At 41.2% G+C, this 276,842-nt stretch overlaps 1 protein-coding gene across 6 annotated transcripts; it reads right to left on the reverse strand.

Moving 5' to 3' along the window:
* Nucleotides 1-5,637: 5,637 nt before the first annotated feature.
* On the reverse strand, nucleotides 5,638-231,829 carry ANO10 (anoctamin 10). Of its 6 annotated transcripts, none has more exons than XM_026496645.4 (13): nucleotides 231,645-231,829; nucleotides 223,991-224,143; nucleotides 221,124-221,321; nucleotides 219,239-219,373; nucleotides 197,391-197,510; nucleotides 194,695-195,264; nucleotides 193,198-193,253; nucleotides 192,332-192,406; nucleotides 190,278-190,460; nucleotides 178,354-178,545; nucleotides 170,010-170,138; nucleotides 64,461-64,577; nucleotides 5,638-6,237 (listed from the first exon to the last, which is right to left on the reverse strand). In XM_026496645.4, exons 2-13 carry the CDS (start codon nucleotides 224,127-224,129, stop codon nucleotides 6,169-6,171), a joined length of 1,983 nt encoding a protein of 660 aa, XP_026352430.1. In that variant the 5' UTR covers nucleotides 224,130-224,143; nucleotides 231,645-231,829; the 3' UTR covers nucleotides 5,638-6,168. The 6 variants fall into 6 exon arrangements, with proteins under 6 accessions (XP_026352430.1, XP_026352431.1, XP_048072212.1 ...); XM_048216255.2 differs by lacking the exon at nucleotides 5,638-6,237 and adding an exon at nucleotides 85,091-85,217 and having other exon boundaries at nucleotides 64,249-64,577; XM_026496646.4 differs by lacking the exon at nucleotides 64,461-64,577.
* Between the last annotated feature and the right edge of the window lie 45,013 nt (nucleotides 231,830-276,842).

The raw sequence follows: 276,842 nt of genomic DNA on the forward strand, positions 1-276,842 counted from the left end.
AAAAACTTTCCAGCGAGGGTACCACATTTTCATTTTGCACTGGGCCCCTTGGGTTCTGCCCCTGGCTGAGAGATTCCTTGCAGATCTGTAGTCCACAAGTACGGGAGGTCATCTCAACCCTGAGAAGGGGGGACTTTGGCGAGAGCAGAGACCCTGAGGGAGCAGCAAAGGCCAGAGACAGGAGCCCAGGCCACCTCCAGTGTGGGGATAAGAGAGAGCATTGAGGAGGCAGAGAGTGGAGACCACGGACTACGAGGCTAGCAGGTGAGCCTGAGAACTTCTTGCTGAGGCCGAGTGGTCTGTGCATCAGCTCTGAGCACCAGAGACTCCCCCGAGCTTGTGGAGAGTGAGGTGGAAGCAGGTCCTCGGAGGGCTCTCTGAGAAGTGTCAGGAGTGAGGCGGAAGTGGTAAAGTGAGCGTGCGGGTGTCACTTCGATGTTGCCGCGCTGAAGGACGGGTGGGCGGCACACAGGCCCTGCCTCACCGTGTGGGCCCTGAGGCTCAGAGAGTTAAGGGGCCTGCCCAAGGGCACACTACACCTGCCCAAGGATCTGATCCCAGAGCCCACTCCTCAGGTTGCCCACCTGGATGGGGAGAGGTGAGACTGGCCTTTGACATTACCTTTGACCTTCCGGCACCAGAGAGCAGGGCAAAGCAGTATTAAGCCTTGTCCTGTAAGGTTCCACTTTAAATCGCACTGGGGCTCATACCGGACCTGTGTATATGCATCTTGTTACCTTTCTAACGCCTGAGGTTTCCAAACTCAGACATAGCGGGTTCTAGGGGACCGTGGACCTGTAGGTGAGACCAGGTCGGGCAGCTCCTCACACACCTGGTGAGGCGAGATCGTTTAGAGCCGGGGCCGAGAGCTGCTCTCATGACATTTCCCCAAGAATGCCAGCAGGGAAGAAGTGTCTCTCCATCCCCAAGATGCCCGTGGTCTGTGAGGAAACCGGACCTCCGCCTGTTTGTGTAGAAAGCCCGGCGACACCCAGACCGGCGGACACGCGGTTTAGGCGGAAGTCCGCCTCGTCCGTGGGTAGATTCAGGTGGTCAGTGCAAACCCCGACCTGTGCGCTTCAGGCGCGGCGCAGACGCTTCCAGCTGCTGGGCGGGCCGGGCCATCGGGGGGCCCGAGGGTGAGCAGCGCCCCGGCCGTCGGCCCTGCCCTGCTGCGGGGCTCCCCGGCGGTGCTGAGCTGCTCCATCTGTGACAGACACAGCCTGTGGGGCCCGTTTTCAGCCTCGCGTTGTGAGGTCGGGAGGGGCAGAGGTCACCTTGAAGGGGCTCACCAGCCGCTGGCAGTGGGGAGACATAATTGGTTTCCCTTTCTCGAGCCAGACCGCTGTGTAAAGGGAGGCACGTACCGCGTCTACACGGGAGCTGCCTTCCGGTTCATTATTCGGCACTCTACCGTGATTTCCCAGGTAGGTACTGAACAGCACCTGCAAGTGAAGATTCGGCCTCCAGCTCCACGCTCGGGGCTGGCTGCGCCCAGCGGGGCCCGTTGGGGTCTGGGGACGGCTGCGGGGTTCTGCTCCCCACGAGGGTCAGCAGACCTGGACTTAACCCGGCTCTGCCCACTGAGTCCTCCCGCCTGGGCCTCGGCACGCCGGGGGTAAGAGAGAGGACAGTGAGGGGGGTCGGGGCCACGTCCTCTGGGTGCCCCCTCTCCAGTCTAGAGAGGAGGCCACGGTGTCTGCGGGCCGTGTGTCAGCAGCGTGATCTGGGCCGCACACTCAGGGCCAAGTGCCACCATCCCTCTTTCACTTGTTTAATAACCACGTGTGGCCCACATCCCATCGGCAGGCGGGCCGACACCCCCTCCCTCCCCTGAACGGCCCGAATATCCCGGGAGCCTACAGAGGGCCGGGGCAGATGGGGAAGGCCTCTGGCCCCGCACGCACGACTCCTCTGCCCCCGCTCCTGTTCAGGCAGCACGGGGACAAGGCGGGGGAAGGAAGCTGGCTCCTTCCGCAGAGAAACCAGAAAGGCCTCTGCCCTCGCCATGGTTCTCGAACTTCGTGGGCTCGGCATCCACCGCGGCATCTTCAGAGCTGTGACTCCTGGGCCAACCTGCCCACATCGTCTTCCTCAGGCCCGGGGTGCTGGGAGCAGGGCCTCCGCTTGAACAAGCTCCAGGTGGTGCGCTCCCAGGGGGGTGTGAACCCACTCTGAGCCACTGAGGCCCTGTGCTGCTGAGCAAACGCCAGCACCATGAGACCCCGGCCCTGGACACACCTTGGGCGCAGCCCCCGGGCTGGCTGGCAAGACCTCCTAACTTGGACTCTTAGAAACAGGACAAGCAGTGTCCCACAACCTTCCCGGGTGCCCACTTTTGCGTGGATGAGACCATAGATGGGCCTCTTGCCAGGACCGGAGAAAGTGTCTTCCATCCCCTGGGGAAGCCGTGGCGGACGAAAGGATGCTGCCAAGCTGAAGGATACAGCTGGCCTGGTTCGGGGGCCATGTCTTTCCTCCAGGCTCGGGTGGCCTCCTGGAGGTGCTGGTGGCTCCAGTCTCAGGCCCCCTGCCCTTTAAGCCACCTTCGGGTGAGCATGGGGGACAGGGAGGGAAGCCTGGCCTGCTTCCTCAGACTCGGCCGTGCTGCCTGCTGTTGGCCAAGAGCTGGTGCTGGGGACTGTCCTCACGGAGCCATGGGATTCTTGAAAGAACTCAGCTGGAGGACGCTGGATCCCAGGCCTTCTTCCTTCTGTGTCTAGTTTCCTGCCGGAAAAAGTGTGGGAGCTGCAGGGGTGAGGGCTGAGGAGAGAGTGGGTGGCGGGCAGCTTGGTGCAGGCCACGGTACAATCCTGGCAGATGTGGGCCCACGGGAGCTGTGGGGAGAGAGCCGCACTGCTGGGGGAACCCCGTGGGCCTCAGCTTCCCCAACTATAAAAAAGAACAACATGAGGAAACTGAGGCCCGTGGGAGGTATCAAGGAGGGCTGTGGGCTCCTGGCCTCCAGCTTCATCGTAGGGCTGGGTATCCCTAACCACTGGCTGTTGGCTTCCTTTCCTAAGCCACTAAGATGAAGATTGGTCCTCAAGTCTGAGCTTTTGAGCTGCTGGTGAGGAGTGGGACAGTGTGGCCCTCAGGAGGGACAGGAGGTCCACTGTCTGACCCCCTCTCCCCAAGGCTGCTGCCGGGGGCTGAACTCTGCCAGCAGAAGCCCAGGCCTAGTCATAGGGACACTCCGGGTTTGCCGTGGCACCCGTGTGGGGCACGACAGCCCAGCTGTCTGTTGGGGGTGCCCACTAAATGTCAGAGCACAGAACTAGAGGTCATGCTGGTTGTGTGGGGGAGTTGGGGTGAGGAGTGAACCAGGCCTCCGCCAAACAGCACCAGGGTCAAGGCCCACCGACAGTCCATGGGCTCAGCATATTGGCGCCTCAGAGAGCTGGGTGGGTGGTGGGGAGAGTCATCCATGGGGAGAGACCACTAGGCGCCTTCATGGTGGGGTGTGCAGAGCCTCCTAGAGAGTCGGGGTAGCAGCCCCTACCCCTTTCCTGCCCAGCAAGGGCTGTGGTCCCCCTGGGGCTGAGGAGCATTTCTGGGCCTGCCCAGGCGGCGGCCGGGCCGCTGTCCTGGAAAGCCAGTGGTGACTGGGCTTGGAGTCCACACACTCGGGTTCGGCCTCCTCTGGCTGACCACAGCGTGGGCAGCCCCTCTGCCGGCCTCTGCGAAACCCGGGGCTGGCCTCCTGAGGCTCTGCAGCCCTTTCCTGCATGTCCGGGCCTGATCCACCCATTGGGAGCCGTGGCTGGGTCCCCTCCTGGTGCTGTTCCCTCCTGGAACAGCTGGGCTGGGGCTGGCACTCCGGCGTCCACGTGTGTCAAGGCAGGTGGGTGCCTCCTCTCTCACCCGCTCTGGGTGCTGGGCAGGCTGGGGACATGGGAGCAGGGAGCTCACTTGGCTTCTGTCCTCAGGGACACTGGGAGGACTGGGGAGCAGAGAGGGGAGGTCTGCTTGGGCGCAGCCGTCAGGAGGCCTGAGGCAGCCGACACGAGGTGGGGCAGGGGTGTGGCTTGGGAGGCCAGAAACGAGAGAACAAGGGCCAAATCAGTGGGCAGAAGAGTGGAGGGAGGTGAAGTGCAGGCACGGGCCGGTCAGGCTCTGGAGCGGGGTGTGCGGCTTGCGCAGGGGAAGGGTGTCCCTGTCCGCTCAGTTAGGAGGATGAGGGACTACAGAGCGTGGGACCGTGAAAAGGCCTTGGCACCTCCCATGCCCACTGCTGAGCACCTGCTGTGAGCCAGAAGGCACAGAGCAGCTCTGGGGCCAGCAGACCTACACAGCACCCCTCCCACCAACCTCCCTCTTGACACAACCTGGCAGATCCTACATCCAGCCTCCACGTCCCTGTGGCCCCAGTGGAGGTGGGTCCTGTGTGTCCCAGCCTACCCCAGGGGCACCGTCTGCCCCTGCACGGCCGGCTGCGCTCTGGTTAGGCACTGTGCTCTGCTGAGTCGTACTGAGGAAGGATACAGGGAGGTTCCCGGGAAAGACGGTCTCGAGTGCAGGGACCCCTGGCTCTGCACGGGTGCCTCACAGTGTGAGAGAGGCCACCACTCAGAGGCAGCTGTGAGCCCATGGGCAGGGAGTTGAGCTAACTCCTGTTCACAGCCAACACCTGGGCAAGACCAAGAGCTGGGCCAAGGACCCCATCTACACTTTCTCCTTCCCCGGCAAACACGGCACCCAGGCTGGACAGTGAGGGAGGTCCTGGGGACTCAGCTCAGGACCACAGCGGTGGCTACCGTTCACCGGTGCTCCGAAATATGAGCATGGTCCAGCAAGTATTTTCAAGCATGGAACCACCACTGGATAACTGGGCCATGGAGGGCCATAGATCAAGCAGGGGCTGGGTAGAGCCAACCCAGAGATGTCTGCGCTGGCAGACTTGGCGGTCTAGCAGGACCAACCCGACAACCCTGAGGGCAGCTGGGGGCGTCAGGGCTCCCAGCATACTATGCTCAACAGGCCTGTTGAGGCCACCTCCACTTGGAGGTGAAGGAGAGAATCAAGGCGCTGGGACCCAAGGTAGACAGGTCTAGAAGCTAGAAGGTCCTCAGCCCTGCCCGGCTCCTCTTTCCCTTGTGGAAGGAAGGGCCCGCGGGTCTGTGGTGCACCGGCTGTGAGGAACAGGGGCCCAGGCAGGGAGGCCGAGCTTGACAGCTGGCAGGAAAAGGGAGCCAGGCTCTGCCCTCCCAGGTGGTCCCCATGGTTAGACGTGGGTAGACACGGCCAGGGGAGAAGCCTGAGCTCCAGAGTTACTGCCTCTGTGCCCATGAAAGATGTGCACGCAGCCTTCTGGGCACAGGCAGGGGTGGATGGCAGCCCTGGGCAGAGGCCCTCTTCCGCAGGGGTGAGCCCAACCAAGGTGCGGGGTGAGGCAGCTGGCCCTGAAAGCAGCCCCCGTGGCCCTTGCCAGTCCCCACGAGGGGGTCAGGCTCCAGCGGCAGCAGAACCTCCCAAGAACTGGCTGGGCCTGGCCACAGGCTTTGGAAGGGGCACACAGGTGCCTGCCTCAAGCGGAGCTCCCCACAGCTCCCCGCCTCTGTGGCTCCCCCTTTAATGACCTGACGCAGGGCTCATTTCAGAGGAGGGCCAGTTCAGTCCACGTATGGTAAGTAGGAGTCAGAGAGGTACGTGTTGCCTTTAATAGCTTCGTTACTATGGTTTTTGTGAGGAAAAGGGTCTGTTGACATACTGCAGAACAGGACCAGGCAAGAGGCATTTAGAGCTGTCCAGGTGCTGGAAACACTGCCTGGCATCCCTCCCTCTCAACTAGGCTCAGCAGGAAGCCCCTGCAGACTGGCCCCCCGCTGGTGGCGCAGCAGGCACAAGCCCAACCTGTGACCCAGCCCACAGGGCTGACCATCACTGTGAGGGGCACTCAGGGGGCGGTGGCCCACTGCGAGCAAGGCTCTGGGCCAAAGTCGGGCGGCTGCAGTGGGTGGGAGGGAAGAAGCAGGCCCGGTGGGGGACTGGGAAGGGCTGGGTCTCTGCTGCCCTCGCCGCCGGCCCTAACCAGGACACCACAGAGGGGAAGAGGGTGCCTGCTGTGTGGTGTCGCTTCTCGTGGCCACGCACCGGGTCCGGGTTCAGGGGCCGCCTTGTTGCTCCAGGAGCCCCTCTGCCCTCGCTCAGGGCGGCCCAGGCGGGCACTCAGGCCTCCTCCTCTTTATTGCCTTCCCTCGATTCCTCCTTCAGGTTCTGGGCCATGAGCTTCATTTGCTGTTGAGAGAACACAGGACACAGGCTGAGCCAGGTGAGCCTGCTCGGTGGCCCCCGGGGGCGGGGGGTGTGTGTGACACAGGCTCCCACCCCCGCTGTGGGAGGCCCTGGGTGATAGTGTCCCTTCAGCTCCATCAAAGCACACTCTGCGCCCCGAGAAGCCAGGTGCTCTGACACTGAGGCCTCCTGAAAGTGCAGAGCCCCCACTTCGGACCCTCCCATCTCCTCAGATGGGAGCCACCAGGTGTGCTGGGAATGCTGTGCTATGGGAACTACGAGCACAGCAGGAATTCTACAGATGCAGAAATGAGAAGCAGCAGCTGGAATCTCCTCCTCCCTGGACCCCCAGGGCAAGGGGGAGGGGAAAGGACACAGCAGGGGGCCTGGAGCACTGACTTGGGGCCAAGTTCTTGCTCTGTGCCTGTAAACTTGGGGACCCTGGAAAGTGGACCTCTCTGAGCCTTTGTTTCCACATCTGCACGCTGGGAGCCATGGGGCACATTTTGCACGGTGGCCATGGGGTTGTACATGACGTCCCTGGCCCACAGCAGATAAGCCAAAACAGCAGACATTTTCACCAGCCCTCTGTCCCTACAGCCATAGGACCATCTCAAATCATGAGGCCATCCAGTGCCATTGGGGGCATCCTATGAAATCTCCCTGAGAGCCAGGCCAAGACAGACGTGCAGCCTGCCAGGCTCACAGGGAGGTGTCAGAAGGAGCCCACAGCCAAGGACAAGGCCGCTGGGGGTGAGGAGGTCCTGCTGCTCCCAGTCCTGGGGTGCCCCCCGCCGGTCTCCGAGGACCCCCCACAGCTCCCAGCCCTCTCTGTCCTGTGGGTGCTGGAAAACATGACTATAGCTCTGCCATGTTGAAAAAAATAAATAACTCCTTTGGAATTTGGCTTAAAATACACACGCTGATTTTTGATAACAGTTATTTACTTCTGGGAAAAACAAAACTCTGAGCACAAACACTGCCGCAGCTCCAGGTAGCTGGCTGCCCCTCGCGGCAGCCCCAAGCACCACGCGGGGCTGGACACAACGCCAAGCTCTCTCTGTTTCAGGGAGAGGAGTCCCATTCCTAATCTCTAATCCAAAGCCTCTGCCCCCTGCTTCAACCCCTTTCCCCTGTGAGGCCCCTTTAGCTCTGCAGTATCTCGTGAGACCCTCTCCACTCCGGACAGTCACCGTCTCTGAACCTGGAGGCTGCCCCTCTCCCTGTGGGCTGCGGAGGGGTCTGCCTGGCTCCTGCTGGTCCACACACAAACAGGCTTTAGGGGATGGCTTTCAATGCGGAATGGGGCCGGTGGGTCTGCCGGTGGGAGTGAGTGCTTCCTGCACGGGCCACAGCATTTCCCAGGCCTCCCTAGAGTAAGCCGTGGGCACGGGAGTCGATCCCAGCCTCAGGCCCCACGGCTGCGATGTCTGTACAGCCTTTGGCCTGCAAGGGTGACGGTGCCTGTCGGATGTGGTTCACAGACCTGGAGAAGCAGACCCGCCAGGCCACACGAGAATCTCCCAGAAGTTAGGTTTTGCATCTGCTCCCTTTTCTGCTGCTACTAGCACTTCCTGCCCTCTTATGAGCCCACTTCCCATGTTAACTGCTGATGTAAAATATCCTCATACAGGAAAACTGTGCTATTTCAGCCCAGATTCACCGCAGACTCCTCTAGCTGGTGTCATTTAATACTTACAAGACCTTTTTAAATGTCTTTTTATGAGAAACAGAATATGAATCTATTTCCTGATTTGACAAGTAGCCGTAAGAAATTAAAGGCTAAATAAATTTAACTAAACCAGAACTAGAATGAGGATAAAATATTCCCTAGCGTGTCATGGAATTTTCTAGCTAGGCTTCCCTAGCATTCCACATGGGGAGGAAAATCAAAATGGGTTTTGATCCAAAGGAGGCTGTAAGGCTCCCTGCAGGGTGCAAGCTGCTCTCCCATTCTGTGTGTGGCTGTGGCTGGGGCCCCTTGCCAGCAGGTGGAGGACTGCAGAGCTGTCCGCAGATCTCCTGTTCCACGGCAGCCAGGAGGAGGGGTCTGTCTGACGTGCGCTCTCCCCTGAACAACCGAGCCCAAGGTGGGAGCCTCACTGAGGCCTGGGGAGGGACTCAGAACCCGCCTCCCCACCTGCAGTGCCTGCCCTGCGCAGGGTGGCTCCTGAGCACAGGGCATGTTCAGGAGGTCACGGGCTATCCGCACTGAGCTGCGCTGCTGACAGCAAAGGTAGGAACGATGGCCAGGGACCCCACCATCCTCTCATGCCCCAGCCCAGGCAGCGGGACCGTTGTGCCCAGGAGTACCCATCTCCACAAGTGTAGTGACCAGGCTCCTCCATCTGGTGGGTTGAGCCAAGCCTGCCCACAGACCTTCCCGTTGGTGGTGGGTCCCTCAGGGCCTGATCTGCCTCATGGAGCTTTGTGACCCCCACAGGAAATATGGCCCATGGTGGGCAGAAAGGCCGTGCTTCCCAGGCCTTTGCCAGTGTAGGGCTGAGCATCCTGGCTGTGAGGGGAGCAGAGGCTCGTCTCCCTGTGCCTCCTACCCGCCCTGCCGGACATGCTGGCCAGCGGCTGAAGCAGAACTTCAAACCTGCGGCTCAAGCCCAAAGAAACATCCAAGCAGTTTAGAAGAAACAAGGTGCAGCAGCCTGTTTGCCACAGACGGAGACTTAAACTGGTTTTGAGGTCAGTGAGTGACACCCAGCCCTGTGCTGTGCAAACCAGCAGGCCTCGGCCATTCCTCCTGAAAGATGGAGTCAGAAGCCACTGTGCCTTGAGCCCGCTCCTCTCAGGGAAGCCAGCTGCTCTCTGCTGCTCACGGGCCTACATCCCCTCCATCTGCTGTCACGAACTTGGAAAAGAACCCTCCTCCACCCTCCTGGTGCAGAGGAGCCAGGAGACTGAGCCCCAGCCCAGCCTGCTTCCCACACCCTCCCCTCCTGGGGGGAGACCATAAGCATTGGCAGAATGAACTCCGAAGCACAGATTTTCTAATCTGAAAGAACCTTGATGATCATTCAGTCCTGTGGCCACTTAAGAGTCTGGAGAGCCTCTTAAATGCAGACTCATCCGCCCCTCCCTGAGACGCTAACTTGCTGGTCTGTAGTGGGGCCCAGGTCTCTGAATTTTTAACAAGCCCTCGAAATTTCTCCCCAGACCTCCTCAGACTTGGAAGTCTGTGATCTGTTGCCTGCCATCTTTCACAGATAAGCAAGCTGGAGTGGTGGGAATGGGCAGGTCCCTTCCAGGCCACACTGTGGGCTCAGGCCAAGAGTCACAGAGCAGCCCCCTGGGCACCAGGTTGCCTCCGGCAGCCCAGCTTTTTGGCTACTTCTGCTCTTTAGCAGCCCTGCCTGGGGGGGTGTGGGACGGGGGGGAGCAACATTATCCCTTTAAAAAAAAAACAAAAAAACCCTGGCTTCATTAGGGATTCTTAAATTAAAGCCTTATTAAAAATATAAGCAAGATAATAGTGTTAACTTCTTCCCTACAAAAAGCATCAGCATGAAGAGAATGAAATCCTCCCCAATTCATGACTCATTAAAACACTCATGCTCCAAATAATTCTTTAAAAAAGCACAGACTGACTTCTTGTGTCATTATTAGTAATGATTTAGAGGAACCTGATCACAAAGTGTGTGGTCCAAATGCACAGCTTAACGTAAGAAAGGATGCATCACCGGATCCATTTCTCCCTGTGGGCAAGTGCAGAAACGCTTCCTGAACCCCGCAGTGCTTTCTACAGACCTGGGACGGCCCCTTCCCCCTCCCAGGCTTGTAGATGAGACTCTCTCTGGCTGAACAATCAGCTCTGGGATCTTTCTTTCTTTCTTTCTTTTTTTTTTTTTAAAGATTTTTTATTTATTTATTTGACAGAGAGAGAGACAGCCAGCGAGAGAGGGAACACAAGCAGAGGAATGGGAGAGGAAGAAGCAGGCTCATAGCGGAGGAGCCTGATGTGGGGCTCGATCCCATAACGCTGGGATCACGCCCTGAGCCGGAAGGCAGACGCTTAACCGCTGTGCCACCCAGGCGCCCCAGCTCTGGCCAGCTCTGGGATCTTTCTATTCACAGCGCTCAGGAGATCACAACCAATGGATTACGTTATTGCCCAATTTGAAATCTGTTAGCAGCTACTCCATTACCCCTTCCCCTCAAAAGCAACAACCACCCACAGAAAGACTCTATTTGGGCAGCTCCTGGCTGAAGGACAGAAAGAGCCTGTGCATTAATCTCTTCCTGTTTACCAGAAGCTTCTCTGGCCAGGAGCTGGCTCCGTGCAGAGCTCAGTGGCTGCCATGGGGCCAGCTGCTGGACTCATGGGCTCAGGCAGGAACTATGTTCAGTCCGGCCAGTTCAGTCCGGCAACGGCACCTGCAGCACCCGGCTCCCCAGATCTTGCCAGCCTCAGGTGCAGAGGCCTGGTGACAGAGCGCTAAGATCACGGGCCCCCTACCCACCTCCATTCTGATGTAACTGGGCTCCCCCAGGGTGATTCTAGCATGCAGGTGGGGTGGAAGGAAGACACTCCTCCAGGTCTAGTGAGCAGGAAGGAGCAGGACTGAAAGCCTCCCTCATGCACAGCCCTGTCCATGCACCCCTCCTTAGCACAAGCGAGGGCTTCTCTCTGTGTCATTGATTGACCAGGCTGAGGCTAAGCAACTTGTCGGAGGTCACGTACCTAGAATCAGGGCAAAAATAAGCAAGGGTCTGGCCGTTCAGGTGAAAAAGAAAGTAAAGAGCGGAACATTTCACAAGACTTTTTTTTTTTTTTTTAATATTTTTTAAGTAATCTCTACACCCAGCGTAAGGCTCGAACTCACAACTGCACAGATCAAGAGTCATGTGCTTTTCTGACGGAGCCAGAGGAAAGCTTACCTCAAACAAGCAGTGTTTTGGACATACTCTAATATAACAATGAAACACTTCAGATCTGCCCTAGGCCTTCAGGCTCTGACAAGCCCCACCACAGTGCGGGAAGGGCAGGAGGGTGCAGGGGCAGTGACCCCTTAGGCCGTCCTGAGGGCATCACGGACACCACCTCTCCCTTTAGGAAGGCCTGGTTCATCTCAGTACTTGACAAAAGGTACAAAATGTGAGGTCTGCTGACAATTAAACATGCCGGCACTCTGAGTCCCACGTCCTCACCCCAGCCAGCTTCTCTCCCAGTCACCCCATCTCAGGGGCCACTACCACCTGGCTGCTCGGATCAAAACTTGAGCCCTTATGGTGGATGCCTCTGGGCCCCTCCTCTGGCTTCAGTCTGCCGTGGGGCCCCGTCAAGCACACCCGCCGCTCCCAGTGCCGGCCTCCCAGACTCCTCGACGTCATCCCAAAGCAGCCCAAGCCAGGTTTTAAAACAGAGGGTTCCAACAGATGACTGGATTAAGAAGTTGTGGTCCATATATACAATGGAATATTACTCAGCTATCAGAAAGAACGAGTTCTCAACATTTGCTGCAACATGGATGGCACTGGAGGAGATAATGCTAAGTGAAATAAGTCAAGCAGAGAAAGACAACTATCATATGATTTCTCTCATCTATGGAACATAAGAACTAGGAAGATCGGTAGGGGAAGAAAGGGATAAAGAAAGGGGGGGTAATCAGAAGGGGGAATGAACCATGAGAGACTATGGACTATGAGAAACAAACTGAGGGCTTCAGAGGGGAGGGGGTGGGGGAATGGGATAGGCTGGTGATGTGTAGTAAGGAGGGCATGTATTGCATGGTGCACTGGGTGTTATACGCAACTAATGAATCATCGAGCCTTACATCGGAAACTGTATGGTGACTAACATAATATTATAAAAAATCATTAAAAAAAAAAACAAAAAAAACCACAGAGGGTTCCCATAGGTTCTGGACTCAACCCCAGGTCACTCAGCCCAGAGGGGCTGCCTGTTACCATCACCCTCCACTGTAATTCCTGCACTCCACTCACACCATCTGTTTTTGTCAATGTTTATGTGAGTGTTTTTCCTGCTTCAATGTTCTATCCCACCTGGTGTGGACTCCCCAGAGAGGGGGCATGACTCTGCCCCCACGGGCCACACACAGCACTGCGAGCTGGAGCCAGCGCTCTGTTAATACCTGTGGAAGAGGGACCACAGCCTGGAGCCAACGGGGGCAGCTGGCGAGATCTCCGTTCAGCCCACAACTCAGCATGACTACAGCGAACTGGGAAAGCCTCCCTTCTCGGTGGGTACGTAAATGAGACGCACTCCTATTCTTGAAGGCAACATCACTATCTGGATCACAAGTCTCCTGGTCACGTGTATGGGGTCCCAGAAAACACAACGCAGTGTGAGCTTTATGTCAGAAGGCCCAGGATGTCATTCGGAGGCCCAGTTACCTGCCCGGGTAGCAATGCAGGTCTGGGCCCCTTAGGACTGTGACTCCGTGGGAACGGGAATCTTGGTTCCCCCCAAGCCCCAGGTGTGGCTCTGGCTGTGGCTCAGGGGGTCTGCAATGACAGCTGGGGAGATGGAGGGAGGAGGAGAGTCAAGGGCCACCAGGAAGGTTGCCGGATTACCAGTTTGATCCCAGCTGGACACAAAAACCCTCCAAGATCAAAACCCAGCTCCAAAGAGGCTCCAAGACCTGGTGGCCCAGCCCAGCTCACCCAACGGGTGACATGCCGGGGGCCAGAAGTCCATTAACTGCACAAGCTGACCCCAGGGAGGGTAAAGTCAGTTTAACATAAAAAAAATTTTTTTTAAAATCTATTTCTTAAATAATTGTTTGGGTCCTGCTTTCTCTGTATAGTTGGGATTCAGAGGTAAATTTCCAAAATCAAAGGCTCTTGGAAGGAAAACTCCACAGATAACCTGAGAATGCAAATTACTTTCTATAGAGTGTGAGGGCCCGCAGAAGCCTGAGACTTGCTTCCCAGCCATCTCCAGGTAAGCACTTATTCTGATACTTCTGGAATCAGGAGCCAAATACGTTCGATTAGCCACAGCTGTCTCTGAAACCTAGGCTGCTAAAATTATGTATCTGCCAAAGCTATGGAGTGCTATAGGTGGCCAAATGGTGCTGAATGCACACAAAAATGACAAAGTGAAACTGATGAGCAAGTGGCCTACCTTGCTGGGTTTGGGAAGCGCAGAAAGCCCTCATCTGGGCTGCTCACGGCCTCTGTCCTTCCACATTCCATCAGTGGGTTCTGGTATTTTCTCTGAGGTATGGGCCCCTAAATGCAATCCTTTCCATTTATCCAAAATTTGCACGAAATTACTAAGCAATGAATGTAGCAGACCATTCACCAGCACCCTGGCTTTCAGCATGGGATGGGCACACTCCGTCTAGTTGGTTCCCCAATGACTGTGAAGCACAGGCAGGGGTGTCCAGAGCGCAAGCCCCAGGCTTCATGCATGTTCTCTGTGCCAGCTTCATGTAATTATTGGCAACTTACTCCCCACCTGCTCATTTCCTGCATTTCTAATTGTGCTTATATATCTAACCTCTTTTTCCCTCCTGCTTGATTGGTCTAACTTTTAATGTCTGTTACATTCCATTGTCTTTGTGTAACTTAGTGACCAACAGTTATATCACAATACATACCAGATACTGTTCTAAATGCTATTTACTCATTTGCTCCTCAGAACCACCCTATGAGAAACATATCATTGTCATCGTGTTACAGATGGAACCAGGGCCCAGGGAGGCTGAGAAGCCTGCCCAAGGTCACACAGCTCACAGGAGGTTTGAGCCCAGCCCGCTGATATGCCCCTGGTTTTGTGCTGTTATGACATCATTCAGCTTTCTGCCGCAGCCACCTGTGCTAGGAGCTGCAGGGTCAGCTGGCTCACACTTCCGCCTCAGGAGGGTTTGCTGAGATACATTTGATTCTTGGTGAGGCCTCACTTTTGTCCCGTCCCACCTGGCTCAGATTTTCTGCTTCTGCTAGGTCTCTAAACCACAGAATGGTTTAGAGCTCTAGAACCCACCATGTTAACCCCTCTCCTGACCTGTAAGCACAAATTTAAGCAAGATTTTAAAAAGTTGCTTACAACGCCAGGAAAGAAGTGTAAGAGTTAATTTTTTTTAAGAAGACAGAAATCCTTGGCTTTTTTTTGCCTTTTTTTTTTTTTTAAAAAGGAAAGGCCTCTGAAGGGCACAAGAACCAGAAAATGTTGGGAAATGCCGTGGGAATGTTTGCTGGCAAAATCACAAGTGCTCAAACAGCTCAAACACGGGAAGAAGGCTAGCGATGGGTGAACCGCTAAGGAGAGCACCTTCAACAAGGAAGACAAGGAATACGGAAAGAACCAGGACCTAAATCTGGCAACAAAGTGCAATTCACCAAGCACAGAAAGGGGAGTACAGGCAGTCATACATAATTCAGGAACAACGAAGGTTAAAATAAGCGATATCTCCTTCATTAGATGAGGAGAGAAAACTGGTAACAGATGTTGCTTAAAAGGCAGCTGAACTGAATGGATGTACTTTGGAAACACCCAGACCCAAGTGTAGAGAGGAAGGATGGCGGGCCCTGGAGTGCCTGGGGACATCCACAAAGGGGGGACAGCCCAGCAGTGGCCTGGGTGGAAGGCGCAAACCCTGCCCTCTCCATGGCCTGCCACGGGGGTCAGGTCAGAAGGCAGATGGAATACGCGGAATACAAGTGTCATTAGAAATAAAAAGAGCCAGAGTCCCTGAGATCAGAAGAAAGCTATAAGTAATGATAAGGAAATAAGAGACTATATAGATAAAACACTCAGTGCTTCTGGAATGGCCATCCACTGTGTGCATCGTGACCACAGAAGGAGGAGGGTAATGGCAGGGAGGGTGAGGAAGACACAGAACGAGTGTCCTTGGCGAGTCACAGAAGTCGGATGAAGGGGCTACCAATTCTGTATGAGAAAGGGGAAAAAAGCATTTTGTGTTTTGGCAAATAATTATGTAAAAAGAGTATGGTGGGGGCACCTGGGTGGCTCAGTTAAGTGTCTGACTCTTGGTTTTGGCTCAGGTTATGATCTCAGGGCCATGAGATTGAGCCGTGTGTCAGCTCTGCGCACAGTGCAGAGTCTGTTTGGGATTCTTTCCCCCTTCCTTGCCCTCCCCATTTACTCCCCCTCCCCCCACCCCGCTCTCTCTGTGTCTTTCTTTCTCAAATAAATAAATAAATACAATCTTTTTTTTAAAAAAGTATGGTGATCAGTTTGCCTCAAATCAGGGGACAAATGACTAAATTTCTTTTACAAATTGAGTTCCTTTTCTTATGGCATCTTTCACTGAAAGAACTAGGTCTCTAGGTGTAATGTTATCTTGCAGAGCAAAGTGCAGGAAGCAGCCCTCCATCCACTCCATCTGCTACAATAAGGTCTTGGGCTCTTTATCGTAAGAGACGGAGGGGGATAATCTGATGGCTTTGCATCAGCCCAGGAACCTGAACACCTAGTGTTGTTACTTTACCAAGACATTAATTCCACATTTCAGATCACCCAGATAACCAGGCGTCTGGTCTGCAGGAGGCACTTCCTGGACAAGACTGTCACAGCGTCCCCTACTCAGGAACTGGCCCACTCTCAATCTCACTGTAGGAAGATGTGCTGGGGCCTTCAGGATGTAACTCCTTCTTTGTCTGGAAGTCCTGGGAACCAAGGAGGGGGGCAGTATTCTTCTCTCACTGCATAAGCTTACTCACAGGTCACTAGGGTCCCTTAGGAGATGAGACCCAGAGAGGTCTGTGTCCAGCCAAGGCTGATGACGATCTGGTCAATCCTTGGCTTTATCTGTCCTAGGTTGATAGGTAGGGGCATCCCAGGGCTCAGGCTTCAGGCTGTGAGTGGAGCTGTTAGGCCAGAGGACGCACCCAGGAGGATAAAGGACAGTAAGCACCAGTGGCTGCTTCAGAGAAAACCCCCACACGTTCACTGAAAGCCATGTGTTGGGGACATTTAGGGACCCAGCAACTGAAACCTCAACAATCTGGTTGTGTCAAGGTGATACACAAAGGCTTAAGAGCCCAAAGGACAGAAATAAACACTACTGATTAATCACAGAAATCAAAGATCTCTAACAGGACCCTGACTGTGGGGTGTGTGGCAGTTGGTCAGAGGGAACCCGGCGCCTTGCCTCTCATCGGAGTCCTGAGTCAAGGAGTGGGAGGGGCAGGATTTCACTGTGGCATGAAGCAGAAAGCCAGACGGTTTAGAAAATAAAGGGCTGAGGTAAACAGTCCACTGAATTAAATGTAGGAGACAGTCTACTGCCCACACCAGGTTTCAACGAAAGATTTTTTTAAATTTAAAATAAACATTTTTCTTAAATATTACAGGGGAATAACCTTTAATCTAAGAAAACAATGCCATCAGTCCTAACTAGGAGAGAGACAGCGGGATGAATAGGAATGGCGGCACCGGGCAGGCTGCATCTCTGCCCTGAAAGGCACCTGCACCCCTTTCCATGTGCCTGCTGCAGGGGTCTGGGGGTGTGCAGGCACAGAAAGGGCTCCTGTCTGCTGCAGAGTGGCTCCAGCCTTCGGACACACCTCACCCAGCACCAAGGACAAGAGAGGTGCTTGTAAAACGCAGACCCAATTTAGACCGCAGAGAGAGCACCCATGCCCCTCAGCATCTTTAGGGTCTTCCTAGGGCAGCGAGGTCGTTTCTCCCCATCTAAGCACTGTATGGCTTTTTATAAACACAGACATCTCCAGCCTCCATCAATCTAGTATTTCACAATCAATAATATGACTAAAACCAAGCCGACAGAACATTGACTGTGATTTTGACAACTCCACATTGCCTCCATTGCCTAAGAGATTGGCATGTTCCCTTCACCCTGGGGGGTGAGAATGGCTGCCCTGGGTCCCATGCTGCAAGCCAGCAGGACTGCCACTACGGGCACCCCTTCGGAGGAGCCTGGGCGAAGCTGGAGCCAGGGATGGTCTACTTGATCACACATGATCCTTTCCTCCAACAAACACACCGTTAGTGGAAGGCAGGGGATCTAGCCTTCATTCACTGGACATCCCTTTCCCGCAGAGCAACTAACGCCTACTCATTCCCATCTATCAGCCTCATTAAACAGAAAAACTCTTGCTTTTCACCTACATCTTTTATTTCACTTCACTTTCCATCACCTTATATCCCCCCCTGGGTGAGTGTCAGCGACTGTAACCAACACTGACGGCTGAATTTAGGGTGATGGGAACATCACTGAACACACCTCACTGCTGTGTCACAGGGTCTTAAGCACAGTTAGGCTGTCTAGTGCTTCCGGAAATCTGGAACTGGAGTCACACAACGCTGTCCTCGTTGGTGCCACTGAGACCCATCCACAGCACCAAACCGCCTCTGTCCAAGGGACTATTTTTCCATTAACTTTCCTCCAGGGGGAGGGGTCCAGGTCAGACTTTCTAACAGGTGAAGTTAGCAGTAAGCTAGATGATGTTTTTAAAGTTCATGTCTATAGTATAATATGGGCATGAAATTCATCACTTCTGTGAGGAAGAAAGGACTTCTTTTTGCAAACATGTGTCTCAGAGACCAAAGAAATCTAAGGTCCTAGTGTGATCAGAACACAGAGTCTGGATGAAGAAGAAATGGGAACATTCATGGCTGATATCCCCACATACCGCCTAGTCAGACCACATTAAGTTTCTCCCGGGTGTGTACGAGCTTCGGGGGAGACGTGGCCCAGTAAGTGTTGGTGTTACATGAGCCGAGATGGGGTTTTCCAAATTGCAATGATTACAGAGTTTCACTGAAATTAATTATGGAACCCATCCTGGGTTAGCCACTCAGTGCATTATACATGTGCCCCTCTAGGCCTTGAAGAGCAGTGCTCCCAGGTGTCAGGCGAGGCTCTGAAAGGCAGTGTGAACAAATGCATGGGCTTATCCCTGTTTTTGACCATATTCCAAAGGCTCTTTGGGGTTCTCTCCAAAATAACAGAAGTAGAATGACAGCGACTTTATTATTTTATATGCAATACCACAGGTTCACGTTGTCCATCTAATGGAAATATAAAAGTTCTTTTTTTTTTTTTAAGATTTTATTTATTTATTTGACAGAGATAGAGACAGCCAGCAAGAGAGGGAACACAAGCAGGGGGAGTGGGAGAGGAAGAAGCAGGCTCCCAGCGGAGGAGCCTGATGTGGGGCTCGATCCCAGAACTCCGGGATCACGCCCTGAGCCGAAGGCAGATGCTTAACTGCTGTGCCACCCAGGCGCCCCGGAAATATAAAAGTTCAGATTGTTCTTAGGTCCTAGAAGCACAATGCACAAATGAACTTAGAAGATGTCCTTGGTTCTTTGTGTGAGGCCAACATTACCAAATTCAGGTGTTCTTTGGTGGAAAAAGAAATGTTTACAAATTCAGGGAGAATAAAAATTAGGACACTGTAGTTCTATCTGCACACCATATTCAGAAGAGCACGCAAAATAGGGGGAGAAGTTGCAAAAGGGCACTTCGTGCGGCTCCTAAAAATCACTGCAGGAAAGAAGCTAGAACCAAATACTTGATTCCAACTCCATCTGGTTCCACTCACTGCTTCCAGGTCTCAAATCGTGGCTGCATTTCATGCTGGGAGAGCAGCAATGGCTTCCTTCTGTTTCCATCACACACTTTCCAGAATCTGCAAAGTTCTAGAAAGATGGGAGTCTAGCCCATGTGATCAGTGCTGTCTTTAGTGTGACCTTTGGAAGAGATCACAGTCACGGTTTGGGTTAAGCTGTCGGCCAGCACAATTCTGCTTAAGCCACGTGGCAGCACACACAGCTTTCTAAGTAAGTCCCAGTATCTAGAGTGTCAGAGCTCTGCCTTCTTGCTTTGCTATTTAGAAACACGAGCTGATCTACCTAATAGGTGTTGAATTAAACATGCTTTCAAATATTTAGTTCCTCTTCTACCATTACTGCTGTTTCCCTGTGTGAAGCCAAGAACAGCAGACAGCATATGAGATAAGCCGTTCGCGGACAGGGGAGCCTGTAAAAGTAATAAAATATAGATGATTTTTGCCTCTTACCCTGAATGATCTGCAGGTCATTTTGTTAAGAGAACAAGGAAGAAATGTTCTAGGAGCACATGGCCAGGTTTTAGTGAAGTGATTCTGTGTCACTAGCAAAGCCCGCAGCGGACGCACAGTTCACTCCCATGGGTCTAGGAGGGGGAAGCAAACCAGTGTTTCCATAAGCTGTCTTGGACAAGCCAAAAACCAAGCTTGCACCAAATCAAGAAGCATACAGTTGCACCAGGTTGTGGGTATATACTGTACAGCTTTTGCCCTTTGAACCGAGCATTCTGGGTAAGTATGTGGCAAAGCACACAGGTAATGTTCTTACTTCTGTGGGCTTAACTTAAAGGGCATGAAAACCACTGGAAGGGAAGAGTAAAACATCCATAATGGTTCACAAAAGCAGCTTGTGGACAAAGCCCCACCACCCTTCAAGAAGGAACTGGCATCAATATCAAGACTTCCCTGGTGTGCTAGAAAAGCCAGTCACTCCCCGGGCACGCACAGTGTAGCAGCCAGATGCAGCAGGCTGGGAGGAAGTGAGCGCTAACCGCAAGAGGAAAACACACACTAGGCGGAAATGGAACAAAACAAAACAGCGGGTGAGTCAGAGCTGAAAGGCCTCTACACAATGAGAGGACAGCTATTTCCACACAAAGCCCTCATCAGGTGCAAAGGCTCACCACCAACAAGGATGCATGGAGAAGTGAGCGCTGTCCGCAGTTCTTGAGCTCCTGCCCTCCAGGGAACTCCACTGTCAGGGCAGCAGTGTCCCACTGACCCCACCTATGGTAGGCCACTATGACGCCAGCTAGCTACCCCAGGTGCTGCGAAGAACCTGCAGCCCCTGGGAGAGTGTGGACATTCCAGCGTTTCTAGCTCCCAGGTGGAGCCCGCCTCTCAGGGTCCCCTTTCCCAGTTCCAGCACTGTCTGGACCCCCTCGCCCCCTTCCCCGGGCCCTTCTACCCTGCCTTGAGGCAGACTGCTGTGCAGGGAACTCTTAGGGAAGCGGTTCTTTCCTGACCTCCCCAGTACCCTGACCTACCAGCAGCCTCTAGTCCCATGGCTTCGCTAAACCTGTGCATGCCTACTGCTCTTTGAAGACACGGCGCACCAGGCACCCTTCCGGAAGCTTCTCCAGCCTGCCGCAGGCAGGACTGACAGGCCTCATGTGCACTGGCAAGCAAGGGGCCCTGATGTAAGAGCTGGTAGGATGCTGTCTGCCCGCTGGCCTCCCTGAGGCAGACTGGGCTCCCAAGAGCAGGGTTGGTCACCCGGGCCATCAGAACTCTGAGGTGTGGCACAGGATTGTGGGGAGCCAAAAGAGCCAGGCTGGGGAGGGCTTCTGCCCCATTCTGTGCTGAGACCCACTGCCTCTGCCCTTTACAGTGACCACAAACACATCCTGAGAGTCTCCCTTCTTCCCTGGGCTGCCCAATTAGACTCCTCCTTTACCACCAAACCCCATCCCCCCAAGGGGCCAATTCTATAGCTGGAGGATAGCCAAGGGTGGTGGTTAGGGAACGGACCATGGGACTACCCTGGTTACCCAAGGAAGCAAAGTCCAACTGGCAATTTCAGATGCTCTAACAAGGCCTGTCTCTTACATGATATACGAGAATGTTCTGTTCCTAAGTGATTTTGAAGGGTGAAGTGATGGCCACTTTCCTATTTTATCAAACTTTCCAAATTTTATCAAATTGATAGAATTCAGTAAGTATCAAAAACAGATGGGAGTCCCAGAGTATTACTGTAGAATGATAGAACAGCAGCTGGTTATTCTGAGGATATAGGTTATGGAAGAGGTTACAGTGATGAATGCATGAGCTCCCTTTTATTCAGGATGTGAAAGCTATTTTGATGAACTGGAATAGAACATTACCATATAAAGAAGCATTCAACTGTTCTGAGTTTGGGGCTATGTGGTGGGCACCCTCTAACTGGCCCTCAGTGGTCCCTGTCCCCGGGTAGGACTCCTTTGTGGAACCCCCTCTCCTAGAGTGTGGGCTGGACCTAGTGGCTCACTTCTCAACAACAGAACACAACAAAAGTGAGGGGATGTCACTTTGGAGACTGGGTTACAAAGAGGCTGTGGCTTCTGGCTCAGGGGCTCCCTCTCATGCGCTGGCTCTGTTGGGAGCTGGCTGCCCTGTTGTGAGTGGCCTTCGCACATGGAGAGGCCCACAAGGTGAGGAACTCGTGTCCGGGCCCTCAGGCTCCCAGGCACCAGCATGAGCTCATCCAGCCCTGGGATGCCTGCAGCTCTGCCCAACATAAGAGGCCATGTGCAGACTCACAGAAACTGTTCAGGGATAATTTGTTATTCACCAGTAGACAATGTGGGATGGTTGACGTGGATTGTCACAAAAACTCATTACGTTAAAATATGCCTGACTTCATGGAGAGCTTGCTGGAGTAATCAAGGGTCAAGGGATCCTGGCCAGAGAAACAGGAGGTGGGTTACCTCTCCTGTCCTGATTATTTAACCTCTCTCTCTTAACCAAATCCTTTCCTAGTGACTTTTTAAAACATTTTTATTTTTAAAATGCATGTGCACAGTTTAAAAGAATCAAGTACTATAAAAATACCATGAATAAAGATTCACTCCCACTTTTGTCCCCCCAGCCCCTCATCTCGGGAGGCAATTTCTTGATACATGAACAATTCATTCTTTCAGAAGTTTTGTCCCCCACCCCCCAAAATATCAGCATATGATATCTGTGGATATCCTTCTTGTCTTGCAAAATAAATCTTGGAGATAGTCCTACATCAGGAATTGGAGAAAGTTCTTTTTCTTTTGAATGCCTGCGACATTTGTGATGGGACAATTCATTAGCTAGCCCCCTAAACCATGGTCCTTATGAATGTTTGATTATATCTGGGGAATAAATTCTTGGAATTTTCTTTAGGCTATTAAACATCCTACTCTCTCTCATTAAACAGACAAACAAAATCCTCCCCTCTACCTCTTAACCTCACTCTCCCCTCTGTGGTCATTTCAGTTTCCTCCTCCTTCTCCCAGCCAAACTTGTCAATGGAATGGTCTCTCTTGGCTGTTTTCTCACTCTAGCTCCCCAAACAACCCACTGTGGCTGCTGGCAGGTGAATCCACTGGAAGAAGATCCCTCTAAGGTCACCCAGCTGCCATGTTGTTAAATCTAAGGGCGTTTTCCCATCTTCATCTGATGCTGTACTGGACATCTTGCCACTAACTTCTTCCCGACATGGCTGCCCGTGACTATGACAAGACCCCTCACCTGGCCCTCCAGCCCTCCCACCTCTCCCTCTGCCCACCCTTTTCTGGAAACAATCCTCAAGGGTCAACTCCAGGTCCTCTCTTCTTTTCACTTAGATCAGTACCACCTGCCAGAACACTCTGTGATGAAAGGAATGTTTTATTAGCACTTAAGATGTGTTTAGTGCAACTAAAGAGTTGAATTTTTAATTCGATTTAATTTGAACGAATTTAAATGTAAATAGCCACAAGCGGCTGGAGGCTACCGTGGACAGTGCTCTCCCTGCGAGAGATCGAATGTACCCAGTTGCAGCCACCACCTGTGTGCAGAGCATACACACATCCCTACTTCCAGCCCAGATTTCCTTCCCAACTCACAAAACACTCACAAAACCAATGCCCACTTGACATCTTCCTTTGGAAGTCACTAAACTGACAAAACTAAATTCAAGATCATCTCCTGAACCCAGGCTGTCTTCCCACCTAATGAAGCGCACAGCTCAGGAGCCTTGGAAAACCAAGTGTGGTTGACTTTGTCTCCTGACTATTCCTGGTTTGTCTGCACTCTACATCTTGGTCACCGTCATATGAATCCATCATGGAACTGGTGCAATGGCCTCACTACTGGTCTACTTGCATCCCCTCTGACTGCCCCCTAGTCTGTCCTCACAGTACCCTCAAGTCTGAGAGACACCACTCTCGGCATGCCACAGCACAGCTGGAGCACACTTGTTCATCCATTAGACCAATGAAGAGTCACAGATGCCCACTACTTGTGCCAGGCACTGTGCAGATGCTAGGGATCCTCCAAGCCCTCCAAGTGAAGGTTGGGTCCAGCAGCAAGACAAGCAGTGCTGAGGCCTTAGGCTTACTAGTGCTAGGCGTTAGGTCGGGAAACAAGGCAGCAGTGGTCCATTTTGCTTGGGGCCAGGGTCTGGGATCAGGAAACGCTGGAGAACCAAGTACTTGACCAAGAGTCATCAAGGGAAGGTATCTGTTGAGAAGTCACTGAAAGGGGTTTTCTGAGCAGGGAGAGTGTGACACCAAAGGATGAAGGTGGGAAAAAAAAAAAAAAACAAAACCAGAGACAGAGATTGGGCAGGAGAGGTGGCTAGGGCTGAGGCCTTGGGGTCACACCCCTTTGTTCTGGACACTATTCCTAAGCCTCTGGTTACATAAGCTTCTTTGGCAGTTGAGCCTCTAATTCATTGGAACTTGCAGCCAAGGAGAGAGGCCAGCTTTTTTCACGTGTGCTTCATTTGGTCAGATTTTTTTTTTTTTGCCTGTACTTTTGTGATTGATTTTTATTTTTTAAATAGAATGCAAGACCTTCGATTTATCCTGATTAAATTTTAACCTGTCCTTTCTGACCTTCATCGTTGAAGCCTGTCATGATCTTTCTGAATGCCTTCATCCAGCACATTCCATCCCCTTTACGCCATCCTCACTGTTGATCATTTCAAGCATCTCTCATTGTGTGCATTTTTCCAACCCTCAGAGCTTATTGCAAACTTTATCAGAACAAGATATATTCCCTTTGGCTGCTATGTAGTGCCTTCACTCCCTGCCTGGTCTCTACCTGTTCCCTACTCTAGGAGCCCATCTTTCACTCTAGAAGTCAGCAATGCCAGCTGCTATTTCTTAGTCTCCCTGATAGGGAATGAACTAGTAACTAAATCCCACCCAGTGGGGCTTGAGAGTAAGTCTCCTTGGGGACTTTTGGGCAAGGTTTTCCTTCCTAATATAAAGAGACTCTGAAGAGAAGCCTCCTTTGCCTTTGGACAAGAGTGTGTGAAGATATGATGCCTGGAGCTATGGCATCCACCTTGCGACCATGATGAAAGCCAACATACAGACAATGGCTGGATGGGAAGAGAGCCAAAGCCAACCTAGCTCCGTAATGCCATCACTGGTCTGTTCCTTCAACCCTGGGATAGGCCCCCTTATGGATTTATTGTTATATTACACCTCGGGTTCACTTAATAACTTTTTTCTTTTTCTTTCTTTTTTTTTTTTTTTAGTTTCAGAAGTAGAATTTAGTGATTCATCTGTTGCATATAACACCCACTGCTCATTACATTACATGCCCCCCTTAATGCCCAACACCCAGTTACCCCATCCACCTCCCCCCAGCAGCCCTCGGTTTGTTTCCTAGAGTCAGCATCTCTTAGGGTTTGCCTCCCTCTCAATTTTCATCTTATTGTGTTTTTCCTTCCCTTCCCTTATGTTCATCTGTTTTGTTTCTTAAGTTCCACATAAGAGTGAAATATGGTATTTGTCTTTCTCTGACTGAATTATCTCACTTAGCATAATAGCCTCTGGTTCCATCCACGTCATTGCAAATGGCAAGATTTCATTCTTTCTATGGCTGAGTAATATTCCATTGTAGATACATACCACATCTTCTTTATTCATTCATCTGTTGATGGACACCTGGGCTCTTTCCATAGTTTAGCTATTATGGACATTGCTGCTATAAACACTGGGGTGCAGGTGCCCCTTTGGATCACGACATTTGAATCTTTGGGGTAAATACCCAGTAGTGCAATTGCTGGGTCATAGAGTAGCTCTATTTTTAACTTTTTGAGGAACCTCCATACTGCTTTCCAGAGTGGCTGCACCAGCTTGCATTCCCGCCAACACTGTAAGAGGGTTCCCCTTTCTCTGCATCCTCACCAACATCTGTTGTTTCTTGAGTTGTTAATTTTAGCCATTCTGACTGGTGTGAGGTGGTATCTCATTGTGGTTTTGATCTGTATTTCTCTGACACCGAGTGATGTTGAGCATTTTGTCATGTGTCTGTTGGCCATTTGTATGTCTTCTTTGGAGAAATGTCTGGTCATATCTTCTGCATATTTCTTGACTAGATTTTTTGTTTTTTGGGTATTGAGCTTGATAAGTTCTTCATAGATTTTGATACTAGGCCTTTATCTGATAAGACATTTGCACATATCTTCTCCCATTCTGTCAGTTGTCTTTTGGTTTTGTCAACTGTGTCCTTTGCTGTGCAAAAGCTTTTGATCCTGATGAAGTCCCAATAGTTCACTTTTGCTTTTCTCTTGCTTTTAGAGATTTGTCTAGCAAGAAGTTGCTGTGGCTGAGGTCAAAGAGGTCGCTGCCTATGTTCTCCTCTAGAATTTTGATGGATTCCTGTCTCAACATTAAGGTCTTTCATCCATTTTGAGTTTATTTTTGTGTATGGTTTAAGAAATTGGTCCAGTTTCATTCTTCTGCATGTGGCTGTCCAATTTTACAAACACCATTTGTTGAAGAGACTTTTTTTCTATTGGATATTCTTTCCTTGATTTCTCTTTCTTCTGCTTCATTGTTAATGCATAGAAATGCAAATGACTTCTGTTGCATTGATTTTGTATCCTGCAACTTTGCTAAATTCCTGTATCAGATCTACCAATTTTTTGGTGGAGTCCTTTGGGTTTTCTACATAGAGTATTATGTTGTCTGTGAAGAGTGAAAGTTTGACTTCTTCTTTGCTGACTTGGATGTCTTTTATTTCTTTTTGCTGTTTGATTGCTGAGGCTAGGACTTCTAATGCTGTGTTGAACAACACGGGTGAGAATAAACATCCCTGTTATGTTCCTGACCTTAGGGGAAAAGCTCTCAGTATCTCCCCATTGAGAATGATATTCTCTGTGGGCTTTTCATAGATGGTTTTTATGATCTTGAGGTATGTTCCCTCTATCCCTACACTGTAGAGAGTTTTAATCAAGAACGAATGCTGTATTTCGTCAAATGCTTTTTCTGCATCTACTGAATCATATGGTTCTTGTCCTTTCTTTTATTAATGTATGGGTATCACACTGATTGATTTGCAGATGTTGAACCACGCTGGGAATGAATCCCACTTGGTCGTGGTGAATAATCCTTTTAATGGACTGTTGGATCCTATTGGCTAGTATCTTGGTGAGAATTTTGGTATCCATATTCATCACAGATATTGGTCTGTAATTCTCCTTTTTGGTGGGGTGTTTGTGCGGTTTTGGGATCACGGTAATGCTGGCCTCATAGAAAGAGACTGGAAGTTTTCCTTTCATTTCTATTTTTTGAAACAGCTTCAGAAGAATAAGTATTAATTCTTCTTTCAATGTTTGGTAGAATTCCCCTGGGAGGCCATCTGGCCCTGGACTCTTACTTGTTGGGAGATTTTTGATTAGTGCTTCAATTTCCTTGCTGGTTATAAGTCTGTTCAGGTTTTCTATTTCTTTCTATTTCAGTTTTGGTAGTTTATATGTTTCTAGGAATGCATCCACTTCTTCCAGATTGCCTAATTTGCTGGTTTATAGTTGCTCGTAATATGTTCTGATATTTTTTGTATTTCTTTGGTGTTGGTTGTGATCTCTTTTCTTTCATTCAAGATTTTATTTATTTGGGTCCTTTCTCCTTTCTTTTTGATAAGTCTGACCAGGGGTTTATCAATCTTATTAATTCTTCCAAAGAATCAGCTCCTAGTTTCGTAGAACTGTTCTACTGTTCTTTTGGTTTCTATTTCATTGATTTCTGCTCTAATCTTTATTAATTCTTATCTCCTGCTTGGTTTAGGCTTTATTTGCTGTTCTTTCTCCAGCTCCTTTAGGTGTAAGGTTAGGTTGTGTATTTGAGACTTTTCTTGTTTCTTGAGAAAGGCTTGTATTGCTGTGTGCTTCCCTCTTAGGACTGCCTTTCCTTTGCTGCATCCCAAAGGTTCTGAACTGTCATGTTTTCATTTTCATTTGCTTCCATGTATTTTTTTAATTCTTTTTAAATTTCCTGGTTGGCCCATTCATTCCTTAGTAGGATGCTCTTTAACCTCCAAGTATTTGTGTTCCTTCCAAATTTTTCTTGTGGTTGACTTCAAGTTTGAAAGCATTGTGGTCTGAAAATATGCAGGGAATAATCTCAATCTTTTTGTACAGGTTGAGACCTGATTTGTGACCCAGTAGGTGATCTATTCTGGAGATTGTTCCATGGGCACTCTAGAAGAATATGTATTCTGTTGCTTTAGAATGAAATGTTCTAATAGATCTGTGAAGTTCATCTGGTCCAGTGTGTCATTCAAAGCCCTAATAAATTTTATTCTTTATATGGGAACAACTCAGAAATATCCCAGGCCATGAACGTCCCCACGTCTCATCATTCTTGTGTTCTCCTGTAAGTTACTGGGCACCTTCTCAACTAAATATGTTGTATCTGTGGTTTCTAATTCTATGTAGACTGAGGCTTTATCTGGGCATATGTTTTTCTCCCTTAAATTACAAAGTTCTCTTCATTACATCAGCCAATTTTCTGAGAAGTTAATTCTTCTCATGAATTTTGAGGTACTTTCTATTGGTTGTTACACTCCAACATTTTAAGCCTCGTTTAGACACCGGAATCATGTTCTTTGATATTCCATGCAGCCATTTATCTCCCTTTCCTTTCAGTTACAAATCTTGACCTCTAACATAGACCAACACCTGGTCTCCCTCTCCTGCGGTGCTCCAACATCAGTAGGGAAGCAACCTGAGTTATCTCCTGGGAGCTCAGTTCCCTAAAGCCCCCAGATCTGGATCTTTCTTCCATGCCTCCTTAGAAAAGCCCTCCCAGGCCCTGGTCTCTACCTCCTCCTCCATTCCCAGAGCTCTTCCCTTCTCATTGCCCTTTCCACTGGAAGGCAATCAAGCCTGTTGTCTGCCCCTCCACCCCCACCCCCTCATAAGGCAGCACTATATACAAGCCTAGGGACAGAGCCGGTAGAGAAGGAACACTCCCAGGGGAGGGAAAAGGTGTGAACACTCACAGGGTAACATAACTGCTTTTTTCTATCACACTTCATTTTCAGGAGGTTCAGGGGAAGTTTAGGGTGACTGCAAGGGGTGATAAGTGTGGGCAGATTTGCTTTCATATATGTGCCAAAGTGACAGCATCCTTCCTGCTTGGCAGTGCAGGCCTTATGTTTGTGTACTCTGGTCCCACCCTCAGGCATTGTGTCCCCTTGTGGTCAGCAACAGGCTTCCTCTGACCTACCGTTTTTTCTTCTTGTCCTGGGGCCTGGCATGCAGCTTTTCCTTGAAAAGTCCAGATTTACCCTCTATGGGAAAACCTCCTGTCACAAACACATCACCAGTAGCTCTGCATTTTTCTTTTTCCCTTGTGTCAAATTCTTCCACCCTCACCTCTTGACTCTAAGCCTCTTCAGGATATCTGTTTTTTGGCTTCCTTCCTGAATTTTTTCCACTTTGCATAGGAATGTTTAATCCCTTCTGAAATGTTAGAGCCTAGACTTTTTCTAGCAAAAAGATCAGCTAGATTTTATAGAAAACAATTAAAAAATAACCCTTACACTTGCATGTAGTTTTTACATTTGACAGAATCATGCCCCGTGCTGGCAAAGAAAGCAGGAGGCCCATTAGTCACTCAGCACCCCCGTGGAATGGCAAGGCCTGGTTGTCGGGCACCCAGTTGCCCTATCCCTAGTTCTCACAGTGCTTCCCACTTTGCACATGCAGTAACTGTCCTGCACATTCGTTAGGTCACACACCTACAGCTAATAAGCTTAGGTCTTAGGATAGAAACACAGCCAAGCTGCTTGGCTTCAAACCATTGTTCTTCCCAATTCCCTCAATTTCTGTATTTTTTGGCATTCGAAGAAGGTACAGTTGACCCTTGAACAATGCAGGTTTGAACTGTGCAGGTCCACTTATCCATGGATTTTTTTTTTTTTTGATAAATACAGTAGAGTACTGTAAATGTCTTTCCCTTATGATTTGCTTAATAACATTTTCTTTTCTCTAGCTTACTTAATTATACAAATACAGTCTATAATACACATAACATACAAAATATGTATTAATAGACTACGTATGCTATCAGTAAGGCTTCCGATCAACAGCAGGCTATTAGTAGTTACGTTCTGGGGTGGTCGAAAGTTAAGCACGTTTTTGACTGAATGGGGGGGCCGGTGTCCCTGATCCCCATACTGTTCAAGGGCCAACTGTGAGCTCCTCAGTTTTTAGATTTCAGGAAGCTACGATTTTGCTGGACTTGTTTGGCCGCTCTGCTTTTGCTCCTACCTGGTGGCGGTAGGGGTTCGAGCTGGGGGGAGGACACTGGGAGGCTGAACTGTCTGATGCAGCATGTTTCCAGCCCACAGAGAGTAATAGTCAGTGTTTGAGAGGCCCCCAGGACAGTTTCCTAGCAGATTCTCCTGCTTTTCTTTTAGCTTTCTCACTACATAAATGACAGATTCAGAAAAGCATGTTTTCAGTTTTGGTGAAGTGCCATTTATTGATTTGATCATTTATGGATTGTGCCTCAGAGGCTGTTTCTAAGAAATCTATGCCTAAGATAAGTCACAAAGATTTTATCCTGCTTTTTTCCTGGAAGATTTATGATTTTAGGTTTTCTGTTTAGGTTTAGAAGCCACGTTGGAATGAAGCATGGGTCCTAAGTTCACTTTTTGTTTTTTTGGGTTTTTTTGCATATGGATATCCAATTGTTCTCACACTGTTTGTTGAAAAGACTATCTTTTCTCTACTGCACCACATTTGTGTCTTTGCTAAAAATCAGTAGTATATCCTAGTGTCTTTCTCATACTATTGGTTTTCTCCAAATATCTGATGGTCTTAGGTAGTTTCTTCACATTTCTCAAAGAAGGACTAGGTGATCCTTGGTGATCTACTCCACCAAAGACTAGGTGACAAGAATGGGCCCCTTCCAGGGGTTTTCTCTCCTCCTGTGTCATCGGTCTCCACCCTGTCCTTCCTCTGGATGGGGAGGAGGGGCTCTGGGTAGACTGCGTGTGCATATACCAGTGAGCCTGTTTTTCTTAAGGGCGTGTGTAGGCAGCAAGTAGCTGGCCTGCAGGTCTCACGAGGAGCCACATGAGAAAAGCATCCTCCATCCTGGGATACCATGCATTCCTTGTATCCCCTCCCTATGGGTCACAGAGGCCCAGAGTAACCTAGACATCCCTCACAGTTCCAAAGCTCCTCTCGCTCATTTTCTCCCACTGGGGAGGTGCCACTCCCTTGCCCCCTTGACAGAGCTGTCTGAAGCCACCCACTCCTCGTTTCCTTCCTGGCTGGACTGCCCTCCGGCTTGGGGCTGCCCTCACCAGCCAGCACTCGGCTGTGTCTGATGAAGCTGCAACATCTCTGCTCCAGTTCTTGGTCAACCTGTCTTTCTACTTTCTATTTTACAGAAATGTCCCAATCTTTTTTGGTTAGCTGATGGTTTGCTTTCTTGTTTTCCAACAATTTAAATGGATTTATGCTTTTCTTATATTTTTCCTTTTCCTTAAATATCATTTTTGGAGGAAGCAAAAGTAAGTGGGAAATCCTCTTAGATGGTAATAAGTATTAGGGATGTGTGGATTCACTTTCCCACAGAATATCTGCTAGGTCATCCCCAGAGACAAAAAGCAGAAGTGGAGGGATCGCCAGGCCAACCAGGGATACTACATACAGAAAGCTGGCTGGCTGGCTGTGATCTCATTCCCCACGTCTTTAAAAAGCTCTTCTGGCCATGGAAGACTAAGGCTCTGTGTCAGGGAGACAGTGGCCATGGGCATGGCTAGGCAAAGAACAGGGATGCAGGAAACCACAGGTTCAGTAGGACATACTTTGTCAAGAATCAAGCCCACAGCTGTCATGAGGAAGACCTTCACAGACTTCTGTCTGCCTCTATCTGTTTTTTTTGGAAAAAAAAGTATACATGCATATGTAGTTCTACTATTTAGTCAGTAATTAAGAGCACTGTTTTTTTTTTTTTTAAGATTTTATTTATTTGAGAGAGAGAGAGAGCATGAGTGGGGGCAGGGAGGGCAGAGTGAGAGGGAGAAGCAGACTTTCCCCTGTGAAGGGAGCCTGAGGTGGGGCTCGATCCCAGAACCGTGAGATCAAGACCTGAGCTGAAGGCAGATGCTTAACTGACTGAGCCACCCAGATGCCCCTGGAGCACTAGGCTTTAAAAAAACTATATTGAGAGGGTTTTTTTTTTTGGGGGGGGGGGCTTTAAAAGTATCAATAATCTTGGCCCCACAGACTGCTTTAGTTTCCATAGTATTTTATCCTAAGACTGGATGGCCACAGCATTTATGAAGAAACCATTATCAAACACTTTCCATCATATAATCATTCTTGATCTGAAGAAGAACATAGTTTCATCTTAAAAAAACAAAATAAAAAACTCCAAAATTTCATGTTTCCTTCTTGGCTCAAGTCTTGTTATGAAACCACTCTGGGTAAAGATACATTGCATTTTAAAAAGGGGGGGAAGCAAACACAAAATATGCTTGCTATAATGGACTTAAAGACTTGCTTCTTTGCTAACAGGCCTCTGCTTATGCTGTTAGACTCTCTTGTTAATTTTGATCTGGCTGTTTACACACATTTTTAATTTGTTCAATCATTTCACAGACCAGTAGTTTCATGGTTCAATTTGTTTCAGGCAAAATGGAGTGTTACAAAAAAATTGCAGACTATTTTCAGGTTGGAGAAATTAATGAATTGAAATTGGAACAATTCTACATGATTGCATTTTTTGTTCTAATTACAGAATGGAGTCCTTCCCATAGATGTAAAAATGTTCAATAATAGCATAATAGGTATAAATACAAATACATCCCCATATTTCCTAGCCTTCCCCTTTCATTCTATGAAGGGTCCAGAAGCCATCACATTTTGAGATGCAGGTTTAGCTGATGCTTACTTTGGAGTAAGTGCTAGGCTTGGGCATGGCTACCTTTCAATTGCATAGGCTACCTTTCAATTGCATAGACTCTAAGAAGGGGTCCCTATGCCCCAGGGGAAAGTTAGGGCTATGAGCACAGGCTGGTTTGGGCACACAGCCTGGAATATCCCCCAGTAGGCTTTTCCCTCAGCTCAGTGGCTGTAAAGCTCAGTAAACAATAGATGGACCCTGGCATACCTGCTCGATTACTGGTTTTCCTTAAAGCAAATGAACATGAACAAACAAAAAAATCTAATTCTTATAAATCTATAAAAGTATCACTCTTCCTATTCAAAATCATAAACTACTGCACAAACACCTGCAGTTGGAAAGAATGCTCTAACCACCCCAGCACCCAGACGTTGCTAATACAAGGGACTCCTCCTTGACAGCCCCTCTGAACCTCACCTTCCACCCACCTCACCCACAGAAGAACACTCCCCTGGATTTGGTACTCATCATTCCCACGTGGTTCTTCTCCCCCAGGTGTGTTGCACCTTAATGATGCACAGAATTACTTTGCAAGAGTTAAAGCTTCATGTCGGTGACAAGAGTTGGCCACACAGGGCTCCAGGTGAACTGGCTCCCAGTGTGCTGGGGTGCTGATTCCTTCTGCTCCCGTGCAAGGGCGTGCCTCCACCTGCGCTCTCCATCCCACAGCTGCCCATACCCCGGGCTGCACCAGCTCCACAGGGGACCGTCAGCCAGCCTGAGGGGCAGTGTTGAGGAGGGACATACCTTTTCTTCCACTCATCTAAAAACACACCTTGGTGTCCTCACTGAGGACAATTAGACAACTGTTGCCTCCATCAGGAAGGAAATGCTCTACAACAAATCAGCAGATTAAATAAGACCTCATCCGCAGTGTGGTGATAGACAAATGAGAAGGACCCTTTATCAGGAAACACTATGCCACAGCTGACGTATGTTTTGTCTTAAGGCAAGTTGCCACCTTCTGCACCAACCCAGGATTGAATATGCCCCTCTGTCCTACCCCAGCAGGTCTGCTAACCCTATCCTTCATCCTGCTCAGTTTTCAAGCCAGTTGGTGGCATATTTCTTTCCCTGCTTGCTGCCCCTGCCCTGAACACTGGGCCTTGCAAACAGTGAGTACTCAATGCAGATGGAATCCTGCACCAGGTAGAGACAGTTTTCAAACTGTGCACAGAGGTACCTCTGAACACTGCAGTGAACTCACTGGGGTGCCTCAAGATATTCCGAATTTTGGAGAAAAACACAGTGACACTCAGCATCTATCAGATGTCGGTCAAGACAGGTGCTCAGTCTAATACCCAGTGTGATGAGCTTTACTAAGGGAGATGGTTGACTAGGGAAGCAGAAGAAAGGTTGTCTGGGCACCTGGGGAACTTGGAGCCAGGCTAGGCCTGTGTGGGTGTGCAAGCAAGGTGCTGAGGGCAGCACGAGAGGGTTAGGCTGCTCCAGGTGTGTGGGAAAGGGAGCAGCAGATGTGCCCTCTCACCAAACAGGGCTGGAGTGGGGGTGGTGAGGTGCTGATGGACGGGAGTACCCTATTCCCCAGAAGATGTGAAGAAGTATTTCTCCAGTACTGCACACACCTGATCTTATTCCAAGCACAATGTAAGCCGCATAGTGATATTTTAGATCAGCTACACTTTGTGACATAGGCTTAGACAGCTCACCTATAAACTTAGCTACAACTGATCACCCTCTCTCTCTCTTAGAACACGTGCTCTGCATTCCAAACCATTGGCTTAATAACTATTCACTGAGTGCCTGTGGTGGACACAGTATGTGCCCTGGGTATGTCCTAGGGTTCACCCCCAATGATTCCCATCTACTGGTTTCATGCCTTGGACAGTCTCTTTCCCTAGACTGAATGGGAGCTAGAACTTGCTTCCAATCAACAGAATTTGACAAAGGTGATGGGATGTCAGTCCTGTGATAGGTTGTATTATATGACAGAAGTGAAGAGATTTCGCAGATGTAATTAATGAGCTGACTTTAAGTTAACCAAAAGAGGGGCACTGGGGTGCTGGGATGACTCAGTTGGCTAAGTGTCTGACTCTTGATTTCAGCTCAAGTCATGATCACAGAGTTGTGAGATTGAGTCCCATGTTGGGTGTGGAGCCTGCTTAATATTCTCTCCCCCTCTCTCTCTCTGCCCGCCCCCTGCGCTATCTCTCTCTCTCAAAAATTAAAAAAAAAAAAAAATCAACAAATCTTAAAAAAAAAAAAAAGTTAACCAAAAGAGAGATTATCCTGAGTAAGCTGGACTTAATAATAAATCAAGAGCCCTTTAAGAAAGGGTACAGACTGTCCCTGAGGGCAGAGACTGAAGCAGAGAGACTCCTCACTGCTGACTCTGAAGAATTAGGCTGCCATTGTGGAGGCCTATGGAAAGGAACATGGGAAGGAACTGTGGGTGGCCTTCAGGAGCAAAGAGTGGACCCCAGGACACAGCCAGCAAGAAAATGGGAACTTCACAGTCTTTTGTTATGGGAGATACATTTGGTTAACAACCTCAGAGAGCCTGAAGATCTTTCTCCAATAGAGCCTCTGATGAGACCAAAGCCCTGCCCAAGATTTTGATTGCAGTTGCTGAGACCCTGAGGGGAGGACCCAGTTAAGCTGTGCTCACAGAAACTGTGAGATACTAAATGTGTGTTGTTTTAGGCCACCAAGATTGTGGTTGTTTGTTACAGAACAATAGAAAACTAATATAGTGCCCAAGGTAGAAACTATTTATGCTACATTCTTCATGCACTGAGTATGTGAAACAGTTAAGCAGAAATGATCTTCAAACGTTTTATAGTTTTAAATACATGACAATTTTTTAAAAAGATTTTATTTACTTATTTGAGAGAGAGACAGCATGAGTTGGTGGGGGCGGGGGGGGGGGGACAGGAGACAGGAGCAGAGGGAGAAGTTGACTCCTGATTGAGCAGGGAGACTGCCGTGTTACTCAATCCCAGGACCCTGGGATCATGACCTGAGCCAAAGGCAGACGCTTAACCTACAGAGCCACTCAGTAGCCCCAAATAAATGACGATTTTAAAAAATGTTTTAACTCTGTGCTACAATTTTCATCTGCAAATTGATCTAACCCATCCTTTTAATTTTAAGGAAATCCAAATTCCTGTGTGTTGCTTGTCTCTTCTGGCAACCTGATTCTGGTTTTTCAGGATTTTGATGTCTCTAATTTTTAAGAAACTCTGTGCTTTGGTGATCTCACCTGGAGGAGTCCTGGGGTAAACAGGATGTTGTACCTGTGGACTCCTAGAGCAGTGTGCAGGGAGGTCAGGTGGGTTGTGAGAATGTCCACTTTGACCCAGGATGTGGCCCAGGAATGGTCACTTTGACCCAGTGACCCTCTATCAACCCACTGTGTTGTAACTTTATGAAGATTCAAAGCTTTCTGCTAATTTATGGAGAAAGAAAAAAGATGGTGGAGGAGTAGGGGACTTTTTTCCAGCTGGTTCCCTGAATCCAGCTGGATATCTACCACATCATCCTGAACTCCACGAAATCAGCCTGAGATGCAGGAAGACACATCTGGATCTCTACAAACGAACATCTCCAGCGCTGAGTATTGAGGTATGAAGCAAGGAGCTGTGAATCCACGCACAGATATCGGAAGACAAATGGAAGGGTGAGGGAGACAATGCGCTCAGGCACCAGGAAGCTGTAGCCACCTGCACTGGGGACGGGCTGGACTCGCAGACCGGTACTCGCGAGAGAGCAGACTGAGACTGGGAGCTCGGGAATGTGCATGCGACCAGACTGAAAACCGGCGCTCCGGAGCGTGTGCACAAACCACACTGAAACAGGGAGCTTGGGAGCGCGCATGTGGGAACCTGGGAGGCTGGCGGTGTTAGAAGCACAAAGGACAGAGACATTCCAGCCTGGAAGCAAGGGCTGGGAGAATGGATGTGGGATGCACAACCTGGGAGGCTGCAGGGTTTTTAGCAGCACCAACAGAAACAGAGTTAAAGTGGCCAGGAGAGCTCAGTGGAGAGTGGACTGTGATCTCTCTGTTCTGAGACAGAGGCTAGGATACGGCCACTGCTGCTCTGACTCTCAGAAGAGGCACAGAAAACCTCCAGGGAAAGCCGCCAGAGAACGAAAGCCCGGAAATACTGGTTCACATTGTGCCCATCCCCCTCCCCCCTCACAGGGGACACGGAGACTCTACCCAAAGAGGGTTGCCTGAGTATCAGCACAGCAGGCCCCTCCTCCCAGAAGACAGGCTGAAAAATCAAGAAGCCCACATCCCTAAGGTCCGTATAAAACAAGTGCACACTGCCTGGGTCCTGGTCAATAATTTGGGCTCTGTGCATCCCCGCAACCTCTCCTCATCAGAATGACAAGAAGAAGGAATCTTCAGCAAAGAAAGGAGACAGAGACTGTGGCCTCTGCCACAGAACTGATGGATACGGATATAACCAAATTGTCAGAAATGGAGTTCAGAGTAACAATGGTCAAGATGATGTGTAGGGTTGAAAAAAATATTAACGAAAATATTAACAAGAATATAGAATCTCTAAGGGCATAAATGAGATTGAATCTGGCAGAAATTAAAAATGCTATGAATCAAATGCAGTCTAAACTGGAGGCTCTGATGGCCAGGGTAAATGAGGCAGAAGAACGAATTAGTGAATTGGAAGGTGGGATGATAGAAAAGAAGGAAAAAATGGAAACCTGGCTCAAAAAAATTCAATCTCAAGAATGTAGATTACGGGAGATTACTGACTCAATGAAACGTTCCAGTGTCAGAATCATTGGCATCCCCGAGAGGGTGGAGAAAGAGAGAGGTCTAGAAGAGATATTTGAACAAATTGTAGCTGAGAACTTCCCTAATCTGGTGAAGGAAACAAGCATTCGTGTCCAAGAGGCAGAGAGGACCCCTCTCTGAGAACAATAGAAAATGAGAACAGACCTATACCACATCATATAATAGAGCAATTTGCAAACATTAGATCCAAGGATACAATTTTGAAAGCAGCCAGGGGGAAGAGAATCCTCACATACAGAGGGAGGAACATCAGAATAACATCAGACCTGTCTACAGAGACCTGGCAAGCCAGGAAAAGTTGGCAAGGCATATTCAGAGCACTAAGTGAGAAGAACATGCAGCCAGGGATCCTTTATCCAGCAAGGCTGTCATTCAGAATTGATGGAGAGACAAGGACCTTCCAAGACCAACAGAAACTGAAAGAATATGTGACCACCAAGCCAGCCCTACAAGAAATATTAAGGGGGGTTCTATAAAAGTAAAAAGACTCCAAGAGTGATACAGAACAGAAATTTACAATCAGAAACAAAGACTTCACAGGCAACATGACTTCATTAAAATCATATCTTTCAATAATCACTCTCAATGTGAATGGCCTAAATGCTGCCATAAACGACACAGGGTTGCATACTGGATAAAAAGACATGACCCATCCATATGCTGTCTAGAAGAGACTCATTTTTGTTTTTGTTTGTTTTGTTTGTTTTTTAAAGATTTTATTTATTTATTTGACAGAGAGACAGCCAGCGAGAGAGGGAACACAAGTAGGGGTAGTGGGAGAGAAAGAAGCAAGCTCCCAGCAGAGAAGCCTGATGCAGGGCTCGATCCCAGGACCCTGGGATCATGCCCTGAGCCAAAGGCAGACGCTTAACGACTGAGCCACCCAGGTGCCCCTACAAGAGACTCATTTTGAACCTAAAGATATATCCAGACTGAAAGTGAAGGGATGGAGAACAATTTTTCATGTCAATGGACCTCAAAAGAAAGCTGAGGTAGCAACTGTCTATCAGACAGATTAGATTTTAAACTAAAGACTATAGTTAGAGATACAGAAGGACACTATATTATTCTTAAAGGATGTATCCAACAAGTGGATATGACAATTATAAATATCTATGCCCCCAACAGGGGAGCAGCTAGATACATAAGCCAATTCTTTTTTTTTTTTTTTTTTTAAAGATTTTATTTATTTATTTGACAGGGATAGAGACAGCCAGCAAGAGAGGGAACACAAGCAGGGGGGAGCTGGAGAGGAAGAAGCAGGCTCATAGTGGAGGAGCCTGCTGTGGGGCTTGATCCCAGAATGCCGGGATCACGCCCTGAGCCGAAGGCAGACGCTTAACCGCTGTGCCACCCAGGCGCCCCCACAAGCCAACTCTTAACCAGAATAAAGAGACATATAGATAATAATACGTTACTAGTATTATTGAGGACCTCAACACTCCGCTCTCAGCAATAGACAGATCATCCAAGAAGAAAATCAACAAAGAAACAAGAGCTTTGAATGACAGCCTGGACCAGATGGACCTCATAGATATATACAGAACACTACACCCCAGAACAACAGAATACTCATTCTTTTCGAATGCACATGGAACTTTCTCCAGAACAGACCATATACTGGGTCACAAAACAGGTCTCAATTGATACCAAAAGACTGAGATTATTCCCTGCATATTCTCAGACCACAGTGCTTTGAAACTGGAACTCAATCACAAGGAAAAATTTGGAAGAAACTCAAACACTTGGAAACTAAGAACCATTCTGCTCAAAAATGATTGGGTAAACCAGGGAATTAAAAATGAGCTTAAGCAATTTATGGAAACCAGTGATAATGAAAACACATTGGTCCAAAACCTATGGGGCACTGCAAAGGCGGTCCTAAGGGGAAAATACACAGCCATCTAAGCCTCACTCAAAAGAATAGAAAAATCTAAAATGCAGTTTTTATATTCTCACCTCAAGAAGCTGGAGCTGGAACAGAAGAACAGGCCTAACCCATGCACGAGAAAGCAGTTGATCAAGATTAGAGCAGAGTTCAATGAATTAGAAACCAGGAGCATAGTAGGGTAGATCAACAAAACTAGAAGCTGGTTCCTTGAAAGAACAAATAAGATCGATAAGCCACTGGCCAGACTTATTCAAAAGAATAAAGAAAGGACTCAAATTAATAAAATTATGAATGAAAGGGGAGAGATCATGACAACACCAAAGAAATAGGAAGGATCATTAGAAACTATTATCAACAAGTATATGCCAATAAATTAAACAACCTGGAAGAAATGGATGCCTTCCTAGAAACCTATAAACTACCAAGACTGCAACAGGAAGCAATTGATTATTTAAACAGACCAATTAATTATGAAGAGATTGAAGCAGTGATCAAAAACCTCCCCAAAAACAAGAGTCCAGGGCCTGATGGATTCCCCGGGGAATTTTACCAAACATTCAAAGAAGAAATAATACCTATTCTCCTGAAGCTGTTTCAAAACATAGAAACAGAAGGAAAACTACCACACTCATTCTATGAGGCCAGTATTACCTTGATCCCCAAACCAGGCAAAGACCCCATCCAAAAGGAGAATTACAGACTGATATCTCTGATGAATATGGATGCCCCAATTCTCAACAAGATCCTAGCTAATAGGATCCAACAGTACATTAAAAGGATTATCCATCATGACCAAGTGGGATTCATTCCTGGGATGCAAGGGTGGTTCAACATTCGCAAATTGATCAGTGTGATAGATCACATCAACAAGAAAAGAGTCAAGAACCACATGATCCTCTCAATTGATACAGAAAGAGCATTTGACAAAATACAGCATCCTTTCCTGATTAAAACACTTCAGAGTGTAGGGATAGAGGGTACATTCCCCAATGTCATAAAAGCCATCTATGAAAAGCCTACAGCAAATATCATTCTCAATGGGGAAAAGCTGAAAGCTTTTCCCTTAAGATCAGGAACACGACAAGGATGCCCACTCTTGCCACTATTATTCAACATAGTACTAGAAGTCCTTGCAACAGCAATCAGACGACAAAAAGGGATGAAAGGTATTCAAATCAGCAAAGAAGAAGTCAAACTGTCTCTCTTCACAGATGACATGATACTCTATATGGAAAACCCAAAAGAATACAGCCCCAAACTACTAGAACTTATAGAGCAATTCAGTAATGAGGCAGGATATAAAATCAATGCTCAGAAATCAGTTGCATTTCTATACACGAACAATGAGACTGAAGAAAGAGAAATTAGGGAATCCATTCCATTTACAATAGCACCAAAAATCATACGATATCTAGGAATTAACTAGAGAGGTAAAGGATCTATATTCTAGAAACTACAGATCACTCTGGAAAGACATTGAAGAAGACACAAAAAGATGGAAAAAGATCCCATGCTCATGGATCAGAAGAATAAACATAGTTAAAATGTCTATGCTACCCAGAGCAATCTACACTTTCAATACCATCCCGATTAAGATACCAATGACATTTTTCAAAGAGCTGGAACAAACAGCCCTTAAATTTGTGTGGAACCAGAAAAGGCCCCAAATCGCCAAGGAAATGTTAAAAAGGAAAAAACAAATCTGGGGGCATCACATTGCCTGATTTCAAGCTATACTACAAAGCTGTGATCACAAAGACAGCATGGTACTGGCACAAAAACAGACACATAGACCAATGGAACAGAATAGAGAAACCAGAAATGGACCTTCGGCTCTATGGGCAACTAATCTTTGACAAAGCCGGAAAAAACATCCGGTGGAAAAAAGACAGTCTCTTCAATAAATGGTGCTGGGAAAATTAGACAGCTACATGCAAAAGAATGAAACTTGACCACTCTCTCAAACCATACATAAAGATAAACTCCAAATGGATGAAAGACCTCGATGTGAGACAGGAATCCATCAAAACCACAGAGGACAACATAAGCTGTAACCTCTTTGACATCGGCCACAGCGACTTCTTTCATGACACATCTCCAAAGGCAAGAGAAACAAAAGAAAAAATGAACTTGTGGGACTTCATCAAGATAAAAAGCTTCTGCACAGCCAAGGAAACAGTCAAAAAAAACTAAGAGGCAGCCCACGGAACAGGAGAAGATATTTGCAAATGACACTACAGATGAAAGACTGGTATCCAAGATCTATAAAGAACTTCTCAAATGCAATACATGAGAAACAAATAATCAAATAAAAAATTGGGCAGAAGATATGAACAGACACTTTTCCAATGAAGACATACAAATGGCTAACAGACACATCAAAAAATGTTCAAAATCATTAGCCATCAGGGAAATTCAAATCAAAACCACATGGAGATACCACCTTACTCTAGCTAGAATGGCAAAAATTGACAAGGCAAGGAACAGCAAATGTTGGAGAGGATGTGGAGAAAGGGGATTCCTCCTACATTGTTGGTGGGAATGCAAGTTGGTACAGCCACTCTGGAAAACAGTGTGGAGGTCCCTTAAACAGTTAAAAATTGAGCTTCCCTAGGATCCAGCAATTGCACTACTAGGTATTTACCCCAAAGATATAGACGTAGTGAAGAGAAGGGCCATATGCACCCCAGTGTTCATAGCAGCATTGTCCACAATAGCTAAATTGTGGAAGGAGCCGAGATGCCCTTCAACAGACGAATGGATTAAGAAGATGTGGTCCAAGGGTGCCTGGGTGGCTCAGTCATTAAACGTCTGCCTTCGGCTCAGGGCGTGATCCCAGGGTGCTGGGATCGAGCCCTGCATCGGGCTCCCTGCTCCCCTGGGTACATGCTTCTTCCTCTCCCACTCCCCCTGCTTGTGTTCCCTCTCTCACTGGCTGTCTGTGAAAGAAAGAAAGAGAGAAAGAGAGAAAGAGAGAAAGAAAGAAAGAAAGATAGATAGATGTGGTCCATATATACAATGGAATATTACTCAGCTATCAGAAAGAACGATTACCCAACATTTGCAGCAACATGGACGAGACTGGAGGAGATTATGTTAAGTGAAATAAGTCAAGCAGAGAAAGACAATTATCATATGGTTTCACTCATTTATGGAACATAAGAAATAGCAGGGAGATCGGCAGGAGGGGGAAGGAAAGAATGAAGGGGAGATAAACAGAAGGGGGAATGAACCACGAGAGACTACGGACTCTGGGAAACAAACAGGGCTTCAGAGGGGAGGGGTGTGGGGGATTGGGATAGGCCGGTGATGGGTATTAAGGAGGGCAGATATTGCATGGTGCACTGGGTGTTTTATGCAAACAATGAATCATGGAACACTACATCAAAAGCTAAAGATGTACTGTATGGTGACTAAAATAACTTAATAAAAAATTAAAACAAAACAAAAAACAACAAAGTTTTCTGCTAATTTATGAGAAAGTGACAAATTTCTCCTTAACACTTTTTAATCTGTAGATTTTTTCTGAAAACTAGAATTTCAACCTAGAATGTATACTTATCATATACCTAAATATTCACAAATTTATCTAATATTGTTAGATTATCATCAGCTACTTTGTCAAAGGTAATTACCTACTTCTTTAGGCCTGAAGAGAAAAACAATTTTGCTTTAATTTCCTCTAAGTGGCACAGTAGTTAAGGTGCACCTGGGTGAGGGGTGACATAGGGCTCCTGCTCCCCTGGGGCCAGCCTGGCCTCCTCTGCAGTGTCTGGAGCAGGCTGAAGATGGTCCATGGTGAGTCGGAGACTTCACTGCTCAGAAACAAGATGCAAACACTCAAAGCAGATGATGTGCATATGCTTTTAGTCACTACATTCAACTCATTTTCAAAACTTTGGGGTATTTAGTTAAAATTGATCATGCCCACATTTTCTAACTTTGTGAGCCAATGCTGAAATCTTAGAGGCAAAAAAGGAGCCACCATCACCTGCTTATTGCTAATTTTGAAACAACAGTCACATTGTAATGCTGATAAGTTATTGGCACCTGGAGAGCTGTCTCTTGTACACGCATCATGGCTGATGGGAGCATGGGTTACTTATAACACTGAGAGTTCACATGATGAATCACGTGGCACCCAATTCATGACAGTCAAAATATGCAGAATGCACTCTAATGTCAGTATTGTTAGTCTCTCCCCAAAGCCAACTGCTGCTTTACATCCCCAGTGACTTACAGACCTGTACCATATTCTTTTAGAAAGGTAAAATTAACAAAAAAGATGAAGTGAACACTAAATTCCATTTACAATATTTCAAATTCACCCATCTTGGGGAATACCGGCATCTTAAATGATGATGCCTTTGGATCACATGACTGTCATTTGAACACTAGAGGAGTGGGGCCCCGCTGGCTGCCCCACCTCACAGTGCTAATGCTGAGTCTCCCTGGGCATAGCTGCCCTACAGCAAGAGAGGTGCCTCCTGGACAGCCTGGGCACTCAAGTTTAGTGATGAGGGCACTGAAGCAAGCCCAGGCTTGCATGGCTTCTCCATGCTAGAGTACAGACTGGAATCCATGACTCAGAAGGTCCCTTGACCTACAGCAGACTGCCCAAATGACTGCGGTGTTTTAACTCCAAATAGAGTGTTTTTCTCCCTGCGCTTTTTGGATGCCCAGGGACAGGGCCTGTCCCTGAGGACCCTCTGCTAGGTTAAGGCTGCTGCCTCAAGCAGTAGTGCAGCCACCACCTTCTCTGGGAATACACATGCAAATACAGAATCACCAGTCAAGGAGTGCAAGGTCACTCTTCCACGCACATCTGCCACAAGCTAGGTACTAAGAAAACAGACAAGTTACATGCTGGCTGTGGCTATTCCAGGACACAAGTAAGTAAACCATGACCACATGTAGCACAAAGGAGGGCCTCACTGTGGTGGTGGCCCAGGATTCTTAAGCAAGAATGAGAACATTTCCAGGAAGACAAGTTGGACCGAAAGAAGGGAGCCAGGAGAGTGAGGAGAATGTGCAGAGGCAAAACCACCTGGAGTGACCCAGGAACCTGGTCACTTCCACATGGCCAGAGAGAGCTGGCCAGGGAGATGAGGATGGAAACAGCCATGGTGAGGGGCCGGGGTTTCTCTGAAATGTGGAGAAGCTGAAGGATTTTGGGCAGGAGCATACCATAGAGTTTTTATTTTATTTGACAGAGAGAGAGCACAAGCAGGGGGAGCGGCACGCAGAGGGAGAAGCAAGCTTCCCACTGAGCAGGGAGTCCGATGTGGGACTTGATCTGAGGACCGTGGGATCATGACCTGAGCCGAAGGCAGATGCTTAACCAACTGAGCCACCAGGCTTCCCCCTCCCCCTCACAGAGTTACATTTGGAATTGGGAGAGCAAGCTGTGGTAGCAAAAGGGCAAGTGTATGAGACAGAGGAGAGACGGGGCGGGGGGGTGGGTGGCAGTCACGGGCTGCAGGAGCTGTCCTGGAAGAGAGGGTGAGAGTCCCTTAACTGACTCCTCAACATATTCCAGACTGAAGGGAGTTTCACTATACAAGGACAGATACCATTGAAAAGGACAAGTTAGGGACCTGAATTCCTCACCCCAGCAAGGGAAACATAAAAACACAGCTTGTTACCTTAAGGAGCAGTTCTTGGTCATACAGAATTCTCAGATGATGTAAAAGAAGAATCTTAGTTCATCTAAACACTGATTAATTATCATAGTTCATCTATTAATTATATCTTAGAGGCTTAAGCTGTATTATTATACTCCGTAGAATGATAATTTCTGTGCTTCTTAAAGTACCAAACGAAAATATAGACATAAGGGAAACCAGCAGGATATACTGTGATTTTGAAAATGGGTTTGATTTTCAACTTAGTACTTGCTCCTTTGAGGAATTCAAAGGTATAATTTAAGAGTCTGGCAACTGAAGAATTATAATCAGCACTCACAATTTCACCAAATATATATCACTTCCAAATCTGCTCCTTCCATACCGCCCTATGTTCTACTTAACGCCCAGTTTAAGACACACAGAAGGCGCATCAAATGAGTGGATGCGTGCATGGTGCCACCTGCGGGGGGCACTGCGCCCTGAGGCCAGGATGGGGTCGCTCTCCTCATGGTTTCCACCTTCCCATTTTGGCTGAGGAGTCCAGGTACTGAGATTAGGAACAGATCTGTAGCTCTAGATAGTTTCTGACGAGTTACAGTGTCTGCCCACTAATCTTTTCTCGCTTTCGAGTTGCCTTCACTGTACTTGGTGGAGGTGATGTGACCCCCACATCACCACCACCGCTGCCCAAATATCCTGCATCCAAGGAAGAAGAATGGAAATGGTGGAGTGTGTGGAGCCACAGCCTTCGTGAAAGAAAGGAAGTGCACACTATCCTTACTTCTTCTACAGCTGAGCATCTCTAGCCTTCAGAGTCCTCTTTCCCAGACATAAGATGCAGTTTGCGTTCCTTATCACTAATTACCACAGGGAACTGGAGTGAATTTTACCAGTTAATTTTAATATGCAATAAAAGAACAACAACAAAGAACATTCAAAAGTATGTGCATATTACATTACTCAACTGTGAGTAAGCAAGATAAAAACCAACTGACCCATCTAATTTGTATTTCACACTTGGGGTTAATGTGTTAACAAAATACTGGATTAAAAAAAACAGTATAAAGGCTGAATGTCTCTCAAATGTTTTAAGGCGATTTTACTTTTTATATTACATTTGAATATTATTCTTTTTTCAGCATATTATTCCTGAAGATCCATCCTTTAAAAGGAAACTAGAAGGAGGAAGAGAGTGACTTGATTCCTTCATTTGTGTTAAATGAGAAATTGGGATTGTTTCTACCATGCTAATTGCTTTGAAAATGAACAATAAAATGTATTATGTTACATGAGATCTAGCTTTCTTCTCCCTCACAAAATCTACCGTATTTAACAGAAGCTGAGAGGAAGGTAAAGCAAAGGGAATAAGAATGGCACACAAGTTGTTTTTAACTGTATTTTACTAAGAAGTTGTTGCAAAAAGACTCTTCCTTTAAGTAATTTTAAATATATGTTATTACTGTCATTTACAAAATTTATTTTAAATATATTAAATTCTTCTTGCTGGGCTCATATCTGATTCTGCAGGAAAGAGTATTTGGATTCTATTACCTAGATTGTAATGGAACCTTTTATGACTACAATATTGTGAGTCTTCCTCTATTTATATTTCCTTAAAAAGAAAGAAAGAAAGAAAAAAAAAGATGTTCCAAGCCTGCAGCACAGTGAAGTACTTTGATATGCTCTTGGAACCATAAGAAAACACTGATGTGCCTTTTCAAGCAGGTGCCATTTATATAACTGGCAAGAAGGTAATGTGACCAAACCCATTCTGTCCCACTTACCTCATCTAGCTGAACACTCAAAAAATCCATCACTGCCTCCTGCATTGAGTTGCATGAGAAAATACACTTTGAATACAAGTGCTATATTTGTGAAAAAGAGGCTTTCTGTGAACATTTCCAGGTGGAGGCTATGACTCCAAGTGGTCTGGAGAGTAACTCTTCTCGATGGCTCTCAAATATGCGATGCCATGCTGGTAACATGGCGAACGACGCTAACACCTTTCTCACTGGTCTACCGGTACGAAAGGTTCCCGGACATCAGCACGACGAGGTCCTTCAGCTGGTATGTGTCCATTTGTGTGTGTGTGCGCACTGAAACCAAATTATGACCTCAACGATTATGTCGATAGCCTTAGGCATCAAGTGTTTAGGTTCTCTGGTCCACTCAAAGGTAGTGACACGGTAGGGAGGTGGTTTTAGAACCCTGACGGTGTGACTAAAATTTAATCCTTTCACTGCCATCTACGTTAACGTGCCATAGCCCACTCTGGGGCCACACTTCATACCACCTTAGTTCAGGGACTCTCCTGTCGGAGAAATTCCCCTTCCCATTTTATTTGTATTCCTTCAAAAGCAGATTGTACTGATTCCGATCACGGTCTTACAGCTGTGCGAGCCCAAATGCAAATGGAAACTCGATGAAGGCAGATTGAGTGAGATTTAATCCTCTGGAAGCCCAGGAGGGTATTAGAGAAGTGAGCTTAATTTTGAAAAGACATTGTATTTCTCTTTGATTCTCTGTTCTCTGATCAAATCAATGGAAATGAACTTGAAGTGCCTTGCAGAGCAGGCTGGCAAGAGCGCTTCCACAGAGCCCCGTTTGCACTGCTTCTCTCTCTGGAGTGATGCCATCGTCACAGTGCTCAGAACAGTGGAAAATTTATACTTCAGCTGCAAACAAGCAGATGGTTTCAAGTCTAATGGAGGACCATTTAAAGATGCCTCAGTCTGTATTTTGGAGCTCAGGAACAACTGTGTCTTGGAGTTATTGTTTCCCAGAAAAATTAACTTCAAAGGGGATTAGCTATGTGCTAAGCAACCATTTCGCCCTGAGACTGCCACTATGTTAAGACATAATTAACTCACGAGAACTTAGTTTTTTTTCTCTTGACAGCTAACCTGTTTGATTTGGACACCCTATATCGGTAGACAGGATAGGCCCAAGTCCCAGAGAGGGAAGATATGTATACCTACATATAAATAGGTATGTATGTATGTATTTTTAACAAACAACTCCAAATAAAAGGGGTATCTGGACTGTCACAAGCTGACATGTGATGGATTCCTGAAGCTAGGGATGAAAAACAGCCAGGTCCTACAGCCAAATGTAAATGAAAATCAAACCCACTCTACCATCCCACAACGATAACAACTAATTTCCACTTAATCACCCTCAACCAAGGGCTCATGGTTTGAAACGGGATCTGAGGGAACCAAGGGGGTGGTGGGTGACATGAAGCTTTAGACTGGTGGCAGATCAGAAATGCTGATGCATCTTATTTAAAGAGAATATAGAAAAGGAGGCAACTAGAGATGACTGTCAACATGTGTGATGGTCTAGGGGCGCCTGGGTAGCTGAGTCGGTTGAACGTCCAACTCTTGATTTTGGCTCATGTCATGGTCTCAGGGTCATGAGATCACCCCGTGTTGGCCCTGTGTCGGGCTCCACGCTGAGCCGGCTATCTGCTTCTCTTACTCTTTCTTTCCCTCTGCCTCTGCCCCACCCCCGCACACATGTGTGTGCTCTCTAAAATAAATACATAAATCTCAAAAAGAAAAAAAAAAGTTTGGTGGTCTCCTCTGTCCCAGGCATCACACTTGTGATGGGCCAAGACATAGTCAATATGCTGGTGCTGGACTGGCTGCTTGGGAGCCTCACCCCACTTCCCGCAGCTACTGTCCCCATTCCAGAGGGCTCTCCAGCACTTCTGAGTCAGCAGCTCATCTGAAAGCTAGTTCTGTCTAGACCTCAGGGCCTCTTCATCACAGTTGGAGCACTCTTTTTGATCAAATGAAAGAGACCATACAAACGGCAAACAATTATCTTTATTCCTTACCCTGTTGGCACAATAAAAATTATGTGTGCTATGATGTGAAGCAAAAGCTTTACAATGGCAGAGCCATAAACAAAGCTCGCACTCAGGACCTGGCAGGAGGGACCTTCTATTAGAGCTCTCATCTGCTCGACCTTTTGTTTCCTGTTTCTCCCACCCTACTTTGTACTTTTCTCAGCCTCAGTCTGGGGAGAAGCTTCTGGGGAGGATGGACAGGAAGTGTTCTCTTCCCTAGAATGCATGCACTTCTTGGTTCTGGTTGAGACAGCCCCTTGTTTGCCATCTGGTATGGTGAGTTAATTATGACCATCAACAGAGGTGGACCGTTTTCTTCTGGGGACAGCAAGTTAAGCTGGTGCTACAGCTGCATCTCTGACAGCAGGATCTGAATGAGGTCCATTCTCACCTCACCTGCTGTTACCAGGAAAGTGGCCTGCATATCTCTCAGGCCCCACCGCAAGAGACCTGGCCAGCATGGGCCACTTGAAGCTGAGATGGGAGGGCTCCGAGGGCCCCCACCCCAGGCCCCCCATTAAGAGGGCAGACTTCACGAGGGCAGTCATCCCAGACACAGCTTCCCAAGTAGGAATGTGGCCATCCCAGGGCAAGGGTTGAGACCTAGTATTCTGAAGACTGGAAGTCAGAACCAGCAGAATACAAGAGGGGTGCATGAGCATCGACAAGATAAACAAAAGAGAAGGTAGGATAATTTGCTAAAAGGAAATGAAGCAGAAAAAAGAGAGAGAGAGAGACTGTAAATAATAACCCAAGCACAAAGAACGAAGGTTAAAAGGAGGGTTTTTGGATAACATAAAATTCAAAGAATGGACACTCTGGGCATGTAGGCCTTTACCTTTCTTGAAAAACAGAAAAAAAGAAGGAAGAGATGTCGATGGGGTGTGGGGAGGAGGAGGCAGAAGAAAAGAAAAGCGCGAGTGACATACGCACACGGATTCTACAGAATACAACCCAGAGCTCCGTTCTAGCACATTGAACTCAATGACTATGCTTACTAGATAGAAACTCTATGCTCTAATTTGTTTCAAGTCCACTACTCGTGAATTCTGCCATGGAAAGAGCAAGTGTAAGCCCAAGAAGACCTATCCAACAGAGCCCCATTGTAATTTTTGGAGGAAGGCTATTGCCCAGGAACTTGACACCAGTTTTCATTCCCAGAAATTCATCTGACATCCAAATTAGTTTTGGTTGATTAGCATTTCAAGATGACCTGTTTTGCGTAAAAATACAGCTGGAGAGTAACTATTTTTAAGGACTCCCAGGCTGAAGGGGATCTGAGACTGTCAAGAAAGTAGGTAAATCTTCAAAGTATGAGTTCCTTCTCTTCTGCAAGATCTCCAAGGACAGAGAATGAAAACCAACCATTTCCAAGGATGGAGTATTAAAAAGGAGTATTTTATCTCCCCATGGTCAAGTTCTTCATTGCACCCAACAGAGAATTCTGTTTATACCCAACTGCTCTGTGGTGGAAAAAGGTGGAAAAGCCATAGACTCAGAATCAGTTGCTGGCCTGGACCTGACTACTTACTCACCCTGTGTGGTTATTCCATCATTATGTCCATTTTACAGAGGAAGAAACTGAGGCCCAGAGATGTTTAGTGGCTTTGAGTAAGTTTGAGGCCCAGAGTTACTTAGTAGCGAAGCTGGGATACACCTGACTCCAAAAGCCATTCTCTTAACACCCGGAACATGCACCCATCCTGCTCCTGGCACATTTTATATCCTTTAGAGAACAAATGCTTCATTTAAGGCCAATATTTTGGTACAGACACAAAGACGACAATTCCTTAGTGAGTTTCTCTGATGGTAACTGTTTAATCACACATCATTTTCACAGAAATGATTTGTGCACAACTATACTGAATGAAGTCTGAATAATCCAGACTGATGTGTTTGGAAATGTTTTTCTACAACATATATATATTTTAAATTGAATTCATTAGTCCAAGAAGTTAAAAAAAAAAAAAAGCAACCTGGCTTTATTCTGCTTTTAATCAAAACAGTATTTATCACATGTGAAAGGACAGGCATTGGTGCTGTGTTTCCCAGACATTTGGCAGTTCATTTTCTCTCATGCCTGTGACTAAAACCAGACTTGAAAATTAAAAATATGCCACCCATTTTTTTTTTCCAAGACAATTCAACAAAAGAGCTTGCAAATCTACCCACATGAACACTGCTTTAAGCAACTTGAATGAAGAACTGGAGAGAATCTTGAGAACCATTTACTTTCCAAATAACAAATAAGAGGTTTTTTTTCCAAATTGGCTTGTAGGGGAGATCAAGAATTTAAAGTCACAGCCCTGACAACATAGTTACCTGGTGGACAGTAACTGCCTTGCACACTTGATCTGAAAGGACAGCTATCAGTACAAAAAATTAAAAAAAAAAATCCTCAAAATACAACATTAAATAGATTTTTGTAAGGAAATAGGAAAGGGAAGGTGATGTACTTTTGAACTGAATTTCAGAATCCAAGGACATTTCATCAGGCCTGGTAACTTGTTCTTTGTTCTCCTACCACCTTCTTCACCTATTCTCATCATTTCATCTCACTTGTAAATGGCATCACCAAGGGCATCTGGTTAAATGCACGAGATGTTCAAAATCCAACACTAAACCTTATTTCATGGTTGTGCTGGGGAACTACAGGAGTGACTAATCCAGACCCATTCTCTGAATCCAACTCATCAACCACTCTGGGAAGGTGAGTACATGTAGTCAATGCCAGGGATCAAAAGATACTTCAGATATCCATTTCATGTACCTACCAACCAATACATCAATTAAAACCTTTCAGGGTGATTTCCAATTTCAAAGGGATTTTAAAGGGAAGTTAAACTCACTGTTTTAGAATCTACTATGTACCAACCACTATGGAAGGTACTTTTATATAGCGAATTGTATTTTATTTAATGTCAAATTCCACCTGTTCCTTCTTTTTTCTTTTTTCAAAAGGATTGATTTACTTATTGTTTTAGAGAGAGAGAGAATACAGTGGGGAGAGGCAGAGGGAGAGCAGAGAATCTCAAGCAGACTCTTCACTGAGTGCATAGCCCAACTCAGGGCTTGATCCCATGACCCTGAGATCATGACCTGAGCCGAAATCAAGAGTCAGACACTTAACCAACTGAGCCCCCTGGGCGCCCCTCTATCCGTGTCTCCATGAGCATGAGAGAGGTAGTATAGGAAGGGAGAAAGAACACTGGGCCAGGAGCCAGATTCTGCACCGGCTGCCTTTATTTGTCGACCATTTAAACTTTCGGATTCTGTCTTCTCATCTATAAAATCCTAGAGAGAAACCTGACAGGCCGATCCTCACAGGCTGTGTAAGAATTAATTAAGATTAATGGATTTGTGGGTGCTCTGGTGATAGCACATTCAGTAAGAATGTAAACAGCAAGCATTGTTCTATTCCAGGCCACACCGAGGTAGGAATCTGTGGATCTCTGAGCAAGGCTCCGTCCCCCAGGAATGACTAATTCTACAGTCCATAGTATAAGAGGTATAAAGAAGTAGAAAGGCCTCCAGGACGGCTCAACAGCAACAGTGGTATTAAAGTCCAAAGAACTATCTTGGATGTTAAGTCGGAGGTACAAAGGTAGTAAAGAATTGAGGGGAAAACTTGGGCAAATAGCTAAATCTCTGCTGGCTGCTATTTATGCAGAAAGGGGAAGTCAAGAGAAGGCAGGATTTCAGAGCCAGACACCTGGGTATGCAGCATGGGCTTTGTGGTTTTAGACAAATCACTTAGCAGTTTTTTTCTTTTTCTTTTTCTTTTAACTTATTACACAAAAGTAGAGAGAATAATGTAATGAATTCCCATGTATCTACCTATTGCTTAGCCTCACAATTATCACCTCATAGTCACCCAGCCTCCTTTCCTGGATTATTGGTGCATTAGTTATCTATTACTGTGTAACAGATTAATCCAAAATCCTGTCACTTAAATAAGTCAAGCAGAGAAAGACAACTATCATATGATTTCTCTCACCTATGGAACATAAGAACTAGGAAGATCGGTAGGGGAAGAAAGGGATAAAGAAAGGGGGGGTAATCAGAAGGGGGAATGAAACATGAGAGACTATGGACTATGAGAAACAAACTGAGGGCCACAGAGGGGAGGGGGTGGGGGAATGGGATAGGCTGGTGATGGGTAGTAAGGAGGGCACGTATTGCATGGTGCACTGGGTGTTATACGCAACTAATGAATCATCGAGCCTTACATCGGAAACCGGGGATGTACTGTATGGTGACTAACATAATATAATAAAAAATCATTATAAAAAAAAAAACAAACAAAATCCTGTCACTTAAAACAACACGCATTTCTTTCCAGGCTTTCTGTTGGCCAGGAATTTGGAAGCAACTGAGGCTAAGAGCTAGGGATGACAAACGACAGTCCCTGTGGACTGTCTGGCCCAAATCTGGCCCACGGCCTGTGTTTATAAACAAAGTTCTATTGGGTACAGCCTCTTTCTTTCATTCACATATTGCCTATGGCTGCCTTGGCACAGCAACAGCAGAACTGAATACTTCTGACAGAGACTGTATGGCCTACACACCATAACTATTTCCTACCTGATTCTTTACAGAAAATGTCTGCTAACCCTCAGACTAGAGAATCTGTTTCCAAGATGGTTCACTCACTTGGTGTTGGCAGTACGCCTGTTTCTAGTCATGTGGGCCTCTCCATTGGCTGCTTGAGTATTGGTTCACAACCTCGGGGGTTCTCTGGGTGAAATCTGAAACTGGCCCCCATACATAAAGGGTAAGGAGAGACTGAAGAAAGAGGCCAGCCACTCCAGATTGGTAGGTGGCAGATTTAACATGCAGGGAAAATGACACGGGAGGCTTGTCTTGGGTTGTCACAAGATGAGTAGATCTCCATACCTGCCCAGCAGAATCTTAAAGTTTATATAGGATAGACACCTTAAGGGGGCTCAGTCACGTATGCAATCCAGTGGGTCTCAACACCTACTCGCTCAAGGCTCTGTCCCTGAAATGGCTCTTAGTGTGGAAATGATGGTCAGAACGTACATTCCAAGGACAGGGGAGGAGCCTCTAACTGCCTAGGTCTAGCTCTTTTGTCAACCAGCAGTCAGACTTTCTTGACCTCCTCCAACGTTGAGTGTCCTCGCAACATGGCAGCTAGTTTCCCAAGAGCAAATGCTCCAAGAGGGAGACAATGACAGAAGCCATATATATACATGTATATATATGTATGTAGGTGTTATGACCTAGCTTCAGAAGGGACATACCAACATTCCATAGTGCCCTATTGGGATGGGACTTCAAAAGGGTGTATTGGGAGGCAGGGACCATTGGGGACCTTGGAAGCTAACAATCACAGTTAGTGACCCTTTCCTTAATCTATAAAATCAGGTTTGGGACAGGATCAAGAATTTTTCCTCTAACATTTGACAATTACATGATATAGGGAATTTCTGACAATTTATATTTTTTGTGCTTTGGTCACAGAACGTACTCAATATTTGTTGAATTTTAATATCTGTATTTTAATTTTGACTCATATATGAATTCAGCATAATTTACTATTTATGTTCCTAGAGCCATTATTAATGTGGATTATTTTCCTTCAATTAGGTAGTATTTCAAAAAGTTCCTAAGTCCAAACATTTCTTGTTTTCTGTACTCTATTCTTAGAAGATAGAGGTAAATCTGTGTTGTTCTGAAGGATTTACTTTAAAGTCTAAATTTTCTAGTCTACCAATCACTGTATTTTCAGCCCAATCTCTTAGGTTTATATTCATTGCATGATATAATATTCACTCATATCCCTGAGGTTCTACAGCAGTAGAAATCAATGGAAAACACCACCATTTATTATATAGAATGTTTTCTACTTTAGCAATTTACTAGTAATTAAAAACAAAAGTTAAAAAAAAAGTTTGTGGTTTCCTGGCATAGCAAGTACTCAATAATGGTTTCCTGAATCCCAAATATAACATGCAAGAGATAATTTCAAAGTCAAAAGACTACAATTTGGTAACAGAGAAAGGCACAAAGAGATGGGGCTTTGACCATAGTGATGCTTATTTAATTACTGATTCACTCATTCAACAAATACAAATTCTGCGTCTGGAGTAACCCTGTCCCTACGAAGCTTCTAGTCTGGTGGTCACAGACAAATATCTTTGACCTCAGTGATCCAACATAATCTTTAATATCCTAGAATACACGGTTAAACAAAAAAAGTAAATAGCTGCATCATAATAGCCCAGGCATTTTCCTGGAAAAGAAAACCCTGCTCCCACACATGCTGGCCCGCAAAGCAATGTAACTATTACTCTAGTCCAGAGTCTGAGATTAGAACTCTTAGAACTTTTAGTATCTTACCAGAATATATATTTTTCCTCTTAAAATATATAGTTTTGATGGGTGAAAGAAGTAAAAGAGATTAAGAGTACACTTCTTGTGATGGAGCACTGAGTAATGTACAGAATTGTTGAATCACTATATTGTACACCTGAAACTAATATAACACTGTATGTTAATTATACCAGAAAAAACTATATATATACATCTATATATAAAGTTTAAAGCATTCTGAAATATCTAGGATAATTTGGTATAAGATGTCCTTTTTTCTTCACAAATACAGACACATTTTCATGACAAATGTGACCCTGGTCCAAAGCACAGGGTGGTACTCCTACAGCACAGTGAACTCGAGGCCCTTCTGCAGAGGATGGAACTGAGTTTCCAGGCCCCTTCTGCCCACACTGCTCCTCGTTTACTCACATGCTGGCTAGGAAAATGCTAAATATTATTCTGTTTCATGGCCTACTCAGTAATTTCCACAAGTAAAAATAAATCTGGTTCCGATTTGGCTATGTTTCTTACATCTGGGAAAATAATTAAGATTTACAAAGTTAAAATTTTGCTTAGAAAACCGGGGGAATGAGATAAGTAACAATTTCTATGGATTGTTTACTAGGGAAGACAAAAATGATCAGAGGCCTTCTAGAGCTTTAGTGAAGCATCTTATTTTAATGTCTGCATGACTCTGTGTACTTTACAGCATTTTTTCTCTAGTGAGAACAGAAAAGGCAGGGGAAAGAAATGTCTACACATCAGTGGTAAGGAGAGGATTGTTCCAGAGTCTGAATTTTGCAAAGTAGAAACTACTTTAGAATTCTATCTGGCTTGATTTGGGTGTATTTTACCATCTTCTTGGAGCCATGACTGTTACTGATATCAACCACAGTCTTTTTGAAAAAAAAAAAATAGAATTTGAGCTTTATCAAGGCCGGGTATGGGGACCTTATAAAGTGCTTGGACGCAAATCCTCAGAGTGCGTTCTCTTCCCTAGTGATCCCAGAAAGGCATATGACCTAACTGTTTCCATTTTTGCCAGAGTACCTATTTTAAGATTCCTCTTTTCTCGTCCAAGGACATCACTTGTCATTTACTTAATATATTAGCTTCTGAACTATGCATGAGTCAACAAACTTAGTTTGATGGGGTGGAGATTTATTCAGAGTCTACCGGGCATGAGGCCCTGTGCAGGATGAGGGAACTCGGGAGTAAAGAACCACCTGGTCAAGTATAGCGGGGGAATGCACAGAAGTGGGCACCAGGCCCCTATGCCTCACAGAGAAGGGAGCGCTCCCCCTTGAAGGTGAGGTGTGTGAAGCTGAGGGTGGAGGGGAGGTGCACGGGGGGGTCAGTTACAACGGAGCAGCAGTACTTGGGAATCCATGAGCAGTGCATCCTACCAGACCTGAAAGGAAGAGGAAGAACAGGAGAGGGGGCTGAAGAGACACAGAGAGCCAGTATTCATTAAAGCACTGATCTTCTGTGAAGAAGTATCATGCGTGGATTGGAGAGAAATCACACACAAATGGCTAACAGAACCTAGGCCAGGAACCATTCGGGGGGGTCACTGCACACACAGAGGCTTAGAGCAGTGACTGGCTCACATGACCACCACCGCATGCCAGCCTTACTTCCCTCTGCTATTACTACTGCCCAGCTGTGTGCAAGCCATGAAAACAGGTGGGGTTGCTACAAAGGTGGAATGGTGACTTGTCAGCTAATCTGGTTTCATGGCACCATTTTCCCCAGAATTACTGCCTGGCTCACCCAGTAATGCAGGGCACCCAAGCACAAGCTAGTCCTTACCTGTCCCAACTCCCCTAACTGGCCAGCTTCACACTGTGTCTTACTCACACTGTCTCACTCAGGCCTCACTCTGACCATACGTGGTAGGCACTACCTCCCAGGGCCTCGTTGTGTTGGGGAGATGACAACATAGGAGAAAGGGAGAGGTCAGCTCGGAGGGGCCACCCCAAGTCTCAGAGCAATGTAGCTTACTAGGCCAGGACCTGGCTTGGGGCCCTGGGCTATGGACCATCCTTCCCCAAGGACTGAGGTTCCAACACCATCTGCCACTAGCTTTCTTGGAAGCCGATTCTTTCTCTGGGCTCATATCCTTCTGAACCACATGTTGGCAAACCAGCTTGTGATTACATATCCAATAGCCAAATGCTTTAGCACCTTCGTTCAGACTGTGAAACTTTTAACTTGCCCTTAAAAATGTTTATTTATCTACCACAACTTGAGAGCACAGATGCAGGGAAGAGAAGTTCAGAGGCTATTGGTAAATGCTGGAAATGGTTTAAATACACTTAGCCCTAGGAAACAAAGACATTACTTATGGCTGCTGGCCCAGATGGCCCAGCTGGCAAGGTCCCACACCTGACTGAGGCCCTTGAGGGCTATAATTAGCACTGTGGTGTCCTCTTAAAGTCCTTATCTTGTTCTTTCTGACTGATTTCTGGGGCTGTTATCTTTCTCGAACCTGCGTTTGGACCCAGCATTCTGGCTTCTGTAGGTGTTTGGCTCTGGGACGGCTGGCTGCCCAGGGGCCAGTTTAAGTGGTGACTATACTGAGGACGTGGTGTCCTTGTGCTCCAGGACACTGAGTGACTCCTTCCTATTTTTAATTAAATCTCAAAATTATCCAGAATTGAGTAAATCAATTTGAAAAGAAATGAAAGGGCATCGCTAGGATGATATTTACCGTCTAGAATTCTTCGCAAAGGTCTCACCAACTGAAGCCTGATTCTTTGAAAATGCCCTCTGCAAAGCAAACAGTTTTATTTTCCCCAGTTTGCCTCTAACCTTCAAGTACATCTAACTTGCTTATATATTTAGAAATGCCATAGCTTCCACCTGACACAGAAGAAGGAACTGTTCCCAGTACCTCTCCTTTCCTCCATTCTTCCCATCGCACCTCTGAGAGCAATAACTAGGACCCACAGAGCACTTCTCCAAATGGGCTCCAGGTCTCCTGCATTAGAACCACTGCTGGGCACAAACGCAGATTTCTGGGCCTTTCCACAGACTGTGCAATCCAGCCTTTTCATTTTATAAAACAAAACATCGAGGGGCAAAGAGATTACCTGCCTCATTTATGGTCAGACCTCGCTTGTTCTTGGCAATCACCTGATCATGCTTGGGATCTATCTTTGCGGGGGGCTGAGGATTGGGGTGGGGGGTTTGGAGCAATAGGAAGGGCTTTTTAAATGTAGGTGCATGGGCCCCACCTTAGATCTAGGGAATCTGACTCTTCAGGTGTGGGGCCCAGGCACATGTATCTTTCAACAGTTCTATGTTCGAGATGCATAACCCAATTTAAGAACTGTCCAATGACTTAAATTTCTGTCATGTTTTGTCCATAAAATGGGAACCTGAATTGAAAAGTAGCAATTCAAATGAAAATCAAACATAATATACTAATTATTCATAAACAATCGTTTCTATTGACCAATTTACTATCAATTTCTGGTCACTTAACAGTGAAAATGTCAGAGGACAGGCTAGGCATTAATGAGACTTACTCCTAAATATGTCTTCAAGAACTCCATTTTTGACCTGGGCCCACCAACTAACCAGGGGACACAGCAGAAGCTCTCTCTGGCTTTGATACATGGGAATAGCCCAGTGAATTGAGGCTCCACTTATTTACAAAGCAGATGGTTAAATGTCAGATTAAAGAAAAATAAGAAAAATTCTATATCTTAGAAATGTCAATAGTTCAGTAAGTAAACTGAAGAGCTGCCCGTTAATCTGAGTTTTTGAAAAGCACTTGGTGGGTGACCTTTCATATCTAGGACCTTTTGGGCTTCTTCGGACCCCTGGACAGTGAGACTAAACAGGCAGTGTAATAACAATCTTTGCCGGACTGACAGCAGCATGAACTTGCAAGGCCCTAGCAGCAGCGCCGACCACACAACAAAGCCCTGGGCCAGCCAGGACAACAAGAGAGGGGCAGCTGGCATGGGCTCTTCCGCCCAGCTTTTATCCTGGACCTTTCATTCTCAGATTATAACTTTAACAAACAAGTCTTGGAGAGGGGAATACCTTTATGTGGTTTGCAGTTCAAGACCCTAGGAAACCTTGACTACAGCGCTCATCACTGCCTCCTGTCCACTTGATGGATTGGACGCATTTGAGCCACACATGCACAGATTTAAAATCACCTTTAGTGCAAGCTAGCTATGACAAGTTAGAATATTCTGTTTGAAGGCATTTGATAAATATAATGAGTCAAAGCCTGCAAGACATTTCTGTCCCTCCAGAACCTTAATAGCAAAATCAGCACCAAAATCATGTTTTCTTAGAAGGTGATACTAATCCGAGAATCACGTCTATGTCTTCAGAAGAAAAAAACCCAAAGAGACTTAAATCTTTTAGATTGTTTTCTTCTTTTAAAATGTTTAAAATTTATTTTAATTAATTTTTATTTAAGTAGGCTCCATGCCCAGTGTGGAACCCAATGTGGGGCTTGAACTCAAGACCCTGAAATCAAGACCTGAGCTGATACCAAGAGTCAGATGCTTAACCGACCGAGCCACCCAGGTGACCCTGGATTTTTTCTTCTTCTAAAATAATGTGAGACGGGGAGGGGTACCTGGCTGGCTCAGTTGGTAGAGCATGCAACTCTTGATCTCAGGGTGGTGGGTTCAAGCCCCAAGTTGGGCATAGAGCTTACTTAAAAATAAGTAAGTAAGTAAGTAAATAAATAAACACGAGACAGAATTTTGGTTAGTGCTTCTTTTTTCAATGATGATGCATGTAAATAAATTCTGCCTTTGAATTAGGGCTTTGCTTTGCTGTTAGGTAGAGTGTATCTGAAGACAGGAAGGCAGGAGTTGAGACCTGAGAGATCATTTAGCCATGTTCCACAGCAAACACTCACACCTATGAGCCACTTCCCCCAACAAAACAAGTATAACAGCTCTGCAGTAGGACTTGTAGGTAAATACATTTAGTAATACGAGATGTGTTAATATCCAACATCATCACAGACCCTTCACTTTTTAGACAAGTACATGACAACGTGAAACCCTGAGCGAGAGGAAAGCCTTACTAGCGGGGAGCAGGATCTCACCTTGACACAGAGTTTAGGTGCATACACATGGCCAGGGAGTTGCTGGCCAGCCCCGATCCACGGAATATCACTAGAAATGCAACTGATGCAGAAACCCGATTTACCAAAACTCTTCCAAAGACAATGCAGTCAATTAAAATGTGTTTTTGCTTACATAAGCCCTAAAATTTTTGGGTGCTACGTGCCCTCCCACAAAATTTTACATTGACATCTAAAATCTACACTATAAACTAAGTAATTGTAAAAATGTTTTTGCTAGCTTACTACAAATATTGCATATTTGCATACTACAAATACTAAAAACAAACTATTTGGTTACTCTTTTAAAGATGTCTAAGAAATTCTATGAAATAGCATAGGGATATGGTGCTCACCATTACCTATTTAAAAAGTAGGTGAATATCCTCTTAATTAATAGTAACAATTTCATGTTTTTCCTTTTTCTCCTCTTTGAAATCCTATTTCCTTGCCATTTTTTCCAAAGAATTTTATCCTAATAAAATATATATATTTTTGCTTGAAAGTATCAATTACGGTCATACTTAACTTCACTAATATGTTCATAAACGGAAATTTAAAAGTTTAAAAAATTTCCCGTGACTCTAAGTCTTAATATAAGTTTTTAAAATTTTCTTCTGGACCAATTGGTCATTATAGTTATGACTGCTGCATAAATGATAAAAATTACATAAATTCAGTATACATATTGATAAGCAATTATTGGGCATAAATTCCTGGATACATTTTGGAAATGCATCTTTTAAAGAGATGGATTTGGTTTTGGCAGGCAGGAGATTGGGGTGCCTTTATGCAACCTTTATGGAACACAGTTTAGCCTCTGATACCTCCATGTTGTAAGGCTCTCTCTCTCAGCTGTGAGGCTTTCACCCTGGGGTTAAGGCACTGGGTAGGGTGCCTTCCTTCTGCTAAGCAGGGGAGGACAGCTGTAGGCAGAGAGGTGGTGTGGCCCGGGACAGCCAGGACCACAGGGCACCCAGGCCTCCTACAATAACATTTTACGAAAGAGGACACATATAAATTGGGGATCTGAACATTGAAGCCCTTATAATTGTCTGTGCTCACAGGCTCCTCACAAGTTTAAGGAACTTGGCTATGCGAAGGGACTGTGCTCTGCCCCTCACCCCTATGGTTTCAGCCTCTCCTTTAGATGGGAGTTGAACAAGTACTTTGAAATACTGAGTTGGGTACCAAATTCAGGTTGGTCTGCCCTCAGCCTTGGTTTCACCCTGACCCCACCTAAGGTTCACTGAGGACAAATCCCACTTTGCCTCACTTCGCCTCTACGCTTCCACATTCAATTCATCCCCTCAAACTTCATGTGTAAAATCCATATTATATGAAAATAAATTTTACTCCAAACATTTCACCTGGTCCTTAAATTTTTTTTCTAAGAAAAAAACCAAAGCATATGAATGTTTGTAAAAAGAACAAGGAAAGAGGAGGAAGAATGTGTGAAGGATGTGCTCAGGTGTGTCTGAAAATGGCATGAGGGAATTTAAGGAATTATTCAAACATGAGGGAGGACTTTATTCCTCATTTACTCACATGAGTGTTTTAAATGCAGAAAGTATACAGATAACAAATGCAAATCACCTCTCTCCCAAACAATTCCTATTGCCCTTAAACAAATAGTACATGTGCATGGTCAGAAAATTCAAGCTGTATGTGAAAAGAGTTATTTTCATTTTTTAAAAAACATTTTATTTATTTGAGAGAGAGAGAGAACACGAAAGAACACAAACAGTGGGGAGGGGCAGAAGGAGAGGGAGAAGCGGACTCCCCGCTGAGCAGGGAGCCCGATGTGGGGCTCGATCCCAGGACCCCAGGATCATGACCTGAGTCGAAGGCAGACACTTAACTGACTGAGCCACTCATGCGCCCCGAGATATCTTAATTTTTCCTCAAAGGCAGCTACTGTACCGGGTTTTCCAGAAGCCCTTCTAGGAAAAAAAACACACGTGTGTGCATTCACCCATTTCTCATCCCTTCCTTCCGTTCTTCAAAATTTAACTGAAACTCATCTGTATCTTGCTTTCTCTACCTACTAAAATGGCAAATACAGTCATGCATGCACATACATTCACATGCACACAACACACACCCCAGCACAAAGAGATCTTTTTAAAAAAGTAGGTTCATAGAACGTTCTCATGTGAAACCATTATCATACTATAATTGTTTAAAACTGTCTCCTACTGAGTTTAGTTGTGTCTGGGTTCTTGCTAATAGAAATGCTTTGACAACGTTATATTGGTCCACTTTGCAGTTATAACCGTTACCCTAGCAAGAGTCATTCTGGTTGGAGGGTAATCTAAATTTTGATTCAATTGCTTTCTAGAGAGGCTGAGCCAATTCACACTTCTGTCGAGTATAGAAAAGTGTCCATTTCCTCACACTGGGCAAGAACAGGTCATCAACTAGCATTTGCCAACAGAGTGAGTAAAATGTCATGTTTCACTGTTGCTTGAACTTAGGTTTAATTGTGAGAGAGGTTGAGCACCTCTTCCTACGTTATGCTTTGATTACTGGGTTGTGTCTTTTTTAATGGATTTATCAAAATGCTGCTTGAATTAAAGATACTAACCATTTTTCGTATGTTACAAATATTTCCCCAGTTTGTCCAATTTATCTTTTGAGGTTTTTTTGGTCATCTAGAAGCTTTAAATTGCCATACTTTTTATGTCTCTTACCTGTCTGAACATTGCAGGAGGGTGGTGGCGAGAGGTGCGTAAGGAATGAGGTAAAACAAAGTGTAATAATTTTCCCGAATAATTGTCTGTCATCAGACCATGTAACAAACAACCCTTCTTTTCCCCACTACCACAGAATGTTAATTTTACCATAAGCTAAAGTCTTGGTTTTATTTGGGTCCATTTACAGGCTCTCTGCTCTGTTCCACCGATCTATCTCTTTCCTAATTCAAAATGGATTTAATTACTATAACTATTGTATTATTCAGAATGCATTTTAATATCTGGCAGAACTAAAGGCCTTGTTTTTCTTCTTCTTCAGAAATCTCCTTGCTAGTCTCAAATGCTTATTTCTATATACTTGAATTGCCATCACATTTTCACAAGACTGAATCTTTTGGCCCCAGCAGAGTTTTAAAAATATTCCTCATCTAGATTATCCACATTGTTTTTATAAATTACTAAAGGTTTTCTATTTTGGCTCCTTTGGTAAACGGGAATTTTTCTTCAATAATATTTTCAAATGGCTATCATGTCTTGTGAAAGGAAACAAATAATTTTAGATAAACCTTGTAACCTACCACCTTACCAAGTTTTCTATTATGTCCAATAACGTATCTGGTGATTTTTAGATTGACAACATTTGAATCTTCAAGGAGTGACACACTTGCCTCCTGCAGGTTACTTAACCTTCTCACTTCTACCTCTGGTAGAAGTGCACTGGTCGGCAGCCCCGGCACCATAGGAAGTACCAGCGGTGGTAATGGGTTTCCTGACACTGCCGTGAGTGCTTCTGGTGGCTCGCTGCGGAGCATGACGCGTGCGCTTTAATTTAAGGTACAAACACACTGGGCCCGCACCTCGGAAACCAAAAGGTAGTCATCAAGCCTTCTTCCCTGCTGCGCCCAGCTGGTGGACCTGCACCTCTCCTTCTTCTCTGTACTCTCACCTCAAGTCTTATCCTGGGGACACCCTGCCTAATCAGGGACACATTCTGCTCCAGTGTGAGGCCTCCCACCTTGTGCACTATCCTGGAGCCCTTGTTTCTCTCAGAGGGTCAGCTTGGGGGGGGGGGTCCTCCTTGCAATTTTTTTCCTCCCAGCTCCCCAAACATCAAAGGAAATATTCCTGTACAAGGTGATTTGGAAGCCTAATGGACTGTGAGGGTCAGAATCCAGGTCCAGGGGTGCCTGGGTGGCACAGCGGTTAAGCGCCTGCCTTCGGCTCAGGGCGTGATCCCGGAGTTGTGGGATCGAGCCCCACATCAGGTTCCTCTGCTATGAGCCTGCTTCTTCCTCTCCCACTCCCCCTGCTTGTGTTCCCTCTCTCGCTGGCTGTCTCTATCTCTGTCAAATAAATAAATAAAATCTTAAAAAAAAAAAAAAATCCAGGTCCAGCTTGTCCCCTCAGATGATAACTGCCTTACTAATTTTCTCATTGGTTTAATTCCTACATATCTCTCACTAGAGAGAACTAGCTCTGGGCATGGAGGAGTCTCTGTCTTCCTGCTCGCACTCCGCTGCAAGCACAAAGTCAAAATGAAGACCTCCAGCATCGCCTCTAGTATAATGTGGAAATCCCTGGAAAGAAGTTTCTACTTTCATGGCATTTTTGCTGCTTTTGCCCACACTTTCTCATTCTTCCTCATCTCTGCAAGATATTATGCAAGATTCTATTTACTCACTTCTCCTTGCTTCATGTTTCTGTAGGAGGCAGGCTTAGAAACCGTGGGGGCTGCCCCAGGATGATTCTTGGAAATTCCAGTCTTGTTCTTACACTGAATGCTAGCTCTACTCTTTAACATTGCTCAGATATTTTTGTTTTGCTTAATTTAGTTCTTTCAATCTATTCATTGCTCATATTATTAGGATTTTGGTTTTGTTATGCCATCCTAAACTGGAGTCTTCAGTTTTTATTTAAGCTAGTAACGTCAAGGCTGAAGGAAATGCTGACAGTGAGTTCTCTAAATTACGGCCCCTAGGATTTGCTAAAGACATACACTGATTTTCAGGACAGTTGCCCTTACCTGCCGCTTGAGTGCCTCCAAAGACTCAAACTCCAATCTGGCCAGTTTCATCTGGATATGCCGTGGTTTATCAGGTATGGCAAATGCAAGTATAAACTTGAAAGCCAGGAGTGCATGCTGAAAACAAGAAAGAGTACATTTGATATGCCCCATTAGGCCCCATGTGCAATGAGACAAAACAGGACCTAAGCAATCTGTGATTCTTCTCGTTAGTCTTGGGTAATTTCTAATGACCGGCCTGTCATTATCAGAGATCAACCAGGCCCATCCCTTAAATTGATTTCCTATGTTATTTTCAGTGTTTTACAGAAAAATGAAATCTACTCTGAAAAGTCTTTCACGAGATGTTTTTGTTTTCCACCTGTGTCTACTTTTGCAGTGTATCTTAGCATACAACACTGGCAGACTCACTCTATTCTTTGCCCAATAACATCTTCCCTGTGCTACGCTTCAGGTTGAGTTATGTGAAACATACAGTGTCTTCAACACCAAGTGCCGTGAATCCTCTGCACCCCCACAAGTGTCTGGTGCAGTTTCTTTCATGAAATGATAATCAATAAATATTGATGAATTGATTGGTTGTAATGTGCTTCCTTACGCTACTGACCCCACATACTGTAGGGCAGGTACACAGAAATGTAGAGTGTATCCATTATAACATGGGAAGTTTAGAACACTTCTGCACCAAAATTATACAGAGTTTTTCTATACCATAATGATATGAGGTTTATAATTAAGCTTTTTTTTCTCTGCAGAACAGATTAAGCCAAGAGGATTGTTTCCACTGGTAAGCCTGCTTTTCAGATGCATGGCCTCAACCTACTGATGCTTCTGCAATTCGAGTATCATCTTGTGATCCAGGATCAACACCCATGGAAGTCTGAACAATGAGAAGAATAAAGTTGCCTCTTTGATGACAGCATGAATTACTAAATATTAAAACCTGTGAAATTATTCTTAAAGGTAAGAAATGATTAAAAGGCATTTTGAAAATCAGCAAAGGAAATGGAAGAGCCTCTAAGAAATGTTGCATTGAATTATTGACAGAAAAAGAGGACAGCTTAAAAAAATTAAATGAACCCCTTACTGTGATATTTTCAAAAGGAGGATGAAGGATGAATACCATGTGGATACCTACTGGGAGAGGCATGAAATAATGAAGGAAATCAGCATCATGCCAGAATAAGTGATAATCCAATACAAAGATCTGGAAATGGGCAGAGCCCCAGGACAGGCCAGGAGCTCCTGGTACTAACAAGAGATGTGGAGTGGGCCAGGGCCAGGCAGTCTTCACCGAAGTGTGACTGCTGGGACCAAAAAGGATACCTGCAGGGTACTGATTAAGTATCTACAGTGTGAAAAGTAGTAGATAACACAGCACTGATCAGGTGACATCATTTGTTGTAAGTCTGAACTAATTGAATTAAATTAACAGGAACCTGGATAAAATCTACAAAGAACAAATAAATAATTAAAAAAAGGTATACTGTGTCATTATTTTATTCCATTGGAGTACTGACACATAATTTTATATAAGACTTAACCTCTTCAATAGAAATACTAGACAAGAAATAAACAAATGAGCAGATGAAAAGAAATCTTCCACGTTTTCCAGAAATGGGGTGTCCTCAAACTGCCAGAACACCACCATGAGCCAGTCACTGGCCTCTTTCCATCTCGCCTAAAAAATCTGTAACCATTTTCTCTTCTTTGGAGTCTTGGAGGGAACCGGTGAGAAAAAAGACCCTGCCAAGGTCTTCCCTTGGAAACAAGGTGTCTGTAAGAGGTGTCAACTCTCCTTTGGGAACCAGGACCAGTTACTGGGCAACCAAGCAAGGCTGCCACAGACCTCAGTGCTCATAGATGCCGCACAAAATGTTCATAACACTCATGAATGAATTGGAATTTATTAGATAATATCTGTTAATAGTGGAAGTCATTTTAACATGGTTAAAACACTTACATAGCAGTAAGTTTTTATGAGTAGTTCTGTAGTTTGTTTTCCTAAAATTATTTTATACTAAATGTTTTTAAAGGCCCAAATGTAGAGAGATCAATTCTTTGAACTATATTTGCAAAATAGTTCCTAATAGACCTTATTTTAAGCTTTTAACTTCCCACTGAACACCTCCAGGGTTACGCTCCTTGAAGAGTTCCACGCAAACCACACAGCTGAATACTCCTTAGCGGGCTACCAGCACCACGAAAGCCAGAGGGAGGTAGTGCTGTGTCCATCCTCTCACATTTATTAGAGACTAGTGTGCTACACATGGGTCATGTGTTGGAGGATTCTACAGAGAAAGAGATGATGTCCCGGCACACAGTCTAGAGGAGGAGACGAGTAATTATGGGCCATCCCCTAAGGCCATGCATGAGTGGTCCTGCCCAGTACACATGGGACAAGAGCCCACAGACTGGCAGTTATCCCAGTTTTTAGGAGTTTGGAGAGGGCTTCCTGAGGGAAGTATGTTAGCAGAGACATGCAGGATGAGGAGTTGGCTAGGAAAGGGGAGGAGTGTTCCCAGAGAGAGAATAAATACACAAAGGGATGGTGGGGTTGAGGAGAGAGGCGCCGTGGAGGCACCCAGGAATTGGATGACACAGGAGTTGAGTGAGGCGTGAGGAGGCACTGAAGGTGCCAACACAGGAATGACGGACTCAGATGTCTCCATTCGTGGCACGGAGAGTGGACAAATGTGGAGGCTGCAGAGTGCAGGCGGGTCATCAGGGTGAGCTGGTGTGCATGAGAGCAATGGCATGGAGCCTCCTGGAATGAACGGAGGGTTGACCAGCAGAGGACCAGACAGGCCTCCACAGCTCCTCCATGATGATGTGCGCAGGATGAGGAGGAGGCTGGAGGGAGAGGGTCTGCGTGGCCTACAGACTTTTAGGTGTCCTTGGGAAATCTGAGTAGAGATGCTCAGCAGGCAGTGGGGTAGAAGGGTCTCATGTTCACAACAGGGCTGGAGGCAAACATCTGGGAGTTGCTGGGGTGTGTGCATAAGTGGCACATAATGTCATAGGAAAGGGTGAGATTCGCAGGGATGCACAGTGAGGGAGATAAAATGAGATGAGACAAGAAGTTGGCACAGGATGGAATTGGAGGAATGTACCAGGTGTGATGAGCAGAGGGAGAGGTCTGAAAAGTAGCTTAAGAAGCAGCACGTGGGGGTAGGCAGAAATCAGGGAATTTCTGGGGTTACAGAAGCAAAGGGGAGAGAAAGAAACCAGTTAAGGTGGGTACTGGAAGGTCAAGTACATGGAGGCTGGGGAGAAACCTTTGGCTTTAACCTCTAAGGGGCCTTTGATGACCCTGGTGGGAGTGGTTTCAGCTGAATGGAGGTCACAGAAGCAAGACCAACATGGACGGAGAAAGGCCTGGGAAGCAAGGCTGGAGGAAGGAGGGCCATCAACAGGGTTCAGAAAGTCTGGAGGAAGGGAGAGTAAGAGATGAGGAGGTAGCTGGAGGAAGACCTAGGCTAGCAAGCTGTTTTGGTTTTAAAGGTTAAGTCTTGAATGCTAAAATGTTTTGGGAGAAGGAATTGAGAGAATGGTACAAGGTGAAGGCTCTGGGAGGAAAAGTCTAAGGCACAGACCAGGCCACTGTGCAAGGCAGGGGTTTAGCCATATGGGAGGTCTGACGTTGTCACACTGAGGAGGGAGGCCTGACCTGAGGAATCAAAGGCATTGGGGGCACTAATTTTAAAGAAGAGAAGAATTTTGAAAGAAATTTATTGTTCAGAATTGGCAATTCATACTTAAATGAGGAAGGACAGGTGACAATCCCATAGGGTTCTTATTTTTCTTTTACAGACCTAATCTTAAACCATCACTAAGTACCCTTTCCTCAAAACAGATCCTCATGATCTACAGGAAAAAAAAAGTGCCTTAAGGATCAAAAACAAAAATGCCAACTTTATTAACTAGATTAGAAGAAAATATATCAACATCTTGGCAATGGTTTTCTTTGAATGGTTTGCAATATGGGCAATCTCTTTATCTTCAGTCTCTAACAAACATGCATTACTTTTTTTTCCTTTCCCACATTTTATATTTTTTAAGTTTCTACTTTAATTCCAGTTAGTTAACATAGAGTGTAGTATTAGTTTCAAGTGTACAATATAGTGATTCATCACTTCCATACATCACCCGGTGCTCACCACAAGCGCACTCCTTAATCCCCATCACCTATTTAGCCCACCCCCACCCATCTCCCCTCTGATGACCATCAGTTTGTTCTCTATAGTTAAGAGTCTGTTTGTTGGTTTGTCTTTCTTTTCCCCCCACTTTGTTCATTTGTTTTGTTTCTTAAATTCCACATACGAGTGAGATCATATGGTATTTGTCTTCCTCTGACTGACTTATTTTGCTTAGCATAAAACTCTTTAGCCCTATGTTGTTGCAAATGGCAAGAATTTCATTATTTTTTATGGGCTGAATAATGTTCCATCATATATATACCACATCTTCTTATCTATTCATCCATCGGGCACTTGGGCTTCTTCCATATCCTGGCTACTGTAAATAATGCTGCTATAAACATAGGGGTGCATGTTGTGCATTACTTTTATAAGAGAAAAAAAAAAACCCACTTCAGTGAAAAAGAATGCAAGGGTTCCTCACAGCTGGGGAAGGTCACTGAGAAGACATGACTACTAGTGTACCTGTCAGCTGGACCCAGAGGACTGGAGGCTTCTCACTTCCTCCCCGTCCTTGGAATGTGGGAATGAGGCTTGCCTTTCCCGCTCCCAGAAGCTGCTACAAGAACATTGGCTTGAGATGGTGAGGTGGTGCTGAGAACACCTGCACGGTATAGTTGACTAAACCCAGTGAAGGCCTCTGTTTATAAAAACTTTTAAGATGTGGTGAGCAGGTGCAGGGATCCACTCTTCTTGCTGCCGCCCAAAACAAGCCTCGTATGTAAGTTCCCTTTGCTATTAAACCTGCCACCTATCCACCTGGAGGCGCCGGCCTCTTTCTTCCACCTCTCCCTGCCCTTCGCACTCAGAGGCCAGCTCAGATTTCACCCAGGAAGCTCCCGGGGGGGGGGGGGGGGTTTGTGAACCAACAATCAAAGGAATTACATATGTCAAAGCTCCTAACCCACCTCGCTATAACTGCCCATACGCCCAGGAGAGAGACCCAAACCAAACAACTTGCAGCCCAGGGAGTCTGGCTTTTAATCTGGGGTCCAAGAAGGTGGTGAAGGCCATCACTTTGTATTCATTCCTTCTGCAAATATGTAGGAGAGCACTTACACACCTAGACCACCTAGATGGTGGCCTTCTTCCACCACCCTCCCCTCCTCAAACCTTCTGTCACACTGCTCCAACCCCCCACCCCACTCCACTTTGCAACACTCCAGAAGTTAGACCAATTATAGGCTTATTTGGTTTAACATACCCCTGGGAGGGTGAAGGAGCATTGCCATTCACAGGTAACTGTCAATTAATTTAATTAGCTGGTGCTAGCAAACTCTCTGTCCTCCACCCACCCCCAATACTCTTGAGTGCTCAGAAGTAGGGGGAAATGCACAGCAGCTTCAGCAGTGGGGTACTGGCTTTGAGGAAGAGAAGTAAAGAGAAGCAGAAAGCAACTAACACTGTCTCAATGCTCAGGAAAGGATAAATTAGACATCTGGCCTCTATCGCCTTCTCTTTACTGGTTTCTTGTACCCAGGATCCAGAGTTCAAGTTGATGAATTAAGTAAGGTTTTGTGGGCTAGCCTGGAAACCTAAATAACAGTTACAGCACCATGTTTCAAAAAAATCAATTTTTAAAATGTTGTTTATATAATCCCTACAGCAAATCTGTTTCAAGGCTGGGAACTGCTGTATGCTAATTGGACTGAGAAAAAAAAATTGCAAAAGGCATTTTAGCTGTTTCTACTTGTTTTCATAAATAAATCAAACCTAAGACAAAATGTGAATCTATTCAGATTTGAAGAAAAACATATTCAAAAATGAATACTTGGGTTGGCTTTTCATAGCCTGTCTATGAAAAGAGAAGACATTTTATGGGTCCTGACTGTGATTCTTCATTGACAATCTTCTTTTAAAGTAAAATTCACAAAATTTTATCCTAAACAAAGCAAAGAAGAAAAGAAACAGTGGAGAGGAGGGTGGGGAGATGGGCAGAATTTTAAAAGTAATAAATACAAAGAAGTTAGTTCCCCATAACATGCTTCAAGTAATGATTATAGGGTGTCTTAGTTAGGAAAGAAGAAAAGGACAAGACCAGAGAAAATCAGCATTCAGAGCTAAGTGTTGTCAAGAACTACAGTACTGCCTACCCTGCCACCAGTGCCACTCACCTCCAGTCACCACAGGGGGGTCAAACTCTTGAGAGTCTTGTGGCAGGTGCACAGAGTGTGAGCAGAACTTTTTTATTTTATATAAATTAGAAACTATGACACAATCGACAGTAGCAGCTGTGTTTGTAGCAGCATGTCCCCAGCCCTGTCTCTTATGAAATATAAAATGCAAATTAGATATGAGTTCTTAGAATTCTGAAAAGCTAATTTGATCTCTACAGTGGAATGTCAGCCACGCTACCTCTTTCCATTTAGAGCCTAGCCACCACTGAATAAAAGAAACTCCAAAAAAGCATCCTCTGCTGATTACCAAATTACATGCCAAATGTCACTTAGTAAGAAATGATTAATAGATCCAAGATTGAAAAAAAATTATGGAATTAGGCTCTTAAGAAAAAAACCTCAGGAAAACAGAAATACAACATACCCAAATCTATGGGTTCCAGCAAAAACAGTTCTAAGAGGGAAGTTCATAGCAATATAGACCTGCCTCAAGAAACAAGAGAAATTCAAATTAACCATTTAACTTTAAACCCTAAAGGAACTAGAAAAAAAAAAAGAATAAATAAAGACCAAAGTTGGCAGAAGAAAGGAAATAATAAAGATCAGAGTAAATGAAATCGAGACTAAAAATAGAAATGATGAATGAAACTAAGAGCAGATTCCTTGAAACAATAAACAATATTAACACATCTTTAGCTACACTCATCAAGAAAAAAAGAGAGGGCTCAAATAAATAAAATCAGAAATGGAACAGAAGTTACTGATACCACAGAAATACTAAGGATCATAACAGACCAATAGGAACAATGACAGGCCAACAAACTGGATAGCCTAGAAGAAATGGATAAAATCCTAGAAACATAAAATCTTCCAGACTGGATCAGGAAGAAATAGAATAATTGGAACAGACTGATTATTAATAAGAAGTTGAATCAGTAATCAAATAGCTCCCAACAAATGAAAGTCCAGGATCAAATGGCTTTACTACTGAATTCTACCAAACATTCAAATAAGATTTAATACCTACCCCTCTCAAACTCTTCCAAAGCATTGAAGAATATGGAAAGCTTTCCTCATTTTCTGAGGCCAGCATTACATTGCTCCCAAAACCAGACAAGGACATCACAAAAAAAGAGAAAATTACAGGCTGGGGATAAAAATAGATGCAAACTTCCCCACCAACAAAATATTAGCAAACTGAATTCAAGATACATTAAAAAGATCATACACCATGCTCAAGTGGGATTTATTCCAGGGATGAAAGGATTATTCAACAACTGCAAATCAATCAGCATGACATTAACAAAATGAATGATAAAATCATATGATCATCTCAAGAGATGAAGTAAAAGCATTTGACAAAATTCGACATCCGTTTATGATAAAACCCTCAACAAAGTGGGTATAAAGGAAATGTACCTCAACATAATAAAAGCCCTATATGACAAACCCACAGCTGACATCATACTCAATGGTGCAAAGCTGAAAGTTTTTCCTCTAAGATCAGGAGCAAAGACAAAATGACCACTATTCCCACTTTTATTCAACACAGTACTGGAAGTCCTAGGAAGCAATTAGTCAAGAAAAAGAAATAAAAGGCATATAAATTGGAAAGGAAGAAGTAAAACTGTCACTATTTGCAGATGACATGATGTTATATATAGAAAACCCTGAAGATGCCACCAAAAAAACTGCTAGAATAAATGGATTCTGTAAATTTGAAGATAAAAAATTATACAAAAATCTGTTCCATTTCTGTACTCGAATAACAAGTTATCTGAAAGAGAAATCAAGAAACGACCACCCATTTACATCTGCATCAAAAAAGAATAAAATACCTAGGTACAAATTTGGCCAAAGAAGTGAAAGACTTGTACTAAGAAAATTATAAGACATTGATAAAATAAATTGAAGAAGACAGAAATTAATGGAAAGATATTCTGCACTCATGGACTGGAAGAATTAGTATTATTAAAATGTCCATACTACCCAAAGCAATCTACAGATTCAATGCAATGCCTATCAAATTTCCAATGACATTTTTTTTTCACAGAACTAGAATAATTCTAAAATTTTTATGGAACCACAAAAGACCTCAAACAGCCAAAACAATCCTGAGAAAGAACAAAACTGGAGGTCCCAAACTCCCTGATTTCAAACTGCAGTACAAAGTTATAGCATTCAAACAGCACAGTATTGATGTAAATGAAACAGAATTGATAGCCCAGAAATAAACACACGCATATGACAAAGGAAGCAAAAATATACAACAGGGAGAAGAACTTTCAGAAGTCTGCTCTGGTGAGAGCCATCCCTGCCTGAAAGGAGCTCAGGTGGTGAAGCAGGGTGGAATCTTAGGTGGGACAGTGTGGTTTCAGAATCGGCAGGGTCACAGAAAGACCGGGGCCGCCTGAGTGTAGCAGAGCTCCCAAGTATCAGGAGCGGGGAAGCCGGCTGCAAACAGCAAGGCCAGGAGTGGGCTCTCAGGTCTGGGTTGCCATAAACTGTGAACCTCAGCACAGTCTGGCGACAGTCTCTCAGCAGGGGCCCACTGAGAGGCAGAACTGCAGCAAGAGCCCCCCTTCCTCCCTGGGGAGGAGCGGCACGGGAACGCGCCACAGGAGTCTACAGGGTTTGGAAACTCAAAACAGGGTTGTGTGCCTGAGACAGAAACGCTTGGTCACAGACTGGGTGAGCACAGAGTGCGTACAGAGACTGGGGAGACAGGAGTGATTGACTGCCTTTCCCTGAGGGTGCGCTGAGGAGCAGCTGAGCTTCCGGCTACGGCTCCGGGGCCAGAGATTGAGAGGCCACCATTTTCATTCTCATCCTCTAAAGCTGTACAGAAAGTCTTCAGGGAACAAAAGCCACAAAGAGCAAACTAGAGCAGATTACTTAGCCTGGCCCCTGGCAAAGGCGGTGCATTTCCATTTGGGGCAAAGACACTTGAGAATCAAAGCAACAGGCCCTTCCCAGAAGATCAGCAAGAACATCCAGCCAGACCAAGTTTACCGATGGATGAGAACTGCAAAACTCCAGCACTAGGGGAATACAGCACGTAGAATTCATGGCTTTTTCTCCACAATTCTTTAGTCTTTCATTTTTAATTCTTTTCCTCTTTCCTTCTTAGCCAATTTCTTATTTTATCAACTTTTTAAAATCTTTAATTTTCATTTTTACAGTTAAATTCTATCCTTTCATTGTATTTATCTCTGTATACATATGTTTTTCTTTCTTTAAAATTTTGGGATGCAGTTTCTTCTAACAAACAAACAGAACAAAATACACCCAGAATCTAGTGGTTCTGTTCTTTTCACATGTCTGATCATATTTTCTCTCTCTTTTTTTTTCTCCTTTTTTTTTGGTTAAAGTCTTTTTAAATCTTCATCTTTACAGTTACATTCTATCCTTTCAATGTATTTAATTTTATTTTTATATACCTATAAATTTTTCTTTCCTTACAATTTTGAGATGTAGTTTCTTCTAACAAACCGACCAAAATACACTCAGAAAATAGTGTATTTCTCTGTTCTATTCCCCTGTTTATATTCCTTCTTTTTTTTTTACTTTTAATTTTCATTTTTACAGTTACAGTCTATCCTTTCATTGTATTTAATTTTATTTTTGTATATATGTAAGTTTTTCTTTTTTACAATTTTGGGATCTAATTTTCTAACAAACATACCAAAATACATGCAGGATCCAGTGTATTGTTTCGTTCTGTTCACCTGTCTGATTTTTTTTTAAATTTTTTTTTCCGGTTTTGGGTCTCTTCTGATTTGTTCAGTGTATATTTCTCTGGGGTCATTGTTGCCATTTTAGTATTCTGTTCACTCATTCATCTATTCTTCTCTGGACAGAATGACAAGATGGAAAAACTCACCCAAAAAAGAGAACAACAGGCAGTACTGACTGCCAGGGACCTAATCAGTATGGACATAAGTAAGATGTCAGAACTAGAGTTCAGAATAATGATTATAAAGATACTAGCTGGGCTTGAAAAAAGCATAGAAGACACTAGAGAGTCTCTTTCTGGAGAAATAAAATAAAATCTAATCAAATCAAAATCAAAGAGGCTATTAGAGATGTAATAAAAAATGGAGGCTCTAACTGCTAGGATAAATGAGGCAGAAAAGAGAATTAGTGATACAGAAGACAAAATGATGGAGAATAAAGAAGCTGAAAAAAAGAGAGATAAACAATTACTGGATCATGAGAGGGAGAATTCAAGAGATAAGTGATACCACAAAGGAAAACAATATTAGAATAATTGGGATCCCAGAAGAAGAGGAAAGGGGGGGGCAGAAGGTATATCTGAGCAAATTATAGCTGAGAACTTCCCTAATCTGGGGAAGGAAACCGGCATTCAAGTCCAGGAGACAAAGAGAACCCCCCTCAAAATCAATAAAAACAGGTCAACACCCGGACATTTAATAATGAAGCTCGTCAAATCTCAAAGACAAAGAGAAAATCCTGAAAGCAGCTCGAGACAAGAGGTCTGTAACCTACAAGGGTAGAAACATTAGCCTGGCATCAGATCCATCCACAGAGACCTGGCAGGCCAGAAAGGACTGGCATGACATATTCAGGGTGCTAAATGAGAAAAATAAGAAGCCGAGAATACTTTATCCAGCTAGGATGTCATTCCAAATAGAAGGAGAGATAAAAAGCTTCCAGGAAAAAAACTAAATGAATTTATGACCACTAAACCAGCCCTGCAAAAAATACTCAATGGGATCCTTTAAGCAAAGAGAGAGCCCAGAAATAATAAAGACCAGAAAGGAACAGAGACAATATATAGAAACAGTGGCTTTACAGGTAATACAATGGCACTAAATTCATATCTTTCAATAGTTCCTCGGAGTGTAAATGGGCTAAATACCCCCATCAAAAGACACAGGGTATCAGACTGGATAAAAAAGCAAGACCCATCAATATGCTGTCTGCAAGAGACTCATTTTAGACCCAAAGACACCTCCAGATTTAAAGTGAGGGAGTGAAAAACCATTTACCATGCTAATGGACATCAAAAGAAAGCTGTGGTAGCAATTCTTATATCAGACAAACTAGATTTAAGACCAAAGACTGTAGTAAGAGATGAGGAAGGATACTATATCATAACTAAAGGGTCTCTCCAATAAGAGGATCTAACAACTGTAAATTTTTATGTCCCTAACATGAGAGCAGCCAATTATGTAAACCAATTAATAACAAAACTAAAGAAACATATTGATAGTAATACATTAATAGTAGGGGACTTTAACACTCCACTCACTGCAATGGACAGATCATCTAAGCAGAAGATCAACAAGGAAACAAGGGCTTTGAATGACACACTGGACCAGATGGATTTCACAAATATATTCAGAGCATTCCTTCCTATAGCAACAGAATACACATTCTTCTCAAGTGCACATGGAACATTCTCCAGCATAGATCATATACTGGGCCACAAATCAGGTCTTAACTGGTACCAAAAGATTGGGATTATTTCCTGCATATTTTCAGACCACAGTGCTATGAAACTGGAACTCAATCACAAGAGGAAATTTGGGAAGAACTCAAATACCTGAAAGTTAAAGAGCGTCCTACTAAGGAATGAACGGGTCAACCAGGAAATTAAAAAAGAATTTAAAAAATTCATGGAAAAAAATGAACATGAAAACACAACTGTTCAAAACCTTTGGGATGCAGCAAAGGCAGTCCTAAGAGGGAAGTACACAGCAATACAAGCTTTTTTCAAGAAACAAGAAAAGTCTCAAACACAGAACCTAAACTTACACCTAAAGAAGCTGGAGAAAGAAAGCCTAAACCAAGCAGGAGATAAGAATTAATAAAGATTAGAGCAGAAATAAATGAAATAGAAATTAAAAAAAAAAAAAAACCAGAACAGATCAATGAAACTAAGAGCTGTTTCTTTGAAAGAATTAATAAGATCAATAAACCTCTAGCCAGACTTATCAAAAAGAAAAGAGATAGGACCCAAATTAGTAAAATCATGAAGAAGAGAGATCACAATCAACACCAAAGAAATATAAACAATTATAAGAATATATTATGAGCAACTATAAGCCAGCAAATTAGGCAATCTGGAAGAAATGGATGCATTCCTAGAAACATATAAACTACCAAAACTGAAGTAAGAAATAGAAAACCTGAGCAGACCCATAACCAGCAAGGAAATTGAAACACTAACCAAAAATCTCCCAACAAGTAAGAGTCCAGGGCCAGACGGCTTCCCAGGGGGAACTCTACCAAACATTTAAAGAAGAATTAATACCTATTCTTCTGAAGCTGTTTCAAAAAATAGAAATGGAAGGAAAATTTCCAATCTCTTTCTATGAGGCCAGTATTACCTGGATCCCAAAACCACACAAAGACCCCACCAAAAAGGAGAATTACAGACTAATATCTGTGATGAACATGGATGCCAACATTCTCACCAAGATACTAGCCAATAGGATCCAACAGTCCATTAAAAGGATTATTCACCACAACCAAGTGGGATTTATTCCCGGGCTGCAAGGATGGTTCAACATCCTCAAATCAATCAATGTGATATACTACAGTGTGATACAGTACATTAATGTGATACCCATACATTAATAAAAGAAAGGACAAGAACCATATGATCTTCTCAAAAGATGCAGAAAAAGCATTTGACAAAATACAGCATCCTTTCTTGATTAAAACTCTTCACAGCGTAGGGACAGAGGGAACATAATTCAGTATCATAAAAGCCATCTATGAAAAGCCCACAGTGAATATATTCTCAATGGGTAAAAACCGAGAGCCTCTCCCGTAAGGTCAGGAACACGACAGGGATGTCCACTATCACCACTGTTTTCAACATAGTACCAGAAGCAAAAAGAAATAAAAGGCATCTGAATTAGCAAAGGACTCAAACTTTCACTCTTCACAGATGACATGATACTTTATGTGGAAAACCCAAAAGACTCCATCCCAAAATTGCTAGAACTCATACAGGAATTCAGCAAAGTGGGAGCATATAAGATCATAGCACAGAAATCAGTTAAATTTCTATACACTAAGAATAAGACAGTAGAAAGAGAAATCAAGGAGTCAATCCCATTTGCAATTGTACCAAAAACCGTAAGATACCTAGGAATAAACCTAACCAAAGACGCAATGGATCTGTACTCAGAAAACTATAGAACCTTCATGAAAGAAATTGAGGAAGACACAAAGAAATGGAAAAACATTCCATGCTCATGGACTGAAAGAACAAATGTTAAAATGTTTATGCTACCTAAAGCAATATACTCATTAGATGAAATCCCTATCAAAATACCATTAACTTTTTTCACAGAGATGGAACAAATAATCCTAAAATTTGTATGGAACCAGAAAAGACCCCAAATAGTCAAAGGAATGTTGAAAAAGAAAACCAAAACCGGGGGCTTCACAATGCCGGATTTCAAGCTTTATTACAAAGATGTATCATCAAGACAATATGGTCCTGGCACAAAAAAAGACATGTAGATCAATGGAACAGAACAGAGAACCCAGAATGGACCCTCAACTCTACGGTCAATGGATCTTTGACAAAGCATGAAAGAATACCCAATGGAAAAAAGATGGTCTCTTCAACATGCTGAAGAATGAAACTGGACCATTTCCTTGACACCATACACAAAAATAGACCCAAAATAGATGAAAGACCTAAATGGGAAACAGGACTCCATCAAAATCCTAGAGGAGAACACAGGCAAGCAACCTCTGTGACATCAGCCACTGCAACTTCTTGCTAGACATGTCTCTAAAGGCAAGGTAAACAAAGGCAAAAATGAGCTATTGGGACTTCATCAGGATAAAAATCTTTTGCACAGCAAAGGAAACAGTTGACAAAACCAAAAGATAACCTACAGAATGGGAGAAGATATGTGCAAATGTCTTATCAGATAAATGGCTAGTATCAAAATCTATAAAGAACTTACCAAACTCAACACCCAAAGAACAAATAATCCAATCAAGAAATGGGCAGAAGACATGAACAGACACTTCTCCAAGGAGACATACAAATGGCCAACCGACACATGAAAAAATGCTCAACATCACTTGGCATCAGAGAAATAGAAATCAAAACCACGATGAGATACCACCTCATACCAGTCAGAATGGCTAAAATTAACAATTCAGGAAACAACAGATGTTGAAGATATGGAGAAAGGGGAACCCTCTTACACTGTTGGTGGGAATTCAAGTTGGTGAAGTCACTTTGGAAAACAGTATGGAGTTTCCTCAAAAAGTTGAAAATAGAGCTGACCTATGACCTAGCCATTGCACTAATGGGCAATTACTCCAGAGACAGGAATCAGAAGGGGCACCTGCACTCCAGTGTTTATAGCAGCAATGTCCATAATAGCCAAACTATGGAAAGAGCCCAGATGTCCACCAACAGATGAATGGATAAAGAAGATGTGATATATATATATATATATGTATATATATACATATACACACACACACACACACACACACACACACACAAATACACACACTGGAATACTACTCAGCCATAAAAAAATGAAATCTTGCCATTTGCAATGACATGGATGGACCAAGAGGGTATTATGCTAAGCTAAGCAAAATAAGTCAATCAGAGAAAGACAGTTATCACATGATCTCACTCATATGTGGAATTTACGAAACAAAACAGAGGATCATTGGGGAAGAGAGGAAAAAATAAAAGAAGACAAAATCAGAGAGGGAAACAAATCATAAGAGACTCTTAATCATAGAAAACAAACAGGTTGCTGGAGAGGAGGGGTTGGGGGTTTGGGGTAACTGGGTGATGGGCATTAAGGAGGGCACGTGATGTAATGAGCACTGGGTATTACATAAGACTGATTAATCAGTGACCTCTACCTCTGAAACTAATAATACATTATATGTTAATTGAATTTTAATAAAAATTTTAAAAAAAGGTAAAAGGAAAATTAAAAAAAGAATGAGATAAGGAACCAAGAGAATGTGCCATAAATTCTGAACATAGGACTGATGGAGCAGAAAGTCTAGCACATCTCCTGACATAAAGGCAGTTCCTCCCAAAGAAGACTCAGAGAGACACCAATGTCAGATTCAGCCCCACAGAAGGAAAGAATTGTACCAGGGCATCTTCACCAAAGTGAATGTATTAAAAACTTGCCTTCAGAAAAACGAGGGCCACAGGGAGCCCTTTCTTATGCCACCTTGTAACAGAGTGACTCCAAGGTTCTTCTCTTGCACTAAAGCCAGTCACTTGCCCTTTAAAGAAAGCATGTGATCATCTGGGAGAGCTCTTAGTGTGGGACTGTTAGGTCCAAGAGAGAAGCCAAGCCCACAGTCATACCAGGCTCCTACTAAAGACTTAGAGGCCAGAGTGATGTTGACAAAATAGTGAAATAGAAAGTCCAAACCTTGTCTGCCCTACCCGCCCCCCCCCCGCCCCTGAGACATCCGCCTAACAGCAATATACAGTCCAAAAAGCCTTTATGAGAACTCCAGACAAGCACAAAGCCAAGAAAGGCTACTTTGAAATATATAAGAAAAACCATTGGATTTCACCTGCAATAGCTCCTGCTCCAAGTTGGCACAATCTCAGTACAATTGGGAGAAAATGCCCAACTCATGGCTTCTCCCTCAGGAGAGGGGAAAAGAGTAGAATATACATCCAGTGTTCCAACTTTTCAGGGGACTGATTTCTATCTCAGTAAACTCAGAGTGCTGGAAAGGATCTGACATGTTTTGGATACCTGGGGGCCACTAAGAACAACATGAGCTTGGTGGCATGCTGAAGTACCTGCAGTACTGCAGACAGACAGTGGAGGGAGGAAGAGATTACAAACTCCTGAAAATGAAACTGACAACCTTCCTAATTGGGAAATTACATGCCCACCTTCAGAGAAGACACATTCCCAGAAAAGGTTTGACACCTCCAGCTCTCTAGCTGGGCTGACTGATGGAGTTTTTTTTACCTATACAAAGCTAGTCTGTAAAGACTGGGAGAGGTGGCTATTTTTTCAAATGCAAAAACCTCAGCAAAAAATAATAAGGCACATGAAGAAATAGGAAAACATGGCACAATCAAATAAAAATAATAAATCTTGAAAAACTAACCCTAAAGAAATAGAAATCTATAAATTACTTGACAAATAATTCAAAATAATTAACCTGAAGAAATCCAGCGGGATACGAGAACACAGAAAACTAACTGAAATCCGGAAAATAATGCATGAACAAAATGAAAGTATTGACAAAGAGACAGAAAGTATAAAAGAACCAAACAGAAATTCTGAAGCTGAAGAATTCAATAATCAAAAAATTCACTAGATGGGTTCAACAGCTGCCTTGTTCAAGCAGGAGAATCAGAGAACTTGAAGAGAGGTCATTACAAATTGTTGAGTCAGAGGAGCAAAAATAATAATAAGAAAAGAATAAAGAAGAATGAAGAAAGCCCAAAGGATTTAAGGTTCATCAATAAGCAGACCAATATATGCATTCGGGGAGTCTCAGAAAGTGAAGAGATTAAAAGGCAGACAGCTTATTTGAAGAAATAACCATCAAAAGTTTCAAGTCTGGGAAAAGAAATGGACATACAAATTCAAGAAGCTCAAAAGAGTCCAACTCGAATAAACCCAAAAAGGCCCACACTGAGACACAATGTAATCAAACTGTTGAAAGAAAAAGAGAGAATCTTTTTTTTTTTAAGATTTTATTTATTTATTTGACAGAGAGAGAGACAGCCAGCGAGAGAGGGAACACAGGCAGGGGGAGTGGGAGAGGAAGAAGCAGGCTCCCAGCGGAGGAGGCCGATGTGGGATTTGATTCCAGAACGCCAGGATCACGTCCTGAGCCGAAGGCAGACGCTTAATGACTGAGCCACCTAGGCGCCCCAGAAAAAGAGAGAATCTTAAAAGCAGCAGACAAAAATGTTGCATCATCTACAAGGGAGGTCCCATAAGATTATCAGAGCGTTTCTTAGCAGAAATAATACAAGCCAGAAGGGACTGAGATGATATATTCAATGTGCTGAAAGAATAATCCTGCCAGCCAGGAATACTACATTCAGCAAAACTGTCCTTCAAAAGTGAAGGAGAAATAAAGATCTTTCCAGATAAACAAAAGCTGAGAGAATTTATCACCCCCAGATCTACCTTACAAGAAATGCTAAAGGGAATCCATCATGTTGAAATAAAGGATGCTAGACAGCAACACAATAGCATATATAAATGTGTGCTCTCTGGTGAAGGTAAATATGGACAAACACAGAATCCTGTAATACTGTAGTGGCAGAGTGTACATTGTTTTTAATTCTAGTGCACAACTTAAAGGATAAAAGCATACAAAATAACTATAAAACTATGTGAACAAATATAATATATAAAAAATGTAATCTGTGACATCAGTAACATAAAATTGGAGGGGAGACATGTAAAGGAGTAGAGATTTTGCATGTGAATAAAGTTTTTAACAGTTTAAAATGGATTGTTACAACTATGTTTTACATACCCACCATCTTAACCACAAGAAATACCTATAGAAGATACACAAAAGAAAAATGAGAATCTAAGCAAGTCACTACAAAACAAACAAACAATGAAATGCAAAGAAAGGCATCAAGAAAGGAAAAGAGGAACAAAACAACTACGAGACATACGGAAAACAATGAAATGGCAACAGAAATTTTGCTACGATCAGTAATTACTTTAAATGTAAATAGATTAAACTCTCCCCCAAACACAGAGCAGCTAAATGGATAAAAAACAGGATCCAACTACATGCTCTCTACAAGAAACTCACTTTAGAATTAAGGACACACATAGGATAAAAGTGAAAAGATGTAAAAAGATATTCCATGAAAATGAACGAGAAAGCAAAAAAACATTTGTCTTTGTCTCAATAACACAACGAATAGGAATCTTCTCTAGTTGCAAAGGAGGCTTCTTGTACGGTGTCTTCAGTTCCTAACACCTGGTGGGTCACTGATGGACCCTGAGAGATGCAGTGGGGGCAGGGTAGCACCTGTGATAACATCACATGATGTTCCTGACCAAGGTCCATATTTGGTGGTGAGGATGCACACAGAGCATGACAGGGAGTCACCATCATCACAAAGAGCCTGGGCCTTTGTCTTGTCTACATGAGCTATTCCTAAGATCAGTCAAATGAGTGAAGAGTTGGGTTGAAAAGGTTAGTGGAAAGTTGGAATCTAAAATAAGTGTACAGGGAAAAAAGTAATGAAAAAAATGTTAGAAGAGTTGATTAAAACAATAAGACCCAAGGGGCGCCTGGGTGGCACAGCGGTTAAGCGTCTGCCTTCGGCTCAGGGCGTGATCCCGGCGTTATGGGATTGAGCCCCACATCAGGCTCCTCTGCTATGAGCCTGCTTCTTCCTCTCCCACTCCCCCTGCTTGTGTTCCCTCTCTCGCTGGCTGTCTCTATCTCTGTCGAATAAATAAATAAAATCTTAAAACAAACAAACAAACAAACAATAAGACCCAAGAAGAGAAACTGATTATAATAAAGGCACAAACAGTTTTTTACTTCCTCTTCCTCTATCTTACCACTTAATAGAACCAATGCCAATTAGACCAAATGCATAGAAGGAATTAAAGGGTTACAAATAAATTAAGGTGAACGGCTCATCAGCTCTTCCTTTTAAAATATACCATTGTTGAGATTTGCTAACAAAAGAGGCTCCTCATAGGTGAAGGACCGTGAGTAATGGCACTGTCATTTGTCACTGGGGTGAAGAAACTGGCTTTCAAGGCCTTGGCAATCCTGGTGTCATCCAAGAGCAGGTCTTATGCAGTGCTGAAGCGATTTACATGTGCAAACCTTGTTCTCTTCCCATTCAGAGCCACACTTCATGCACAAAGCAGTTTCTAGGCCAGATTTGATGACTGTGAAAGCAAATGCAATCTGTAGGAGGGTTATGTTTTATTTGGAGTTTGTTTTGTTTTTCCAACAACTATTTTGATCACTCGACAAGGGAAAAAAACCAAGCAACACTTAATAACTGTGTACTTGGAAATGTTTTCTAAGGCCTACGAGCAAAGTGATATCATAAGATTGTGGTTTTGTTTCACTATATACTTACCTCATTTACTTTAATTGGACAGTCAAGTGAGAATTTAAATCATGCTGCAGAAATACCCATTTGTAGTCTCTAAATCATTAGTCACAAAGGCGAGTCATGGTGCACTCCAAGGGTCATGTGAGGGTGGTGGCTCTACCACAGTGTAAGGAAGACACACAGCCTCCTAAAGTCACCTGCCTAATGTTTGCCTGGTCAGTGACAGAAAGCGAGGAGGGCAAGGCTCAGGAGACTTCACATGTGAAGTCTGATAGGACATCGAATTGCTGTTCGTTTTAAGATGCAGTCCAGGGCCAACTACACTGCCCTTTACCTACTGGCCTCACAAACCACTGTTTATAGTTGGAGACGTACAGGCATGATGGACACTGGAAGAATCTTTGAAGCTGGAAGAAAGTCTCAAAGGCCCAATGGCAGTGGGGATCCCAAGCGACAAGTATAAGACAGGAGAGTTCTCCTCCCTTCACTGTGGTGACAGCAGGATGTGTTGACGGCTTATCGCACATATGTGGCCACATACGTGGCATCTCAGGATGGCTCTTTGTTCACAGACTTCATCTCCTTCCCTCCTAGTCTTTTGTTTTCCTTCTAGTTTTGTTGTTGTCGTTTTCCTTCTAATTTAGATGGTATGGCCATGGGAACAATTTGTTCAGTACAGAACTAAATGAGAACCAGTCATGTTTAATAACACTTCCTCTAGTACCAACCATGAAGTAGAGCTACCTGGCATTTCTTTGATGCTACTGGGCAGAAAGCTCTGTCCCATCTTCTTGGTTCTACTTGCCTGCTTTGGACCAGCTTCAGTTTGCCAAGGCCCTATGTGGACCTGGCCTCTGAAATGTGCCCCCTCCAGGGGCTGCTGCGTCTGTGCCATCCCTGCCAGGCTTGTGCTTCCTCCTCCTCTGTGGAGCATCCTCCTCCTTTACTCTTCCTATGCTACACAGCTGTTGTGAAGCCCAATTGATATGTAGAGAAGGAAATTGTGGTGAAGAGCTTCCATGTAAGGGCCACCTGGTGATGTCTCTTGCCCCATCAGGAATACAGAGACTTTAGAGTTGTAAGAATCTGGGGGAGCCTTTCAATTAAAGTTAATCACTTCAAGGGCAAGAAACTGACCTTCAGGGACTATGTGTCAGGGCTGAGAGCGAAGTTCTAGGTTCTTCACTTTACACGTTGCTGTTGCTCCCCCCCGACCCCCCGCCACACACACACTACCTTCTTGGGGGTGCTCTGGTGTGAAGACACTGTGGATGGGAGAGCACAGGCTCGGGAGCCAGGCAGGCATCTGTACAGAGGGCAGGATGCTGTGCAAGTCAGTGAGCCTCCTCTTCCACTGTTGCACCTGACAAATGGTGAGTAGTCAAGATACAGAAATGCTACTTTCTAAAGTTACTATGTTACTATTTTGTCAAATTGGTTTCTGACCACCTTCAACGCAGTTTGGGCATTTAAACCTTAGTGGCAGCTATTTAACTAATCAGGTATTCTTCTGAAGAAAGAAATTACTGCAAAAATGTTAGTGTCCTTCAATGGAGCCTCCTAAAAATCAGTTACCTGTTTATAAATGAAAAGTGAAAGCTCCTCCTCTTACTTTCATCTTTGTAAATCCTTATTCTAATCCAGTTAATGCTGGTCATCTGCATATATACATTTTTTGCTGAAGGCCACAACGTCACTATCAGCAGTTTAAGGAGAAATGCTGCTGGACAAATGTCTCTCCCCAAAATATGACTCTAAATTGAGAACTTGTGCAACAAAACAATGGGCTTTACATCTCGGGCACCAAACCACATCAGAGGTATCTGGATTAACTGGGTGACGGGTGACAGAGAGTCAATAAATTGAGCCTCAGGCCCATTATCATGGGAAAATCTACTCTGCAGAAGAGAGGAGTCAGAAAGACCAGGGGTGCAGGAGGGCTTCAGGTTTCTGTCTCCCCCACAGTGGACCTTTCACTGCTGCCATCAGTAAGCAAATAATTTGCTTAGTTATTGAAACATTTGCTTCATGTTTCCCTAAAACAAAATTTAGCATATTTACTACTGAATATATGCTTTGATTTACTATTTTGGTAACTGACAAATTTATATGAAACCAAATAACATCTCTTCAAAAAAGACTTGAGCACTTCTGGTTTTAGCTCCAACATGTAAAGAAACTTGGAAGTTATCACTCCTGTCAACAAGAAAACGGTGGACAAATGGAAGACCAACTACTTTTCTTAGACCTGTCGAAGAACTGAGGGTGAACCACCATCCAAAATCTAGGGAGACAGGTGCATCCAGAGAGCTACGGACACAAAGATCTATTTACTTGGAATGGAAGCTGCCAGAGCCATAAACTGATAGGTGACAGGCCAGAGCCATAAACTTAAAAGGTGATTTTGATGAACTGCTGTGGCTGAGCATGACCGGCACGAGTGAGAAACCATTAAAGGATACAGTGCTAGGGGCCCCATACTTTCACAGGCATTCCCTCCTGGAAACCAACCAGGTTCTCATGGTTAGAACAGAAGAAGGATCACCTCACAGGTCTTACAGGGAAAGAGGAAGAGTAGGCATTATGAAATACTGTTCACAGCCTTCTCCATACAAAAGGCTTACTCTCTAGGAGGAAGGACTTTGCCAGGGCAAATTCTGGACTGTGGTTCCAGCTGCAGTAAGGAAATTCCTCCCCACTCCTGCCCCCTCCAGCCTTCCTGTGTCATGCAGGGAAAAACAAAAACAAAAACAAAACAGAGGGAACAGGGATCAGGGCTTCAAGAAAGTAGTCTGGAACGCTGCAGCCAGGGAAGGGTGCAGGGGGCAGGGGGAGAGCTCTACTCACGTAAGAACAATTTTGGAAATCACTCTCTGAAACACTGCCTCGCTTAAAAACTGAGGGTTGATCTGAAGATCAGAGAATTTGTCCCCTCCTCAACAGCTTATCACATACCAACAGGGCTCCAGTATAACAGTGCATTACAGTTAAAAGAGCTGCAAGACACACTTTCTCTGAAGAGGGAAACACAGGGAAGCCCAACATAAAGAGGGAGACAAAAACAAGGACACAATGGGAACTTAAAGCCTCTGGTATCTATGGCCAAAATAAACATCAAGTACAGCCCAACTTCCAGCCAGATTAACACAAATCCTGACACCAAAGGCCTATTTACCTCAGCTGCTATTGCCTGATGCAACATGTCTGGCTTTCAACAACAGATTATAAGGCGTGCCATAAGACAAGAAAAACACACTCTGAAGACATGAAGAAATCACCAGCACCAGACTCAGACGTAACAGATTCGGAAATTATCAGCAGGGAGTTTAAAATAACCATGATTAACATTGTTAAGAGCTCTATTGGGAAAAGTAGACAAAATGTAAGAACAAATGAATAATGAAAGCAGAGGGATGGAAAATGTAAGAAACAATCAAAATGGAATGCTAGAAATAAAAAACTCTAACAGACATGAACAATGCTTTTGATAGGATCGTCAGGTGACTGGACACAGCTGAGGAAAATCAGCAATCTTGAAGATAGGTCAAAAGAAACTTCCCAATCTGAATTAATGCAAAGAATGAAAACAACAACAACAAAAAGGCAACAAGAAAATCTCCAACAACTATGAGACAATAGAAAAAAGTGTAACATGCATAATTGTAATTCCAGAAGGAGAACAAAGGAAGACTGGAACAGAAGAAATATTTGAAGAAATAGCACCCGAGAACTTTCTAAAATTAATGATAGACACCAAATCAAAGATCCAGGAAGCTCATAAAACATCAAGTTGGATAAATGCCAAAAGTCTATCCCCAGGCATATCATATTCAAAACTGTAGAAAACCAGAGAGAGAATCTTGAGAGAAGCCAAAGGGGAGAAAAACACCTGGTGCACAGGAGAACAAGGGTAAGAATAGAAGCCACATCAGCAAGTAAAGAACGAAATGAAGTGCTTATAAAGTGTGGAAAGAAACCCCACCAAACCAGAGTTTACATCCAGCAAAATTATCTTTCAAAGTGAAGGAGAAAGACTTTCTGTAAGCGTGTATTTCTCTAAGTTACTACTCTGGGGTGTGGGCAGAAGAGACAGACAGACATGAATAAAAATGCATTGCCACCAGAGCTGCTCTGCAAGAAATGTAAAAAGAAGTTCTTCAGCAGAAGGAAAATGATGTAGGTCAGGAAATTAGATCTACAGGAAGAAAGTGTCAGAAAAGGAATAAATGAAGGTAAGACATTTTATTTTTTCTTACTTTTTTTTTTTTTTTTGAGAGAGAGAGAGAGAAAGAAAGGGAGAAAGACTGGGGAGTGGAGGGGCAGAGGAAGAAGGAGGGAGAGAATAAGCAGGCTCCATGTGAACACAGAGCCTGATTTAGGGCTTAAACTCATGACTCTGAGATCATGACCTGAGTACAAATCAGGAGTCGGATGCTTAACCAACTGAGCCACCCAGGTGCCCATATTTTCTCTTATTCTTAACTGATCTAAAATATAACGGCTTATTTAAAGCAAGAACAGGATCGATGTATTGGGTGATTACAGCACATGGGTAAGTGCAATGAACGTTAGCTATGTCATACGGACAAGAGGAAAGAACTGAGAATGTCTTGTTGTGATAAGGTACCCGCACTACATGTGAACTGGTGTGGTGCTGTCTGAAGGTGGTCATTCTGATGACATGTACACTTTAAAGTTGATGGGAACCACCAAAAATTGTTTTAAGAAGCATAATTAATAAGCTAAGACAAAAGATAAAACTGAATCATGTAAAATGCTTAAGTAAAACTAGGGGAAGACAGAAAAAAAGGGAAAAAAGAAATAGAGCAAATATAACAAATAGACAACAGTTAAAAACATGGTAGATAATAACCCAACTAAATCAATTATCATTTTAAATGTAAGTGGTCTAAATGTACTAATTAAAAGACAGAGAATACTTGAGTGGATAAAAAGCAAAGCTTAACTATATGTTATCTATAAGATAGCCACCTTAAATATAAAGACTCAGATGGGTTAAAAGCAAAGGAATGCACCCAGATCTTGTTTTTTTTTTTTTTTTAAGATTTATTTATTTTTATTCTAGAGAGAGAGAGAGAGAGCATAAGTGGGAGGGGCAGAGGGAGAGAGACCCCCAAGCAGACTCTGTGCTGAGCGTGGAGCCAGATAAGGGGCCTGATCCCAGGACCCTGATATCATGACCTGAGCCAAAACCAAGAGTTGGATGCTTAATTGACTGCATCAGGCACCCTGATCTTGGTTTCTAATACCGTTCTCCAATACAAGGAACCAGAGCTTGTTGGAGAAATGGCTGATTCTGGGACTGGGGGCAGGAAATATATAAGATGAGCCTGGAGCATATTATTATGCCAGGAAGTAAGAGAGTGCTCAAAAAAAGAAACACACGCGTGCACACACACACACAATAATGGGGTGTGTATGTCAAAGAGACACAGGAGCCAATTAAAAGGGCCCCAAAGGCCAATAACCCAAAATCTAAAATAAATATCCATGAATCTATATTGATACAAATAAATGATCATATAAATAAATACAGGGGGAAGAAGTGACAAATTTCCCTTGTGAAAGAATTCCAAAAAATTGATGTAGGTACTCAGCCTTCAGAGAGGTGAAGCGTAATGCCACACTCCTTAAGTGTGAGCTGAGCGTAGGCACCTCCTTCCAAAGAGTACAATACGGAACAGGGACAACAGAGTGACTTTACAGTGCAGAAACCTGACACTCACTACCTCACCTGGTGAACACTGATAAGTCATGTTGACAGTGTATGCCCTTGATATGATGTAATGAGAAGAGCACCCTAACCCCCAAACCCACAGTCCGAGAAAAACATCAGACAAATCCCAATTGAGGGATGCTCTCCAAAATATTGACCGGTACTCCTCAAAATTGTCAAAGTCATCAAAAACAAGGGAAGTCTGAGAACTGTCACAGTCAAGAGGAACCTAAGGAGACATGACAACTAAATGTAATGCAGTAGCCTGGATGGAATCCTGAGACAGAAAAAGGACATTTAGAAGGAAAGGAGAAGTAAGGAAATCTGAATAAACTATGAACTTTCATTAATAATAATGTATTAGTAGTAGTTCACTAATTACTTATTCTATACTAATGTTAGACATTAAAAATAGAGGAAATAGGTGGTATATGAGAAGTATTGTACTACTGTGCCAACTTCCCGGTAAATCTAAAACGATTCTAAAAAAGAAATTATTCGCAAAAACTCTTACCATAATTTCAGGTAAAACAAACTACGCTTTGAAAGAAACCTTCTAAAAACAACTCAGCTAAATACTTGTTAACCAGTTCTCAGGTCCTACGGCTTCAAATCTGTGACCATGCTTCCTACAGTGTAGGCAGTGTGTCCTGTCTGTGCTGTCAGTTTTAGGAGCTGTCCAGACACGGATGAGAGTGAAGGCAAGAAGCCCGGCAGAGGGAGACATGCAGAGCTAACACTGGTGTGTGCAGTTCTTAGAAAGAGCTGCTGATCGGCAAGGCTGCAGCCTAGACTGCCATTTGCTTCTGGGGCCTGGATTTCTGTCCTACATTTCAGTAAACTTTAGGGGCTGCTTCAATAAAGAATGCTTCCTACCTTGCATGTCCCCCAGGAATTCAGCATTCATGTCTACTCCTTGTAGAACTTACCAGCAATACCTTGCACTTGTCAAGTTTTGCCTTCATGTAACATCTTATCTCTTTGCCAGAGCAAGAGAAGTGGGAAAAACAGCTGCGTAGAGGCAGTGGATGTGGAAGGAAGAGGAGGTAAAAAATAAAGCTGGCTCGACAGTCTTTTCTCAAAAAGAGAGAAACGTCATAGAACTGAGTAGAGTGGCTGTCGAAGAAAAGGGCTAGGACTCTACAGCTACGCTTTTTTTTTTTTAAAGATCAAAATTAAACTTTATATTCTTCACTGGCATATTTTCTTTAAAAAATACTGGTTTGTTACTTTTTCTTTCTTTAACGAACAGATCAACTAGATATGCTTAATGAACATTATTGTTAAAAGAGCAGAGTCAGGTTTTCACCAGGGACCCTCACAGTTACAAAATAACATTAGCAATCACCCTGCTGGAAACACTCAAGGGACTGATTTTCATAGGCAGATAAAAATTTCTAAGGTTTGACAAGAGCAAAGGCAAATTTTCCTAGCTATTCTGAGTTTATTATTTTAAAAATGTACATATTTATACTTAAGTTTTTGAAATACATGTTTAAAGGTATTGGTTAGGGGAAAAAGCTAGCCAGTGAAAAATCTCCCTCTGCCCCTGTCTGCCCTTGCCTGCCAGTGCCCTCCTGTGTCCCGTGATCACATATACAAGTAAATAGGAGTATGTTATTATTTTCTCCATTTTTACATAAAAAGAGCACACAGCAGTATGGTTCTGCGCTTTGATTTTGACTTCCTAATATCAGAGCTCTTTCCATATTTTTAAAAAAGATTTTATTTATTGAGGGGGGAGGAGCAGAGGGAGAAGGATAAACAGACTCCCCGCTGAGCACAGAGCTGAACACAGGGCTTAATCCTAGGACCCTGAGATCATGAACTGAGCCGAAATCAAGATTCGGACACTTAACTGACTGAGCCACCCAGGCACCCCAGGGCTCTTTCCATATTGGTACACAGAAAGCAACCATAATTTACTTAACCCTGATGGATATTTACATTATTTCCAGTATTTTGTTATTATTAAGGATGCTGCAGTGAATAACCCCATGTATTTATCATTGTGTACATATGTAAGTATATTTGTGGGATAAAATCAAAATAGAGGACTGCTGGGTCCAAGGATATATGTAGTTTTAATTCAAGTAGATTTTGCCAAATTGTTTCATATGTGGTGTTGAGCTACTTGCATTCCCAGCAGCTGAGTATGCAGTACTCACTCCCCCTGGTAGACCCAGGATAATATCCCTCTTGTGGATTTCTGTTAGTCTGATAGGTGGCAACTGGTGTTTCAGTTTAGTTTCAATTTGCATTTCTTACTCTGAGCGGTGTTGAACATCTATTTATATGCTTTAACATCTATCTGCATTTTATTAATGTGAACTTTCTGTTCACGATGAAAAGCATCTGGGAAGGTTGGAGGACTGAAGGAAGGAAAAAAGGTAAGGAGAGGAAGAAGAAAATACATCTATTCAGTTCCGCACAAGGATAAAGACCTTATGTTTTTGGCTTACATAAATCTAATTTATATTGGAACATGACAAATTCTAATGATGTTTTACTATTATTTTTATTAAGAAAATTTTTTAGAACAGTTTTAGTTTTGAAAAAAAATTGCATAGAAAGTACAGAGTTCCCATATACCCTCCATTCCTTCAGTTTCCCCTAGTATTAACATTTTGTATTAGTGTGGTGCATTTGTTACAACTGATGAACCAATAATGACACATTATTAATTAAGGTCCACAGTTCAAATCAGGGTTCGTTGTATGGGTTTGCACAAATACATAATGTCATGTACCCACTAGTACTTATCATAATAGTTTTACTGCCCTAAACATCTGTGGGTCACCTACTCGTCCCATCCTTCCTCCCTCCTCTCAAACCTCTGGTGACCACTAATCTTTTTACTGTCTCAATAGTCTGTCTTTTCTACAATGTCATACAGCTGGGCTCCTACATGATTGTAGCCTTTACAGATCGAACTCTTCCATTTAGTTATAAGCATTTAAGTTTCCTCTATATCTTTTCATGGCTTGATAGCTCATTTCTTCTTAACACTGAAACACACTCCATTTGTATGGATGTACCACAGCTTATTTATCTAGTCATGAAAGGACATCTTGATTGCTTCCAGTTTCGTCAGCCATGAATAAATCTCCTATAAACATACATGTGCAGGTTTTTGTGTGGACATGTTTTTGATTTAGCTGGGTAAATATCTAAATGTTAGGTAAATATTTAGTTAGGGAAAATACGTAGGCAATTGCTAAAATGTATGGTAAGGAGTATGTTTAGCTTTGTGAGAAACTGCCGAATTATCTTCCATAACTAAATGAAAGAATCCAATCTGTAAAGGCTGTACCATTTTGCATTCCCACCAACAGTGAATGAGCTGTTGGATTGTTTATTCACCGGTTGTTTTATTATGTTGAGTTGTAAGAGTTCTTTGTACATTTAGATACAAGTCCTTTAAGAGAGGTATCTTTGGCACATATTTTCTCTCAGTCTGCTTGTCTTTTCAGTCTCTTACACCATTATTTTTTGCAGAGCATAAGTTTTTAATTTAAAAAAGTCCAACTTGTCAATTATTTCTTTCATGCTTTTGGAACTGTATCTTAAAAATCATTGACAAACCCTAGGTCACCTAGATTTTCTAGAAGTTTTATACTTTTGTATTTTACATTTAGGTCTGTGATCCATTTTGAGTTAATTTTTATGAAAGGCTTAAGGTTCGTGTGTGTGTGTTTGTGTGTGTGTCTACATTCATTAGTTTGCATGTGGATGTCCAGTTGTTCACTACCATTTGTTGAAAAGACTATCTTTTCTCCATCGAATTGCCTTTGCTTCTTTGTCAAAGACCAGCTGATTGTATATACGTGGGTATATTACTGGTCCCTCTGTTCTGTTCCATTGATCCATTTCTCTATTCTTTTGCCAATACCACAGTCTTGATTCCTGAAATGTTATCGTAAGTCTTGAAACCAGGCAGTGTCAGTTTTCTGACTTTGTTCTTCTTCAGTATTGTGTTGGCTATTCTGGGTCTTCTGGGTCTGCCTCTCCACATAAACTTTAGAATCAATTTGTTGATATCCACAAGAGAGCTTGCTGGAATTTTGATTGGGATTGCACTGAATCTATATAGATCAAGTTGGGAAGAACTGACATCCTAACAATAGTGAGCCTTCCCATCCATGAACATAGACTACCTCTCCATTTGCTTATATTTTCTTTGATATATTTCATCAGAGTTTTATAGTTTCCCTTGTAAAGATCTTACACATATTTTGTTAGACTTATGCCTAACTACTCCAACTTTTTTGGGGGGGTGCTAATGTAAATGGTATTGTGTTTTAAATTTCAAATTCCAATTTCATTGCTGGTGTATGGGAAAACAACTGACTTTTGTTCTATTAGTCTTTACCATTGTTTTTAGAATCAAGTAGAAAAATAGTTGCCTGTGAATGCAACTGAAAATACAGAAAATCTAATTCATGAAGCTGTGAAAAATTACATATCTGGCTTTTCACCTGTACTAGAATCAGATATCTTAGAGAGTTCCCTGGTTATAATAAAGGAATCTTATATCGATAACTTTGTCATTTGTGATACATTTTTAAAAACCAAGTGATAAACTTTAAATAAGATTCCTGAACATAATATTCAAGCCCACATGAACCAAAGCCACATTAAAGGACCCTATGCTTTAGAAAATATTAAACGAGAACACTTGTGCCATCTTTTGTGATACAATAGAGCAGTCGGTTAAAAAGTGCTTCTATCAAACTGTGGTACAGTTCTGAAAAGCCGCATGTTGGTCATAAATTCCTTGGCTTTTACCATATTCACAGATGAACTTCTGTGAATGGACTAGATGTTCAACAAGTCCAGGCAGTCTCTTCTGTTGCTTAGGCTTTATAATATAGCATTGATAGTAGGTATCGTATATAGTCTTAAAGTTAGTGCTGATCTGGTAAGAAGAAACTCTCCTTATTTTCAAAGCATATCACAGCACAAATTTATAACATCTGAATTTTGGCCTTTAAGCATACTGTCACAGCAACAGTTGCTTAAGGAGTTGAATCTTGAGAGGAGTAATCCTTGGGAGTGTAAAGTAATTGTAGAGAATGCAGGGACATGCCTTCTATATGCCCCATCAGGACTGTAGGATGCATTCCCCCAGGTTTTGAGGGTGTTGCTGGAAGGCACACCAATGCCCAACCTTTCCCTGAGGCAGCCTGCGCCCAAAGACTAGTTCATGAGGGGTGAATAACAAAAGCCTGGCCACTGAGGGGCAACTGGGTGGCTCAGTCAGTTAAGCATCTGACTCTTGATTTTGGCTCAGGGCATGGTCTCAGGGTCCTGAGATGGAGTCCCTGTGCTCAGCCGGGAGTCTGATTCAGATTTTCTCCCTTGCCCTCTGCCCCTCATCCTGTTTGCACTCTCTCTCTTTCTCAAATAAATAAATAAATATTTTTAAAAATTTCTTATTTAAATTCAACTTAATTAACATACAGTGTTCTATTAGTTTCAGAGGCAGAATTTAGTGATTCATCATTTGCATATAATAAATAAATCTTAAAAAAAAAAAAAAACGTCTGGTGACTGTGTCCCAACTTCGGACAACTATGCAGGATCATCCCAGCTTAAGAGCTCAGTGTGGATGGGGCACCTGGGTGGCTCAGTCCTTAGGCATCTGCCTTCAGCTCAGGGCGTGATCCCGGCATTCTGGGATCGAGCCCCGCATCAGGCTCCTCTGCTGGGAGCCTGCTTCTTCCTCTCCCACTCCCCCTGCTTGTGTTCCCTCTCTCGCTGGCTCTCTCTCTCTCTGTGTCAAATAAATAAATAAAATCTTTAAAAAAAAAAAAAAGAGCTCAGTGTGGAATCAGCTAAGGTCTCTGTTGAGACTGTACTGCTGCCCACCTTCTCCCTCTGCTCCTTCCTGCTTTTTTCCCTTCTTTTCAGGTGGTGATTAAGAGCTGTCGCCAATAAACATCCTCCACACTAGCTTCTGTCTCAGAGTTTGCTTCCCAGGGAAAGTGAACTATGATAGCTACCAGTCAAATAATGAGAATTTTAAAGCACCTTTCTTATGGCTTTGTTTAGGTGTGGTGGTTAGAGATGGAGGATGGGGTAGCAGAGGGGCGGCAGAGATTACAAAAGAAATAAAACACAAACCCTTCCACACAAGAACACTTCAATGTAACTGAGGAATCCAAATGCACTTAGATAAGACTATAAAGTAATATAGAGGAATTTTAAACAAATACGCTAGAACTTATACATTCAAATAACTGCTGTTCACATCAGCAATGAGTCTGGGAGGCTCTATAATTATTTTAAAGAAGTGGAATGGAAAAACCACAAAAGATTTTTGGAACTCTTAGATGTACAGCCAGAGCAAGTGAGTGAAAATGGCTTTTTATTGTCATTGGTTTTCTATTTCCAATTGTATTATGCAGTTTGGCCACCCAGTAAACTCCCAAGATTTGGTACCAAATTATTTTTCCTATTCTAAAAGTCAAATCCACCCTCAAACGCTAAAGATATTACTAATAAAACAGGCTGCAGGGCAATTCTAAAAGAGACTTCCCTAATGCTCTCTAGGCTTGTAAATGCATTCTCCTTTAAAAAAAAACAGCTTTATTAGTTTATAATTCTCCCATCTAAAGTGTATAATTCAATGGCTTTTAATATATTCACAGGGTTGTGCAACCATCACCACAGTCCATTTTAGAACAACTTCCTTATGCCCCTCCAAACAACCAGCCTCCTTAGCTATCACTTACCAAGCCCCTATATCCCCTAAAACTAGACATTCATTAGCTTACTTTCTATATCTATAGATTTGCTTATTTTGGACATTTCATATACATGGAATCACATGTGACTGACTTTTACACAGGTCATTGTGAGGCCACAGGCTTCACAGTGCATGGAATGGAAACATGATGGAAGTTTCTGGGTGGAGGAATAACATGGTCTGGGTAAAGTAATTAACAGATCACTATGGCTGCTGTGTTGAGACTAGACTAGGAAGGGAGGGTAGCAGCAGGGGCCAGTTAGTGGATGATGAGAGATGGTGGTGGCCTGTGCCAGTGGGGGGCAGTGGGGGTGGTGAGAGGAGTGCTCTGGCTCTGAAGGAGGAGCCAGATGGATTGGCCTGCAGACAGATGGGGACATGAGAAAATGGGGAGCTGGGGAACTGGAGGTTTTAGGCCTAAGCCAGTGGAAAGATGAAGTTTCCACTAATCGTGACAGAAAAGTCTGCAGAAAGGGTGACTTTGAGGACACCAGGAGCTTATCTTTGGAAATATTAATTTTGAGACACCTAAACTTAATGAAGAAGTCAAACAGGAGCTTTTGTTTACAGAGCTGTGAATAAAAATTTCAGATTCAGAAGCATCTAAACGGCACTTGTAACAAAGATGAAATCGCCAAGGGGTTGAATGCAGATCAGGAGATGGGTCCAAAGACAGGGTGGGAGGCAGCCTAGCCTCAGAGGGCAGAGGGGGTCAGAAACACACGTGCATGTGAAGACACGCACATATGCACATGCACATATGCAAACACAGGCACACACAGGGAAGGAGGAGAAGATGGCTAGAAGCAGAGAGGGAGAAAGATACACTAAGGAAGAGTGGCCAGAAAGGCAGGAGGAAAAGGAGGTGACGTTAAGTCAAACAGAAAAGTGTTTCCAGCAGAAGGGAGTCAAGTAGGATGAGGCCTGAGGAATGACGATGGTGTCAGCAATGCTGCTCACTGGTGACCTTGAGAAGTGGCATTTTGGCGGAGTGATGGTAAAGAGAAAATGTAAGAGGAATAATTGGAGACTGCGAGAGTGGGCGTTTTTTTCTAAAGGAGCATTGTTTAAAGAGAAGCAGGGCAGCAATTGGAGGGAGATTTGAGGTCAAGAAGGGAGAGAAACGCTGGCATAGGTTTGTGTGCTGCTGAGGGGACAGGAAGTGGTAATGTGGAGGGTAGGGGGAGCAGGGAGGACAGAGGCAGCACGTGCTTGAGAGGTGACGGAAGGGGTCCAGCCCATGCGTGGGACCTACTTACAGGCGCAGAGGCGCGGTTCCCCGCAGGAACAGGAGAGAAGGTCAGAAACTTGTGTAGGTGCAGGAGAGTGGGAAGGAAGCGAGGTCACCAGCAGAGAGGGAGAGGGGAGGGCACACTGGAGGACTGCAAGATGAGAAGGCTTGCAACTGTCATCCAGCAGAGTGGGAAAAGGGACAGGCCAAGAAAACACACACGACTGTTAGGCGGCACAAGCAGCCATCTGAGGCCAGGGATGAGTTTTAACTCTGGCCAGTTGCCATAGGCACTGACAACGTTAGGGCATGACTGTGACATGAGGGCTGATGTCAGGGGTCAGACAGGTCACTGCAGGAGAGAGGTCAAGGAAGTGGGCTGCTATCGCAGTGAAGCATGGGCAGAGATGTGCACCTGGGAAAGGGTCCTCAGAGAGTGACGGCCAGCCAGGCCCAAAGGTCTTCCAGGACTGCAGACGGGACATGGGATGGTGAGCAGGGGAAGAGGGCCAGCCCCATGGGGCAGCTTTCATCCCACAGATCCTTCTTCAGACCAGCTGAATTAAACTCATCTGACCTGCTGGTTATTATTCTCTTGCCCTTTTACCAGTGAGGACCCTCCCAGAACTACATGGGTGCTGTATGTTTGATCTTCTGAGTCTCTGAGTAAACTGGGCTTACAAAATTTCCAAACGTAACAACAGAATTAATCAAACATCGGTCCCAAACTTTTTTTTCTTTTTTGGCATCAGGCTCTGACTCTAGGTCTTAAGGCGCAAAGATGAACAAGACATATAAAGAACTATAATATCCTGGTACATGAGGCTGTATTTACTCTGTAGAGTGATATACTCCAGGCACAGCTATTCTAGAGCAAGGTCTAAGTACAACAGGAACAAAACGTTAACTTTAATTTCTGATGCATGAAGATGAAGAAAAACAAAGAGAATATTTAACATAAAAAACACTTAAATATCTGCTACATGATGAAATAATCACTTTCTTTAAATAGAAACTGACACGCTACTTTTGTCCACTCCTCAGATACCTGGGGCTGCCTCCCTCCCGTGGACCCGGTGCTCAGCAGGGAGTGCCAGGCAGCAGCACCTGCAGAGTCATGAGAAGAAAAGGAAAACAACGTAACAAAAATGGAATCTTCAGACAGTACAGTTTGTAATTAATAGTAATCTCAACAGCACTTTTGAATGTCATCTTTACACAAAATGTAACATAGCTCTAGAAGTTCCATGTTACACTGGTGGCACTAATTTTTACCTTCGAGATGCTAGCCATCTGCAAACCCTGGGCATTTTCTCCACTTGTGCTGCACTGTGAGCCCAAGGGAGCAAGTATCAGGCTGTGCATCCTTATGTAGCACTGGCTTTAGAAGCAAAGACTTGGAGGCAGAATAGATGCCTATCACCAGGAGAATGGACAAATAAATTCTGTTACATTCAGAAGATGGAAATCTATGCAGCGGTATGAAACAATGAACCAGATACATATACAGAAATACAGACATCATAAACATAGTAATGAGTGAAAAATAGAGGTTCAGAGCCCAAAACTATACATATAAATTTAAGAACATACACAAAACAACACAATTTAAATAAATGAGTGGGAAGGAAGGATGGACATTGATACCAGTGTGGGAGGGCCACAAAAGTGGGAATAAATGAAATAAAATACAAGCAAAGATGCCTGTACCATGAATCAAGGCATAGGATCAACTTGATTTGTGTATCAGAGGTAGTGGTAATCACGGAGTAAGGGAGTAGAGTATTCTTATGAATGAAATGCAGTTAGTAGGTATGTGTTTTTCACACTTGAAGCTTTCCACTATTTGTTACTTATAAATCTTGCTCCAGAGATATCTATAATGTAGCATGATAATCACCCAACAGTGCATCTCCATTCTATAAACTTGACATGTTTTGGTACAGTTGTTATCTCAATTTATGGATGGTATTTAATAGGATCTAGAATAACAGTTGCTAAAAACTAAATTAGTCAATCCTGAATCTAATAAAGAGTAAAGCTTTTATCATAATTTGAAATATCCAGAGAGAAAAGTAGATAAAAAGACTCCTATAGAATTGAACTTGACATTATGATTAATAACTTACTACATGAAATACTTCTTAGCCGAATGCTAACCACACACATCAGAGCTTACCCTGACAGGCAGAGCTTATTGCAAAAATGTGCTCATGTTTCACTTTAGAATAAATGTATGTTTCCAACAGTCTCCTAGTTCACAATATGCTTTTTGTTTTCCATCTATAAACTACAAATTCTATTCTCAAAATCAACTGCGAGGAGGAGATCAGCACCAGATGGAAATCGAATTAACTAATGTGCTCTGAGAAGCTGCCACTTGTGACGGAGCTCAGTGCTACAGGGACAGCTGTACCATCGTGTATCTGGGGCCCAATGGGCTCAGGATCTGATCAACCAAGACTCAAGGACCCCCATTTCCTACTCCCACGGGAGTTTTGTGTGATCTTAGAATAATCGCTCAAGTTTCTTTACCTCACTTTCACTGAGTTCCTGCCAACAAAGACAGTGGATGAATGAACACAGGAAGAAGGGTCAGGAACCCTCACTTTGTTCCCAGCTTAGTACCTACGAAAGGGAAGATAACAACATATCCCCACTGTGCTACATGTGACCTTTGTTACTTATAAAATAGAAATATTAAAACCCTGGAGGCCTGTTATAAATGCTGATCCCAGAGTCCTTGTCAAGAAACCCTTTACAATGGAGACTATTGTTCAACAAGATCCATACAGCACCCAGCAGGTGAATCTTCTTAAAGGTCTAAGACACACTTTAGAAAAATCTGTTCTAAGGAGAAGTTTAACAGTTTCCACGATACCTATACCTGTTTCCCCCTTCTTGGAAGGATGGTTTTAGCACAAGACAATGCAGCCCTGAAAAGTTTTTGAGTTTAAGCTGAAATAATTTGATTTGCTCCACAAAACTCCTCCACGTCCTCCTTTTACTCACTGTAACAATAAAATATTCTGAAAATATTTCCACACAGAAAATATTTCTACATGAGTTCTCTTACATATTACAGATTCCCATTAACATCAAATGAAATTAGCAGTAGACAGGAAATGCAGACTATTAACTCTCCAATTAGACTTAAACCAATGTCTTGTATGCCATGAACTTTTTTTTAAACAATTATTTTTTTTTTAATTTTATTTATTTATTTGACAGAGAGAGAGACAGCCAGCAAGAGAGGGAACACATGCAGGGGGAGTGGGAGAGAAAGAAGCAGGCTCCCAGCGGAAGAGCCCGACGTGGGGCTTGATCCCAGAACTCCAGGATCACACCCTAAGCCGAAGGCAGACGCTTAATGACTGAGCCACCCAGGCGCCCCTGCCATGAACTTCTAAACCCATGTTTCTACAAGGGTGAGACAAGGTTTCTGGGCCCCTTGAGTTGTGCGGAACTAGGTCATGAGTAAAGAGGCAGCACCATTTAGTGCAAGGTGGGCAAACTCTAGGCCCAAGGCCACTGGGTGGCTCTACGAGCAATGGCTGACTGTGTGCACCCCTTTCTGTCCCTGACCCACTTTGTGTCCACCCATCTCCACTACTACCACCTCCTGCCACCATGTCACCTTCACCTTCTGTTCTATTCTGTTGGTAGCCACACACCTCCCCTTCAGGAGTCAGTGCTGTTGAGTGAAAAGGACTGGGACTGCCTTTAGACGCCAGTTCTCTACCCCGTGCACTTCCCTAGTAAAGGAAGAATAACAAGCCTGAACATGCCCCAGTTAGGTGGGTAACAGACATGGTGGTACCATCAGGGCGGAGCAAGGTTTCCATATGCAGTCATGTGCAACCAGGCTGAGGGTGAGAAAAAGCTCGATGGTGATGGAACATGGCTCTAGTGGCCCATGGCAGCACTTGCCTGTGGGCCACAGAGGAAGGATGACTTGTGCAGAGAAGCTTGGGGCATGGAGTGGGTGCGTGTGGGCAAGGACGTGACATGGCTGAAATGTGTGGTGCCATGTCAGGCTCTGGGTGGGATGCTCCTGATGAAGGTACTTCTCAGCTGCCACCACAGGCCAGTGCCATCAGAAGCTTCTGCTCAGGCTTCCAAGAGTCATAGGCAAAAAGTTGCTTTTTGTGTGTTGGTAAAGCTCAGCCCTGGCTGGTGGGACTGATGAGGCTCAGCTGTGACAGGAGGGCCTGTGCTTCTGGCTGTGGATGACCTCTAGCTCTTCCACCACCACGGTTGGCCCCTCCCAGCCTCCACCTGTCTTGCTTCATGGGCACATTCCTGGTGAGTGAGGGGGCCTCATTCGGCACCTCAAGATTATTAGAGATTCTAAATACAAATCTACTTTAATGTGTTTATTTAATTATTACCATAGCTCTCTGAGGGATGGAAGTACATTATTCATTTGCATTCATCTATCAGGTTAGAAACAAGATGAAAAACAAGAGAATTTCTTATATACACCATTGGTGGGAGGGTACAATAGTAAGAAAGTAACATGGCATCTCTATGAAAATCCAGAATGCATGGTGGCTTCCCCTCAGCATTGTTGACCTTTAGTAGACAGACTCTCACAACGCACCCAGAGCATGAAACTAAGCTGGGACACCTATCACAGCACTGGTATAACACAAACAGAGCCAACTGTGAGGTGTGCACAAACAGCTAGGCTACAGCCTAAGCATAGCAAAAAGAACCTTTATGTATGTCTTACCTATGCTATAAATTATTCTAAGGGCTTCATATACAGTAATTCATTTAGTCCTCACAAAAACTGTATGAAGTAGGTACTATTAGCTCTATTTTAAGAAGGAGGAACAGAGAGGTTAAACAACTTGCTCAGGCGCACACAGCACAGAGTAGAAATCAGGCACATTATAGACTACTCTGCAGAGCAGCTAAAAAGGAATGAAGTACATTGGTTTAAGATAAGATTCCCATCTATCTCTCAGAGCCATCTGGAGAGACCATCCAAAGAACAGCAAAGAAATACAAAAGGTGCAATTTCATAATAACAAAGGAAATGGGAAGGAGACAATGAACACATGGGAAATTTCTACAAATTTATGGAAATCTGAAAACAGATGAAAGAGTATAGGATGATGAAACTGAGCGTAGGAAATTGAACCTAGAACCCAGATGGAGGTGGGAGCTTTAGCTATGGGAGAAGCCAACCAACTCGACAGAACCTTGGAAAGGCTCAGTACTTGCACACTGTTCTCATGACGGGGGGAACAGTGATATGGGGGCTCATTCCCTCCCCACAGCCCTGTGTGCAAATGGCTTACAGCTAAAAGAACTTTCATATGCACACATAAAAGAGGTCTTTGCTAGAGAAATTAATGAACTTTCTTGAGAGGGGAGTTTAGCAACACATTCCATGCACTAGCCCTAAAGGATGGGCAGTATAATCTGCCCACCAGCAGTCACCCAGCATAAAGCAGAGACTCTGCCTCTATCCTGAGCAAGCCATGCTATCGGCTAATCCTCAAATATAAACAGAGAGCCAAGACTCACCAGACATCTGAGAAACGTCTTCAAAAAAAAAAAAAAAAAAAGATACATAGACAGACACACAGCTATATATACATACCCCAAAGTGAAAAAGAAGAAAATGGATGCCAGAGGAAACAAATAATTCAGGGAACAGAGAGAAGGTTTTTATTTTGTTTTTAAAAAAGACCCTTCAGGGAGAACTAAGAAAACCTTGCATTCACATAGCAAGAACAGACACTTGTGAAAAAGGAAAAATCAGAAAACCAGAAAGAGTTCTTGAAAATTACCAAATGACTCTCCAAATAAAAACTTCAATAGAAGAGCTAGGGGATCGAGTCTAAGAAGTCTTTCATGAAATAGAATTAAGAGGGGCTAGAAAAAGAACCAAACCAAATCAAACAGAATAAAGAAAATACTAAAAGAAAATTCATACATCAGTGAAATAGGAAACACACAGTAGAGAAAATCAGTGAAATCAAAAGTTGGTTTTGAAAATATCAATAAAATTGATAAACCCTAGCTAAACAGATTAAGAGTAAAAAGAGAAGAGAGAAATTACCAACATCAGGAATGAGAAAGGGGATACCATTAAAGATTCTACAAAAATTAGAATAATGAGAAAGTAATATCAATAACTTTATGCCAATACATCTAACAACTTGGATAAAATAGACAAGTTGCTTAAAAGAACCAATCACTAAAACTGACACAGGAAGAAATAGAAAATGTGAATACCTCCCTATAGCTATTAAAGATATCAAATTCATAATTCAAAAACTTCTCAGGCTCAAATAGTTTTACTGGAAAATTATATCAAACATTTAAGGAATAAATAATAGGAATAAAAAAGAAAAAAAAAACAATCCTACATAATCTCTTTCAGAAAAAAGGAAGAGGAAGGAAATTTATGAGGAGAGTATTACTCTGATACCAAAACTTGACAAAGACAATACAAGAAAAGAAGGTTATAGACCAATATCACTTACTGGCATAGATATAAAAGTCCTTAGCAAAATATTAGGAAATTGGATCCAACAATCTGTAATAAAATATACCCAAGTGGGATATATCTTGGTAATGAAAGTTTGGTTTTACAATAGAAAGTTAGTAAATGCAATTCAACACATTAACAGAATAAAGGAGAAAAATGACCTATCACACAGAGAAAATTCTGACAAAATTCAATATTCATGCATGATAAAAAAAACTCAGTAAAACAGAAATAGGGGGAAATTTCCTGAACCTAAAAAGGCATCTAGGAATAAACTACAGCTAACAATATACCAATGATGAAAACCTAACTGCTTTTCCTTAAAATCAAAATCAAAGCAAGCATGTCAACTTTTGCTACTTCTATTCAACATTCCTGAACTGGAGGTTCTAGCCTTCAGTTCAGCCAGGCAAGAAAAGTAAATATAAGGCCTACAGACTGTAAAGGAAGAAGAACATTTTTTATTTGCAGATGACATGGTTGCATATACAATAAATCCTAACGAATAGGAAGATCGGTAGGAGAAGAAAGGGATAAAGAAAGGGGGGGTAATCAGAAGGGGGAATGAAGCATGAGAGACTATGCACTCTGAGAAACAAACTGAGGGTTTCAGAGGGGAGGGGGGTAGGGGAATGGGATAGGGTGGTGATGGGTGGTGGGGAGGGCATGTATTGCATGGTGCACTGGGTGTTATACGCAACTAATGAATCATCGAACTTTACATAAAAAACCAGGGATGTACTCTATGGTGACTAACATATATAATAAAAAAATATTTTAAAAAATGTATGGAAAAAAATAAAACAAAAACAAATTACTATCACTAATAAGTAAATTTAGCAAAGGTGCAGGATATAGGAACATGATAAAAATAAGTTTTCCTTCTATACACTAGTAATCAAAATTGGAAATTGATGTAAATATACAATTTACAATAGAATCTACAAACATAAAATAGTTATGGGTGAATTTAACAAAAACTGTAAATCCTGTACAACAAAATCTATAAAGAGATTTTATTTATTTATTTATTTTAAAGATTTTATTTATTTATTTGACAGAGATAGAGAGAGACAACGAGAGAGGGAACACAAGCAGGGGGAGTGGGAGAGGAAGAAGCAGGCTCCCAGCGGAGGAGCCTGATGCGAGGCTCGATCCCAGAACACTGGGATCACGCCCTGAGCCGAAGGCCGACGCCTAAGGACTGAGCCCATGAAGAGATTTTAAAGAGGGGCACCTGGGTGGTGCAGTCGTTAAGCGTCTGCCTTCGGCTCAGGGCGTGATCCCAGCGTTCTGGGATCGAGCCCCGCATCAGGCTCCTCCGCTGGGAGCCTGCTTCTTCCTCTCCCACTCCCCCTGCTTGTGTTCCCTCTCTCGCTGGCTGTCTCTCTCTGTCAAATAAATAAAATCTTAAAAAGAAGAGAGAGATTTTAAAGAGAACCTAAAGAGATACATAATGTTCATGGATTAGAATACTCAATATTGTTAAAATGTCAGTCAACTGTTTCCAAATTGATCTACTGAATCAATCAATCAAAAAAATCAAAGGCTTTTTTTTTTTTTGGTAGAAATCAGCCCATTGATTTCTAAAATTCATATGGAAATGTAGAGAACACAGAATAGCAAAATAATTTTGAAAAAGAACAACAAAGTTGGGGACCAATAATATCTGATATAAAAATTTAAAACCACTTAAAACTTTAAAACATAAAGATATAGATATATAGATAAACAGAATAAAATAACTGAGCCATACATATAAGATTAGTTGAATTTAGACAAAGATGCCAAAGTAATCAATATGTGGAAAAGGGTTTCTTCACCAAATGGTTAGAGTAACAACTGGCTATCCATACAGGAAAAAAAATGAACCTCAATCTATCTCATACTATATACAAAAATTAATTTGAAATGCATCATAGAACTAAACATAAAAGCTAAAACTGGAAAATTCATAGAAGAAAATCTTCAGGACCTTGCGGTGAAAGATTTTTCAGAAAAGAACATGTAAATGAAATGGCAAGTCACCGATTGGGAGTAAATATCTGCCTATGTTTGACAACAGATTTGTGTAGAGAATACAAAAAGGACCTGAAAAGACAATGCAATAAAGAAATGGGAATAATAACTGAACAGGACATTCACAAAAAGGAGACATATAAAATGCTAATAAACACATGAAAAGATGCTCTAACATAATCAGTCACCAAGGAAACACAAATTAAAACCACAAGGAGATATCACCACACACCTGTTACAATGGCTAAAACAAAACAAAACTAAAAAACTGACAATATCAAATACAGGCATGGATTTGGAGTACAACTCACAACCTTTGCTGGTGGAAGTATAAAGTGTTAGAAACACTTTGAGAACAGTTTGACAGTTTGTTATGGAGTTAAACATATACTTACCATAAGACTTAGCAAATCCATCCTGAGGTATTTACCCAAGGGCAATGAAGACATATGTACATGAAAAAGCATTAATGAGAATGTTCACTGCAGCTTCACTCATAATAGTAAAAATAAGGGAACAACCAAAATGTTCATCAGCAGGTGAATGGGTAAGAAAATTGTAGTATATTCAGGTAACGGAATACTACTCAGCAATACAAAAAACACACCACACTACACACAATGACATGGATGAAACTCAAAAGCATTATGCTAAATAAAAAAGCCAGATGCAAACAGTATTTACAGTGTTGTTTCATTCACATAAATTTCTAGAACAGGCCACTGTATTTCACAGTGATAGAAAGCACTTCAGCAATGGTCTCTGATGGGGAAGAGACTAACTGCAGAGAGAGGAGGAACTTTCTGGAGATGTGGAAATATTCTAAGTTGTTCTGTAGTGGCCATTACATGGGTATATACAATTGTCAAGACTTGTCAAACCAAACACTTAAAATGAGTGCATTTTATTGTATGCAAATTATACCTTGAAAAATTAAGAAGACTGCACAACAGAATGATGCAGTGAATCCTTAGCTCTTTCAACTTTATCTGCAATAGTAACAACTATGTCAGATTGAGATATGCACAAACCAAGTAGTAAAGAGAATTAAAGTAAGATACAGAGGAAGTTAGAGTTTTCCCAACGGGAAAACACTGACACTTTTTTTAGCTTTCATCTCAGTGATGGACTTCTTAGCATTTGAGCATAAGTATTCTTTTGAGTTGCCTGAGAAAGTGTAATGCAAGCATTTTGGGTCATATTTTATTTTATTTTATTTTTTTTTAAGATTTTATTTATTTATTTGACAGAGATAGAGACAGCCAGCGAGAGAGGGAACACAAGCAGGGGGAGTGGGAGAGGATGAAACAGGCTCATAGCGGAGGAGCCTGATGTGGGGCTCGATCCCATAACGCCGGGATCACGCCCTGAGCCAAAGGCAGACGCTTTAACCGCTGTGCCACCCAGGCGCCCCTTGGGTCATATTTTAAGTTTTAATATAAATAGTTCAATCCACAAGCTGTTTTTCTTTCATAGCAAAATTAATTACTTCCCTGCTTTGGCCACAAGGTCTTATAATTTTCAGCAGCGCCTCCTCATGTGCATTATATAATACCACAGTCAAAAAATAGCTGTGGGTACTATGCTGGCTGGGCAGGTAATTCTAAAGGATTCTGATCTGTTCTGCATGTCAGTTTCTTAATTGCCACAATTGTTTCAGTCACCATCGTTATCCCCAGTGTGCAGTATAGGGTGGCACACAGTCCTGGAAAAGTGCTGCAAGGATAGATGAAGGAACCATCTCTAACCCAAGAGATTTTCTGTAACAGGAAATGCCCTGGAAGAATGGAAAGTTCCTGTGCAGGAGCCACAGGGACAGAGCACGTGGGGACGGTGGTGAGGGACATTTCTCCAGTGAAAGAAGTGCCACACAGCACTTGGCATGTCTGCGCATGGTCCCCCCTGGATTGAGGACTGTAGAAAGGAGTGATCTTATGGGGTTTCTGGCCCTCACACAAACTCTGAATGTAAATTAAGCTTTTCTTTTCTTTTTTAATAATTTCTATTTGTAAATCAAGCTTTTCAAGCTCACGAAGCACCTGTGTGCCTACTGTTGGAATGAATGCACCCAGACTTCAAGCCAAGCAACCTTGATAGGTTAGAGGGTGGTGGTGGTATGAAAATCCCTTCTCCAAACCTCTACGTGGGTTTTCAGTCCTATATCAAATGGTTTCTTTTCATGCTTTGCTTTCCTGACAGTTATTTCAGGTTTATACTGATTTAATCTGCTATTGATTAGGACTTCACAGCACATGACCCAGAGAGGGACCTTTCACTATTCTCTTTTACAGTGTTCCAGGATTTGCTAAGACCATTGTTTCAATGGTCTGTACTGTAAGGAGTGAAAAATTGGAAAGTTTCTGAAAGTGCCAAGGGCCATAACTTTTATCTTTAGAAATATAACTATCACAAATAAAGATACCACAGTCAAAGACTTCTTGTTTAGGACCCTTCCTAAGGAAGCCCACTGCCTTGGGTCTCTGATCATTCCTTAAACATAGCTCAGTGTCTAGCGTTTAATCTTCTAATAACTAAAGTACCTAAAAGTTCTGTAGGGGTTCACATGTCTGTTTACGTATTTAAGTTCTTAGATATATTTTTTATGTAACTTAGCTCTTCACTAGAAGAGCTACAAGCTCCACAAGGCAAGGAGCTTGACTGCCTGCTTTTGTGATGGCTAGTACCATCTGGAAACATTCTTGGACCTACTTACTGTAAATGATCAGTCAAAGCATGGTCTATCAAATGTCAGCACTGCTTAACTTAAGAAAAGTATCAACAATTACAATTGTAGTATAAAAATTACATTGTAGTTTATAGCAGCTTTATTCATAATTGCCAAAAACTGGAAGCAACTGAGATGTCATGTCAGTACATGACTGAATAAACAAACCATGGTACATCTATACAATGGCATACTATTCAGTGATGAGAAGAAATGAGCTATGAAGCCATGAAAAGGCATGTAGGACTTTAAATATATTTTACTAGGTGAAAGAATCTAATCTAAAAAGGCTACATACTATATGACTTTATATGACTTTCTGGAAAAGGCAAAACTGTAAAGACAGTAAAAAGATCAACGGTGGCTGGGGGGTTGGGTGGTGGGAGGAAAGGTGGAATGAACAGGTGACATGTAGGAGATTTTTGAGGATAGTAAAACTATTTCTTATGATATTATAATGGTAGATACATGGCATGCATTTGTTAAGACCCACAGAATATACAACACAGAGTGAACCTTGGTGTGAACTGTGGACCTTAGTTAATAGTACTGTATCAATATCGGTTCATCAATTGTAACCAATGTACCACACTAATGCAGGATGTTAATAATAAGGGAAACTGTTTGGGGGTATTGGGGTTATATAGTATATTCTATATAATTTTTCTATAAAACTAAAACAGCTCTAAAAATAAAGTCAATGTAAAAAATTACATTGTAAATCAAGATTGCAGTTTTTAATATTACATCTTTAAACAGACATATTCTAATTGAAAAATAATTTTTCATTGAAGTATTTTTAGAAGTATATTGTAACAGTTTTCTCTCTTATATAACATTGCTGTGATGGCCCAGAAAATATTCAGAAAACACTTTCCCCCAGTTGGAAACCCATCTAAAGTAACATCAAACATTCAATCCCAGGTTTAACTAACAGTAAAAGTGTACCCAATTTCAAAAGAAATACTAAGAAAAGAAATCAAGTATAAATAAAACACTGATTTTTCCCTTACTTGCCATAAAATGTCTCATATTTTGGGGACACACAGTTTCAAAATTTCAAAATTCTATGCTTAGGAAACAGAATATTCCTTGCAAGATTTTCTACTCTTGATTTGAAATCTCATAATGTCCCTCCCCTGCAGAGGATGTGTGTTCAGGGCCTCTGGGTGAATATCTCGGGGGTTAAAACTCTACACTGTAACCAGTTTACCAATGACATTTCTGTATATGGTACACACTTACATTTAGATAAAATCCCCAAAAGCGAAAGCCCACGATGAATTAAAATTGCTCTAATTATTAACAATATGTCACAACAATGGTTGGGAGAGAAACACAACTTCGAGTGACCTCCATGTTCAATTCACTCCCTCAAGAGGGCTCTTAGGGCCTGGCATGTGCTACTTTCCCCTGATCCATTCAGTCTCTCTCTCCAATTTGATTCTACACGTTCTCCTGTCTCTTCAAACCTCCAATACCTCTATGTGCTCACTGTCAGCACAACCTTACTTGCTATTTTGTGAGAGAACAGAAGCATTCAGAAGAGGATATCTGTGAGTTCCCACACCTGGCTGGACCCACACCCCCCACTATCCCTTCTCTCTGTACTGAGGTCCAACTTGTCCACCTGTGTTGGATTCCAGCTGTCCTTCTCGCAGAGTCAAGGACATTATTCCAGCCGTTCTCACTTTTGGGGAAGCTGCTACAATGCACTAGGTGGTAGCATCAGGTGGGGCTCTCAATTGGCTCCTGTGCATTTTTTAATCCCTCACATATATACTGCTTATGAAATGTTCTTGACAAAACTGTTGAAATTGAATCTAATTAAGTCTCTAAACCTAATTTCTAATATAACGTAGGAACAGGGGGACAAGTTTAAAAAAAAAAAAGAAGAGGAAGAAGAAACAAACAAACACACCTTAAGGAGACAATCAGACTGTGAAACATCAACATGAAAATTGTAACTGAAACTATATGCCTCAAGAGTCACTGCCATGGTCACTTCATCAAAGGAAGCATGTGATTACAAATAAATACCTGAGAAGATGTTCAACATCAGTAGTCATCAGAGAAGTGCAAGTGCAGACTGTCCAACATGACCACTAGAGTGATCTAAACTGAACAAAAACTGACACCACTGGGGTGCCTGGGTGGCTCAGTCGGTAAGCATCTGCTTCAGCTCAGGTCATGATCCCAGAATCCCAGGATCAAGCCCTGCATTGGGCTCTCTGCTTAGGGGGAGTCTGCTTCTCCCCCTGTCCCTTTCCCTCGTGTTCTCTCTCTCTCAAATAAATAAATAAAATCCTAAACAAACAAACAAACAGACAAAATACCCTGACACCACTAAGTGCTAGCAAGGATGTGGAGGAACTGGAACTCTCATACACTGCTGGTGAGAACTCAAAATGGTACAGCCATTATGGAAGACAACTGGTGGTTTCTCACAACGTCAAATATTCCCTTTACGTATGACACAACAATCCTACTCCTAGGTATTTACCCAAGTAAAATGAAAACCTTCATTCACACAAAACACTGGGCAAATGCTTATAGCAGCTGTGTTCAAAATCACAAAGACAAACAATCAAAATATCCCTCTCCTAAAAAATGGATAGACAAATCATGGTGCATCCACACACTGGGATACTACTCCACAATGTAAAGGGACTATTAATGAGTGCAGTAACATGGATGAATTTCAAATGCATTATTCTAAGGGAAAGAAACAGACTCAAAAGGTTATAAAGTATATGATCCCATTTATATGATACTCTGGAAAGGCAAAACTGTAGGCAAGGAGGTGGTTGCCATGGGTGAAGGGGAGGGGGAGGTTTGAGTACAGAGAAAATCTGAGCTCTCTCTTTTTTTTCTAATCTCTTCCTTTTTCATATTAGGAGACTGTCAACCCAATGGCTCACAAGAGAAAGCTAGTGGGCTCAAAGAAGTCCAGCAAACTTGATTATCCAAAATCACCATGCTGTTTCTCCAAGTCAATAAATCACTGGAGGACTCGAGGCAGGAGGGGCAATGTTTCTCCAGAATGAAGCCTTTTCTTGGCAGCTAAAAGCTTCTTGGTGGACAATGAGCTAAAACAATCTCTCCTTGATTACATTTTTGATTTATAAACAGCTTAAATTGGCCAAACCAAAGCTTTCATTAAAAGGCATTTTCACTAATTTTGGTTCTCCACAATAAATTTGGATTTTAAAACAGCTCTCTGCAGCTCAATTCAGAGAAACTAGACAAAGACTGGTTAAAAAGAATGAATATATAAAAAAGTCAAATATCAACTATAATAAGACAAGTCACCATTTAAAATATAATCTTCTAGAGTCATTTTAGAAGGAATGTATACATTTGGTTTTTATGTTTAAAGAAATTTACATTTATGGTCATGATGGATTCAAGTCGTCATCCAGTGAAACAGCGTTATCCTTCAATAAAACAGATGGTCCCAAAGATCCCTTTAAAAGCCTATTTGATCTAGGCAACTGGGAAGTTTAAAGCTCAGTTTTCTCTCCAATAATCACCAATTATTTTGTGGAACTTTTTTGTCCCTTGGTTTTTAACTAGACTGTATTAAATATGTAATCACTACAGGAAAAAAAAAAAGAAAGAAGACATAGAAAAGGCAAAGGAAATAAATTATCCAAATCTTAACTTAAAAACTACCACTGTTAAATGTGGATCACAACCAGCCAGGCCTCTTCCTACGAAATGCATACATGCAAATACACACATGTACAAGTTGTTCACTTCTCATTCATTATTGGGGCCATTTCCCCAATAATAGAGTCATATACAGTTTTATTTTTATGGTGGCAAGGTACACCATTATAAGAGGTTTTAATCAATTATCTAATATTGGACACATGGCTCCCTTTAGTTCTGAACTTGACATTGAACATTAGCATAAAGAACTTGTGAATCTTCTTACAGTTTCTTCCTTTGGTGCCACTCATATAGTAAAGGTCTCCCCATCCAAAGGTCAGCTAAATATTTACCTATAATTCTTTCTAATATTTTTATGGTTTTCATGTTTATGTTTATATCCTTAATCTTACTAAATTTAAATTCAGTGTATAATTTAAAGAGGGGATTGACCTTTATCTATTTCCTCTAAATGGCTAGCCAGGTGTCCCAACACCATTCAACAACCAATCCATCGTTTTTCTACTGACAGGAAATACCTATGATAACATATACCAAATTTGTGTGTATCTATACTTCTGACAGTTCCTGCACTTTCTGTTCCGTTCCATTTATCTATATGTTCTGATGCCAGTACCACAGTGATTTCATTACTGTGGCTTTATGTGATGTAACAGGGCAAAGCCTTACCACTGCATTATTTTCTTCAAAAAATGTTCATGGCTATTATCTCACATTTATTCTACCTGATGTACTTCAGATTTGTATGTTTTCATACACTGTTTACTTATTATTATTTTATAATATAAGTGTTTTTCTCTGGTAGTAGATTTGAATGACAGATTTCTCTTTTAGCTTATTTACTTTTTCCTACAATTACCATGTACTTAATCATATCTAATTCAATACCAAAAGAAACAAAAGAAAGCTCCATAAAATAATTGTCAGTATGCCTACTGGTTGTCCCTAAGCTTTGGCTTATCGTGACAATATCCTTGTACCCAGTCTCTGAATGTTTCTGAATCCTGGGTAGAAAAGGGTCCCTACTTCTTCTAGGCCTGCCCTTGCCTCTCTACTGATCTGGGTTTGTAGGAGTCAGCTAACATCTGTTAAACTTAATTCTCATAACACTGCACCAACTTCCTCAGGAAGGAAAGTCATGGGTTGGTTCTTGGCTTTTCCTGAAGTTGATCTATCCTTCCTTCCTTCACCTGTTCTATCAGGTGAAACTCATCAATACTTGAGGCTGCATTGGGCACTACTTCTCCATGAGCTGCCTGCTTCTATACGGATGTACTTTCCCCCTACCTTTTCTTTTTCTTTGTAATGTTTGCTGGTTTCTCCCCCTACTCTATCATCTTCTCAGGAAATCTTGAGTTAGATCACTTTGTGGAACTTTGTATAAGCAAGCTGCACCAGTAATAAGCATTAAATAATGAGATAACTTAAAATTAACTATTAAAAGAAAACAAGTTTCGATCTGAATTCATGGGTGACCATAGTATGGATTTTGGAAGAAATAAATCATGGTATGATTTATGATTGATGACTCTGATTGATAAGTGGTTTCCCTGGTCTATTCAACAGAGGCCGATCTCCAGAGTAGGCAGATTTTGGGGCTTTTCCCAGAGAAAAGCCAAGGGCTCCATTACGTTTTATCTAAGTGAACAAGCTATTGAAAAAATCTTCTTGAAGGGGCGCCTGGGTGGCTCAGTCTGTTAAGCGTCCGACTCTTGACTTTGGCTCAGGTCATGATCTCAGGGTCCCAGGATCAAGTCCCATGTCAGGCTCCACGCTGGGTATGGGGCATGCTCAAGATTCTCTCTCTCCCTCTGCCCCCCTCACCCAGCTCTCTCACTATATCTCTAAAAACAAACAAACAAACAAACAAACACTCTGAAAAGACTTCTAGTCCCCACAACTACCGGGTATGCTCTGGAAGGTGAGCTGCAATTGTTGCCCAACTATTCACCTAATTAGGAGGATGGGTATGTTCTCTTCATGTTAAGGCACAAATAATAGTACTTTTTTTTCCTTTTAGCATGGGTCAGGTTTTATTCATTTGAGAAAGTAATGTGTACACATGATTAGAAAAAATAGACAAAGGGTACACTGAAAAGTAGATATTCCACCCATTCCTGACTTGCTTCCTGTCCCCATCCTTCAATGCTCTGCCTAAAAATAAGCCCTGTTATTTATCTGCTGGTCTACAAATAGAGAAGTCCTTAATTATTCCTCAAATTAAAATGTGGCCTATTACATGACGTTGAGAAGATACAGTCTTATAAACTGTTAAGAAAGCTAGCATATCAAAAGTGTTACACTGGATAAGCGTTGTCAAGATATATAAAAAAGATATAGTACATTTTCCTTTTTTATTTATGAATATGAAAATAATTCATGAACTGTTCATTCAACAAAGATTTACCGAGTATCTGCCATATGTGAGGTACTGTCCTAGGACGTAGGGATAAAAATGAAACAAGACATGATCCACCCTCTGTTAACCTCCAGTTCATCATATTAAGAAAACAGTTAAGATCAGTTGATGGTTATTTTTTAAGTGTTAAATCAATAATGTATCTTTACATAAAAACCATTAATGAATCAAAGAGAATAATCTCAACACAGATCCAAGGCTCATATACTTCCTCAGATCCTGGACCCTCATCTCAGATGTCCTTACACCTTCCTTTACTGTCAGATGAACCTGGGTGTGATCATGCACAAGGGCTCCCAGGAAGGTGAGTGGACATGGCCTCCCTGCTTGGACAAAGTATAATCTTAGCACAGAAGGTTCTTGCTGCTGGTTATGAGAAGAAAAAGAAGTGTCACTCACACTCAGACAGAACCCTTGGACTTTGGCAGAAGACGGCCAAGCCGCACAGCATAGGCACACACAGTGGGCCAGAGTGGGAGTGTCCTGAAACTATTTTACCACAGCCAGTCTCTGGGGAAGCAGTCCTGCTTCTTACATTATGCTTTAATACAGTGCTTATCATGTACCAGGTCCTCCTCTAAAAGGATATTAATTCACAGCAATCCCAGGAGGTAGGAATGATATCCCCATCTGACAGGTGAGGAAACTGAGCAACAGTTCCTACCTAATAGTGGCTCTGTTTACTCTGATGGCTTATGCCTGTGATAACGCCAGCTGGCCTTCTACTTGGGGAGAAGTTTTCAGGCACAAGTAATTAATTCAATAAAAAGTTAACTCTCATCTCTATGTTGTGCTCATAGTTGATAGAATTTTTCACATTTTAAACACTATGAAATACTTGCACGACGCATATGGGGCAGATAACTCAAAAATAAATTGACTGTGATCTACCATTTGGCAAAAGCTTGAGAAATCAAATAAGATATTAGACTTCCAAATTCTGTCTCTATTTTAAGGGGAGAGCACCTAAAAGCAAAGCCAAGTGCTTGAGTAATATTTTCACAGCCCTGAGGAAATGCCTCCACTAAGTTAAAGCACTTTAGAAACTGTATCGAACCATCTGAATGGCATACTATACACATTTTCTAAAACTATCCTTGAGGACATTGATCATTATGCAAATCAAGTTTCCCTAGTCAAGGAATTATATGATAAGATCATCTTTGAGTTCAATTTTCTCTGAAGAATTTTTATGCTTTTTTTAAGTTTTTATTTTAATTCCAGTATAGTTCGCATATAGTGATTTAGCGTCCAATTCAGTGATTCAACGCTTCTGTACATCACCCAGGCTCATCACAAGTGCACCCCCCCGCCCATAACTATCATTGTTCTCCATAGTTAAGAGTTAAGACTCTATTTCTTGGTTTATGCTTCTTTTTAAAATCAAAAAAAGATTTACTACTTTTCCTTTTTTACTTCAGCTGACAGGAGAACATAAGCACAAGATTAAGTATCTCATCTCATAAAGGTGGATAAGAACATACTGTCCTTTTTATTCCCGATATTCTCTAAAAGTTTCTTAACCTCATTATCCTATTTGCATTTTAATTTCATTGTTACTTTCTTCTTCAAGTAAGTAAAAGAAGAAATAAAAAATATTAAACTTAAATGAAATAATACAGAAGCTGGCAATCCAAAATTCAATAATGTACCAAAAATCATCAAACTTCTAGAATTTAAAGAAAAGAACCAGAGAAGTAACCACCTTTATTGAAATGTGATTGGTATGTTTGCCCTGAAGAGAGCTTTAAAAGAAATAAAGAATGGATGAAAAAGAAAAAAGCCAGTTTACAGCTGCAGGTATTTCTAAGTCATCAGTATTGAACAGACCAAAGAGGATAAAAGTTAATTACTGCATGGTGAAAATCAAAATGCAACTCTGAGGTGTGAGAGGCCTCTAGAATAAACAGATGAACTCATTTCTGCTCTCACCTCCTCCCAAATGTCACCACAAGACCAGCCCACAGTGCTCAGAGGGCTTGTAGCTCAGGAAGCTGGGCTCCAAGGCCTAGAAGGGCTTCCAGGCCAACTCAGGCCCTGCCCTGCTCAGGCCCCTCGAGACAAGGCCCACATGACAAGGGCCTCAGGCGGAGACAGAGACAAGGCAGGGAAGGGACAACTGCAGAGATGTGAGGTTGCATTCAAGAAACAAAGTACAGAATACTATTTTTAAAAGGGGGTGAGAACAGTCAGAGAAGAAAGGAGCTCTTGGATACCAAACACATGATAGAAATAAATTCAATAGAACAATTAGAAAATATAGTTGAGGAAGGCTTCTCAAATAGACAGAAACAAACACTGAGCAAAACAAACAAAAAAGAAGACACATGGTGGGGGCTGGGGCAGGAGGGATACATAACAAATGGTAAATCTGGATAATGCAACCAAGGCCCAGAAATAGAGAAGACAAGAGATGTGAAAATGATCGTTTTCAAAAAAATAATTCAAGACATTTCACAGAAATGAAGAACAGGAGTTTGCAAGTGTCATGTTCAACTGTTGGGAAAGAAAAAAAAAAACCCACCAAACCACAAAGGAATATCAGTATGAAATTTCAAAATATCAGGGATAAAGAGAAGACTCTGAAAACTTCTAGAGAGAATGAGGTCACATATGAAAGATGGGGGATCAGACTGGCATCAGCCTCTCCACAGCAGTGCTGGAGGCAACTGAGCAATGCCTTCCAAATTTGGAAGGAAAATGGGAATAAGGATGTTTTCACACAAGATTCAAAAACTTCTCTCATGCACCTGCTGAAACAAGGAAGGGGACCGAGAAAGGGTATAGGGGACAAAGCAAGGCAAACCCTCAAGAAGTTGGAAATGAGGACAAGTAACCTGCCCAGATTGAAACAGGACAACTCAGATTACAGGAATAAGCTCTCCATGGAAAACAGCAAAACGTTAACACTGATAGGTTATCTGATGTGTTTAAGCACAGTACATTCCAGAATCAATAATATATACATAGAAAACGAAGCAAATAAAAAGGCAATTATCAACTCAATTATATTTAAGGAAACATAATCATGGCACACAACGTGCTTATCTGTGGATAATAGTTGCAAAATAATAGAATCATCAAGGATGAATTTGAACAAAAGCTGTGATGTAAAACAACATTAGGGGGATAGAGGAACAGTATATGGTAGGTGTAAAAACTTTCATATCAGAGAGTAGGGAGTCAACAAAACTGAAAAACACATTATTTAGGAATGTAGAGGTAACTAGCAGGAGAAAGGGCTAAAATATTGAGTCACTGACAGGAAATTAGAAAAGGGCAGTGACCTTTACTTTGTTATTAGTCTTAAAGGAATATTTGGCTTTAAAATTACAAATATGTATTACTTTCAAAAAATAAAATATGATTTAAAAAGGAAACTGAATATGCTTGGTCAACTATAAGCAGAAAGATTTGTAAAATCCAGTTTCTAAATTACAGTCAAGTACTAAGAGTGATACCTAATCTGTGCCTTTAGAGAGCCATGGGATTTCAGGGTTGGAAGCACCTGAACAATTATCTAAGTTATGCCACCTGCTCTCCCGTGGGAAACCAGCTACTTCCTGAATACCTCTGCTGCTGGAACTGTTCCCAGTACAGACATGCCCTCCAGAAGCGCACAGGAGGACACACTCAGATGAACAGGCTCACCCTCCATGGCCCCTGAAGCTTCTTCTTTTCTGAGTTCCACTTCTAGTGGCTCTCTACCTTCTGAGGGGTTCTCTCTGCTTCCCAAACCATGTGGCAAAAACAGCTCCTGAGGATACAACTCCTTTATGCAGGAGAGCAGCCAGACCTATGCAGGCTGCCCCGGGTGGCAATTCCAAATCCTCCTCCGAAGGGTTGTATGGTGGAGCCTAGGTTGCATGCTCACATGCTCACCCCTGGGCAGGGAATACGACAGGGTGGGGGTACAGCTGCAGTCAGGCGTGGGGGTTGTGCAGGGTGGGGGGCAGTTTCCAGAAGAAACAAGTAATGGGCAGGCAATCCAATGATTAGGACATCGATGTTAGAGAAAGAGACTGCTTATTGAATTTGTCTCTGAAGAGATTCAATTTTTGGTCATGTTTAAGAATTATTTAATTATATCTTCTCTTGGAACAAATGATTATGTGCTATAAGCTTCCTGTGCTCTGGGCCCTGATGAGTGATCACCGTCAAATGCCACAAAGCAGAAATCCAACAAGACAATCGTGCCTTTAGAAAAATATCTCATTCCTTTCTTTGCCTTTGCTCATTGTTGTGGAAAGAATGATTTCCTAAGTGAGTTTACCCAGAATAAAAAAGATCTGCTTCCAGACCTGAGGCCTTTTCCTTAGAAAAGTTAAGTAACTGTATATTTTTATAGTATTTGGGGAATCTGGCAATTTTTCCTATGGGTGGCACGTTTTGTTCTCTTCATTTGCACTGTAAGATGGCAATTTCACCAAGGGAGCCACAGCACTCGACGCTTGGCCTTACTCCCAACCATGCACTAGACACAAATGACTAAAACCCTGCTCTGTAGACGCATCAGTCAATACTGTCCATGAATGAGTAGAGGCGGGGGCTGTACTGTCCCCCAGTGCGCATGACCTACTGCCTAAGAATTTGGACTTTGTTTGCAGCTTATTGCGCTGCTGAGTAGGGGCCTGCTATGAGCTGACAGAACTGATTATGCACTCTTCAGGGTGACCACTGGAGACACAGGAGGCAAAGGAGGCCACAGTGCATTTCATCACAATACTATGGAGATTAGGACACAGTGTGATGAAGTGAACTCTTCAATAACTTTTATTTTAGGTACTCAAAACATGTTGTGATTCAGTTAGCTGGTATTGTGTACATGCCAGAGAAAATCATTTTTCTTTTCTTTTTTTGTGTTAGAGGAGCATTTTGCTACCAAAAAAAAAAAAGTGTCTAATTTCCAGGTGACTAAATAAGGGGCATAGAAAAACAGGTCTTTCACTCTCTATGAGGACTAGAAAGAAAGCAGAGAGGGTAGTGATACCTACAAAATAAATGACCTAGTGTTTTATTTACTCTCTAAATAAATACTGCAAATGGCACCAGGAAGTTAAAAGTGTTACCTGGCCTGGCTCACTGGGGCACAGTGTGACATCTTTAAAATTGAGATTGCTTTAAAGAACTTAAAACCTGTTTTATTAGCTTATGGTCAGCAGCAGTCCTGATCCAAAAAGACTGTTTTACAATAAATTAACAGTTACCTAAACATTTATAAATAAAAATTTCCTTTCATAGGAAATAGGAGGGAGACTCCTTGTATCATGGGCAAAAACATTTTTCCTTTCATTGATGGGGTCTTCTACTATAATGTGAAAAGAATAATCCTATAAAAGTACCCTTTGCATCGGCAAGAAACAACAATTGCTGGAGAGGATGTGGAGAAAGGGGTCCCTCCTACATTGCTGGTGGGAATGCAAGTTGGTATAGCCACTCTGGAGAACAGTGTGGAGGTCCCTTAAAAAGTTAAAAATTGAGCTACCCTATGAACCAGCCATTGCACTACTGGGTATTTACCCCAAAGATACAGACGTAGTGAAGAGAAGGGCCATAGGCACCCCAATGTTCATAGCAGGATTGTCCACAATAGCTAAATCGTGGAAGGAGCCGAGATGCCCTTCAACAGATGACTGGATTAAGAAGTTGTGGTCCATATATACAATGGAATATTATTCAGCTATCAAAAAGAACGAGTTCTCAACATTTGTTGCAACATGGACGGCACTGGAGGAGATAATGCTAAGTGAAATAAGTCAAGCAGAGAACGACAATTATCATATGATTTCTCTCATCTATGGAACATAAGAACTAGGAAGATCGGTAGGAGAAGAAAGGGATAAAGAAAGGGGGGGGTAATCAGAAGGGGGAATGAAGCATGAGAGACTATGGACTCTGAGAAACAAACTGAGGGCTTCAGAGGGGAGGAGGATGGGGGAATGGGATAGGCTGGTGATGGGTAGTAAGGAGGGCACGTATTGGATGGTGCACTGGGTGTTATACGCAACTAATGAATCATCAAACTTTACACCAAAAACCAGGGATGTACTGTATGGTGACTAACATAATATAATAAAAAAATATTAAAGAAAAAAAAATAAAATGTTGAAAGAAAAATAAAAAAAAAAAAAGAAAGAAATAAAGAATCTCAGTCTCCCTCCCCCCCCCAAAAAAAGTACCCTTTGCATCAATGTAGTGCTTTAAGGATCTTGAAGTCCTTGGATATTATTTCTTCCGACCCTCACAGCAATTATAGCAGGCAGCTATGAACATGACACATGGATGAGACCAAAACAACTTGTAACCCAGAGAAGACTTGCTTATAGTCACCCAGTGTGAGGGAGTTGGGGCTGGAGTCAGGCTTTCCACAGGGAGCCCTGTTCTCTTTTTCTTGCTAAATCTAGGTCCCTTCCCCTTTGCATATCTCCAAGGATGCAAGAACAAAAGCCTTGATACCTGGATAGCTCTACCCACCAACTATTCCTGCCTGTTGCAATGAGCCTTCAGCCTAAAAATTACTGAAACTCTAAAACTTTTTATGTTAACACAAGCAAAATAACAAACAAAAAAATAAAATAACCTGAATCCTGGCAGTTTCGAAGAATGGGGTGAAAAAGCATTTTAGAGCTCTTCCTTTAAAGCAGCAAGATCATATTTTTAAATCATAATGGTAAAGATCAAAAGCTTGGTGCTACCCCACACCCTTATTAACACTGGGCAGCAGACAGCATCAGAGAACAGATACTTCCTCTGTACTAAAACTGAGCTAGACCATGGAAAAGGATGGAAAGTTCCCCTGATTAATTTTAAGAAGCTAGAATAGGGGTGCCTGGATGGCTCAGTTGGTTGAGCATCCGAATGTTGGTTTCTGCTCAGGTCATGATCTCCAGGTCCTGGGATGGAGCCCCACATCAGGCTCTGTGCTCTGCAGGGAATCTACTTGGGGAATCTCTTCCTCTCCCTCTGCCCCTCCCCCTGCTCCCTATCTCTCTAAAAAAATAAATCTTCAAAAGAAAAAGGAAGCTAGAATATATTTAATACAAAACTTGATAAAGAAAATGAGAGACCAATTTCACTTATAAATATAGATGCAGAAATTCTAAATACAGTACTGGCAAGTAGAATCCAGCAGTGAATTAACAGAATAATATATCATGACCAAGCACGGCTTATTTCAGGACTGCTGAGATGGCTCACCATTTGGAAAGCTATCAGCATAATTTATTACATTTACATTTTTAAAAAGTGAAAAAATAAAAACCCTACCAGGAAAGCATAGAGACTAAAAAAACACTTGATAAAATTCAATAGTCATTCTTAGTTAAAACAAGCAAGCAAACAACTACCTAAAATAGAATAAGATCAAAGCCATTTACCACAAACTTAAAACAACCTATTCAACAGTGCAATACTAAGGCCATTACTATTTAAGTCAAGACTAAAGGATGTTTATAATCAACAGTGTTTTGCAGGCCCTAGCTAATGCAATAATAGAAGATACAAATAAATGGTATTAAGTATTGGTAGAGAAAAAACATGATCTACATTACAGCTATGAGTATAAACCCAAGAAACAAGTAATAACCAATTACACTAATAAGAGAGCTTAGTAGTTGTTGGATATAACTATTTTTTTAAAGTTTTTCTTTATGCTAGTAATAAGTAGTTAGAAATGGAAACTGATTAGAAAATATTATTCATGAAAGCAATAAAAGCAATGAATTACTGAATCCTTGTTCTGTGCTTGAGGGGTGTATGTGCAGCAAGATAAGGCCTCCATGATTGATGGGGTTGCTGTCTGGCTGTGGGCAGGTGGAGCAGGGGGCTGTTTTTCCCTCCCACTTCCTGGGAAGCTACTGGGCAAGCATGTCTATGTGTTCTTTTCACCATCAAATGGTTTTGCAATGCAATAGTCTTAGGGCGCTTAGGGCGTTGGAGTAAGCTCCCAGACCTGAGTAACTTAAGGTGGTGGTGAATACTGAGCAAGAAGCAAAAAATCACACCCCTGGCAAAATTAGGGGATCACCTGCAGCCTTCTTCACCAGAGCTCACGTAGAGAAACCACTGGAGAGGGACCAGTTGAAGCATTTGCCTGTGTTTTTTTCAAAATGTTTTCATATTTCTGGGGCGCCTGGGTGGCTCAGTCAGTTAAGTGTCTGACTCTTGATTTTGGTTCAGGTCGTGATCTAAGGTTTGTGAGATCAAGCCCTGTGTCGATCTTAACATTCTCTTTCCTTCCCCCTCTGCCTCTCCCCCGCACCCCCTTCCCCCTCCCTCTCTAAAAATAAAAAATAAAAAATAAGCTAAACTAAAAAAAATGTTTTCATATTTCTGACTTCTAGTAAAATTTAGAGCCCAGCTAAAATCAACAAGTATTTCTCAAGTGAGCACATTGCAATGCTGGCATTATGGGTAACATGACAGGAACACAGAAGACACAGACCCCGTCACAAGGAACTTACAATCTATTACAGGTGTGGAATCCAGGCATGGAGCAAACACGAAACATTTCCATAGTAACAGATATTCAAGTGTAATTCAAATTATATACCTCCATAGAAGGACCCTGAATATAAAGAAATGCTCTAGATGGGGAAGCATTTACCAAGGAGGGTTTGACAGAGAAGTGCAGGATTTCAGTAGGCAGACAGGAAGACCACTGACCAGAGAAAGGGGGCATTGGCAAGGCACAGAAGCTGGAGTCAGCAGCAGTGCAAAAAAAAACTGGCTGTTGGAGAGGAAGAGGTGAGAAACGGGAGGCAAAACCCCACTTCCTGCTGCTACCTCATTTCACCCAATCTTATATGATGTGTGTTCTCATCACCTAGAATTCCAATTTGAAGGGACTTTTAAAAAAACTCTTTCAGAAAGATTTTTAAAATCATCACTCTTAGGCTACACATAAGAAAACAAAACACAATACATCAGTTAACATACTCATTTTTTCTTTTTTTTCCCCACATTCAGAGTCCAACACTTTGGAATCAAGTCTCGCCTCAGAGTTGAACGTGCTCAGGGTTTCAGTGGAGAGCCACCTCGGGTGGCCCAGCAGCGTAGGTGACACAGCAGTGGTCAAACGAGTGCTTCACATGCACCCAGGCCACTCCTCCAAGCACCTGACACCCACTTGCAAGTTTCTATGCTGCTCCTTGCCTGATCTTATCAGGAGTCAGTGAGAGGTTTTCTGCACCACCCAGAGCTCATTTTCCCTTTTTCAAAGAGTGCTTAACAGCTTGTTGGCTGAAACCAGAAGGAGCTGCAGTTGCCAAATCATGCTACCAGGAGAAACATTCAATTTGCCCGTGCACTGGCAATGGCAACTGTATCATGGCAGTCACTGTCAGAGGTGTTAAAGTGAGAAAATGTGCCCTTAGAATCAATGAAATGTGGTGGTGTGATGTATTAAGTTCTATCCTAGATTATAACTCTACAGATATTGGTACTAAAATCACCCTTGAATGTAATTAACCTGAGGACAGGATTTGTCTTTTAAACCCTGAAGAGATGCATTAGTTAAGACGTGTGTGTGCACAGGTGCACACTCACACACACACACACACACACACACACACACACACACACACACAAATGTACCCATTACAGAAATGATCCCCATGAATATTTTCGCTTTATCCACGTATGCTTTCTGCATTGGGCTGGGGTAATATATGAAGGTTTACAAAGGCTGGATATGCTTCTAGTCTATTTCACTTCTTATAGATCAGTCTAGAATGGTGGCCAAAGAAACCAGTAACAGGGGAAGCATCCTGTAAAAGGTCTGTAGGAAGACTGGGGAGGGTGGTGGGTAAAGAACTGAATTAACCCAAATCTCTCAGTAACAAAATCAGTCATATCTGGAGTAGAAGGGCTATTATAAGTTCTAAATGTTTTTTTTTAAAGTCTTACTACTATAAAGCCATTCCTATCAAATGGGCTCAATAAATTGTGGCTTTGGTACATTTACTGGAAGCATTCCCAGTCCTTGCCTTGGCCCAGCCTTGTCAAGTCCCTAACCTCAGCTCTGTGTGGGTCCGAGACAGTAATTCTGTCCCCTCTGGGTGGATGAGGAGCCCCGGAGTGAAGAAGTGAATATAAACAACTTTGGATACATCCTATCATAAGGTCACAACAACATTTTCTAAAAGTCACTGAGCTATTTTGTGCTTTCTCCTTTTAACATGTTGGAAATGCTTAACAGACTCAATCTACTTCTACGAATTAGGTGTATTTGATCTGAGTTGCTTAGTGCTCAGAGAAGTTCGCTTGTTAAGAGTCCAACGATGCTTTGCCAAGCTTCTGACATGTCTGAATCAAATAAAGTCTCCAAATAAAGTTTAACTTAATTCACTAATTTTGTGTGGAGGTTAATAGTTTAAGGAATCTTAATGTGTTTGTTTATAAGTTTATTGAATATTATTCAGAATATACATGAAAGCAATTGCGATTTTCATGTATAATTTACTGGATTTACAAATAAAACAAAGCTTTATAAGTTGAGTATAAGAAGCACCATTTTTCATATTCACCGTTTTAATTACCTGAATATTAAAACGCAAGTAATTTTGAGTAATCCTTTCTATGCACAAGGCTATCCGCAGACAATAAAACACTAACAGAACACCCTTAACGGAAAGGCAAGAAACCTGGAGAATCTGAAGGGGTGAAGGGACCAGAGAAATCACTGGGACACAGCCCCCCAGGGGGAGGCGAAGGGAAGAAAGGTGGAAAGAGGTCACAACACACACTACCTGGGGGCTCCTCACCTGAGAGTCTTACCCAAACAAGAATGACGCTGTATTATTCACAAGTGCCCAGAGCGCAGCATAACAGCTTCACAGGACTGACATTCTGCTGAATGGGACCAAATCTGCAGGGGTTATTGGGAGGAAGGAGGTGGGAGGGGAAGTGAACGGGGGGAAGCCTGGGACCCAGGAGTCATAGCAAGGTCCTTACTCAATCACTTTGCCCGCACCACGTTCTGTGACATGGAGTACAAGATCACCAGTGTAGACAGTGGTCCAAACCTGGCAGTCTCCCATTTCCAACTTAAAAGCAAACTGATGGAGATCACTGAAACTGTGTATGTGTAAATCATTGGTGGAAGGTACCCTTTTCTACAGCCAATAAAATCAAGCTGTCAAACATCAAACATCATAGTTTTTAGAAATCAGCACAATGTGAGCTCCCTCTAGTGGTTTAAATACCTTTAAATACCCTCAGACACTTAGAGGAAGTTTCTACTTTTTTTTTTTTTTGATCATTTATTTTTATTTTTTGTATAGTCCAGTCCTCCCCTGGGGAAATCCACATCTTACAAATAGTGCACCACAAATTTCATCCCAGTAGATGAAGAGAGGGGTAGGTCCAGAGATCAAATGTGATGGCTCCCAAGTCACACGGCAAGTTTCTCTGCCCCTTCAAGGTCAATGTAAGCAGCAGTGAGTGATAGGATGGGAACAGACAGAGCTAGGTCATATGATGCAGGGAGACTAGGAAGAAAGACCAGCATTAGGCCAAGGGAAGTGAGCTGTGACCACCACATTAAAAAAGTTCATAGAGAACAAACTGAGGGCTGCTGGAGGGGAGGTCGGAGGGGGATGGCGTAACGAACTGGGTGACGGGCATTAAAGAGGGCACTTGTGGTGACGAGCACGGGGTGCTGTATGCAACCGATGAAGCACTAAATTCTACTCCAGAAACCAATATCACACTATATGTTAACTACCTACAATTTAAATAAAAACTTGAAAAAAAAATCATTTTCTCAGGTGGTTACACAATCATCTCTGAAGAAATTAAAAAGGACTAGTTTCTAACAGACGTTAGGCCAACCCCAGCCGAACTCTGCAGGCTGCTGCGGCTGCTCTGACTGAAGTTTTCAATGCTGTCCTGTGAAGAAAGGTCTCATCACTGGCCAGTAACGCATCTTACTGACCATTGCACTCTAGTGAGGCAGTGGTGTCACAGCTGAGAAGGAAGGAACTTTTTCACCGCATAGCAACCCTGAGTGCGGTTCCCATGGAAGCCCTGGGTACTGTTACATCTCCAGAGGAGCACAATCAATACAGACAAACGAAAAGGCCAAAGGCAGAGGAACCAAAGAAAAAGCATGAACTACACCTCCACTAAGTATAAATAACAATTTCGAAGCAGATGGGACACGTAATTGCTACCCGAGTGATTGCCGCTGTGGCTGTGATGGTCTATTTTTTTTTTTTAAGATTTTATTTATTTATTTGAGAGAGAGATAGATAGTGACAGAGACAGCGAGAGAGAGCACAAGCGGGGAGGAGAGGGAGAAGCAGGCTCTCTGCTTAGCATGGAGCCCAATGTGGGGCTCGATCCCAGGACCCCGGGATCACGCCCTGAGTTGAAGGCAGACGCTTAACTCCCTGAGCCACCCAGGTGCCCCATCTATTTTTTCTGCTATTGCGAAGGGAGGTATTTAAAACTCAGGTTGGTTCACTTCATTTACAGGAGAAAGTCTTTTCAGAAAATTATTCTTGAATCAGTTTCTCAAAAAATTACCAACTAGTCCAAAGTCTCTTTCAAAGATGGTTTAAAAATCCAATGAAATTCTTCTAAATTCTCTAAGTACAACAGCAGTTTCTCCGATCTGCTGTAGTAAAACTGAGAATACAGGAAAACAAAAGCAGCTTTCTGGTACAGTAGGAGATGGTATCAGCATAAATACCACTCCATGACTACGAATTGGGTTTCTTAATACTGTCTAAGTTGTATACTGACTAGCGTGCCATGTATAATTGAAAATAAATAGAATTAAATCCAATGTGTCTGGTAATTTCTACAAAATGTTGAACATGGGATCCCTGGTCAGAATAAAATTCTCTCTCACACTACTTTTACTATGGGACTATCAGATTCAAATGAAAGTCGCTTTAATTATGAGAGTATTTTTCCTGCTGAGCTCAGGGACTGCCTCCAGGCTTTTTTTCCCTTGACAGATTTCACTAGTGGACTGACTGAAGGACATGTGGTTTTCTTAAGATGTCGCCGTCTCCAGGGCTTTACCCAGGTTCTAGTGAAGCCCCAAATTATGCTACATCATACCTGAGGTGTGCTTCAAAACCTCAGACTGGCTTTCTAACTCATCTGGGGTGAGGTATCATATTTTCTTCACGTGCTCTTTTCATGCCATCTTTCAGATTGTAGAACCACAACACTGTCATTTTGTGACAGATATTCCAGAGGAGTATGTGACGTACACACACAGTCAAGAAGCCAAAGGTGACTTTGTTTCAATCTGGTCACTACTCTGCAGTTCTCACATCTTTTATTTACATTTAACAAAATAATATCATGCCTCGGAGCAGAGGTCATACCTTTCTCCTTCCCCCATAAGGTCAGGACATTACGAGTATGCAAAATAGGGATAAAAGATACTTGGCAGAACAAATGAATTTTACATTTCAATTTGTAGCACAGATAGGTGTACCTTGTCTGTTAGAAGAGTTTAAAAAGGTAAAGAATTTAAGATGTAAAAAATTAAAGAAAAAACCCCATTCTATCCAAAAATTTTTATGATGAATAAAATACATTTAAGATATAGTGTTTCTGTAAAACCACAATTTAAAATCAGCATACTTTATCACACTTAGTGTATGCTTGCTAATCATCAACTTCTTAAAAAGATCTAATGCTCCTATACTATTATCTAGACCTCACTTGTCACAACTCATTTATGATGTCCTTATCTCAGAAGTGACGGCTCTATTCTCTAAGCTGCTCAGGCCAAACTCAGGGGTCGTCCTTGATGCCTCGCTTTTGTCCCATCCTACCTGCAACCTACTATCAAGTCCTTCTGATTCTGCCTTGAGAATATATGCAGAACTTAACCCCTCCTACTGCCTCCACATGTACTGGCCTGGCCGAGGACGCTGCCACCACTGTCCCAGATCACAGCCATGGCCTCTAGACTGCTCTTTCTGCCCCTATCCCTTCCAGTGTATGTCACCACAGCAGCCAGATTGGCCCCACTAACATGTACTTCCGACCACCTACCCTCCGCTCAGAACCTCCAGCGAGTCCCACATCCCCTGGAGTCATGCCACGTCTTGCCCATGCCCCGAAAAGCCCATCACAAGCTGCCTTCCCATTCCCTCTGTTGGATTTCTGACTCATCTCCTCTTTCCCTTGCTCATTCCAGTGCGGTGACATAAGCCTCCTCCCTCTTCTTGAACACACCAGGCCTGCCCACCGCAGGGTCTGACTCCAGGTCCTGACTCAGTGTCACTCTCCCTGGGAAGACTTCTCACCCCTTCTCCCTTCCTCATCTTATTTTTTTCCCTTAGCACTTACCACTTACACATACTAAACATTTACTTATCTTACTCATTATCTATCTTCCCCCCTCAAATATATACTGCTTGAGGGCAGAGTTTTTTCTTCTTTTTGCTTGCTACTGTATCATCATTGCCAAGAAACATGTTTGGCCCTGAGTAGGTGCTCACAAATCCTTATTGAATTAATGGAATGGGTTATAATTCCTATTTACTGGAAGACTCTAGAACTCATCTAATTTCATAAAAAAAAGTACTTCAGTGCTTTATTTGTTAATAGACTTAACATTGCTACTTTTTTAAAAAAAGATTTTATTTATTTATTCATTCGACAGAGATAGAGACAGCCAGCGAGAGAGGAAACACAAGCAGGGGGAGTGGGAGAGGAAGAAGCAGGCTCCCAGCAGAGGAGCCTGATGCGGGGCTCGATCCCATAACGCTAGGATCACGCCCTGAGCCGAAGGCAGATGCCCAACCGCTGTGCCACCCAGGCGCCCCAACATTGCTACCTTTTTACCCAAGAGTTGATAAACATATTTCTCGCTACATCCCTAGCAGTCAGGAAAGTCACCAGTGCCTTCTTCTCTAACCAGAGTCCAGACAAGATAGGAAAAAAAAGAAGTGAGAACTGTTCTGATAAGTCCTTTGAGAGAGGCAGGGTGGGTGCTCTGTGCTCTTCATAGGAAGGAAGAACAGGTGTTCAGCAAGGCTCAGGAGCTACCACAGGCCCAGGACTCACGTGGATCTGGGTCATGCTCCTTGCCCACGGCTGCTTCCTCAACCAGCACTGTGTGCAGAGAGGTCAAGTGTGTGAGGCACGCCTCCTCCCACGACCCCTGCTGCTAGCCGCTGGAAGATTGGCACTCCACCAGCCAGCACTGCCTGGAGGTCCTCACAGCTAAGGCCAACCCTTCACGAAAAGACAGAGAAAAAGGAAACATCCCAAACTTCTAATGGTGGCTATAGTGCAGAAGAGTCACTGGTGACTGAGTGGTCAGGCCACTCAGGAAGGGCATGTCTTGGGGAGCCTCGTAGCTTAGGCTGAGCGTCTGCCTTGGGCTTAGGTCATGATATCGGGGTCCTATGATTGAGCTCTGCCTTGGGTTCCCTGCTCAGCAGGGAGTCTGTTTCTCCCTCTGCCCCCCCCCCTGCTCACGCTTGTGTGCATGCGCTTTCTCTCTCTTTCTGAAATAAAATCTTAAAAAAAAAAAAGGAAAGGAAAGGAAAGGCATGTCTCTAGATCCCAATAGATGGTAGGAGTCTTTACATAAGTAAAGACGATGAATCTTACACTTAGGGATGTTCTTTATAGGCTCTAGGGAGCCACTCTGTCACTATTAACTATGGTAAAAATGAAGTGCCACCAGCACATGGATCCAGTTTTGAAAAGAAAGGTTAAGATTCCACAGTTAGCATGTGAATAAATAAACAATTCCAACAAATGCTTACAAATAATGTGGTCAAAGAGGAAATGTTCTAGATGTCTGTAAAGTGTAGGAGAAAAGTGTAAACATACTTATTTAAGAACATTTGAAATAAATTATGGTTTGAATAATTTACAGTATTTTTTATAATCAAGAAAAAGTTTATGATGCTAAAGAGAGAGCAAAAGTGGGGGAAAGTAGGAAGTGAAAGAAAAGGAATAAAATTAATTTGAAAAATGTTCTAATTCTATTGAAGGTACTTCTCCCTTTTTTAAAAAAAAGACCAAGCTTTTAAAAGTCATAAAGAGGACTTCATCCAAACTAAAAACTTCTGTTTTGTAAAAGCTATGTGAAGCTACAGACTGGGGGAAAATATTTGCAAACCACATATCCAACAAAGGATTACCATCTAGATTACATGAAGAACTTTTTTTTAAAAAACTCACTGTCTACAAGGAAAAATCAAGTCAGAAAATGGTAGGGGCGCCTAAGTGGCTCAGTGGGTTAAGCATCTGCCTTTGGCTCAGGTCATGATCTCAGGGTCCTGGGATTGAGTCCGCATCAGGCTCTGCACTTAGCAGGGAGTCTGTTTCTCCCACTCCTTCTTCTCCTTCCCCTGCTCATGTTCTCTTTCACTTTCTCCCTCTCTAATAAATGGATAAAATCTTAAAAAAAAAAAAAAAGAAAAGAAAATGGGCAAATGACATCAATGGGCATTTTACTGAATAGGAAATAAAGCACCTGAAAAGATGTCCAACATCATTAGCTGTAAGAAAAATGCTAACTAAAATCACAGTGAGATATTAATACAAACCCATCAGAATGGCTAAAATAAAAATTAGTGACACCCACCATTCTGGCAAGGATGTGGAAACTGGTTCACTCATCCATTGCTGGTGAGAATGTAAAATGGTACAGGCACCCTGAAAAACAGTTTGGCTGTTTCTTATAAAACTAAACACGAAAATAGAGCCCAGCAATGTTACTGTTAGACATTCATCCAGAGAGATGAAAACTTTAGTTCACACAAAAGCTGTACACAAATGTTCACAGCCCCCAAACTGGGATCAGCCAAGATGTTCTTCAATTGCTGAATGGTTAAACAAACGGTGGTATATCCACATCACGGAATAAAACTCAACAATAGAAGGAACAAGCTACAGATACACACAATAACTTGGATGAATCCCCAGGGAACTGAGCTGAGTAAAAAAAGGCCAATCTTAAAAGGGTATATACTGCATGACTTATTCATGCAACATTTTAAAAAAAGATTTATTTTAGGGAGAGAGCTCCAAAGAGAGTGCATGCGTGTGTGTGAGCAGGGGTAGGGAAGACGGAGGAGAGAGGGAATCCTCAAGTGGACTCCCCACTGAGCGCAGAGCCCAACGTAGGGCTCAATCCCAGGACCCTGAGATTATGACCTGAGCCAAAATCAAGAGTCGGACGTTTAACTGACTGAGCCACCCACGTGTCCCATTTATGTGATATTTTTTAAAAGACAAAATTTTGTAAATGGAGAACAGTTGGCAGTTGCCAGGGGTAAGAGATGCAGAGGGTAGGGGTGGAGAGGACAGAGTAGGTGGGGTTATTAAAGGACTAGAGGAATCCTTGTGGTGGTGAGCTGTTCTGTATCTTAATACGATGGTGAACTCACAAACCCACACATGTGATAAAATTATATAGAAGGAACACACAGACACACACACACACACACACACACACACACACGAGCACAAGTAAAACTGGGGAAATCTGACCAAGATCAGTAGATTGTATCAATGTCAGTATCCTGATTTGTGACAAGGCTCTACAGTTTTATAAAATGTCACCATTGGAGGAAACTGGGGAAAAGGTACACGGGATCTCTGGGTACTATTTCTTACAAGCATGTGAACCTACAATTATCTCAATAAAAATTTCAATGAAAAAAATCATAAAGTCATTACTTTGTCATCGTCTGACTAAGCACCTTCTCCCAAGTCTTTAGGACCTAACTGAATATGTCACTGTGCAAGGGAGCAAGCTTATATAGTTGAGTCAATTGATGGTTAATTAAACCCACTAGATTTACATAAAACTCCCCAATAATCCTACTAAGTCAGCCCAAGTTTACATTCTGCACACTATTTATATTTCCAGCTATATTGGAAATAAAAGATTATCTTTTTAATTAGTAATGTGTTAAATATGACATAATCATATTTCGTTTGGGTACTGTTCTCAAGGTGACAAAAATTAACTACCTAATGGTTATCCTATTTCACGGTTTAATTTAAATTGTTATGAACAAAAATAGTATAGCTTGATTAATGTGACCAATTAGTGAATTTTCATAAGCAATGTTCAAAATTTCATGATCACTTTAATGATTACAGTTTTAGAGACTATAGCTTTAAGTGATACAAAGGCAGTTAATGCAAAAAAAATGGCAGTAAAATGATGGAGAGCAATATGCACAAAAAAGCGAGTGTTATTATATTTCCAAAATAATTTATTTATACATTATGGTTATTTGCCTTTTTTACTGCTGCTATCACAACACAAATTAGATTTTTTTTTAATTTATAAAATATAGTCCATATATCAATTTATTGACTTGACAGTATCTGCAAAATCTCAAAAAAATGTTTTAACAAGGTCCTAGTTCTAGAATGACATTTCCAATTCTATTTAGCCTGAGAGTGGAGTCTGCATAAGCTATTCCATATTAAATTAATGTCTGTCTAACATCCAATCTCTATCTCTGCCTGAAAATAATCTTTTGTAAAATAAACTTAAGCATCTTTCTTCACATGTAAATCATGATTGTGAATACACAGTCAGGCAGAGGACATCTGCCTGGTTTGGTTCATGTCTGCTACTGTCCTTGCCTTTCACTTCTGCGCTGCCACCTTAGCACCCCACTTTCAGTTAGGATGTGTGCCCTGAATGGGCTGTGATACCAGAGAGGATCAGAGAGCGCATGTCTGCAGTTCCACCAGAACAGGCCTGTAGTCGGCTTCTCTGGAGCTCAGAAACCACTCACAAAGCAGAGGGGCTCTCCAGTGTGAGGTGGAATCCGTGCGTGCAGGCATCAGGGCAGGTAGGCACATGACAAGGAGGTCCATGGGACAAGGGCCAAACTGCAGAGCAGCACGTAGTCTTGTCACATAAACTCAGGGGTCGTGAGCTCCAACTGTGCTGTCCTTAAAGGATGGCCCAGGCTGTGAGCTGGGGTGGGAGTGTGGAGAGGGGCTGGAGGCCCTGATGGTGGAATCACACATATCCTCACAAACTTCTATGAATTCAATAGATGGCAGAAAAGGGAACAAATAGTGAGAGGGTAGACTTAAATCTAACCATATCAATAACCAGGTTAAATATAAATGCCATAACATCCCAATTTTCAAACTGGATAAAACAGTAAGACCGATTTTATTTTTCCTGAACTTTAGGAAACAAACAGAAGGTTGCTGGAGGGGGAGGTAGGTGGGGGGATGAGGTAACTGGGTGATGGGCATTAGGGAGGGCATTTGATGGAATGAGCACTGGGTGTTCTATGCAACTGATGAATCACTAAATTCTACCCCTGAAACCAATACCACATTATATGTTAACTAAATCGAATTTAAATAAAGAATTTTTAAATATCAGTAAGAGCTAATCGTATGCTGCCTTAAAAAAAAATCCTTAAAATATATAGACACAAATAGGTTAGGAGAAGGATGTTAAAGAAAGAAAGGCTACCATCCCAACACTAACCAGAGGAGAGAGAATGCATGCGAAACACTGTATGACAACAGAACATGTTATGGAAGCACACTAATTCATCATTAATCCTAAATGGGGAGACCAGGGAAGGGTGATATCTGAGCTGGTCCTTGAAGGACAAGGGGTCCTCTGATAGCAGCAATTGGATGGGAGAAAATTCGAGGACTAAGGAAACTCCAGGCAGACAGAGAAGCAGGGAGACACAGACACGGAGAAGTTGTGGTGCCAGTGAAAGGAGTGGTGGTGGGCGGGGAAGGGGAGGAAAGACAGCTAAGAGGCAGATCACAGAGGATCTTAGCCCCTTGCTAAGGATCCTGGACTTTATTTTATGAAAAGGGGAACAACCAAAGGCTTTTCAGATCACAAGTGAGATGGTTAGAACTGTGTGTTATAAATATTAGATGGTAGAGGAAGAAACTGAAGTCAAGGAGAGCAATTAGGAGCTCACTGATATACTCCAACGAGGCATGACAAGAGGGGCCCTGGGGCAAGGTGGATGGCACTCAGTAAGGAGGCTGATGGAGGAGGCACTCTAGAGGCAGAATTAGTAGGTGGAAGACAAAAGAAATATCTAAAGGCAAAGAGGAAAGCAAACATGTTCCATGGTTTCAAAGTGAGTTACCACGAAGACAGCGATCCCATGTGTTTCAATAGAAAGCCAGAGAAAGAAGGAAGCACAAGGTAGGGCCCCTGGGAGGATGCTGTGCTCTCTTCTAAGTGGCTGAGATGGCGGTGCCTACAAAATGGCCATGCGGAGGTGTCCTCAGGCAGCTAGAAAGGCAGAGCCAGCAGACGGAGGCAAAGATTTATGAGTCCGCTGCACAGACAAGACAGTACTCTACAAGAGCAGCTACCATACAGTAATTATATCCAGCTTAAGCCCAGGCCTCTTTAGGAATTAACCACCTAATACATCTTTTCCAGTCTTTAAACTGATCTCTTCCAAAGGGTCAACATTTCACACAAACAATTTTATTGAAAATCAAGATACATTAACTTCAAAAATACTCAGATGTTAAAAAACTACAGCAAATTGTTTCCTGCTTTGATATTAGTAATATATACTTGTAATTAAGTTAATTAGCCCCCTTTATGTCTACAGCACAGCTTCTTAAACTATCTGTGGTGAAGGACCAATGTTTTAAATTCCTAGTCCATTATGGACCTACTTATGGCCCTACTGTGAACAGAACTGTGTACCACCCAAATTCATATGTTGAGGCCCTAACCCCCACTGTGGCCATAACCTGGAGACAGGGTTGACCAAGGCATAATTAGGATTAAATGAGGCTATAAGGGTGGGGCCCTGATGTGACAGGACTAGTGTCCTTATAGGAAGAGCTCCCAAAGAGCTCTCTCTCTCCCTTCCTCTGAACGTACACAAAGAAGAGGTCATGTGAGCACATAACAAGATGGCGGCCACCTACAAGCCAAGGGAAGAGGCCTCGGAACGGAGTCTACTCTGATGACACCCTGATCTTGAACTTCCAGCCTCCAGAACTGTGAGAACTACTTTTTGTTGTTTAAACAGCCACCCAGTCTGTGGTATTTTGTTATGCAATCGAAGCAGACTAATACATACTACAGGTGACTAAAATGAGCTTGTGCAACATGCAAGTCACACACTACTCTGCTTGGTCTTGTTCAACAACATGAGACCACTGACCACATGCTTAAATGTCACACCAATGTCAAACTGCCTTAGACATTTCGAAATGCTTATGCCCTGCTTCCATGCTAATGTCACTGTTGACCGGTATCAAACACTCTGTGGACCAACAACAGTCTGCAGACCACACTTCAACCAGTACTGGTTTATAGTCTTTCCGTAATAGTTTTTTTTTTTTTTTAAGATTTTATTTATTTATTCGACAGAGATAGAGACAGCCAGCGAGAGAGGAAACACAAGCAGGGGAGTGGGAGAGGAAGAAGCAGGCTCATAGCGGAGGAGCCTGATGTGGGGCTCGATCCCATAACGCCAGGATCACGCCCTGAGCCGAAGGCAGACGCTTAACCGCTGTGCCACCCAGGCGCCCCAATATTTTTTTTTTTTTAATGCAACATTTAGCTTAGGGATAGAACTCAAATAAAAAGCATGAATATTAACTACATTTGAAACCCAACTTATGCTGCAGGGTGAGGGAAATAACAGAGAAGCTCAGGATTCTATCATATATCTAGGCAAGATCCCTTAAGACACTGCAGAATGCAGGTTCTTAAAAATGAACAGTACTGTGCCTTGCTTATAATGCCTCTTGTATTCTGTTTCTCTTTTGCTCTTCCTTCCATCTCTGTAATATCCACAGAGCGTATTATAATTAGATTACAAGCTCAAAGCTGAAGTATGACTTCTTCTTCAATTGACAATATATATACCAAACTCACTAAACAGATAGATGCTCTTGAGGGACTCTGACTTAGATGGTTAAGCAAATTAACTCCCACAATCCTGCCACTGAGGTGAGGACCCTCTGTTCCTAATGAAGAGATGTCCAACTTTCTGATGGCCATTCCAGAGAATCTTTGATGCATGGGATCTAACGCACACATTTGGTTTTCATTTTACTGGTTTGTTTGTTTCCTATAAAGAAGTGTTCATTCATCTTCAAAAGCTTCATGTAGCTTCCACAGCACAATTTAAGACAATGATTATCTTTTCAGCACACAAGGAAACAGGCCAGAAATGAGTGGAGATCATCATGGTTTCAAGCCAGCATCATGCCTTGGCAAACAGGTTTATAAGACCACAGAATATATTTTTTGCAAACAGGATTGCTGTGAAAAACTTTGTTGGCTGAACTTTCCTCTTTTTTCTAAGTCCAAGGAAAAGGTCATTCAGTGTTAGCATTCTCACTTCTTCTCAGTTCTTACAACTATAAGACTCAACGAGGAAGAGCTAGTAAAGAACAGAATTTCAGAACTGCAAAGGCCCAGGATAACCAATGGCAACCTCCTTGTAACAAAGATGCCAGCTATTCACCTAAGCAAATTTTTTCTTTCCTTTGGACACAGAGCTGGAACATATTTCCCCAGGCTCCCAGTGGCCACATGGTCTCCCAATAGCTGTGGCTGATTTCCATAGACAGCAGAATGTGAATAGAAATGACCTTCCAGGCCTGGTCCATTAAACCCTCCCTCTTGCCAACCTGCATGTCCCTGCCTCACACCCACCTCAAACTCAGGTCTTACATTTAGGTCACTGATTCATCTTAAGTTGATTTTTGTACATGGTGTGGGGAGTTAAGCCTCATTCTTTTCCATGTGGATATTCAGTTGTTCCAGCAGGATTTGTTGAAAAGACTATTCTTTCCCTCGCAACTGTCTTGGCACTCTTGCCAAAAAAAAAAGAAAAAAAAAAAAAAAAAGATCAACTGACCATAAATGTGAGTGTTTATTTCTGAACTTTCAATTCTATTCCACTGATCTATATATCCATTCTTATACCAGTACCACACAGTCTTGATGACTGTAGCTTTGAAGTAAGTTTTGAAATTGGGACATATGAGTCCTCATACATTATTCTTCTTTTTCAAGATTCTTTCAGTTATTCTGGGTCCTTTGCATTTCCATATGAAATTTAGGACCAATTTCTGCAAATATATTAGTCGGGATTTTAATAGGGATCATGTCGGATCTGTAGATCAGTCTGGGGAGTACTGCCATCTTAACAGTATAAAGTCTTCATTTTATTCTTTTTGATATTATTGTAAATGGAACTGTGTTAATTCCATTTTTTGATTGCTCATTACTCCTGTATACAAATACAATTCCTTTTTGTGTACTGTTTGTCTTCTGCAACCCTGCTGAACTCATTTATTAGTTCTAATAGTTTTTTAGTTCATTCCTTAGCATTTTCTATTTGCTAAATTGTGTCATCTGCAAACAGAGATGGTGTGTTTCACTTCTTCCTTTCCAATCTAGATGCCTTTTATTTCATTTTCTTGCCTAACTGCCTTGCCTAGAAATTACAGGGAAATGTTGACTAAAAATGGCAAGTACCAGGAGTAGGCATCTTTGTCTTGTTCCTGATCTTTGTGAGAAAGTTTTCAGTCTTTCACCAGTAAACATGACGTTTGCTGGAGGTTTTGTGTAGATGCCCTTTATTGGGTTGAAGAAAAGGGATGATTTTTGGAACGCTGCTAACTGTCGAGGCTTTACCACTATTTACAGAGAAGCCTTATGTTTAAGAGCTGGGCCTGGTGATAAAATGATACATGTTAAAGAAGCTCTGTTTGCTCACTTCTAGGAAAAATGCCAGTTACGGAGTGAAACATCACTTAACTAACCCAGATGCTCTTGGCACAAATGAGAGAGTAGAGAAGCTCCACACACGAGAAGGTGCTCACCATCACTAGGCATTGGGGAAATGCAAAGCAAAACCACAGTGAGATACCACTTCACACCCACTAGGACGGCTATAATTAAAACAACAACAAACCCAGAAAATAAGTGTTGACCAGGATATGGAGAAATTGGTATCTTTGTGCACTGCTGGTGGGAATGTAAAATCATGCAGCCATAGGGAAAACAGTTTGGTGGTTCCTCAGAAAATTTAATGTAGAATTACTATATGATTCAGCAATTCCACTCCTAGATGTATACCCAAAAGAACTGAAAGTAGGGACTCCAACAAATAACCATATGCCAATGTTCACTGCAGCATTATTTACAATTATATTAAAATAGCCAAAAGGTGGAAACAACCCAAATGTCCATTAACATATAAATGGATAAACAAAATGCAGTCTATCCATACAATGCAATATCATTCGGATAGAAAAAGGAACAAAGTTCTGACACATGCTACACACAGAAGAACCCTGAAAACACTATGGTAAGTGAAGGAGGCCAGACACGAAAGGACAAACAATTCTATGAGTCACTTACATGAAATATCTAGGATAGGCAACTTCACAGAAATAGAAAGTAGAGGTTAGGAGGGATTGGGTAAGAGGGGTCTGGGGAGTTAATGCTTAATGGTGATGGCTGTGCGACACAGTGAATGTAATTAATGTCACTCCATTGTACAGTTAAAATGGTCAAAATGGCAAATTTTGTTGTTTATATTTTACCAACAATAGAAAATGTAATAAAAGGCCCACAGCTCTTACTATACCCGCATTTTTACCATCTTTACTATCATAGCAATGTTTTGGTGTTCTTTTCTTGGGAAAGCTTTGTGACTTGAATCACATCATTGATATACATAGCAGAAGCTCCTCTTGATAAGTATTGTGACTAATGCACAATTCTTATGCATTAGGGGGGTATGTCATTGCAGTTAAATAGACAATTACATTCTTCTCTCTGCCCTTGAAAGTACTGACACTAGAATCTACTTGAGTCAAACAGGGTTCTTCTTTGCAAACTACAAACACCAATTCTGTTTTACTTGGACAAATAAGGGGTTTGCTAAAAGATAACCAGGCAGCTCGCATACCCTCTAAAAGGTCTAAAGAACCAGGCTTAGCAGTCACCCAGACAGCAGCAGTGTCCAAAATCAAGCACGGAGTTTATCTAGTAAGGATGCCAGGGCCATAGCTGCAGACAGAGACCTGACACCCTTGACAGCAGCCACTGCCACAGCGTCCCTCACCAGACTGGATCCTGCACAGTACCAGCTTGCTGGGACCACTCACTTCTAGTCCAAAGTTTGCAGGGCAAGGTTATGACTTTGTGAATACAGATCATGTGCCCATGTCCATGCCCGAGAAGCAAGGAAGGCTAGAAAGGGAGCACCTGGCATTGCCTGCTTCTGGGGAGCTGAGGGGTGGTGGTGGACTCTGCCTTACAAGGTCAGAGATTCTGTGGACACAGAAGGGGATTTAGATGCTCAAATATCAAAACGAATGACTTGCATTCACTGCACCATGTCTTTAGGCAAACGAATTTGCAAATTAGCAATTTAAGCTAACTATGCCTGACAAAGGTTCTCAGCAGAGGAAGCAGTACACCTAAATTACCAAGCAAGCAAGAGCTCCGTCCTTTGGAGGAGCATCAAGGATCTGGGTATTATTAAAGTGTGGGAAGGAGAGCAGTGGGAAAGAGCTGCATGATTTCACAAATGGACTGCAAAACTAAATCTGGATTTCAATCCTGAAAATGGTGGCGAGCCTAAAGGCTTTTAAGGAGAGAATTGCCCCAGAGACTCCACACTCCTTCAGCAGGACCACCTTCCTCTCTGCCCCAAGAGCTCTGTCCCTAGCGCCTCCCTCCAGGCTCCATGACAGTGGTCACTCCTCAAAAATACCTCCTAACTCCCGAGGAGGCTGAGTTCTTCTATACAGTCCAGCCATTTTATATCTCTCTGTGTGACTACTTGGTGCTCTGTGTCCACACTAGATGAAGCTCCAAGAGGCCAGGGACGAAGCCTGCTTCTGCTCAGGACCCAGAACAAGGTACAGTCAGTCCCCAGGTATCTGCTAGGTGAACATGCCTGGTGGAGGGGAGGGGCACGCACACTCAAGGTCGGGGCCAGTGCACTTCCCTTCTCCAACACCACAGAACACTCTAGCCACATTCAGCACGGAGGAAGCAATGTAAGGGAATAGAATTATTGGTGGGTGGTAAGGAGGGCACGTATCGCATGGTGCACTGGGTGTCATTCGCAACTAATGAATCATCGAACTTTACATCAGAAACCAGGGCTGTACTGTATGGTGACTAACATAATATAATAAAAAAAACATTAAAAAAAGGGAATAGAATTATTAAGTAGAGAAAGATGTTTGTCACTCTTTGCTTCTCTTCCTAAATTCTTAAAATAAACCTGAGTGGTGGTGGTGGGGGGGGGGGGGTTGATGCAGTTAGGACCAGCAGAGGCCCAGTTTCCAAATTTGCTCCTGTCCATGGCAAACTCTTCTTCTGTTTTCAATATCAAAATGCTAGCAATTTATGAGGAATCTAATGGAGACTGGTGACTTCAAACCTCAGGTTTTCTGGGAACCAATCCCACCAAATCCAAGGATCTGCTACTGTCATAACGTGCCAGCATCATCTCTCTGCTTTGGATTTATTTGTTTGTTTTGCAACAGAGCGATCACATCTATTTTCAAATGACAACACTCAATGTACTCCAGCAAAAACACATAATATACTTAGAAAGTATTAAGTAAAAAAGTCATTGAAATCAGCACATTGAGGGAACTAAAACCAATCAAATGATGAAAATGAGGAAGCTTAAAAAAGACTGCCAACTTATCTCTTTAGTCAGGGGTATGACTAACATATGGACTGCAGAATTATCTTTCTCATTTTAGACTCACTTTCAGAATTAGCAACATACTAATTGTCCTCTTCTGTCACCACATCTTTAAATATATCCATATTTTATTAATCTCTCTAATTAGCCACCATCTTGAGAATTTCTCACTGGACTTAGCGATGTAATATTTATGATCACTTTGATAATGCTGGGACAGTGCATCTGTGTAGTACTGCAGCTCACCGCCAGCCACGACCAAGTGTCAGCCTGCGTGTCAACACAGCGATACCAAATGATTAATTAACACGTCAGAGAAAAAAACTGTATAAAAAAGCAGCACAGTCAGAAAAAATTTCAACAGACTGAGATTACTGAAAAAAAATGTATTGAGAGAGCATAGTGTATGATACAATCTATACAAAATTTTAAAAAGAGTTTGCAAAACTAAGGGGCCACAGAAGTCAGTAAAATGACTACTTTTGGTTGGCACTGACTGGAAGGGCAAGAAGGTCTCACGGATATGTTCACTTCTTGAAACTTCATTGAGCTTGACACCCATCACCAGTATTTATATGTATTTGACTCTTCAATAACAAGTTCCCTAAAATATTTTTAATAGTTTTAAAATATCCTATAAATATTACAGAATATAGCACCTATCTCCTTATTTCAGCCCTACTTTAAGAAGTAACAGTAGAGGTCCCTTAAAATTCTCTTAGGGTCTAAAATAATTTCAAACTTAACTGACTTCAACTGCACATACTGGCACATACAACAGATATAAGACACACACACACACACACACACACACACACACACTATGCCGCTCTTTGATAACGCGGGACAAAGTTACAAATGATTTAAATCACAGATTTATGTGTAACAAGTTTCTGGGAAAAGTTTTCATATTTTGTTCAATGGTTATGTATTTATAAATTCTGAATTTCAAAATGCCTCTATCCAATTAAAATATTACAACATGCCCAGCATGCCCCTTATAGATAACATATTAGAGGTTTACTATTATGTTGACAAGAATGGATTTTGTAGTGAACTAGGTATAAATTAGAATAAGTATAATGATAATCCAAGTAATATAATATATGGTATAAGCTAAACAGAAGATGAACTATTCTTCTTCCATTCATAAATGAACATCATATATTACAACTGCCTGAAAATACCAAAATAAACTCATTTTTTTTTCCAGATACAAAAATACTATTACAGAATTCTGGGGTTTTATATGTTAAAGGAGCTACCTAAATTCAAATCTCTCAATACATCCTCAAACAAAACAAAACAGATCAACAAGGAGCAAACAAATGAAGGTATCCGTTATTTATGACTACAACATAAGTAGGAGCTAGGGAATGCATCAGCTTCAGGTTACATGAAAATAGGGAAATCAACACCCAAATCCAGTAACACCAGCTCTAGAGCCCATATCTATGTCGGGAGTCAAGTCAGAAACTTTGAAGAGAGGAGTTACGATGGCGGAGGAGTAGGGGACCCCTTTTTCAACCGGTCCCCTGAGTCAAGCTGGATAGGTACCAGACCATCCTGAACACCCACGGAATCAGCCTGAGATGCAGGAAGATACATCTGGATCTCTACAAATGAACATCTCCAGCGCTGAGTATTGAGGTACGAAGCAGGGAGCCGTGAAACCGCTCACAGATATCGGAAGATAAACGGAAGGGAGAGGGAGCCGCCACGTTCGGGCGCCGGGAAGCAGCAGCCACCTGCACGGGGGAGCGGGCGGACTCGCAGACCAGCACCTGCGAGAAAACAGACAGGGACCGTGAGCGGGGAGCGCGTGCCACCAGACTTCTCACGGAACTCCGGTGCGCTCACTGGATCCAGACTGAGACCGGGAGCTCCGGGAGCGCGCGGGGCGGCCGGTGGCTGGCGGTGTTAGAAACACAAAGGACAGAGATGCACCGGCCCTGGAAGTGAGGGCTGGGACGCCGGGTGTGGGGCGCACATCCCGGGACGCTGCAGGGTTGAGCAGCACCAACAGAAACAGAGTTAAAGTGGCCAGAACATCAGTGGAGAACGGTCCGCGATCCCTCTGTTCTGTGACAGAGGCTGAGATTCGGCTACTGCTGCTCTGACTCTCAGAAGAGGCACAGCAAACCGCCAGGGAAAGCCGCCAGAGAACAAAAGCCTGGAAATACCGGCTCACAGTGTGCCCATCCCCATCTCCCCTCCCAGGGGACACAACCTAAACAGGGTTGTCTGAGTATCGGCTCGGCAGGCCTCTCCCCCAGAAGGCAGGCTGAAAAATCAAGAAGCCCACAACCCGGGCGCCTCGGTGGCGCAGTCATTAAGCGCCTGTCTTCGCCTCAGGACCTGATCCCGGCGTTCCGGAAAGGAGTCCCTCATCGGGCTCCTCCTCTGGGAGCCTGCTCTTCTCCCACTCCCCTGCTTGTGTTCCATCTCTCCCTGGTTGTCTCTCTGCCACATAAATAAATAAAATCTTTAAAGAAGCCCACATCCCTAAGATCCCTATAAAACAAGGGTGCACGGCTTGGGTCCTGGTCAATAATTTGGGCTCTGGACAACCCCGCAACCTCTCCTTATCAGAACGACGAGAAGGAGAAGTCCCCCCCAGCAAACAAAAGACAATGAGTCTGTGGCCTCTGCCACAGAACTAATGGATATGGATGTAACCAAACTATCAGAAATGGAATTCAGAGTAACAATGATCAAGATGATGTGTAGACTTGAAAAAAGTATTAACGAAAATGTTAATGATAATATAGAATCTCTAAGGGCAGAAATGAGAGCGAATCTGGCAGAAATTAAAAATTCTATGAGCCAAATGCAGGCAAAACTAGAGGCTCTGACGGCCAGGGTGAATGAGGCAGAGGAACGTATTAGCGAATTGGAAGATGGGTTAGTAGAAGAAAAACAAAAATAGAAGCTGGACTTAAAAAAATCCACACCCATGAATGTAGGTTACGGGAGATTACTGACTCAATGAAACAATCCAATGTCAGAATCATTGACATCCCTGAGGAGGTGGAGAAAAACAGAGGTCTAGAAGAAATATTTGAACAAATTGTAGCTGAAAACTTCCCTAATCGAGCAAGGGAAACAAACATTCGTGTCCAAGAGGCAGAGAGGACCCCTCCCAAGCTCAACCACGACAAACATACGCCACGTCATGTCATAGTGCAATTCGCAAATATTAGATCCAAGGATACAGGATTGAAAGTGGCCAGGGCAAAGAAATTTCTCACGTACCAAGGCAAAGGCATCAGAATTACGTCAGACCTGTCTACACAGACCTGCAATGAGAGAAAGGGGTGGGGGGGGCATTTTTAAAACTCTTTCAGAGAAAAACATGCAGCCAAGGATTCTTTATCCAGCAAGGCTGTCATTCAGAATTGATGGAGAAATAAAGATATTCCAGAATCGCCAGTCATTAACTAATTTCGTAACCACGAAACCAGCCCTACAGGAGGTATTACGGGGGGTTCTATAAAGGTAAAAAGGCCCCAAGAGATACAGAACAGAAAGTCACAACCAATACAAACAAAGACTTTACTGGCAACATGGCATCATTAAAATCATATCTCTCAGTATTCAGTCTCAATGTGAATGGCTTAAATGCTCCCATAAACGCCACAAGGTTGCAGATTGGATAAAAAGAAATGACCCATCCATTTGCTGTCTACAAGAGACTCAATTTGAACCCACAGATACACTCGGAATGAAAGTAAAGGGATGGAGTACCATCTTTCACACCAATGGACCTCAAAAGAAAGCTGGGGTAGCAATTCTCACACCAGATAGATTGGATTTTAAACTAAAGACTATAGTTAGAGACACAGAAGGGCACTATATTATTATTAAAGGATGTATCCAACAAGTGGATATGACAATTATAAATATATATGCCCCCCACAGGGGACCAGGAAGATACACAAGCCAACGCTTAACCAGAATAAAGAGACATATAGATAAAAATACATTAATAGTAAGGGATCTCAACACCCCACCATCAGAAATAGACAGAGAACCCAGAAATGGACCCTCAGCTCCTTGGGTAACTAATCCTTGATAAAGCAGGAAAAAACATACAGTGGAAAAAAGACAGTCTCTTCAATAAATGGTGCTGGGAAAATTGGACAGCTACATGCAAAAGAATGAAACTTGACCAATCTCTCACACCACACACAAAAATAAACTCCAAATGGATGAAAGACCTCGATGTGAGACAGGAATCCATCAAAATTCTAGAGGAGAACATAGGCAGCAATCTCTACGACATCGGCCAAAGCAACCTTTTTCATGATACATCTCCAAAGGCAAGAGAAACAAAAGATAAAATGAACTTATGGGACTTCATCAAGATAAAAAGCTTCTGCACAGCTAAGGAAAAAGTCAAAAAAACTAAGAGGCAGCCCACGGAATGGGAGAATATATTTGCAAATGACACTACAGATAAAAGACTGGTATCCAAGATCTATAAGGAACTTCTCAAACTCAATACTCGAGAAACAAATAAACAAATCATAAAATGGGCATAAGATGTGAACACAGACACTTTTCCAATGAAGACATACAAATGGCTACGAGACACATGAAAAGATGTTCAAAATCATTAGCCATCAGGGAAATTCAAATCAAAACCACACTAAGATACCACCTTATGCCAGTTAGAATGGCAAAAATAGACAAGGCAAGAAACAACAATTGTTGGAGAGGATGTGGAGAAAGGGGATCCCTCCTACATTGTTGGTGGGAATGCAAGTTGGTACAGCCACTCTGGAAAACAGTGTGGAGGTCCCTTAAAAAGTTAGAAATTGAGCTACCCTATGACCCAGCCATTGCACTACTGGGTGTTTACCCCAAAGATATAGACATAGTGAAGAGAAGGGCCATATGCACCCCAATGTTCAGAGCAGCATTGTCCACAACAGCTAAATCGTGGAAGGAGCCGAGATGCCCTGCAACAGATGACTGGATTAAGAAGTTGTGGTCCATATATACAATGGAATATTACTCAGCTATCAGAAAGAATGAATTCTCAACATTTGCTGCAACATGGACGGCATTGGAGGAGATAATGCTATGTGAAATAAGTCAAGCAGAGAAAGACAATTATCATATGATTTCTCTCATTTATCAAACATAAGAACTAGGAAGATCGGTAGGGGAAGAGAGGGATAAAGAAAGGGGGGGTAATCAGAAGGGGGAATGAAACATGAGAGATATGGACTATGAGAAACAAACTGAGGCCCTCAGAGGGGAGGGGGGTGGGGGAATGGGATAGACCAGTGATGGGTAGTAAGGAGGGCACATATTGCATGGTGAATTGGTTGTTATACGCAACTAATGAATCATCGAACTTTATTTCGGAAACCGGGGATGTACTGTATGGTGACTAACATAATATAATAAAAAAACATTAAAAAAAAAAGAAACTTTGAAAAAAAGTAGAGAGGAAAATAGAGTAATAGGAGTGTTGGACAACAAATAAAATCACCCACAGAAAAAGAAATTTCCACTGTAACTACTGAAAACAGGTCTTGGATAGGTGGATCAGAGGTTTCCTGGAAAATCAAAAGGACAGAGCTTGAAAATGAATAGAACTAGAGATTGTAGTCTTAGGAAGGCATCATTTCTGGGGGAAAGAATTACACAGAAGGATCAGGTATCTCATGGAGGCTGATGATTATGGAAAAGAAGAAAGTAAAATGTAGAAATTATGGTCCTGCACAAACCAGAGCAATACTCACACTTCTCACCACAAAGAAGGTACTCATTAAAGAAACGGTATTTTTTGGCAAATCAAAACCACAATGAGATGTTACCTCACACCAGTTCGAATGACTACTATTAAAGAGACAAGAAATGACAGGTGTTGGCAAGGATGCGGAGAAAAGGGAACCTTGTGTGCTGCTGGTGGAAATGTTAATTGGTGCAGCCACTATGGAAAACAGTATGGAGGTTCCACAAAAAATTAAAAATAGAACTACTATATGATTCAGCAATTCTATTTCTGGGTATATATTTGAAGAAAAGGAAAACACTAACTTGAAAAGACATATGTACCCAGCATTACTTACAATAGCTGAGATATGGAACCAACTTCAGTGTCCCTGTGAAATGGGTGAGAGCATCAAAAGGTACAAACTTTCAGTTATAAAATAAATAAGTCATGGGGATGTAACATACAGCACCATGACTATAGTTAATACTGTATTGAATATTTGAAAGCTGCTAACAGAGTAAATCTTAAAAGTTCTCATCATGAGTTATACACAACTAATGAATCATCGAACTTTACATCAGAAACCGGGGATGTACTGTATGGTGACTAACATAATATAATAAAAAAAAATTAAAAAAAAGAAGTTCTCATCATGAGAAAAAAAATTTTGTAACTATATGGTGTTGGATGTTAATTAGACTAACTGTAGTGATCATTTCACAATATACACAACATCAAATAATTATGTTATGCACCTGAAACTAATATAATGTTATATGTCAATTGTACCTCAATTAAAAAAAAATGCTTAGTCAAAGAAAAAGGGGAAAAAAAGATACAGCATTTTTGCCATTCCAGAAGAAGGGAGCACTGTGAACTATGGAGCTAAGGAAACCACTGAGTAAATCTTACCCTTGCCAACTTGAAATAGTAAAGCTAGCCCAGGAAAATCATTCATTTCAAAATGAACAGAAAAACAGCAATAGCATCTGTACAGAGTTACTAGGAGAATAAAACAGACATTGAGAATCAAGGGGTTTCAGTTTTGGGGTTTGCTCACCAACAAAATAAAAAAAAAAAAGATTAAAAAACCCCCAAAAAACCAACAAAACAAAACAGAAACCAGATGAAAGTTATAACTGAAGATTCAAACCTGAATTAAATTAAGCATTTGCAAATCTGAAAGAAAACCTCCAAGTAAGAAATCTAAAAATTCAGAATAGAAATATCAAACAAACCAACAAACAGGAAGACGTGAAATGAGAGTAACAACCCAGCAAAGAATCAAAGAAAAAGACAAAATCACCTTAGAAATGAAGACTAAACCGCAAAGTAGCTAAGGGAGAATAGATGGAAATGAAAATAAGGGACATGAAAGAAAGGACTGAAAAGCCAAGATGACAAAAATAAAATAGAGATGTCAAAGTGAAATAAAATGATCAAGAAGATCCAACATACATACAACCGAAGACCCTGAAGAAAAACAAAACAAGAGGATGCAATTAATATTAAAAAATATAATTCAAGAAAATGTTCCAGGGGCGCCTGGGTGGCTCAGTCATTAAGTGTCTGCCTTCGGCTCAGGTCATGATCCCGGCATTCTGGGATCGAGCCCTACATCGGGCTCCCTGCTCAGTGGGAAGCCTGCTTCTCCCTCTCCCACTCCCCCTGCTTGTGTTCCCTCTCTTGCTGCCTCTCTGTCAAATAAATAAATAAAATCTTAAAAAAAAAAAAAAAAGAAAGAAAAAGAAAATGTTCCAGAAATAAAAGAAGACCTGAAACTACATTTGAAAGGGCCTACTGTGTATCTGTGGTCTGGACCAGGCAACTTTGACACATACATCCACCTATAAAATTATTAGATTTTAAAGATTAACATAAAAAGCAATAATAAACCCCTGGACCTCAAAGAAAAATGACTGAGTCACTCTTAAAAGAGGAAAGTCAGACTGACATCAAAGTTTGACAGCAGTAAACCAAGACAACATGCAGTAGCATTTTCAAGAAATTTTAAGAAAACTGAACTAAAATATTTGTATACAGCTAAGTTGTCCTTCAAATATTGCTGTTATAGAATAGTCTTAAATATTCAAGAACTTAAAAACTCTACTTGAGGAATCTTTTGCTACTCAAAGTAGGGTTCATTGGCACAGCAATGGCATCATCTGGAAGTATGTAAGGCATGAGAATGTAGGCGCTACCCAAGAGGTCCAAATGATTCACATGCCCATTATTGTTGGAGAACTACTGTACTAGAGAACAAGTTTCATGAAAAAAAGAGGCGAGTAACCAGAGAAACTTTGACAGAGTGACTGATGGCAAGCACCAGAGAGATTTAACTGCTTCCTAGGACTGAAAAGGATACATGCATATGCTGAATATTTTGACAACGTAGAAATAATACAACTGAAATAATGAGAGGCGAAAGAAGAAAGGAAAGTACATTAATGAACTGTCAAACAGATAACACATAATCAAGGATGTTTTTGAAAACTGACAAGCCAAATAGTAGAAATCTAAGTAAAGGGAAAGAGAATTAAGGATATTATAGGAGTTATAACTATAAAGGTACGAAACAAACCTTCCTAAACACCTCCACACAAAAAGAAAGTATACACCATATAGAGAAAAAACACAGTAAATAGAACATAATACATAGAATATGTAACATAAAATAACATAACAAAGTTGAGACCAAACACAACAGCATCTCAATTAATGCAAATGGGCTTAACATATCAATTAAAAGTAAAATATTTCAAACTGTCTTTCAGAAGAAAACTAAATCCTATGCTATAGACAAGAGACACACCTCAATGAAAGTGATTCAGGGAAGCTAAAAATAATGGTATACTAGAGAAAAACAGAAAAATAGAAAGGAGGGGATATAATTCTAATATCAGACAATAAAATTTAGGTCAAAAGACATTAAAAATGACAAAGAAATATTTTTATAATGTTAAAGGTCACAATTCAAAATGAAAATACAGCAGTTACAAATCTCTATGCACCAAGTAACATAGCAATTACATTCACAAACCAGAAACTAAATAGATGCTTTGTAATAGGAGCACAGTATTTAGCAGAAGACTTTAACACTACTCTTAAATCAAGATGAGTGGACAAAAAGCAATAATTTAGGAGACCTAAACAATATGCTTACTATGGTGGAGCTTACAGAGAAACAGATACAGACACTGATAACATTACATGAATATAATAAAGGGCCTATTTTTTTTCTCAAGCACACATGGAACATGTAAAGGCCTGATCCTATGTCAAGTGACAGAAAAAGCCTCAAACTTAAATGGCATGTATGTATCTAAAAAGGAAAATCTGAATATTCTCTAAAGTAAAACCTATATGTGTAATACTATTAATAAACTCCAGGCAAGAAGACAAAAAAAGTAGTCTAAGGTCACAAGTACAGGTATTCTAACTTTTGACTACATTCACATGCTGTTTAAATAATATTCAACTATTCAGAAGACACAGCAAAATGACAGATTCTCAAGAACCGACATACATTTTAAAAGCAAACTCCATTTTACTTTGGAGAAATATTTTTAACCTTCTTTAAAAATACAAATCCTGGCTTACTCCTTACCCATAGAATTCACCACGATCTACTTCACTTTAATCTTAGATTTGTAGATTATTCTAGTTTTCCCAAATTGTTTTACAAGAATGAACATAAAACAAGGGCCTCTTCTTATGGCTCAAACAAAAATATCTTCTTTTTGGGGCACATGAGTGGCTCAGTTGGTTAAGCGTCCAACTCTTGATTTCGGCTAGGGTTGTGATCTCAGGATTGTGGGATCGAGGCCCACATTGGGCTCCACTCAGTGCAGAGTCTGCTTGTCTGTCTCCCTCCCTCTCTGCCCCTCCCCCCACCCACACACATGCATTCCTTCAAATAAATAAATAAATAAATAAATAAATAAATAAATAAAATCTTTAAAAATTATCTTCTTTCTGATGTCTATGGCAGAATTTTTTTCTTGCATTAATATTTTAATGTATGAAATTGTTACCATATTATAGTTCTGCTTCGTAATTGCTTTAAAAATACTAATAGCAGGTCTTGAAATAAGAACACAACATGTGATCTCACAATTCTGTGGTTTAGGTGGTAATTAAAACCATAATCAAAGAGCTGACAGCACTGTCATAAATCCAGTGATGTTCTGCCCACTAAATAGAGATCCTCATCACTGAGAGTCTCCATGGATATGTCTTCAACTAGTACCCTATGAATCATCTGGCAGTCCCACGTGTGACATCAAATGTATCTTTCCAGCAAGGAGAAGGGCAGAATCACAGGCAGCCTGGATTAAAGTCTCAATAATTTCCACAGCAATATTAATAATGCAAAGAGGAGACTAAAGGTCTGACAGTCAAAGGGATGAGAATTCCCTCTCTCTAAATAAAGAGGCAATAGTAACTGATGCTTTTATGGTTGCAAATGTCTTGCCTTTGCTTAAACTTCCCATACAAAATGGCTCAAAATTCTTCTTAAGGATTTAGAAAAAATAAAGGAAACCATCAGCTATTACCTCTGACTTGTTATCCTCATTCAATTTAGAACTGATTTTATACTAAGTATGAAAATACAGGCAGGTATGTAAGAGGTGGGAGAGGTTGATGTAGACTGGGAAATAATCTGACTAGGTTCTTGGAAATCCCAATATTTATAATGGGGCATATAACAGTTCATTCAGTATAATAGTGATACCTTAATTAATGACATCCACAGATGTATCGCTATTTGCAGGGATACATGAAATTCTTCAAGTAATTTTGTTTATAAATTTTATTTTATATCATACAGTAAAGCCGACATTTTTTTTGTAGTTTCATGAATTTCAACAAATGCATAGATTTGCATGGCCACCACCATACTGAGGGTACTGAACAGTTTCACCACCCTGCAAAATCCCTCATGCTATGTCTTTATAGTCATTCTAAACAAAATTAATTTTAATTCACTTTATTTTAATGTTTTTTTCCCATGAAAGTGTAAAACAACACAGAACAACCAAAACAATTCCTCCAAAACATCCAAGGATCACCGACCCAAGCATTCAAAGACACAGTGATAGAGTAAGGTTTATGCGGGCTCAGTTCCTTTTTCAGTCCTAGCAAGAATGCACATAAAATGCGTGCCCTGCTCCAAAGACATTATTCTCTGATTAGGGATTTAGTTGTTCCGTTCCATGCCAGACAGATGTTCCCTTTTCTCTCTGCCTTTGTGGTCTCTATGCCAAGAGGGGCTCAGTAAAGCTCCGGTGCTCCAAGCCCAGGACACAGCCCCAGACCTCAAGGAAGCAGTCAGAGAAACAAGAAAGAAGCCTAAAGTAGGGGTTGTCAGCAGAAAAGAGGCAGTGATACATTTCAGAGGAGGGCAATGAGAAGTGGCGAGGAGAAGAAAGCCAAGGGATATGGAGGGCTAGGGAGAAAGATATGCAGTAGTAAATGAGAGTGAGAAATGGGCTGAAAACTACAAGTCCATCCCAAATTTCTCTCTCATGAGGATAAATAACTTCAAGTAGAATTTCAGGGTCAAAGAGTATATCTATTTCACATTTATTTAAATTTTATGAACCTTATTTTTTAAAAAAGCAACTTCAAAAACTCCCTAACCCAGGGCATTTTCATTGAATGACACTACTACAATGGATTCTCTTCTCAGAGCTGCGCGATTACCTGCTTAAACAAGCTTTTGGCCTTAGAAGCAGTTTTAAAGAAATTCACTCTTATTAAAAAATTATGACAAATACACAAATAGACTGCTCCTTTGCTTTGGCCCCAACCCAATCTTGGTACTACCCTTGATGACAAGCAGGACAAAATATTTGTTATTAATAAGCAGCTTTTGTTTTTCCTAACCTGTAGGTGAAACAGATCCAAACCTAAAATTACAAGCATGCCAACTCATTCATTATCTTTCAACCCATCACCTACTCAAAATGAAGGAACTTCTATTATCCTGAAAAGGTCAAAACTGCCTTGTAAAATACCACTCAAGTCATAAATTCTAAAGCTCAACAGCATGAGGTCATCTCATGTAGGACACAAAAAAATTTTACATAAATTTTTTAAAAATTGCCAACAGCATTATCTGTACTAAACAACTAGATGTAAAATGAATTCACTAAATTCTGCCCTTAAATCATTATTCTCATATATATTTGTTTATCTGCACATTAACTATCCCAGGAAGCAGATGTAAGGATCCTAGCACATTGACTGCCCCCATGAAAGAGAATTTGTTGACTGGGTGACAGAAGTAGAGGGATTTTTATCACATTTTTGAACCTTTCAAGTTCGAACCACGTAAATGCACTACTATTCAAAGAGTAAAACATTTACACAGAGAAGATCATTATTTCTGTAAGGAAATACCTTTGTAATTTCCATGCTGTCAGCTAACAACAAAAATACAATTGTACCAAATGATACCATCAGATACCAAGCCAGAGGGAAAATGAGGCAGGTTACCATTCTCCTTATGAAAAGGTGTATATGTATATGGGAGAGAACAGCTTCTCCGATAACTTGATTGAAAGTTACATGTGTAAAACAAAAAGAAGGGCTGAGAAGGAACACTTGTCGTCAGTTCTTTCTCCCACTAACTGAAACGCCCAACCGAATACCCGCTACTGTTCTCAGAACTGTTCACCTGCGCACGTGCTCACGAGAGCAACGCAGCTGAAGCAACAGTGAAGGTCAGGAGCAGCACAGTCGCTACAGGGCACCATCTGTGGGCCTAGACACACCCCAGTGTGCAGAGACAAAGGGTGGAGGCAGCTTCCTGCAGGACGGGCCTCCCCCTCATCCACTGTCCCAGGGTCCAGCTGGAAGTGGACAGAGTCACGGTGCAGGATCACAAAGCACCACAGCTAGAGTCAGAAGGGGAACAACTGGTCAACAGCAGGAAATCCAACGTGCAAATCCAACAACTTTCTTAGAATGGAGAAGATAAAGTATTCACCTCAACAGCACAGGTCAGAACACTATTTACCAGTCCACGGAGAGAGAGAGAGAGACTTGCGCCAGAACGCACATCATCTCTCACGAAGCATGCTTAGAGTCCAGCCGACACTGCTTTCCAAACCTAGACATTTGCAGCGACGGCAGCAGCCTGCTGATTTACATTTTAGCATGAGCACCTTATCTTTCTGCAAGCCACTACAAACAGTTCACAGACCAGCAAGCACAGCGTGTGAGCCATACTTAGAGCAGCTTCGTCAACTATGAGCACCACTGACAGCAAGGTTTAGTGACAATTCAAATTCCATTCATCTCAGCTAACATGTGACTTAATAACCATATCCGTTGATCAGGGCTTGAGATAAGACCCTTCTCAAGACTTTAGATTATAAACCTCTTTCTTCTAAAGGAATGAATAAACAGGGCTTAACACCCTAGTTTTGAAAGGTCACTGACCCTTATTTTAAAGCATAAAAACTACAAAGTAAGTACTCAAGTATTCGTTACCCAACTGATAAATCAACTTTCAATTGGATCAGTTACATACTATTTAGTCTTTTATATTTAAAAAATATATTCTTAGGTTAAACCCTTAAATAATTTTTCAGCTTAGGAGAGTTGAAATATTCCTCAGGAAAGTCTCATGAGTAAAGGTAATGTTCCAAATTGTTTAAAATGTTTCTTTTAGTTTGAAATTATTTACTTAAAAGTACCAAATACAAGCTTATGGTTTTTAATGACTCCACTAATGGACATCAACCTCACTCCCTCCCTCATTAGAACACTGGAATTCTCAATTGCTCCCAGTGTGTTACTGCTACTGCCCGTCCACACACATCAGAACACCCTGATGATTCTAGAAGCCCATGAGGAATATCTTGTGCCTTTGAAAGGCTTAACAGCAATAGCATGTTACTTTCCATACAATTATCAGCATTTATGTACATGGCCCACATTTTGAAAACAACAAAATATAAAACAGTGGATCATTTTTGATCTTAAGCATGACCAGTGAATTCTCAAATGTCTGAACTATGGCTCACCTCATTAATTTCCCCTCATCAGAAAAACAGCACTCTGGATGAGCAGCTCCTTTAATGTTGACAGGAATTATGAAAGATTAAAGAAGTGAAAACCAAAGAAGCCTATGCCTCCTAACATGTTCTTTTTAGCAGAATCTCTAAAAATTCTATTATAAAATATTTTTTTAAGATTTTATTTATTTGAGAGAGAGAGAGAGGATGAGAGAGAGATCATGAGCAGTGGGGAGAGACAGAGGGAGAAGCAGACTCCCTGCTAAGCAAGGAGCCCAATGTGGGACTCCATCTCAGGACCCTGGGATCATGACCTGAGCTGAAGGCAGACACTAACCAACCGAGCTATCCAGGTGCCCTCTACTATAAAATCTTATCTGGAGTTTGAAAAAAGCCACTTGCTACACAAAATCAAATATTAGATTAATTGGTATTAGGTCATTTCATTCTCAATTAGTTTGGGGGGAATAAAATCACTGGGGCACATAGGTGGCTCAGTCAGTTAAGCATCTGCCTTTGTTTGGCTCAGGTCATGATCTCAGGGTCCTGGGATCAGGTCGCAGGTCAGGCTTCCTGCTCAGCGGGAAGTCCACTTCTCTTTCTCCCTCTAACCCTCCCTCCCCCTCGTGCTCGCTCTCTCTCGTTCTCTCTCTCTCTCTCTCTCTCCCGTTTGTTCTGTCTCTCTCTCTCTCTCTGTCAAATAAATAAATGAATAAAAGCTTTATAAAAAAAATCACTTCTTTCGTCTTGCAAACATACCCTCAGCCAGAGGCAAAAGATTTTCCAAAACATGTTTTTCAATAAAGTTTTTAAATTTTTAAATTTACGCAGCATAAAAATCACTCATAAAGCTCTTTGAATTTTTACAAATGCACTGAGGTGTGAAACCATCATAATCAGGATACAGAACAAGTTCATCATTCCAAAAAATGTCCTTGTGCTGTACCCTTGTAGTCAAATACACACCTTATTCCCAATCCCTGGCAACCACCCCGCAGTAAATTCAAATGTCCAAAATTTAGACTGGATGCATAGGACAAATCTCACCGCAAAGAGAAGACAATGCAATGAGCCCTCCCCATAGTCTTGTTCATATGTCCTTCCTAAACCCTCAGTGGAAGGATATTGTTGACCTACCAGAGAGCTACTCTTTCCCCTTGGGGTTGCTGTTCTACAACTGATAACTATAAAAGAATATCAACCCACAGTATTCTTTCTGCTCCAAACCCACCACCTTTTTGCTGTGAAATACTCCCTCAACCTGAGTTCTTTGTGCACCAGTGACCACATTACAGACTTAGTCATTCGCACAGATGGTGCCAATTAGTTTCTCTGTGACGTGCTACAATGAACCTGAAATGGATGCCCTACAATCTTCCTTGCACTCCTAGAAATGGTTACAGCTGGGGCCCACTGGCAGCAGCACGGGGATAATCACATCCCTACATTCTGCAGCTCATCTTCCACCTTATGCCCCAGCCGCAAGAGGAGGTGATCTACGGGCTCAGATTAGGCATATCGTATCTCTCTCTCTCTCTCTCACACACACACACACACACACACATTCATACATACATATATACACACATGTATGTGTGTAAAACATGGCATTTCTATTCCTTCAGTTGGAACATAGGGTTTTTAACTGAAGTATGTAAGAAGTTTTCTTACAACATTCAAAATCTTCCCCTTTCATAGTTGTTAACCTCTTTGGAAATAGTCGATTTTTAGTAATATAACATAATGGGACTGGGAACACGTTTTATTAATTAGGAAAAAATGACAGTGGTAATATTAACAGGTTACATTTATAAGCACCTCAGAGTCTATAAAACACTCTCACATGGCTTCTAATTTATCCAGTGTTTGCAACATGGCAACTTGGGGGACTGTAAAAGAAACTTAAAGCCTTCTGAAGCTTTTAAGCTAGAGACTAAAGGTGAGGCAGAGGGACAACAGAAGTGACAACAAAACAACAACAAAAAACAATTATAACAAATGTAACTAGAAAATTATAAGCTGGTCAAACTGATACCATTTCACCCAATCCAATTAATATATCAATGTCTATGATTCTAAGAAAGTGATAATTCAAGCCTGACCCAATTTTTGAAATGAAATTCCAATGCAAAAAGCAGTTAAGTATTTCTTAAAGTGGGATCTGACCTAGAATACTAATACAACATTTTGGGCTTGGGGTATTGTTAATTTGGGAAAAGTTTCCTAAAGAAAATGGGTTATTAAACAGGGTGTAGATATTGATAAACATGACTTTAATGGCACTATTTTAATTGAGGGAAAAAACAAGGGAGACTTAAAAAATGAGTACTGAAATGCTCTGCCTGGGGGTCCAAGCCTTCTTAGAGAGCAAGAGTGATTTATCTTCTCTGCATTCCCAGCGTAGCCTAGAAATTCAGAAACAGTGTCTTAAATGGAAACAAGTTTTGTGAACGCAAAAAGGATAACCCAAAGAACAGTTATCCTGGCAGTTTTGTATTTCTGCAAGGAAATAAACTAAGGATATGGGCATACAGAACCGGAACCTGGCCCACAGGATGCAGAAACTGAAAAGGCAAGGTGGACTGAACAATGGGGAACAAGGCTGGGCAGACCACAGCAGTCTGGGCTGATGTGGAAAGAGTAAGAAGCCACTGAGGCAGAGGAGGGCAGGGTGTGGGACAGTGTGGAGCACAGCCAACCTGTCTACAAGCATGGGGCCAGGCTTCACAGAAACAAACCACTGCATCCCCCACAAAGTCCCATGTAGGGCTTCTCCCCAGAGTAACAAGAGGACTGGAAGCTCAACTTCATAATGGGCAGATGTGGTAGATTCAGCGTCTGACCTATTCCCTTTTACGTGTCACTGGAAAGGCCAAGTAGAGTTACATTAGTGAGGCAAAATCATTACTGCAGTTTTCCCCTAAGCATGTCAGAAGAGATCATTTGGAATGAAATGGAATGGAATGCATGAGCTCTGGGCCCTCCATCAGTTTCCCCACACTTTATCCTTCATCCCCCAATTCATGCTCTTCACTCTCCCTAAGAAACCCATATAGTCTCAGATTTCACCATTCCCAGGCTCACATCTGCCTCTGGAGTGGCCCCAACATCTCATTCTTCCTCCAGAGGGGTCCCCTGCCACACAATGCCTCCCCAATTGTGTTCCCCTTGGACTGGGAACTTCTCAACACTCAATCCAATACTATAAACACTGGTAGCTGTATGTTCTTAAAGTTTCCTTCCATTTTCTGAAGCAAAACTTGCTTCTCACCCTGGGGGAAAAAATTGAAACCAAAATGCTTTGTGTGTGATAAACACCATTCCCCAAAAGAATAAAATAGAAAAATGAAGAAAGGAGGCAAGTTTGACTTTCAAATCATTTATGTATCTGAAAGAGAAGATCACTGTCATACAAGGAGGAGGTTAGCAGGTAAATCCTACAGGAGGCCAATACACCTGGCAGGTCTGTATGTGAGAGTGGGGAGCACAGGCTGGGGTGTAACAGGACATATCAGACAGAGCAGATAGTTGGCAGAAGGCCTTGAGAGCATCCACTGAGAGCAGAACAGAGTTAACAGTTCTCCGAGACTTATCAAATAACCCAGGTCTTTGGAATTGGGAGTGTCTACATTTGAATATGGATATATATGATGTTGTCCAATTTCACTTAAAGAAAATAACGTAGCTAGATACTGAAATGGTCACTTAAGAGTATAGAGAAACTACTGAATTCTCTAATTTTTTTTTTTTAAAGATTTTATTTATTTATTTGACAGAGAGAGAGACAGCCAGCGAGAGAGGGAACACAAGCAGGGGGAGTGGGAGAGGAAGAAGCAGGCTCATAGCGGAGGAGCCTGATGCGGGGCTCGATCCCAGAACGCCGGGATCACGCCCTGAGCCGAAGGCAGACGCTTAACCGCTGTGCCACCCAGGCGCCCCTTAGCAAACATTTAAATGTAGATTTATTTGCAAAGATTATAATGTAGGGCCAAGACCTTTTCTTTGTGATGGGGTTTCCAGTGATGGGGTTTCTCAGTCTTCCATACATAAATAACACCCATGAGACAATACTGAAGATCCGCAGGATTGTTTTCTTTAAAGAAGAATGAAAACTTAAAGACACATGTGGAGCAAAGTGAAAACAGAACCTGGAAGCTGTTCATATTTTTATGATTTGTCCCTAATCTTTTATAATTGCCTCATCTTTATCCAATCTGATAGTAATTTGTCTTTATGGAGTCTTTCCAAAGGTTTTCATAGAAATGACGGCTCTCTCTGTTTTAGCACACACATTTCATCAGTTTTCATTCCATTTAATTAAATTATGCCAATTACAGTAACAAGAATACCATACATAGATTCGGAAACAAAATGCCTCTTGGTGAGCACTTATCTCAGTGAGTGGACATCTTCGCCCAGTGGGCTGGGAGCGCCTGTGCCAGTCCAGGCACTGCTGGGAGAGGAGGGGAGAGCTGGGTCACCTGGGGAGGCCAGAAAGCATGCCTTCTATTGCACTATGATCCATCTCCCGGAGGATTCTGTCCGTAAGCACTGCAAAAGCCAGGGCTGTATCTAAGTAATACCTGGCATATTTTAAGCACACAATAAATATGTATTCAATGAAAGAATTGGCCTTGACTATCTTTAATTATTCCCACACCATTAAAAGAACACAAAGCAATGTTTCATTTGGATAAAAAAATGGAAGAGGGCGACTGCCTACAGAAAGACCAGAAAATTACCATGATTATCACAGAAATAAAGGAAACAAAAGGAGGAAGGAAAAAACCCAGTTCAGTAATTCCATTCAAAAGTACCCTAATCCAAAAGTCAAAAACCTTCCTAGAGCCCAACACATGCTCTGATGCTGGGAAATGGTATGAGATGAATAGTTGGTTGTGAGTTTCTTCCTAATCAAGTTTTTTAATTGAATTCTCAGAGTTTAATCAGACCTTTGAATTAGGTAGAGACTTCTATGAGAAGACATTCTTTTCCTGAAACAACAACAACTAACAAATACTGAATACTTAATATTGCTAGGCACTGTAGTAAGCATGCCATGTATATTTATTCATTTAATCCCCGTAATAATTGCAGGTACTAAACTCATTCAAAGACAGAGAGTTTATCAATGGTGGGGCTAGGATTTGAACCCAGAGGCTGTGTTCTTAACCACTGTGTCACACTGCCTAGTTGAGCTCCCCTTTTCTTATAAATAATTTCAATATTTTACCTAAGGGTTTTCTTGATATACCTCCCAAAAATACATCAAAGTCTTTAATTATAAAGTCGAAATTAATTCTTGAATAATTCCCACTAACTGTATATTCACTAGGAAAACAACAACCATACATGACTATATTTATTCATTAACGAACATTTCACAAGCAACTGCTTAATCACTTGAAAACAAAGAGTAAAAGCGATTCAGTGCACATGTCTCAGTTATTCAGTATTTCCTGCATGCCTGTCCTTGCCAATGCTTTCAGGAGGCTCGGTTTGGTGGAATAAGTGCATCACTGTCCTACAGTTTTGGGAAATGCTAACATTAACTTGCAGGAAGGGCTCTGGGATGTCTAAGTGTGAAACGGGACGGCAGGGAAGGTACAGGGGAAGGGACATTGCAAAGACCTTGATATTCAACCTAGGCATTTCTTATGTAATCCACAGAGATTCAAATTAAAGACTGCCACAGAGGAGAAATATGATCAGAATTTTGTTTTGGAATAACCATCCAGAAATAGAGAGCATGGAGCACATGAGAGAAAGCATCAAGCCAGAGGCTGGTAAGGACCCTGTCACCCTGATGGCTGTGGAAGTCTAGGAAAGAACTGAGGAATGTACACTTTAACTGAGGGAACTGTATGATATATGAATTATACCCATAAAGTTGTTTTTTTGAAAAGTCTAGATGGGGGGCGCCTGGTGGCTCAGTTGGTTAGGTGTCTGCCTTCGACTCAGGTCGTGATCCCAGAGTCCGGAGGTGGAGCCTCACATTGGGCTCCTTGCTCAGCAGGGAGCCTGCTTCTCCCTCTCCCTCTGCTGCTCCCCCTGCTTGTTCTCTCTTTCCCTCTGTCAATAAATAAAATTAAAAAAAATAAAATTAAAAAAGTCTAGATGGGAAATGGTAAAAACCTGAACTCAAACCACACCAGTGGTCAAAGGGAAGACAGACTCAACAGATATTCAAAGTCAGAATCAGCAAGACTTGGGAAGATGACGGGTGGGAAGAAGGGCTGGACTGAGGTGTGGGAGTGAGAAGATTGGGAAGAGAAGAAAAATGGAGTCCTGTCACAGAATGGAAACACGAGATGGAGACTAACATATAATCGAGAAACTGCAGCACAAACAAAACCAATTCAGTGTTACACGGGGGGGGGGGGGAGGAGGGGGGCACAGAGCCAGGGGAGAGGTATCTATGAGATGAAGGACACATTTGAGTTAGCTGTTAAAATATTAACCCATTAATAATGGTGTCACTGTTCACTGTTAACACTTTTTCACTTCCTCCTCCGCATCAGACCTGGCATCCATCCCTTCTGGTGTACATTACCAATGTCCTCATTTAATCTGAGCAAACCATGGCACACAGAGATGAAGAGGAAGAGCTGAGGTGCTAATTCAGCTACCTCTAGCCTCTGACACCCCAAGCTACTTCCGTGCTGCTACACCGCCCACTTAACAAATAATGATGACAGTGACAATAAAGACAACGACAGCTTCACTCTGCCACTGCCGAGCCAGTTAGAACTGCAACTCTCAGCTCTGGGCCTCTGCCAAATGCCCAGCTGTGTGTGTGTGGAATTTCACATGCTTACATGTCTTGTAAGAGTGGTAACAAGACCTGCATTCATCAAGCATCTGCACAAGGCCAGACCCTTGTGATGAGAGTCACACACATGTCATTTCTAGTCCTCAGAACATCCCTGCAAGAGAAGCTGCCCTGGTCTCAATATGCAGTGAAGGAAAAGGGCCTACAAGATGAGCCCTGACCCAGGGCTATGGTGCACTAAGGAGCAGGAGAGGGATAGAATCTCCATACTCTGAAGTACCCATATGTATTCATACACATAGATATAAATATAAATCAACGGAGAAAGGGAGTGAGAGAGAGAGCATTCATGCGGCAAAATGTTCAAAATAAGTGAATTCTAATAAATATAGGAATTATTTGTATTATGCTTGCAGCTTTTAAGTCTGAAACCATTTTTTAAAAATAGAAAAATAGGGGAACCTGGGTGGATCAGTCAGTTAAGCACCCAACTCTTGATTTCGGCTCATATCATGATCTCAGTGTCCTGAGATCAAGCCCCACGTTGGGCTCCCTGCTCAGGGTGGAGCCTGCTTCAGATTCTCTCTCTCTCTCCCTCTACCCCCACCCCCCGCTTATGCTTTATTTTTAAATGAATAAATGAATGAATGAATGAATGAATGAATGAAAGATAAACCCTGTGAGTCAGGGCATAAAAGAACCCAAAGGGCTGTGTCCATTCTCAAAAGACACCTTAGTCATTACAAGCAGATGAGAGTCAATTCTGTTTCTAAGCAGCTCTAGGGGAAAAAAAAAAAAAAATCACATAACTTCTTTTTTTTTTTTTAAAGAAACTGCAATTAAGCAATATTTTTAAAACTACCAATTAAACATGCATGGTGCAAATTGGCTTGCTGGGCACCAGGACCTGAATGTTAGAAATGCGGTATAACTTCTGGGGTGAATAGTGAATTCACTTTCACCTGAGGAAAAATGTAGCATTTACTAGGTGAATTGTTCTCATTCAGAATGTATGACTGGTACATCTTACTAAGTTTAGAAATAAAAGAGAACTGTAAATGCATTTAATACTAAAATATATGATTACCAAACGTGATATTTAGAGAATTCAGGTCATTTCTATTTTTTAGGAATTGGAGTTGTTCTGTGATTCCTCATTTAAAGTAGTGATCCTTTGCAAAACAAAACAAAAAGTAGTGATCTTTTGTTTAAAATTACATCCAAGGGGGCGCCTGGGTGGCACAGCGGTTAAGCGTCTGCCTTCGGCTCAGGGCGTGATCCCGGCATTCTGGGATCGAGCCCCACATCAGGCTCCTCTGCTATGAGCCTGCTTCTTCCTCTCCCACTCGCCCTGCTTGTGTTCCCTCTCTCGCTGGCTGTCTCTATCTCTCTCAAATAAATAAATAAAATCTTTAAAAAAAAATAAAATAAAATTACATCCAAGAAGTAAATTAAATTTGCCTCAAAAGTGAGGATAATGATTATTATTTAAAAGAATTATTTGGATGCTGATTTAATCTTGTGGGCTGAACTATAACGCCATCATTATTTGGTTATTTTTAACCTAGAAAATGGAATTTTTACATGATTTCATACATTGGTAGGCTATTCTTTTGGTAAGCCCATAAAAATTTTTTGTAACATTTTACCAATAAAAGTGGTGTTCAAGTGGCGTTCAAGTGTCCTTAGTTTTTAAAGTAAACACTAGATGGCAGTAAATACACAAAAGTTGTGACATATGACCCGGTGCTTACCAGCATACAGGAGGGGCCATTTTTGCCTTTTACTGAATTTTATGCTGCACTACTGTTAAGCATTAAAAACAAAACAAACAAACAAACAAAAACCCTGAAGAACCAAAAATTAAATGAAAATTAAAGTTTCCTGGCTTTAAAAGTTTGAACCAGAAAAGTTCATCCACAATTTAAATTGTGAGAATACTTTCAACACCAGCTTTATAAAATTGTTACGTTTTCTAAGTCTCTTTTGTTTTGTTAACAAATTCTAATCAATAAATGTATTTTTTAGAGGTTATTTAATTTGGAGAAAATAACTAAAATAAGATCTCTTAAATTGCTGTTTCCATGAAGATGCTAAAAATTTACATGACTTTATTTACGGCTTATTTATTAGGTTTTGAATTAATGAAATTTCTACTCTTTTAGGGTCCATGAAAGAATATATGTAAGTATAGCATGCTGTTAATTTAATGTCCTATAGGCAAAACATTTTCTAAAACTCAGTAATTAACACTGATACTTTACCTTGATTCTGGGAAAAAACATGACATTAAATATAATTTTAAGATTTTACTTCCTTATTTGAAAACATATCTACAGATCAAAAGGAAAAATCTTATACACAGTGACATGTTAATTTGACCCACGGATGGTTTTAGTGAACCTTCTATAACATTTTGAATTAGAATTTCTGTATGATTTTACAAACTTGTCTGGTAATAAACCAAAAAAGTATACTTTCTAATTTCTATTAAGCTTTCTACATTTTGGATTCATTTCAAGACCAGATGGCATTCAGCTCAGGTCTCAGCAACACTAAAATAAAACTAGCTAACTTACTAATTTTTTGGTTACTTCTAACATTTTCTCTGAGCTAGATTTTGTTCTAACACACAAAATTTTCAATTTAGAAACAAAGCTGGTGTCCTCACAATAGGAAGAAAGTCAATAAAATAAAAACAAATAAATCTTCAAATATATTATTGTGGTAGAAAGGGAAGACTTATTTTAATACCAATCTGTGCCAATATAAACCTAGCTTTTGATCAATAGTTTTTAAAAAAAGAGAAAGTAGCTTCAGTTACTACAAGCACATTAAAACAAACACACCCCCAAATAGTCAAAATAATCTTTTACAGCCTTGAAAAAGAACAAAGTGGGGAGTCTCACACTTCCTGATTTGAAAACTTACTTACAAAGCTACGGTGATAAAAGTAGTGTGGTAACCGGCATAAAGCTAGATGTATACTTATCACCAAATTCATCAAGTTGTATACATTAAATATGTACAGCTTTTTGTATGTCAATCACATATCAATAAGATGGTTTAAAAAAAGACAGATGTATAGACCAATGGAATTGAATAAAGTCCAGAAATAAATCCTCACATATATGGTCAAATGATTTTCAACAAGGGTGCCAATACCATTCACTGAGGAAGGGAGTCTTTTCAACATGCTGCTGGGAACTGGATATCCATGTGCAAAAGAATGAATCTGGACACTTACATTACATCATATACAAAAACTAACTTAAAATGGATCAAAGACCTAAGCTTAAGGCCTAAAACTATAAAACTCCTAGAAAAAACCATAGGGCAAAAGCTTCATGACATTAGATTTAGCAACGATTTTTTGCATATGACACCAAAAGCAAAGCCAAAAAAGGGAAAAAGTAGAAAAATTAGACTTCTGTGCATCAAGAAGTAGTAGCAACAGAGTAAAAAAGTGACTCACAGAATGGGAGAAAATATATGCAAGTCATACATCTAATAAGGGATTGATATCCAGAATATATAAGGAACTCCTACAAATCAACAACCAGAAAACAAATAGCATAATTTAAAAATAGGCAGAGAACTCAAACAGATATTCAAAAAAGATATACAAATGGCCAAAAAGCACCTTAAAAGATGTGCAACATCACTGATTATCAGGGAAATCAAAACTATAATGAGATACCACCTTATACCCAGTAGGGTAACTATTATTAAAAAAAAAAAGAAAATAACAATTGTTGACAAGGATGTGGAGAAAACGGAACACTTGTGCATTGCTGATGGGAATGTAAAATGGTGCAGCTGCTATGGAAAATAGTATGGTATTTCCTCAAAAAATTCAACATAGAATTACCATATAATCCAGAAATTCTGTTTCTGGCTATCTACTCAAGAGAAGGAAACAAGGACTCAAACAGATATTTGTATACCCATGTTCACGGCAGCATTATACACAATAGCCAAAATGTAGAAGCAACCCAAATGTCCATCGACTGATGAATAGATAAATAAAATGCGGTATATACATACATTTGAATATCATTCCGTCCTAAAAAGGAAGGAAATTTTGACACATGCTATAACACGAATGAACCTTAAACACCTATGCTAAGGGAAATAACCTAGACACAAAAGGACAAATATTGGATGATTCCATTATATGAGATTCCTAGTGTAATCAAATTCATAGGAACAAAAATAGAATGGTGGTTCACAGGGGCTGGAGAAGGGGGGGAGGAGTTAGTGTTTAACAGATACAGAGTTTCAGTTAATGCCTTGAACTGTACACTTGAAAGTAAGAGGGTAAATTTCATCTTTTGTGTTTTTTACCACAGTTAAAAATTTTTAAAGAGGTTACAATGGTAAATTTATGTTATGTTTATTTTATCACAATAAAAAAATGGAAAGAGCAGTGTACATTAAGTTACCACTTCTTAACACCCGTTCACCTTCAACTTAACTCTGGGTGACCTCAATATGAGTAATAATTTCTATATTAATAAATATTGATAACATTTTGCTGAGTTATATTATTTTTAAAAAACCCAATACACACCAAAATGACCACTTTTATCTTATGAGGATTTAATCTTGGGAACCAAAGTAAATACTTCTTGTCTAGAGGTATAAGTCTAGCCGGTAATGAAATAGCCTAAAACATTGCTGGCATTCTGGCCTATGTGAATTAATCTTAAGCTGAAAACTATCTTTCTTCTACATCATGACGGACTCTAAATCAGCCTGTGACTGTGCTTTTGTCTCCCACCCTGAGGTTGCCAAGTGTCCTTAACTTACATGCTGGGAGTAGATTACACTCAGAATTCAGTGAGAAGTCTCTACGAGCATGGAAGAAACTACCTTTTAAACTGCTCTGGGAAATCAGGATTAACTCACATGCAAGCCTTCCCAAAGTATGCCACAGGAGGCCTCAGACCTCAGCAAAGGAAGAAGATAAAGACAGAAAGGGTCTCCTGTCTTCGGCTGCTATTCATGATTATCCTCCTCCATGTTGCCACAGACCATTCGCTTGGTGTGCCATTTATACTTCCTAGTCGCAGCTCTAGTAGACGTGTTTAACCATGTATGTATGTGGGGACATGCATGTGTGTGTGTGTTTGTGTGTGTAAGATGTGCACATCTTCTCAGCTACATTAAGAAGCAGAGTTCTTGAGGACAAAAATAAAAAGACAGTTTTGTCTTTCCTTAGCACCAGATTCAGTGTCATATACATAGAAGTTCTCAATACTATTGACTGAGTAATTAAGAAATTTTTTAAAAAATGAGCACTTGCCACTTCGTGTTCTATAAGTAGAACTTAGAAAATGTTATATACAAATGTAGTCATATAACACTGAATATAAAATTATCACAAAAGAATATCCATTTTTTCTCCTTTAAATAAAAAAAGAAATGCCCATTTTCCTTTCCAATAGCTTAATTTATTAATTCCACATTCACGTTAACACTGAAATGCCTACCTATCATGTTTTAGTTACTATTCTAGCTAGTAGTCTGATTTATTAGACAGAAAAGTAGACACCGTCCCTGCTGTTCTGAAGCTGACAGTGCACAGGAGAGACAAACGTTACATAAACACGCCTACCAGTAAATGCAAGGCATACAAGTGGGATAATCACCGTTGAGGGAGGATAATCAAGGCTTCCTAAGAGACTAACAGAAGAGATCCAGCAGAGATGGAGGGATCAGAAGAGGCTGGGAGCCCAGTGACATCTGAGCAGAGACCTAAGGAACCAAAGTGTGCTAGCCAGGCCCAAAGAAAGGACTTTGTAAGTGCAAAGGTCCTAGGCTACAGAGGAAAAAAAAAGGGTTAATAAAAAAGTGAGGACTTCTACTTCAGGGAAGATGGGGCAGAAGTACTTATTACTACTCCTCTTGCTAAGTACAACTAAAAGCCATGGACATTATACATAAAATAAACATAAGAAAACTCTGAAGCGTAGAAACAAGAAAACAGAAAGCAGACTCACCAGGGACCCCAGGACCCTAAGGAACAACATGGTAGTGAGTTCCCAGGGATTCCTCTTGACCTCATATGTGCCAGACTAAGTGCTGAGGAAGCAGAACCAGCAATGCCAATGGACACAGACAAAAAACAAGCAAGAAAAGCCTGCTCTCTAGCCCAAAGGTAGCACAGGGGCAGTCTGGCAAGACCAAACTTTTAGACACTCTAGCCAAACACCACAGAAATACTGAGGCCCCATCCCATGCAGGCCAGCAAATCCCTGCAGGAGTGCCATCTGCAAGAACACTCCAGTAGGCCAGCCAATCTCCCAAATTAAGTGAGAAGAGCCAGACCCTGGATAGTTGATGTTGCAGCATTTCCATATATGAAAGAAAGCAGTGACAATGGGAATATACAGAACGCTGGACCGGCCAGAGATCTAGAGAAAGTGGAGGCAAAATCAAGAGGTGGGCAGTGAACACACCCAGCATTGCTCACAAGCTGGCAACGGAACTCCCAGCTCTGGCTCACAGCAGAGCTCTCCTCAATTTGGGGGAAGGGATGGTTTTCAGGTTTTCCATTTCCTTGTCTCTCAAGACGTACTCCTCTCACTCTAGTTCCCAAATTACCAAGAAGTCTTCTAACAAACCAATTCCACTTTAACACCAACTGTTACAGTCATTGGGAAAGATCTCCTTACGGTAAATTAACTGCCTGGCATTCTGGTCAGTCCTTTGTGAGTCTCATTAGTTTTAAGTGTAAGTCAGTCCCAAGAGCCTAATTAACTCTGGATGTATTGGCAAAGTTAAGGGCCATATCCTATATCAAGAAGGTACGCTCTGAGCTGGGGAGTTGGCAACCCCCTGACTAAGATACCTGTTTTGATCTCTCACACAGGTGAGAAATCAGCCTCACAAACAGCTCTCCAAAATCCTATTCAACTCTCAAAATTCAAAGCAGACCTACTTTTCTCTGCTAGAGCCATTCCCTTTCCCTCCTACTCACTGCTGTCTAAATCATTCTCCAAACGCACATTCTGCATATAGCATCTACCATGAACACAGATTCCTATTAAATATGCAGAAAGAGTAAATACAGCAAAGCACAATCTATTTCTTCAGCCACTTCTGGAAATGCACAAGTTCACAGTTTCAAGTCAGCCCCCAGGCCTGAGGCCTGAGGGCCACTCTATAATCCTGCTAAATTCGGCTTTAATAAATTTCCACAACTGTTTTATTCTTTAAGTATCTAAAAATGAAAGATCACAATATTCCTAACAATAATAATCACTAGCAATAAAAAAATTCTTGCAAATTCTTCCCTTTGCAATTGGTCAGTGCTAAATTTTCAAAATGTTACAGTAAGCCATATTCAGAAACATGATGAAATGAAAACCTAAAAAGTATACAGACAGTCTACTTGTACTTTGTATGTGAAATTATGAGTCTTCCTGTTATACATTACATTTTGGTGTTTTAGAGTTTCACAATGAATTCCACACCTGTTACTAATGAGATTTAAATTGTTAATCAAAAAGCAATTCTTAGGATTTATTTGCTTAATAAGAAAGTAGAAATGACAGATGCCTAGAAGAGACTAAAAAAAAATATCAAATCTACAGAATTCTGTTTCAAATAGAATTTATCTACTCAGCATTGGACAGGTCAGTACAATGGCTGGAAAGGTCACTTTCCTGTCCACACCACGGTGACTTTTTCATACGTGGGCAACAACCAGAAATGCACAGCCTCAAACCTCACATCTTTCCACTACCTGAACCAGTAAATGCATGTCGCTAAATTGCTAGTCATTGACAGTCAGGGACATCACTGCTTTAGGTCATCTCTGCTTTAACAGAGGCATCTGATGTGGAGACTAAAATAGGTTTAAATTTTTACTTACCTCCACTGCTACTACAATCAGAATGAGGTCCAATTTTGACTCTGGAAAGAGGGCGTTCACTTGTGGTGACATTCCAATTAGAGCACAGTTGGTGACCACAGATATAACACTCATTGTTTCAAAAGCCAACTAAAAGAAAAAAAATGTGAAATTAAAAACCACAATGACCTTTTCCATATTTCCTCATCCTTTTTTTGTATTATCTAAAATCAAAGGAAAAGCCTTTCCCTTGTTCTAAATATTCCAAGTACATTTTAAGCTTTTTCTCTATAATGCTGTGATTTTCTTTAGCTTAAAAATGCCACACTGTTACAAGGTATTTTAGGTACTTTTGGCTTGAATATCCAAAGCAGTATGTTCTACCTTCCCAACTGGAGGTGGCCAGGGACCTGAGAATTTGGAATACATCCTAGAGGAGTACGCTATTAAAGTTACTCTACTCATATCTACAGGGAATCTAAAATGGGGCCACCAGAAAAAAATGTCTCACATTCAAAAACAGGTATGATTTCAAACAGCATTTATTTTGTGACTGCCCTACTTTGACACATCACACACTACATCTGATTCAGCTATACCTGAGGCACCAGTAACAGAGAACCTTTTCTAGTGGCATTTACCTGTGGGACTTTAGAAAAATACAGATGCCCTGCTGAGCTACTTAACAGACTGATCCAAGGTCCCAGGAGAAGTCTCATGGAGCACACTACTGAGTACTGACTGTGGAAATGTTGTGACCACTACTTGGTCGCTCTTTCTTTCCTTTAATGTATACCACTGACCACTACTTAATAACTTAACCACTGGGAGTGGAAGACAGGCTTCCAGGTACAGAATGAAGAAGTCATGGGGATGAAAGGCACAGCAAAGGGAATACAGTCAATGGTATTGTAATAGCACTGTACGATGACAGATGGTAGCTAACTTGTGGTGAGCATAGCATAACATACAGACTTGTCCAACCACTATGTTGTACACCTGAAACAAATGTCACACTGTATGTCAACTGCATTTTAATTTTAAAAAAATCAGAAAAAGTCCCACTAATTCTAAGAAATACAATAACTTTTAGAAATTAAAATTTGAAAAAAATTTTTAAAGATTTTATTTATTTATTTGTCAGAGAGAGAGAGAGCACAAGCAGGGGGAGCAGCAGGCAGAGGGAGAAGCAGACTCCCCACTGAGCAAGGAGCCTGATGCTGGACTCGGTCCCAGGACCCCAGGATCATGACCTGAGCCCAAGGCAGACGCTTAACCAACTGAGCCACCCAGGCATCCCAGAAATTAAAATTTTAAAAGAAGCAAAACGAAACATGATTGGATACAAACTGAATAAATTTCTTTTCTCATAGAGAATTTCTGCTATCTTTTATTTTAGGAATTCTTTGTGCAATCTGATTATTTTTCCATAGTTTTCTTTTTTTTTTTTTAATGTTTTTTTATTACATTATGTTAGTCACCATACAGTACATCCCTGGTTTCTGATGTAAAGTCCGATGATTCATTAGTTGCGTATAATACCCAGTGCACCATGCAATACGTGCCCTCCTTACTACCCATCACCAGTCTATCCCATTCCCCCCTCCCCCCTCTGAAGCCCTCAGTTTGTTTCTCAGTAGTTTTCTTTATAACAAGCCTACTCTGGACTTTGTTTACCTTCTCTTTAAATAACTTAAATTTTTTATTTATTCATTTTTTAATAGTTATATTCACATAGCTCAGAACTGAAACACTCTAAATAAAAAGTGAAGAGTCTCCTTGCCCTTGTGTATCCCTCTCCCCCACCAGCTCCTGTTCTCCCTACAAAATGATCACTATTATTTTGTTTTGTACCTTTCCAGATTCTTTATATATGAATATAAGCAAACTTGAATGTATATACCCTTTCTTACCCTTAGTGTCTTGCATTTGTCACTTAAAATGTCTTGAAGAATATTCTACGTCAGAACTCAAAGAATGCTTTCATTCTTTGTCACAACTGCTTAAGCATTTTATTGCACAGATGTACCAGAATTTATTTTACTGTTTCTTTATTGGTGGGCATTAGTTGCTATTACAAACAATGCCCCAATTAGTTATCATGTAAGTACATCATTTAACAAGTGTGGAATTAGGATACATTCCTAAACATGGAATACCCGAGTCAAAGGTACCATGCATTCATAATTTTGATAAATAATGCCAAGCTGCACTCCACGGGGTTGACCAGTTCACCATACTATCAGCAGTATATAAGAGTGCCTGGCTTCCTGCACTTTTAATACATTTATCATAAAACATGATTTTCAAATACAGCTATATTAAGTTACAATTTGTGTAATAAACGGCATTCATTGAAGGTATACCTTCATTAAGTTTTGATAGATGTATTTACCTGTGAAGTCACTACCACGAACAAAATACAGAATATTTCCATTTCCCCCAAAAGATTCCTCATGACCTTTGTAATCCATCCTTCTCTTCACACCTGGCCCCAAACAAACATTGATATGCTTTTTGTTACTATAAATTAGTTTGTATGCTCTAGAATGTCATATAATTGAAATCATATACTGTATGATTTGCATATTTTTTTGGTGAAGTACTTCTTCAAATTATTGTCCATGTTTCTATTGGCTGAAATGTCTTATTGAGTTGTAAGAGTTCCTAATCTGAATACAAGTCCCCTAGAAGACATATGCATTATGAATATTTTCTCCCATTCTGTGTCCTGTCTTGTCTTCTTTCCACTTTAGAAGAGCAGACTTTTTCCCCCCATCCAGAGACCTAGTTATCTCAATGCTATTAATGGACAATTGTTTCCCCTACTGAATTGAGATTTCACCTATACCATATGATGCATTTCGGGACTTTTTATTCTGTTCCACTGGTGTGATTGTGTACTACTGCACCAGGACCACATTACTTCAATAACTGAAGTTAATAATAAGTTTGAATATGTGGTAAGTGTCCCTATTCTTCCTTAGAGTTTTCTTGCTATTCTATTTCATTTAATTTTCCCTGAGAACTTAACAATCAGTTAACCTAGTTAAAAGAAAAACTATGGCTGGGCTAGTGCTACATTTGTGAATTAATTTGTAGATTAATTAATTTGTAAACCTGTGAATTGAAGGAGAACTGATATATTACAAGTACTGAGTCTTCCTTTACCAGTTAGCTATTACTACATAACCAACCACCCCAAACTCTGTGGCTTCAAACAGCCATTTATTTAACTCATGATTCTGCGGGTGGACAATTTAGGATGAGCCCATCTTCTGGTCTTAGCTGACTTTGACTGGATTTGCTCATACACCTGAGGTCAGCTAGAGACCTCACTGGCCTTATTATGCTACTTAGAATTTCTAGTACTGTGTTCAATAAGGGTAGTGAGGGTAGATGTCCTTGCATTGTTCCTAATCTTAGAAAGAAATCATTCAGTCTTTCACAAGTATGATACTAGCTTTAGGTTTTTAGAAAACAAATGCTCTTTACCAAGTTGAAGAAATACCCCCATTTCTATTTTCCTGAGTTTTCAAAAATGAATGTTGATTCTCTCAAATGCTTTGTATCTATTGATTGAAATAACCATGTAGGCTATGAACACGGTAGATCATACTGATTAATTTTCTAATACTGAACCAGGTTGGCATCTCTGGACTAAATCCTATTTGTCATGGTCTATACTTATTTTTCTAGATGGCTGAATTATATTTGCTAATAGTCTATTAAGATGTTTTGTATATTTATTCACAAGGGATATTGGTTTGTTGTTTTCCTTTTCATACTCTGTCTGGCTTTCTATCACAGTGATACCAGCTTCATAAAATGAATTGGGAAATATTCCTTCCTCCTCTGTTTCTGGAAGAAATTATGTAAAATTGGTGTTAATTCTTCTTTAAATGTTAGAATTTGACAGTGAAATCATTTGGACTAGGCATTTATTTTTTGGAAATTTGTAATTACAAATTCAATTTCCTTACAGTTATGGAGCTACTCAAATTATCTATTTCATATTGGGCGAGTTGTGGTAGTTTGTGCTTTGGAGGAATGGGACCATTTTATCCAAGTTGTCAAAGTTATATGTGCAGGGACGCCTGGGTGGCTCAGTTGGTTAAGCATCTGCCTTCAGCTCAGGTCATGATCCTGGGGTCCTGGGTTGGAGTCCCGCATCTGGCTCCTTGCTCAGTGGGGAGCCTGCTTCTCCCTCTGCCTGCCACTCCCCCTGTTTGTGCTCTCTCTCTCCGACAAATAAATAAAATCTTTTAAAAAAAATGTATATGTGTAGAGTTGCTCATAATATCCCCTTTTATGCTTTTGATATCTGAAGGGTCTGTAGTGATACCTGCTGTTTCATTTTTATAATGGTCATCTCCTTTCTTGTTTTAGTCCTGCTAGAGGTTTATCAACTATATTGATCTTTCCAAAAAATCAACTCTTTCTTTCATTAATCTTCTCTATTATTTTTCTGTTTTTCATTTCATTGATTTATATTCTTCTCTTTATTATTTTCTTCTTTCTGCTTCTTTTGGGTTTCTTTTGTTCTTTGTTTTCAGTTTCCTGAGTAGGAGTTTAAATTATTGTTTGAAACATTTTTTTCTCTTTTCCAATGTATGCATTTGGTGCTACCAATTTCTCTGTCACCACTGCTTTAGCCGTGTCTCACCAACTTTGATATGCTGTCTTTTCGTTTTCAATGTCTTTTGAGTTCACTTGACACTTTCTCTTTGACCCATGATTATTTAAGAAATGTGGCATTTAGTCTTCAAGTGTTTAGAGATTTTCCTGTTGTCTTTCTGTTACTGATTCCTAGTTTGATTCCACTGTAGTTAAAGAACGTACCGTATACAATTTCAGTGTTTAAAATCTGTTTCCCCAGCATGAATGTTCTGTAAGCACGTGAATATGTACTCTACTATTGTTGAGCAGAGTGCTCCCTAACACGGATTACATTCTGCTATCTGAGGGTGGTAGTTGTGGCGAGTCCTTCTATATCCTTGCTGACTTTCTATCTCTTGTTCTGTCAACTGTTGAGACAAGAATGTTGAAATCTCCAACTATCACTGTGGATTTATCTATTTCTCCTTTTAGTTCTATAAATTTTGGGTTCACGTATTTTAAAACATTGTTGTTCAGGGCATACACATTAAGATTGCTATGTCTTCTTGGTAATTTTAGCCTTTTATCATCACAGAATGTTCCTCTCTGATAATTTTCTTTGCTCTGAAGTCTATTTTATCTGATATTAATATAACCACTCTTGCTTTCTTCTGATTAATATTTCCGTACATGGGTTTTTGTGGGGGTTTTGTCCTTTTACCTTTACCTTGCTTATATCATTATGTTTGAATGCAATTTCTTACAGACAGCATATAGTTGGGTTATGTCTTTTAAACCACTCTTCCAATATCTGTCCTTAACTGGGATCTTTAGACCTTTTACAGTTAATATAATTATTGGTACGTCAGGACTTTAGTCTGCCATTTCTTTGTTTTCCGTTTGTTCCCTCTGTTTTTTCATTTCTGTGTCTTATTTTTCATGCCTTACTGGTTATTTGAACATCTTTTAGAACTACATTTTGATTTATCTGCTTTTGAGTGTATCTTTTACATAGCTTTTTAGTGGTTGCTCTAGGAATTACATTATATAATTATTATCACTATATATGTATGATTATATATATGCTTTATATATGTAATATATATTACATACATTACATATTACATTGTGTGTGTGTTTATGTAGATCTTCCTTGACTTAGGAGGAGTTATGTCCCAAAAAACCTACTGTAAGTTAAAAATATCATAAGACAAAAATGCATTTAATATACCTAATTTACTGAATTATCATAGCTTAGCCTAGGTCACCTTAAACATGCTCAGAACACTTAGATTAGCCTATGGCTCAGGAAAATCATCTAATACAAAGCCTATTTTATAATAAAGTATTGAATATTTCATGTAATTTGTTGAACACTGTATTGAAAGTAAGAAAGTGGTTGTGTGGGTACAGACAGTTCTAAGTGTATCGGCCGTTTACCCTTGTGACTATGTGGCTAACGGGGAGCTGCAGCTTGCTGCCCAGTGTCATGAGAGAGGATCATACTGCACACCACTGGCTTGGAAAAGATCCAAACTCAAAGTCTGAGGTATGGTTTCTACTGAATACGTATCACTTTCACACATTGTAAAGTCAAAAAATTGTAATTTGAACCATTGTAAGTTGGGGACTGTCTACTGATATATATTCAGTCTACTAGTGTCATCATTTATTAGTTTGAGTGATGTACAGAAACCTCACCTCACTTTACCATTCTGTATAGTATCTTAATATTTTCTCTACATATATTTAGAATCATTAGATTGTGTTATAATTTTTATTTCAATTGCCAAATATAACTTTAAAGATTCAAGACAGGGAAAGTCTATTATGTTTACTCGTATTTTTGCTTACCATGGTTTTTCTTCCTGATGTTCCCAGATCCCTTCTTTTAGTGTTTCCTTAAATTTAGAAAACTTCTCTTAGCTATTCTTTTAGGATGGGTCTTCTGGCAACAAATTCTCTTAGTTTTCCCTCCTCTGAGAGTGTCTTGATTTTCCCTTCATTCCTGAAGGGTATTTTCTCTGAATATAAGATTCTGTATTAACAGTACTGTTCTCTAAGCACTTGAACGATACTATGCCACTTTCCTCCCACCTCCATGGTTTCTGATGAGAAACTGGCTGTCATCCTAATTGTCTTCCCCTATAGGTAGATAGCATGTCATTCCTCTCCTGGTGCTTTCAAGTTTTTCTTTGTCTTTAGTTTTCATATGTTTAATTACAATGTGTTTGGCATGGACTTTTGCGGGGTTATTCTATTTACGATTCACTCAGTTTCTTCAATCTGTAGTTTTAGTTCTCTTGCCAAATAAAAAAGTTTTGGCCATTATTACTTCCAGTATTTTTTAGCCCCTCCTTTTTCCTTTCCTTCTTGGACACGGACAACAGGAATGTTAGATCTTTTGTTATAGCCACACAGGTCTCTGAGGTTGTATTTACTTTGTCAGTCTGTTTTTTCTCTGCTATTCAGATTGAATCATTTCTAGTGCTCTATTTTCCAGTTTCTGATCTTTTTTTTTTTTTTAAAGATTTTATTTATTTATTCGACAGAGATAGAGACAGCCAGCGAGAGAGGGAACACAAGCAGGGGGAGTGGGAGAGGAAGAAGCAGGCTCACAGCGGAAGAGCCTGATGTGGGGCTCGATCCCATAACGCCGGGATCACACCCTGAGCCGAAGGCAGACGCTTAACCGCTGTGCCACCCAGGCGCCCCTCCAGTTTCTGATCTTGCCTCTACTCCTTCCATTCTGCTACTGCACTCATCCACTGAGTTTTTTATTTTAATTATATTTTCCACTTCTAAAATATCTATTTGCCTCTCATTTATATCTTCTATTTCTTTGCTAAGATATTCTACTTTTCCATCTGTTTTAGATGTATTCATTTTATCAAGGCTGCTTTAAAATCTTTGTCTGATATTTCTAACATCCGTCACCTTGATGGTAGCATCTACTGACTGTGTCACTTTTTTGGTACCATCCTGGTTCCTGGTATGATGATTTCTTAGTAGAAGCCTGGACATTTTGGGTGTTCAAGGATTCTATATTTTATTTAAAACTTTTGTTTTAGTTGGTTCCTCTAACACCGCTCCAGCAGGGAAAGAAGGGACAACATCTTGTTAGGGTGCCCATTTGGACACCACTGACACCCAAGGTGGGGGATGGGATCCTTATCATTGCTGGACAGGGATCAGAGTTCTGGCTTCCCCCTAGCCTCCCTACTGATACCTCTTTTGCTTGGAGGGGTACAAATGCCTCATGTGCACTCCCATATGGCCTCTGCTGTGCTGGGTGGTGACGAAAGGTCTGACTTTCCATTAGGCTTTATCTGAGATCACCCCAGCAGAAACTGGAAAGGGAATCTCATTATTGCTGGGTAAGGGTGGAAGTCCAGGCTCCCCACATGATCTGCATTGACATTGCAGTGGGAGGGCCTCATTATCACCCAATGGGTGAAATAACAGCGGCTACTTTCCTATAAAACTATCAGAATTTTACATCTCAAAGGGGTCACAGAAATTATAATTTACCTCCTCCAGCCCATCCCTAATTTTAAAAACAAGGAAAAAACAAGGAAAGCAAGGCCCAGAAAAAGTTAATAACTGTCTGAAGTCACATAGCTAGCTTGTGGCCAAAAAAAAAAAAAAAAAAAAAAAGGATAACATCCAGTTTTTCCAAATCTCTCCTTGACACTTCTATTTTTAATCATAAGGCCCCATTTTGCTATTTTTTTCCCAAAGGAATAATTTTCTCTCAAATAATTACCTGCCATACACCAATATTGGCTGAAGGTTCTGAGAATGGCCGTTTGAGGACTCTGCACATTTTTAAGGCATCTGAATTAACTTCAGTGAAGTTATTTAACACAGCGAAGGCAGCTGCTAGTGGGTAAACGCAGGAGAAAAGGCTCACATAACCAAACTGAAGGAATAATTCCAAGTAATCATCAAAGGTGCCCTGAAAATGTAAAGCACAAGGAAAAAACAGGCATTGTTTTAATATCATATAATAGGAACAACATTTTGCAATACTACCCAGGGCACTGGCCTCCAACCAAAAAAAAAAAAAAAAAAAAAAAAAAAAAAATCTTAGAATTCCTCCCAAATTCTTCTTCTTGACAACAGAATTTACATAAATTCAAAAGCAATTTTATATTTAAGTCCCTGAAAGAATGGAAAAAATGATTTAGCCACTCATTTCATTGTGCCAAGTCACTGAATTATTACATAATAACAGCAAAGCTAAAGATGTTTGTTCTTGATCAACTGAAAAGAAATGATTCAACATCACTATTAGAAATCTTACATGACTGCCCTCCTCACACCGTGGGTACCCCAGAATCTCAGTCCCTGACCTTCCATTAAAAAACTGAAGGTGGTGATGATGTGGGAAACAAAGGCAAAAGAAAAATTATTAAATTTCCTCACTACTTACAGTCCATTGACAAGTCCTTGCAACAGGCATGGTGACCTTCCTCTAGGAACTCAGCTGCCTCAATGTTAATACTTTGCTAAGGGCAAAAGGCAAAGTGAGGCCCAACCCCCAGGATGCTGTAAGTCTACTTTAACATAAAAATTCCTTTGGAAACTTCCTTTATCTCAACACTCCCCCCACCCCGTTCACCAAGATACACGTTGGCAATCATCCTCCAAGCATATGACCCAAGCATATCCATCTAAAGGATCTCATGATTGAGGGTTTACTAAACAGTAATAAAAGACCTTTTCCTAACATTAGCTAGTCTCCTCAGGATCCTGGAAACTTGGCTTCCAAAATACCTGGGAGGCTTACACTGTCCCTAACCTCCAACTTGAAAGCATATAAGGGGTCACTCCTCATGACCTCAGTGCAGCTCTTTCTGTCCATGGGTCCTGTCCCCGTGCTTTAATAAAACCACCTTTTTACACCAAAGACATCTCAAGAATTCTTTCTTGGCTGCTGGCTTCGAACCCTAATGTCTTTCCTATATCAGTGATGCCACTGAAAATGGCAGAATAAGGACCTCCAGAAGTTTGCCCCTCCAGGAAAATGGAAAAAATGGCAAAATGTGTCAGAACCAACTTTTCGGATACTCTGGAAGTTAACCAAAGGCTTGTAGCAATTCTGGCCGCATACAGTCATGATAAACAACTCAATCTTCTGGCATTTTAACTTACTCTAGTCTCATTTCCTCCTCCCCAGCTCTGCAGCAACCTTGAAAAAAAAACCCCAAAACAGTATGCACTCCCAGGACCAGTGGGAGCAGAGTGGGGCTGGAGATCTTTGAAAGCCTCATTCCCAAAGGGAAATCATTATCTGACTGGGTTAGTGGTACCCTAGAAGACCCCACTCGAAAGGCTCATCTTTATTCAGTTTCACTGAGTGTCCTTCCGTGCTTAAAGGCTTCTCCCTGGGTATGTTAGTTGAATTTTTAAACATCAGTCTGCCTGAGGTAATGGGTAGCAGCTAGGGCAAACAAGAGACTAGCCAGGGCAAGCTGAGAAATGAGACATCCACGGGGGTTTGAAAAGCTCCAACATTTTCCTGGGAATCTAGGAGACCAGGCACATGCATAGGATCATGCGTAGTACTCTCAGGAAAGATCTGAGAAGGCTCTAACGGTCACCTCTGCACAGGCAGAACGTGAATGCTAAGGCAGAATTTTAAACTTCCCGGTTTAGTGTTGAAGGCATGCCCCACCACAAAAACAGAGACCTAACAGACATCTGATGAAGGACAGAAGCAGAAAAATGTTCACCTTTAGCCCAGTAGGCGGACCTATGGCCTGCATAATTTTGATAAGGATCAAATTAAGTGCTGGTTGCTACATTCTTAAAGGGTCTCATGACTGCCTGTACATCTCACCAATAGTTAATATCAAACTGCATGATAAGCACAAGAGAAATCTTAAGATAAGTAGTGTTACGAGCAGAAATTTGAAGAAATATTTATGATCTAATAAGCCCTGCATGTCCCCTTCCCCCTCGAGCATTACGCATATAACCACCAGATTCATACCGCAAAAGTGCAACTCTTTCTGCCCGCAGGTCCTGTCCCTGTGGACAGAAAGCACCTTTCTGAACCAAAAATATCTCAAGAATTCTTTCTTCACTGGGGCTCCTGGGTGGCTCAGTCGTTAACCATCTGCCTTCAGCTCAGGTCATGATCCCAGGGTCCTGGGACAGAGCCCCGCATTGGGCTCCCTGCTCAGCAGGAGGCCTGCTTCTCCCTCTCCCTCTCCCACTCCCCCTGCTTGTGTTCCCTCTCTTGCTGTCTTTCTCTGTCAAATAAATAAATAAAATCTTAAAAAAAAAAAAAAGAATTCTTTCTTGACTGTTCCCTTGCAGCCTCACATCAACATCTATGTAACACTGAATCCAACAACAGAATACTCATTCTTCTCAAGTGCACATGAAACTTTCTTCAGGATAGATGATCATAAAACGATTCTCAACAAATCTAAAAGGCTTAAAAATCATACAAAATATCTTCTCTGACCACAACAGAATGAAAGTGGAAATCAAATAACAGAAACAAATTTGGGAAATTCACACATTGTATGGATATTAAGCAACATACTCGTAAAAAACCAGTGAGTCAAAGAAGAAATCACAAGAAAAATTAGAAAATACTTTGAGATGAATGAAAATTAAGACACAATATATCAAAACTTATAGGATGCTGTGAAAACAGTGCTCAGAGGGAAGTTCATGGTATAAATGCCTTTGTTTAAAAAAAAGTCAGATCTCAAAACAACTAAAATTTTCACCTTAAGAATCTAGTAAAAGAATAGTAAACTAAATCTAAAGCAAGCAAAAGGAAATAAACACAACAAAGTTTTATAGATACATAATAATTTATATGATATATACATTTTAAGATTTTGTTTATTTGTCAGAGAGAGAGAGTGAGAGAGAAAGAGAGAGAACACAAGCAGAGGGAACAGCAGGCAGAGGGAGAAGCAGGCTCCTCACAGAGCAGGGAACCTGAAATATGGGACTCAATCCCAGGCCCCTGGAATCATGACCTGAGCTAAAGGCAGACGCTTCACTGACTGAGCCACCCAGGCATCCCTAAATATATATTTTTATATAATAATATCTAATCATCTCGATACAGAAAAAAAAAACAAAATCTTTTACCCTTTCATGATAAAAACACTCAACAAATGAGAAATAGTAGAAAATTTCCTCAAACTGATAAATAGCATCTATGAATCACCACACCTAACATCATACTTACTGGTGAAAAATTGTAAGCTTCCCACCTAAGATCAGGAACAAGACAAGAACGTCTGCTCTTAGCTCTTCTATTCAACACTGTCCTTGGGGTTCTAACCAGAATAATAAAGCAAAGAAAGAAATAAGAGTCATCCAGAACAAGAAAAGAAGTAAAACTATTTCTGTTTGCAGAAGACATTATATATACATTAAAAAAAAAAAACCCTAAAGAACTCCCCCCAAAGATTATTAGGTGTAATAATAAGCAATCTAATAATAAACTTTAGTAAGGTTCAGGATATAAGATCAACATACAAAAATTAATGGTATTTCTATAAACCAGCAATGAACAATCTGAAAATGAAATTTTAAAAAAATTTCATTTTCAATAGTATCAAAAAGAATAAAACATTTAGTAATAGATTTAACAGAATGTAAGATTTATACAATGAAAACCACAACTCATTGCTAAAAGAAATTAAAGAAGACCTAAATAAATGGAAAGATATTCTATGTTTACGGATAAGAAAACTTAATATTAAGATGGAAATACTCCCCAAATTGATGAATAGATTCAATGCAATCCCAATCAAACTTCCAACTGCATTTTTTAAAGAAATGGACAAGCTAATCCTAAAATCATAAGGAAATGCAAAGGACCCAGAATAGTAGAAACAATCTTGAAAAAGAACAAAGTCAGAGAAATCACACTTTCTGATTTGAAAACCTACTACTAAGCTACAGTAATCAAGACAGTGTAGTACTGGCATAAGGATAGACACATAGAGGAATAGCACTGAGAGTCCAGAAACAAATCCACGTATCTATAGTCTTATAATTTTCAACAATGTGCGAAGATCATTCAATGAAGAAAAAAATGATTTTTTAAAACAAATGGTGCTGGGACAGCTGGATATCCACATGCAAAAGAATGAATCTGGACTCCTTCTTCATACTACCTACAAAAATGAATTCAAAATGGATCAGACCTAAAGGTAAGAGCTAAGTCTATAAAATTCTTAGAAGAAAATATAGGAGTAAATTTTCCTGTCTTTAGATAAGGCAATGGTTTCTTAGAGATGACACCAAATGAACAAGCAACAAAAAAGAGAAATCTGACTCCATCAAAATTAAAAACTTCTATGCATCAAAGGACACTCAAGAAAATAAAAAGCTATCCCTCAGAATGGGAGGATATATTTGCAAATCATATAGCTGATAAGAAATTTATATTCAGGGCCATCTGGGTGGCTCAGTCAGTTAAGCAACCAACTCTTGATTTCAGCCCAGGTCATGATCTCGGGATGGTGAGACTGAGTCCTGCATCAGGCTCTGTCCTAGATATGGAGCCTGCTTAAGATTATTTCTCTCCCACTCTCTCTGCCCCTCCCCCCACCCCGCTCACACACACTCTCTAAAAAAAAAAAATTTCTATTCAGAATATATGAAGAACTCTTGCAATGAAATAATAAAAAGACAGATAATCCAATGAAAAATGGGCTAAGAATATGAATACATATTTCCTCAAAGAAGAGACACAATGGTCAAAAAGCACATGAAAAGACAACCGGTATCTTAGGCATTAAGAAAATGCAAATCAAACCCACAATGAAATACCATTTCACACGTATTAGGTGTGGCTATCATTAAAAAGGGGGAGGGGCACCTGGGTAGCTCAGTCGGTTAAGTGTCCGACTTTTGGTCTCGCTCAGGTTGTGATCTCATAGTCATGAGATTGAGCCCCATGTCCAGCTCTGTGCTCAGTGTGGAGTTGGCTTGAGTTTCTCTCTCTCTCCCTCTGGCCCTCCCCCCACTTCTGCGCATGCTCTCTCAAATAAATAAATCTTAAAAAAAGAAAGTTATTTTAAGAAGGGGGGAAAAGGCAAAACATAACAAGTGCTGATAGAAATGTAAAAAAAAAATGGGACTGGTAGGGATGTAAAATGGTACCACTGCCTTTGAAAACAGTCTGACAGGTCCTCAAAAAGTGAAACAGAGTGAACATATGACCTAGCCTATGGTAACATATGTTCATAAGAAACATATGTTCATACAAAAGATGCACACAAATGTTCATACCAGCATTATTCCTAACAGCCAAAGGCAACTCCGGCTTAATAAAAATACTTGTCACAATATATATCAATATTCTATATAGTATAGAATAGAATATTAATCTATACAGTATATATATCTATCTAGTATATCTATATAATATAGAACATATATATATTGCTTTAAAATATTGTGACAAGTATTTTATATGTATACATTCTATATTATATTCTATACTATAAAATATATATACTATAGATACTATATATACATATATACTATATATTCTATATATGTTATTATATACTTTTATAATATATAGAACTACGTAGAATTATATGTAATATATACATGATATAATAGAACATATAGAATTATAGAGAATATATAAATGTCATAATTTACATAAAGTATATAAATATATAATTATATATTTATATAATCTATATAATATATATTATTAAGTATTCTATATTATATTCTATATATTCTATATTATATAGAATAATTCTAAAATGCATTATAATTATTATCACAGTATCTCAGAGTCCTTCTTTCACTGAGACATGGATATTAGGCTCAGTGGCTGAGCTTAGTGCAGGTCAGATTTCACTTCTAATCAGTTTCTTTTCTTGTTTTGTGTTTCACTAGAGTAGAAAATACCCAAACGTAAGTACTGGGAGTGGTAGCAAGTGCTTCTTTCAGATGCTCTGAGTACGTGGATGAAGCATGAACCCAGGAACTCTGAGTTAGTCTCTGGCTGTTTTCAAGGCTCACGGGTGCCTCTGATCTGGGGGGGTGGGGGACTGGCGCTCAGCTGGAGATTCAGTGGTGAGTAGTTTCTAAACCACTCTTTGGCTGCATTTGTTTCTGGAAAGTACTTCCTTATGCTGTGTTGCAGCATATACATGTGGTTTTAAAATATACCCAGTGACAGAGCATCGATTCATTTCTCTGAAAAGTGTAGAAATCAAGTTAGGAAAGAGTGAAAATCTTAGCTATTAAGCCATTTTTACCACAATTCAGTCTTAACAAATCCTGATAGCCTACATTTGGCTTTCGAAACTGTGCTGTTTCAGTTCCGACAGTGTAAGGTTGGGCCTCTGCAGAGATGTGTAGACAAATTCTCCTGGATGTGCCACTAGGCAGCCTCCAGAAGGCATGTCCAGGTCTTGCTGGCATTTTTAGCATACAACACCCAGGGAGCCCCTACCCCACACAGCAGCACACTATGCATTCTATTTCCACCTCACACAGCGAGTGAGTGCAGTATTTACGCACATGTTAACACTTTATCGGTACTTTTACACTTCTGAGCACTTTTGAGCCAGTAAAGTTAGCAAAGCAGGGACATACTCCAACAGCAAGAAGGAAAAAAAATGCAAATTCGACAAAGTAAATAATTGCATACTAAAACAAAAACACATTAAGCGAGACACACTCTATCCTATTAGCTGCAAGTTAGCAAGGACCAACTAAGACAACCTTACAAAATTTTAAGAACAAAGCAGTCATTAAGAATACCTTCTGAGAAGGGGCACCTGCATGGCTCAGTCTGTTAAACATCTGCCTTTGGCTCAGGTCATGATCCCAGGGTCCTGGGATCAAGTGCCACATTGGGCTCCTTGTTCAGCAGGGAGCCTGCTTCTCCCTCTGCCTGCCACTCCCCCTACTTGTGCTCTCTCCTCTCCCTCTCTCTGACAAATAAATAAAATTTTAACAAAAAAAGAACACTTTCTGTGAAATTATAACAATTTTACATATCTATTTACTAAATGAATGAAAACAAAATTTCTGGTTTCAGGTGCTCCAGCCCACTGGCTCCTCAAACCAGCCCTGGAGAAACACCATGTCTGGGAGTTCCCTACGCTGAGTGTAGGACAAGGAAGAAAGTGGGCAACAAGCAGCACACAGACATCAAAGGCTGGCTATTCTTCTAAAACTGTTCCTTATTCCATATTCTATTGAATGCTTGCTAAGAGTTACCATGATAAATAACATTGGGACCCTGACCTCAGTGACTGAGAAAGGAAAATTATTAATAAGTGGCACAAAACCCTAAGTAAAATACTGACATATTCAACATGACAATATGTATTAAAAAATACTAAACACGGGGGCGCCTGGGTAGCGCAGTCGTTAAGCGTCTGCCTTCGGCTCAGGGCGTGATCCTGGCGTTCCGGGATCGAGTCCCACATCAGGCTCCTGGGCTGGGAGCCTGCTTCTTCCTCTCCCTCTCCCCTGCTGTGTTCCCTCTCTCGCTGGCTGTCTCTCTGTCACATAAATAAAAATAAAAAATCTTTAAAAAATACTAAACAAGTGGAGTTAATCATTTAAATATATACATGGTGTTCCATTAGGAAATTTATTATTGTAAATGAAAATGTTAAATAATGAAAGGACTATATTTAACATGATAATCTTAAAAGATGCAATAAATGAAGAATTTGATAAGATTTAATATCCTTCACAATATAAACTCTTAGTAAATAAGGAAAAAAACATTTTTAACTGATAAAAAGTTATCTACCAAAAACACGTGACAAACATGACGATGATGAGAAGACAAAAAAAAAAAAAAATCAGGAACAAGAGAAAGATTCCTGTTGTAACTACTGTCCAAATTATATAGAACATATTAGTAAGCCCAATAGATAATAACTATAAAGATGAAGGAAGAAAGAAAACAGCCATTATTTATTTATAGCTAAAATATCTGTCTACATAGAAAATCTAAGAAAATGGATTGGAAATAATGGGAGGATTCAGCAAGGCTGCTGGATAAAACATACAAAAATCAACAGCATTCCCATGTACTAGCAACAACCAATTAAAAACTGTTTTTGAAGAGCTACCAATTATATGAAACAGCAAAGTCTCAAAATATCTACCAGCAGATAACTTATTCATTACAAAGTGAAAAACCGCCTTTGCAATCTGCCTATCACCAGGTCAATCAAGGGACCAAACAAGGCAGCCCCACACAGGGGGCGATGTGACATCATGCCCCCTGATGAGGTACAATGGTGGTACCTTTCAGTAGTCGCTAAGTTTGAATCTTATGAGGACACAATGGGACCAACTGGCTGCACCAAAGCCAATGCCTTGAAAAACAAAAAAGGCAGGGGTGTTATTCTAGATGTGCAGTTTCAAGCTTTTTGGTCCTTGAGGCCCTAAACTCTTAAAAATGACTGAGGACACCAAACGCCTTTTGTTTGTAGGAGTTCTACCTAGTTATATTTACCATATTTGAAACTAAAGCTCAAAACTGTAAAAAATATTTTTCATTGATTCATTTAAATAAAAACATTAACATCAATAAAATACTGCTTGAAAAGTAATTGCATTTTCCAAGACAAAAACGTTCAGTGTAGAGAGTAACACTCCTTTATGTTTTTTAGCAAATTTACTAATGTCTAGCTTACTAGAAGGCAATTCATTTGCTGTGTGTCAATATGCTGCTCTAATTGGAGAATTCATCATGAAAATTCATACTCATGCAGCTATGCAGTTGGACATGAACTGGCAGTTCACAGGAAAGGGGCAGCGGTACACAACGCAGACCGAGGCACTACATGGCCTTAGCCCTGTGGCTGACGCAGCAGGGTCAGAAGACCCTAACGGATTACCCCCGGTAGGGACATTATGGAGGTTTTCTTTTTCCTTACTTTTTACTCTGTCCTGCATTATCCAAGTTCCCTATGGTGCATAACAAGTATTACTTTTATAATGTTTTTTGTGTGTCAGTCAGATTGGTTTTTTCCCCAAAACTTGGTAGTATTATTTTAGATTCTCATACAGCAGTCAGGATGAGCTTTACAGAAAACACAATTCTAAGTTCATTGACTTCGGTGAGGAGAAAAATACACCAAGAGGGAAGGATCAGTGCACTGGAAACAATGACCTAGATCAAATGTAACTGAGAAGCAGTCACTTTCCAATACATGGAGAGAGTTGAAATAGCAAATACTGGATTGTCACTCCAGTGGAGAGAGTAGATGGGGGCACACAGGATAAGGGGAGAGGAAATGTGTCAGATCACACAGGGCCCTGCAACCAAGCCGAGGAGGAGCACTGCTAACCCCAGTGTTCACCGGCAGACCCAGGACCTACAAGAGAAACTAGTGCACCGTTTCCTTCACTTCACATCAGAGAGCCTGTGCTCAACGACAGAAAGACTGAACCGGAAAAGCAAAGTCTTGAATCTGGTTCCTGATTTAGTTGCCAAATGACTAACAACACAGAGCTTCATTTGCCTTTTATTAACATGGGAAAAGCAATGCTTCTCTTACCTTCCTTCATAAAGGTATTATCAAATGTCATGAAGGGCCAAAAAGGTGAGGTCTAAGATTCTGGCAGTGTCACCTTATTAGCATACAGTTCTTAGATCAATTAAAACTGCTTGGGCAAGGGGCATATTGCTTGAATTACTGTACACCACTCACCGAGCCAGGGGAAAAGGAGAAGAAACTGGTCTAGAGAAGAGTGTGAATTTGGTTTGGGGCGCTTCAGGGGATGATGTTGTTTGCCCAAATAATTCAGAGAAAAAGAAGAGATGAAAGCAGATTCTAACTGATTACAGGAAGAGAAGTAGGGAAGTACAGATAATAATATGGAGAATTATTTCAAGAAACTGTGAGGGGCAGGAAAGACAGAACACGAACAACAGAAGATGTGAGCGTTTGCTTGGGTCAGGAGGGCTGCTGACAGTTGGGGCAGGGAGAAGGCGAAGTGGGAGGTGTGGGAGCTCCAGGTGGGCACTGGGAAAAGAGGCCTCTAAAAATGAGAGGGGATGCAGAGGGGATGGAAGAAAGAGCTTGGGGGAAAGACTGCTGGTTGGCTTCCATAAAAGAGTGAAGGATGAAAAATAAATATGGCCAGAAATACCACTCCCCAGATCAAGCAAGGAAAGGATTTGGACACAGCATGAATTAGACTGAGTTTTTAGGCCACAGTAAGCTAGTCCTCAACCAATTCAGGCAACATGGCACCACACTGTGCACGTACGTGTTCCTTTAACTCCTCCCGTGCGCATGTGCACACACACGCCTGTGTTTTCTCTGACACTTCACATATAAACATGAATCGTGTTACTGGTCAAGGGCGCTATATATTTTTACTTTGAATCACATCGTCCCCCAAAGACAGCAGTGACAGAACATGCTGGCGCACATACATATATTTTCATCAGAGGCAAAGCACCACTCACAAACTAGAAAAACTGCATAGGTGAGAAATGGAACAAAATACAAGGTGGTGAGTAGGAGCTCGGCCAGACTCCAATCCACAGGCCAACAGAGGTAGCTAGATCTGCACCCATGGAGCAGGGAACTAAGACACCCCACTCCAGGGCAGCATAACTGGGGCCAGGCTGTTTGTACAAAAGGAGCTAGGACGGTGTTTCACTGCCCCTGAAAGGGGGCTGAAAAAAGCCACAACTGCCGCTCTGGAAATACAGCTTGTGTCAACAGAACGCTACCCACTGGCTCTCCAAAATCCCTGAGGTCATCACAAGGTGGGAGCTCTGGTCTACAAATGCATGGTTCTGGACTAAGGACTTAGTGGCTCAGGGGACAGTTGTGAAAATAAGGCAGGGAAAAGTGAGCAGAGAGAGAATATACTCCTTCTCAAAATGAATGTACCAACTAAAACTCGTACGCACATGAGGAAAAGTGACTCATGAGCCAAGAAACTCAAAAGATGATTCATCAAGATGGAAGACAAAACTAAGAGAGCTTACCAGTAATGGACCCTCACTGATGAGCCACTTCAGGGTCTATTTCCTTCAGGAGAGTCCCACGCCAAGAAGGAAGGGGCAGGATGCAGAAACAGTGACCTAAGGCAGATGTGACCCTGACACCCCTTGCCCATGAACACATGGTCAGGTTTCACGAGCTAGATGTTTCAACTGTTACAAGCGGCCACACAGCCAGGGATCTGCTGGCAGTGCCCAAAAAGAATTCAGACATTCTCTGTCATAAAGGGACTGTTTTGTATTTAGCATACCACTGCTAAATTCGAACTCGAAATGAATCTGCAGATTGGCACTCCAGTTTCAGCAGCAGGCTTCAGTCTCCAGCAGGCATCGCAGTGCCCAAACCGGCATGTGCCAGCTCTCCACAGCCTTCTCATCCCTCCCTGGCTCCAGAATCTTTGCAGCAATGGCCGCCTCAAACCTCCGCAGAGCGGCGACAGAACTGGCCAAACTCCCCCTCTGCTGCTGTTAGGCACAACTTCAGATGTAAGACAGCAACATTTCAATGCCCAGTTCCACCTTTTTTTAAGCTTTAACGTAGCTCTTGGTGAGGCCACTGGCGGGAAAGACACTTATAAAGTAGCCACATCTGAGACAGTGAGCATATACGCATTTGTTGCGCTCAGTGCGTGACTTACTCCCTTTTAGTCAATGGTTAATTCAGTAGCATTCAAACTTACCAAGTAGGTTCCCATTTCTTTTTCCAGGACAACTTGTTCATACAACGTAGCATCGATGTCGGCTTTTAACGCCTGCACCTTCCTCTTCACCTGCACATGGTGCTTCTTTTGGAGCCAATAAGGAAGAACAGATTCCATAATTTGGTTAAGGATCTGGGAGGTAATCAAGAGAGTGGCCAAGCTCTAAAAAGAAGCACACAAATGGAATCTGACAATGTAGCTTAATAAGATCACGGTACATGTATAATCATGCAGTAAATAAAATGGAATCTTCAACAAATAGTATGCTATTAATAAAAACTAGTATCAGAAAAGCTAGGTGCTAGAATAATATTTCCAATTTATTGTTTTTTCACAGTTAAGACATATTAAAATACAAAAAAGTTGTAATATAAATAATATTATATAAGAAATAAATCAATTATGAGTTGGCAGGGGAACAATTTTACTTAAAATTGTGTTTTTTGTCATCTCATCCTTACTACAACATAATGATCTACATGATATTGCCAACTTTGAAAAAAAGCAGTTTGGCCAAACTTAAAAAATTGTAAAATGAATACATCCTCCCTCATTGCAGAAAACTTAGAAAACAGAAAAAGTCACCCAAAATTCCACAAGCATGATGGAACCACTGCTAACATCTTAGGATATTTCTTTCCAATCACATGTAAAAATACAAGGAGCCATGGACTGTTGTTGACTGTATTATTCCCAACCTTCACTACTACAATGCTGCTCCCTGGACACCTGTGTAACATGAATCTTTGCTCTAACTCTGATGATTTACTAGGGATGGATTAAGGTTCTTGGCAAGCTGCCCGAGTAGTTTCCAGAAATGCTGTGTCAATTTCTACTTACCCCAGACAGACAGAAGTGGTAACCTCTGCTGGTACTAAAATTATGTTATTTAAAAAGTTCTCCCCTGTCCCCATCCCTCATCTCCTGTTAAAAAAGGAGACTCTCTAATGTACTAGAAATAAGAAGTCATACCTTACTAATACACTAATGGCAGGACGGAAGACAGTATGTACATTCAACCTATGAATTCCAAAATGTATTATTCTGAACTTTTAATTTTCAAAAAAGTAGCAATCTATGTAGTATTGTTCTTAAGAAACACATCATTTAATTTTACTGTTATGCAAGCTGTTAGAACCATAACTACAAAATCTTCTTTCTCTGATTATATGATTTCCTGAAAAATGATCCCAAGCCTAGGCTTTTGATATTTTTTACTAACGATCACAGTATATTAAAACCAAGAAGGAACAGCCCTTACTGATAGCTGACTCAATTATAAAAAAGATAATTTAGATAGCAATAATATATATTCAATATATCATTTACTGGCATTTGTGATCCAAGAATGGCAACACACCAAAATAAACATCAGACTTCCTAAACACTGCAGAAAAGACACAACATTGCATAGGATCTGCTGGTCTGTAAAGTTTAACAACTTATTCATTTAAAAGTGACATGTATTTAAAGTCCTATCAATCACCCCTCACTCAGGGACACACAGAAAACTTCAATTTCGGAATACATTTTTTTCATTAGAATTGCTTTTACAAGCTTTGAGATGAATGATATATTTTATTTTCCACTACTATATGATTAATTTTACAAGTTGGTTAGCTTCAACTACTTTGTTTTCAGTTGAGTATGATATACAGTGCAATTGCAAATGGTTATTTAGAATTGGCTTAGAAATATACAAAATGTGGGGCGCCTGGGTGGCACAGCGGTTAAGCGCCTGCCTTCGGCTCAGGGCGTGATCCCGGCGTTCTGGGATCGAGCCCCACATCAGGCTCCTCTGCTATGAGCCTGCTTCTTCCTCTCCCACTCCCCCTACTTGTGTTCCCTCTCTCGCTGGCTGTCTCTATCTCTGTCAAATAAATAAATAAAATCTTTAAAAAAAAAAAAAAAGAAATATACAAAATGTAAGATTTTATTTGTAAAAATAACAACGTGAAGACAATTACACTATCTGAATATAGGAAAAAAACCTCTAAAATCTGTAAAACCAATACCGTCTGCAAGTCACTCACCTGACGCAACAGCTTCATATCCCTCAAGACAAAGGCAATGTAGAAAAGCGAGGCAAAGCAATTCAGAAAGTTAAACTGCCAAAAAAAAAGAGAGCAAGATTTCACACTGCTTTACAGTACTTCAGCAAAACAGTAAACACAGCATTAAAAATGTAATGAGGGGACTTTCAGTCCTGACAAGATGGCATAGACTTGTTTCTCCCTATTCTTCCTCCCAAAGCATGTCCACAAACTCTGGAAAGAACACAGGGGTGAGCAAAGGAGAACTCTAGTACCTTCCTGGAGCCTGGAGGACCAACTGGTTTAGGACTCCAGCACATCTCTACTACATTCCAACATAAGAGTAAGAGCAAGGCCCAGCCTTTCTCACCCCCAACCAGCACCCCAGATAGCCGGGGTGGGCTCATTCCCTGCCCACCCCACCTTACCCCACTCCCTGTCCATTTGAAGAGTCCTGTAGACCTCGCAAGGGGGACCTCTCTGGAGTCATCACTAGCAGTGCCTCCCTCCCTGCAAGGCCTGGCACTCCCTTGCGTCACGGAGAGATACCAGGACAGCCAGACAACACCTGCATTTGGAATATCAATTATCGCCAGTGCTAGCATGAAGCCTTTAAAGACTTTTTAGGTAAGGATGGCTGCTTGCACCTTTTCTAATGTCCAATTTGCTAAAACTGTTGAATTTTATTACCCACTTATGAAAAATTTTCTATTTCCTTATCACTCTTGCCTCTGTAAGTTTACCTCCTTCCAGAAACCTTGCCTGCCTATACAAAATATATTAACTCTCTGAGATCTTAAATTAGAAGCCAGTCCTCCCATAAGTTTCAAAATTCAAATGGATTTGTATATAAAAACTATACTCACCACTAAAACTTTCAGAATTAGATGATTCTGGTAGGCAGATTCCAATCTGTGATTCTCTAAAATATTGAAAAGGAGAGGAATTTCTCTTAGATAAGCACGCAGTATGGGAGGCCATCGTGGGGTAAAGACAGATGAGCTGAGGCAGAGACATCAGGCAACAGAGCCTTAGTGAGTGAACATGCCAGACTGTCATTCATGGTTACCACTTAACCCACAAGAACATCTCACAGCAAGAAACTACACTTAGGACACATTTTTCACAGTACTGCAAGAGCACTGTGTTCCGGAATTATTTTTAAAGTATTACTGCAACAAAGAAACGTGGGAAGTATTGGCAAATTATCCCATAGACAGCCACCTAGAAAAACACCCTGAATAAATAAAACTGATAGCAACCTCTAAAGAGGGCAATAAAATTTCTGTATGTGTGCCTTACAAGGATTAACTTAAAGGGCAACTCAAATCTCCGTCCTCAGAAAGGAGACACAGGACAGGCCCTAAGACAGCAGGGCAAAAGAAAAAAGAAGAAGATTCTGAAGAGAAGTGTCACCTTGCAGAGAGGTAGTGTTAGGCTCGTCTGGACTGGAACCCCAATCAGTTACTTAGCCACTGTCTGTCCTTGGGCAAGTCACTTAACCTCCCGATACTCAGCCTCCTTGCCTACAAACACAGCACTAAGACCCCCCTCCTCCCAGAGACACTGTCAGGATAAGAAATAATACAAAACCTCAGTCCAGTTTCAGCACAAGGAAAGCACTCAATAAATAGTAGTTGTTAAATGACTGATAAAAATAACTTAAACATCTTTATGGTCCATGAAGTTAAGATATAGACTTCTTCCTAGGGAAGAACATTGCATACTTACTTGTTTGAGTGAATAAATAAAGAGTGAATGGCCTGTCAAGACCATTTTAAAACTATAACCATTCCCCTTCTGCCACCACAGACATATACAAGAGTACCCGCTCTACTAAGGCCAGTGGCAATCCTTGGTGCTCTAAACCATTAGACAATCGGTTCTCAGACACCGGACATAGTTCACTTGGCCAAAGTATGTGAAGATAATTCAATCTTCTTTACCCCTAACAAAAAATACATAATTATAGTATTGGGATCATAGGTTTTAGACACAGAGAGTTCTGGATTAGCCTGGCTCTACAATTTGCCTGAACATTGTTAACTCTCAGTGTCTTTATCCCTAAAACGGTGAAATAACTTCTATTTCATGGTGTCCTGAGGGGGTGAAAATGAGACACCATGGACAAAGAGTTAGCAGGACACCTGGAGCACTGTAACTAACATTCATCTACGACTGCCACAATAACCAGGAGGTGAGAGCATCAGAACCTGCAAGGCCGATGAATTCCTCCTTATGTCTCTATACTGAGCCCACAGCGATATTTCCTTGCTTTGCAAAGCAGCAGTTATAGGAATCCTATGATCCAAGCAACATTTCCCATAGGCAAATAAGATATAAATGCAAGCATCAAGTCTTACCCCATGAAGTTAGAAACTCGGCAGCGTATCGATAGAGGCGGTTCATGATCTCAATCACAATGGCATAGATGATGCTGGGCACATACAACAGGACACTGGTCCACTCGGATCCGCTGCTCTCGTGTAGACTCATGGCCCAGGACTCCATGTCGAAGTAAATCATCATGACATATAGGGAGAAATAGAGGCAGAGGCACACAAACGGCAGAGAGACCAGGTAAATGCGCAACTGCCTCTTGTAGCTGGGGTAGAGCGGTTCCTCCCTACCAGTGACGGGATTGATACCCAGGACCCCATGGAATCCCGGCCGGGGCTCCTCAAACTGTCTTTTCATGACGAGTGTCCCCCACCTGTAGGTCATATTGGCACAGCCACGCTTCCACACTTCTAGGATCACTGTGGACCAGATCAGGTTGAAGGAGGCGAAGATCACATACTTGTCATAGTCTTCCCACACAAACAAATAGTAAGGTAACCCAATGACCGCCATAGGGATTAAGGCAACAGTGAAATATTCCAAAAATCCAAAGTAAAGAGCAATTGTTTCCCCAAAGTAGCCACGAATTCGGTCTACAATGAAAGGGAAAAAAAAGACCTTAAGTACAGGCTACCAAAGACTTTCACCATTTCAAGTAAGCTTATTTATTTTTGTAGTTAAGTGGGGATCATTTAATACCCTCATTTCCCAATCAATGTGCAATGGTAAATCCATCTTCCATGCACTTGCCTGGAGAGCGAGCCCAATACTTGCCCCAGCTTAGAGCCCAGACTATAGTCGCTGGGGCTGCTCTGAAAGGCACCCGGGGTCTGTTTCCTCTTTACTTCCTTATTTGATGGATGCTCTTTTCCCAAAGAAATACTCAGCTTGGGGCTTGTCCCAAATCTCCACTATCCTAGCTTAAACTCAGCATAGCCAATGATCCATTTTAATTTTGGGGTTTAATTTATGTTCCCTACCTTTCTCTCACTTTAATATCATAGTTATAGATGTTCTTTTCAAAGAAGACTCCCCAACCACAGTATCTGCTCCAGCTATCCAAAAATATAAATTTTCATCAATGTCCCATGGCAAATGATTCAATACACTGAAGAAAAGCTATTCAAAAGTACAAAACAATATTCTACACATTTACTTCTAGAACAGCCATGGGACACATTTATCTATACCTTCAAATCAGAACTGGGCAAAAGAAGGGACAAGCAACATCACTGTTAAATATTCTACGAAACTGACGTGAGCTAACCCAAAAGAGGTCTTGAACACTACACCCTTTGCCAGCTGCATCTACTTGGGTAACTGCCTGAGTTGTAAAAGCATCCTGCCCTGGGACCAGGGTGCGATGCAGTGGCTGGGGAGGTACAATAATGGGGTTATTCTTTCTTGGTTAATTACATGCAGTTAAAACTTTAAGATAATGTGTCAGATCAGTCTACACAGATGGGTCAGACTAAACTGGGATAAGCTATTTTCCCCTATCCTTAGTCTTCTAACTAACCCACGAACATGTTAAAATAGTAGGTATGATCGGGTCACCTCAATCTGAATTGGGTTAAAGGATATCAAAACAATGAAAAAAAAAAAGTGCTCATGGTCCTAGGCTCCAAATCACATGACCTCCCTCTTTTGATCTTAAGGGGAAGGTCAAGATTCACCTGTGCCCCAGCTGCTGTCCCCAGTCCAAGCATTCCCCAAAGCCTTACGCCCTCTACCACAACCATGCTTAGCCTTCACCATCAATTCACTTTTCCCCTCACTTTCTAAGCAGCTACTGGATACTGTCACCTGCAAGTCCTAGAGGCAATACTTAAATTTACTGCAATAAGTGTAACACAAAACAACTAGTGTATTACCTAGAACTATCAAAAACAAAATTTTCCTTTCAAAGAATACAAGAAAAAATTCAAAAGGCAATTTCAAATTTTTATCTTAAAAACAAATTTTTATTTACTGTTACAATATTTTAGTAGCTGTTTTCCGGAATGAAAATTAGAAATAAAATTATTTTAGAGGGATTCCTTTAAACAAAGTCAAAAGAGAAATGCCCTTGAAAGAAATATGTATAGCAATGCTTATAGTAAAATCTAACAGCTTAATAATCCTTATGCTTAAAAAACATAACTAAGCCAAAAAATCTGAACATCCATACTGATGTCAGTTTGCATACAGTAATGTTCAACACATATCAAATAAATTAATGGATGCTCTCATAACTATTCAGAGGAAATGGATAGATTCAGTAATACACACCAAGATACTTATAAACTACCTCAAAAGATGTTTAGGCCTGTTAGTCTGCCTCTAAAAATGAGCACAGCTTGGTCCACTCAAATTAATAGCTCTAAAGAAATAGAAATTTTCAAATACAAGATTTTCACAGTCAAATGAAATTCTCATAAAATCTGTTCTACTCCAACTCGGACATGTACTTATGAAGGCCACTCTGAATAGCCTGTGTTGGTGAAATTTAATGAAAGCTTGTAATTCAGCCCATCCGAAATGGTGTTAGAAATAAAATAAATTACTAAATAGGTCATGTAAACCATCTTATCCAACCCCAATTTTTGCCCACATGCAGCTGGTGAGCCTTGCCCAGCAGAGCATTAAACATCTACCCAAGACGTTGAGAAAATGCCACTGTTGAATCACAATGTCTCATTGGTAGTTCTTCTCTACTAGAACAGATATTGACACATACCTACAGGCTGATACTTTAAAGTAAACCGAGTGTACCAGCTGTCCTCAAGCTTCTTCAGAGCTTCATTATCATGCAGTGGGAACATCTGAATCACGATGCCAGAGGTGAGCAATCTTCTCACTGCAGAGGGAAAATGTGCCAAACTAGATAAAATGGATTTGAGATCACTTGTGACATACTTCTTCAAATGCTAGAAAGACAGCCCAATAAGGAAGGGGTGCTACACAAGGAGCAGCGGTATACTGCCTACTCTTAAAGCATATATTCTTTTTTCTTCACAATGTAAATATCTTGACTATTTTAACTATGAAAGCAATACAAGTTTATGTAAAATTTTAAAACATACTGCAATGTACAAATTAGAATTGGAGAGATCCTCCTACAAAAAATAACCAGCGTAAACAGCAATTTTGTGTAAAACCAAACTTCAAAACATACATCCATAAATATATATTATAAAAATAAAAGTAGGATCGTTCAATACACATTGTTCCATAATCTTTTCTCATGTAGTGGTGTATAACAAATCTTTTTCAATGTCAATGCCTATAAACATGAAATGTCCTTTTTAACAGTATCATAATATTCCCTTGTATGAAGTGCTATAATTTAATCCTCTATTAAAAAATACTTGTTTCCTGCCCCCACCTTTTTTGCTACTATAAATGTTAATTCAGGGCACTTGGGTGGCTCAGTCGGTTAAGCGTCCCACTCTTCATTTCAGCTCAGGTTACGATCTCACGGTTGTGGGATCTAGCTCCGCATCAGGCTCCATGCTCAACCAGGAGTCTGCTGGAGAGTCTCTCCCTCCGCCCCTTCCCTCTGTCACGCACGCGCGCCCTCTCTAATAAATAAATCTTAATAAATAAACAAATAAATGTTAAAATTCTTATACACATATCTATTCCCACCTGCCCACTATTTCCTCAAACACACTTAGAAGTAGAATTGCTAGGTGTCCAAGCATATGTATTTTAAATTTGGACACCTATTATAAAACTGCTCCCGGAAAGACTTCACCAATCTGTCCTCCCACCACAGTGAAGGTAAGAAGACAGTGTTCAGTTCCTTTGATTGTTGATGATACTGAATATTTGCAGAATCATTTTCATCTTTTTCTAATCTGGTAACAAAGGCTTACATTTACAAACAGCAAATATCAAAATCAAATAATATCATACTTTCAGCAGTCAGCTGACTGGTATGATTTTGTCACTCATGCCCATATTTGAAAGAGACAAGTGAATTTAACCAAAGACAAAATCCCATGGTAAAAATAAGTGAAAACAGGGCATTCTCTCATCCATAATTCTTTAGAGCGACTCACTGGGTGGGTGGGTCTTCACGTCTTAACAGGAAGTGTGTTCAGCAGACATGGAGAGTGCCAATCCAGTGCCTTGTGCCTTACGTGGGGAGATGGACTACTTCCCACATAAGTTTCTAGTAGAGCCTCTATCTAAAGAGTATAGCTGCTTATAAGATGGAATTTGCATAAAGAAAAGATACTTTGCTGTTTTATCCACTGATAAGCTTTGAGCTCTTCAAGGTTTATCAGCTCACCTCTTCCAAGGGACTCCCTTATCTCCTATCTACCTTGTCACCAAAGACAAGTGATGAGCATATTAAGCAATAGGCTCTTCAAGGAGGATGATAAACGAATGTCTGCAGCGTCAAGGAAAGTATGTTTTAAGGTTTCAGTGTAGAAATTATATAACAAAGAGAAATGGTATTCTCAAGACAGATGCCCTATCATAAAATCTTCAGAGTCATTTAAAAGTAAAGCAGGGGCACCTGGATGGCTCAGTCAGTTAGGCATCTGACTCTAGATTTCGGTTCAGGTCATGATCTCAGTGTTGTTGAGATCGAGTCCGGATCACGCTCCAAACCCAGCTACATACTCGGTTTCCCTCTCTCCCACTCCCTCTACAGCTGTCCCCCTGTCTCTAAAACAGAATAAAAAAAATAAAAATAAAGCTAACTTCTTAGAAATGAACAAAGAATGATAAAACAGGAGATATGTGATACCAATAACAGGAAAAAGCCTGGGTCTGAAAGAAAAATTCTGATTGATGAGTCTTACAATTATATCTCACACAGAAGTTATTTTAAAAAGTCTCAAAGGGGCACCGGGGTGGCTCAGTTAGTTGAGCATTGGACTCTTGGTTTCAGCTCAGGTCATGATCTCAGGGTCATGAGATCGAGCTCCAGGTCAGGCTCCATGCTCAGGAGGGAGTCTGCTGGAGATTCTCCCTCTTCCTTTCCCTCTGCCCTCCCCCTGCTCTCGTGCTCTCTCTCTCTCTCAAAATAAATAAATCTTTTTTAAAAAGTCTTGAAAAGCTAGGGATGTGATGATATCCTTAATAACTAAAAAAGGCATACACTCAAAATATCATTAATTAGGGGGAAAAGGTACATGGTTTATATTACCCACTGATGCTGTCAAATCCATTTTTTAATGATTTTATTCTGAAGTGTTTCAGTGGGTTTTTCTTCAGCTCACATGAGTGAAAGTCGGTCACCCACAACTGCTCTGATTTTTATCTCTTATTTGAAGATGCACAGCTGTACTTTATTCTTTCTTCCATTACTACCCTTTTCAATTACTGTGTCAAGTTATTTAACTTTGAACTGACAACATCTGAATTATTTCACTATTTCTAAATTCTTTTTAAAAAACTGACTGCATTCTACTATAGATGACTTTCTAGGCAGGCATAAAAACCAGCTAATTCTAAAAATAGGACTGTGAACTGAAGGACTCAGAATATAAAGACTCAAGTCCTAAATTACCAGGCTTCTCTTCACCATCAATGCCAAAAGCATGGTTCCAATTTCAGCTTCTAAAAATAGAGGTTTTTCTTTTAATCCTTTAACTTTCTCTTGTCAGCTAAGAATGTAATTAAAATGACCCTTACCTTCAAAGGAAAGTTTGATGCTGTGCAGGCCTATTTAAAGAAAGAAACAACTGCTTCCCAGGAGGATCAAGACGGCATATTGGAGCTCACCTCTCCCCAGACACACCAAGGCTACAACTACATAGAGAACAACCCTCTCTGAGAATGACCTGAAGAATAACAGTACAGCTCTTCCACAGCTAGACAGAAAAAGTCACACTGAGAAGCATAAAAGGGGGAAGAGAAGTGGTCTGATTGGGACCCACACCCCCAGCATGGCAGCCAACGAGTGGGAGGGATATCACATGCGGGGAGGTCCTCCCTGTGGAGTGAGGGGTTCAAGCCCCACATGGGGCAACCTTGCCATGGGGACCTGCACTGGGAAGATGGGCCCCAAAATGTCTGGCTTTGAAAATCAGCAGGGCTAACCCCAAGAGAGTCATAGGGCTAGAGGAAACCAAGATTCCACTCTTAAAAGACCCATCCACATACTCGCTCTAAGACCTAGTGCAGAAGCAGCAGTTTGAAAAGTACCTGGGCCATACATAAAGGAGATTCACTGACTAACTTTAGGGCATGTTCCAGAGGTGCAGGGAACTGCAGGAACTTTCTCCAGGAATGGAAGCACTGGCAGATGCCATTTTTCTCACCCTACCTATCTGGCCTAGTACTGGTGAGAGAGTTCTGACACTCTCCATCTACCTTGCTAGCACTGCTAGCCCCACCCTGGTATTCCCCTGCAGACCTGCCTCGCTCAACTATCCCAACACTGGAAAGCACCCCCCCAAAATGGCTCCCACCCCACCACACCCACCAGGCCACCCCCACCTTAACTGGTGCTCCCCCAAAGGGGATCCCATCCACCATGAGCCCACAACAGTTGTGGCTCACCCAAAACAGGAGGGAACACACAAAGGACATCCCTGGAGCTCCTGATTCTGGTGACCGGTAGGGGACTGCACTTCTGGGCCCCACAGTATACCTTCTATAGAAGGCCACTCCTTTAAGACCAGGAGATGTGGCTGACTTACCTGAAACACACAAACAAACACAAAGAGGCAAGATGAGAAGACAGAGGAATATGTTGCAAATGAAAGAACAAGATGAAACCTCAGAAAAAGAATTAAATGAAACAGAAATAGGCAATCTCCCTGATAAAGAGTTCCAAGTAATGGTCATGAAGATGCTCACCAAACTCAGGTGAAGAATTGATGAATATAGCAAGAACTTCAAGAAAGAGATAAATAACAGAAAATAAGAACCAATCGGAACCAAAGAATATAACTGAATTGAAAAATATACTAGAGGGAATCAACAGCAGATTAGAGGATGCAGAAGAATGGATCAGCAATCTCGGTGGAAATGACCCTAGCTGAATGGCAAAAAGAAAAAAGAATTTTTTGTTTTTAAGATTTTATTTATTTGACAGAGAGAGAGAGAGCCAGCGAGAGAGGGAACACAAGCAGGGAGAGTGGGAGAGGAAGAAGCAGGCTTCCCAGCGGAGCAGGGAGCCCGATGGGGGGCTCGATCCCAGGACCCTGGGATCACGCTCTGAGCTGAAGGCAGATGCTTAATGATTGAGCCACCCAGGCTCCCCAAGAAAAAAGAATTTAAAAAACTGAGGATAGTTGGGGCACCTGGGTGGCTCAGTTGGTTAAGCATCTGCCTTTGGCTCAGGTCATGATTCCAGGGTCCTGGGATCTCTGCTCAGCAGGGAGCCTGCTTCTCCCTCTCTCTCTGCCTGCCTCTCTTTCTCTCTCCCTCTCTCTTTGTCAAATAAATAAAATCTTAAAAAGAAAACTGAGGATAGTTTAAGAGACCTTTAGGATCAAGGGTACTAACATTTGCATTATAAAGTTCCCAGAATGAGAAGATGAAGAGAAAGGAGAAAACTTATTTAAAGAAGTTACAGCTGAAACAGACAAGAAAACAGACATCCAGGTCCAAAAAGGAAAGAGAGCCCTGGGCAAGAAAACAGACATCCACGTCCAAAATGGAAAGAGAGCCCCAAACAAGATGAATCCAAAGAGGTTCATACCAAGATACAAAATAATGAAAGTGTCAAAAATTAAAGAGAAAATATTAAAAGCAGCTGGAAATAAGCAACTAGTTACATACATGAGAACACCCATAATAGTATCAGCTGATTTTTCAGCAGACTTTGCAGGTCAGAAAGGAATGGCCCAATATATTCAAAGCGTTGAAAGGGAAAACCCACAAAGAGAAACAGACTACCCAGCAAGGTTATCATTCAGAATTGAAGTACAAAGAGTTTCCCAGACAAAAGAGTTCATCACCACTAAACCTGCTTTAGGAAAGCAGGAAATGTTAAAGGAACTTCTTTAAGTGGAAAACAAAAGGCCATAACCAGAAGAAAATTTTGAAAGAAAAAATCTAACTGTAACAGTGAACATAATAGTAAAGAGGTGGATCAACCACTTACAAAGCTAGTATGAAGGTTAAAAGGTAAAAGTAGTAAGTCAGCAATATCTACAACAGTTAGTTAAGGGATACACAAAATAAAAAGATGTGAAATATGAAGACAAAAACATAAAACAGGGAGTGGGGAGAGTAAAAATGTAGTGCTTTTAGAATGTGCTCAAACTTGGGCAACCATCAACTTGAAACACATTGCTACATACACAGGGTATTATATGCAAACCTCACAGTATTCACAAACCAGAAACCTCTAATAGATACACAAAAAATAAAAGGGAAGGAATTCAAACATAACACTGAAGAAAATCATCAAATCACAAGGGAAGTGAGCAAGAGAAGAAGGAACACAGAAGAACTACAATAAAAACCAAAAACAATTAACAAAATGGCAATAAGTACATACCTATCAATAAGTACTTTAAATATAAATGGACAAAGTGTTCCAAGTGTACCCAAAAGATATAGGGCAACTGAATGGGTAAATAAATGAGACTCATCTATATGCTGTCTAAAAGAGACTTACTTCAGACCTAAAGACATGCACAGATTAAAAGTAAAGGGATGATAAAGATATTCCATGAAAATGAACATGAAAAGAAAGCTGGAGTAGCATACTTATATCAAACAAAATATAGACTGTAAAACAAGGACTGTTTAACAAAGAAGGGCCCTACATAATAATAAAAAAATCAATCCAACAAGAGGATATAATAATTGTAAATACCTCTGTACCTATGTACCCAACATAGAAGCACTTAAGTATGTAAAGCAAATATTAACAGCCAAAAAGGGAGAAACAGACAATAATACAATAATAGTAGGGGACTTTAATGCTCCACTTACACAAATGGATAGATCAGCCAGGCAGAAAATCAATTAAAAAAAACCACTGGTCTTAAATGACACATTACACCAGATGGACTTAACAGATACACACAAAAAATTTCATCCCAAACCAGCAGAACACATTCTTTTGACGTCCATATGGAACATTCAACAGGACAAATCATATATTAGGAAACAAAATAAGTTTCAATAAATTGAAGAAGACTGAAATTACATATAGCATCTTTTCTGACCACAATGGTATAAGACTATAAATCAACTACAAGAAAAAAATGAAAAAAAAATATGTATACACAGAGGCTAAACAACGCACTAATAAACAACCAATGGCCAATGGATCAATGAGGAAATTAAAAAAACCAAAAACAAAAGCAAAAACAAACTGACACAAATGAAAACAGAAACACAATGTTCCAAAATCAATGAGCCTGAGCAAAAGCAGCTGTAAGAGGGAAATTCATAGCAGCAAAGGCCTACCTCAAGAAACCAGAAAAATCTCAAATAAACAATCTAAACTTACACCTAAATAAACTGGAGAAAGAACAAAGCCCAAAGTTAATAGAAGGAAGGAAATGCTAAAGATCAAAGTGGAAATAAATGAAATAGAGACCTCAAAAATAATAGAAAAGATCAAGGAAACTAGTAGCTGGTTCTCCAAAAAGATTTAAAAAAATTGAAAAACAGACTCATCAAAAAAAAAAAAAAAGAAGAAAAAGAAAAAGAAGAAAGAAAGGAAGGAAGGAGGGAGAGAAGAGAAACCAAATAAATAAAATTAGAAATGAAAGAGAAGTTACAACTGACATCACAAAAATACAAGGGGTTGTAAGAGACTACTACCAACAGTCATATGCCAACAAACTGGACAACCTAGAAGAAACTGACAAATTCCTGGAAACACTCAATTTTCAGGGAAGACTGAAATAGGAAGAAAGAGAAAATCTGAACAGACTGATTACTAGTAATGAAACTGAATCAGTTATCAAAAAATTTCCAACAAAGACAAGCCCAGAACCAAACAGCCTCACAGGTGAATTCTACCAAACATTTATTTTTTAAAAAGATTTCATTTGTTTGTTTGTTTATATAGAGAGTGTGAGCGGGGGAGAGGGGCAGAGGGAGTGGAAGAATCTCAAGCAGACTCCTCGCTGAGCATGGAGCCCAATGTGGGGCCCAGTCTCACAACCCTGAGATCATGACTTGAGTTGAAATCCAAGATGGATGCTAAACTGACTGAGCCACCCAAGTGCCCCTCTACCAAACATTTATATATATATTTTTAAAATTTTATTTATTTATTTGACAGCGAGAGGGACAGCCAGCAAGAGAGGGAACACAAGCAGGGAGAGTGGGAGAGGAAGAAGCAGGCTCATAGCGGAGGAGCCTGATATGGGGCTTGATCCCATAATGCCGGGATCACGCCCTGAGCTGAAGGCAGACGCTTAACGACTGCGCCACCCAGGTGCCCCCCCTCTACCAAACATTTAAAGAAGAGTTAATGCCTATCTTTCTCAAACTATTCTAAAAATTTCAAGATAAAGGAACACTTCTAAATTCATCCTATGAGGCCAGAATTTACCCTGATACCAAAACCAGACAAAGATTCTACAAAAAAAAGGAAATTACAGCCCAGTATCACTGATGAACATAGAGGTAAAAATCCTCAACAAAATATAAGCAAACCAAATTCAATAATACATTAAAAGGATCACACATCATAATCAAGGGAAATTTATTCCAGGGATGCAAGGATGGTTCAATATCCTAAAATCAAATCAATCAATGTGATATACCATATTCACAAAATGAAGGATAAAAATCATATGATCACCTCAATAGATGCAGAAAAAGTATTTGATAAAATTCCACATCCATTTATGATTAAAAAAACTTTCAATAAAATGGGTATAGAGGGAACATTCCTCAACATAATAAAGGCCACATATAAAAATAACACAAATAACATCACACTCCAGATTGGGAACAAGACAAGGATATCCACTCTCACCACTTTTATTCAACATGGTATTAGAAGTTCTAGCTGCAACAATCAGACAGCAAAAAGGAATAAAAGGCATTCAAATTGGTAAGAAGGAAGTTAAACTGTCACTATTGGCAGATAGCACAATATTACATATAGAAAAACCTAAAGAATCCACCAAAAAACTATCAGATTAAATGAATTCAGTAAAGATGACTAATATAAAGTTAATATATAGAAATCTGTTGTTTCTATACACTAACAGCAGAACATCATAAAGAGAAATTAAGAAAACAATTCTATTTACAATTGCATCAAAAGTAATACATAGGATTAATTTAACAAAGGAGGTGAAAGACCTGTACTCTGAAAACTGTCAGTCACTGATGAAAGAAATGGAAGATAACACAAATAAATGGAAAGATATACCATGCTCATGAGTTGGAAGAATTAATATTGTTAAAATGTTCATACTAACCAAAGCAATCTACAAATTCAGTGCAATCCCTATCAAAATACTAATGGCATTTTTTACAGAACTAAAATAAATAATCCTAAAATCTGTATGGAACCACAAAAAAAACCCAAATAACCAAGCCATCCTTTTTTTTTTTTTTTAAGATTATTTATTTATTTGAGAGAGAGAGACAGAGATAGTGAGAGAGAGTAAGCGCATGAGCAGGGAAGCAGCCTCCTGCTGAACAAGGAGCCTGATATGGGGCTTGATCCCAGGACCTTGGGATGGTGACCTGAGCTGAAGGCAGACACTTAACTGACTGAGCCACCAAGGCACCCCCATAACCAAAGCCATCTTGAGAAAGAAGAACAAAACTAGAGATATCATGTTCCCAGATGTCAAACTATACTACAAAGCTATAATAATCAAAACAGTATGGTACTGGCACAAAAGCAGATATGTAGACCTATGAACAGAATACAGAGCCAGGAAATAAAGCCATGCACATATGGTCAATTAATCTACAACAAAGGAGGCAAGAATACACGATGGGGAAATGACAGTCTCTTCAACAAATGGTGTTAGGAAAACTGGTCAGCTACATGTAAAAAAGTGAAAATGGATCAATTTCTCACACCATATACAAAAATAAACTCGAAGTAGATTAAAGACTTAAATGTAAAACATGAAACTATACATCTCCTAAAAAGAATACGGCAGTAAACTCCTACACTGGTCTTAGCAATATTTTTTTTGGTTCTGTGTCCTCAGGCAAGGGCAACATAAGCAAAAATAAATTATTGAGTCTATATCAAACTAAAAACCTTTGTATAGCAAAGGAAACCATCAAGAAAATGAAAAAGCAACCTACTGAATGGGGGAAGATACTTACAAATGATATATCTGATAATGGGTTAATATCCAAAATACATAAAGAACTCATACAAGTCAGCAACCAAAAAGAAAGAAAAAAAGCCACCCCAATCAATCTGATTAAAAAATGGGCAGGGACCTGAACATTTTCCCAAAGAAAACATACAGAAGGCTAACAGACACATGAAGAAATGCTCAGTATCACTAATCACCAGGGAAAGGCAAACCACAATGACATGTCACCTCACATGTGTCAGATCAGCTAGTATCAAAAAGACAAAAAATGTGTCTCCCGTGAAACTTAAAGGCCAAAAACAAGTGGGGGGGGGGGGCTGAGTAGCTTAGTCTGTTAAGCGTCTGCCTTCAGCTCAGGTTTTGATCCTGGGGTCCTGGGATTGAGCCCTGTGTCAAGGTCCCTGCTCAGCGGAGAGCCTGCTTCTCCCTCCATCTGCCCCTTCCCCCACTCGTGTTCTCTCACTCGCTCTCTCTCACAAACACACACACAAATAAATAAAATCTTTAAAAAAAAAAAAAAAGCTTTTCCACTCATTGCTATGGATTAACCTCATGGAAATCTAAGATTTTAAATTACTCTGAGTTTTATTAGCTCTAAAATTTGCACTCTGAAAACAGTTCACACTTCATAATTATGCATATCTCATATGCACATCCCATTTCTTCTTCAACCAAATATTATGATATAACACAGCATTTTAGGGATCACATTTTCAAAGACATAAGGGAAGAAAATAATGCAGATTTTGAAAATCCAGCTTTGACAATGGAAATATGATTCTTACTTCACATGTATAAAAAATTTTCAAATGACCATGATGAGATGATTTATTATCTTTATATGTATTAAGAAAGAAAGAAAGAAAGAAAGAAAGAAAGAAAGAAAGAAAGAAAGAAAGGAAGGAAGAAGGAAGGAAGGAAGGAAGAGAAAGAAAGAAAGAAAGAAAGAAAGAAAGAAAGAAAGAAAGAAAGAAAGAAAGAAAGAAAGAAAGAAAGAAAGAGGGAGGATCCTTGTTTATAAAAGCCTCATCCTGCCAGCAAGAAAGTTATTCCTATTATGGCTTTAGGGACACCAGACAGGGATCCTATACACCCAAGAACAATCCATTTACATATATCCGCTTCAAGGTTTTCATTCATTTGAAAATTTCTCTCAGAAGTGGCTGGGAGCATTTGGAAAACTGCTGCTTCCAGAGTCCCATCTGATGGGAACGTACACACAGTTTCTGTCCCAGCCGCAGAAAGAGGATGTACCTGTGCAGAAACTAGCAGAAGGACGCGGGGACTTCCACATAAGAATCTGAATAATGTGGATAAACAGGAAGAAATGGGATGCTGACATTAGCAATCAAGATGGTGCCTCAGTCTGTTTTGTACCTAGCAGTGTCTTATTCCCACTAACAGATTAAGAAAGATTTAAAATTCTGGAAAGGCACCAAACAACTGCCTGAATACAGAATGTGGAACTCCTGGTAACAAACAGTGGCAGAAAGACACCTCTGCCCTGTTCTTGTTCATGACAAAAGTTAAAAACAACAAAGGAAACAAGATACATAAAGGGAAACACCTATCTTTGATGAAAGTAAGAAAAAAAACCCTATAAATCCAAATCATAAACCATGAGAAGAGGCTTTAAAAGTCAGCCCAGGCTAAGCTAAGAGCACCCATGCCTCTGCACAATGGGGTCAAGGAGGATAGGGCAGGCTTCTCCTGGACACCAAGGGGTGGGGACTGCCCCACTACCCATATGTGGACAAAAAGGACTCACGGTGGACCCCTGAACTACATCTGCTGGGAAAGATGGTGGTCTGGCAAAACAAGTAATAACCACAAGTAAATGGCATAGAACTATGCAGAAATACTACAGGGAAAAGGAAACCATAAACAAAGGCAGAGAAGAAACACAGCAGGAAATTATAGCATCGAACAATGAAAGTCTATGAAATTAAAGAAATGAAAGTTAAAGAAATGAAAGTAAACCATCTCTCTGAAATTAAAATCCAAAGAAGAGCTATAAGAGATGAAGGTGAGAGCTCAGAAAAAGTGATTTAAGACACACATAAAACTACTACAAAGTCATAATAAAAGCTACCAGGAAAGACTGAAAACATAGCCAGGAAAATGGTAGAGAAGCATAAGAAAATTACATAAAACCTTAAAAATAATTCAGAGAATATTTAAGAGCCCACATACACATAATTGGCTTACCTAAAGACAAAAAGAAAGTAAACACAACCAAGTAACTCTTAAAAGGTTACTGAAAAAAATTCTGCAGTCATGGTAATCTTTAATCCATACATTGAAAAAATATATGTCCAACAAAAACTCCTACAATATAATCAAGACATATGCAGATAATTGGGAATGTAGACAAATAAGAAATCAGTATCTACATTCAAATTTCCTGACACCTCCTAAAAGCCATACAGATCAACAAGGAAAACAAATAAAAGCATCCGTAGCATATACCTACAGCATAACTCAGAGAAAGGAGAGTCCACAAAATCCAGTTTACAATGTAAGTCAGACAATAAAGGACCAAAACACATTCTTCCAAGTGCACATGGGACATTTTCCAGGATAGATCAGTCATATGTTAGGTTGCAAATTAAGTCTCAACAGATTTACAAAGGTCTATCATAAAAAGTATCCTCAGACCACAAAGGGATGAAGTTAGAAATCAGTAACAGAAGGAAAACTGAAGAGTTCACAAATGTGTGGAAATTTAAAAACACATTCTCAAACAACCAATGGATAAAAGAAGACATCACAGGGGAAATTAGAAAATACTTAGCAATGAATGAAAACAAAAACACAATAAAACTTAGGAGACACAGAGAAAGAGAGGAAATCTGTGGCTAAGGACCTCAAATGAAAAACCTAACTTTAGAGAGAGGTTAAGATGGCGGAGGAGTAGGGGACCCCTTTTTCAGCCGGTCCCCTGAGTCGAGCTGGATAGGTACCAGACCAGCCTAAATAACCACGGAATCAGCCTGAGACGCAGGATGATGCATCTGGATCTCTACAAATGAACATCTCCAGCGCTGAGTATTGAGGTACGAAGAGGGGAGCTGTAAACCGTGCACAGATATCGGAAGATAAACGGAAGGGGAGGGAGCCGCCGCATTTGGTCTCCGGGAAGCGGCAGCCACCTGCACGGGGGAGCGGGCGGACTCACAGAGGGCACCCGCGAGAGAGCGGACTGAGACTGGTGAGCCATGAATGCGCGCCACCAGGCATATCCCGGAACACCGGAATCCCGGTGTGCTCACGGGATCCAGACTGAGACCGGGAGCTCCTGGAGCGCGCGTGGGGCGGCTGGCGGCTGGCGGGCCACCTGCACGGGGGAGCGGGCGGACTCGCGGTCGGCACCCGCGAAACAGCAGACTGAGACCCTGAACCGGGTGCGCGCGCCACCAGGCTTCTCCCGAAACTCCGGAATCGAGGTGTGCTCACCGGGCATTGACTGAGACCGGGAGACCCGGGAGCGCGCGCGGCAGCCGGTGGCTGGCGGCATTAGAAACACAAAGGACAGAGACGCGCCGGCCCTGGAAGTGAGGGCAGGGACGCCGAGTTGGTGCGCACATCCCGGGACACTGCAGGGTTGAGCAGCACCAACAGTAATAGAGTTAAAGTGGCCAGAACATCAGTGGAGAACGGGCCGCAATCCCTCTGTTCTGTGACAATGCAGCCTCTGCTGCTCTGACTCTCAGAAGAGGCATAGCCGGCCGCCAGGGAAAGCCGCCAGAGAACAAAAGCCTGGAAATACCGGCTCACAGCCTGCCCATCCCCATCCCCCCTCGCAGGGGACACGGAGACTCTAACCAAACAGGGTTGCCTGAGTATCAGTGCGGCAGGCCCCTCCCCCAGAAGGCAGGCTGAAAAATCAAGAAGCCCACAACCCGAGGCGCCTGGGTGGCGCAGTCATTGAGCGCCTGTCTCCGGCTTAGGGCGTGATCCCAGCGTTCCGGAAAAGAGTCCCTCATCGGGCTCCTCCGCTGGGAGCCTGCTTCTTCCTCTCTCACTCCCCTGCTTCTGTTTCGTTCTTGCTGACTGTCTGTCTCCCTCTCTCAGATAAGTAAATAAATAAAATCTTTAAAGAAGAAGCACACATCTCTAAGATCCCTATAAAACAAGGGGCACGGCCTGGGACCCAGTCAATAATTTTGGGCTCTGGACAACCCCACAACCTCCCCTCATTAGAATGACAAGAAGGAGAAGCCCCCCCCAGCAAAGAAAAGACAGTGAGTCTGTGGCCTCTGCCACAGAAGTAACGGATATGGATGTAACCAAATTATCAGAAATGGAATTCAGAGTAACAATGGTCAAGATAATGAGTAGACTTGAAAAAAGTATTCAGGAAAATGTTACTGAGAATATAGAATCCCTAAGGGCGGAAATGAGAGCGAATTTGACAGAAATTAAAAATTCTATGAGCCAAATGCAGGCAAAACTAGAGGCTCTGACGGCCAGGGTCACCGAAGCAGAGGAAAGGGTTAGTGAATTGGAGGATGGGTTAATAGAGGAAAAAATAAAAATAGAAGACGGTCTTAAAAAAATCCACGCCCACGAATGTTGGCTACGGGAGATTACTGACTCAACGAAACGATCCAATGTTAGAATCATCGGCATCCCCGAGGGGGTGGAGAAAAACAGAGGTCTAGAAGAGATATTTGAACAAATTGTAGCTGAAAACTTCCCTAATCTAGCAAGGGAAACAAAAATTCGTGTCCAAGAGGCAGAGAGGACCCCTCCCAAGCTCAACCATGACAGACCTACACCACCTCACGTCATAGTGCATTTCGCAAATATGAGATCCAAGGATACAGTATTGAAAGCGGCCAGGGCAAAGAAATTTCTCACGTACCAAGGCAAAGGCATCAGAATTACGTCAGACCTGTCTACACAGACCTGGAATGAGAGAAAGGGTTGGGGGAGCATTTTTAAAGCTCTTTCAGAGAAAAACATGCAGCCAAGGATCCTTTATCCAGCAAGGCTGTCATTCAGAATTGATGGAGAAATAAAGACATTTCAGAATCGACAGTCACTAGCCAATTTCGTAACCACGAAACCAGCCCTACAGGAGGTATTACGGGGGGTTCTATAAAAGTAAAAAGGCCCCAAGAGTGATACAAAACAGAAAGTCACAGCCAATACAAACAAAGACTTTACTGACAACATGGCAGAATTAAAAGCATATCTCTCAGCACTCAGTCTTAACATTAATGGTTTAAATTCTTGCTTAAAACGCCACAGGGTTGCAGATTGGATAAAAAGAAATGACCCATCCATTTGCTGTCTACAAGAGACTCATTTCGAACCCAAAGATGCATTCAGACTGAGAGTAAGGGGATGGAGTACCATCTTTCACGCAAATGGACCTCAAAAGAAAGCTGGGGTAGCAATTCTCATATCAGATAAACTGGATTTTAAACTACAGACTATAGTTAGAGATGCAGAAGGGCACTATATTATTCTTAAAGGAAGTATTCAACAAGTGGATATGACAATTATAAATATATATGCCCCCAACAGGGGAGCAGCAAGATACACAAGCCAACTCTTAACCAGAATAAAGAGACATATAGATAAAAATACATTAATAGTAGGGGACCTCAACACTCCACTCTCAGAAATAGACAGAACACCCTGGCAAAAACTAAGCAAAGAATCAAAGGCTTTGAATGCCATACTCGACGAGTTGGACCTCTTAGATATATATAGAACACTACACCCCAGAACCAAAGAATACTCATTCTATTCTACTGCCCATGGAACATTTTCAAGAATAGACCATGTTCTGGGACACAAAACAGGTCTCAGCCGATACCAAAAGATTGAAATTATCCCCTGCATATTCTCAGACCACAACGCTCTGAAATTGGAACTCAACCACAAGGAAAAATTTGGAAGAAACTCAAACACTTGGAGACTAAGAACGATCCTGCTCAGGAATGACTCGATAAACCAGGAAATCAAAAATCAAATTAAACAATTTATGGAGACCAATGAGAATGAAAATACAACAGTCCAAAACCTATGGGATACTGCAAAGGCAGTCCTAAGGGGGAAATACATAGCCATCCAAGCCTCACTCAAAAGAATAGAAAAATCTAAAATGCAGTTTTTATATTCTCACCTCAAGAAGCTGGAACAGCAACAGAGGGACAGGCCTAATCCACGCACAAGGAAGCAGTTGACCAAAATTAGAGCTGAAATCAATCAAGCAGAAACCAGAAGTACAGTAGAGCAGATCAACAGGACTAGAAGCTGGTTCTTGGAGAGAATCAATAAAATTGACAGACCACTGGCAAGACTTATCCAAAAGAAAAGAGAAAGGACCCAGATTATTAAAATTATGAATGAAAAAGGAGAGGTCACGACGAACACCATTGAAATTGGAAGGATTATTAGAAAATTTTATCAACAGCTATATGCCAATAAACTAAGCAATCTGGAAGAGATGGAATCCTTCCTGGAAACCTATAAACTACCAAGATTGAAACAGGAAGAAATTGATTTCTTAAACAGGCCAATTAATTATGAAGAAATTGAGTCAGTGATAAACAACCTTCCAAATAACAAAACTCCAGGCCCGGACGGTTTTCCTGGGGAATTCTACCAAACATTCAAAGAAGAAATAATACCTATTCTCCTAAAGCTATTTCAAAAAATAGAAACAGAAGGAAAGCTACCAAACTCATTCTATGAGGCCAATATTACCTTGATCCCCAAACCAGGCAAAGACCCCCTCAAAAAGGAGAATTACAGACCGATTTCCCTAATGAATATGGACGCCAAAATCCTCAACAAGATACTTGCTAATAGAATCCAACAGTTCATTAAAAGGATTATCCGCCACGATCAAGTGGGATTCATACCTGGGATGCAAGCGTGGTTCAATATTCGCAAATCAATCAGCGTGATACATCATATCAACAAGAAAAGACTCAAGAACCACATGATCCTCTCAATCGATGCCGAAAAAGCATTTGACAAAATACAGCATCCTTTCCTGATTAAAACCCTTCAGAGTGTAGGAATAGAAGGTACATTTCTCAATCTCATAAAAGCCATCTATGAAAAGCCTACTGCAAATATTATTCTCAATGGGGAAAAGCTGGAAGCCTTTCTCTTAAGATCAGGAACACGACAAGGATGCCCACTCTCGCCACTATTATTCAACATAGTACTAGAAGTCCTTGCAACAGCAATCAGACAACAAAAAGGGATCAAAGGTATTCAAATCGGCAAAGAAGAAGTCAAAATGTCTCTCTTCGCAGACGACATGATACTCTATATGGAAAACCCAAAAGAAGCCACTCCCAAACTATTAGAAGTTATAGAGCAATTCAGTAACGTGGCGGGATACAAAATCAATGCTCAGAAATCAGTTGCATTTCTGTACACGAATAACGAGAACGAAGAAAGAGAAATCAGGGAATCCATCCCATTTACAATAGCACCAAAAACCATACGTTACCTTGGAATTAACTTAACCAGAGACGTAAAGGACCTTTATTCTAGAAACTATAAATCACTCTTAAAAGACATTGAGGAAGACATAAAAAGATGGAAAGATATTCCATGCTCATGGATCGGAAGAATTAACATAGTTAAAATGTCCATGCTACCCAGAGCAATCTACACTTTCAATGCTATCCCGATCAAAATACCGAGAACGTTTTTCAAAGAACTGGAACAAATAGTCCTTAAATTTGTATGGAACCAGAAAAGACCCCGAATCTCCAAGGAACTGTTGAAAAGGAAAAACAAAGCTGGGGGCATCACAATGCCGGATTTCGAGCTGTACTACAAAGCTGTGATCACAAAGACAGCATGGTACTGGCACAAAAACAGACACATAGACCAATGGAACAGAATAGAGAGCCCAGAAATGGACCCTCAGCTCTTTGGGCAACTAATATTTGATAAAGCAGGAAAAAACATCCGGTGGGAAAAAGACAGTCTCTTCAATAAATGGTGCTGGGAAAATTGGACAGCTACATGCAAAAGAATGAAACTTGACCACTATCTCACACCATACACAAAAATAAACTCCAAATGGATGAAAGACCTCGATGTGAGACAGGAATCCATCAAAATTCTAGAGGAGAACATAGGCAGCAACCTCTACGACATCGGCCAAAGCAACCTTTTTCATGATACATCCCCAAAGGCAAGAGAAACAAAAGATAAAATGAATTTATGGGACTTCATCAAGATTAAAAGTTTCTGCACATCCAAGGAAACAGTCAGAAAAACTAAGAGGCAGCCCACGGAATGGGAGAAGATATTTGCAAATGACACTACAGATAAAGGACTGGTATCCAAGATCTACAAAGAACTTCTCAAACTCAATACACGAGAAACAAATAAACAAATCAAAAAATGGGCAGAAGATATGAACAGACACTTTTCCAATGAAGACATACAAATGGCTAACAGACACATGAAAAAATGTTCAAAATCATTAGCCATCAAGGAAATTCAAATCAAAACCACACTGAGATACCACCTTATGCCAGTTAGAATGGCAAAAATAGACAAGGCAAGAAACAACAATTGTTGGAGAGGATGTGGAGAAAGGGGATCCCTCCTACATTGTTGGTGGGAATGCAAGTTGGTATAGCCACTCTGGAAAACAGTGTGGAGGTCCCTTAAAAAGTTAAAAATTGAGCTACCCTATGATCCAGCCATTGCACTACTGGGTGTTTACCCCAAAGATACAGACGTAGTGAAGAGAAGGGCCATATGCACCCCAATGTTCATAGCAGCAATGTCCACAATAGCTAAATCGTGAAGGAGCCGAGATGCCCTGCAACAGATGACTGGATTAAGAAGTTGTGGTCCATATATACAATGGAATATTACTCAGCAATCAGAAAGAACGAGTTCTCAACATTTGCTATAACATGGACGGCACTGGAGGAGATAATGCTTAGTGAAATAAGTCAAGCAGAGAAAGACAACTATCATATGATTTCTCTCATCTATGGAACATAAGAATTAAAATGATCAGTAGGGGAAGAAAGGGATAAAGAAAGGGGGGGTAATCAGAAGGGGGAATGAAACATGAGAGACTATGGACTATGAGAAACAAACTGAGGGCTACAGAGGGGAGGGGGTTGGGGGAATGGGATAGACCGGTGATGGGTAGTAAGGAGGGCACATATTGCATGGTGCACTGGGTGTTATACACAACTAATGAATCATCGAGCCTTACATCGAAAACCGGGGATGTACTGTATGGTGACTAACATAATATAATAAAAAATCATTATTAAAAAAAAAAAAAGAAAAACCTAACTTTACAATTAAGGAACCAGAAAAAGGAGAACAAACTAAACCCATAGCTAGCAGAAGGAATGAAATAATGAAGATTAGAGCAGAGATAAACAAAATAGAGGAAAGAAAGACAATAGAGAAAACTAAAGAAAAGAAAGTTGGTTCTTGGAAAAGATCAACAAAATTGACAAATACTTAGGTAGATGAACTAAGAAAAAACCAGAGAAGATTTAACTTACTAATATCAGAAATAGAAATGGGGACATTATTACCAATTCTCCAGAAATAAAAAGGATTGTAAGAGAGTGCTATTAACAACTGTCTAACAACAAACTAGATAACCCACATGAAATGGACAAATTCCTAGAAACACAAAACCTACAGTGAAAACCTACCATAAGTCAGAAGAAAATCTGAATAGGTCTATAATTAGTAAGGAGACCGAATTACTAAGGACACTGAAAAGAAAAACCCTGGACCTGACAACGTCGTTGGTGAATTTTACCAAATATTTAAAGAACTAACACCAATCCTTCTCAAACTTTCCCCCAAAATTGATGAGGACCACTGTTAACTCATTCTATGAGGACAGCATTACCCTGATACAAAGCCAGACAACAACACTACAAGAAAACTACAGGCCAACATCCCTTATGAACAATGATGCAAAAATATTCAACAAAATACTAGCAAACTCAATTTAGCCACACAGTAAAAAGATCCTACAGCAAGCAAGTGGAATTTATTCCTGGAATGCAAAGATAGTTCAAGTAAAAAACCAGTCAACTGTAACACACCATATTAACAGAAAGAAGGGGGGGGACCATATGATCTACTTGATGCAGAAAAAGCATTTAATAAAATTCACCACTTTTATGATAAAAAACACTCAACGAACTAGGAATAGAAGGAAACTACCTCAACATAATAAAATCCATCTGGGAAAAGCCCACAGCAAACACAGTGAATGGTGAAAGACTGACTTTTCCTTTATATTAGGAATAAGACAAAGATGCCCACTTTCACCACTTCCATTCAACATAGAATTGGGAGTTCTAGTCCAAACAACCAGAGAAGAAATAAAAAGCATCTAATTTAGAAAGGAAGAAGTAAAATTATCTCTGTTGACAAGTGATATTATATTTTATGTAGAAAACCCTAACTTTTCTGCAAAAACACTGTCATAGCTAATAGATGAATTCAGCAAAGTAGCAGGATACAAAATCAATAAACAAAAACAAGTTGCATTTCTATAAACTAACAATGAACTATCTGAAAAGGTAATTATGGAAACAATCCCATTTATAATAGCATCACAAAAAATAAAATACTTAGAAATTAACTAAAGACATAAAAGATTCACACAATGAAAAACTACAAAACAATGCTAAATGAAATAAGACATAAATAAATGGAAATACATCCCATGCTCACAGGACTTAACATTGTTAAAATGTCAATACTACCCAAAGCAATCTATAGATTCACTGTAATCTCTATCAAATACCCATTGAAGCCTTTTGCAAAAATAGAAAAACCCATCATAAAATTCATATGGAATTTCACGGTACTTCAAGTAGCCAAAACAATCCTGAAAAAGAAGAAAAAAATTCCTGATTTTAAAACTTACCATAAAGCTGAGGTGCTGGGTGGCTAAGTGGGTTAAGCAGCCGACTCTTGATTTTGGCTTGGCTCAAGGTCATGAGATCAAGCCCCACATTATGCTCCACGCCCAGCATGGAGTCTGCTTGAGATTCTCTCCCTCTTCTTCTCCCTCCCCATTGGCCCCTCTCCTGGCTTAGGCTCATTCTCTCTCTCTCTCTCTCAAATAAATAACTAAAATCTTTTTTTAAAAATGACCACAAAGCCGCAGGAACCAAAACAATGTGGTACTGGCATCCAGACATATAGACCAATGTAATAGAACAGAGGCCAGAAACAAACCTTCACATATATGGTAAAGTGATTTATGACAAAGGTACTGAGGTCATTCAATGGGGAAAGGGCAGTCTTTTCAACAAATGGTACTGGGAAAACTGGATATCCACATGCAAAAGACTGAAACTGAAACCTTAAAAAGAAAAAGAAAAAAAGAAACTGAACCCTTACCTAACACCATAGACAAAAGTTAATTCAAAATGGATTAAAGACCTACGTATATGACCCAGAACTATAAAACTCCTAGAAGAAAATATAGAGGAAAAGCTTCATGACATTGGCAATAATTTCTTAGATATGACACCAAAGGGTACAGGCAAAAAGAAAAAAATAGGTAAGTTGGACTTCATGAAAATTTTAAAATTTTATGTATCAAAAGACAGTATCAACAAAGTAAAAGGCAATCCACTGGTTCTCAGGCATCTGTCCTCCCGGGGCTTGGGGCGGTGGTGGGGGGGGGTGAAGACTACCTAGAGAACACAGCGGCTTATATGTTTAAAGTGCATTGGGCAGCAAAAATGCTCTGAGGCCTTGCCACCATCTGGGGGGTTCTGAGGCAAACTTGGAATTACACACTGTAGTGAGGACTTTCATCTGCAAACTAGTATTCTCACTCAGATGGAATGACACAAAATCACGAAGTTGCAGACTGATTTGCATTCAGGTATTACGTCACTTTGTGACTCTTTCTAAGCCTTGCTCCCAAGTTCTCACTCACTGAGATGAGAGCAGATGGAAAGAGGGCTCCAGGAAAAGACGATGGCTCCTGTTTTCATTCCTCCCCAGGCTCCCTAGAGGAAGTGTCTGGCCATAAAGTAAACTCCGCTAATCTTAACATGAGTAATACATATATGTATTCACACCCAATTTTAAGCTAACTGAATGCTGTGAGACCTCAATAAATAAGTAGTGAACCATACAGAAGATTTTGATCTAAAGGTACAATATAAGGAAGCCTAGTAGCAAAAGATATGTTCATGAAAAAATAAGTTATTGTAAAGTTCTATGTATCTTTCAGTAAGAGAAAAAAAAGCCTTTCTAAGTTGTTATTCATGTCTACTAAGAGAAGATAATTGCATTAGAATGTGTATTCATGAAGCTGGTTGATACAATGACTTACATAATGATTTTCCGGGATACAACTTTGCTTGCGGGTAACCAGGGATCATCTTTTCATCTCTGGCTCTAAGATTTTCAAGCTCATGTTTGATAATGAATTGACATTCTGCCATTGTAAGGAAGTCATCATTGTCATCTAAATGAACATAAAAATTTCCAGTTATTTTCTCAGTAATAGCCAAAATAAAATTAATACTATCCAAGTAACTTGGAATTATAGAAATGATGATATAAACAATAAATAAGGAGTAAGCAAAGTATAAAACTGCTAAATTAAACAGAACATAAAGCACCTTAGATATTCTATAAGAATAAAAATATTGCTTTGCCTTCACATAATACAATTCTTCAATCACTGTACAATGGTTCCCCTTATCTGCAGTTTTGCTTTCTGGGCAGTTAGTTACCCGCATGAATCATAGTCCAGAAGTGGATGATCCCCTCCCTCTCACCTATCGTCAGAAGGTCAGTTGTAGCCCAACACTATGTTGCAATGTCTAGGTCATTCACCTCACCTCATCTCATCAGCACATCATCACAAGAAGAAGGGTGCATACAGTAAAATAAGATGCTTTGAGAGAGAAAGAGACCACATTTGCAGAATTTTTATTACAGTAGATTGTTATCACTGTTCTATTTTATTATTGTTATTGTTAATCTCTTACTGTGCCTAGTTTACAAATTAAGCTTTATCACAGGGATGTGCGCATAGGAAAACAGCATATACAGGATCCAGTACTATCTGCTACTTCAGGCATCCACTGGGAGTCTGGGAATATAGCCCCCCCACCACTAAGGAGGGGGGACTACAGTACTAGTTCTTATATAATATAGTACAAACATCTAAATGGCAGATACTTGCTTGATCTCATCTAATACCAATGAGCAAAAGGCAACATGCTCTTTAATTCTAACACTCTTCTAACTGAAGTTTGGCTGTATGACAAATTCTCCTCCTCCAAACTCGCAAGCGCAAGCCCTTCCCTTCTGGAGTTAACATCCCTCCCATAAATGAGGGAGAAGATAGTCTGATAAGAAAACAGTATTGTTCAGGCACCTGAGTGGCTCAGTCGGTTAAGTGCCTACCTTCAGCTCGGGTCATGCTCCCAGGATCCTGGGATGGAGTCCTGCATCAGGCTGCCTGCTCAGGGGAGAGCCTACTTCTCCCTCTTCCTCTGCCCCTCCTCACCCCCCACTGTGCTCTCTCTCTCTCTCTCTAATAAATAAAATCTTTAAAAAAAAAAAGAAAGAAAACAGTATTTTTTTTTTTTGCCAAGTCAATCCTCTTAAATAAGGTGAATTTTATCATTATCATTTATGCACTAAGATATAAAAATCCAGAGTGAGTCTGAAAAAGCCTAACATCACATCTTCTACTAACTCTAAAAGCCCTGGCAGGAATTGAAACCAAACTCCCACTCTGACATCATAGCCACCCTGGCCTTCTCAGTTCTTTCCAGAAACCATTCTCTTCTGGACCCCCTGTGAGACCAAGAGAACCAGTTATCCTACCAGAAAATGGCAATTCTACAATTCTGAACTACTACTGCATTTCTCATTATAAGATTTTTCTGTATCAAGCTAGTGAATATTCAACATTCTGAGAATTAGAATAGAAAAATATAAATAAGTTACATGTGTAACAATAATTTATGTTCATCTATTCCAGGGGTCACAAAGTAAGGCCCATGGACCGTATTTTATAAGCAAATTTTAGTGGAACAAAGCTTCACCCATTCATTTCTTATGGTCTAAGGCTGCTTTTGCTTTACAAGGACATTGTCAAATAACCGTGAGAAAGCATATGTCCCACACAGCCTGATCTATGCATCAAAAACTTATTTTTGAGATAAATTGATTCTGATATAAACAATCTTGGGACTCACCATTAAAATCTTTGAAGTTATGTCGGGTTCCATACGTGAAGGCTCTCATAGTGTTATCATTACATTCTTTTACCAAACCTATTGCTTCTGCACCCAGTAACAACGTAATATTGGAGGCACCAACAAGATATAAGTTCTGATTTTCTAGTGTTTCTTTCTCATATTTATTTAATAGTGGTCTAAATAAAAGCTGGGCACCTTCAAAAACAAAGATAAGCACAATCTTAGAAACGTTTCAAAAATGAAAACTTTCTAAATAAGTATTGTTTCTAGTTTGATACAAGGAAAATATATTAACAATTTAAATCTATCTTCCAAATAAATAAGAATTACAAGTAAGTTGATTTCCTTTGGAAAACGCCTTCTAGCTTTCTGTGTTGCTGCTCAGAAGTCTGATCCCTTATGTGTGACCTACTGTCTCTCTTTCTTGAAGTCTGTAGTATCTTCTCCATTCCCATGGTTCCAGAACATTCCAATAGTAAGCCATTTTCATCTACACTGCAGGGCACTGGGTGGGCCCTTTCCATCCGAAAAAGCATCTCATCAGCCTTGAGTTTTCCTTTGATGATTTCTTCTTCTTTTTCTCTGTTCCCTTTCTAGAACTCCTTTTATTCAGATGTGTACCTCCTAGACTAGTTCTCTAACTTCCTTACTTTTTCTCTGTCAAAGTTCCCAGTTCTGTACCTTTTGCTCTACTTTCTGGGAGGTTTTATCAAAATTATCTTCCAACTCTTTTACCAAGTTTTTAAATTTTGCTTTCATACTTCTACTTTATATGAGCTTTTTTTCCTAAATGAGTATTTTACAGTATCCAACTCTTGATTTATTGAATGTCTGTCCCACCTTCTCATAACTGAGAGTTGAGTTGTAAATTTTCTCTTGGTTTTCTTCTTCTGCAGAGTTTGCTGTTTTTATCTGTTTGTTTAGTTTTAGCTTTCTCTTTCATGTCAGGGATTTTTCTCACGTGTTTGGTGATCTTTTATGATATGTGCATGTTTAAGTAAGAAAGGGACTCTAGGAGGCTGTAAAGTTCTGAAGGCTTAGATGGAGCTCATTAAGGATATAGCCTTTAATGCATAGTCATCTGGCCAGGTTGTTTTCCATGGGCAACTCTCTGATTTCTGAACCTTTGGTTATGTTGTTTTTGATCAGACTCCCCCAAAAAAGATTATTCAATCTGCTTCCTAGATGATTTGAATCTAGCTGCTAACATTTTGGAAACTAAATTAGGTATGAGGTTGGTGGGCCGGAGGATGGGGTAACAACAGTCAGTTGTTATCCTATTCTCAGTACAGAATCTCTATTTTCAACTGTGCATAAAGCCTCCATGCCAAAATCCAAGCATCTGACCCACTGCAGAGAAAATTTTGTCTTCTGCTATGATGGTAGAATACAGAAGGGATCAGGGGATCTATTTCTTAAATGAATCTCGGTCAATTCTTTTTTCTTTTTCTTGGTACCACTTATTTACACCTCCATAAGCCCCCAACGTCACTAATACCTAAGTCTTTAGGAGTATTCTGTGGTGTAAACCAAACTGCACCTCAATTTGTACCCCTGCCAACTTCGGCTTTGACTTTTTCAAGTCTGAGAAGTTATTTACCACTCATCCACCTGTTTTCTAGCTTCCAAAATGGTGCTGCTGTTATATTCTTTCCTTTCTTCTTTGTCAAACTGGACTTTTATCTTTTTTAAAAAATCCTTTTATTGTCATTTCAGTAGATGTTTGAAAGACAGTAAAAGTAAATATGAGTGTTAAGTCCACTACCTTTACCTGAAAGATCAGAATACTCTTTTGGAATGTTCTTTTCATTATTTCCCAGCAGTGTAGAAAGATGCCTACCCCCACCCCATCCTTGTGTCTCTCTGCTGAAGCCACACAGTGAGCAGAGAAGACTGGGAATACACTGGAGTCCCTCACTCTTAGGCATTACAAATGTTCTTCCATCACAGGAATTTTAAAGAAGGGACTCCAACCCAGTGAAACACCTCAGATTTCAGGAAGAAGGTACTCTTGTTTTTAAGTTTTCTTTTGGTTCAGTTGTTTGCAAAAAATTAAAAATTCCACTTCGATTCAAGGTTTTATTATAAAGAAAAGCATTTCCATTCACAGTCAAAATCTTCATTAAAAACAGTCTAAGTTTTATTCAGTGTTTGGAGACTTGGTGAAGTTTTAGGTGAAGTGCAAGTGCATATCCATTCTTGTTTTGTATAGTTTTAGGAAGTGTCTGCTCATGTAAAATGTCCTCCACCCTCTCACCCGATCTAGATCCCTTTCTGCCCTTCAGGAGAGGGCTAAGCTTTGGCTTCTATGAAGTCATCCCTTTCCAGCCCAAAACTATCACCAAGTGTCACCTCTATCTTTCCTTTACTCTTCCAGCTAGTTTACATACAATTCATTTTTAAGTATCATGCATTGTTTTGTAACAGCTCTTTCATTAAGGTTTTTTTTTTTTTGGGGGGGGGGGTTCAACCTGTTACTTCAATTTCCAGGAATTGGCATTCAGTCTCCTTACACTGACAGTAACATCCTTGTGGGCAGAGACCATATTAATCTCTCCCCCTTAGCATCATAACTGACCCATAAAGAGCATTCAACAGATACTTGTTCATTCGTTTGATAAATATTGACGTACTACGTGCCAGTCTGTGTGCCAGGAACAGCATTTATAGCTGTGAACAAAATCGCTCAGGTCGCTTAAAGTCTAATGTGGACTTAAGGTCTCCTCTCAAGTCCAGAAAAATAATAAAGAGCAAAGAAATGGATATTAACTTTAGAAATATATCAAATAACTGTAAAACATATTTAAAAAAATATTTTTATTCACTGATCATGACTAAGTCTGAGTTATATTTATTTTACTTACCTCCATCTTCCTTTTTAGAGACAATTCTATTTTTCAGCCATTCTTTGGTTTCTTCTTTGACATCCTGAGCCAGTTCTAGGACCACCAAAGGTGTGAAGGAACTCTCACAAGTATCCAAAGCTGATAAGGTCACTTTCATCTTTCACAAACTTGCTGAAATTAAAATAAAATAAAAAGCACATGGGTTACAATGGAAAAGAGAAATATATAGAAATATATAAACACATACATAATTGTATTTTCTCTTAATTATACCTAATTCTGGCTTCTAAGAAAAAGGAAAATTTTTCATGATCCAGATGGATTATATGACAGGCTCAACCAATGGTTCAGAGCACATGTGTGAGCTCGGCCCATTTGAAGTCAGGGGGAACATCATCCTTTTCCATAAGCAGCTCAGAACACAGCAGGGAGGACATTCAGATAAGGGAAGGACAGCAGTGCAAAATGTGCTCTCGCATAGGATGAGTATGAAGAGGAGTTTGCTGGCAAGACTTGGATAGCATTCTAAGTGAAGGAAATAGTATTCCCCTACAAAATAATAATGAAAAACAGCCAACAGAATCAGAGAAATACAAGTGATTAGGTATAGCTGCAGCACTACCTGTGGGGGGTGGGGGGCAGAGTGCTAGGATGGGAATGAGCAGGTATCTAACGAGGGACCCTGATTACAAAGGAACTGGGCTTTGTCAGATAAACAATGGAAGTCACCAGTTAAGTAAGAGCAGGGAATTGACACAGTCTGAATTCATGTTTAAGTATGGAGTTAATATCCCCAGCACCAGCTTTCTTTCCTAGTTTTTCTTTCTTGGGAATATCATCTTTATCTCCATTTCCAAGCTTGAAAAATACTCAAGTCAACTAGGACACCCCCACACACACACACACAACTGGCATCAGTCACTAAGGCCTAATGGACTCTCTCTAAAATGTTTTTCATGTGAATCTCTTTAACGCAGTGATTCACAGCAGGGACAATTCCTAGACTTTAGACTTACTTATTCTAGCTTTGTACTTGATGTAAGTTTTAATGACTCCAAAGAGCAAGTGCAAATCAATTCTTGGGAATAATCACAAAAGGAGTGCCCAACACCATAGAACACCTTTCCATTCTTTGGGGTGAACCATGATCTTGTGACAAGCTGATCAAACAGACCAGTGTAATCTGACTTATAGTGATAAGCTTTTGTTTTTCTCTAACAGAGCATAGTTTTGGGGCAACCTGGATTCACATGACAGCACAAATGCTTCAGGAATGCTATTCTAAAATACGAGCCAAATCAAAAGTCAGCATGCTAGGCTCTATGAAGGTAACCAGATCAAAACAGGACCCAGTACTCCCCTTCCAACAGCTAAAATAATGTGGTCAGGAATTATACAGAATGAAAGAATGAGAAAAGATAGCAATTAGAGCTGTGGGAACTCAGAACACTTAATGTGCAAAAGTTTTCAATCAAGAAAAAAGGGAGAGGGGTGCCTGGGTGGCTCAGTCACTTAAGCGTCTGCCTTAGCCTCAGGTCATGATCCCAGAGTCCTGGGATCAAGTCCCGCATCAGGCTCCCTACTCGGGCGAGGAGCCTGCTTCTCCCTCTCCATTGGCTGCTCCCCCTGTTGGTGCTCTCTCTGTCATATAAGTAAATAAAATCTTAAAAAAAAAAAAAAAAAAGGAAAGAAAGAAAGAAAAAAGGGAGAGAAGCGTGTTCTACACAGGGAAATAACATGTATAAAATCAATAATGCAAGAATAAAGACAGTATAGGAGAAGAACAGTAAGACTGGCCTGACCAAAGCAGAGAGGGCAACATTTTGTGAGCTGTGACCATTTATGGATATGGAATGCTACAGTTCACATCTGCTCCAGTGGCCAGAAAAGAGTCAGTGCAGGTTTCTGAGCAGAGGATTAGCTGTATGTCAGAGTGATATGAATCTTAGTAGGTGAATTTAGGGGGCAAGATTGTGAGTGTTTTTCATCTTTCAACTCCCCTGAACTTCTGAAATTTTTCATAACAAAAAGTTGGGAAAAATGATTAATCTACCAGTAGACTACAGAGGCTTAAGCATCATTAACTTTGAAATGGAAATACCAAATGCAACGAACATTTATGCAGTACTTATTTTGAGCCATGCTGTGATAGTCTGAAGGCACAAAAGTAAGTCAGGTCCCCATCTCGCTTCTGGGGAGCTCACAGTCTTTTAGCAGAAGCAAGTGTGCGCCAAATCATTCTAACACAAGGATTGAGTACAATAGCAGTAACGGGTTGGGGAGGGCAGCAGGAGGAGGCGGATTAACTTTCTGGGAAGGGAGGCTGAGAGCCAGACACCCTTCAACTCGGGAAAAGTACTCGGATAACTCTAAGGTCACTGACCTGGGACATGGAAAAGAGTAAATAAAGAAGCATGTTGGAAAGAATGTTTAAGTTAAGGGCACAATCAAGGGTTCAGCATGGTACATGTGGACATGCATCAAAGGTGGCAGTTTTCTGGCATTATGCATTACCTAACGTCAGTAATAAAAGGCCTACCTTATTCATAATTACCAGGTCATAAAACAATCTTATTGAGACACTAAATGCAGATTTCCTTCCTAAACATGTATATGAGCACCAGCTAGAGATTCATAATAAATATTTGCACACTGATTTAATCTCATTTGAGATACTATACGCCTTTCATTACTTGAGACAGCCTTAACAAGATTTCCAATACATTACAAACAAAAGTGTCGCTATTTCTGATATCTAAAGAGCTCCTACGAATCAACAAAAAATACAAAAAACTGAAATCACAAGTGACAAAAGAAGAAATACAAGCAGCCAACACACTTTGAAAAGATGTTCAAACGTACTAATAAACTAAATGCAAAATAAGTAGAAGATGCCTTCCATTTTCAGATTTGCTGAAGTTGAAAGGTGGACAGAACCCAGTTCTGGCACAGGTGTAGAAAATTGGGCATTCTCACATATGGCTGACAGATGTTGTAATTTGATATCACCTTTCCAGAAGGCAGAGTGGCAGTATGAAAAGCAATATTAAATACTCCTACTATTCAACACAACAATGTTATTTCTAGGAATTTATGCCAGGGAGATAATAAAATAGAATGCATATATAGTGGAAGTTCATTACTCTTTCTTATTTATTTTTGGGTTTTAGTTATGGCAAAGAAACAAAAAAGAAACAACTTACAACCTGAAAGTCTAACAAGAGGAGATTGTCTAAATACATAAAATGTGTCACAACTACACACCAGAACCATCCATACTAGGATCCAGATGCAACTATATTAACATGGAGAACATTTCATAACACATTGTAAAGTAAAAAAAAAAAAAAAAAAAAAGCAAAGCATGATCCCACTTATGGATATACACAATCCATACTAATATCAAAATGACAACATTAGCTAACTTTTGCTGGGGACCTACTACATGCAAAGCACTGGGCTACTCATTAAATTCTCACACCAACCCCCTGAAGAAGAAACTCCAACACTTTCATTCAGCAGGTGAGAAAACGAGGTCAAAGAGGTTAAGTAGGTTTGTCCAATGTCACATAGTAACAAGCAGGAGAACTGGGATTTAAACTTTGGTGGCCTGAGGCCAGAGCGCATACCATGAACCATGTGTGGAAACACTCACATTTCAGTCTATACTGTGTGCGTTTGTTTTTGTTTTTTTTTTTTAAGATTTTATCTATTTCTTTGTCAGAGAGAGAGCACAAGCAGGGGGAGCAGCAGGCAGAGGGAGAAGCAGGCTCCCCACTGAGCAAGGAGCCTGATGCAGTACTGGATCCCAGGACCCTGGGATCATGACCTGAGCTGAAGGCAGACACTCAACCAACTGAGCCACCGAGGCGTCCCTATACTGTGTGCGTTTTAATAAATGTCCCACCAATGATTTGGTCAGATAGATTTCTCCAAACTGCCATGTCTAAGTAGTAGGATTTAAGCTGATTGTTATTTTCTTCTTTACATTTTTCTTTTTGATTTGAATTTTAATGAGCAAGAGTTTTTTATAATTAGAAAAAAATGGCTTTTACAGTTGTATATAGAACTATATATACACTATATATAGTTGTACATAGAATAGTATAGAAGCCCCACATTTTCAATGCTAAGTGTTAAATGTAGCCTTTAGTAAAAGCCAAATGATACTTTTTAAAACTGTGTAATACAAGATAATATTTTGCTTTAGTCCCCAGATTAAAAACATACCAACTTTGTACAAAAGAAGTTGTCTAACTTTAGATTGTTTGGAGAAAAGGTTCACCAACAATGAAAAAGCCTTCTGTCCAACAGTATATAAAATGAAAGGACTCAGTGCCTAGGCACACCCCCTCCTATCCAGAAGGAGATGGCCAAAAGCAACAGAGGAGCTGCACAATGATAGAATTTTTAGAGCACAAGGTGCCTTAGGGGTCATTTAGTCCCGTGACCTCACTATATCATGTTCACAAGACCGAAAATCACACAACCAGTGTGGCAGATACAGGACTGAAATCCAGTACTCTTTCAATGATATGAAAAAGATCTTTTTCTTTTTCCTTTTTGTGAACTGAGTCAATAAAGTCAGTTGTACAGTCTTGTCATTAGAAGAAACACTGGCCTGGGCAAACTGTGCAGTTGCATGCTTTAGCTCCACAAGTCCATTAGACAACACAAGTGCCAGTGTTATGTAGACACTGCTCTGAGCAATGTGAACCATGCGGATAGGGGGTGGGGGAGAATGCCCACTAAGGGTTTTTAGTGGGGCTTGGTAAGCCTTGACCCCTTTAAGGCTCTAGTACATAAAGTGCTCTTGAGGATTCAACACTGTTGGTGACAGTCCTTTAAGGACCAACTCTGCTCCATTCATGCTTGAGGTTTTCAGCTGTCCTACACTTATGCCATCCATTGAGCCACAATGTACTTATACACCTGGTTATCTAAGATGCCCCTTCCCCACTCTGCTATACCTCCTGTGCTCTCTTCTTCCGGTCCCTATAACCCACCTAGGGGAACCTACCGCTCAGGGAATTTCTGTCTCTGTATAGGAACACCTCTGGGATGCCCTTTCCTTAGGAGATTCCTGCCCCTGTGTTCTGCATGCAGCAGGTACAGGTAAGGAGGACTCAACTTTACAGTTAACTGGTCAGCGGAATCCAGGCATGCCCTAAACCCTCTTCTCCCAGTTGGCTGGCCCAATGGCGTGAATAGTGAGTCTAAGGTAGTGAAAACAAGAAGCCTCATGGCAGCATTGGCCTAAGTGGGACATTCCTTCCTTGAGACCTAAGGCAGCTGCCTCTTGGTGTTACATAAGATGTGGGCAAATTTGACAGTGGAAAACCAGCACCGCACACACCCACCCTCACTAGAATTTGACACTCTGTGCCTCAGCGACACTGACAAGGTAAGGAAGCGGCTGAGGCCCATTCTTATACCTGGGAACCTGGCGGCATCAGGATTCCACAGGAAGACGCAGGAGAAGTGAGACAAGATCTATCGAAGACAGCCTGGCCACAGCAGCCCAAACCCAGGCCCAATTAGATGCTGCACCAACAGAAGGCCACTTGGGCACAGAATCACCCAACTGAGCCTTGACCAATGAAGTGAAGCAACAATATTTCCTCTTCTCCTTCAAACTTTCTATCTACTCTTATTTTGCCACAAACTGCCAAGATTTTGGGCTGGAATAACGGCTGAAAACCTGGAGCAACACTGAATCTCACCTGTAAGCACAGCACCTGACACAAAACGAAAACTCTAACACGTGATACAAGAATGAATCCATCTGAGGACCATACAACCATTTAAAAAGATGCTTAAGGAGGGGCGCCTGGGTGGCTCAGTCGTAAAGCGTCTGCCCCTGGCTCAGGGCGCGATCCCAGAGTCCTGGGATCGAGCCCCACATCAGGCTCCTCTGCTGGGAGCCTGCTTCTTCCTCTCCCACTCCCCCTGCTTGTGTTCCCTCTCTCGCTGTCGCTGGCTATCTCTCTCTCTGTCAAATAAGTAAATAAAATCTTTAAAAAAATAAATAAATAAATAAAAAGATGCTTAAGGAGGGGCGGCGCCTGAGTGGCGCTCAGTCCTTAAGCGTCTGCCTTCCGCTCAGGTCATGATCCCAGGGTCCTGGGATTAAGGCCCTCATGGAGCCCCGCATGGAGTCCCGCATCAGGCTCCCTGCATCAGGCTCCCTGCTTGGCGGGAAGCCTGCTTCTCCCTCTCACACTCCCCTTGCTTGTGTTCCCTCTCTGTCTCTCTCCGTCAAATAAATAAATAAAATCTTTTAAAAAAAATGCTTAAAGAGAATTTTTAATGATCCAGGAAAATGCCAAGTGGGAAAAAAAAAAAAGCAAAGTAATATAACAATATGACCCCAATGATTAACGCATACTTTTAATACACAATAAAATACAAAAAGAATTAAGAAGAATTGCACCCAAACGTTAACAGGGTTGGTGAAATTAAATGGGATTTTAATTTTCATCCTTACATTTTTTCTCAATCTTCCAAGTTCCTACAATGAAAAAAAAAGTTTCACTGGCTTTTTTTTTTAAGTGCACACACTAGAATTTACCAGGCCCTTTCTACTCCCTTCCATTATTTTAGATCTCTTAAGTTTCATTCTTCACCTGAAATTCTTCAATTCTTTCAGCAATAGCTGGTCAGAACAGATATGGTTTACTTTCCACAGTGAATTGAAAACTAGCATACTCACAGAATAGGCCCTTAGAAAACATCCAGTTCTATAGGTTAGTGTGACTTCAAATTGAAAGGAGACAAATAATATTTAATTTTTTTTAACTCCACAGGATTAGATTTTTAAAAATTAAACTCCACAGGATTTAAGGGAATGGGATACAACTGCTTTTCAGTCCGAGTGAACCTCAACTGTACTTATTTTTAAATCCGGAACCTCCGCACACTGTCTTGGCTGCTGGAGCAGTGTTTTGCAGCAGACAGCGCACACCAAGGCTGGCGCTGTGAAGGCACCGGGAAAACAGAAGCAACCTATAGGAGAACTCTGTCCCATCCACATTTCTCAGGTGTCCCAGGCACTGCCCCTGACTTGCATTTATTACTTAAAATGTACGATATGTCCCAGTCAAGAGCCTGGAAACCCAATAACCCTGATGTGAGAGCGTGACCCTGCAAGTTCGCTCCAGCCACACTTCGTTCTGACATATTCCTAACCGTCCCCTGCTCCCCGGACTGTCCCGGGAAGCGTGAATCCTGAGCCCCGCTGAGCTGGTCCTTCCAAAAAACGCCCTTCTATAAGCTTCGCTGTCTTTTTCACCCTCACCCACGACCTCATTCTCCTTAGTTCCGAAGACCCCAAACCCCCATCCTGACTCCAGCCCCAGGTTTCGGCCTCACTACGTTTCTTTCATTACTCAACCCTCCTCCCCAAACCTCGGCTCTCCCCAGCCCCCACCTGCGACTGCCATTCTCCAGCACCTTCAGTCCTCCCTCCCCCATCCCGCATCTGCGCCCATCCCGGTTCCACTTCCCCATTCCTGGGACTGCCAGCATTGGGAGGTACCCCGGGAAGGAAGGGCGGCCAGAGGCTTCCCTGGAGACACCCCGCCGCCGCCGGGCAGCCCAGGCTCAGCACCGCACGGACCGCGGCTCCACACCACTGACAGCGAGGGGGTCTGCGGTCCCCTCCCCCACGTACCGGCGGCAGCTGCACTCCACGTCTTCGGAGGCGGGCCCGAGAGCCGGCGCGACCCGGAGGCACCACCGTGGACGCTCGAGGGGTGGGGCGGGACGGGGCCTGCGGGGCGGGCGGGGCGGGCGCTGGGTGTGGCAGGCCGGGCGGAGCCCAGACGCCAGAGCTCTCAGGCAGGGCCGGAGCACGCCGGGAGAGGCGGGGCCCAGCCCTGCGTCGCACTGAGCGGGGCGGGGCCTGGTGGGGAGTCGTCCAGGCGCGGACCGGAACGGCTCGTCAGAAAACCGAGATGGGCCTAGCTGGCCTTTGGCCCGGAGCGGGAACGCAGCGACGCACGGGAGAGGCGTGCCTTGTGGGCTGTCACTCTGAGAGGGAGAGGGACCACGGAGGAGGGAACGGAGCCTCGCTGGGCCGTCGCACCGCGAGGGGGCGGGATCACGGTGGGGGGTGGGACCTCGTTGGGCCGTCTGTCCGTGGGGGGGGGAGCGGGACCACGGTAGGAGGGGCGTGCCCCATGAGCTGTCACTCAGGGAGGGGGCGGGACCACGGTGGGAGAGGCGTGTCTTATGGGCTAGCTTTCCGATGAGGGGCGGGGCCTCGCTGGGCTGTCGCGAGTTGAGAGGGTGGGACCTAGTAGAGCCGCTAAAAAAGAAAAATTGGTATCCGGGCTCTTGCAGAAGACCTGCATTAGTAGAGTAATAGGTTTTTTCGTAAAAGCGGCAGCCCCTCGGATTTCCTTCCATTAGCGAAGACAGGTACTAATGTAGGTCTTTCGTAAACGGAACTTTGGGAAAGTGAGGTTGGGGGTGGGGGGATTATTCTTCGCTCTTCGATTTACAGGAATGCTCTGCTTTCGTATAGCCAAGTAAACCTATATGCCTCTTTACATTTTCCTCCTTTCGGTCTCTCATGGTCCAGGCTCCACTTTTCTTGTCACTTTCTAATCTAAGAACAAAGCCCGCCACCCCTTGTCTCTCAGGAGACCTCTTCTCTCCCCTTTTCTCTGCCGTAGCCACATTGGTCTCCCTGATCTTCCTAGATCCCACCCACCTCCCACCTCAGAGGTTTTGCCCTGGCTGTTCCCTCTGCCCTCTTTAATTATGGAGATTGTTTACTTCCCTCCCTCAAGGGAATGGAATCCCACCTTTTCACTGAGTCCCTTTCCTCCTCCATGCTCCACTATCTATTTACCTGCTCCCCTGTTTCTTTTTTCCATAGCGCTCATCACCTGTTTGATATTATTATGTTTACTGTCAGTCTCTCCCTAGAATGTAAACTTCACAAGGGCAGAAATTTTTGTCAGTTTTGTCCACTGATATATTTCCGGTGCCTGGAGCAGCCCTAGATCCACAGCAGAGGCTGCAATAACTCTCAGTGGAATGAAAGAAAGCAATGAAGGAACACTTTATAAGAACTCCCGCCTCCTCCGACCCCTCCTGTTACACCCACCTGAGCCCAGAGAGACGCCTTCTGTCCTGCCAAGCCAGAGGAGTGAGGTCTGCTCTTCCACTCCTCCGCCCCTTCTCTGGGTCTTCCAGGTTCAAGACAGGAAGGTGGAAAACTAGGGGACCAGAACCAAGGCTGGTTACTCGATAGGGGCTGTTTGTTGTTCTTTCTAGAACTCCAGTGCTCTGTCATGGCAGCTCACAACCTTACCGACCAGTTCTCATGTGGCTGTCTTTTAGTAAGTCCTGCATGGGTATGTCCAGAATTTCTCTCTCTTCCGCAAATTGGGACAATTTTTTTCTGAGTTTCAATGGGTTTAGACATTAATTACTCATTAGGCTTTTTAAAATTGTAGTCTTCCTATCTTATCATCCCTTGAACTTGAATAGCCATGCCGCCTCCATGTAACTTCATTTTCTGATATTTATATGACCAGAAGGACGGGCTAAGACAAAATTTGAATGAAAATATAAAGAAATACATTTCACATGGAAAATCTCATTTCATCTCCACAATTAACAAATTAAGACTTTGTGGTAAGTATGACCAATTAGTTGTTGGACAACACAAATGGCTGACCTGAATGACTTAAAGACAGGGGACCCTATATCAGTTACCTGTTGCTGCATAACCACTACACACAATTAGGGATTCCCATCTCCTCTGTCCTTTGGGGGATTTCCTTCATATTCTGTGGCTCCCAGGACCTCCCATTTCCAGTTCTGCTGGCCAGAAAGCTAGGGTGCTCTTGGAGTTTCCTACGCTATCTGTTGGTCATAGAGGGCCTGTGGGGCTACTGTAAAGGCAGTGTTGAGGGAAGAGAGGAAAAAATAACAGGGATTCTCCCCATGCTCTTTGCACAAGGGTCCCTTTTCCTACTTCCTGTGTCTAGAGGCACAGGTGTTCTTTCCGTGTCTTAGTTACCCATGTCACTGTACTACAGCAGGGCAGCACTGGGACTGGGACTAGCCTCAGCACAGAGGAGGGAGAAGAAAAAACCATCAAGAGTTTTCAACACTTTCTCCAGCTTACAAAGCCCTTTTTTACCTATTTTATCTAGAGGTTTTAGTAGTAGCCAGTGAGCACACAGGCTGCAGTGGACTTACTGCATCTTGGCGAAAACTGGAATTACCAATCTGATGGACGAAAAAATGTTTCAATTTGCATTTCTCTTATTACAAGTGTGACTGAGACATTTGTATTTCATCTTCTGTGAATTCTCTCTATATTTTGTCCAATTTTCTACTGGATAGAGAAACTTTATATAATGGTAAAAATAGTCCTTTTCTTAGATATGAATGTCAAAACTTTTTCTCAGTTTGCCATGTCTTTTGATTTTACTTCTGCTGTTTTATTTGCTTGTTTTGTGTTTTGTTTTTTAGCAAGTGGACCTTTTCCTTTTCTAACTGGTGAATTTTGCCACACTTTTCTTTTACTGCTTAGTATTTCCAGGTTGTGTTAGATTTAGAAAGACATTTACCTTTCTTAGGTTACTTTGAAAATTTTTCCACGGTTTCTTCTTAATGTTTCATGATTTCACATTTTTCCTTTTAAAAGTTGACCCGTCGGGAATTTGTCTTGATGTAAGTGGAATGGATCTAGCTTTACTTTATGTCGTGATAACTACACATTTGCCCAGTTTTGTTTACTTGGTAATCCATCTTTCCCTTACTGATTTAAATACCATCATTATCATATACTAAATTTCCTTCTGTATTTTTGGACTTTTGCAATATATCATTTTCCTCCTTTAAACTCTCCAGTATAGTGAGAAAAGGCCAACCCACCCTGAGTTTCTGAATCCCTCATTCCCATCATAACTGTCTGGTGTAGTCACCACTGAAGCCTCGCCTTGAGTAAACTGTTCATTCCAGGTGACCACAGGTGACCATTTAGGTAATTTTTCCCACTGTGTGCCCTAGACTCATAGTATCCCGTTTTTCTGGTGACAAGGTCACCATTGTCTTCAAGTGTAGCCAGGTCAGATCCAATCCCAGATTTCCATCTTAAGGGCCTAGTTCCTGCAACCATTTCCAATACCAGCTATGTACAGGCCAGGGCCAGAACCACAGCCACTGCCTGAATATGGAGAATGGACACTTTAACCTGTGTTCCAGGGATTTCAGAGTTGGATCAAGAAGCTGCCACAATCGCTACTGCTTCTTGATACCCAGGAAGCTTGAGAATAGACTAGAACTTGCTGCAAAGAAACCACAACCTTCCTCTCTAGTGGGAAGTTAGGAAGATGGTTTCTTAACTTCCACTATCTGATCTCAAGTCAGGTAATTGTGACTGTGACTGATCTCACAGTTACATCATTTGGAAATAACTATAATTTTCCTGTTTTCTTTTCTTGTTTCTGACATTAAGGAAATGTTTTTGGTGTTTACTCAGCAAGTAGGAGGTTGATTTCGGACTGGAGATAAATATATTTTTTTATTAAGTAAGAATCCATGAATTCTTAGTTTATTGAAAGTTTTTTATTTCAAGGATGAATGCTGAATTTTTTAAATATGCCTTTTCATCATCCATGGAGAGATTCATGTGATTTTTTTTCTTAATAATAATGAATTTTATTAATAGGTTTCCTTATTTAGCTTTTATTCTGAAAGAAATAGAGAGCAATTGAGGAATTCTGAGCAGATGAGTGACATTATCTGCCTCACAGCTGAACAGAATCACTCAGATTTCTGTGTTGAGAACACACAGAAGAGGCACAAAGATGGAAGCGGACTATTGCAGTAATTGAGACAAGAGATGGATTACACCGGAGTAATAGCAGTACAGTGATGAGAAGCATGTAGATTCTAGAAATATCCAGAAGGTAAAGTTCTCAGGAATTACAGATGTTGGATGTAAAATACAAGAGAAAAAAGTCAGGTGACAGCACTGTCATTAACTGAGGTAGGGAAGACTGGGAAGACTGGTTTTGGAGGAGAGCCAGGACCCCTGTGTTGGACACACTGCTTAAAATGCCTTTTGGGAATCAGAGTTGGAATACAGGCCCCTCGCAGTCAGGAGAGAAGGCACAGTGGAGGGATGAATTTGCAGATTGTCAACACAGAGCTGGTGTTTAAAGCTGCAGGCCTGCATGGGTTCACCAGAGGCACAGGACCATTAGGGAAGAGGACCAAGGACTGAGCCCTGGTTCTTAGCTCCAACAGTGAGAGGTCAAAACAAGAAGAAAAAACAGCAGAGGAGCTTTGCAAGGACTGGCCAGTGAGATGGGAGGTAAGTCAACAGAGTAGGAGAAGGGGTGTCTCAGAAGCAAGTGAAGAACATGAATGAAGAAGGAGCTGTGCCACATTTTGAGGGCAGGTCAAGTAAGATGAGAGCTGGGAACGTGAAGTAATATGACAGCACTAAGACGAACATATTTGGCCTAACAATTACGGTAAATATGCCTAAATCACTTGTGAATGAACAAAATATTCAAATTGGATGGATGAAACTCAGCTCTATACTCTATGTAACAGACAACTTAATTGATTTTTAAAGTTTTAAAATAAAAGGATGGTCAAAGGCATGCCAGGCAAATATAAACACAAATAAAGCCAAGATGGTTGGATTCAGAGCAAAAAGCATTTAATAAGACAAAGAAAGGGAATTTTGAATGCTTATATGTAGAATTCACAGTGAGATAACATACTTATGAATATCTATGCACCAAATAACACTGTTGTCCCTGCCTCAAGCAGGGCCTTTGCACCTGCTGTTCCCTCTGCCTGGAATACTCTTCCCTAGCACACCATTAACTCCTTCACTCCTCCAAGACTATTCAAAATGTTGTTTTCTCAATGAGGCCTACTCTCATCTCCTGATTCAAAATTGTAACCTAGTCTCTCTAACCCCTTTAAACTATTGTGCTGTTTTGTTCTGCTCTCCATGGCACCTCCTGAATTTGCTTTCTTCTCTATTTTCCAGGGACTTCTGCAATTTTTCCTTCAATTCTTTGATACCTTCTTTTTCCTTTCACTTCTTTTCAAAGTGCCACCAGCTTGTGTCTGTCTCCTGTCTCACTTTCTTCCATGTGAGCCCTTGGCAGGAGTATGGTGGGTAGGGTCCAGGTCCCTGGCTGGAAGCTCTTCTTATGGCTCAGTATTGAGTTGGCAAATTGGCTTGGCCTTTGCTTTTCTTCTGCCAAAAAACAGGCCATTGGAGGACTGCTCTTGGTGCAGTCTTCTCCCTGCTCACTGGCACACTGCTTTCTGCACATATGTGGCCAGTCTATGTGTGTCCTGCAGCCCTGCCCCTTGCTTCTACCTTCATTCTTTGCATGCTGCTGCTCTGAGACTTGGCACTGGGCACCCAGTACCCTGGGCCCTTCACCATGGAGTGCCCCTGGTCCTATCTGAGACCTGCAACCATGAGTGTGCTTACTCCACTCCTGCCTATGTCCCTACGAGCCCCACTGCCGTGGGTGCACTCCCATCTGTTTCATGTGGTTTTGCGGCTAGGGGTCTCCTGCTTTTGTCAAAGATGAGTGGTTTAGCCAGTTGGGGCTGCTATTCCAAAAATACCATAAACTGGTGACTTAAACAAAAAAAAATTTTATTTTTTCCATGGCAATATCTAAGAATGAAAAATAGAAATATATGCTCATACATTAAAACTTCTATCTCATCCTCCTAGAAAGAAATATGTAAACTGTTTCCATCCTCCCTATAACTGTTGAATATAAACACCTATTGGCTAGAGTAGATGAAATATCGTATAAATATTTTTAATGTCCTGGGGAAAGTGTTGTTTTATTTCCACCATGTTTTTATTGGAAACCTATAATATAGAGTAATGACAATTTGACATCTGCCAAATAAGCAAGGACATAATTTGGCTCCCAGTGTTATTTCAATTTCCTGTCTTAGCAGGGAACAGGCTAAATGGCTAATGGGTCCTTTCTGTGTCTTTTCTGTATCTAATACATTCCTGGAATAAAGCCATTGATATAATAGAATTCCTCTATGAAATTGCTCACCTGAAGAGAACTGCTCATCCTAAATATTAGATTTTGATTGAGATGGGTATCTTCAACTATCAAAATCTGTATCATTAGTGTCAAGAATTCCAAAGGGTATGACATTTTACCATACTTGTGAGCTAAGAAGTTAACCTGTCACAGTTTCGTTGAAGCTAACAGAAGACAAGAGACTCCTGGGTCAGAGACAGAGGACTTGATTATTCATTGCATAGGCAGCAGTGTGAGCTCTGTGCTTTTGTGAGTTCCCTTTGGCCCCCAAGTCCCATGGGGGCAATGTGGAGCAGCCCAGGTGGATTCTGCACACTCACTGGGTTTGCATCATAGCTCAGGAACTCTGAATTTAGGGAACTGGTCTTTTAAAGGGGTTGTTAGCAAGACTTCTCGACCTTTACCTCTTAGGGAAGCATTATCTTTATAATCCTAAATGGAAAACAAATCTGCCCTCTACTCCACACAGAGACACCAGCTTTAGCTTCAAGGCTATTTTCTATACAAACATCTTTCAAAAGATAATTTGGAACAAAGGTTTTCAGTGCTTTAACTCAGAAGATGTGCAGATATGCAAAAGATCCATGTAGAATTACTTCCCAACAATTAGGAATAGTCTTGCTACCAACACAACTCATGGGTTTCCCAACAGAAGTACAGTTCACACTTGAGCAACACAAAGGATAGGAGCATGCAGTCAAAAATCTGTGTATAACTTTTGACTCCCCCAAAACTTAGCTATTGAACAGAAGCCTTACTGATAACATAAACAGTCGATTAACACATGGATTATATACTGTATTTTTACAATAAAGTAAGCTAGAGAAAAGAAAATGTTAAGAAAATCATGAAAAAGAGAAAATACATTTACAATACTGTACTGTAAAAAATCCACGTATAAGTGGAGCTTCACAGTTCACACTTGTGTTGTTCAAGGTCAATTGTATATCCCACAGCCTGCACAGGTAGCAGAACTTCAGAGTTAACAAGGCTTTGTAAGAGGACAAAAGATTACTGGATTTCCTTTTCCCATGTCTGTGAATTTTTAAAAAGTTAAGTAACACAGTACAAAAGTAAAAATTATAGGAGAGTAGGCAGAGAAAAGTAGGTCTCTCTCCCTATCCCCTACCACTCAGTTTCTCTCCCCAGAGGAAACCAGCTTATTTTGAATTTCCTAGAGATTTTATATCTACCTGTGTTCCTTCCTTCCTTCCTTACCCCGCCCCCCCACACCCACACATAAGAGTTGGGTTATATGTATGTATACTCATGCTCCTCTATCTCGAATTCTTGTCCACTCCTCCACACATTTCCACCCACCAGAAACAAAATTAAGGCAGATGAAGAAATCTAGAACCAAAAACAATGTGGTTTCATCCAGTAACTTTCAAAATTCCTGCATTGCTTTATTCATGCACTCCCCACTGGTGACCAGTCCCTGAGCTCACACATGTGTAGGGGAGCAAGGCATCTACACACCTAATTATAAGACAAAGAATAATGGGAGTAGGAGGAATAAATGTACTATAGGAGAACCCACATGTAACAACTCCCACATCACGTAGGACAACTTGTTGCTGGCATCTACTTCCCTCCTTCACAGTAAACAAAACTTTGGGAGCCTAGCTTGAGCCTCTGAGGCCTCATGTCTAATTGGTTGCTCTGCAGTTATGTCAAATGTTGGTGATTTCCACCCTGGAGGGCCCTGAGCGTCACTTCAAGTGCTTTCATGTATCCTGGACAGAGATAATCCCTCCATCTGACTTCTTCCAATATACCCTACAGATATTACTCGGCTATTTAAGTGTTGTCCAGTAAACCTAAGTGCATAGATGAAAATGAATTGTGATTTTTATAAATATAACCCTTCAATCTATATGATTAAATAGAAAATGGCAATGTTTTAATAGTCTGACTTGATCTGACATTATAGTTTTGGTTTATTTTGTTCCTACAATTTGGTAAGCTCCAACAGCTTCTCTTTGAGTAGTCCAGTGTGTAAGAGAGAAGTATTTTTATATAGCGAATCCTTAACAAATAGATTTAAAAAAAAACATAAGCAAGAAACTGCATTGTCCTAGTGTATGTGTCCCCAGAACCAGGCCCTGAGACAAGTACTTGAGGGCAAGCAGTTCATTTGGGAGGAGAGCCAGGGGACACGGGTAGGGGAAAATAAAAGAGACTGGGAGTGAAGGTATCTCATCACACAGGTCACTCCTGAAGGTGGCTGGGGCCGAGCCCCACTGGGCAATTCCAGGGCCAGTGGAAAACACACCTCACACAGTTTCCTGTCCAAGGACTGCTAGCCGGAAAGCCTAGTTCTTTAACACTTTTGGCCACCATCTCTGTGGGACGCCAGTGCTCCTGCCATCAGAGGCGCCCTTAGGCGATGAGATGCAGATGCTGGCCAACAGAAGTCAGGTCCTGGGGGGTATGGCTGGGCTCTGCCTGTGTCTACTACATGGGTCATTGTAGGACCAAGGGAGGCCATTGGCTCATATTACACATTCACATATGCCCCCAAATTTGAGCTAAAACATCCCTAAGGGTACAGAAGTAGTTATAGAGATATACACACAGGATTGAAAGATATCTATTAATTTTCTTTTTTATTTAAATTCAATTAATTAACATATAATGTATTATTTGTTTCAGGGGTACAGGTCTGTGATTTGTCCGTCTTGTATAATACCCAGTGCTCATTACAACACATGCCCTCCCCAATGTCCATCACCCAGTTACCCTATCCCTCCACCCCCTCCCTTCCAGCAACCCTCAGTTTGTTTCCTAAGATTAAGTCTCTTATGGTTGTCTCCCTCTCTGGTTTCATCTCGTTTCATTTTTTCCTCTCTTCCCCTATGATCCTCTGCCTTGTTTCTTAAATTCCACATATATATACAATGGGATATTACGCAGCCATCAAAAAAATGAAATCTTGCCATTTGCAACAACGTGGATGGAACTAGAGGGTATTATGTTAAGCGAAATAAGTCAATCAGAGAAAGACAATTATCATATGACCTCACTGATATTAAGTAACTTTCAATTCATGTCCCAGTAACAGACCATAGTATTAATGGTTATATATAATGAATTTAGTGTTTTTTGTAAATCCTTTCTTTACCTTGTAATTAGTATAATTATACTGCCTTGTATTTTTGTTTTAAAGACATATTTTGTTAAATATGGATATTTCAAGTGTTTACTTAATGATTAAAAATTTGTTAGCACCCTGCTTTAACATTTCTTTATTTTTAATGTACTGCAAGCCTCAAAAACTGAAAACAACGAGGCCTCTGTCACCATCGGAAAGACTCCGGTTAAACACAATAGAATTGTGGAGAAATTAAGGGCAAAATTAAGAAGAAAAAGGAAGGACCCAAGGGACAAAATATCAGGGAACTTTGCTCTCACCTAATTGATTAAGGGGTGACAAGCTGTGAGCACTGTACCTGTGCTGAGCAGTTTCCTCGTGGACTTCCAGGCACCACTGGCTCAGACATGGAGAACAACTCTCAGAAACTCTGCTTTGCAGGCCTAATCTGACAGTTCCAACTGATCCATGGCCCTCATTCACATCTTGCTTTTTATTTCTCACCTCAAAGAAAACAAATGAGGAGCAAAAAAAAAAAGTAACCATTGTTGGATGATAAATCAGAAAGTTGCCATTTGCCTCCCAGAGAAAGTGGGACTTAGTACATGCTCTCAATACAATATAAAAATATGGGCAGCAATGAATGAATGATCATGAAATCCCCAAAGTGGAATCAATCAGGTTTTTCTGGAAACCTCAAGAAGTATCAAGAAATGTGTGTTATATTTATCTTCATGCTTTTTTTTTTCAAATACAAGCTGATTAAAATGAGGTATCTTATTTTTCTAATTAAATTACAGTTTAAAAAATATTAATGTTGTCTTTGAGAACCCAAGCTCTAAATTATTACTGGAAAAAAATGTGCCTTCTCCAATATCAAATGTTTCAATAATCATTGACTAGACCATTAACTCATTTATGGATAACTCATTTATAAGGATAACCTTCTAATTAGCACTATAATTGAGATGAATAATTGAGAGATAAATATGTTTTATCACAAGCAAGTAGCAGATGGTATTTGCTGAAATTATGCAATTTGTTTTAATTTTCTTTGATCAAAACTTGCAAAAAATTAAGAAGAGAAGTTTTTTCAAGATACAGTTATAGAGGGCGCCTGGGTGGCTCAGTTGGTTAGTGTCTGTCTTCTGCTCAGGTCATGATCTCAGGGTCCTGGGATCAAGCCCTGTGTCAGGCTCCCTGCTCAGCAGGGAGTTTGCTTCTCCTTCTCCCTCTGCCCCTCCCTCCCCCAGCTCGTGCTCTCTCACTCTCGTGTGCTCTCTCTCAAATAAGATATCCCTATCAGATCTCCCTTTAAAGCGTTTTTATTTTCATGGGATTTTTAACTGTCAAAATCAAAACAAATGCATGTAATATTGGACATCCAGTCTGTTCAATGGGCTATGGATGGAATACAATGACAAATCTTTTCTCATACCTTAGAATTTCTGAAAAATGAAATGCTTATTAAAATTGAATTATGTATTTCAAGGATAAAAATACTTAGCTCACAGGTATCCAGAGAGCAGGTGCTTGGCACATAGTATGAAACAGTGGTCCTGACTCCCAGGGGGCACTGGGCAGGAGTTGTACAACCTCTGCAGGGTGAGACAGTGTTCTTCACGGGTGCACGCATGCGTGTCTGTGTACGTGTGTGTACAGCTGCACAATGGCACCGTCAAGTGGAGGGGTAAGAAAGGTAACTCTCAACAACTATTTTAGGCACCTACCTGTAGTACCTATTGCTGCTTTAACAAATTACTCCGATACGTAGCAACTTAAAACAACAAAATATTTATTATCTAACACAGTTTCTGAGAGTCAGGAATGCAGGAGTGGCTTAGCTGGGTGGTTCTGGCTCAGGATCTGTCCTGAGGTTGCAGTCAAGGTGTCAGCTGGGGCTGCAGTCATAGGGCTACAGGATCTGCCTCCAAGGTGGCTCTCTTTTGTGGCCGCGGGCAGGGTACACCTCAGTTCCTCACACATGGACCTCTTCATAAGACTCCTTGTATGTGCTGGTGACATGGCAGCTGGCTTCTGCAAGAGGACAAGATCAGGGAGAGTAATCAGGAAGTTCTAACACCTTTTAATCACTTAATACCCACAGTCACACCATCATTTCTGCATCCTTCTATTTATTAGAAGTTAGTCACTAAGTCCAATCCATAGTCAAGGGGAGGGAAATTAGTTCCGTCTTTTGAATGGCAGTGGAGAGGGTGGTTAAAGAGCTTGACCTTCTTTTTTTTTTTTTTTTAAGTAGGTCCACACCAGCAGGGAGTCCAATGCAGGGCTCGACCTATGACCCTAAGATCAAGACTCAGCCAAGATCAACTGTCTGACACCCAACCAGCTGAGACACCTAGGTGCCCCAAAGAGCATGACATTTTAAATCAGTGCAGTGAAGCGAGCCCAAGGATCAGATGATTCATCCAGCTTACCCTCACATACCAGAGCTCTCACATCTACATCTTTCTTTCTAGGCGGTTGTAGAGCATTCCTAGTGCTAATGTTGAATACAAAGATCCTAATGCCACGCAGCTAAAATAAGTTGAGGAATCAGCTTGTGGTGGAAATATAGATGACTCTGTTTTTTCCTGAAAGTACATTCTAACACATCAGAGCATTGTCAACTATGAGCCTGTTTGGATGGCAGCCTAGGTCATTCTGAGAACTCCTCCAGCATTATTCTGTCATATCCACACAGCCAGTTGAATTCAGAGGAGTATCCTCAGCCGAAGCAAGCCGAGTCCTGAGTTGGGACCACAAAAGTATATGTTCTGTGGCAAGGAGAGAACACTGAGGGGGGCTGAAAATGATGCTTTTGACCAGTCACTCCAAAAGGGACCACTTTACAATGATTTGCTTGAAGAAGGGATACTTTAACATATCAGTCACTAGACACATTTATATTCAATAGGTTTACATTCCACGGTACCTTTTAGTATTGGTTGTGTGTTTTGAGGAGATGGAGAAAAATGGTTGAAAAATGTACCCTCAGCTAATTCTGTGGAAAGACTTTACCCGAAACTTCTCCACTCAACCTACTCCATTCTGATGCTGTTTCCAAGCCAGCACAAGCATGATAAAGAGAAGGCACCTGATCAATGCTGGCTGGACTGAAAAAAACAACCAGCTAGTGGGGAAAGCATCACCCTGGGCCATGGAAAACTTGCCATCCCTGCCTGGCACCAGTTATTCTTTCTTCTCCTGATCAGTCTGCACCCTCTCCCACCAGGCCTCCACACAGGAGTTTATGCAGAGTCGGTGACTATCCCTGGCAGCAAGAAAATTCTGGAGGTCTGCTCCTCACCACACTGCAGCAAAGTAGACCACACACACAAACAAAATGGTGACCTCTTTTACCTGCAGAGTTCTACCAAACAGAACTCTTTTCAAACAGACTTTTCCCTTGCCACATTGCATCGATAATTAATGTTCGTAATAACGACCTTGCAGGTCTGTCAGATTCTGAGGAACCTAATGAATAATTAAGAGAATGAAATGATTTTCAATAGGACTTCATGCTTACTGCATTTCATATTCTGATACTTTTGATAGATGGTCACGGTTGATTGTCTAATTCCTCAAACACGTGAGGAAGCAGAGGATTTACTGTGTGTCAGTGACTGCTGTGATGAGTTATTTGGGAGCATATTACCCAGTGCTGCTCAGCTCTAGCATAACCACTCAGGCTGCCATATAAGCTGCAGCCACGGAGCTGTTGCATTGGAATCACTCAGAACCCATGTTTTCCTTCTAGATTAAAAAAAATTATAGGGGCGCCTGGGTGGCTCAGTCGGTTAAGCATCTCTGAATGAGGTCATGGATCTCTGAATGAGCCCTGCATCAGGCTCCCTGCTCTGTGGGGAGTCTGCTTCTCCCTCTCCCTCTGCTCCTCCCCCTGCTCCGCATGCTCTCTCTCTCTAATAAATAAATAAAATCTTTCAAAAAATTATTGTTGGAATTAAGAATAATTATCCATATAATCATACCCCAAAATACTGTGGGGAACCACCTATTGCCTTTATCCATTTTTAATATTTTTAAAGAATTTGATAGAGGATTAATAAAAAATATTAGCTGGAAAAGATTAAACTACTCCAGGTGGCAACTCATATCCCAGTGAAGCCTCCTTCTTCTCTCTCTCTCTCTCTCTCTTGCTGCTCCTGTTATTTGCAGATACATTGCCCTACTTAGAGAAAATTCAAAATCACAAAAATTTACACTGGAAAAAAATATAAAGTCCAACCCTCATATTTGCAGTTGAAAAACAAACATCCCAAAGGTAATATGACTTCCCTCCAAGCTACATAGCAAGTTAATCATAGAGCCCCAGAAGAACACACATTTCCCAATTCCTGAAGAAAGATCAAAGCCACAGCAAAGCCAGTAACTGCTAATGCAAACTCTCAGCTATCATAACCAAAGAAACCAAAAAAGCACAAGGAAATGGTATATCAAGAAACACTTTGACCACTAAAATTGAAGTCCCATGTGTTCTATTTTAAATGTCTCACATTGAAAGGATTTAAGTAGCTTTAAGCAGAAAATTAAGGCTCACATGGCATTCCTCATCTTTAAGGTCTCTGAGGCTCAGAGACATGCAATTTAGTAATTTACATCTTTTCAGACTTTGGTTCATCTTCAGAATGGAGGCCATGTCCACAAGAAAGCGTGGGCAGCTGGAGCTAATTCTTGAGAGTGAAGTCAAGTGCGGGAAAGGGGATTATTTGGTGCAATAATTAGATCCTTACCACACAAACACACGCCTACCCCCAGGTAGGTTCATACCATTTTATTCCTAAATATTTCAACATGCATCTCCTAAGAATAAGGACATTCTCCTTATTGGTGAGAAATGATATTTAGAAACCAAGATCTGGGGGCAAGGGTGTTCACTGACACTAGGTTATCATTGCTTCTTGGCCCTCTCAGCACACAGATATAGGAAAGACACACTTTTAAAGATGAGTTCATAGGGATATATACCAATTCAAATTTAACCTTACACTGTTTTAACTTCTTTAATTTAATATTTGCTTTGCATCTCTTTTTTCTTACACCGAAAATCTTGGTTTGTATAATACTTATTTTCTCCTGTATTTTAATTTTTTAAATATGTAAAACACTTACCTGATCCTAAAGTAAAAACTATATGAAAAGGTAACCAAATTCACTGAAGTTTCACTTCCAACCTTCTCCTTCCCTCCATTTCTACACCTCCTATAGGTAACTAATTCTATTACTTCTTTTTGAAAATATAAACAAATATGTAAATATATTATTCCTCATTTTATTCTTTTTATTTTATTTTATTAAATTTAAATTCCATTAATTAACATGTAGTGTATTATTAGTTTGAGAGGTAGAGTTCAGCGATTCATCAGTTGTATATAATACCCATTGCTCATTACATCACATGCCCTCCTTAATGCCCATCACCCCATTACCCCATCCCCCCACCCACTTCCCCTCCAGCAACCCTGTTTGTTTCCTATGGTTAAGAGTCTCTTAACAGTTTTTTTCCCTTTCTGATTAAGTCTTGTTTCATTTCCCCCCTTCCTCTATACTCCTCTGTTTTGTTTCTTAAATTCCACATATGAGTGAAGTCATTTGATAATTGTCTTTCTCTGATTGACTTATTCTGCTTAGCATAATACCCTCTAGTTCCATCCATGTCATTGCAAATGGCAAGATATCATTCTTTTTGATGGCTATGTAATAGCCCATTTTGTGGCTTTTTTATCCATTCATCTGTCAATGGACATCTGGGCTCTTTCCATAGTTTGGCTATTGTGGACATTGCTGCTATAAACACTAAGTGTAGGTATCCCTTCACATCACTGCATTTGTATCTTTGGCGTATACACCTGGTAATGCACTTGCTGGGTCATAGGGTAGCTCCATTTTTAACTTTTTGAGGAACCTCCATACTGTTTTCCAGAGTAGACATACCAGCCTGCATTCTGACCAGCAGTGTAAGAGGGTTCCCTTTTCTCTGCATTCTCACCAACATTTATTGTTTCCTGACTTATTAATATTAGCCATTCTGACTGGTGTAAGGGGGTAACTCACTGTGGTTTTAATCTGTATTTCCCTGATGCTGAGGTAGTTGAGCATTTTTTTTATGCATCTATTGGCCATTTGTATGTCTTCTTTGGAGAAATATCTGTTCATGTCTTCTATCCATTTCTTGACTGGATTATTTGTTCTTTGGGTGTTGAGTTTGATAAGTTATTTATAGATTTTGGATACTAACCCTTTATCCAATAAAATATTTTTGAAAATCTTCTCCCATTCTGTAGGGTGTCTTTTGGTTTTGTTGACTGTTTCCTTTGCTGTGCAAAAGGTTTTTATCTTGATGAAGTTCCAATAGTTCATTTTTGCCTTTGTTTCCCTTGCCTTTGGAGACGTGTCTAACAAGAAGTTGCTGCGGCCCAGGTTGAAGAGGTTGCTGCTTGTGTTCTCCTCTAGGATTTTGATGGATTCCTGTCTCACATTTATGTCTTTCATCCATATTGGGTCTATTTTTGTGCATGGTGTCGAAGAAATGGTCCAGTTTCATTCTTCTGCGTGTGGCTGTCCAATTTTCCCAACACTGTTTGTTGAAGAGACTATTTTTTTCCATTGGATATTCTTGCCTGATTTGTCGAAGATTAGTTGACCACAGAGTTGGGGGTCCATTTCTGAGTTCTCTATTCTCTTCCATTGATCTATGTGTCCATTTTTGTGCCAGTACCATGCTGTCTGTTGATTAAAGCTTTGTAACATGGCTTGAAGCCCAGAATTGTGATGATACCAGCTTTGGTTTTCTTTTTCAACATTCTTTTGACTATTTGGGGTCTTTTCTGGTTCCATACAAATTTTAGGATTATTTGTTCCAGCTCTGTGGAAAAAGTGCATGATATTTTGATAGGGATTGCATTGAATGTATAGATTGCTCTGGGAAGCATAGACATTTTAACAATATTTGTTCTTCCAGTCCATGAACATGGAATGTTTTTCCATTTCTTTGTGTCTTCTGCAATTTCTTTTATGAGTTTTCCATAGTTTTCAGAGTACATATCCTTTGCCTCTTCGCTTAGGTTTATTCCTAGGAATCTTATGGTTTTGGGTGCAATTGTAAACGGGATCGACTTCTTGATTTCCCTTTCTTCTGTCTCATTCTCAGTGTATAGAAATGCAACTGACTTCTGTGCATTGATTTTGTATCCTGCCACTTTGCTGAATTCTTGTATGAGTTCTAGCAATTTTGGGTGGAATCTTCTGGGTTTTCCACATGGAGTATCATGTCATCTGTGAAGAATGGGAGTTTGACTTCTTTGCCGATTTAGATGTCTTTTGTTTCTTTTTGTTGTCTGATTGCTGAGATTACGACTTCTAGTACTATGTTGAACAACAGTGGTGAGAATAAATATCCCTGTCATGTTCATGACCTTAGGGAAAGAGCTCTCAGTATTTCCCCAATGAGAATGATATTCACTGTGGGCTTTTCACATATGGCTTTTATGATCTTGAGTTATGTTCCCTCTATCCCTACACTGTGGAGAGTTTTAATCAAGAAAGAATGCTGTATTTTGTCAAATGTTTTCTCTGCATCTATTGAGAGGATGATATAGCTCTTGTCCATTCTTTTATTAATTTAGTGTATCACATTAATGTAGTGAATCACACTGTAGTGTATCACATTGATTGATCTGAGGAAGTTAAACTACCTCGCAGCCCAAGAATAAATCCCACTTGGTTGTGGTGAATAATCTTTTTAATGCACTGTTGGATCCTATTGGCTAGTATCTTGGTGAGAATTTTGGCATCCATGTTTATTAAAGATATTGGTCTATTTATTTTTGGTGGGGGTCTTCGTTTGGTTTTAGGATCAAGGTAATGCTGGTCTCATAGAAAGAGAAGAGATTTCCTTCCATTTCTATTTTTTGAAACAGCTTCAGAAGAATAGGTATTAATTCTTTCAATGTTTGGTAGAATTCTCCTGGGAAGCCATCAGGCCTTGGACTCTTACTTTTTGGGAGATTTTTGATTAGTGCTTCAATTTCCTTGTTGGTTATGTGTCTGTTCAGGTTTTCTATTCTTCCTGTTTCAGTTTTGGTAGTTTATATGTTTCTAGGAATGCATCCATTTCTTCCACGTTGCCTAATTTGCTGGCTTATAGTTGCTCATAATATGTTCTTATAATTGTATTTCTTTGGTGTTGGTTGTGATCTCTCCTCTTTCATTCATGATTCTATTAATTTGGGTCCTTTCTCTTTTCTTTTTGATAAGTCTGGCTAGGGGTTTATTGATCTTATTAATTCTTTCGAAGAATCAGCTTTTAGTTTCATTGATCTGTTCTACTGATCTTTTGGTTTCTATTTCATTGATTTCTTTTTTTTTCTTTTTTAAAGATTTTATTTATTTATTTGACAGAGAGAGAGAGACAGCCAGCAAGAGAGGGAACACAAGCAGGGGGAGTGGAAGAGGAAGAAGCAGGCTCATAGCGGAGGAGCCTGATGTGGGGCTCGATCCCATAACGCCAGGATCATGCCCTGAGCCTAAGGCAGACGCTTAACCTCTGTGCCACCCAGGCGCCCCCTATTTCATTGATTTCTGCTCTAATCTTTACTAATTCTCATCTCCTGCTTGGTTTAGGCTTTATTTGCTATTCTTTTTCCAGCTCCTTTAAATGTATGATTAGGTCGTGTATTTGAGACTTTTCTTGTTTCTTTTTTTTTTCTTTTTTTTTTTTAATAATGATTTTTTATTATATTATGTTAGTCACCATACAGTACATCCCCGGTTTTCGATGTAAGGCTCGATGATTCATTAGTTGTGTATAACACCCAGTGCACCATGCAATATGTGCCCTCCTTACTACCCATCACCGGTCTATCCCTTTCCCCCACCCCCCTCCCCTCTGTAGCCCTCAGTTTGTTTCTCATAGTCCATAGTCTCTCATGTTTCATTCCCCCTTCTGATTACCCCCCCTTTCTTTATCCCTTTCTTCCCCTACTGATCATTCTAGTTCTTATGTTCCATAGATGAGAGAAATCATATGATAGTTGAGACTTTTCTTGTTTCTTGAGAAAGTCTTGTATTGCTATGTATCCCAAAGGTTTTGAACAGCTGTGTTTTCATTTTCATTTGTTTCAATGAATTTTTAAATACTTCTTTAATTTCCTAGTTGACCCATTCATTCCTTAGTAGGATGCTCTTTAACCTCCAAGTATTTGAGTTCCTTCCAAATTTCCCCTTGTGACTGAGTTCAAGTTTCAAAGCATTGTGGCTGAAAGTATATATGGAATAATCCCAATTTTTGGTACAGGTTGAGACCTGATTTGTGACCGAGTAGGTGATCTTCTGGAGAATGTTCCATGTGCACTCTAGAGAATGTGTATTCTGTTGCTGTAGGATGGAATGCTCTGAATATATCTGTGAATTCCACTTGTTCCACTGTATCATTCAAAGCCCTTGTTTCTTTGTTGATCTGCTGCTTAGATGATCTGTCCATTGTTGTGAGTGGGGTGTTGAAGTCCCCTACTATTATTGTATTATTATCAATGTGTTTCTTTAGTTTTGTTATTAATTGGTTTATATATGGACCCTATAAATATGATATAGTGTCCCTCTTCACCCTCACTACAGTCTTTGGTTTAAAATCTAGTTTGTCTGATATAAGGATTGCTACCCAGCTTTCTTCTGATGTCCATTAGCATGACAAATGGTTCTCCATCCCCTCCCTTTTAACCTGGAGGTGTCTTTGGGTCTAAAATGAGTCTCTTGCAGACAGCATATCAATGGGTCTTGCTTTTTTATCTAAAATGATACCCTGTGTCTTTTGATTGGAGCATTTAGCCCACTTACATTCAGTGTGATTATTGAAAGATGAATTTAGTGCCATTGTATTACCATAAAGCCACTGTTTTTGTATATTGTTTCTGTTCCTTTCTGGTCTATGTTACTTTTGGGCTCTCTCTTCACTTAAAGGATCCTCTTTAATATTTCTTACAGAGCTGAATTAGTGATTACAAATTCTTTTAGTTTCTGTTTGTCGAGGAACCTCTTTATCTCTCTTTCTATTCTGAATGACAATGTTGATGGATGAAGTATTCTGGGCTGCATATTTTTCTCATTTAACTTCCTGAATATGTCATGCCAGCCCTTTCTGGCCTGCCAGGTCTCTGTGGATAGGTCTGCTGCCAGCCTTAAGTTTCTACCTCTGTAGGTTAAGACCTCTTGTCCTGAGTTGCTTTCATGATTCTCCTTTTGTCTTTGAAATCTGCAAGCTTCACTATTATATGTTGAGGTGTTGACCTATTTTTACTGTTTTGGGGGGGGGTTCTCTGTGCTTCCTGAACTTGAATGCCTATTTCCTTCCCCAGATTATGTATGTTCTCAGCTATAATTTGCTCCGATATACCTTCTGTCTCTCTCTCTCTCTCTTTCCTCTTCCTCTGGGATCCCAATTATTCTAATATTGTTTCACTTTATGCTATCACTGATCTCTCAAATCCTCCCCTCGTGACCCAATAATCGTTTATCTCTCTTTTCCTCAGTTTCTTTATTCTTGATAGTTTTATCTTCTATGTCACTGATTCTTTCTTCTGACTCATTTATCCTAGCAGTTAGATCCTCCATTTTTTAAATTTATTCATTTGAGAGAGAGAGAGAGAGCACAAGTGGAAGCTCCGGAGAAGCAGAAGGATAGGGAAAAGCAGACTGCCTGCTGAGCAGGCAGCCCAATGTAGGACTTGATCCCAGGACCTGGAGATCATGACCTGAGCCGAAGGCAGACACTTAACCAACTGAGCCACCCAGGTGCCCCTAGAGCCTCCATTTTTTATTGCATCTTAGTAATACCCTTCTTGATTTTGACCTAATTAGATTTTAGTTCTCTTATTTCTCCAGGAAGGGATTTTCCAGTGTCTTCTATGCTTTTTTCAAGCCCTGCTGGTGTCTTTAAAATCGTTATTCTGAATTCTAGCTCTGACATTTTACTAATATCCACATTTATTAAATCTCTGGCAGTTAGTACTGACTTGTTTTGTTTCATTTTTTCCTGGTGTGAGTTTTTCCATTTTGTCATTTTGTCCAGAGAAGAATAGACAAACAACAGAACAACATACAAAAAATATCAACCATGACCCCAACAAAATACACACTAAACAAATCACAAAAAAAAAAAAAAATGGGGGAAGAGAGAGAGAGAGAGAACGGGTGGAAAGAAAAGGGTAATATGCTAGGTCCTGGGTATATTTTGGCCTGTTTATTAGAAGAAACTAGATCCCAAAATTGTAAAGAATGAAAAACATATATACAAAAATAAAATTGAATACAATGAAAGGAAGCCAAAAATGAAGTGTGTGTGTGTGTGTGTGTGTGTGTGTGTGTGTGTGTATAATGTAAATGTAAAAGTGAAAATAAAAAAAGGCTTAAAAATTGCTCCTGGGTGGCTCAGTTGGTTAAGTGTCTGCCTTCGTTTGAGGTCATGATCTCAGGGTCCTGGGATCGAGCCCTGCATCAGGCTCTCGGCAGCAAAACTGTGTCTCCCTATCACTCTCCCTCTGTGCTCTCTCTCTCTCTCTCAAATAAATAAATAAAATCTTTTTAAAAAGGGTTTATATTTTTTAAAAGGGCTTTAAAAAGTTGGTAAAATAAGAAACTGGTTGAAAAGGAAAAAAGAAAAAAGTAATTTTAAATGAAAGGACTAAAGAATCATGAGAAAAAAAACTTGAATTCTATATATTGTTTTTCCCTAGCACTGGAGTTTTCCAGTTCTGTGTGACCTGTGTACTTGCTATTAGCCTGATACTCCCGCTGGTCTTCTGAGGGAGAGGCCTGCTGCATTGATTTGCAGGTGTTTTTGCTCAGGAGTTGCACCACCCTTGCCATGGGGCCTGGCTCAGTGTAAGTGGCTCAGGATTGCTCTCGGTGGTTTTTGTTCCCCGAAGGATTTCCAGGCCACTTTAGAGGATGAAAATAAAAACAGTGGCGCCCCATTCTCCAGCCCTGGAGCTGGAAGATCATGGTCCCCACTCATCAGTGTCCCCTCAGGGAAAAGCAGTCAATCACCATGTCTCCCTGGTTTCTGTCCCCACTCTTTGTTCACCCAGCCTGTATCCAAACATTTTTATCTTAGGCATGTGACCCTTTTGAGACTCCAAACTTTGCAGACTCCTGAGGTGATCACCAGGGCCACCCAAGTCTCCAAACTCTATAGACTCCTGCAGCATCCACCCCCTCCCCCCGCCACTCAAGTCTCCAAACCCTACAGATTCCTTTGGCATGTACTCATGCCCCTCGTCCAGGGGAATGAGAAGGGTCTCCCCAGTGTTCTCCTGCTTGCTGGGCCCCTGATCAGAGAGCGGTCACCCAACTGTGTCACGTTTCATGGTTTATGGCAATCCTGAGCTGAGAGCACACTCTAGGGCCCACTGTTTGCAGCTGGCTTCCCCACTCTGATGCCTGGGAACTCTGCCGCATTCAGGCACACCCCCCCCAACATTTTCCTGTGGCCCCGGAGTACCTGAGGCCATACTGTCCCACCTAGGATTCTGCTCCACTTTGCCACCTTTCAGGCAGGGATATTCCCCCAACACTCCCCTCCCCCCGGCAGACTTGTAAAAGTTCTGATTTTGTGCTCTACTGTTATATTACTTTCTGGTGTGGGCTTACGGAGGCTCCCTCCCCTCCGTGGTTTATCTTCTGATCACCTCAGATTCACTTCTCCACACCCCCTACCTTGCAAAAAGTGGTCACTTTTCTATTTATAGAATTGCAGCAAGTCTTTTCTTAGATCTCAGGTTGAGTTCACAGGTATTCAGAATGGTTTGATAGCTATCTAGCTGAATTCAAGGGACCAGATGAAACTAGGTCCCCTACTCCTCCGCCATCTTCCTCCAAACTCCTCCATTTATTCTTAAACACAAAGTATATAGTACCTACTCTATATACTGCTATGTGCTAATTCTAAAAGTATATTCTGGAAATTATCTCAGTTCACAGACATTTTCCTTTGTATTTTTTTGACTGCTCATCTCTCATTTGTGTATGTACTGCACTTTATTTGCCCACTGCCCTGTTGGTAAACATTTAGGTTGTTTCTAATGTTTTGCTGCCACAAACAATGTTGTGTTGCATAACCTTGTACAAATTGATGGAGGTGTACTTTCAGGATAGCTACCTAAAGGTGGGGTTGCTGGGTCAAAGGTTAATGCATATGTAATTTTGCCAAATCTTGCCAAATCCCCTTGCATAAGGTTTGTCCCATTTTGTGCTTCTCATATGTGTAAAGAGCAACTCATGTTTCTTTTTCTCTCTTCTCACATTTCTCTCTGGTCATGACTCTTGCCTATATTTCTATCCAATTTTGGGGCTTCTCCATTTTTAAGGGCTCTCTTGCAAATGCTTTCTCCTGCTTTGTCATTTGCCTTTTGATTTGGCTTACTAGGGTGTTTTGTTTTGTTTGTTTGATAGTAAACTTTATCAACCTTTCCCCAATTTTGTTCCTGGATTTTGAACGGTTTTCTTCACCTTTGGGTTTTAAAGTAATTCACATGCAATATTTCTTTGGTTTCACATTTACATTTGGACCTCTGATCCATTTGGAGTTTATCTCAATGTGAGGATTAGATTCACTTTTAAACTTTTCCAAGGGGCTACGTATTTGTCCCAACATTATTTATTAAAAAGCCGATCTTTTCCTCAGACAGAAATAACTTGATTGATTTTTAGATAGTAACTTATCTAAAAAGAGACTTTTATTCTACTGTGGAATAGATCTGCTCCCTCACTGTTTGTAACAGAGAGGAACAATGCTCACAATAGTATATATGCATTGTTCTCCACTGGCTTCTCCAAAGCCATGCTCTGTCCCACCAATGCCACTGTAAAAAAAAAGTCTTCTTAAACCCTTTCATTTATGCCTTTTTGCCCTTTGAATATCCCATGTGTGTCTGGTCAGAGCCTGACTGATGCCAACAGCATCAGAAATAAATACTAGTGTATCAGCAAAAAGGTAGACAGCATGGTTCTACTCTACCATCCCAAGTAAAGCCAAAAAACTGTCAATGAAGTCACACCTCATTTAGAAATCCAGAGGGATATTATTTATCTTTTTTTTATTATATTATGTTAGTCACCATACAGTACATCCCTAGTTTTTGATATAAACTTCCATGATTCATTAGTTGCGTATAATACCCAGTGCACCATGCAATACGTGCCCTCCTTAATACCCATCACTGGCCTAACCCATTCCCCCACCCCCCTCCCCTCTGAAGCCCTCAGTTTGTTTCCCAGAGTCCATAGTCTCTCATGGTTCATTCCCCCTTCTTTTTATCCCCCCTTTCTTCTTCCCCTTCTTCTCCTACTGATCTTCCTACTTCTTATGTTCCATAAATGAGTGAAACCATATGATAATTGTTGTTCTCTGCTTGACTTATTTCACTTAGCATTATCTCCTCCAGTCCCATCCATATTGCAGCAAATGTTGAGAAATCGTTCTTTTCGATGGCTGAGTAATATTCCATTGTATATATGGACCACAACTTCTTAATCCAGTCATCTGTTGAAGGGCATCTCGGCTCCTTCCACGATTTAGCTATTGTGGACAGAGCTGCTATGAACATTGTGGTGCATAAGGCCCTTCCCTTCACTACGTCTGTATCTCTGGGGTAAATACCCAGTAGTGCAATTGCTGGGTGATAGGGGAGCTCAATTTTTAACTTTTTAAGGGACCTCCACACTGTTTTCCAGAGTGGCTGTACCAACTTGCATTCCCACCAACAATGTAGGAGGGATCCCCTTTCTCCACATCCTCTCCAACAATTGTTGTTTCTTGCCTTGTCAATTTTTGCCATTCTAACTGGCGTAAGGTGGTATCTCAGTGTGGTTTTGATTTAAATTTCCCTGATGGCTAATGATTTTGAACATTTTTTCATGTGTCTATTAGCCATTTCTATGTCTTCATTAGAAAAGTGTCTGTTCATATCTTCTGTCCATTTTTTGATTTATTTGTTTCTCGCGTATTGAGTTTGAGAAGTTCTTTGTAGATCTTGGATACCAGTCTTTTATCTGTAGTGTCATTTGCAAATATATTCTCCCATTCCGTGGGCTGCCTCTTAGTTTTTTTGACTGTTTCCTTGGCTGTGCAGAAGCTTTTATTTTGATGAAGTCCCACAAATTCATTTTTTCTTTTGTTTCTCTTGCCTTTGGAGATGTGTCATGAAAAAAGTTGCTGTGGCTGATGTCATAGAGGTTGCTGCCTATGCTCTCCTCTAGGATTTTGTTGGATTCCTGTCTCACATCGAGGTCTTTCATCCATTTGGAGTTTATCTTTGTGTATGGTGTGAGAGAGTGGTCAAGTTTAGAGTGATATTATTTATCTTGATGATCTTTCTTTTCATGCTGCAAAGCTCTGGTCTAATTTGTAATTAGTGTCACAAATTAAGCCCATCCTCAAACGTTTAAGGTTGAACTCCCCTTAGGATATTAAAGAACGTGCTCCTTGCCTCTGAAGACTAAAAGCATCCCTAAATGTTTTGAGATGATATTCCCTCTGCGGTTATTGCTTTGAAGTCAGACAGAAGCATGTACAGGCTCTTGTATGTTTGCTTAAAAAAACAAGAAACAAAAAACAAAACAAAACCCTGTTCCTGTTACTTACAGCCAGGCCCTGGGTGAAAGTTCTACTTCCTGGGAACATTGTTTTAGTCTGATATTTCTGTACATAGCATTTAAAAGGCTCTAGCAAAACTTTTTTAAGTGTCTCTGACTGTTATAGGTTGCTTCATTGACCAGCAAAAAACTTCCATGGGAATTTTATTATCCTACTGCTGAGTCATGTTCAAAGTATGACTTAGCTTTGTTTCAGTGAATATTGTCTTGGAAATAAATGCTAACTGCCTCACTATGACATAATATAAAAACAAAAGGTTCCAGGAGTTCTATTTCTCATGCTTGTACAAGGGACACTATCAGTCCCTTTTTTTGAGCAGAAGTGACAGGGAGGGGGATAGAGCAAACAGAGTGCACAATTGCCTGGGCTGTCCTGCTCTTTCCATACGCTCATCTTACCTCAGGTGTCACTGTGATTCTGAATTAGACTTTGAGTTAAAGGATGAATATAATAACAATATGGTGGAAGGGACCTTAGTCATCTAATCCAGCCTCATATTTTACAGGGAGGAAGCTGCAGCCCCAAAATAATGTTGTTCAGAGAGCCACAGTTGTGCTGAGCCACAGGTATCCACTTTCTTTACATGGACCAGTATGAGTGTTTACTTCCAGCTTAGTTCTGAAAGAGTAAATTGGTGTGGGTCACCCCTGGGGGTACAATGTCTGGAAGGTAGAGACTAACTTGTTATAAAAGGTGGGAAAGAGGAAAAGCATCTTTCCTTCCCAAAGGAGAAAATTCTCTTCCACCTTCCAACCGTTGTTGATATATCACCTTATATCTGTTGTAAGAACAGGTGTCCTGACAAAGAGTGTAAGAATTCTGCCATTAGAGCATTATTCTCTCAACTATTGGGTCCAATCCAGGAGACTGGACCACTCCGTATTCAAAGTATTCAAATACCCCCACTGTCTGATTTCAAACTGCTTTTCAGCCATATCCCCATGGGCTTTGGAAGGAGACAGTCTGCAGAGGTTGAATTCTGATGCAATCACTGACCAGCAGTGTGACATATGCATAGACTTAACTTTTCTGGGTCTTGGTTTCTTCATTTATAAATGAGGATAATAACAGTTCAGAAATCAGAAGTTTATACAGATATTGAAGTATCTTAATCCACAAACAGTAGTAATACACAAACATAAAAGCTACCTGAGGTCATTTGCAGTGAACAAGAGATTGACCAAAAAACATAAGGAAAAACTGGGGAATGAGATGCCCAGTAGGGGTTTTACAAAGCTCTAACACATTCCTGGGAATATAGATGCCACATGCATGCACGGGGCAGTGTGCATCTCTCACCTCTGCTTGAGCTTGAGGTTCTGTACAAACAGGAAGTGAAGACTAAGACCAGCTTGTTGAGTGTCTGCCCCAACACATACACAAAGCCCCTCAGGAAAAGCTGGGAGACTTATTGGATCCAGGAATATAAGAAAATCAGTAATTATTAGCCTATTAACTAAGCTACCCAAGCATGTACTCTGGGTGCCACATACCACAAAGAATACAGACTTTACAGAATTAGATCAGGAATGTCATAAAACCAAACAAACAGCAGCAGCAACAACAGGTGAACAGCAAGAACTATAGCAAACCCTGGGGAGGGAGGGAAGCATCTGATTTCCTAAGTTCCCAGGTTATATTACATAAATATCTGGTTTTCAACAAAAAAATTATGTCATCCAAACACACACACACACACACACACACACACACACACACATACCAGGAAAGTATGATCTATGCACACAAAAAAGAAAAAAAGAAAAGCAGTCAATAGAAACTGTGCCTGAGGAAGCTCAAATGTTGGACTTACTAGACAAAGATTTTAAGCCAAATATTATACATATATTCAAAGAAGGAAGCTATGTCTAAAGAAGTTAAATATAAGAAAGATGTTTCACCAAATATAAAATGTCAAGAAAGAAATATAAATTATAAAAAATAATCAAACAGAATTTCTGGAGTTGCAAAGTACAATAACTAAAATGAATAAAATCACTAGATACACTCAAAATGAGTAAAGATGAACAGAGTATCAGATACCTGAGGGAAAATATCAATCATATCAAAGTACACATCATTGAAGTTCCAGAGATAACAGAGAGGAAGGGGCAGAAAGAACATTTTCTAAAATATGGCCAAAAACATCACAAATTTGATCAAAACATCAATCTGCATAAAGTAACTCAACAAAGCCCAATTACAACAAGCTCAAAGAGGTCCACATATAGACACATGAGAATCAACTGTCAACAGTCAAAGAGAGAATCTTGAAAACAGCGAGAGAAGCAACTCATGTATAAGAGGTCTTCAGTAATATTTGTAGTTGATTTCTCATCAGAAACCATGGAAGCCAAAAGGCAGTGTGATAATATATTCAAAGTACTAAAAAAAAGACTATCAATTCTATATCCAGAAAAATTACCTTTAAGAATGAAGGAGAAATAAGACTGTTCCAGATAAACAAAATCAGAGAGAATGAATCATTAGCAAACCTACCTTATAAGAAATGCTAAAGAGAGTCCTCAGGCTGAAATGAAAGGACACTAGGCAGAAACTTGGATCCACATGAAGAAATAAAGAGTACCAGTAAAGTAAATATATATGTAAACATAAAAGATAGTATAAATGTACTTTTGTTTATAACTACTTTATTTTCCCATCTGATTTAAAAGACAATTGCTGAAGTAATAGTTATAAAACTGTGTCAAAGGGCTTATAATGTGTAAAGATGTAATTTGTCTGACAACAATAGTACAATGAAGGAGGAGTGAATGGAGCTATTTTGGAGCAAAGTTTTGTATACTATTGACATCAAGTTAGTATTAATCCATACAAGATAGTTCAGTTTTATTTATTTATTTTTTAAAAGATTTTATTTTTATTTATTTATTTGACAGAGAGACAGCCAGTGAGAGAGGGAACACAAGCAGGGGGAGTGGGAGAGGAAGAAGCAGGCTCCCAGTGGAGCAGGAAGCCCGATGCGGCTCAATCCCAGGACCCTGGGATGAGGCCCTGAGCCAAAGGCAGACGCTTAATGACTGAGCCACCCAGGCACCCCAGATAGTTCAGTTTTAATTCCCAGGCAATCTCTAAGAAAAGTAGTCCCAAAACACAGTAAAAGAAACAAGGGAATTAAAATGATAAGCTATAAAATACCTATTTAACACAGAAGAAGGTAGTAGTGGAGAACAAAAAACACATCATACATGCAGGGGAAGAAAACCCAATAAAGTGGCAGATGCAAATCCTACTTTATCAATAATTGTACTAAGAGCAAATGGAATACACATCCCAATCAAAAGGCACAAACTGGCAGAATGGATACAAAAACAAGACTCAACTAGATTGAAAGATACAAATAGGGGTTAAGTAAAAGGATGAAAAAATATATACTGTGCCAACAATACCCAAAGAGAGCTGATGCAGCTAAACTAATATAGGCAAATTAGATTTTAAGCCAAAAACTGTTATTAGTACAGAAGAATGACATTTTATAATGATAAAGGGTTCAATCTCTCAGGAAGATATAATACTTATAAACACATATATAGTTAACAACAGAACCACAAAATGAAGAATTGAAGGGGAAAATAGAAAATTTAACAATTATGATTGGGGATTTCAATATCTCACTTTCAATGTTGAGTAGAGTACTGAAGCAGAAGATTAACAAGGAAATAGAACACTTGAACAGCACTGCAAACCAATGAGACCTCACGGGCATCTAGAATACTCCACCCCACAACAGTTAATATACTTTCTTCTCAAGGGCACATGAAACATTCTCCAAGGATTATCATATATCAGACCATAAAAGAAGCCTCAATACATTTAAAAGAATTTGAAATATATGAGAAATGTTTTCTGATAAAAAGTAATAATATTGGAAATCAATAATAAAAGAAAAATTGGTAAATTCTCAAATATGTGGAAATTAAGCAACACACTCCTAAATAAACAATGGGAAAAGAAAAAAAACACAAGAGAAATTAGAAAATAATTTGACATTAATGAAATAAAAAATAAGATGGCAAACTTTATGGAATAAAGCTAATGTTTTGGCCGAAATTCATAGCTATAAATACCTATATTAAAAAAGAAGAAAAATCTTATATCAATAACCTAACTTTCCACTTTAAGAAATTAAAAAAAAAAGGCAGACTAAACCAGAAGGAAGGAAATAATAAGTATTAGAAAGGAGATAAACAGATAATAGAAAAATAATAGAAACTACTGAAGAAAACAAAAGTTGGCTCTTTGAAAAGAGCAACAAAATTGACAAACTATTACCTAGACTGTATAAGAAAAAAGAGAGAAGACTCAAATAATAATCAAAAATAAAAGAGGAGTTATCACTGCTGACCTTTCAAAAATCAGAAAGAGATTGGGATAGGCCAGTGATGGGTATTAAGGAGGGCACATATTGCATGGTGCACTGGGTGTTATACGCAAATAATGAATCATGGAACACTACATTAGAAACTAAGGATATACTGTATGGTGACTAACATAACATAATAAAAAATTATTGTAAAAAAAAGAATATGGGAATACTACAAATAATTATATGATGAGAAATTAGATAACCTAGATGAAAAGAACAAATTACTAGAAAGACAAAAACTAACTCAAGAAGACATTAAAAATCTTGCTATACCAATAACAAGTAAAGAGATTGAATTAGTAATTTAAAAAATTTCCCTCAAAGAAAACCCACCCCCAGATAGCTTCACTAGTGAATTCTATCAAACCTTAATTTAAAGGAAGTTTTAGTACCAATCCTTTACAAACTCCTCTGAAAAATATGAGCAAAAATAGCTCTCAAATATATTATTACTATGATACTAGAACCAGACAAAGATAATTACAAGAAAACTAGACCTCTATCCCTTAAGAATATTGAGTAAACCCCCCCAACAAAATAGTAGTAAACCAAATGTGGTGAGATGTAAAAAGGAATATGCACCATGAGCAAGTGGGATTTATCCCAGGAATGCAAAGTTGGTTTAACAAATAAAATCAATCAATGTAATATACAATATCAATAGATTTAAAAAGTCACACAATCTCAATAGATGCAGAAAAAGCATTTGGCAAAAGCCAACACCCTTTTCAAACAAAAACACGCCACAAACTAGAAATACAAAAGGATTTCCCTAAACTGATAAAGAACATTGAAAAAACATTCACTGCTAGTATCACACTTAATGGTGAAACACTGAATCATTTCACCTTTAGATCAAGAACAAGACAAGAAGGTCCACTCTTACAATTGCAGGTTGAAATTGTACTAGAAGTTCTAACCAAGGCAATTAGGCAAGAAAAAGAAAGAAGAGATATCCATATGAAATTGAGGAAGTAAAACTATCTCTATTTACAGATGACATGATCTTGTATATTGAAAATTTTACAGAATCCTCAATATAACTATTAGAAGTCATAAAGTTAGGAGGATACAAGACTAACACACAAAAATCAGTTGTATTTCTATACTCTAGCAATGAATAATTTGAAAAGGAAATTAAAAAATTTCATATGCAATTTAATTTAAAAAATAAAATACTTAAAAATTAATTTAATAAAAGAAGTTCAATATTTAGACACTACAGAATACAAAATATCATCAAAGGAAATTAAAGACCTAAATAAATAGAAGCCCTCTCATTTTTACATTTTATTCCCTAAAGTGATCTCATATTTAAAAAATTCCTATTAAAATTCTAGCTGCCCTTTTCACTTGTATATGACCTAAATTTGACTTACACTTGTAAATGATCCTAAAATCCATATGGAAATGCAATGAACCCGAATGAGTCAAAACTATCTTGAAAAAGAACAAAATTGGAGGACTCACACTTCTGGATTTCCAAACTTATTACAAAGATGTAGTAATCAAGTCAGTGTGATACTGGCATAAGTATAGACAGATCAATGAAATAGGATTGAAAGTCTAGGTATTTAACCTTACACTTACGGCTAATTGATATTTGGCAAGGGAGCTACCGGAGAAAGAACTGTTTTTTCAATAAATGTGCAAGGACAACTGGATATCTACCTGCAAAAGAATGAAGTTGGATCCCTACCTCATACCATATACAAATATTAACTAAAAATGGATCAAAGATATAAATGTAAGAGCTAAAAATATAAAGTTTTTAGAAGGAAACAGGAGTAAAACTTCATGACCTTGGATTAGGCAATAGTTTCTTAAATATGAAATCAAAAGCACAAGCACCATGGGGGAAAATAGATAAATGTGCATTCATAAAAATTTAAAAATTTGCTGCAAATGACATCATCAATAAAGCTCTCACCCAGAATGGGAGAACGTATTTGCAAGTCATTTATCTGATAAGAGACTTATACCTAGAGTTTATAAAGAATTCTTGCAACCCAACATAAAAAGACAATAACTCAATTTAAAAATAGACAAAAGATTTGAACAGACATGTCTTCACAGAAGATATACAAATAGCTAGCTAACAAAGCCCATGAAAAGATGTTCAGTTCAACATCATTAGTACTTAGGGAAATGCTAATCAATACCATGATGAGATACAATTTCACATCCCATAGGGTAGCTATAATAAAAAAAAGGACAATAACAAGTATTTTCAAGGATGTGGAGAAATTGGAACCCTCATACATTGCTGATAGGAATGCAAAATGTGCTTGCTTTGGAAGATGTCTTGTTATTCTTCAAAATGTTCAACATACAGTTGCTGTATGACCAAAAAATTCCACTCCTAGGTATATACCCAAGAGAACTGAAAGAATATGTCCACACAAAAATGTGTATGTGAATGTTTGTAGCAACATTATTCATAATAGGCAAAAATTAGAAACAACCCAAATGTCCATCAACTGATAAATGGATAAATAAAATATGGTATGCCCATACATTGGAACATTATCTGACGATAAGAAGGAATCAAGTATCGGTACATGATATAACATGTGAGACTGCATTTATATGGAGTATCCAGAAGAGGTACATCTATAGAGACAGAAAATAGATTTGTAGTTGTCTAACCCTGGTGGTAGGGAGAGATGCTAATGTTTTCTTTGGGGGATGATGAAAATGTTCTGAAATTAGATAGTGATAAACTCATGACACTGTGAATATATGAAACCCTATTGAAGTGGACACTTTTAAAGGGTGGACTTTATGGCATGTGGATTGTATGTCAATAAATCTACTTTAAAAATGCATTCTCTATTTAAGTATCCAATGCTAATGTCTGCCTATGAAACTAGTCCCTCATCCACTCCACTTTGAGTTAATCCTGAGCCCTGTTTTGTGTTGTACACATACATACTCTGACAAGTTCCCTCTAGTCCACATAGATATACATCGTTCTGTAACTGACATACACACCTACTTGAGGATAGAGAATTTCACAAGACTTCAGGGGTTCAGAGGTGAGACAGAGGATGTGGAATTCATCCAGTAGAGTAGAACCTGGGTAGGAGGCAAGGAAGTATTAGGAAGGTCTTAGGTAGGTAAAAGGCCATTTATGTGTGCAAAATAAGAAAAATAAAGGTAGTTCAAAGGACTGCTTTGAAAATTGAGGAAAACCATAGAATTACTAAGCAAAATCATCAAGGATATTAAGTCTGGTGTCCTTTTTGAATGGTTAGAAAAAAAGCAACAGGAAATTAAGCTTAAAAAAATAAGTTGCAGTAACTTTAACTTTTTTTTTTTTTTGTAAATCATGGAGAATCACAGAAAAAAATGCAACCAGAAATTATTTTTGCAGAAGTTAAAAACTTCAATAAAAAGCCTGTCATCAAAGAATTTCTGGGTAGGTATTAGAGCAGGGCTTAGGGAAGAGTACACATGCAAGAGTTAAAGTACTGGATCATTATTTTCTAGGTTTTATCCTGTTTTGAGCATTTCCCCATAGCCCTAAATAATTATCTTAAGCCAGCTGTGTTCTGTTTGTGTTAATTCAGCTTCTTTCATTTCTTGACAAATTTTGTGCATAAAGTTGTGTGTATTAACATTAATGTAATAAATGAGCAATTTACTATGTCTGAAAGAAGTCAACAGCCTCAAATGCACTCATGGAAGTATATTTATAACAAACACCTGTGTTAATATCCTTTCACAAGGAGGACAATAGCGACCTCCTTGAGGCAGCACCTTTGGATAAAATGAATAATAAAGTGCTCATCACATCACTTATTTCTTGTCCCTCTGATGTGCCAGCAAGCATGTGTTCCTTTCAATTAATACTCTGTTCCTTGTACAAAAGCTGTTTGACAGTAAATGTATTTTTGGAGGGCAGTAAATTAGGTGAAATAATGGATGTGAAATTTGGATGAGGTTTAGGGTAAAAACACTATTCATAACATCTTTCAAAGGATTTTGTTCTGTAAAAGGGCAGTCTTGTCAAAGTTGGTGCAGACAAGATGATGAATTCCTTGAGAGCAGAGCTTTTCTCTTGTACAGCTTTGTGCACACAGGTTTATTGAAGTCTTAACCCACTGAGTTATAAATGTGGATTTTTTTTTTTTACTTTTTCCAATCACACTTCATCCATTCTATGTCTGATCTTCCTTTCCTGACCTTAATAACATCTGGGGCAGATGATATCTTGTTCCAATCCCTTTTAGTGATTCATACTTACTCCAATCCAGTTCAAAACTATGTCATATCTGATTCAAATCACTTCTTTCCTCTCACAGCACAGTCCAGAGCTGGTTGCTGTTAAGACTGCTTCATATCTCTCTCCTGGTTCTACTCCTCTAGAGTTGGAGGGGGGCAGGAGTGATACAGAAGGGGGCATTTCTTAGAAAACAAGCTTTCTTTTTAAAGAAGATCTATATTTATGGAAAAACATACCATGTTTGTGGGTCAGAATATTTAATATTGTTAAGATGGCAATATACCCAAATTGATCTATAGATTTGGTGTAATCTCAGAGTCCCAGCTCCTGTTTTTTTTTTTCCAGAAACTGATAAGCTGATGTTAAAATTCATATGGAAATGCAAGGGATCCATAATAGCCAACAGTCTTGAGAAAGAAGAACAAAGTTGGAAGGCTCACACTTCCTGATTTCTAAACTTCCTGCAAACATATAGTAATCAAGAGAGTGTGCTACTGACAAATAGACAGACATCTCAATCAATGGAATAGAATTGAGAGTCCAGAAATAAACCAATACATTTATAGTCAATTGGTTTTCAACAAGAATGCCAAGACAATTCAATAGGGAAAGAATAGTCTTTCCAATACATGGTTGGATGCTCAGGCAACTGGATATTCACAAGCAAAAGAATGAAGTTGGACCCCTATTTAACACCACATGTAAAAATTAGTCCAAAATTAATCATATGTTTAAATGTAATCATTTTGGGGTGATGAAAATCTTCTATAAGTAGATAATGGTGATGGTTATACTACTCCATGAATATACTAAAAACCAATGAATACTATGCTTTGAATGGGTGAATTTTATGGTTTGTGAATTATATCTCAATAAAACTACTTAAGAAGGATTAGATAGTTGAAAAATATAGTTGGATATTTATGTAATCTAGAGTCAAAGAAGGCCTTTCTAAGCTTGTTGCCAAGGTAAAAAACATAACAAAAATGATTTATATACTTGATTGTAAATTATTGTTATAATGTCTCTATCAAAAGTACTATTAATAAACTTTATTAACCAGACACAGTGTTAATAATATCCTTAATATATAAAGAGTAGTTAAAATCAGTAAGAAAATTATCAGTACTTTAACAGAAATGTAGATAAAGAATATGAACAGACAATTCACAAGATAAGAAATAGAACTGGCCAAAAAACACAGAAAAATATTAATGTTTTTTGATAGTTAAAGAAATGTTAATCAAAGCACAATGAAATGTTTCTCTCACCCAGTGGATTGGTGAAGAGTTTTAAAAAGTATAATACCCATGGGTGGTGAATATGTGGGAAAATAGGATCCTCATACACTTCCGGTGTGAGTGTAACTAGGAGTAATGGGGCTGAAAGCAATTTGGCAATATAAATAAAATACTTAGAAATATGTTACTCCTTTGAGCAATTCCCTTTCTGGAATTACATTACAAGAAATAATGCAAGAGATACTCAAAAGAATATCTACAGGTTTATACATCCTTGTGAACTTCTGTGAAAAATTAGAAACAACCTAAGTACCTAACAGTAAGAGATTCGATCTAGTCATTGCAATTGTTTGGGGGATATTAGAGTGGGCATTGCTACCCAGCATCTGTTCTCTCTTCATCCTAGAATCCCATGAAGCCCCAGGACTTAGGAAAAGCCAATCCCCCATCCCCTTAGACAGAACTCGGCTAAACATGTGATTCATAGATAATCATGACAGTACAGGTCAATGAGATGCAAAGAACAGTTTGCTAGGGACTTTGGTGCAGCTTCTAGAAGTATCAAGTCTTTCCCTGGCCTTTGGCACGCCTGGATAGGAGCCCAGACCTTTGCAACCATTTCCGATGTCTCTGAAGATGCAGCTGACACCAGAGAAAGGCAGAGAAGAGAGGTTTACAGGAAAATGGAGCCAGAACTACCAGATTTAGTCAGCCCTGAAGCCTCTCTTCTCCTGGACTTAAATCTATGACTATAAATTTCATTATCATTTGAGCTGCATTGAGAGGGGTTTTTGGAACTTGCCACCATAGGCCTTATGTAGGTTTAATCAACCTCTTCCCCACCTCCAAAAAAAGGGGAGTACAAATAGCAAAGGGCTTTCACTTTATTCCTCTGTCTTTAAAATACTTGGTTTGGTCTCCTTTCCCCACTCCTGGACAACATCTCAGGCAAACACTGTACATTTTTGGATGCGGATAGAATTCAAAGGGTGTGTGGGCTTAATGGAATGAATCACATTTTTATTTTTACTGACCTCCAACTGCAATTTACCATTACCTACACCAGGAAATGTTGGAATGGAGTTCCCCTGGGTTGAGGTCTCCAACAAACTACAAGTCTTCACATCAAAGAGCTAGGAGGGGATGCTCAATGTTGTGGAAGCTGTGACAGCCAATGTCAGTCAAGTGAGAACTAGTAACGCAAATGATACCAGCCAGGTGAAAGCTCTTTGCCTTTTTCCTTATATTCTTCTCTTCCCCTATTCTGAGTATGGAAGAGCCAGAAGATGAACTGGGGAGGACAGATGATCACGCTCTCTGAATCCCCACTGCTGGAACAGGCAGTGACTACTCGGGGTGGATGCCTGCTGTAAATAACACGGGCACTGCACTGATGGAAAAAACTGGCCTGACCTCTGACTTCACTCCATGGGCATAGCCCTTGGGTTTTTCTTCCTTATGTCACAAATGCTCGCAAATATCAGTTTGCTCTAAGCAAAAGAATTAAGTGAATTACAGCCTGAGACTGCAGGGATGATGGATGTTACCTTGGTCACCGACTTTTTAATCTTTTTTTCAAATTGATTCCATGAGGCATACTGATCACAGACTCTGTAATGTTCTATTTAAATCATAAATTCAAACAATCATTTTCCTTTGCCAGTATTCATCGATCAGAGAGACATTTTTGTTAATGTCATACAATGAATCCCATAAAAGGAGAGGGCTTTCACTCTTTACAGGTAACAGTTAAAGCTGAAAGGGCAAGGCCTCCTTTTCCATTTTTTTTGTATCAGTATTTTTGTAAGTAAAACCTTAGAAGGGAATATACTCCTCTCCAAAAATAAATAAACCTTTCCATTCTGAGAATGACTCGATACAAATCACAGAAGTGTGACAATCTGGGCTCCTTCTCCAGTTCTGCTCTTTTCCAAGGAGCTCCACTGACTTTTTGCAACTTCTCGTTTTTATTTTATTTTAATTTTTCAAAATCAGGCCAGAGATGCTCAGAAATAGTCTAGGAATGGCAATAATCTCAGCAATCCACCAGCCTGAAGAAGGTGGGGGCAATAATGACATAAATTGTCCATTTCCCAAACTGTGTCCGAAAAGCAGGGACTTCAATTTCCTTTGGCCCATGTTGGATCCAAAATGGAAGTTGTGTTGTAGGAGAATACAGTAGATATTATTGGTTTGGGGCTTCTCTGCATCCATTTCCCTTTTCTATCTTCCCCTTAGTTTCCTTCATTATGATTACCCTTCAATCACTGCATAAGTTCTTGTCTTGCCACGACTCCACTGCCCAGCTAAAGGGAAAGTAGTTGACCCACATCAAGCAATTCTTCGCTCTCTCCTTGGAATCCGAATCTTGAGCTGAGGAACAAAGAGACCAAAAACTAGTTTAATTCAATCTGACTGGTAGCTCTTGCCCAGATTCTTCTTGCTATGAAGTGGCTGCTGAGGATCTGTCTTCCCAGGCTCTGGGATGGCCTTTATGCTGATCTCATTATCCAGTCTCCCCAGGTACCATAATGCCTTTGGATTCCTTCAGGTTCATTTTTTCCTGCTTGAGATGGCTCAAGGGAGTTACTGTGATTGAACCCAAAGAACCAAACTGTTACAGAGAGTGTCAGTCCTCACAAATCCCATCTTCAAAAGCAGCTATATTTTTATTTATTGTATCGGAACATTTAAAGATGTCAACAAATTACACACCCCTTAGTTCTTTCCTGTAAGACGTGTGTCCAGTCCGAGTAGTCTGATGTTTCTTTCTAGGGTTCTAAATAAGTATTTTGTACTTGTACTTTGAGTTTTCTTGTTTCACTTTGGCCTACTTGTCCCCTTTCCATCCAGGTAAAAGCACACAACTGTCGCTATTTAAATAGTCCTTGGAAAAAATATGAAGTAATTACAATAGTACAAGTCATTTTGGAAATATTAGCTTTAAAAATTCCCTTTTGAGAATCTGAACGATCAAGACGAATGTATCTTAAATAAAGGTGTATTTCTAAAACCCATGGGAATGGATAGGTCATCAAGGCACACGAAGGGTTGTAAGCTAATAAAACTGTTCAAACAGCTCCAAGGTCCCAAAGCAAGCCATCGAGGAAAGAGCAGTAGCACGGATCAACATCTTCTGATGTCTTTCGACAATGGACGTGAACATCTATAGGGATTGTAATCACGTAGATGAATGTTCTATGAAAGAAGCCAGACGCCAAAGCTCACATTCTTTATGACTCTGTTTATGTAAAGCTGAGACCAGGCAAAACTAAACTATGGTGTTAGTACTTAGGAGAGGAGTTAACTTTAGAGAACTGGAGTAATGATTAAGTGGCATACGGGGGAGGTTTTGGGGATGTATTTCAACATTTCAGTTCCATTTCTTGACCTGGGTGATAAGTACATTAGTGTTCACTTTATAATAAAACATTGGGATAGATGTTTGCTTTGGGCACCTTTCTATATATGTATTTTACTGGAAAAAAAGTTTTAAAATGAAAAGGCAATAACTTTCTTTTAAAGAAAAATCTTGGCCTTCCAGAATGGTGATTCTTAAGGCAGTTTATTACAGAAAAGTCAGGAAGTTTCTCTTCATTTATTGCTCCACTGCCTCCTTTTTCATTTACCTTCGCCTTGATCAACGCCTCTCTCAAAACATGTTACTTCTGCTCAGGAACAGAGTATGAGTCAGTAGGAAAATCTTTAGCATTTACTATTTGACCATAGCTCCAATTCTGAAAATTCAATTAACTAGTTTAAAGTTTATGAGTAAAGTTGGGTCACGGTCTCTTTGTGAGCAACACAGGGAACTGATTGCTATATGAAATTTTTACTTTTATATTTCCCAACTTGGGGATGTTTAATTCTCAAATACAAAGAGGTTCTAGCATGTGCTTTCAATTTTTTTTTTAAGATTTATTTATTTGGGAGAGAGAGAGAGATTGAGGAAACAAGTGGGGGGATGGCCAGAGGGAGAAGCAGACTCCCTGAGGAGGAGGGAGCCCAACTCCAGACTTGATCCTAGGACCCTGGGATTATAACGTGAGTGGAAGGCAGATGCTTAACCCGCTGAACCACCCAGGCACCCTAGCATGTGCTTTTAGTGTTACATATTTAACTGTTTCTTTGTTTTCAATACATTTAAAAATATATTTATTAATGTAATTATAAGTCATTATATTTTAAAGAAACTTTAATTTAAAATAACACTATATTTCTTTCATAGATTTAATGTTTTTTAATTCAAATCCTGATTTGTATGCTATACAAAGTGCAAACACTGGTTTTGAATTAAACCTGTATTTTAAGTGCTGAAGAATAATTCAAAAGGAAATATTTAGTGTCTCTTTGTTTTCTTTCTTTCAAGAGAAAAAATGTCTTCCACTTGAGTAATGGATAAATTGCAGTGATACTTCAAACAATTAGAAAGGAAAAGATTAAGCTTTACAGTTGTATGGAGATGGGGCATCTCATTCTGAATTTGGAAGATGCAATTGTTAACTAAACCTGGCTCCGTAATTTCAAAGTTCCAAGGTTTCATATCCAGCTCAAAAATTCCTGAATATTTAACAGTTGACTCTCATGAGCTGATAAGAGCTGGCTCCAACCATGTAGGTAAGCAATAAGATTACTGCTAGTTTTGCAATGACTTAGAACAGCATTTCCACTAACTGCTCATTCACTCATACCACCACAAAATTCTTCCAGCTGCGGGCATAGACAATCAACATATTTCAGTGTGGAATCAATGATGGGTAAAAATTGTTCCCTCTGTGCATCCCTGCAGAGCTAAAGCTAAATAAGCCAATTTGCTGAATTACTTAGAACCAAGTATTTATTGCATCACAGACAGATATTTCCCACTTGTCAGAAAATGTAATAGAGCCAAGACACCAGTTGCTGTTTATTTTCTGCCACAAGTGCCGACTAAACGGAATGGATATTCAATAAGCTGTATTAAACCGAAGGATGCATTCTCAAAATGGTGAGGGGGTGAATCAAGAGGCAACATTAATGTCAGAGGGAATTATGGGTATGAAAGCTTTCTGCTACTGTAGAAACCTGCCCCTGCTACAAATGTTCAGGGGCATAAATAATGACTACATAGGAGGGTTTTGCTCTTCTAAGTTCAAACACAGAAAGGCAACTGACATTTTCAATGTCAACATTTTGGAGGACATTTTCCTGATTTAAGAGGATGCCTATTATTTCAGCATGTGTTGATGAGAAAAAAAAGATAGCCAGAAGGAAAATAAAGGTTAAAAGATCTGAAATATGGTAGGAAAAAATGTTTTAAGAAACATGGATTCTTTTTTTTTTTTTTTAAGATTTTATTTATTTATTTGACAGAGAGAGACAGCATGAGAGGGAACCCAAGCAGAGGGAGTGGGAGAGGGAGAAGCAGGCTTCTCGCTGAGCAGGGAGCCCAATGCGGGGCTAGATCCCAGGACCCTGGGATCATGACCTGAACCAAAGGCAGATGCTTAATGACTGAGCCACCCAGGTGCCCCAGAAACATGGATTCTACTGAAAATAAAAATCCAGGGCTCTTCTATAATAATCAAATGACATGGAAGGTAGAGGAACACTGTTAAAATTCTCTCCCCAAATCATTACGACTTCAAATTTGCTGGGGGTAGGGGACATGACTGGAAATTGAATGCTAGCCCCTTTCCCTTCTCCTCCCTGCCCCCACTTTCGATGGCATTGGAGTTTGAAACTGGACAATCATGCTCTATGACTTCCTTCTTTAAGTCTGGGTTTCCTAAGGAGTCATGAAAAATATTAGAAGGACATCAGAATGGGAGCTGGTACTAGTTTGGGGATTATTTCCAGGTTCATAATGATCTGATTCTTGATCAAATGTTGACGGGGAGATTTGGTCCTGCTATACTTCTGGATAGTGACCCACACATCTACCTTTCTAGTGTTGGCACCACTACGGACCATGGCGACAGAGGGGACAGCATCTTGCAGCTCTCAGTCTATTTCACTTGTGATCTTCTTTCTTTTATATGCATGCCTGTGCTAATCTTACCACTAGTATCTCTCCTCTCCCTACCTTTAGCTTCCTTTCCTCATTTGAGAGTAGACTTTCTGAGGACAGTTTTCCTGTCATGACCGGTTCCTATAATCATAGCATAAAAAACACCAAGTTTTAACCTTTTTACTTGTCAACACCTAAACCAAATGCCATGCTTATCATCAAATACTAATGAAAACAAGTATCACAGTTTGGCTCCAGCAGGAAGCAATCTCTGAGACAGAGCTTAATGTTCAGAGAATGTGATACAGGCTTGACAGCCTCAGCCATGGGGAGTTCTGGAGCCAAAAAGGCTCATCTGAATTGTCCCATTTTGGGTGGAAATGGTTGGTCCTTTGTATTCCTACCTCCAGCCATTATTAGATGTGAGTTTTCCTCTGAAGGGTAGGACCTTGGTGAGGTGGCTCTTTGTAGGTGAGGAGTTCTCTGAAGGCACCGAAAGCTGTTCCATTGTAACTCTCACAGCAGCTATGGTAATAAGTCCTTCCTTGAAGGGGGATTTGAGCACATCTTCATGTCTACCCCTGCAAATTTCCTTACACTGAAAAATATCTACCATGGTTCACACATCATACTTTCTTCATCAGAGCACAAAAGGCTACTGAGCGATATGTCAAAAACTTATTTGTAATTTCAACAATTGGTGCTGAAGCTATTAGATAGCCATAGGCAGTAAACAAACAACACCCCTGACCCAAACCTCTTACTTTATGTAAATATTAACTCAAAATGAATCATGGACTTAATGTAACATGAAAACCATAAAACCTTAGGAAAGGACAAAGGAGAAAATTTTAGGACCTCAGGTTAGGCAAAGAGTTCTTAAACAACATCAAAGCATAAGCCTATTAAAAAATCAATACATTAGATTTCATTAGATTAAAAACTTTGTTCTGCAAATGCCCATGTGAAGAGGGTAAGAAGACAAGCAGCCTATGGGAGAAAATATTTTCAGACCGTATATCTGACAAAGAACTAGTACCTAGAGAACATAAAAAGTTCTTAAAACTCAACAGTTAGAAAATGGGCAAGAGACATGAACAGACATTTCATTGAAAAGGATATACAGATGGCAAATAAGTATGTGAAAAGGTGCTCAACACCACTAGTCACCAGGGAAATGCAAATTTCAAAATATAGTGGCTTAAAACAACCACCATTTTGTTTTCACCATCCTTTGGGTCAGGAATTTAAGCTCATCTGGACACATACTTTAATCCACATGGTGTCAGTTGATGTCATTCACTTAGCTGCTATCAGTGGAAAGTGGGCTGGAAATCTTAGAAGTCTGGTACTACACTTTCAATGCTATCCCGATCAAAATATCAATGACATTTTTCAAATAACTGGAACAAACAGCCCTTAAATTTGTGTGGAAACAGAAAAGGCCCCAAATTGCCAATGAAATATTGAAAAGGAAAAACAAAGCTGGGGACATCACGTTGCCCAATTTCAAGCCATACTACAAAGCTGTGATCACAAAGACAGCATGGTACTGGCACAAAAACAGACACATAGACCAATGGAAGAGAATGGAGAACCCAGAAATGGACCTTTGGCTCTATGGGCAACTAATCTTTGACAAAGCAGGAAAAAACATCCAGTGGAAAAAAGACAGTGTCTTCAATAAATGGTGCTGGGAAAATTGGACAGCTACATGCAAAAGAATGAAACTTGACCACTCTCTCACACCAGACACAAAGATAAACTCCAAATGGATGAAAGACCTCGATGTGAGACAGGAATCCATCAAAATCATAGAGGAGGACGTAGGCTGTAACCTCTTTGACATCAGCCACAGCAACTTTTTTCATGACACATCTCCAAAGGCAAGAGAAACAAAAGAAAAAATGAACTTGTGGGACTTCATCAAAATAAAAAGCTTCTGCACAGCCAAGGAAACAGTCAAAAAAAGTAAGAGGCAGCCCACGGAATGGGAGAAGATATTTGCGAATGACACTACAGATAAAAGACTGGTATCCAAGATCTACAAAGAGCTTCTCAAACTCAATACACGAGAAACAAATAATCAAATCAAAAAATGGGCAGAAGATATGAACAGACACTTTTCTAATGAAGACATAGAAATGGCTAATAGACACATGAAAAAATGTTCAAAATCATTAGCCATCAGGGAAATTCAAATCAAAACCACATTGAGATACCACCTTACACCAGTTAAAATGGCAAAAATTGACAAGACAAGAAACAACAAATGTTGGAGAGGATGTGGAGAAAGGGGATCCCTCTTACACTGTTGATGGGAATGCAAGTTGGTATAGCCAGTTTGGAAAATAGTGTGGAGGTCCCTTAAAAAGTTAAAAATAGAGCTACCTTATGACCCAGCAATTGCATTACTGGGTATTTACCCCAGAGAAACATACGTAGTGAAGAGAAGGGCCATATGCACCCCAATGTTCATAGCAGCATTGTTCACAACAGATAAATTGTGGAAGGAGCCGAGATGCCCTTCAGCAGATGACTGGATTAAGAAGATGTGGTCCATATATATAATGGAATATTACTCAGCCATCAGAAAAAAATGATTACCCAACATTTGCAGCAACATGGACGGGACTGGAGGAGATTATGCTAAGTGAAATAAGTCAAGCAGAGAAAGACAATTATCATACGGTTTCACTCATTTATGGAACATAAGAACTAGGAAGATCAGTAGGAGAAGGAAGGGAAGAATGAAGGGGGTGTAAACAGAAGGGGGAATGAACCACGAGAGACTATGGACTCTGGGAAAGAAACTGAGGGATTCAGAGGGGCGGGGGTGGGGGACTGGGATAGGCCGGTGATGGGTATTAAGGAGGGCACATATTGCATGGTGCACTGGGTGTTATACGCAACTAATGAATCATGGAACATTACATCAAAAACTAAGGATATACTGTATGGTGACTAACATAACATAATAAAAAATTATTATTAAAACAAAGATTTTATTTATTTATTTATTTATTTAAGATTGAGAGAGAGAGTGCTAGTGCACACAAGCGGGCAGGCTAGGTGGGAAGAGGGGCAGAGGGAAAGGGAGAGAGAGAATCTCAGCAGACTCCACACTGAGAACACAGCCCAACACAGGGCTTGTTCTCATGACCTTAAGATCATGACCTGAGCCAAAATCAAGAGTTATATGCTTAACCAACTGAGCCACCCAGGTGAGCCTATCCCATGTCCTTATTATCTCCCTAACGTACTTACTCTCTCACTTTATTTAATTATTGCACTTTATAATCATTTATAGGTCAGTGAGGCCATTGACGTCCTAGAAATCCTCCATGTCTCAGCCTCATTCTGGTTTGCAAGTGCTTGCCTGGCAGACTTCTGATTAGGGCCCAGCTCCCTATGATGGCATTTTCCCTAAAAAAATCTGTTGGGATTAAAGCCAACCTTGGAACCAATGGGGCCCCAGTCATCAATCTGCATGGTACACTTAGTTCTGGCGATATATGGCTGCATTTAGTTTTTTGGACTCTACAGCTCGGGAACAGCATGTAGAGCAGGCCATGTACTTGCCTTAAAAGTGTCCCAACCCGACTGTCCAATTGGAGATCAAAGTAGGTGCTGGTGATCTGCCAGCATAAGCACTCTCACTCAAGGTAACTGGATAGTAGGTCACCAAAAGGAAGTAGATTTGGAAATAGCACCAGGTTGTCCTAGAACTTTGGGAGATCTGGTCTCAGACCTTTTTAATACATTGTTTTTCAGCTACTAAAACAGAGTGAACTCATAATAGGCACACAGTAGATAAGAATGGATGAATGGTAGTAAAGGGAAGGGAAAATTCTTCTCTACCTTCAAGGTCTTCCAACTGGACTTAAATTTACGTGAGACAGATTAACAGGAGAAAAAAAATCCAATGGTTTATTACGTGTACACAGAGGCCCAATAATGAAATTGAGACCTAAAAAAATGCCAAGGCAGGCAGGGTTTATACTTTCCAGACAAAGAGACAATATATCTGTGAAGAATTGACAGGATATAAAAAATTTAACTTTGAAAGCTTCACTTAGTAAGGAATTCTAAACAGAATTTGGCTGGGATAGTAAATTAGTGAAAAGTAGCTAGGGTTGTTTATAAACCCTTCTTGGCTCTAAATTTCCCATGTCTGGTGATA

This window comes from Ursus arctos, unplaced genomic scaffold, assembly GCF_023065955.2.
Source record: "Ursus arctos isolate Adak ecotype North America unplaced genomic scaffold, UrsArc2.0 scaffold_20, whole genome shotgun sequence".
Lineage (NCBI taxonomy): Eukaryota > Metazoa > Chordata > Mammalia > Carnivora > Ursidae > Ursus > Ursus arctos.

Excerpts from the sequence above, each read along its gene's own strand:
- ANO10 (XM_026496645.4), bottom strand. The coding sequence starts at position 224,129 with ATGAAAGTGACCTTATCAGCTTTGGATACTTGTGAGAGTTCCTTCACA. Across the intron at positions 221,322-223,990 it reads CTCTAAAAAGGAAGATGGAG|GTGCCCAGCTTTTATTTAGA; the intron begins GTAAGTAAAATA and ends TTGTTTTTGAAG. Across the intron at positions 193,254-194,694 it reads CGAGTTTCTAACTTCATGGG|AGAATCACAGATTGGAATCT; the intron begins GTAAGACTTGAT and ends TCAATATTTTAG.